This window comes from Rana temporaria, chromosome 2, assembly GCF_905171775.1.
Source record: "Rana temporaria chromosome 2, aRanTem1.1, whole genome shotgun sequence".
NCBI classification, from domain to species: domain Eukaryota; kingdom Metazoa; phylum Chordata; class Amphibia; order Anura; family Ranidae; genus Rana; species Rana temporaria.
Window position 1 is genome coordinate 345,864,342 of NC_053490.1, and position 257,576 is coordinate 346,121,917.

Below are 257,576 nucleotides of genomic sequence, written 5' to 3' on the forward strand. Positions count from 1 at the left end.
CATAGGGCAGAACATAAATAGCCCACATCTTCAGTAAGACAGTATTTACTAGCATACCTTCTCTTTCTGTTCATCTTAATTTTTATGTGGCCAATAGTTGGGAGGAGAGACAGATATACCCCCATCTCTTGATACCAGGTGGTGTTGGTGAGTAAACCTTTAATTTACATATCCTCTAATACAGCCTGGAGCCTTTATATTAAATATAGGAGGCAATCGTTCTTTGGCTGAAAAAAATAGACAGGAAGCAAGCTTCCGCTGATGATATTGGAGCAACTTTCAATACATATTTGGACTATTTAATTGATGCACCTTTATATGTGTTCACATGTACTTTTGACCATATAGGAATTGTTTTGCATTTGATACATATGCTTAGCACGATTAATTCATAGTTTTTTTTTATGAACTTTTGTGGGTGGAACGCATACACATATTGTGTTTTTGAATTGCACTTAATAATTGGCACTAGTGCTGTTCTTTAGCACATTCAAATATATAACTATAGCAGGATCCCAGGCCATAAGTAGTTGCTTCTTGGGGGGTCAGAGAGTTGAGGGAAAAAACCCTCATTAGAGCAAATAGGATTGTTTTTTTGTCCTTTGGATCAACTGTAGGTATAGGGTTGTGCATATGGAGGATTTCTAAACGTTTATGTTTTTCTTTGGGTTAAACAAATGGACTTATGTCTTTTTCTACCTTACGCCAACTATGTAATACAATTTTATCTGTGTCACTTGCACATGAAAAATATGAAAGAAAAGAGTTGAAATTGAAAAAAAAATGAATTTATTTCTTTTGTTTTACAGTGATTAAAAAAGACAGAACGAGGAACGAACAACAGACAGATATAAACTGATTAGTGGTGCTCATGCAGTTCTCTGCTTGCTCCAAACAAACATAAAAAAGGATTCAATGATACTTTTTTTGTGAAAAAAACATTGATTATTCATTTTTCATTGAGCGGGACACTACTGTCTTGGAGGACTTTGCAGCATCTCTTGCAAGAGGATTATTTATTACAAATTTCAACTCTGGCAAGTAAACCCACTCAGCGGAAGAAAGTCGTTTTATTTGTTTAGTACCAAGAATCTATATGGGCAAACCAACATTCCATTGGTATAAAGGTGATTAATGTGTAATGATTAGATATAAATATATTAATGTTTCTCTGAGTGGTATTTAAACATGGTTTTAAGTTACTATTTACAAGTCTTACTCAAACATAAAAAATGAAGGAATATTTAGTGCAAAAGGAGAGACAAGGCCGAGTGTTATATAAGTATAGTTGGGATATCTTTGTACCACTACTACACAAGATGTGGGTGAAGGCACCCTTTTAATTTTGGGTGACTGTTAAGGCCCAATTTGGCAAAGCTTCAGAACACAGCTTAAGTTATACTAAGGCAGTGCCAGCTCCCCTTAATTTGAACACACTCTGATATGGTACAGTATAGGCAGTGGAAGTTCCAGCCTTCTCCTTACACTTGATATGCATTAGTAGGACAGTATGTCTGTCACCACTATTTTCCTAGCATACGCATCTGTAACAAAATGGAAACACATACAATATTGTAAGGGTGCCACACCCACAGAGAAAAATAAGCTCTTATATGTATGCATATGCATAAGCATTCCCATTAGTGTACACTTTGGATCTTTTGCAGTTCCGCTACCATAAAAAAAATTGCTTATAACTTTCATTCAGCATCTGATCTTTTATAATAACAAGCATTTACAAATATGGGCACTGCCAAGTCTTCTTCTTTACACACCATTGGTTGGTGCTGGTCCCATCTCCACAATTCTAGTGACAATTTTCTTCCAAATAAAGGTAGACGAAAAATTGGGTGATCCAAACAGAAGACAAGACAGGGACAGATATGTTCTGCATAGATTGTTAGTGCCACAGAGAGTAAAGGTTTATGTATGTAATGCAGTTATTTTACGTTCTTTGTACTGCTACTGTGTTGCTCCTTATATCCTTCTTGCAGAAAATAGGTTAATGGCAGGAGTTGGCTTTTACACACTGAGATAGTGGGATATGTAAAGATAGCAGCTACAATCAAAGGTCCATGTGACTGGGATTTGTTCAATGGCAGTACCTGGTTCCCCATAAGCAGTAAAAATAGTAAAAGACACTGTCTGTGGGGAATGATAATGACGCAACACAAACCCAGAGTGTCTTATTGCCCTATTTGTTATAAGTGTCATATTACATAATACTCTGGAGCAGAGCATATAACTCATGTTAAAATTGGAGGTAGGGAAAAAAGAATAGTTACCACATATTTGTTATATAGGGATTAGGTACATATCTGACTATCAATTATACTGCTGCAATGTCACACTATAACGTAAGAATAGTTCAACTCAGTCTGAGAAGAGTTTGACTTCAGGAACAAATACTGTGAGGAGAAGTTAGACAGCCCCTTTCTGAAGAATTTCCTACGTATTTTGAATATCAGACAGTCATCCACCTGAGGAACTCAATGGAACTACAATTAACAGATTGCAAGGCAAGGCTCAAGGATGTCCCAGCAGGTAATAATACTGTGTGGGGCTTATACAGGAACTGCAGCAGCTGTAGGAAGGGATTGCGCTCTACACTTCCATGGCTCCTAGTTGCATTTGGATGGTAGTTGTCCTTTGGATGTTAGCACAATCCACACTCAGGTGCAGGCTTAAAATCGGAACCTTGCACGTGAAGATGGAACCTGTGCTCCAAGGAGAGGCAAAGACATGGATGTGGTAGTAGAGTAATACGGAAGGAAGTAGCAGTGTCCTATGCCAAAGAATAGATGGCATTAACTGGTGAAGTGGCTTCTGAACTTTCATTTCCTTCTGTCTCATCTTTGTCCTTTTTAACTGTATACTGCCCTATAAATGAGCCATCTTCATTAAACTGTCCTTCTCCTCCTTCACCATAATCAACAAGGCTGTCGTCACTTTCCTGCTGCTTTATGGTTCCATCTATTGACGTCTGGCTGCCTTGCAGTGGCTTGTTGTCTTCGTCACTTATTAAAAAAAAAGAAAAATATTACTTAAACAGTTCTATTTATTAGAGAGGTGAAACAAAATGCAGAAAACCATATCATACCCAGATTTTACTTTTCAACTGTTTAGAATGTTTAGGGCAATTTAAACCATTGCAGCTTGATTGCTAGGAATTAGTGCATATATAGCAAATTAAATTAAAGTATATCTAAAAAATATTTTTTTGTTTTTTGGTAGAGTGGAGAAATATTAAAACCCTTGTAATGTTTTTTTTTCTGCAGTATGTGTTCCCACTGACAAGGGAACCCCTCTGTAGTTGTCTTGAGGGCCATTGTCACTGGGATAGAAACTAAAGCCGTGTACACACGGTCGTTTTTTGTGATGAAAAAAAAAAAACATTTTTAAAAACGTCATTTAAAATGACCGTGTGTGGGGAAAACTTTGTTTTATGTCTTCTGAAAAACGACAATTTTTTTTTCGAACATTCAATTTTTTATGTCGTTTTTCAAAACGTCATTTTTTGTGTCATTTAAAATGATAGTGTGTGGGTAAAACAACGTTTTTAAAATGAAGTTTGAAAAATGTTGTTTTGTTTCATGATAAAAAACTTTGTTTTATTTCATCACAAAAAACGACCGTGTGTACGCGGCATTATACGAAATCAAAAATGTTATAGTTTTTACTTGAATGAGAAGTTAGGGGATATCTCCCAAAGGTTACAAAACCTATAACAAATGTCTAAAAGAGGATTTCCCCTAACTTTCTACCCCTCACTCATTGTGCCTTTATAACCGGAGGTGAAGCGCAATTTCCTTAATAGGACACAAACAGCGAAAAAAAAAAACACAAGCGGGGGTTTTAACTTTATCACACTTTATCCAACACTTAAAAATGTGGTTTTAAATATACATTAAATTAACATGATTGTCTACTGCTGCAGAAAGAAAAAGCAGTTACTGTATATCAGCTTGATTAGTATTATCAGTTATTGTTAAACATTTCTTAAAGTGGTATTAAAAACAAAAGCACAATTTTTATATATCGCAGCTTACCAATCACTGTATGTGGTGGCTGCATTACTTTTCATTTTAAAGCTTTTTTTCCCATCTTTGTTCACCAAGTGATCTGACCAGTAACATACCTCCTGTATTACAGTGTATGAAGGAGCAACAGAGACATCTATGGACAGCAGCACCATCAGTCTGAAGGTAGAGGAGTGTCAGATGTACTAGCAGATTTAGATACACTAACAACTTAAAGGCAAACTCCAGCTCACACTTTATAAGACGTTACAGAAACTGTTTTCTTCCTTTTGGGATAAAGGTTTTACATAAACAAATAAAAGCTAATCAATGTAAGCACCCTTGTCAGTAGTAAATGGTTTGATCAACCCTCAAACTGCTACATCTGCAGGACATCTTGTTCTACTGAAAAACAGCAGATGCACTGGCTGGATCACCAGGTCAAAATAAAAGAAAGCCTAAAAAAGAAATGCAGCCATCACATCTAAGAAGCTGCAATAAAGTTTTGCTTTTAGGTTTAATACTACTTTAAGAAAGTGAGAAAGCATTAAAGGATGTTATATAGTAAAATGCATATAGTTAGTAAGATATATAGGACATTGACTGCAGAACTATGTGTGAGGTGTAACACATCTCTTTAATACTGCAATAGTTTCCTTTACCTGTAACATTGTAGATTGAGTATTTATCTGTTCTATTATCATAGGCGTGCGCACAGGGTGTGCCAGGTGTGCCTGGGCACACCCTAATCACCCTTCGCTGCACAGATTTGCCCTGCTGCTTGGCTGCAAGGAAAAGGGACCGGGCAATCTCTGTCCTCAAGTCCCTTTTTTTTTCTCCAAAGTGAGAAATGGGTCTGTTTAGACTCCTGATATTTCACCAAAGCCCCCCCAATGGGGCCCAGAAAAAAAAAAATATTGTAAAAAAATATTGTAAAAAAATACAAAAAATTAAATTGTAAAAAATAAATAAACAAAATAAACTACCGGCACCAACCTCTGCCTTGCTGACACTGTCCATTGCCCCTGCGGCCCTAATTATATTTACACACATGCATGTATGTTTGAGCTTTGGGGTGCACACCCTAATGCAATAGGCTGTGCACACCTATGTCTATTATTACATGAGGAATTACAAACTTTTATTACACTACTGCGTTAAAAGAATTCAGAAAGCCTATGTAAACATCCGATGCTTCTGATTATTTGCATCTGGTGAGTTAGCCTATATTATTTAAATCCAAATAATGAGCTGATTCCTGAAGTATTTTTGGCACTACGAAAAAATAAATGTTGGTTGTCATCCTTTATGTATCAGTATTGGGCAAGTATGTTTGCAAGCCATTTTCTCTAGTCTAGGGCCTAAGCACAAAATGTGTTTTAGACTCCCAGTGGGGTTGCACAATCAGTTTTTTACAGAATGCACATAATAACTATGAATAAACATGGCAGTAAGGGACCTATTTAAAAATGCTTCTGAGAAATATAAATGCTGACAGTTATATATTTCTGAAGAAGACCAAAGCTGACAATTTTGCTCATTTATAAAGATGCTCTCTGCATTTTCTCCATTCACTTTGTCATATATTGACAAATTTGAAAATAATCCATTCAAATCAATTGTCAGATTGGTATTGCCAGTTTATAATTATTTTTTGTGTTTTAAGAGGAAGGTGCATTGCTAGTTTCAGCGTTGCTCATTTCAACCCAATTTGTGTACTTTTTCTATTATTTTAGAAATGTTAACATACCATCTTCCAACTTAAAATAGAAACATTACACAATATGCAATAGAAACATTATATAGTAATAGAAATAATAAACAATAGTGCTACTCTTTAAAGCGGGGGTTCACCCCCAAAAAAATGTTAACATTAGATTCAGGCGAGTTGTTAGAAGAACAATCGGATGTTTTTTTTTTAATCGTTGCCGTACATACCGTTTTATAGATATATGTTCTCCGCGGCTTCCGGGTATAATCTGCCGGACTGGGCGTTCCTAATTGATTGACAGGCTTCCGACCTTCGCATGCAGCGCGTCACGAGTTGCCGAAAGAAGCCGGACTGCGAGTCGGCTCTATAAGGCGCCTGCGCACCGACATTTGGCTTCTTTCGGCAACTCGTGACGCGCTGTATGCGACGGTCGGAAGCCTGTCAATCAATTAGGAACGCCCAGTCCCGCAGATTACATACCCAGAAGCCGCGGAGAACATATATCTATAAAACGGTATGTACGGCAACGATTTAAAAAAAAACACCCGATTGTGCTTCTAACAACTCGCCTAAATCTAATGTTAAAAAATAATTTTTTGGGTGAACCCCCGCTTTAAGTGAATTTAATAAAAATTGTAGTAGAACATAGGGGCCATCATTTCTGTAATCCATTTTTATATGAGCAACATAAATGCTAATGTTGAATCCTTATCACAAATTTGAAAAAAAAAAAAATCGCTGAAAGTGCATTGTTGGGTGTGACTTATCTGTCTGACAACAGGTCATTTACTGCACTCAGAGGCTGCGAATAGAATGTCTGGGGTGTTCCAAAGCAGCTTCTATCTATACCATCATATCCTAACTTTAATAAATTGAATAGAAATCAATAGACGATTCCACAGTACAAATGGGGAGGGGAAATGTTGACTTCGGTTGTCACAAAATAAAGTCTACCTTTGCTTTATAGCATGAGTTAAATTACAGTGGTACATAATGTGGCTTACTTAATGTATGATCATGTATGATCATGAGCTTATTAACCACTTGCTGCCCTGCGTATAGTCATATGACGTCCACAGGAACCTTTCGTCCCTCCGGGCAGACGTCATATGACGTCCTGGGTTTCCCGGCTGTCTAGGGGCATTGCTCGGGACCTGGTGCTTGTGCTCAGCGCCCCCTAGTGTTAACCCCTTCCCTGCCCGTCACATTTACACAGTAATAAGTGCATTTTTATAGCACTAATCGCTGTATAAATGTGAATGGTCCCAAAAATGTGTCAAAAGTGTCCGATATGTCACAGTCACAATAAAAATCGCAGATCACCGCCATTACTAGTAAACAAAAATAAATAAAAATGCCATAAAACTATCCCCAATTTTGTAGCTATAATTTTTGTGCAAACCAATCAAATATGCTTATTGCAATTTTTTTTTTAACAAAAATATGTAGAAGAATACATATCGGCCTATGTTTTTTAAAAATTGTGATATTTATTAAATCAAAAAGTACGGAATTTCGGGACACCATGGAGCCCAGGGCCCCGGCACTGCAAGACTTCAGAGCTAATCCTGTGATCCCTCATTACCCTTCATCCAATGCTTGCTCCAGCCTCCTGCTGTCATGCACCAACGTAGCGAATTGGTGAAGTTGTGAAATTAAGCCATAGTACATAAGGCCTTGTCCTTGCATTGGGCAAAGCAGCCCTATGCTGATTGTGTGAATGAACCCTAACACCTGTGCGTTATTAATCACACAAGTGTGAATGAAGACAACAGCAAGTATAGCAATCCGTTATCAGCCAATTTTTCTGAATGGACTTCAGTACCCTAAAATCTGATTAGTTTGAGTTATAGCCAGGGATTGAGAGTTGCATTGGAGAAGCATCTTGCAGGTTTGGTCTGTATCCCGATACTATTCTGCCTGAAAGCTAAAGGCCGCGGCTGGGCTGCAGCTGAATGCGTGTCTTTGCTTGCCTCTGGTAAGCAGCCATGTTTCTTGCGGTGGTGGGCACTCCATATTGTTATTAAGCACAGTGGTGTCATCATAAGCTCATGGACTGTTATTAGCCTGTGGATTTTATCAACCTGTGGACTTTTTTTGACCTACTGGTCTGTTGATGTATGGTGTACACTAATTCATATGTAATTTTGGGGATAGGATATACTATTAATACAATCATTATATGTCATCTTGAGGATTGTGCATATTTTTTTAAAATCCATTTGTTGGCGCAGCTTTTTCCTCTTTTTATTCTGTTTAAATGTGTGTATCTCATTAGAGCTGTTGCCTTTGTTATTTCTCCATTGTCTAAGCGCAGTTTTTTTCTTATTCACACTGGATCTACACTGTTTTTGTTTTTTGTTTTGTTTTTTAAATAAAGGAATAGTCAAATACTGTCTCTGTGTTTTTATTTATTTTTGACACTTTTTTGGATGAAGACGTAGGGGTACAATGGGGGGGGGGGCAGGATCTGGGGGTTTCCAGATTCCAAAAACCCCCCTGCTCACAAACTTCCAAAACCATCAGCCAGGGTTGTGGGGAAGAGGTCCATGTTCCCTGGGCATGTGACCAGGAAGTGGGAACTCTCTCTCCCCCCCTTTCCTGGCCTGCCAGGATGCATGCTCGGATAAGGGTGTGGTATTGATTTTGGAGGAGACCCCCACCCCAATATTTTTCACATTTTGGTGTGGGGTTCCCCTCAAAATCCAGACCAGACCCATTGGTCACTGTTTTTTTTTCTTTATTTTTCATTGCCGGCAATACTTTGCTGACAGCTAATGATTCATTGGTTGTTAAGGACTCAGCGTCTGGCTTCCCAGCCTGCTCCTTAAGAACCAGCTATTGCTAAAGACACCGGTGGCCCCCAACTCTGAAAATTTCCATCTGGACCATATGTGGAAATTGCAGCTGAACAGCTGAACAGCTGCTTTTGGATATAGAGATGCAAAGGGAAAAAATAATAAATCTTAAAATGCAAGCTGTTTGTCAGGTATAAAGAGTATACCTAGTGAAGAATACGAGGGCTTCACACAATATATATATATTTTTTAATCAATGTTAGCTTCCTGAAGCACATACACTGATCAACCATAACATTATGACCACCCACCATAACCATTTGAGGCTTGGACTCCACTAAACCTCTGAAGATATGCTGTGGTATCTGTCACCAAGCCGTCAGTAGCAGATCTTTAAGTCTTGTAAGTTGTGCAGTGTGGGGGCCTTCATGGATTGCCAGCACACTCCACAAATGTTTAAATGGATTGAGATCTGGAACTTTTTTTATTGTGTTCCTCAAACCATTCTTAAATTTATCAGACCAGGCCGCAGCAGAACTACGAGGGTCGCAGAAGTCGCACTTGCAACTGGGCCCTGGAGTTGTACCACCATGGGGGGGGGCACAAGCAGCATTGCCAACCTCCTATCATCTCAGTGACATTATGAAAAAGCAGCCTAATTTCTTCCGTCATAGGAAAGGAGAATCAGCCTGTAAAACAAGTGCCTGCAGCTGAGATGAGTTTCTGTGACAGGCCAACAAACATACTCCCCCCTCTTCCCCACACGGGCATGCAGCTGTGCCTGAGAGAGGGAGGATATATGGGCGGGAAATATGAAAAACAGCAGTCTGCTACACACATTCCCAGCTGTGTCAATGATGCTTGAGCCACCAGTCTCGGCCCGTGGGTGAATGAGCACTGCAGTGCGCTGTGATCACTGAACTGTCCCTATATCCCTTATATTGAGTTTCCTAGTGTGCTGGAGACATATCTCTTGCTTCCTGCCACCGTGGGGGTGGGGGCCCCATAGCAGTAGGAAGGGGGCCCACAGCAGAATACATGAAAGAGTCCTGCTGCAGGACTGTAATAAAGGGCCCCGCAACAGGACTAAAGGGCCCCAGGATTAGTGGTGAGGTCTGTGGGACCGATTGGTGGAGGGGGAGTCATCAGGGGCCCTTCAAGATTTCTTGCACCTAGGCCCTGATGGTTCTAGTCACACCCCCGAGACTAGGCTACTTTTCTCCATTGCTCTATGGTCCAGTTCGCATGCTAACATGCCCATTGTGGGTGCTTTTGCCTGTGGACATGGATCCGCAGGCTAAAGCACCTGACTGGACACACTGACCGGTCTGCGGCTACACAGCCCCATAAACAACAAACTGCAATGCATTGTGTATTCTGACACTTTTCTATCAGAGCCAGCATTAACTCTTCAGCAATTTGAGCTACAGTAGCTCTTCTGTAGGACTGAACTACTCAGGCCAGCCTTCACTCTCCACTTGTATTGATGAGCCTTGGCTGCCCATGGGTCTGCCATGGTTTTCCATATTTGGACCATTTTTGGTAGGCTCTGCAAAGGCCAGGGCATCTCCCCAGAGCTGCAGTTTTTCAGCTCCTCTGACCTAGTCATCGAGCCATTACAATTTGACCCTTGTCAAAGATGCTCAAATCCTTATGCTTGCCCACTTCTCTGCTTTCAGCACATTAACTTCAGGGACAAAATGTTCACTTGCTGCCTAATATTTCCCACCCACTTTCAGGTGCCATTGTAACAAGATAATTAATGTGATTCACTTTACCTGTCAGTGGTAAAAATGTTTTGGCTGACCTGTCCAGTAGGATTCAAGTTAGTTTGAAAAAAGGTTAAAGCTGTTATTTCTCACCCTTTATGTCACAAGCTACTGGTGTGGCTAGGTTATTTTAGAAACATTAGTATCAAGGAAAGGTTTACTTTAACAGAAAAATAACTTTAGCCTACCTTCCAAAAAACCTTAATGGGAACAAATAGAAATATGATAATTATTTAGGAAAAGTGAATAAAGAGAATACAGAGAAATAAAAAAACAAAACAAAAACAATGAAAGGTAGAACACATATAAGAGATAGAGAAAGAGAAGCACACATACTGCTATAACATGGACACATCTATTAACACATCCGTTTCAATTAATCAAAGGAAACAATCCACTAGCTTATGAAAAAATTATATTTAATTATACTTGTATTACAGTTAAGAGATTGAACCTGGCTTGATAGTCAGATTTTGCTTAGTGCATTGTTTATCTTTACAATTCAAACAGATGCACACATGACTTTATAGATTTTGCTCAAAAATATAGCAAACTACTGGTTGTTTCATAGGCAGGTTGCTGGCACACATAACGCACAGAAGGTGACACGTAAGCAATGACGTGCCTCACCTGTGCTCTTTCCTGGTGAGCAGGAAGAAAACAAAGGCACACATGTTATAAGCACAGGCCGGTATGACACAGCAGCAGAGAACTGTCCTTTGTGTGACACTGTGACCCTTTGTGTTGGTCACTGACTGACTGATATATTTCTGAACCATTCTGTTTGCTGAAAACAAATATGTGACAATTATGAACTGTCTTGAGTAAGTGTAATTTATTACACATATCATGTATCTATAATATAAGTGTACTTACAAATATGGAAGCATAAAATGAATATATTACAAAGTGATTTATTAGTGGTATTTATCTGTAATGTATATACTGTACATGTCATGTTTTCTACAGGTAATAATACATCATTTTGCAACCTATCCTTACCTGTAATCAAATGATCCATCTTCATCCTTTTGATCTTCAGGACCCAAAGCAACTTCCTTTTTCTCTCGCACTAAAGAGTACAACAGAAAAAAGTAGACTTTATAAATATTTCAATGGGGCTCCATCACTGATTTTTTTCACTAGCAAAACGTGTGTATATTCTAAAATGGGCATAGTTGGGGATACCAAATACAAACAGTACGTGCAGAAGAGGAGTACTGGGCAGTATAGCAGCAGACAGTATGTGCAGAAGAGGAGTATTGGGCAGTATAGCAGCAGGCAGTATGTGCAGAAAAGGAGTATTGGGCAGTATAGCAGCAGACAGTATGTGCGGAAGAGGAGTATTGGGCAGTATAGCAGCAGACAGTATGTGCAGAAGAGGAGTATTGGGCAGTATAGCAGCAGACAGTATGTGCAGGAGGAGTGGCTAGGGTACAATGATGGGGAATATGTGCAGGGAAGGAAAACATACAGTATGACAGAAAGCAATATGCGCAAGGAGTGGAGTGCCAGAAAATCAAGCACGGAGCAGAGAATACAAAGGCCCAGATTCAGAAAGCAATTGCGCCCGTGTAACCATAGGTTACACGGCGCAATTGCTGACTTGCTCCGGTGTAACGAGTGCTCCTGATTCAGGAACCTCGTTACACCGGCTGCAGCCTAAAATCTGCGCGGCATAAGGCTCTTATGCCTCGCAGATTTTAGGCTGCATTCTTGTGGGGGCCGCTAGGGGGCGCTCCCATTGTGTATCAGCGTGTAGTATGCAAATTGCATACTACCACTGATTCACAAGCTTGCGCGGGCCCCGTGCAAGCCAGGTACGGAGTTTCCGTACGGCTACTTTAGCGCAAGGCTGCCCCTTCTAATAGTAGGGGCAGCCAATGCTAAAGTATAGCCGGACTTCCCGCGCCGTGAAATTTGAATTTCACTGCGTTTGCGTAAGTGAAACGTGAATGGCGCTGGACGCCATTCACGTTCATTTAGAAGCAAATGACGTCCTTGCGACGTCATTTGCCGCAATGCACGTCGGGAAAGTTTCCCGACGGAGCATGCGATGTACGCTCGGCGCGGGAGCGCGCCTAATTTAAATGATTCCCCCCCCCGGCGGGATCATTTAACTTGCGCGCGCTTACACCGGGCAAATTTGCTGGCGCGCCCTCGCAGTTCACGGAGCTACTGCTCCGTGAATCGAGGGCAGCGCAAAATATTTGCGTGGGCGCAGGGCAAAATCGTTGCCCTGTGCCTGCGCAAATAAAGCGCAAGCTACGCTGAATCTGGGCCAAAGTATATAAAGGCAGAAAGTATGTGCTGAAAAAGAGGGCGGATAGTAAGAAAGCAATACAATATTTGCACAAGAGGAGAGAAGAGGGTATGAGTGCAAGTAGTATGTGTAAAATTAGTGCTTGAGGGTATGATGATGGGCAGCATGTGCAGAAGAGGAGTGCTATATGGTATTATGGCAGCCAATATGTGCAGAAGACGACTCTGGAGGGATTTACAGTGGGTAGTATGTACAACAGAGATGTACTTAGGATATAAGGGTGTGCAGATTTTACAGAACAGAAGTGTGAATAGTATAAAGATGGGCATTATCTGTAGGAGAGGAGTGGAGAGCAGGATAGGAGTGTAGAGTGTATGAGGTGGCACAGTAAGTGCAGGTGGGGCATGCCAGAGGGTATATGTGCAGGCAGGGCCGCCATCAGGAATTATGGGGCCCCTTACACAGCTTAAGGCATGGTCCCCCTGGAGCAGAGAACCGGGGGGGGGGGGGGGGTTGCCGCCTGAATGAAATTGAGAAGCGGGGGGGGGGGTGTCTGCCACGAATTTAAAAAGAAGAAATATATATATATATATATATATATATATATTTTATTTACCCTAGTTCCTATTGCAGCTTGATTTGTGTCGGTTCGAAGGGTATTGCACCTCGCCCCTATTCCAACCACCCTTTCTCTTTCTGGTTTATTGGGAGGTGGGGTCCTTGCAAGACTAAGATCCTATTTGTGTCCTAGCCCATTGTTCATTTACGTGTTAAAACTTGACAAATTATTGTTCTTTTTGTTGAAATGGGTTTACACTAGATGATTATATCTTATACTGATGACCTCTCCCTTTGCTCCTCTTTTCAGGCCTTCACTGTCATAATGGTCTGTAATCTTTTTTATCCTCTTTACCTTCTATTCTCAACTCTGGTGCTCCGTCCGGGAATCCTGAATGTTCGTCCTCCAGTGGACCAGTCGATCGGTTTTGTACAGTCCGGTAAGGTAAAGGATACAAACGCCACCAAATGCTATGGCTGACCCACAATCACACAAGCCTATAACATTTTTAACACATAATGTGCAGGGTCTTAATTCTAACAATCAGCCAATTTGTGTTTCCCAGGTATACCTAGATTTCTCAGTAACACTCTATCACCAGGTTGTAAGTCCTGTACTCGCACCCTGAGGTCGAAATGTCTTTTGTTCCTCTGACCTTGGGCATCTGAAACAGCTTGGGCCTTATCATAGGCAGTCCTCAGGCTTCTCCACAGTCGGTCCACATACCCTCTGTGGGAAGTTGCTGAGGTGTGGACGTGCCGAAAGCTAGATCTACTGGCAGCCGAGCCTCCCGCCCAAACACCAAGCGATAGGGAGAGTATCCTGTGGCATCATTTGCAGTGCTGTTATAAGCATGCACAATAGCCACTATGTGCTTGCTCCAATGTTGCTTTTGCTCCGAAGTTAGGGTCCCGAGCATTTCCAGAAGAGTTCTGTTAAACCTATCTGGTTGAGGATCTCCTTGAGGATGGTACGGAGTGGTTCTAGATTTCTTGATGCCCAGCAAGTCTAAAAATCTCTTAATGAGATTGCTCTCAAAGTCTCTCCCTTGGTCTGAGTGGATGCGCTGAGGGAGGCCATAGTGTACAAAGAACTTCTCTACTAAGATTTTGGCTACTGTGGATGCCTGTTGGTCCTGTTGTGGGAAATTCCTGGGCATAACGAGTGAAGTGGTCAGTTATGACCAGGATATTTCCCTGCCCACTCAGATCAGGCTCCAAACACAGGAAGTCAATGCACACCAGCTCAAGTGGTCCCTGGCTCTGAAGGTGGCCCATTGGGGCGGCTCGGTCAGGCAAAGTCTTCCTTTGGAAACATCTAAGGCAAGAGTGGCAGTAGACCTCAACGTCAGCCCGCTTGTAAGGCCAATAGAATTGGTCCCTCACCAGTTGGAAAGTCCTCTTGGACCCTAGATGGCCATGATGGTCATGTAGAGCAGTTAACACCATCTCCTGATGCTTTTCTGGTAGGAATAACTGCCATTTCTCTTCGGGATCAGCAGAGGGGCCCCTTCGGTAGACCACGCCTTGTTGCAGCTGCAACCGATCCCACTCCTTGTGCAGTAAACTAGCTTCCTTTGGAGAATTAGTGAGGAGCAGGTCAGGGCGTTGGCTCTTAATTCCAGACTACAGAGGGGATATTCCAACTGGTCCATTAGCAGGTTCTTTTAAAAAAAAAATGACAGACCTTCATCCACAACTTGAGTGATGTCGCAATAGCATCTGGGTACCCCGGCGGCTGACACTCCGACTTCCTCAGCCCTGGCTCCACCTCTAGCTTGCTGTTCTGCTCCTTGTCAAAGGGCTCTCACCCCCTCTAATACTAATGTAGTGCTTTATGGATAACACTTTGGAAAGACTTAGAAATGCTGTCTGTGATCAGCAGAATGATTGCATATAGATTATATAGTTTATTAATATTGATGCCACAAGTTATAACAGTTTAGCCTGGCCTTGCTTTATATATATATATACATATATATATATATATATATATATATATATATATATATATATATATATATATATATATGTGTGTGTGTGTGTGTGATAATAAGGACACTTAAAGTAATAGATTAAAGTAATAAAGCAATAATTATATGGTGAATCTAATCCATTAAACAATGTTTGAGGTTATTACTAAAAAGAAAAACAATTTAGGGTTTGTTTACTTTTTTTATACCTAGATGAAGATCACACAAATGTTTCCACACATTTGTGATGTAGCCAAAAATGTTCTACTTACCTGGATATTTGCCTCCTCGACTCCTCTTAATGAAGCACACAATCAACAGGATAAGTACAAGCAGAGCAACAGCACACATGAGCCCAATGAACCAGCCTTGAGTGGCAATGTCTACTTGGTTTTTTGTGTAAGCTGCCAGAAGTAGAAAAAACATCAGTCATATATAAGAACTATACCTGGTGTAAACATGACAAACAGCAATGTTTATGTACAACAAATAATACATAACCTACACAAGGAGGAAGAAAACAGCTTAAACAGTTTTCAAAGAATAATGAAAGCTTGTATATCATCAGGACTGTAGAAGACAGAGCCCCAACCTTGTCCTTCAACTCAGACAGTAGTCTTTTTAGAGTCTCTTTACAGGATAGAAGGTGGGTATTTATGGGTCAATCACACAGTTTCTCTGGAGCTCATGTGAAGAGACCAAGTAACCAGATATTTTAGGGGGGCTGTTGAGGATCGAAGAAAGGAACCTCTGTAGTTAGACAATCAAAACAGCAAAGGAGAAAAAAAAAAACAGAACTTAGCCTAAAGTAATAGAACAAAAATGTGTGGAAAAAATGTACATACGTATGCGTATTTACAAAGCGACATCTTGCAAGAACCTTACGTATAAAACAACATTAGGTATAAAACATGTATTTACAGCATATGATTTAAAGAAAATCTAGCTTACCAATAAAAATCACAAATACTTCTACTCTTAATAAATGGGAGAGCATATTCACATACATATTTTGCAGTTTAGTAAGGAAGATTACTAATATTTTAACTGATCATTTAATATTAAGTCAGAGATTTTGCAATGAAAATGTGGCTTCCTGTTAACAAATGTTAAAGCTTAATCAAACAAGAAAGATGTGTGGAGCACCAATCAAGAAGGTATTAGCATACACTAAAAAATAGCAACTTACATTTAAAACAGCTTGATGTCACTCAGGAAGTCTAAAATGCACCGCACCGTTCTATGGTTCATCAATGAACGAGCTTGTTTAACAAAATATTAATCCAGAGCAACCGATTTAACTGTATTTTCTTTAGTGCAATTAAAGATAATTTCTAATTGCTTGCTATTATGTACTGAACTATGCTGTGCTTTTTGAACAGCCTTGTTAGCAAATGACCCCCCTAAAATTATTGACTGGGTAAAAGCTTTAGCTTCTACCTTCATTTAGATAAAAGTAAACTGGTTAATTTTTGCACACATTAAAAACTACTGCATTATATTGCGCAATATATATACAAAATATGACATTTGTCATAAAGTGACAGACAGATGGGTAGATAGATACAGAAGTACAGATAGATAGGTAGACAGATCGGAAAAACAGAGGTAGAGAAACCTTACAGATAGTATGCTAATGTATTATCCACAAAATGTAAAAACATCCCAAAGTATACTTTTCCCCTTTACAGCCTTATCTTATAAAAACTGTATTACTTTTCAATTTGAATTTTGTTTTACAAACTATTTTTGTCATTACAAAGATCAGAAAGATTGTACCTGTGTTCCCATTGAAGGAACACAAAGCCCTCACCTGAGCTGGTCTCGAACATCACGTATGGGCTTGTGACTGAGTGGTGCTCCCGGGAATAAACCCGTACTCGGTAGGTCATCCCGGGGACCAGGTCAGACAGCTGAATTGAGGGGGGATGACCCTTAACGGGAACAGTTCTGTTCATGTTATTACCTGATAGGAAAGAGCTAAGGATGAATGTCGGCTGAGTTGACAGCAGGAGATGGAGAGGAAAGCCAGAGCAAAGGTTTCATGCAATGTGCTGCAGACCCACATACGCACAGATAAAGGCTTTAGTAAAAGAAACTGTGCTATCAAACATTCTTGCTGTAAAAAACGCTTATCACAATGCCCAAAAATGTAAAGATATTACATGTAAACGTAAAGAAACAACCCTAATTTAGTTCCCAGTCCTTGCCTAGTTTCTACAGAAGTACAAACACAATGTTTTTTTTTGTATTTGGGGAAGAGTTTTTTGCTGTGTTGCAGTTTAAGATATTTCTCCTCGTCTTCTTTTTTTAAACAGTTGACCACTGTAAGATTTTACCCACTTCAAGACCAGGCCATTTTTTGCTATTCAGCACTGTGTTACTTTAACTGACCATTGCGTGGTCATGCAACACTGTACACAAATGAGATCAATAAAAAAAATCACACAAATAGAGCTTTCTTTTGGTGGTATTTGATCACATTTCTTTTCAATTTTTTTGCACTCTTAACCAAAAAATTTAGAAAATTTAGAAAAAGAAACAAAACAATATTTTTGACTTTTTGCTATAAAACATGTCCAATAAAAAATCAATACATTTCTTCACAAATTTAGGGCAAAATGTACTCTGCTACATGCCTTCGGTAAAAAAAAAAAAGAGCCCAATAAGTGTATATTAATTGGTTTGCGTGAAAGTTATAGTGTCTACAAGTGACAAAAAAAAAAATACATTTTTTTTTACAATCAATCTGTGACTTATAGTGGGACTGTGATAGTGTGGCGGGAAGTCTGACACTGACTAACTGACACTGACATCTCCAGTGACACTAATATCGTGATTACTGCTAAAAATATGCACTGCCACTGTACTAATGAAGCTGGGTAGGAATGGGGATAAAATCTGGGGCAATCAAAGGGTTAACTGTGTGCCTAGCAAGTCATATTGTGTTCATTTTGTGCTGTTTTAGCTAAGGGATATAACAGTTTTCATTCCTTGCTTTGCAGGCAGACAAAAAACTCCACATCACTCCTGTCAGTAGAGATCAACACAGATCTCTCTCTGGTCTTCCGCTCCGACGAATCATTGGCTAGGACCCATTGATCAGCATCTAAGGGAGCCAGTGAGAGCACAGCTAGCCCGCACTATAGCAGTTAGACTACAGTGCGTGGTCAGAAAGCAGTTTATTAACTGTTTTTTTTTTTCAGGTGTTTTTTTGGAAAAGAAAATGAAGATAAACCTCCCCAAGGGGCCACAGACAGCAATAAAGCTTGTCAAATGTTCTAATATTTCCCTACTCTATGATATAAATAAAAATGGATGAACTTCTACTTTAATATCTGTAGCATTATTTTCTACAGTCTTTCAATCAATTATTATGTCAGTGAGGGCTTCATTTTCTGTATTAAGAGTGACCTATGAAAATATTTCTTCTTTAAGCTAGCCTCATTTCTAATTTATATCATGGCATCCTAGAAGGGAGCAGGAAACTTCTATTTTTGTATGAATGGGACTTGCAATGCACTTTACATAAAGTAGGATTTCTAAAGTAGAAGAAATAAACCACAGTATTTCCTTTACTCATAGGCAAAAATAAAGTCTAAATTAAAGGCCTTTTAGGGAATGGGAGCCTGTATTTTAGGCTGCGTCACTGTATTATGGCTTGTACAAAACTATCTAGAGTATCTATTTTACATAATTTTGTCATAGGAACCTGATCCATATACTTATATATAGATATAGACGTGCACAATACACATATGCATAAACCTGGCATCTAGACATATTGACCACTTGTTTTATACAATTCTTTGTATAGTGTTCCAAAACCTTCTACTACAGGCAGTGATGCCATACAATCTGTCGAAGACAAGTGGAAAACCATTAAAAACATAATTGTAGCAGATGTCTGCATTGCAGTCTGTACACCACTTGGTAGAAACACATGTATAACTGTGCACAATGTTTATCATTTATTTAATCTATGCTCAAAACATTAGAAGACACTACTAGTGCATCCATGTGGCTCTGTCTGTCAGTAGTGAACAATATGGAAGCTGTTGGCATGAAGCATGACAAATGAACACACACGCAAAGCAAATTCAGCGCAATGCATAACAGCCAAAAACTCTTTGATATATGAGGTGACAAGACCTTTTTTAACTGTAAAGAAAACATAATGAAAGGGCAAAATGCCATGCCAAATACATTCATTTACCATAAGCAACTGGCCACCTTATATATACTGTATATATAATATATCATACTCACAGTCATATATAGGAACTTCCACCCTAGAGAAAGCTGAAAACATCCTACTGTTCTTTTAGATAAGCAATGTGTTGTTGGTCTAGAATATTGACATTTAAGACAGTTTTGCAAATTTGGAGCTGTGGTATTTTCAAATCATGGTAATACACCAAAACAAAATCATATATGCTCTTGTAGGTTTGTATCGTTTTTTTTACTCTCAAAAACATATGATGAAAGTTCCTATAGATTTCTGTGCGAAGACATAGCACTTAACCTGATATTATAAGCTGATTAAATGCAAAATAGACACTCCAGGAGCAGGAAACTTAAGGTCAGATTTATAAAGTAGTGAATCTGACATTCACCACACATTCATTGCAGGTAAATCTTCCTGATTTCAAACTTCAGTGATTGATTCACCACCAGTAAATGTTTGTGGAAAGTCACATTAACCGCCCTATAAATGTGCAAGCAAAGTTGGATTGGATTTTTGATACTGCAAAGCAATTGCTGACCTGTTCTTCTGGAAATGTTAGTTGCCTGGTGATGGCTCCTGAAGTGCCTTTTTGTGCTTTACTCAGTCATGGGTGCAGCAGTAGGTGATTGTATGTAGTAGCTAAAAAATCCATTATGGCTACACACAATACACATGCTGAAGTGATGCTTACTATCAATATACTCAACCATAAACTCAGAGCCAGGCCCTAAGTTATGCATCCAGGTGATGTTTGCCCAGTGGCTGTTGGGCAAAGCTGTGATGTTCCAAATAGGTTGTCCTGATGTCGCTAGGAAAGTGATTTAAAACAGGTTAGGACGAACAGCATTTTGATAAGGGCAACATCCTTGCAAACTGGGTGTCTAGTATTTTAACGTATACCAACTTTATAGTTTATATTTATGTTGTTATCAAAGGAAATAAATTCACCTAAAATAATATTCTTCTCTGCACGGGTCCTGTGATGATGGGCGTTTTACCTTGTGCTGAGATGCAGTTTTAACACACATTGCAGTGTTTTTTTTTATTTTATTTTTACTTCTATTATTAATACTTAGTGCAGCAGCACGTTGTGATACATTCAACATATCAGATCGAAAAGTGCAAAATTGTCTAAAAATTTTTTGTCAGTGCACAAAAACACAATACATTGGCATGAACTTAAACCATGCTGATACTTGGGACTGCATTGGGCAATGGAGCTCAACACAACCTAAAACTGCTTGTGTGAATGGGCCCTAATTGCTGTTAAGTTGCTATCCTACAGTATAATTAATATTGCAAATATCTTATAATATACATGTTTGTCTTTTAATTAATACTACTTTCTTTCAACAGATATGCCTTGTTTACCGTATTCTTCGTAATGTGATAAATACAATATAGTATAGTGTTTTATGTACAAAAATACTGTGTTCTTGTAATCAAAGTAAAATGTTAAAAAACATGTGTTAAATAATCAACTCATTTAACGTGGTAAGTATCCAGTAAAATAACGTAAATTAAATTCAAAGCCTATCCAATGTATGCATTATACCTAAGTAAATTATATAACCACAAATAAATGTCTCTAAAAATTCAATACTTGTTCAACCAAATCCTAATATGTGCTCAAGCAAACCATGGGTGGTGAACTACAAAACACTTTCTTCCCAGAACACAAAACCCGTGCTCTATTGGTGCTCACACTTAAACTGTGCACTCACCAGACCTCCATGACCCTCTTAACTTAAGAAGTGGGTCCACAGTAGCTTAGGCTGGCCATACAGGGTTCAATCGATCAACTTGGGTGCAACCATAATCACTGTATTCTCCCGGCGGGGACAGCTTCCCCCATCCGGCCCCGACCTCCTGCCATAAAAAGACAACTGCTCATTCAACCGTCAACACTGCCTGAAATTTGCACTGTGTATGGCCTGCCCTAGATTTATGCTGTCCTTCCAGGCAGCCTACCAGTCTTCCAAGTCACCTCCTTCCAGCGTTTGATCTTTACACCTTTTAATCCTCCATTTGCATTTTGGCCATCATGAATAAACAATAACATAAAAAAGTCATAATGCAGTCATTTTTATTGCAATTGTTAAAATAAAAACATTTCCAAATGTGCACTCACATTAAAAATACAAATGCCCTCTGGTTTCTGGGTAAAAAATTGAATGCATACTATTAATTTATTTCCAGACGACATACTGTATTTATCGGTGTATAACACGCACCCTAACTTTAAGAGGGAAGTTTCAGGAAAAAAACTTTCCACTGCCCCCTGCGTATAACACACAGGCACAGTTTACCCTTCATTTTCAGGGTAAAAAGGTGAGTGTTATACGCCAATAAATACAGTAATTCTAATGTTAAATGACGTGGAAAAACTCCTGGCTTTGGTACATAATGCATTAGCTCTCTTTAATCGAGTGTCTTACTGCAAAGTTAATGACTCTAAATCTTACATACTAGATCTGGGTATCCCCAAATGCACCAAAAATAAATGTATCTCCTCCTTTCTCCTCCTTTGTGTGGACACAAACAGGAATTAAATACTTGGGTATCACTCTCATAGTTACATAGTTGGTGAGGTTGAAAAAAGACATCAAGTCCAACCTATGTGTATGATTATATGTCAGTATTACATTGTATATATATGTTGCTGTCGTTCAGGTGCTTATCTAATCGTTTTTTGAAACTATCTTTCTCTCCTCCCCCGCTAAAACCACTGCCTGTGGAAGGGAATTCCACATCCTTGCCTCTCTTACTGTAAAGAACCCTCTACACAGTTAAAGGTTAAGCCTCTAATTTTAGTGAGTGGCCACATGTCTTATTAAACTCACTTCCGCAAAAAAGTTTTATCCCTATTGTGGGGACACCAGTATGATATTTGTAAATTGAAATCACATCCCCTCTCAAGCGCCTCTTCAGAGAGAATAAGTTCAGTGCTCACAACCTTTCCTCATAACTAATATCCTCCAGACCCTTTATTAAATGTGTTGCCCTTCTTTGTACTCCCTCCATTTCCAGTGCATACTTCCTGAGGACTGGTGCCCAGAACTGGACAGCATGCTCCAGGTGAGGCCAGACCAGAGACTTGTAAAGTGGGATAATTATCGCTTTATCCCTGGAGTTAACCCCTTTTTAATGCATGCCAATATTCTGTTTGCTTTGTTAGCAGCAGCTTGGCATTGCATGCCATTGCTGAGCATATCATCTACTAGGACCCCAGGTCCTTTTCAATTCTAGATTCCCCCTGAGGTTCACCCCCTAGTGAGTAGATTGCATTCATATTTTTGCCACCCAAGTGCATTATTTTACATTTTCTACATTTTTTTCTAAACCTCTTTATTTTATACTAAGTTCAGTCAAAAAGACACCTTCAATAAAACCACTCCCTTTTTGAGACAATTTACCAAACCTCTTCTTGGCAAAAAGCTCTATCACTTATGCAGCAACCAGAAGCACTAACTTATGGGAACTAGCAGAAAACAGAAACTAGGCTTGAGGTGGTATTTACCACCTCAATGCATAGCAAAAGCTGCACCTCACTCATTCTCTGAATGCTGGAGGAGGTGTGGAGGGAAAGGTTCACTATTCCTTATATGCCCCTCCCTATCCTCATTTTGGTCAGATATCTCAGCACTTATTCTCCAAGTGATGAAGACAGATATCCCTTTGTCCCCAGGATTGGCGCTTTGCTCTCTGAGGATAGAATTTATTCCTCATCAGCTGAGGACTATATTGATCCATATATTATTGGCAACTCGATTGACACTAGCTAGACACTAGAGAGATCACAATCCCCCAACAGTGGGCAAAGTCATTCAAACCACCCAAACTCAAGCTACATATGAAATAATGTTTGCCTCAGCCAATGGCAACTTTCAGAAATCATCTAAAATATGGGAACCATGGTAATACTGGTAAAGCAAATCTAATCCCACATAACCATTAATACATACCTGATACTACTCAGTTATGTGATATATAGCTACCACTTTCAGATTGTGACCCATCTGTTCATTCACAATTAACTTTTTCTCTTTTTTTTTTTTAAGTTTGTTTTCTTTTTACATGTTCCATTTTTTGAAATTGCTACCCTGATCCTAATGTGCACTTTACGGTGATACATCATACTGTACCATGACACAGATTGCTCCCAAAAGGGGCGTCTGGCGCAGCCAACACCCTTACCGTAAGTACTGCATTAACTGTTGAAGTTCAAATATGACTCATGTTTTGTCAATATATTCATATAAACAATTATATAGTTGGTAAGGTTGAAAAAGGACACAAGTCCATCAAGTCCAACCTGTGTGTGTGCACTTTTATAGCAATATTACATTGTATATTCCTGTATGGCGGTCTGTAATTCACTGTTGTATGCTTAAATGCTTATCAAGGTTTTCCTTATTCTTTCATTCTGTACTTTTATATGAAAATGTAATAAAAAACAATTGAAATTAAAATACAGCCAACGCTCAATATGGTTACTATACCACATGATTTCAAGATGACTGCTTCTGACTCGACTTACTGTTTGTTTCCTATGTGTGTTGCACATAGGTGTAAAGATCAAAAGCTGGAAGGAGGTGACTTAGAAAGCTGGAAGGCTGCCTTGGAAAGAATTTAAGCTACTGTGGACCCACTCATTAAGTTAAGAGAGTCATGAAGATCTGGTGAGTGCACAATTTGAGTTTGAGCACCAAGAGAGCACAGGTTTTGTTTTCAGAGAATGAGTTGTTTTGTAGTTCACCATGCACAGTTTGCTGGAGCACATATTGAGATTTGGATGAAGAAGCACTGGACTTTTTAGAGACATTTATTTGTGGTTATATAATTTAAGTATAAAGGACACGCTGGATGGACATTGAATTCTATATATATGTATAGTTTTTCACTGGATTCTTGCCACGTTAAATAAGTTGAATATTTATCACACGTTTTTTTCACATTTTACATTTCGCATTTTACATTACAAGAGCACAGTATATGTGTACATAAGGGGTGCACAGCATTTTATTATATTTATCACAAAATAATTGTTATCCACTTAGATGGGGGGTGGGGGGTATATTGTTCATAGTGCTAACAGCACCCAAGGAGTAGGAGTAATAGCATAAGCGCAGCATCTTGGTAATTTTCCACCATGCTTAGTAATGAGGTATTTTCAGTAAGTAATTATTCCAACAGTTTAAAAGGGCAGATGATCTCTGCTAATACTGTATTACTTATAGAGAACCTTAACAATAACCTGAAAGGTTTTTCTGCAAGGGGATGTGTAGACAAAGAAGCATGGAGAAGTAACGGTGCCTGACTTTTACATTATAGTTTATATAGAGAATTTATTGTAAGCTTCTGATTGTGAATGTACAATGTATATGCAAAAGTGCTGTGTAAATTGACGGCGCTATAAAAGTACCTAAAAAAAATAAATATTTTTTTTTACCCCCTGATCATTTTGTGTATGGTTCTCATACAGGACAGAAATGAGTAAAAGCCAGTAAAAAATCTGTTTCTGTTATGGATCTTCTAAAGCACCAGTTAACCCCTGGAATTATATTGATTATATTGGAGTAATTTACTAAAGAAATAGCATGTGTTCACTTTGCAAAATGTATTTGGATTAATGAATAAGGTGAAGTTGTGTTAACTCAATCTAGCCGAGTGTGGGCAAAAATCCTGTATTCTCTTTTACATGATTTGGATATGGTTTACAAACTGAATCTTCACTTCAGATTCACCTTATTACTTATACTTAGCTGAGTGAAACTCAACTTTACCAAGTGAACACGCATTACTCTTTTAGTAAACCAACTCTATTATCTGTTAAACACAAGTTTAAATTGTGTAACTGCCTAACATACAAACCCCTTTATAACAATATAACCAGACAAATCTAATTCTTGGTTAAATTTAGGATTTTATCACCTAAATTATTTGTAATAAAGAAACATTGCACAGCTATGTGTGGCATGTTTGTTATAAAAGCAATTCTTGCAGGTGGTTAGTACCTATTTCGTGGATGCTAGCCACTGTTGTTTGCCTGATTTCAGTAGCAGTAATGAAGGTAGTTGTAGAGAGTGTGGTTGTGCTAGTCGTAGTAGTAACAGTGGTGGTAGTACCAGGAGTGGTCAGGGGAACAGTTGGAATTTCTGTAGGTGCCTCTGTGGGAGATACTGGAGACGTAGGGGCAACTAAGAATGAGACAAGAAAGTAGAAGAGAAAGATGCAAGCCTTATACAAAAGGTATAAAGCATACATTGTGACATTAGGTCCAAAGATCAATTCATGAATGTAAATCCTACACACATGCACTGTGTCTTTTAAGCAGGTTTCAAATATATCTGTTGCAATTTGTTTAGCTGAAAAGAAGCTAATACATGTATTACATGCATTGGGCCATGACATCATGTCCATTATATCAGAACAAGGCATCACTCTTTATATTGTAAATTAATCACTGTAATAGAATGGCAGAATGGTTTCCTTGCAATACATGGGTGAAGTTAAAACTTTATAAAGACGATACCTCTCCAAAAGAATTTTCAAAATATTTAAGAAGCTGGTGATTCAATCCACCATTATCCATTTAATAGAATGTCAACTGCATAACAATACAAGGGGTAGATAGAGGAAGATGTGGAGAGGGAGTGTTAAGCTGGATCTTATTACATCATCTTCTTCTTTGTGTTTATTATGCAGGAGACCTTGAAGATGCCACCACTGTGCCAGTGTTATACTAGCTGGGCAGCTCAAAGAAATGTTTCTATCTTGAACAGGTACACTTTTTTTTATACCTTGGCTGCCTATGGCAGAAATGCATTTTTTTTTTTTTTTTTAATGCAGTCATTCTTCAAATTCTGGCATAAACCAGCCAACAAAGCCTCATGCGTGGATACAACTAAGAAATACAAGAATCATTAAAGACCTAGGTAAAAAAATACAGTTAGGTAAAATGTAGAGCAAAAGAGATTATTTATCAAACTATAGAGAGCAAGCATACAGAAACTGTATGGCATGCAAAAAATAAATAAATCCGGAATAAAAAAAAAAAAATGGCATGACCAATCATTCTCATTTAATTACTTTTACACCAACGTACCCAAAGATTATATATTATATGTCTCTGCACATTTTTATTTTGTGAACAATACAATCTGGCGATATCTCCAGTCTGTTCAACTCATATGTTATGCATTAATCTTTAAACCAAATTTAAACTGTGTTATGTAAGATTATGTATAGATTTTTTACTGAAATGCAAAAGATAGTTCTAGTTTTCCCCCGAGATACAAACATCCGACTTAAATACGACTCATATTTACAAGCGGAGGGAGACAACAGGAAGTGAGAGGAAATCTACCACTAGGAAGGGCAATTCACTCCTGTCAAGCCTTGTACACACGCACAGTTTTCTCGGCAAGAAAACTGTTGGCAGAGCTTTTTGCACAGAAAAACGTCTGTGTGTATGGTTTTTCGTCGAGAAAGCTGCCGGGAATCTCGACGAGAAAAATAGAGAACCTGCTCTCTATTTTCTCGTCGGGAGTCTCAATTTTCTCGTCGTGATTCTCGTCGGACTGGTTTACGACAATAAAACAGGTCGTGCGTATGCTTAAAAAAACGCACATGCTCAAAATCAAGTATGAGACGGGAGTGCTCCTTCTGATAAAACTAGGGTTCGTAATGGAGATAGCACATTCGTCGCGCTGTAACGGACTGAAAAGCACGAGGCTGAAAAGCGCGAATCGTCTCTCACCAAACATTATCTAACACGCAGTAACAAGAGTTTAGCAAACGCAGCCCATAGGGTGGTGCCAGTGGAATCGAACTTCCCCTTTATACTGCCATCGTACGTGTTGTACGTCACCACGTTTTAAAACAACGAGATTTTGGCTTGACAGTGTGTATGCAAGGAAAGCTAGACAAGAATCCCGTCAAGCTTGACAAGAATCACATCGGGAAAAACAAAGATTTTTTTTACGACGGGATTCTCGCCCGTGTGTACAGGGCTTAAGAGTTATCATGGGAAAAGGGTGTCTGCACTGAAGCATTATCAGCAATCCTTATTTTCCACAACAACCCAGCATTTTGTCACAGGGACAGAAAGTGAGGTAAAATCTTATGAACAGGGGCACAGACAGCAAAACAAATGTTACAGGTGTGTTAACCCTTTCCTATGCTATGCTATGGTTGGCGTTATACTTTAAAAATGTACCTGTTCCAACTTACAAATTCAACTTAGGAACAGTTTTAGAAAGTATGAGATACAGTAGATCCTTACACTGTATGTAATCCTCCTTCCACCCCTTTGCCTGCACAGAGTTCATTCTTACATAAAATGATTTCACAATAGTGGTTAAATCCCATCCATCAGATTCCAATATAAAGGGAGCATAATGCATACATGCAGGTACAGAGCACAACAATATGTCAGTTCAGAGGACATATTAGCTATGCAGCATAAATAACGAAAAAGAGGCACAGAGCCTGCAGAGCATATTAAATCAGTCCTATTCTTTTCAACCCTCCTATCCTTTTCAGCCAGGGAGGCTGCCATCTTAGCCTCTTTTTGATCTGCAACTGCCATGTTAAATTGATGTGTTAGTTCTGATTTAATACTGTCATGTATTTATTGCAATTATAAAACACTGGGAGAGAGAGAGTCGGAACAACAAATTTGCACAGTACATCAACAGTTTGAACATGTTTACTGTACAGGAGCAGCAGAATGGCTGTGGTGTTTGAAGCACAACACTGGCTAAACACAATTATAGTTCTTTGGCAAATAAAATAGTTTAAGCTAAAATGTGCGCGCACAGTGCACATTATGTAGGGGCAGTGAGGAACGATGCATTGTTACAATGCATTGTTATGTTTACTTTTTCCCTCTCTTTTTCTAACACAAAATTACATTTCAACATGACATGGATGGGGTGCGGTATCTAAAAATGGGCCAAGATTGTGGAGAAGAAACCCTTACACTCATCAACATGGCATGGAATCCCCCATATGTCTTTAATTATATCATAGATGCTCCAACATTTTATTGATGATGTACAGCAAGGGCCTCAAACTGGCGGCCTCCAGCTGTTGCAAAACTACAAGTCCCATGAGGCATTGCAAGGAATAATATAAGTAAATACTGATGTTGTTCATGGTAAATTAAATCAATATCAATTTGCATTAGATATACAAGTAATAAATGGGGGAAAAGAACAATAAAGGAACAATTATTGGACATTAACTTATTTTTTTCCCCATTCAATACTTTTTTATCTAAAGCAAATTGACATTGATTTATTTAAACAATAAACATAATGTCATGTCATGCTATTGTTTCTTCCCATCAAATAAAGAATAAAACAAATACCTCATGTATCATTCCAGAACTGTTCCCAGCTGCCTATCTTCTTTCTTTTCTCCCCACTCTCACAAGATTGGTTGAGAGCACAGCAAGCCATTGGCTCCTGCTGCTGTCAATCCTGTGAACAGAGAGCGGGGTGGACGCACATAACCCAGCTCGAGATAGAGCCTGCACAACTGCCTCTACAATAAGCGCTTGCAATGGGGGCAGACACAGAAGAGGAGGAGCCAAGATCGCCAGCAGGGAATCCCAGAGGAGGTTCGGGGCTGCTCTGTGCGATACCATTGCACAGACAGGTGAGTACAACATGTTTATTATTTAAGTTCTAAAAAATTGCCTTTACAAATGCTTTAACACAGGGGTGCTCAAACCTTTGAAGAGCGAGGGCCACTTAAATGATCTAGTAACCAGTTGCGGGCCACAATAAACTATGGTGTTTTACCTCCCCCAAACAGCAAATGTAAATGAGCCCTAAATGTTCCCTATAAGGCTGCTTTCACATTGATGTGCTGTGGTTTACCCGCACCGTAGGTGCAGCACAGTGCACCTAATAATAATAATAATAATGCTTACACTTATATAGCGCCAATTACAGCGGTGCCGCTGTGTCTAAGCGCTGATAATGGTTGTCATTATTACCCAACTCAATGGTACTCATTTTACCGACCTCGGAAGGATGAAGGGCTGAGTGGACCCCGCCGGGATCAAACCTGCAACCCTTGGGACACAGGCAATCACAGACTGCTGCAAAGGAGCATTAGCCCCCTGCGCTATCTATATCCTTTCCTGCTGGTTAGCTGCAGTGAGCTATAGACTTATGTTACATCTTGTGCCCATTCATTCAGAAAGCACACCAAACCTGCATGATATAATAGAAGTCTATGGCTCAGTGCAGTTAACCCACAGGAAAGCCACAGATGCACTGTGCTACACCTGCGGATCAGTCTGAAAACAGCCTAGAAAACCTTTTTTTATAGGTGCTAATATATGCCCATTGCAAAAGTGCCATGTATGTGATGTTTAATACACAGACCTTTTCCTCCTTCAGCTTCTACTGGCATCACACTCTAGGCTGCTAGAAAGGCTGAGCTTGCCATCTTAATAAATTACAACCGTCCAGGCCGGATTGCCTAAAGAATGATCAGCACTTTACTGTACATTTCCAGGATCTACAGAGGTATCTGTTACATCTCAGTTACTTCCGCAGCACTTACTCTTGTAATGTTTCAAACAGCCAAATTCTAATGGAGGAACCCATGTCCACACGTTATTTCTTTGAGCCCATACTGTTCTCAGCTAAGGGGTTACAATTCAGCTTTCCCCTTACTCCCTCCATAGAGGAGTAGTGCAATGATACTCCTGAATTGGAGCGCACACCCCAGCATGTATGCACTGACATGGTCCTGACTTCTGTCTCACCAAAGGAAGAATTGTCATTCTATCTCTGTTGCCCATGAACCACTACTGGGCTTCACCCACCTTTACTTAAGGCAGTATTAAACCCAACAATAAAGACGCGGAAGGTGGTGAGGGAGACGTGCCCTCCAGCTGCTTGTAATAGCAATCGCGCAAACTAGGTAGCTGCTCTGATTGCTGTTACAAGAAAGCCAACCATCAGCTGCAAATAACGGTACCGGGATGATGCCTGCAGCTGCAGACATCATCCGGGGACAACCACTTCTAGACCAGTGACATACCAGGTAGGTGACTGGTTGGCAAGTGGTGAAATACCGCCATTTTGACATGCCAAATCGCATGTCAAAACACACCAGTGTGAACCAGGCCTTATAGTTAGATTTGTATATCTATCTTACCCATTTATGCACCTTTGGGGTTAGCGCGGATTAACTAAGGGACATCTTGTGGCATCCAAGAAAATAATATACACATAGGCCTGGATTCATCTTTATGCGGGCGTAGCGCATCTCATATGCGCTACGCCGATGTAAAGTAGAGAGGCAAGAACAGTATTCACAAAGCATGGGATTAAAGAAAAATCCTGGATCGCCGCACTCCTCAAAAAACGATGTCTTTATTTAAAACATAAAAAAAAAAAAAAAAAAAGCAAATGGAAAAAACAGCCAAAATTCATGCAGTCAAACAAGGAGTGGACTAGGAAAAAAGAGCTGACATGTTTCGCATCCGTGTGATGCTTACTCGTAGCGAGTGTAAAAGTGACCAAAATGTGCTTAAATGCAGGAGGGAAGGAGGTGAATGGGGCGTTTCACCAGACACTCCCAGGTGATCATTAGTCAAAGGAACACTATTATCCTTGATGTATCACACATGAGGTGCTCCTGTGTATGAGATTAAAAAGATTTGTGAATAAAAAATGAAAATAAAAAATATCATATTTTTCAATCTCTTGATGATGAGACCAAACACGAGAAAGGAAAAAAGGAGAGACCCCATGTGTGAGACACATGTGTGTCATAACCAGTGTAAAAGATGAATGAAAAACAACAAATGAAACAAATAATAATAAATGTATGTGACGTTATAAAAAGATTGTGAAATAGACATCTGTGGCTATAGGGTAAAATGGGCAATAGATAAAGAATGTGAAAATTCTGAAGACTGCAGCCTTTTGTATGTCTATTCACAAAGCACTCGCTCCCAACGTTGCGCCGGCGTAGCGTAAATTCCTAGGCGTAAGCCCGCCTAATTCAAAGTAGGTGGATGGTGGGCGTGATCCATTTAAATGAACCGTGACCCCATGCAAATGATGGGCCGAACGAACGGCGCATGCGCCGTCCCGTGGACGCATCCCAGTGCGCATTCTCAGAATCACGTCGGATCGAACGCCTAAGATACGTCGAATCACTGAACGTAACCTACGCCCAGCCCTATTCATGTAGTACTACGTAAACAACGTAAAATACGACGGCTGTTCCGTCGTTCATACCTTTGCATGGGTTGCGCCTCCCTATATGTGGAATAACTTTACGCCGGACGTACGCCTTACGTAAATGGCATAAATTACTGCGACGGGCGCAAGTATGTTTGTGAATCGGCGTATCTCAGCCATTTGCATATTCGACGCGTAAATCAATGGGAGCGCCCCTTGTGGCCAGTGTAAATATGCACCCAAGATACGACGGCGTAGGAAACTTACGTCGGTCGGATGAAGCCTAATTTCAGGCGTATCTAGTTCTATGGGTACGGCGCATAGATACGACGGCGCACATTTACACTTAAGTGGCGTATCTCGAGATACGCCACGTTGGTGCTACGTGAATCCAGGCCTAAAGCTTTAGGGCCCTTTCACATGTCCGCATTTTTATCCGTCTGTTGCGGATGAAAACGGGACATACATGGGTCCCTATGTGATTACGGGTGTCAGCGGATGACCATCCGCTGATCCCCGTAATTTGTCCGCCTCCGCAAAGATCCGCAAAATCGGACGGAAGAAAATCCTATTTTTCTTCTGTCTGCCAGATCGAATCGGATGAACACGGACATACGGTCCGTGTTCGTCCGATCCCCCATAGGGGAGAGCGGAGGAAAGACAGGGCGGTCCCTGCACAGTGTGCGGGGACCGCCCTGTCAGCTGCCAGCTCAGCGGGGATTTTACGGAGGATCCCTGCTGAGCTGTACGGACACACGGAGGCGGATCTTTACTGATCTGCCCCGTGTGAAAGGGCCCTTATACTGCAGGTTTAGGAGTGAGAATTTTGTTATATTATTCCATGTCTAAGGAAATTAAAAAGGGGCATCCCCCTGTCCTGCACACCCATAAACGTAGAAAATCAAATGTAGGCATCGATGGTAAACATAGGAAACAATGACCGTTCTGAAAATTGTTTTCAGGTTGTTTTCAGGTTTCCAGGTTATGAAGCTGTAATGTTTTGAGAGGATTATGGTTTCGCACTTCCTGTATTAGCTTTTAACCGGATATTAACTGCTAATAGATCCATATATGTCCACTGTTTAAATATAACGCAAGACTGCTGAGGTTTTCACAAGCTGTTATAACATAGGAGCATGGAAGCCACCCTGTGGTAAAAGAGTTACATAGCTTGGATGATGTTTTGGTACATAGTGGTTTACGGCTTAAGGTTTTTTTTACCTTAATGCACTCTCTGCTCCTCCCCAGCCCCTCATTAAATACTTACCTCAGCCTGATCTCGATTCAGCGCTGTGCTCGAGAGCAGCAGCGCTACTCTCTCTCTCCTCACCAGGACTCAGGCAGCAGCGGGAGCCATCCTGTGAAGAAGGAGAAGGGGGCAAGGCCAAGCCACGCTGTGTGTCAATAGATGCACACAGCCAGGCTCAGAATTGAGCCCGCACGTGTGCCACCATAGGAAGTGGGGGAGAAGAGGGGGAGCTGGGAAAGCCAGCAGTGGACCCCAGAAGAGGAGATTTGGGCCGCTATGTGCAAAACCACAGAGCATTTAGGTATAGCATGTTTTTTTTTTTTTAAAGTGCACCTTTATAGGAATCAAGTATCATCGGGTTAAAATAAAATATTCCCATTTTTTGCTTTGTTGAGCTTTGTTGATCCTTTGTTGCTTGATGTTAAAAAGAGTATGTGTACATAAAAAAAAAAATCTTAGTACACATTTGTTTTAACACATTTATGCAAGGTACGGTCACTGTGCGGCATGTTCAAATGCCAACCACATCAGAAATAATTTCCTGTATGAAAGAGAGACAGTCATGCAAAAGTGTAAACTGTAAGCATGCATGAATCCCCCATGCATGTTACCTTGCTGTTACTACTTTACCTGACGTGGGGGGAACTGCAGACCTCACAGAAAGCCAAGAGTAAGGAAGAGCAAGGAAGAATAGAGAGAAGAAAGAAATAGAGTGGAACACATAAACACACATACTAGAGAGTGTAAGTATCAAAGACAATGAGAAATCAGTCCAGCAAGGTATTTCTGCATTGAAATGGACCTACATGTATGGCTGCACTGCAACATCTAAGAAATGAAATTATATAACAACAGACATTTCCAAATGACACCAGTCACAATAACAAATGGCAAAAAGTAAAATATCCGTCTACACCTTGATGCAATGTATGGTAAAACTTTTGCAATACCATGATATTCTACATTAAAAATAGTGGGCACATCTACCAGGCTCTGTCTTTTACCTTCATCTGGTTTGAGAGGTGTATCAACAGTGACAACTTCTCCAGCTCCAACCTGAGTCCTGGCACTCAGCGTGATTCGATAGCGTGAGATAGGATCTGTTCTTGTCAAGGTGTATTTTGTCTGATTTGGAGACAGCGTCTCTACCACTGGTCTTGCAAATCTGGTTCCATTAACTGATTGTAAAATGTAGTAAAAAATAACAGATTATTGAATGAAATAGTGCTTGACTATACTCAATTGCATACTATTTTTCCTAAATATTTGAATTATACATTCTCAAACATTAAACCTGAGATTCCCTTTTATTGTGACTTTCAAGTGTTAACCACTTGGGTGCTCAGGCCTTTTTCTCCCCAAATCTATTCCTGTGCCCCAGAGCATCTTTTTTTTTTTTTGGTGATATCTCGGTTCTGCACATTTTAACTTTTGGGGTCCATAATTCAAACACCCTGTGAATTCCAGCAGCAAGAATCAGTCATGAATAACTGCGGCCTGTCAGCCTGCCATTGCATTGCGCTGGGCTGTGCAGCTCTTCACATGCTGCGGCAAGAATGCGCAATTTCTTGCCACTGGAATTAACAAGGTGTGCTTTTTTGGGGGACAGTTGGTAGCAGATTTGGATACAACATTTTTAGTTCATTGGTTTTTATTGGTAATAAATAGCGAACATTTTAAAAGAAAATGCCCCTTGCTGTAATTTTTCCTAAAGAAAAGTTTACATAACTTGTGCACCTTATTCCCTTTTCAATGTTACAAAAAAACCTTTAAGGGGTTGCAAAGGTTTGTTTTTGTTTTTTTAAATAACAAACATGTTATATTTACCTCCTCTGTGCAAGGGTTTTGTACAGAGAGGCCTTCTAGGGTCCCTCAGCTGTGCTCCTGGCTCCTCCTCTTCTTGAGTTCCCCCACAAAACGCCCCATTCCATCAGGCGAGCGCTCTCATGAGTCCTGCTGCTGCATTCATTGACACTGACAGAAGGTCTCGGCCCCAACCCCGTCTCCCATGTCACTGGATTTGATTAACAGCAGTGGGAGCCAATGGCTCTGGCTGCTATCAATCTAACCAATGAGGACCCGAGACAGCGGCTGGAGCTGCTGTGCTCGCCCCCGTCACTGGAACGATAGAGTTCAGGTAAATAAAATGAAGGCTGCTGCTCTACAGAAGGTTTTTCACCTTAATGCATAGAATGCATTAAGGTGAAAAATCTTGAGGGTTTACAACCCCTTTAACTTTGAAAAAAATACCCTATCACGTGCAAAGAATAAAAAACTGTGTTTTTGCATGCACATGATTGGACAATAGAGTTCAGCACAGTTTTGAATAAGGGAAAATCCCCCTGCAAAGTGAAAATTTCACTTTGCAAAGTGAACACACTCTATTTCTTTAGTAAATTAGCCACTTTGCCTCTAAAAAAACTGCCTTTAGCCTTCTTTAATAATACTCACATGCTTGGTAGCGTATATTATATCCAGTTAGATTTCCATTTGGGTGCTCTGGAGAGCTCCATTCCAAAATAATGAATTCCCGATTTGGCTCACTGAATCTAAAGTTCTTAGGTTGACTAGGTGCTGTAAAAAAGCAAAGTTTTGTTAGATTGATTGCATGTAGAAAGTTGCAAGAGTCGTGTCCACTATATATATATATATATATATATATATATATATATATATATATATATATATATATATATATATATATATATATATCGCTTAAGTTTTGGAATGCAATATTCTTTAAAATAAAACCATAATTAACCTTTTGCACATATCTGTAAAAAGAAAAGAAGCTCTTACATTTATCAGCATTAGATAACAAATCTGAAATCTAAAACAAAAGGTTCCCATGTGTATTCTTAACAAAAATATAATACTGCATATTATATGGAAAAACTTACCGCCCTCGGGTGTAGTAAACTCTTTAATATCACTCTTCGGGCCATCCCCTCGCCCATTCACTGCTACCATGTATAATTTGTAGTTGCTGTAAGGTATCAGGAATGACACAATCCCCCGCACGCGATCTCCGATAAAACTCTGCTGTAACTTCTTTCGAGAGACCCAGTGTCCCCTCAGCAAACTACTCTCCCTCCAGTAATAGGCCTTCAAGATACACAACTCAATAATTTTAAGAGCTAACATTTTAATATTAGTGGGAAGTTTATTGGGTTCTCAAGGAGTTAGGACAGTCAAGGGTTCACTGGTTAGCACCATTCTGGATTTTGAATAAACAACAGTCTTGGTACTGCACAGTGGTTAGACATGGCTCACATGGTATAAGAGCAAATGCAGTATTGTCTTATAGATTATTTATCAATTCAACATTGGTTAGCTGGTAATTGGATCACACTGTTTAAAATTAATAAGGTTGTTTTGTTCCATATTCGTGTTATTTAGATATCAGTGGAGTGTTAAAGGTAGTACATGGAGGTTCTGCTCACTCTGTATTCCACAAGGCTTCCTTGGATAGAAGCAGGGGTCACACGACTCCACTGAAGGGAGATGGCAGTGCTGTTCGTGACCCTTAATTTAATGTCAGAGGGTGCAGCCTTAGGATCTGAGGGCAAAGAAAAGCTTTAAACAAAGCTAACTATAAAATAGCTCCAGTCCCATAGAGAATTTTCCAAAAAATGTTGCTGTACGAACACCCTATTTACTTCTCAATTAGACTGGTATTAAACAAAAATGTTTAGTTTTTATTGAAATATGTTTTTCAAATGCAGCTACCTTTTTACTAAAACGTACGATGCTATATCAAGATATGGATTATTATCTATAAACAGATAATAATAATTTAATGCTTACAGACAAAACCTGATGTAACAGGATCACTTAGAGCAGGGGTGTCAAACTCAATTTCATCGTGGGCCGCATCAGCATTATGATTGCCCTCAAAAGGGCCAGTTGTTTTTATAAGATTAGATGTCCAGCACATCCCCTCCCCTTTACATTAGATGTCAAGAGCCACCCCACCATCAGAAGTTGAGTCCCCCCACTCTCCCTCACATCACAGTGCACCCCCTTTCCTTATGCTGCTGCTGGGAAGAAGCTGGATGCATTGCTTGAAAGCAGAAAGTAAGGGTCTGGAGTAGGACCAGAGGAGGGCTGGAGCTCTCCTGCAGCAGCAGGAGAGGTGCGAGGGCCACGTGAAATGGCCTGGAGGGCCGGATTCAGCCCACGGGCCTTGTGGTGGACACCTGTGACCTAGAGTTTCTCTCAAACTTTCTTCTCTCCAGCTTGATTCACTGTAAATTGAAATGGGGTGTTGGCTATTTATGTTCTGTCTATTTTTAAGGCACCCTCAGCACTCTTCATTACTTATTAATAGCTTTTTTTATAAGGATTGGTATTAAAAAAAATACATTTAAAGTGGTTGTTATGTCACCTATGAAAAATCATGTAATTCCCTTTCTTACATGGAGATCCAATATGAAGTAATAATTAAAAATGATTCCACAAAATACCTTATTTACCACGCCACGGGGAGCTCACGTGACCTCACGCCGCTCTCCCTCCTTGATCTGAGCACTACAGTGGGAGGGGTTGGGTTTCCCCATGTCAGCTGGCAGAGAGGAGGAGAATGGTAGGAGGTCACGTGAGTGCCCCGCGGCGCTGTAAATAAGTTATTTCGCAGAATAATTTTTTTAAAACACAGATACTGCACATTAGAACTCCATGTAAGAAAGAGAATGACATGAGTTTTCACTAGTAATTAAGTGTAATTAAGTGTAAACTTTAGCACAAATACCCTTTGCCACAAATCATTTACACGTATTGCCTATCACACCCAAAAAGGGTAATTAACACATACTGATTCCTAACCTCATTATATCCCTTAAACATATACCTTATGTTTAAATTCAACCTAAACAAAATACCCAAATGTGTTTATATCATTTCAAAAGTTGTTTTATAATGTTTTATGTCTTCCGGTTTTATTAAACTATTACCTGATGATCCTGACTTGAAGGTGCTGTTTTAGGCACTTACTGTTACAAGGGGCTTGATTTACTAAAACTGGAAAGTGCAAAATCTAGTGCATGGTAGCCAATCAGCTTCTAACTTCAGCTTGCTCAATTAAAGCGGGAGTTCACCCATAAATGTATTTTTACCCTTAGATGGATGCTCATTTAGTCTAGGGGAATCGGCTAGTTGTTTTAAAATCCGAGCAGTACTTACCGTTGTAGAGGGCGATCTTCTCCGCCGCTTCCGGGTATGGGCTGCGGGACTGGGCGTTCCTTCTTGATTGACAGTCTTCCCACAGGCTTCCGAAAGGTTTCCGACGGTCGCATCCATCGCGTCACGAGTAGCCGAAAGAAGCCGAACGTCGGTGCGGCTCTATACTGCGCCTGCGCACCGACGTTCGGCTACTTTCGGAAAATCGTGACGTGATGGATGTGACCGTCGGAAGCCTTTCGGAAGCCTGTCGGAAGACTGTCAATCAAGAAGGAACGCCCAGTCCCGCAGCCCATACCCGGAAGCGGCGGAGAAGATCGCTCTCTAAAAAGGTAAGTACAGCTTCGATTTAAAAAAAAAATAGCCGATTCCCCTAGACAAAATGAGCAGGAATCTAAGGGTAAAAAGTTGTATGTCCGGATGAACCCCCGCTTTAAGGTTTGACAGAAAAAAAAATGGAAGCTGATTGGTTTTTATGCAGAGCTGCACCAAATTTTGAACTCTCCAGCTTTAGGAAAAACTAACCCTAAGTTGACAGCAGTCTCACAAATGTGCCCCTGCGCACACGTCCCTTGTTGGAGACTACAAGTGAGCATGCCAAAAACCATTGTGTAGGCATTTTCCGCTACTGTTACTATTGGAACTCCCTAATACTAGCTGTAAACCCCCCCTTTTTTTTAAAAAAGATGCTTACTGAGGAAGTAAACTCTGATGGGCTTTACTTCATCTTTTTTCCCCTGCAAAGTAAAAGCAGAATGGGCTAGTATGCATCACATACTAGCCCATTATGTGCCACTTACCTGCAAACGAAACACATCATGTCCCTGCTGGTGGCCATCTTCATCCGTCTTCCTTCCAGGGCCGTGGATTCAGGCTCTGTGACTGGACAGACTCCCGTGACATCACTCATGCGCATGTACGTGGCAGCCGCAAGTCACAGCACAAGCACCTTAGAAATGGTACGATCGGGGCCTTTCTTCAGTGCGCATGCGCCGATGACGTTGGCACAAGTGTATATGGTAAATATCTCCTAAACCGGTTTAGGAGATATTTCCAGTACCTAGAGGTAAGCCTTATTATAGGCTTACCTGTAGGTAAAAGTAGTGTAACTAGGTTTACAACCACTTTAAATTTTAACTAAAGGAAGAACTTTTTTTTTCATTTTGGACAGAGTAAGGGAGGGTTATAACCCCTGTCAGTTTTTGGTTGGCATCTGTGCCCCATAGGGGAGATTTCCCTCCACGTCCTGTCCCATAGCCAAAACAGGAAGGGAGAAGAAATCCCTCCAAAGTGAAGGAATCCTAGGGTGTCACCGGAAGATTTTGCCTCTATTACTGTTCTGGTGTCCAAAATGTTTTATTTTATTTTATTTTTACTTCCGATAAAAAGAGTAAACAGGACAAAATGGGCGCACATACAGTTGACAGTTGTTGTAATCCCTCTCCAATCTATCCAAAACAAAAAAACAAAAATGTTTTGTCTTTAGTTACACTTTAGACGAGCACCGCCATCTTGGGTAAGGGAAGCTGGCAGTGAAGCCTTTCGGCTTCAAAGCCGGCTTCCTACCACGCATACGCAAATTGCACTGCGATTTCCCAATTGGCCAGCTACGGTGAGGGCTGAACTTCGGGGTGAGTTTGCCGTGGCAAACTCTGCAGGAAGTGAGAGCGGGTTTCTGTCAAAACCAGGTACCCACTCCCCCCCCCCACAAGGTACCAAATATGGCACCGTGGGGGGGGGGGGGGGCTTGGCAGACAAGCAGAACTTGCTTTTGGAGGAAACTCACAAATAAAACAATTATAAAGACAACAACCGAATGTACTAAAAAATAATCCAGAGCAGTGTTGAGGATAACCAAAAGAAGCTGGAACTGCTATTTTATACACTTCATGATCGGATTTTTTTTTTTTTTGCAGAGGAAACCGGTCGTGTGTATATTTTTCGACAAGGAAACTGTCGAGGAACTCGATGAGCCAAAAAGAGAGCATGTTCTCTTTTTCCTCAACGGCAATGGAGAAAATCGGCTTGTCGAGTTCCTCGACAGCCTAACAAGGAACTCGACGAGCAAAATGATGTGTTTTTCGCCCAACGAGTTCCTCGGTCGTGTGTACGAGGCCTCACACGTAACAGATTTGCTTTAACAGCTAACCAGCCTAATAGAAATGATGGTGGAAAAGGGTTTGACAATCAGCTGAACTACAGGCAAGCTTTTTAAACACAAAACTGAATACAGATTCTGTGCCATCCGTCCTATGATACTTCCCTCACCGGAAGCACAGCAAGATCCTAAATAAACACTGCAGCAGTAACAGCACAGTTTGGTCAAGAACACTTGGCCAAAACATACCCTCATCTTTCTGAATTGTCACTGAAACATCAGCAGTCTTCTGATGACGTAATTACAGGAGGTTAATTTATAAAACAAAGCACTAGTTCATTTAAAATATATTTAATTACCTGTTAATGACTGTATTAATTGGGGTTCTTTATATCTGACTAAGGGTTCAGCTTTAACATAAATATTCATACTTATATCTCCAAGCTGTACCATTAATTAAAAACCTTATAAGACGTAAGGTATATATGGACTTTTTTGATGTCTGAGCTGATCTCCTTCCCCACAGAATTCAATATGAATATAAAAGTAACACAAAACAGCTTAATGCAATGCAGAAGCAGCTCAATGCAGGTTAAAGAGCAGCTTCAATAAACTCTCTCAGAAACTGCAAGTCAAATGAATGCAACTCATTTGCCTTGCACAGCAAAGCAGAAGTACCCGAAAGCATACTAAATTTGACTTGTTGATATTTACATAAACCCTCCTGCTTTGCAGGCAAATATACAGCAACATAAGGGGTATACTATATCAGAGTAACTAAAACTGTCTTTTTTATGTTACTGTATCTTCTAGTACTTACAGTCTTCTCCTGAGTATCCAATGACAGTGTTCGGATCTGGAGCTCTGCCATACTCATTTTCTGCCTGTACTCTTATCTCATAAGGTGTGTACACTGGGGTGTTCCAGACAACATGCCTGTTATTCCAAACAGTGACATTATTCCAGGCTTCTCCTGATTGACGCTGTCGCCATTTCACATTGTATCGCAAGTTTGGCCCATATGCCTGTGTTGAGTTCAGTGGCTGTTGGTTGTAAAGAAAAATAATACACAAATATTAATGTAGTGTCCATGTAAAAACAATTGAGCTTGTCTTACTAGCTATGTTAAGGCCCCTTTCACAGGGACGGATAGAATGGTGCTTTTAGCTGTGCATTCCCAAGTTATCTACCGCAGCTAAATGCACACAATGCTTTCCTATGGCCCCATTCACACACTGCTTTTAGCTACGGTTTCGTTACATGCGGATAGGTGCAGATAAAAAAAGTAGATTTGACTGTGTCCAGGAACGATTTTGCACAGCTATCTGCACATAACTGCAGGTAATCGCAGTGCACTGTGTCAGCTGCGGATAGCAGCGTGAACAAAAGAAAAAAACAACAGGAAGCACATGAAAATAAAAACGGTTGCTATGGGGATAACAATAATGGCCAACCGCCGCTAAATGCAGCTAATCAAAGTGTATAAATGCAGCCGATCGCTGTGCCTGGAGTCTTGAATTTCAAAAGAAAGAAACATGCTTTTAACTGCGGCAGAACAGCCGTCCGTGTGAAAGGGGCCTAAACTGGACTCTTAGGCCTCGTACACACGACTGAGAATCTCGTCGTAAAAGAAACATAGTTTTCCTTAGATGAGGTTCTTGTCAGGCTTGTCGAGAATCTTGTCAAGCTTTCTTTGCATACACACTGTCAAGACAAAATCTCGTCGTTCTCAAACGCAGTGACGTACAACGCGCACGACGGCACTATAAAGAGGAAATTCGATTCCACTGGCGCCACCCTTGGGGCTGCTTTTACTAATCTCATGTTACTGCGTGTTAAGTAAACGTTTGGTGAGAGACGATTCGCGCTTTTTAGTCTGTTACAGCGTGACGAATTTGCTATCTTCATTAGGAACGCTACTTTTACCGAAGGTGCGCTCTCGTCTCATACTTTATTCTGAGCATGCGCGGGTTTCTAAGCATACACACGAACGTGTTTCTCGTCGTAAACCAGCCCGACGAGAAACACGACGAGGAAATTGAGACTCCCGAAGAAAAGGAGAACTCGTTCTCTTTATTTTCGCGTCGAGTTCCACGACAGTTTTCTCGACGAAAAACTAACACACAACCGTTTTCCTCGGCAAAAAAAGTTTCTTGATGGATTCTTTTGAGGAAAACGATCGTGTGTACGAGGCCTGACTCTCCTATCATTAAAGGGTAGCAATACCATAATGTTGCTCATAGGCAAAATGTTTCTTATAGGCAAATGCTGTAGAATATTCCTGAATATTTCACAAACACAGAATAGCAAGAAGAGGACAAGAAATACACTATCGTTCCTTCTTAGGGATTTAGAGTATCTGCAACAATGATCCAAACAGAAATAAATATCTAACAGGGGTTATACTAGGGGGTCCCTAATGTACTAAATAATGTTCTTCTTTGGTCTGTGTTGCTGTCTGATAACATATCAGCAGGACAGAAAGTGAGGACAACAAGGCTCTTGACAGAGTTTTAATCTTAGAGGGGTTCTAACTCTTTCTAGCTTTATCAATAACTAAGAAAAGTTTTTTTTGAGGATTTACACTTTTATCTACCTGTCAAGTGGTAGTTATAATATAAAGCCTAATACATTTTTAAGAGAGGTGACCTTTGGTGGTTGAATATAAGAAAAAGTTGTATTTTGAGTTTAAGGTGAAAATGAAGCACAGCAGCAATTTGCTCGTTCTACTTTTTATCGTTGCATTAAATATTGAAAAAATAAGAATTACAACTGAGGTAAGCAGAGGGAAATGATAAAACCCTTGATAAATCTATGTATTTGTGGTATATAAAATCCAGTTATAAAGAGTGTTGTCAGATGTTAGTGAAATGCAATTACAAACAGGGCTGCCCCAGGCTGGCGAGATAACTGAATCAACATCTAACAAGTTACTTCAATTTTAGAAAGAAGACATGATTGGTAATAACATTTATGAGACTCTACCTGTATCAGAAAATTACATTGGTAAGTGCTGTTTATTGCAAATTGTATGTGCTTGTTAAAGACTTGCAAAATATTAACAGCAATAACTTATGGATATAAAAAAAAAAAAAAAATCCAAACTGTTGCTTCACCTTTTTAGGTATAAAAATAAATTATACACTTGCATTAACTGTAGATAAAATAATAGTAACGATAGAGTGGTACCAACTGTCTCCCATTATATTATACGGAGAATGCAGTCTGTGAGACCTAGCTGAAGTTTTCAGCATGGTCAGAAAAACCCTGAAAGTGTCACAAAAGTGTCCATAGTAAGGTAATGTAGAGATGTGGTGGATCGTGTAGGAACAAAAGTCCCAACCAATCTTGTGGTGAGGAAGAAATATTTATTTGTTGATAGGTAACCTCAATTATACGCTTTGTGACAACTTGTCATTTCCTCAGAGGGCAGAGTCTAAACAAGTGAAATACATATATTAAAAAATAATATTGGAGGATGATTAATTGTCTATAGTGCCTAAAGCAAGCTCAGATGATGGAAAAAGATTAAACACGATTCTAAACTTCAAAATAAATGTAATAAATCACAATGGAGTTGATTTACTAAAACTGGAGGGTGAATAATCTGGTGCAGCTGTGCATGGTAGCCAATCAGCTTCTAACTTCAGCTTGTTCAATTAGGCATTGACAATAAGCCCTGGTTCACATTGGTCAAATCGCATGTCAAATCGGCAGCAATTGCATGCAATGGCACCGTCCTAATAGGTGCGATGCTGCACTTGCAGCGCCACACCGATTTTAAAAAGTAGTCTCTGTACTCTTTTTGTGATTTCGGGTGCAATTTCTATTAACATCTGCACAGAAGTCTGTGAAATCACACCCGAAATAGGGACATGTGTGATTAAAATCAGCTGACCTCGCACAGCTTCATTCCCGCAGCTCAGTGTGAAACTGGGCTAAAACCTGGAAGCTGGTTTCTATGCAGAGCTCAACCAGATTGTGCACTCTCCAATTTTAGTAAATCAACCCCACTGCAACAATGAGTCAATAATAAGTTACAACATCATAAACATCGGACTATGTAAAGGTAATGTATAAAAATATGAATGTAAAAGGAATTAAAAAAATATAATGAAATTGTAGTAAAAGATAAAAGCAAAACACAAAGGGTCCTTTCACACAGGTCTGATTAGGTCCGCCTGTCTGTTTTCTTAGGCGGACCTGATCGAACCCTCCATTCACTCCTATGGTGTGGCGGATGTCAACAGTGACATGTCCGCTAACACCCACCACTATCTGTTCCGATTCAGTCCACCAAATCCAGACAGATGGTGACCCTATTTTCCATCCATCAGGAGGATTGGATAGTATCAGGTGAAAACAGACAGGCGGTTCATTGTCACCCAATTTCCCCATAGGGGAGAGCAGTCCGTCTCTGCCCTGCACAGTGCCTGAGCAAAGCAGAGTCCGCCGAGCAGACCGCCTGTGTGAGAGGACCCTAATAATGGTTAAAAAAAATAATAATCATGAGCAAGACCCTGCCCCCTTGTGACACCATCGACTTAGCATGCCCCTGGCCGGTGATGTCACTGGGTGACTGGGTGGCCCCAAAAAACTATCAGATGGCGGAGCTGGCAGACTGCGGGAGCCTTCAGCGCAAGCAGACTTTTTTTTTACATTGGCGTCATGATTGACGATTAATCCACATACACGGGGGACTTTGTTTTATTTGTATTTTTTAAATAAAAGACTTGTCAAAAACTGTCCCCCCCATGTTGAGGGCATGTGACCTGCTATGGTTAAGGAGGGGAGGGGGCACTCGTTTGTCTTCTCCCTTTCCTGACCTGCCAGGCTGCATGCTCAGATAAGGGTCTGGTATAGATTTTGGGGGGAGGGGCCCACGCCATTTTTATTTTATTTCGGTGTGGGTGTTCCCTTAAAAATCCATACCAGACCCGAAGGGCCCGGTATGTGATTTGGCTGGACCCCACACCATTTATTTTTTACTTTCAGCTGTCAGCCTGGAGCACCCTGTTATCATTGTAACTCAACGCCTCAAAATGTTTTACAGTGAAGAAGGATGGCAAGTGTGTCGGACCTTTCCAGAGGGGAAGTCCATGTAGGATCAGTCAGTTAGAGAGCAGGAGTCTGAACATCCATCTTCTGCTTCTCTCCATGTAAACGTTTACTAATTTCAGTTGCAGCAGCAGCCCTCAGGTGACCAAACTTTGGGGAAAAGGTTGCTTGGACAAGGTAACATCCAAAAAATGTGCCTCCCGTTTTCAGCTCATATATTAATATAGCTAAATCTAGCTATCTTGCAGATATGTACACTTTACGTTAATCTTTGCTAAACACACAAAGGCTTAATGACATTTGATTACTTTTGGTCTCGAAAGCTACGTATATGGTTTAAAAACTTTCACTAAGTATACTCACTGTCCATGTTATCTCCATGTTGTCTTTCCGAGTGCCTGCTCCACGGACATCACTTGGGTTAACTTCTGGGGCTGAAATGGCAAATCGGGGTCACTCGTAATGAAGATCAAATGAGAAAATATATGGAGTGGTTAAGTAATATTGACAACACTGATAAAGTAATCCTGACTATCTTAGCTTCATTACCTTCCCACAAAGGCTAGGACTTGTCCTAAATAAATTCTAGCATTTTAGCCGGACAATGAGGCACACAACATTTTCATAACATGGAATGAAGTGTTGTGCTACACCCACACAAATTTCATTAACTATATATTTTTCTATATAGTTAATGATTATATAGGCATGGAAATGTTTTGGCTAATACATGTATTTAATTATAAACTTAATGCAAAAGCTATAAAGTTAAATCATTGTTAAACCCAAAAGTCAACATTTATTATATTTGCAATTTACCTATTATTAGATGTAATTGCTGTGTTAGTTTCCTTTTTTAGGGCCAGTTCACACCAGAGAAATGCAGCCTGGATGCACTCTGGATGGTTTTTGAGACCGTTTTAAGGTGTTTCTAGTGCGTTTTTTGATGCTTTCCAGTGCATGTTTTCCCCTCTTTTTTTCTTCACCTTAAGGGGCCAGTTCACACCACATGCAGTACAGTGCAGTTTTTTTCTGCATCAAAATTGCATGGATAGTAGGTTAATGTAAATGGTTTTCAATAGCATAGTTCACACCAGTGCGGGCAGTTCCAGTGTGTTCCAGTTCCAGAAAAAAGAGTAGAACATGCTGCATTTTTTGTGCACTGAACTGGTACTGGAACACGGTAAAACACATCAAAAACGCACCTAAATGCCCTAAAAACGCACTGGAACACACATGCCCTTATTTAAGGTGAAGAAATAAAAAGGGGAAAAAATGCAAGAGAAAGAATCAAGAATGGAACATATACGGACTGCATTTCGATGGTGTGAACAGGCCCTAAATGGGGACATGTGCGTTTCGGTGCATTTTTTGGTGGGTTGAGGTGCATTCCAGTGCGTGCTTTATGTGTTTTACCGTGTTACAGTACAGTTCAGTGCAGAAAAAATGCAGCATGTTCTACTTTTTTTCTGGAACTGGGTGGCACTGTAACTGACTTCAATGGTGTGAACTATTTCATTGGAAAACATATAACCTACTATCCACGTGTTTCTGATGCAAAATGCATCAAAATGCACTGGACTGCATGTGGTTTTTCTATTTTCATCTGGTGATCCAGCCAGAAAGTCTGTTGATTTTCACAAGCTCCAGCTCTCCAGTAGAATGTACCAGTTTACATGGATGAGACAAACCATTTAACACTGGCAGGGGTGCTTACAATGATCGGATTTTATTTATTTATGCAAAACTTTCATTCCAAAAGTAAAAAGACTGTTTGCTGTAACAGATAATAAAGCGTGAGCTGGAGTTTGACTTACATTTTTTAGTATATCTAAATCTGATGATACATTTAACCCCCCCCCCCCCTTAGACTGACAATGCTGCTGTCTGCTGTTTTGCCTGTTCTCATTCCTCCAGAGTTGTCTCTCACTAACACGGGAGCTGTGGTACTGGCCAAATCACCAGGTGAAAACAGAGGGTAAAAATTCAAAGAAAAGAAACCTGATTCAGCCATGACGTATAACCAGAGTCCCGAAATCCCGCGCATGCGTCGAATTGATTCGACGCATGCGTGGAAGCATTGCACTTCTGTATTTGAGAACGTCGGTGTCTTCTACGTCACCGCGTTCTCTGTCCGCTGGGATTTTGGTCTGATGGTGTGTACACACATCAGGCCAAAAGCTCCCAGCAGACATGTCCGATGAAAACGTTTTCATCGGACATGTCTCCTCGTGTGTACGGGGCCTAAGATGTGTTGGACTCAATATTCCACAATTTGGTATGCTTCTCTTTGCAGTTACTATGTTTTTACTGCTGTTTTTTACTAAGACTTTTTTTTGCAGTTTTAACCATATTTTTGCATTTTCAAACTATTTAAAAAATTCAGGAAACACTGCATACAATTCATTTGTTTATGAAAAGTTTACGTTACTCACGTGCCCCATTGGTCTGATATCTTTCAGAAGTTGGGCTGGGCATGCTGCTTCCAAGATCATTTATTGCCAGTACCCGAAATTGGTAGTTGACATACGGTGAGAGACGAAGCAAAGCAGAGTTTACATTACCAGGAACAGAGGCAAGGTTATGCCATTTGCCTGCCTGATAGCGATCCTCTTCAAACTGTACAATGAAACCTGAAAGATTTTGGCAGAAGAAAATAAAAAAAAATCTTTAGTAAAAATGGCACAAGCAACATAACTAAATCTGAAGTATGCACCTTTTTGCATCAAGTGGTTAAAAGCCAACTTTAAATTGTTTGAACAAGAACAATAACAAGTGTATTCAGCAATTGAAAGAGTAACTTTTTAGTGTTATCAATCACTCAAAATGTATCTTTAATTTTAAAAGTGAAATAACACTAAGCATTAAGGCTATATTCACACTGCTTCATTGCATAACGCAGCAAAAATGAATATGCATTTTTGCCAAGTTTTTGCCGCATTTCCGGTGTGCTTTGGACCTGTAAAAAAAAGACACATAACTCAAAAAACGCACCAAAACACAACTGCAGGTGTATTTTTGAGTTTTTCATGCGGTTTTTGGGAAGGTGCATTTTTGGTGTGTTTTTTTTTTGTTTTTTTTAACCACACCAACATGCACCAAAAATGTGGCAAGCAAGATTTTTTCGAATGCAGCGGACCCGCGACTGATCAGTGTGAAGAGTTCCACAGGATTTCGTGGTCATATGTTTTTCTCCTGAATATGTAAAAGCAGCCTAAGAACATTAATATTTGCCCACACTGAAGCACCGCTAAAACTAAAGTGCTGGTCATTTTTGCGGTGCTTTAGTGGAATTTTAGCTGCGCTTTTCTGACGCTAGGGGGCATTACTGTAGCTGCTGACTTTTAATAAAAGGAGACCTACTTGTCCAAGGAGCTAGAGCTTTCCTCAGCCGGGCCAGTTTTTTGCCTGCATTTAGGTCCCCCGGAGCTGGTATGTTTACTGTGGGAAGCCAGATTTTACTCTTAGCGGCTTCACAACTGGCTTTCCACTGTGCATGTGTAAGGCACGCTGCACATTGTGAATGGTCCTACAGCATTCTGGGACCTGTGATGTGTCCCAGAAGGCTGCAGGCAAAGAGAGTGTGGATATCCTAGTGGGAGAGGGTACTGCAGACATTTCCGGTTTCTGCAGTGTTAGATAATCCAAGACATATCCTACTTACCCCTGCTTCTAATGATTACTATTCTTAATACACATGGAGTTTCTTGAGTGACTGTGATGGTCTTAGTAACCCTAGTTCTTCTGAGGGCTTTCTAGAGAATAATCTGTGCTTGAGAGCCTGCAGTGAAAGAATGCTCTTGCTCCTACTTCATACTAAGGATCTGATCCTGCATCTCTCCTGCTGCCCACCAATGATGCTGCTGCTGTCTGTGAATCTGTGGCTCCTCCACCTCTCCTGCTGCCTCTTGACCATTGTCTACACCAGCCACCAATAAGCAGCAGTTTATTAGTTTATCACCAGTCATCAGAGTAAGCAGGTTTGAGGCTGAGGGATTTTAAATAATTTCTGGGTTAAAGTGGATGTAAACCCACTCTCATCTTTTCTAAACTACTGCCATAGTGCTGATCTATAAGGAAATACATGCCTCCTGCATGTATCCTTACCTGTCAAATGTCTCCCCTCTGTCTGTTATAAGAACTGAAAAACTGCAGATTCTGTGGGTGGATCTATTGTCTGGAGCTCTGTGGGTGGAGTCGTGATGTCAGTAGACTCCCCGCCCACCTCTACACTCCCCTTGTCAGCGTGCATTTTGTCCTGTGTATTTCTTAACTTCACTAAATTCTGCTATGATCACTAACATCCAGTCAAAATACAGAAAAGTAACCACATGACTTCAGAAAAGAAGTGGGGGTGGGAATTAAAAAATAATGCCTGTCTCCAGGCTAGTGCATGAGATATGTAAATAACTTGTCACTCACAGCAAGGGGCCGGAACGGACTAAGGTTTTTCTCTGTAAGTCCGCTTTATTTCACTGAACAATAAAAGAGAATTGCTCAGAGCTAGATTAACTCTGTGTGGCAAGACTGGGCACAGATGATAGGAAATCTTATACTGTACATTGTGACATCAAAAAAAGAAGAATTCGGGGTTTACATCCACTTTAAAGATCAGCTTCAGGGAATCTACAGGCTATACTAGTGACCAGTCTGCGGCCCTTTGTTGGATGCTTCTTGGTCACAGCTTCTCCACAGTATAGGTCCTTGTTAAAAATCTGACTCCATTAACTTGGAATCTAAATGGTTGCTTTAGGTTACTGTTCTTTGTAAATCATCATTATTCTTTGCACTGTCTTACTGAATAAGCCCGTACATTAAAATCTGAAAAGTCGCTTAGCATGTAACACCAAGGGAGTATTCACCTGTTATAGGACTGTTGTTATCATCACCTGGGGTCCACGTAAGACGAACACTTCTTTCGGCAAGATCTGTCAGCTCCAAATCCATGGGTGAGTCTGGTTTGTCTATATTTCAAAAGTGAGTAATTACTATATATATTAAAAATTCGATCCTGAAACATGGCGTGTGTGTGTGCGTATTTAAGAACTTAGCTTTACAATAAAATTCTGCCCAGGTTACAGTAGGATGGGAAAGCAGATGCCTTCTTCTGGGTTCAAGCATGCCTGGCAACCCTGGGGTTGCAACAAGATGTGGGAGTATGTGACAAGGAGGCCAGGAAAAACTGATGGCTGTGTTCAGACAAGGAGATATATTTGTCCCAGGTTCAGGCAGCATGGCGACTGTTTTTCTTTTTCTGCTGTGTAGTGAGCTTGCTCTGCTGGTTGAGGAATTACCAAGCCCAGCTAAAGTAAGTCTAGCTAATCTGGCCCTATAAAACTCTCAAGCCTCGTACACACGATCAGTTTTCCAGACGGGAAAACTGTGAGGAGAGCTTTTGGCCGGGAATCCCTGGCGAGTGTATGCTCCTCGCAGTTTTTCTGATGGGAAAATTGGCCAAAATCCGCCAGACAAAAAAAGAGAACTGCCTCGTACACACGTACGGGATTTCCAACGGGAAAAGATTCCCGGCCAAAGCTCCACCGCAGTTTTTCTGTCGGGAAAACTGCCCCTGTGTAGGGGATAGACTGAACCGAGCAGGTTCTCGGCTTTCCCCTCGGAATTTCCGATGGGAAATTCCGTACGTGTGTACGAGGCATCGGTCTGTATAGGGAAACTACTCTACTCTGGATTCCATGTCAGATTGTGTGTGTAAGGCTGGGGAGCAGACAACTCACCTGTGTGGTAACAGCCACATCCTGTGCAGATAGGACTGGTTTTTCTATGTGACAGTTATGTAGCAGTAGGCTGCTCCAGGATAGTAAATCAGAGCCCAGTATGTTAGCAAGTCAGCCAAAGTGGTAAGGGTTTTGGTTTTGTTTTGATGCCCATGCATCTTGGAAATAATCACAGTAAAAAACGTCATGTGTGTTTTCACCAAGACCTGCTGTAGACTTATTCGAGGGTTATGCACACCTCACTGTTGAGCTAGTCCCTCAGTAATTATATATATATTTTCTTCTGCTCGATAATAAATTCAGCTTAGAAAAATGGAATTGTATACATTGCCAAATTACACATCCTGTATATGCCATGTTAGTAAAAAATTAGTTATTACAAGTTTCCAGAAGGTTGACAGTGTTAGTAAGGAATGGTTACCTCTTAGTATTGTAGTCAGGTGACTAGTAGGTGAGGAAGATGTTTCTGTGAAGCAACAGGGATATGTTAAAAACATAAAGTGTTAATGTTAAGGCAAATGCCAGAATCTACATTTTACCTGGAAAGAAGGAAAAAAATATTCTACCCATTAATAATAGAATGTGCATCTAAGGAAGATTTAAAGAGCTGCACGATCGTTAAAGAATCAAGATCACAATTCAACACCCCTCACAATCTAAAAACAACATTTCTTTGATTTAGTGCAGAGCCATTCTCTGCTCACAGCTGACAGCTGTCAAAAAAAAAAAACAGGCAGCCTGCCAAGTTTATATCAAGATCGCTTAGGCTGCTTTCACATTGGGGATAGAGCCGCGGTGACGGTATAGCCGCGCTATTTGTAGCGCGGCTATACCGTCGTATTTAACGTTGTATGTCACACTGTATTTGCGCGGCACACTTTCAAAAAATACACTTTAATGAATTAAACAAAAAAACTAAACAGTAAAGTTATCCCAATTTTGAAATGTGAAAGATTATGTTATGACACAAGAATCGTGAGAGAATCATGATCTTTATTCTGAGCAAAAATATTTGGATTCACATTTTAGATTTGTGCAGCTCTAGAATGTAGTAGCAAAAAAACACACGTATCATACCTTAGATAAAGCTCCTCATGATGGTTGGTTGTAATGTAATGTTAATTATTTATGGTTAAGAACTGTTAACCTCCCTGGCGGTATGATTCTGTCTGGAATTACGTACCAAAAGCGGTACAATTATTTTGCAAGGAAATTTGGCGTTTTATACTGTAGGCCTGTAATTTTTAGGAATAACTCACTTAAATCTGACCAAACAAGAGTCTTGTAGGCATCCGGGTATGATTTTTTTTTTTTAAAACAAAAATTATAAATTATAATATAATAAATAATTATAAATAATTATAACAAATAATAATATAAATTATAATAAAAATTATTCAATAATGTAATCAACTCAAAATCACTGAAATTTGCTCAGTTGCAGAATTGTCGCTGTCATTACTTTTATTTTTTTATGACGTATTTCCCCACAAATCGCTATCGCACAATTCTGCAAGTGATTATAATTTATTATCGCTGTTTTCTAGCTGATCTAAAACCATTTTTGACATAAAGGGACACTTTTGGGCAATCTACAGTTTGCAGGGAGAAAGAACAGTTTTTATTATATAAAAGTACATGTAGGGCACTGGACAGACCACTAGGGACAAGGGGGGTGTTTTTTTTTTACATACAGTACTGTAATCTATAAGATTACAGTATACTGTATGTAATGTGTTTGTTTACTTTTTTGAATTTGGCGCCGTTCTCCGCCCCCGTGCGTCGTAACGTCGCAGGGAACGGAGATCGGCGGCACACAGGGACACTGTGAATCGAGCGAGGAGGACCCGCTCGCTCACACAGCGGGGATGCATCGCTGGATCCAGGGACAAGGTAAGTAACTTGCCTGTGGATTCAGCGAGCAGGTAAGCCGCGCCGCTGCACACTCTGCACGTCCACCCCGAGCGTGACTTGGGGATACCGATCCAAACATTGGAAACCCACCCCGAGTCACGCTCGGGTTTACCGCTAAGGGGGTTAAGCAGCTATTAACATAAGAAAGACCAGCAGTGGACAGTGCACTGAACTTTGCCACTATAACACATCTCTATTTATGATATAGAGGGTGTGTAAACTGACTCACTTTTGTCACTGAAGCTAGTCTCTTGGCTACTACATGCTATAAGATGTAGGGCAGAGAGGGCAGGGGAGTGGGCTCACTGACATCATGCTGTTTAAAGCAGTAAAATACGGTAACTATTTTCTGGCATTTACTAGCTTTCCGTTTTATTTTTACACACTTTAGTATTTGTACTAAAGTGTGTAAAAATCCTTGCATTTGTATATATCAGACCACAAGAGGATTGTTTATTTTTTCCCAACAAAACTGGTCTTACACTTTAAAGTGGTTGTAAAGACAAAAATATTTTCCTCTTAAATTAAAGTCTGAAGTAGCTGATAAAGTAAAAAGTAATGTTTTGCATTATAACTAGTTTGATACCTGTTGAAATCAAGCTCCGTTATTCCTGAATCATTCTCACTGACTTCCTGGTTTGCGGTGCGCTTTCATTCTTGCTACATCACGGCCTAATGGGAACTACAGTTCCCATTAGGCTTAGCCTCCATGCCTATGAGGGATAAGAGCATCTTCACGCAGGGCTGTAGTCATAGGGAGGGGGTGAGCACATTCTGCTTTCCACCATGCAAAACGGCTCAGATGCTGGTGGAAAGCAAGAAGAGGAGAGACATTGGCATTTTCAAACCTGGATTACTGTATTTTGGAGGTCAAAAGGAAAAACGAGGTAAGTGATATTTAAATGCTCTAGCTTACAGCAATCAATTGATCTAATAAAAAACAAACCTTTAGTGTTCTTTTAACTTAATAGAACGGAAAGCTAGTAAATGCCAGAAAATAGTTACCGTATTTTACTGCAAGCAACTGTGGCATTTTGGCAGCTGCAAAAACTGGTAGCGGCCAAGCAGACTTCTATCTGAAAACCGCGCAGCAGCTAAACACCATGATGTCAGTGAGCCCACTCCTCTGCCCTCTCTGCCCTACATCTTTTAGCATGTAGTAGCCAAGAGACTAGCTTCAGTGACAAAACTGCTTCTATTTCTGTGGAGAATGTAAGGCTGGCCATATATTATACAATTTCCGTCTATAAATTTCCTTTAGATTTACCAAAATCATATAATATGAGGTCAAATCTAAACACTTTCAATTTGTATGCAATCAGGTAGTCCCTAGTACTACACAAATGAAGGTAATTCTAAAGGAAATTGAATAAGAAAATTGTATGGTGTTTGGCCAGCTTAAAGTGGTTGTATTGTAACTTTTACCTACAGGTAAGCCTATAATAAGGCTTACCTGTAGGTATAAAGAATATCTCCTAAACCTGTACGGTTTAGGAGATATTCCCCCCGCAATGCGCCGCTGATTGCAGCGGCGCATGCGCAGCGGGGATCCTCGACTAAAGGGCCGGCAGCCGTCGGACCTTGCCGGTTTGAAATCTCCCGCGCGGGTATACAACTGCTTTAAGAAGAATTCTAGTCACTCCCTACTAAAGCTGGCCATACCCCATACAAGTTTCTTATTCAATTTCCTTTACCTACAACTGTGTAGTACAAGGACCTGCCTGATTGCATGCAAATTGAAAGGGTTTAGGTATGACCTCATATTATATGGTTTTGGTAAATCTAAAGGAAAGTTGAATGAGAAAATTGTATAGTGTATGGCCAGCCTTAGTGTAGGCACTTGCTACCTCTTGAGTGCTGAGCAGGAGGTTTTGTCTGATATTGTAACATGATTGCAAGTTGTAATAAGAGAAAATCAAATGCAAAAATAAGTCAACCAATTACACAGGTGGAAAATTACATTTCTGTGGGACTTCTGTACAAAATAATGCACACACTGCTTCCACTGTTGTAATGTTTGTCATAGCCATATGTGATTACATTTTTGACAGTTTTCAAAAATTTTAATTAGGTGAAGACTGAAATGGAAAGGTAAGTAACAGTAACAAATACTTCAAAAACCGTGCTAGTGGTACCTTTAAATATATGTGAGTAACAGCAGTGACTAAACCATGTGATATAACCACAGTCCAAAATCCATTATAGCAAAAAAAGCTGCGCGCGTTAAAAATAAAGTGAACATACCTCAATAATCATTGATCAAATAACAATACAAATATTGTCATAAGATATGAATAAAATAAAACTTAAAAATTCCATGTGAAAAAGTAGTAGTGTAGAAATTCCTCAAAGTATTATTCATTAAGAATTCCAACACCAAAATCTGTAGAAGCTCCTTCAGTGACAACCACCACCTCAGGGGCGCTTACCAGATCCTGCCGACCTTTTATCGCGAGAGAGGTCAAATGAGCTTTAATAGTAACCCTCAGTGAGATAATGTAGATGAATATGTCCTCCTAGTAGACATGTGCACTGCTGAAAAAAATTTTTTTTTGTTTCATTCGTTTTAGTTTTTTTTTGTTTTTCGGGTCATTCGTTATGATTGAAATTTGTAAACTGGAAAATTCGGAAATCCGAAAATAAGAAAGAAAACCCAAAAATTAGAAACAACTAACTAATAATAACCAACTATTAAATTGGAATTTCCTTTCAAATTTGGCTGTTAGTCAACTTAAAGAATACAAATTTATCCGAAGTTAGGAATTATCCAAAATAACGAATACCGCATCTAAACAAATGGAACGGAATAAATTAATAATAAAAAGTTTTTATTATTATTGTTTTTTATTATTATTAATTTGTTATGTTCCATTCTGTACTCTAACAGCCACATTTTAAAGGAAATTCCAATAACTATAATTTAATAGTTAATATTTAAGTTATTACTAGTTAGTTATTATTTCAGATTTTGGGGTTTTTCGAATTTTCAGATTTTCATTCTTATTTTCAGATTTTCGTTCTTTTGGATTTACTTCAATTTTCAGTTTTTGAATTTTCTAATATTCAAATTTACGAATTCTCTAATTCACAAATATTCAAATTTATGGGTTTTCGTTCATTCTGATATTTCCGAATTAACATATTTGTTGACATTTGTTAAAAAAAAAACGAATTCAGAACAAAACTATTTGCACGTCTACCTCCTAGGGTCCTAGGCCCCTGCCAATTGTCTCCAGACCAGCCGTAACAATTGCCACAGAACAGGGTATATAGGTAGAGAAACTTCTGTTCTGTGGCAATTTATACGGCTGGCCTGAAGTGGCGGAGTCTGGGACCCTAGGAGGGCATATTCATCTACATTATCCCACTGAGGGTTACTATTAAAGCTTGTTTCACCTGTCTAGCGATAGAGGGTAAACAGGATCTGGTAAGCGAGCCTGTAAATTGAGGCGGTGGGTGTCACTGAAAGAGCTTTTTCAAATTTTGCTGTTTGAGTCCTTAATGAATAATACTTTGAAGAATTTCTACAGTACTACTTTTTCACGTGGACTTTTTATGTTTTATATTAATCGTATCTTATCACGATATTTGCATGGTTGTTTGATCAATGTTTTTTGAGGTTTGTTCCCCTTATTTTTAACGAGCGTAGGTTTTTGCTATAAAGTAACAGTTAATTGCAAAATGGCTTATAGTGATTATAGTGATTATATAGTGATTATATATCAACATTTTTAAACACAAATAAAATATTTACTCAGGGTGTTCTCCTTGAACTGCCTTTATATGTTGATGCAGTTATATATTGTAAACTTGTAATGTAAATGTTTTGGTCTTAGGTGAGGTAGATGCGGATGACGTCTAAATATATTTTTTATATATTTTTTATATATTTTTAAATAATTGGTTGGTTTTAACCTGATTGCCTGACTGAATATTGTCCCTTAAGATTTAAGTATCTTCAGTCTTGTGTTTGTACACAAGATGGCGCTATTCTCAGGCTATTTTTAAATATACTATTTAGATTTTAATTTACTTTTGCCTGGCGTGTTGCTTTGCAAACACCAGATGGCGCTAGTCAATTGGCTCCTTTTGTGCTGCTATGGCAACCGTATTGTATATATAGTGTTGTGGGACGTCTGCGTTGATCCCCGCCCCATGCTGATGAAGTCCCGCCTACATTGGGATGTAACGCGTACGAGGGGGAGGAGCTACGACGACGTCATCCACGTTTGCCTCACAGAGACCTACACACGCTGTACACATTGATCCGGGCCTCTGAGCTGCGGTACAAGCTGCTATCTTTGCACTCGGACCAGAGTGCTTTACAATGTGAGTGGTTTTTAAACTTTTGTTGTGATTATTAAACCTTTTAAGCAGTGAACACTTAGAGTGTGTTTGTTTTACTCTTTCTCGGTCCATTGAATGATCTATGGGAGATTATTTGTTTATTGCTTGCTGGTTCCATCTGGTGGACGTTTTTGGAGTTGAACCCTGAAAGCTGCTTGCCATTTACTGTGTGGAGGATATGATATTTGCTTTTTGACCTAGCCACAGGTCGAATCGCTGAGGTGAGAGGCCATCCATTAGCCTTGGTGGAGGATTATCCTGTCCTATGGGTCACAGATCTGATGAAGATTTCTGCACTATATATCACCACTGTATATTTTTTGGAGCACCTTTATCACTTTGCACTCTATGGACTTTATGTATTTATTTTTTATTATGTATCTATTTTTGATTATTTGAATTTTTAGGCATATTCACTTGCGCTGCACTATTTATTTATTTGTTCTCCTACAAGACATCCAAATTTTATCTTTTAAAGCGGGCTAACAAATTCAATAAAAGCAATTACCTAGTATAGTGAGATATGCTTTTGCAAAGTCCTGATCCAGTTCTGTTTTAGCCACACAGGTGTATGCTCCCTGATCCTTCTCTGCTACTCCAAATATAGTCAGGCCATCATCTTCCTTCTTCATTCTACAGAAAAAGAGAAACATACAAAAATATGTAACATAACTATATTTAGAGGTCTATATGTAAAGGCAAGTCATTTGAAATGCCTTTAACCAAATAAAGTGCCTTTAAATATATTTTTTCCCCACAAAACAGATAATATACACTATATTGTCAAAAGTATTGGGATGCCTGCCTTTACATGCACATGAACTTTAATGGCATCCCAGTCCTAGTCCATAGGGTTCAATATTGAGTTGGCCCACCCATTGCAGCTAGAACAGCTTCAACTCTTCTGGGAAGGCTGTTTTTAACTGTTGTGGGTACTAAATGTCTGGCAGCCATCTCTTTCCACAGCTTTCTGGATTCCCTGCATACTTTGCAGCTTCTCCTCTGCTGTTTGCTTTTGATTTCTAAAGAGACTACAAATCCCATGGGAACCTTGCTGCTTGTAAGTTGTGAATTACTGTCTCCGCCTCCTGAAACTCCTTCACTTCTCTGTATTTCAGAAGGCAGGCTCTTTGAACTCTGTGACACTGTAGTGCCTACTCACAGTGTATGGTGAATAGTCAGTCACAATTCAACAACAAAAAAAGTGTAGGAATCTTCACAAAATAGGTTTACAAACGACAAGATCATACATATTAATAATAGTATGCTAAAAATAATTGAAATGTTATGTGGAAATTAATAAATGGTTTTAAATTTTAAACATAGCTACACTTTAATGAGAATTTGATAGAAACGGGTCAGCAGCATTAGAGTTTGCACCAGAGTGAAGAGGGACAGATCCAGGGAACCAAGTTCTGTCCACCAGATAAAACCGTCTAATACTACTTGCTAAAAAAGCATGCACCATATATAAAAGCACCTGAAAAAGGGACATTGCGTCATCAGCCCACCTCTTCGCCTCAGCCAATGAGATGAAGCTTTTTATTCATTTATAGAATTACAAAACCTCCTCTGAATGTCTAAGCCACAACTCAATATTGCTCCAGTAGTGGGACAGGAAGTACTCACCCATGTGGCAAAACACAGCGATGCATACCATATGTAGCTGAGGCTACATACAGTTTATACAGCACACACAGCTGCTGCAAAGTTAAAAAGTTTGTTTGGACTTTTGGTAAAGTCAAATGAAATGAAACATGGATATCAATTTTAGAGTGACTAAGCTTCTTGTGCGGCTATAATGCTGGAGTATGTTCCTGATGCGCAAAACTGAAGATGAGGCCTGGACAAGCAGCAAACATTCAATAATTTTTTCATAAAAACAAGATCCTTCCATTCACAAAACAAATAAAAAACTTACAAACATTACAGCTACACACAGGCAGATAAATATACACAGCACACATATCTGTAGGGGCTTATAGGGGATAAAACAATTTCCCCCCCTGCCAACTGTTCACCCCCCCCATTGCCCCCCACCTTACTGATCCTCAGCTGCTGGACTGCATTCCCTCCTTCCCCTCCTGCCGCTTGCAGCAACCTTAAAGTGGTGGAGATCTACCTGATCTACAGGGGAGAGGTAAAAGATAACCGGGCACAGTATCATCTCCTCACACCTGATTTAATCCTCTAATCTGCGTACTACCATGTCCCAAACACGCAAACGCTTTTCAGAGGAGCAGCATTGCCTACTGCGCACTGTAAATGAGCCCTAAGTTGCATTCGACAGCTGCACCCTTGGGACTCAGTCACACGTAAAGTTGGGGGGTGGTAAAAGCATGTGGCTGAGTCACAGGTTTACCACCCCCAATCCCTACCCCCTTTAGTTGCTGAGGCAGCAGCCAAAGGCGTACACATGCCGCAGCAGGAATTAAGCCCCCTGTTGCTATTGGTGGGTGCTACCGCCTGCAAATCATGACCAATTCAAGTAAATGGTGCCACTTTGCAAGTACCCCACAACTGCATGCTCCTGCTGGGTCCAAAGGGGTTAAAACAGGTGGTGAAAAAGCAACACAGCGCTGCCTGCTTTAACCCCTTGTTTGCTGCACTGCACAAAGTTGCAAGGCAAATTTATTCACTTGAATGGGTCATGCTTGGCAGGTGCTACACCCACCAACCATGACAGGGCGTATAACTCCTGTGACATGTGTACACCCCTGGCCACTGCAGCTAAAAGAGGGGAGGTGTTGGGGCAGGGGTGACGAACACATCTTAACTATGGGGTTTAACTACCCTCCAAACTGCAAATGTAAAGTAACCCTAAGGCCCCGTACACACGACCAGTTTCCTCGGCAGAATTCAGCTTCCGACCGAGTTTCTGGCTGAATTCTGCCGAGGAAACTGGTCGTGTGTACACTTTCGGCCGAGGAAGCCGACGAGGAGCTCGGCGAGGAAATAGAGAACATGTTCTCTATTTCCTCGTTGTTCTATGGGAGCTCTCGCCCCGCCGAGCTCCTCGGCGGCTTCAGTGCTGAACTGGCCGAGGAACTCGATGTGTTTGGCACGTCGAGTTCCTCGGCCGTGTGTACGAGGCCTTACTGTTACTATAAGGCTGCTTTCACACTGATGTGCTGCGGTTTATCTGTACTGCGATTGCAGTGCAGCTGTGACTTTCCTGGGTTAGCTGCACTGCCATAGACTTCCATTATATCTTGCAGGTGTGGTGCACTTTCTCAAAGCGTGCCAAAACTCCTGCATTAAGAAAGTGCACCAAACTTGCAGGATATAATAGAAGTTTATGGCTAAGCACAACAAACCCAAATGAAAGCTGCAGGTACACTGCACTGCACCCACGGTGTGGGTAAACAGCAGCGCTTCAGTGTGAAAGCAGCCCAATACTATTATGCCCAGTGTATTGCTTCAAACTGAACTGAAGATCTCCTCTTTGCTGCTGTTGGCACCACTCTGGAGACCACTAGCCGGGATAAGAGGCGGAGTGCAGTTGGTATCACTCCACATGGGACAGGAGTCAGCACTACAGAGGAGACATTGGCTTATGTGGCTCTTACTTCTTACTATAGCCCCAACTTTACAAGTAGTCCCTCTGTGTTTGATGCTCTGGAATGGCGGGTTATCAATCAGTTTCGATCTACCTGTCACCTGTCCATGTTCTACCGCTAGATCTACAGGTTGCTGACCCCCGCTCTATAGTTTGGGTTTCTGTGTGTGGAGCTCAAAGGGCCCATTCGTACCAGAAACTGCACGTTTTTGACTGCATGTTTACATGCATTTAAAGCGTGCTTGATGTGTGCTCGCCGCATGCTTGCATGTGTTTAGCACTGCGTGTGCAGTGCATTTTTCTATACGTTTTTAGGCTTGGCTTTTTTGGGCTTAAAGGGACGCGGTGAAGTGCGCTTTTAGCATTTGCACTTGCATTTGCGGTGCAGAAAAATGCAGCATGTTCTACTTTTTTTTTAACTGCGCTGAACTGCACTGCAATGATGTGAACTATGCTAATAGGATTACCTTCATTTTGTGCTGTCTATGCACTCCAACTGCATAGACAGCCCAAAATCAGGGTAATCCTATGGGCATAGTTCACATCATTTCAGTGCAGTTCAGCGCCGTTAAAAAAAAAGAAGAGCATGCTGCATTTTTTGCATACAAATGCAGGGACTGCGCTACAAAAGCACTTCAAAAACACTGCTACATGGCCTTTTAAGCCAAGAAAGCCCAAAAATATATAGAAAATGCACTGCAAACGTAGTGCAAACCGTATGCAAGGGTGTGGGAATAGCACATCAAGCGAGCTTCAAGTCTCTTCTAACAAGTTTTCCTGACACTAATGCCGCGTACACACCATCACTTTATGTGATGAAAAAAAACGACACTTTCTGTGAAGTAAAAAATTACGTTTTTGAAACTTCAATTTTCAAAGACGAAGTTGCCTACACACCATCGTTTTCTCACAATGTTCTTGCAAAGTGAGGTTACGTTCCACCACGTTTTACCATTGAAGCTTGCTTCATAAGTAGCTTCTGGGCATGCGTGGATGAAAAAACGTCTTAGAAAACTACGTTTTTTGCTACACACGGTCAATTTCTGTGAAGTAAAAAGTGCACTTTTGAAAAACGACACATAAAATTGAAGCATGCTTCAATTTTTTTTGGTCGTTTTTTACAAGACATAAAACAACGTTTTCCCCCATACACAGTCAATTAAAGTGACGTTTTTAAAAACGTCATTTTTTTTCATCACATAAAGTGATGGTGTGTACGTGGCATAAGAGCTGACTGACAACCTCAGCTCTGTTCATGTGTGCTGTGTCAAGGGGTGTGTCTATCCCTCCAATCAGCTCTTAGAGCTCTCCTTACTGAGCTCTGCAGAGTGTCATTTCAGCTCTCCACCCCCTTTTTTCTGAACTCTCAGACAAGATTTGTAAATTTGGCACTTTGAACAGATGTAGAGAATCAAAGGGTGATGATAAACAGGTACAAGGAGAATTTGTTTCATCTCTGTGTATCATCTGAGGCCAGTCACTTCACTGAGTATTCTGTATATAAGAGTTTACAACCACTTTAATCAAACATTTACTTCTAAATATAATTTCTAACCACATAATGTAGTCTGTTTACACAAACCTGCTGCCTATGTACAGCTGAGTATCATCCTTCATCCACATGACTGTTAGTCTCAGTGTATTATCCCACCTAACACGACAGTCCAATCGAACAGTGGAGCCACGTCTAGCAATCTGATCTTCTGGACCCTTCACAATACGGGTTGGCTCTGGAGAAAAATATTAGGTAAATGGCCTTGCATAATAAACTCTCATCATTTACAAGGTGAAGTTATTAAAATGTATGTAAGAATATGATGTGGGAACTGTGGGAATCGGTCTATATATTAGCCTGCTGTGATACCTTAATCAGGATTGGGAAAGTGAGAGCAGTGCTTCAAGGCTTGAAGCTCGAGTAAAAGGTGGAAACAGCAGAATGATGGCTTCATCATTGTGCTTAAGCACCTTCATTGTACAATTAGAACCCTGGGTTACAGTGGAGAAAAGTGAGGCCTGCAATCTGTGCCGTCTGGCAGGAGTGGCTGGATCCAAAATGTTCACAAGTAAACATGTACAGTGTATGTCAACTGTGCAAGTATACGCATCTGACGTTTAGGTTTGAAATGACAACTGTTAATTATAATAACTATACAAGGGACTTCGTACCTTATTGTAGAGAGTGAGCACATCAGAAAAAAATATTTTCAAAAGCTGCTCCCCCCCTCCCCCCCCTTAAATCATAAGTTCACCTTTTGGAAAATGTTAAATGTTTCATCCACTGATCACGGGTGCAATGCTTTCAAGGCTCCTTGGGAAAATATAATAAATGCACATTTTTTTCCTGCAAAAATATGTGCATTTAGTAATTTTTTCCCAAAAGTTGAACAGAATAAATCTCGATCCAGTGCTGTGCCCATTTGCAGCAGCAATTCTCCCCCCTCGTTCTTCTCACAGGAGACTTGGCAGCAGCGATAGCCATTGGCTCTTGCTGCTGTCAGACAAATCTTGTGAGGAGGGAGGTGGGACTGAGCCATGCTGTATGTGTCTATAAGCACACACAGCCTGGCTCGGTATTGAGCCTGCATGATGGCCCCCATAGCAAGGGGCTTGCTGTGGGGAGACTCAGAGAAGAGGAGTAACCATGATTGGCGATGGGGGACCTCGGAAGAGGAGGTTAAGGGTTGTTCTGTGCAAAACCGTTGCATAGAGCAGGTAAGTATAACATGTTTACTATTTAAAAAAAAAAAACTTTACATTTTAAAATACAACTACAGGCAATCTGCCCATACACAAAAAGCCACTAATCATAAACGTGACCCATTACTTAATGTTGTATATCCAACAATGGAGTTTCACCCCACCTAAGATCATTATCGTTATATCAAATGCTTCAGCTGAATTATAAATCAAAGCTTCTAATTCCATATCAGTTAAAAATCCCTCCATATAATCTGTGAGATTACTGTGATTGAAAACTACAATTATACACTTGAAAACATGATCAAAAACAATACTTGAATATTTTGATTACTACAGACAAAGTAGAGACAGTTGTAAAAAAAAGAACTCTCAATCCATGTTCCTACCTTTGACTTCCAGCCTTACGGTGTTTTCAGCATTGCCAAGGATGTTTGTAGCAACACAAGTGTATTTGCCTTGATCCTCCTTTCGCACGGTACTAATCTCCAGTGTACCATTTTCATGCACTCTGTAATTTCCTCCATCCAGGTTACTGCCCTGTCCGTTCTTAAACCTACCATGTCCGTTGAAACAGAGTAAAATAAAATGTATGACGTGGATCCAATTGTACAGCTGTCAAAAGTTAAATCCTGTTCTGCTTTTACTTGATATTCTCTTTAAAAGAATATTCAAAAACCACAATAGAGAAAGACATGTTGGCTACTTGCAGTACAAGCCTTACCAGCGAAGAGTAGGTATGGGAGATCCAAAAAAGGGGCAGTCTAACTGAGTCCTATTATATTCAATTACTTTAATGAACTGGTTCCGAGGGCCCAGCATTCGCGATGGGACATCTACAATAGGGAACACAGAAGCACTGTAAATGTTTGTATTTGTTCACAATAGTAGGCCATCAGATGTAAAAGTACATTCTAAAGCAGGAATTACAGACAACATGGTAGGATGATAGATTAAAAAAAAAAAAAAAAACGTAGAGAGCCAAGAGATGCATGTAATGCTAAAAGTCTAAACAGTTACATATTTCTTTCATAGGTAGGATACAAATATTCTATCCCCTACTGTACTGACCTCCTGTCCTCTGCCCTGCTAACGCCTAACCTGCTTAATCCTGCCCCTCTGCCCTACTGATCCCTATACACTGCTCGTCCTATTATTGACCTCTGTCAATGTCGTAACAAGGGGGCGGGTTCACCCGGTGACATCACCGGGTGGCCCACCCGCCCCTTAGTTATTAAAGAACAGGATCTGGGGGCCGCCTGGGGGCACATAGGCTAACATAGAGTTCCGTTAAAAAAAAAAAAAAGCCAAAACGCCAATAAACTGCAGTTTATCAGCTTATGTGTGCATGGAACCTTAAAGTGACCTTTAAGTAAAATCGTTTAAGTTATGGATAGAATGGGACGTATTAAACCATGTGGTAATTTTTTATTGCTGCCTGTGTCCCCACTGGGAAAATCCACCCCTCTATTTATACTAATGACCATTGTCACCTGGAAAGAAAGTGATGGAAAATCCAAAACCTATCCCCAGAACAAGAGCCTAACCCCTTTCACACTGAAGCGTTTTTACAGCGTTTAGCGTTAAAAATAGCGCTATTAAAACGCTCATAAAACGCTCTCCAAGCATCTCAATGGACCCTTTAACACTGAGTCCTGCAAGCAGCATCTTTGGAGCAGCCATTGGGCGCTGAAAAAAATGCTCCAAAAACGCCCCTCTCCATTGAAATTAATTGAAAAGCGCTGTAAAAACGCCTTACCCTTTCACACTGAGGCACTGCAAAAACGCCCTAAAACGTTTCGGTCGCTTGCAGTGTGAAAGGGCTCTGAAAGCACTCTGGCTTTCACATTGGGATTGCAGATGAGGCTTCGCACGAATAACGCTCCAATAAGGCTCCAATAACGCTCGAAAAACGCCCCAGTGTGAAAGGGGCCTTAGGGTAAATCTTCCAATGGTGGCACCTGTTCTTTTAATATCAGAATTCCCCACACTAGGAGGTTTCTTCTTTGGTTGCGTCTCTAGGAAAAGTAAGCGAAGGAATGTTTTCCCAGTGGTACACAGACAAAATAAACTGGCAGGGGTTTTAACCTTTCCCTACCCCATCCAAAACTAAAAACAACCTTTTGTGCAACCCGATGGGAGGCCTGACCCTTCATACTTTAACCCCCCTGGCGCTATTCCCGAGTCTGGCTCGGGGTAAGATTTCTGTACCAAAAGCGGTATCCCCGAGCCAGACTCGGGATCGCCTCGCAGCAGCCATAGGCAAAGTTACTTACCTTGTCCCTGGATCCTGTGATGCCACCCCGCTGTGTGAGCGAGTGGTGACCTCGCTCAATTCACACAGTGTCCCTGTGTGCCGCCGATCTCCGTTCCCCGCGACGTTACGACGCACGGGAGCGGAGAACGGCGCCAAATTAAAAAAAGTAAATACACACATTACATACAGTATACTGTAATCTTATAGATTACAGTACTGTATGTAAAAAATCCCCCCCCCCCCCCCTTGTCCCTAGTGGTCTGCCCAGTGCCCTACATGTTCTTTTATATAATAAAAACTGTTCTTTGTGCCTGCAAACTGTAGATTGTCCATAGCAACCAAAAGTGTCCCTTTATGTCAAAAATGGTTTTAGAGCAGCTAGAAAACAGCGATAATAAATTATAATCACTTGCAGAATTGAGCGATAGCGATTTGTGGGGAAATTCGTCATAAAAAAATAAAAGTAATGACAGCGACAATTCTGCAACTGAGCAAATTTCTGTGATTTTGAGTTGATTACATTATTGAATAATTTTTATTATAATTATATTATTATTTGTTATAATTATTTATTATATTATAATTTATGATTTTGTTTTTCAAACTTTTTCATACCCGGGATGCCTACTAGACTCTTGTTTGGACAGATTTAAGTGAGTTATTCCTAAGGATTACAGGCCTACAATGTAAAACACCAAATTTCCTTGCAAAATAATGGTACCGCTTTCAGCACCTAAAATCTGAAATAATCATACCGCCAGGGAGGTTAAGTGATATGTTGCTGGTTTGTTATGATTCCCTGTACCATCATTTATGTGAAAACTAAATAAAATACTTGGAAAAGAAAAAAAAAGTTTTGGCTATACATACACATTAATTACCGTATTTATCGGCGTATGACATGCACTTTTTCCCCCTGGAAACCAGTGTGTGACTGATTGCCGGGTACACAGAAGATTGTGGCGCTGTGTAATCCGTCACTGGTGAGGCTGCAGATGAGCAGGGATGTGCAGGCTGCCATTCATTTCTAATGAGGCTGCATTAATGGCCTGAATTAATGGGCACTGTCAGGTTGCATTAATTGCAATGGTGAGGCTGCATTAATGGGCAATGGATAGGCGGCTGATGGGCACTGTGCAGGTTGCGGTGATGGGCACTGGTGAGGCTGCAGATGGGCACTGATCAGGCTGGATTGATGGACTGTGACCCTTATTTTTCTTCAAAGTTCTTTATTTAAAAAAAAAATCCTGAAACTTCCCTCTTAAAATGAAGGTGCATGTTATACGCCTGTGCGTGTTATACGCTGATAAATACGGTATATCTCTTTAGGCCGTTTCAACTGTTCAGTTTGATGTGGCCATGCACAACACTATGTGCTGCAGCTTCTCAGTAATGCAGTTTGCCCCAGGGGGCTATAGTCTGTTTCATTATGACCAGGGGTCAAGTCCTGGGGAAAAAAGTGTGGGAACTCCCACCCAAGATCCACTCCCCCACCCAAAAAAAAAATTTACGCTCATATGCATAATTACTAAACCGCATGTTTTTTTTCCCCGATCCACTGTACCCTAGTAATCCTTTATGTTACTGGCCACTTCCTGTATATGGATTCATCGGGTAGTGTGCGGGTATTCCGTCACTTCCTCGATGCCGCAATGTCTCCTGGGAGCTTTTGTCATTGTTCCCAGGAGACATTGCGGAGGTCTGCCACGAGTTATCGAGGGATTTAGAAAGAAGCAAGTTCTTTCTAAATCCCGTGATAACTCGCGGCAGACCTCCGCAATGTTGGGGAAAGCACAAAAAATAGCGACCAAACTGATAAGAGACATGGAGGAGCTCAGCTATGAGGAAAGACTAGCTGAACTGAATTTATTCACTCTGAAAAAGAGGAGACGATCAACATGTATAAATACATAAGTGGTTCTTATAGTGATAATGGTGGGGAGTTATTTACTTTAAGGTCATCATAGAGGACAAGGGGGCACTCTTTACATCTAGAGGAAAAGAGATTTCATCTCCAAATACTGGCCAGCTCATTAGATTGTTTTAAGAAAGGCCTGGATTCGTTCCTAAATTTACATAACATAACTTTACTAACATTTATAGGTAAAGTTGATCCAGGGAATATCCGATTGCCTCTTGGGGGATGATGAAGGTTTTTTTTTGCTTTCCTCTGGATCAACTGGGGATATAGGATTCTATATATAGGACTATACATATACATGTGTGTATGAACACCCCTCACATTTTAAATATTTTATTATATCTTTTCATGTGACAACACTGAAGAAATTAAACTTTGCTACAATGTAAAGTAGTGATTGTACAGCTTGTATAACAGTGTAAATTTGCTGTCCCCTCAAAATAACACAGCTGTCTAAACCGCTGGCAACAAAAGTGAGTAAAAATGTCCAAATTGGGCCTAATCAGACATTTTCCCTCCCCGGTGTCATGTGACTCATTACAATGTCTCAGGTGTAAATGGGGAGCAGGTGTGTTACATTTGATGTTATGGCTCTCACTCTCTCATACTGGTCACTGAAAGTTCAACATGGCACCTCATGGCAAAGAATCAGAAAAAAATAATTGTTGTTCTACATAAAGATGGCCTAGGCTACAAGAAGATTGCCAAGACCCTGAAACTGAGCTGCAGCACGATGGCCAAGACCATACAGCCGTTAAACAGGGCAGGTTCCACTCAGAATAGGCTTTGCCATGGTCAACCAAAGAAGTTGAGTGCACATGCTCAGCGTCATATTAAGAGGTTGTCTTTGGGAAATAGACGTATGAGTGCTGCCAGCATTGCTGCAGAGGTTGAAGAGGTGGGAGGTCAGCCTGTCAGTGTTCAAACCATACGCATACACCACTGCATCAAATTACTCTGCATGGCTGTCGTCCCAGAAGGAAGCCTCTTCTAAAGATGATGCCCAAGAAAACAGCTTGCTGAAGACAAGCAGACTAAGGACATGGATTACTGGAACCATGTCCTGTGGTCTGATGAGACTTATTTGATTCAGATACAAAGACAAGTGTGTCTTGTGTGTCATTTCTACCTCTGTGATGTCATTATGGAGGAGTGGAAGAGGACTCCAGTGGCAACCTGTGAACTCCATGCCCAAGAGGGTTAAGGCAGTGCTGTAAAATAACGGTGGCTACACAAAATACTGACACATATTATACAAGCTGATATTGACACATATTATACAAGCTGTACACTCACTACTTTACATTGTAGCAAAGTGCAATTTCTTCAGTGTTGTCACATTAAAGGATATTATGAAATATATAAAGAATACAATTTAAATACAATTTAGATGGGCATGTGTCTTCTTTCCGCCAAACTAACTATGTAAAAAAAATGAATAAACACTACATAAAAAAATAATTACTTTACTTTTCTTACCAAGTATGGAGACAAAAGCATTAGCCAACAGATATCCATGGGCATTAGAAGCATTACACTGAAAAACTGCACTGTTACCGGTCTGCACTTCTCGGAAAATGACAGTGTCACCAGCAACTTCAAAATTTGGGTTTGGAGCTGTTACAATAGAATAGCATGATAACATTAGATAGTAACATATACTTGATAACGGCAAATTCCTTTTTAGTCAAAATTTCTCAAAACTCTTACAGCATTCATCAGGTATACCATACTATTAGTGGCCAAGGACAAAATGGTATTGCAAAAGGAAATGTTACTGATTCAAACATCCACCACTTTTTGGAAGTATTGCATATTGAAAACAAAAAATGCAGCGCTGAAAAAATAAAAAATAAACAATGATGTCTATATAAAACACTTATATGTGTGAACGTAAAGTGTATAAGTCCATAAATTAGTGGAAATAATCTTAAATTGAAAAATGTCGATCAGTATGTATAAAACAATGTAGACGTATATTTCAATTCCATAAATAAAAAAGTCCACAAAAATAAACGTGAAAGTAAAGGTGAGATGATCAATCAAATGACAGTGATACGACACCCACGGTGATCCAGAATAAACTGAAATAAAAGTGATAACGCCCGCCACCAATGGAGGCTTACCGGATGCGATGGACCCAAATGAGCTTATGCCCAAAGGATCAATAAAGCTTATAAATCGGTTGAGTATGGAAATAAACCGAACCACACCAAACGTTCAATCAGCAGACAACGATGAAGTTTTCACTTAATAACAGGTGGACAGGGTGGCTCCAGTTGGAAGATGACTCATAGAAGTGGAAGAGCTTGCACAGAGTATGTGGAGGAAAATAAAAGGCACATAGCGTAACTCCGCAAAAAAGGGGAAGTTTAATAATGGTTAAAAACACTTACAATTATGTAGGCATTAAAGGACATCAATGTAGAATAGTGCATGGCAGCAGTAGAGTCCCTCTACTGCTGCCATGCACTATTCTACATTGAAGGGGAAGTAGTCCCTCTACTGCTGCCATGCACTATTCTACATTGATGTCCTTTAATGCCTACATAATTGTAAGTGTTTTTAACCATTATTAAACTTCCCCTTTTTTGCGGAGTTACGCTATGTGCCTTTTATTTTCCTCCACATACTCTGTGCAAGCTCTTCCACTTCTATGAGTCATCTTCCAACTGGAGCCACCCTGTCCACCTGTTATTAAGTGAAAACTTCATCGTTGTCTGCTGATCGAACGTTTGGTGTGGTTCGGTTTATTTCCATACTCAACCGATTTATAAGCTTTATTGATCCTTTGGGCATAAGCTCATTTGGGTCCATCGCATCCGGTAAGCCTCCATTGGTGGCGGGCGTTATCACTTTTATTTCAGTTTATTCTGGATCACCGTGGGTGTCGTGTCACTGTCATTTGATTGATCATCTCACCTTTACTTTCACGTTTATTTTTGTGGACTTTTTTACTTATGGAATTGAAATATACGTCTACAGTGTTTTATACATACTGATCGACATTTTTCAATTTAAGATTATTTCCACTAATTTATGGACTTATACACTTTACGTTCACACATATAAGTGTTTTATATAGACATCATTGTTTATTTTTTATTTTTTCAGCGCTGCATTTTTTGTTTTCTGTTTGTATTGCTTTCCTTTTTTTCACTGGACTGTATGTAGCTGCTCAACAATTTTGATAGCGCAGATTTATTTTTTATTTTTTTAAGTATTGCATATTGACATGGAGGTCAGCAGGAGGAATCATTGAGAGCAACAGCAGAAGACAAGGAAGATTTTCCCATGGACTTTAGCAGAAGAGTTCTTATGACTGGAGTGCTGTTCGATGGCATGGGCAGCAGGAAAGCCAAGTATTTACATGGCTCTTTTACCGGAATGCCTTCATTTCAAAATGTTATGATAGTGACAGGGTTTTTAGTAGTAAACACACTTTTTCATCTTTTACCTACAGGTAAACTATAATAAGGCTTACCTATAGGTACTGTGAATATCTCCTAAACTTGCACTTTTTAGGATATATTTAGAGTGCATGCAGCCGGTGACGTCACCGGTGCAAGCACTCTGAAGGTCCAGCATACCGCGCCGGACCTTCAGAGCCCATGCCGTAAACGGCAGCTCCCACACACATGCGCAGGAGTGGCGTCATCATGCCCCTGGCTATTTGTGTAGAAAGACAGGGTAAAGATGGAAGACATCACAACGCTGGAAGGGGATTTATTTGTATTTAACTGCAGTTTACTATTGCTTAAAAATGGTTGTAAAACGCTGGACTTTTTTTTTTTACCCTGCAAGGTAATGCCATAATCTGCTAGTATGCATTGCATACTAGCACATTATGTTAAAGTTACCTTAAAACAAAGAATTCCAGCGCCAACATGTCACAGCTGCAGCCACTCCCATCTTCACCTGTCTTGTTTCCAGGTTTGCTGACTCCGACCTTCTAAGGCCCATACACACGAGAGGATTTATCTGCAGATACGGTCCAGCGGACCGTATCCGCGGATAAATCCTCTCAAGGATTTCAGAAGATTTCTATGCGATGGCGTGTACACACCATCGCATTGAAATCCGCGCTGAAATCCTCTGGCGATGACGTGTCGCGCCGTCGCCGCTATTATGACGCGGCGACGGGCGCGACGCTGTCATATAAGGAATTCCACGCATGCGTCAAATCATTACGACGCGTGCGGGGAATCCCTTTGGACGGATGGATCCGGTGAGTCTGTACAGACGAGCGGATCCATCCTTTGGGATAGACTTCAGCAGATGGATTTGTTGAGCATGTCAGCAAATATTCATCTGCTGAAAATCCATCCCAGGGGAGATTTATCCGAGGATAAATATCCGCAGCAGTGTACACACCATAGAATCTATCCGCTGAAACCCATTTGATGGGATTTATCTGCGGATAGATTCTATGGTGTGTACGGGGCCTTAGTGCTGAAATACTGAAATTCCACATATGTATTACTACTCAGATTTTGCTGGGTCTTGCTATTTAGCTGTCACTAGGAAGCAAGTTGGTTTGGGAAAGTCTACCCTCTAATTGTTGAGAAACTACAAGTCATAATATGCTCTATTTAGAGTGTTTTGGAATGTATAATTTTACAACAGCTAGAAAGCCAAAGTTGTGATAATAGGGCTGGTTTAATATTTAATTATCACAATAACAAGTCTTCAGGTAGTTTGGAGGCACACATTGCCACATACAGAGGAGAACTGCCCATGTATCACCATGTTTTTTTATTTTTCCACATATGCATGAGACCCCAGTCTTTCTGATATCATACTGTATTAACAAGTTAAAGGTAACAGAGATATATAATGAATGCAGCACCATACATTAAATGAACTTAGACAACAACTAAAATAAAATAGTCCATAAATGTTCTATACCAATACATACTGTGTTAGAATTAATGAACAAATGCTGGTAATTAAACAGTTTGTAAAAATGTGCTCAAAATTGTATAATATTTGAATGAGATAAAATTCAATCAATTCATCAAACTGATGTGCAAGATAAGTAAATAACTGTAACGTTCATAAATAAATATGTGCAAACAATTCTGACTTCCACCAATTTATGCGTATTTACTCACTGTGAGTAGATGCTTCAGATTATCACCAAACCACCAACTCTCTGCACTCACTATAAAAAATTGCTGCACAATGATTGGCAGCTTAAGCGTTTTATAAACCTGCGTAAACAGGTTCTCATTCTCACAGCAGCTCTGGTCCCTTAAAGGCTTAGTTCACTTTATTTTTCTAAATGCCAGCTTCCCTATGTACCAAAACATTAATGCTCCTCTTTTGCAGAAAAGAAAAGGCTTTCTATATATTGTAGACCAGGCTTTCCATCAGTGTAAAGTTTGTTGTAAAAAAAAAAACGCCATTACTTTCCAGACAGCCCTAAGGTTGGGAAAACCTTAAAGGATAAGGTAAAAAATGTGCATTTATTTTTTTTTGTTGCGGGAGCCTGTAAAGCATTGCACCAGCAGACCTGTCAGTGTATAGGCTTTCTTGTACCTTGTACGAGGAAGCGGATACATGCTGACAGGAAGAATCAATGACCTATCACAGCGCTCACAACACCGTGGTAATTCATTGAAAACTACTTCCTGACAGCAGCAAAGGCTGCTGGACCTTGTAGTTATCCATTCACAGAGTACTGTGAATGAGTGATGCGTGGAGCCCTTTGTTGCAGATTCCTACCTTTTGTTATTCTGAAAAAAATCCCTCTGTGTTTGTCTGTGCCTCAGCACCGAGTGGGTCTAATGGGAGTGGTTTCATAATTAACTGACAGGTGTGCAGCTGCAGGGCACTAATGAGTAAATCTGTTGGGCCGGCATCCCTTTAGACATGCTCTTATTGAAAGTATCTCTCCAAAAATGACATTTTTGCTGCAGGGGATGCCTGAAATCTGACTTGTATCTTAGGCAGACTTCTGGGAAAATTGTTGAGCCAATCACACAAGCAGGAAATTATGTTTCTGGGGGGTGGTCAGTACACAACTCTAGGCAGCCATATTGCAATGCATTCTCAGAAAATTACATTGGCTGCAGATTGAAAAGGAAAGGTAATTTTTAATAACATTAAATTATAATATGTTTAGTGTCACAATTATAGGTGCTATATTATTTTTTCTTTATTTACTATTTTTTCCCCCACAAAAGTAGAGGTACCCTTTAAAGACACAGGAAGTAGTTCACCAGCTGACCTCATTAAAACATACACGGACCTGCCTACCCTGCCCACCTCTATGATAGGTGTAAATGGGGATTGAAAGTGAAAATGAGGCTCCATTCACAGCTGCGTGTTTCTGAACATACAAAAATGCAAGCATTGTCGAGTGTTTTACAATCGCATATCACACTTACATATTGCACTATAATTGGCACCCCAAGTGCGGGTAGCAGGCATGTGTCTGCCATGCAACAAATGTGCTGCAAATGCACCAAAAAGCATTGTAAAAAAACACACCACGCTCTGCTTCAAAAAAAAGTCCTGGCGCGATTGTCAAGTGAATGGGCTGCCCTATGGATGGCGAGCAAAAAACGTCCCAAAAATGTGTGCAGAAAAGCGGGTTCCCGTTATGCGAAGATGTGAACTGATAGGCCACACTGATGGGCACTGATGAAGCTGCCCTGGTGGGCACTGATGAGGCTGCACTGATGGGCACTGATGAGGCATCACTGATAGGCTGCACTAATACGGTAGCACTGCAGGGCACTGATAGACAACACCAATATGCTTGCACTGATGGGCACTGATACGCTGCACGGATGGGCACTGATATGCTGCACTGATGGGCACTGATTGATCTGCACAGATAATCAGGGCACTGATGATCAGTACCCTGATTATCAGTGTAATTGTCCCCTGTAACTGGAATGCCTATTGTCAGACACTGACAGAGATGAGGAAAGAAAATGGCGACAACTGGCATTTGATTGGGCACAGCTGATCACATGGCAAAGAACCTATGTCATTGGCTCTTTACCTTGATCAGTCATGTGCTGTGTCCGAAAGGGGGCGATGTGAAGGACGTCACATGACATCAATTCAGAACGGTAAAGCTCCTGTCCGGCCATCAATCTGCTATAGGCCGGGCCGGAAGGTGTTAAAAATTGTAATGGATAGATTATAGCTGTTATAGATGAGGTAAGTAAGTGCTTAGCACATCGGGATGGCCTGGCCAGAAATTACATTATAAAATGCTTCTAATGTTACAAAAAGTGGAATTCTGCCTGAAATGGTAAACTTAGCCTTTAGGCAGCAGCCAGCTTTATTGGGCTTCACCACAACAGGCAGTAATGGACACTGTGACTATATGAAAAAAAATATCAAAAAGCTTATTTATTTATTTATCAATTTTGAGCAAATTTTTACGTATATTTACTTATTCACTGATTCTAACACAGTATGTACTGGCACAGGTGAACATTTATGGATTTGTTTATTTTATATTTGATTAGATGTAACAGAGGTTTTGGAGTACTTGTATATCATCCATGCTGTAATCTCAGCTCTTTTATTACATATAAACCTGACACAAGCATCTAAACAGCATATCCATAAAATGTACATCTATGCAGTTAAATATTAAAGTAGAAAAAGATGTTGCACACAGTCCTTTCCATAGCTGTCCATAAAACCCTTACTTGAGATTGCTTCTCCATTCATCAACCACTGAATGATGGGTTTGGGGTTGCCGCTGGCTCGACAGACCAAGCGGCCATTTTCTCCTGGGGCTAAGATCAAGTTTTTTGGTTCATCCAGCCAATAAGGAGCCGCTGGGGTAACAAAAACAAATTTCAGAATTTTAATGATTAATATTTTTTTGGGCATTTGGATAAACTGCATGATAAAATGGAAATAAGACCGATTAATTTCATTTTTACAATGTCGTTCACTGCATGACTTAGGATGCTCACATGATTATACTAAACAAAAAGCAAAATTATTCAGTTCTCTTTAAGAGAAAGCATACTGTTAGATTTAGTGTGACAAAAATGCTTTAAATTAAGAATGTTTTTAGAAATAAAAGTGTTATTAATTGACATTTATCAATTAACAATATGGAAACGAAATGAACAGAAGAAAAATCCAAACCAAACTTTGATGTGACCACCCTTTGCCTTCAAAACAGCATCAGTTCTTCAATACTTCTAGGTACACTTGCACACAGTTATTGAAGGAAATCGGCAGGTAGGTTGTTCCAAACGTCTTGGAGAACTAACCGCAGATCTTCTGTGGACACAGGCTGTCTCAAATCTTGCTATCTCTTTATGTAATCCCAGATGGTTAAGTTGATTAGCCTTGTTTCCATGTCCTATGCATGAAAACATAGGAACTGGCATGCAGAAAACTGGTAGAAATATTTGACTAAAGTAAAAGGCAGTGTGTTCATGAAGGGCTGGAAAACGGTACAATAATGAGTGTCTGCAGGCAACAGTGAAGAATGGGGCTGCATTTCTGCAAATGGAGTTGGAGATTTGGCCAGGATCAGTGGTGTCCTCAATCCTAAGATGTACGGGCAGATACTTATCCATCATGCTATACAATCAGGGAGGCATGTGACTGGCCCCAAATTTATTCTGCAGCAGGACAACAACCCCAAACATGCAGCCAATGTCATTAAGAACTATCTTCAGTGTAAAGAAGAACAATGAGTCCTGGAAGTGATGGTTTGGCTCCCACAGAGCCCTGATCTCAACATTATCGAGTCTATTTGGGATTACATGAAGAGACAGAAGGATTTTAGGCAGCCTATATCTACAGAAGATCTGTGGTTAGTTCGCCAAGATGTTTGGAACAACCTACCTGCCAAGTTCCTTCAAAAACTGTATGCAAGTGTACCTAGAAGAATTGATTCTGTTTTGAAGGCAAGGGTGATCACACAAAATATCGATATCGAGTCACACCTTTGAAAGTTTACCCACCCATGGCCCTCCCTGACCTGGTCATGGTCCCGATGACAGCTTCTCCTTCTGCAGGTACACCAGGCCCTAGACCTATCGTCCTCCCCGTTCATCTTGTCCCGACCAGCGTCGGGAAGGATATATTGGAAGGCAAAGATGTCAATTGGCATCCCTGCTCATCTCAGCCCATGACTTAGCTGACAACAAATCATACACCTGGGGGGATGTCTCAGTGGTTGTGAAGTTGAGAGACCCCAGCCTCAGTCGTAAGTTGTCAGCCACTGAGTTCGCCCTGTCCTTCGGGATGTTCAGAGACTTACTTTGTTCAGCCACCCTCAGCAGGAGCGAGGAGCTGGACTTGTACCTTCATGAAGTGACAGATCTTGCTTACAAATATGGAGGCTTTGCTTTCTATGACTACCATCGGTCGTTTTCAGCCAAAGTAGCAGCGAGACTTTCCCAGTTCCAGATCAGCTCTGACTGGAGACTCACAGACACGGAACTCTTTTATCGCCACTTCGCTTTTCTCTAGAACGCTGGCAACATCTGAGCTCAGACATCATTTTGGATCAGAATCTCCTTTCTGGATTGAGATGATCATGGTGGCCCAGAGATAACACAGCCATACATATTTATGTGCCTACGTAGTTGTTTGCTGTGTACGCACAACTAAAGTCTCCACAATTAGTGCCTATTGCTGCTTCCTTTCAACGTGTGGCTTGCTACACGTTACAGTCACAGTAATTCCGTGGGGGAAATGATGTTGAGAATATCTTTTCTCCTCCAGGCAGCAGAATGATGACATCAGCTTGAGACCATTGCTGCATATTGTAACATGTCAGCAATTTGTTGATGCATTAATGCTAATTACTAATAGTTTAATTTACTAAATAATACTAATACTACATTCTCAGCAAAAGGTGTGAATTTTTGTTAATATCATTGTATCTTACAGATTGTATACAGATAATTAAGACACCAAAAGGGAACTTCTTGTGGTTTGCAGTAATTGAGACTTTTAGCACACTGATGGGCAAAGTGCAAAAATCAAAGGTAAACAATCACAAATCATATATTTCATATTTTTCAATTAGATCAGTGAAAGATGAATTCTGATTCGCTTTGGGCTACTGAACTTCACATTTAATATAAACTCACACATTTTTTTTTAAACTTGGCATAATTCAATTTCTAATGCTGTCTGATTTTTTGTGCTTACCCTTAACACGAACAGAAATGGTGTGTCTGATACTTCCCATCCTGTTTGATGCCTGGCAGAAATACTCTCCACTGTCTTCCTCAGAGACAGGGGAAATACGCAGGGTCTTGTTGTAATTCTCAAACTTCAGTTTCTGACTGGGCAGCTCTCCTCCTTTCTTATACCACATTATTTCTGGGGTGGGTCTGTTAAAAACACAAAATCACTATAAATTCAAAAAGATGTATAGGTTACCTAATTTGATGTGTGCAAGTAAAATATGTTTATTTGCAGAGTTAAGATGAGTTCATGACAATCTAAAAACATGAACAGTATATTATTATGATGAGTTTAGTTGTTTCTGTTTATAATACAACTATTCCAGGGGTTATAAACCCTCCTGTTTTTTCACCTTAATGCATCCTATGCATAAAGGTGAAAAAACATCTGACTATTACCAGCAGGGCAGGACTTAGGGTGGTGGGGGCCCCTGGGCTTGTCACTTTTGGGCCCTTCCTTCTATACATTAATTTAAATAGAACAAAATGATACATACACAAGCTATGTATTAGAGCTACACAATTCTTGATAAACTGAGAATAAAAATAGAGATCACGATTCTGAAGTAAACCACGGCCGATTATTGCAGTTTTTCAATTATTAAGTTATGACAGCTCATCACAATGCAATACTTATATATATATATATATATATATATATATATATATATATATATATATATATATATATATATATATATATCCCCCAAAAATTAGGTTTGCAAATACCTTTTTTAGGATGGTTTTGTTCTCTGTATTTCCGAGTATCTCAAGTGCCATTCGTACTGCTGTTATGTGATTCAAATTATGACAAATGCAAATTACAAATTAAAATCGCTTCCGCCCTTACTGTGTCCCTGTCGGTAATCTCGTGCATGCGCCGTAACCATTCGTTGCTGTGTCTGCGCCTGCTGTTTTCTTTCATTCCCCTTTTGTGACATCTTCTTTAGTCACACAGGGGAGTATCAGGAAGAGTGGAAAGAGCTAAACACCGCAAGACTTCTCCTCTGTGCCGGAGAGAGGGGAAGTTCTCACAGACTGCATTCCGGCAAGCTTTAAATGCCGGTTTAGAGGGGCAAACGCGATGAAGTCATGCAAATGATCAGCTGTCTGTGTTATGGACTATTTTTTAAGACAACGTTGTGTCCGAGGGTTTACATTACAACCACTTTAAATGACTGGCATATTATTGAAAAAAAATAAACGTAAGGGGCGGGGCCCATGGGCTTGAGCCCAGTCAAGCCCAATGGTAAGTCCGGCCCTGATTACCAGCCCCCCAGCCCCCGTTTTACTTACCTGAGCCCTAGAAAGTCCTGCATCGAGAACACGCTGGATCTTTGCCTGGGGCTCTAGGCTCTTCATTGGATAGATTGATAGCAGGGCAGCCATTGGCTCCCGCTGCTGTCAATCAAATTCAATGACACAGGCGCCGGGGAGCGGGGCCGGGTCCTGCATTCGGCAGCAGGACTCGGGTCAGCCTGTCAGTGCTCAGACTATAAGGGCGCACACTGCATCAAATTGGTCTGCATGGCTGGCATCCCAGAAGGAAGCCTCTTCTAAAGATGATGCACAAAAAGCATGCAAACAGTTTGCTGAAGACAAGCAGACTAAGGACATGGATTACTGGAACCATGTCCTGTGACCTAGTGAGACCAAGATAAACGTATTTGGCTTTAGATTGTGTCAAGCGTGTATGGCGGCAACCAGGTGAGGAGTACAAAGACAAGTGTGTCTTGCCTACAGTCAAGCACGGTGGGCTGCATGAGTGCTGCCAGCACTGGAGAGCTACAGTTTATTGAGGGAACCATGAATGCCAACATGTACTGTGACATATTGAAGCAGAGCATTATCCCCTCCCTTTAGAGACTGGGGCAGGGCAGTATTCCAAAATTATAACGACCCCAAACACACCTCCAAGACGACCACTTCCTTGCTAAAGAAGCTGAGGGTAAAGGTGATAGACTGTTCAAGCATGTCTCCAGACCTAAACCCTATTGAGCATTTGTGGGGCATCCTCAAACGGAAGGTGGAGGAGCACAAGGTCTCTAACATCCACCACCTCCGTGATGTCATCATGGAGGAGTGGAAGAGGACCCCAGTGGAAACCTGTGAAGCTCTGGTGACTCCATGCCCAAGAGGGTTAAGGCAGTGCTGAAAAATAATGGTGGCCATACAAAATATTGACACTTGGGTCCCAATTTGGACATTTTCACTTAGGGGTGTACTCACTTTTGTTTCCAGCGGTTTAGACTTTGTCACATGAAAAGGTATAATAAAAAACGTACAAAAATGTAAAGGGTGTACTTACTTTTGTGAGATACTAAACATGCACTGGTTTCTAGGATATTATTTTTCACTAGACTATGCCAACTTTAAATATCCAATGAAGTTCAACTAAAACTAAAATCTGAAATTCCTGAGAACCTGATTATATAGTTTAAGTGGGGTGAGCTAGGATAAATATTGCTTATTTGGTAAATAAGCCACGCAGTCTGAATGTGTGGTAAATTTTTCATTTTCAGTTTAACATTGACTATTTCATACTCTTTCAATGTCGGTCTGCAGTTAGACTTCTTCTAAGCACTATTGTAATTACTATTAGCTGGATTCAGAAAGACTTACGCCGGCGTATCTAATGATACGCCGCGTAAGTCCATGGATGCGCCGTCATATCTATGCGCCGTATTCTTGTACTAAGATACGCCTGAATTTTGGCTTCCTACGACCGACGTAAGTCTCCTACGCCGTCGTATCTTGGGTGCATATTTACGCTGGCCGCTAGGGGCGCTTCCATTGATTTACGCGTTGAATATGTAAAATGAGAGAGATACGCCGATTCACAAACGTACTTGAGGCCATCGCAGTAAGCTACGTCGTTTACGTAAGGCGTACATCCGGCGTAAAGATAAACCACCAAAAAGCTGGTCTAAGTAATGTTAGGCCCCGTACACACCATAGAATCCATCCGCAGATAAATCCCAGCAAATGGGTTTCAGCGGATAGATCCTATGGTGTGTACATGCCAGCGGATCTGTTTCCGCGGATATATCTCCCCTGGGATGGATTCCAGCAGATCGAATATTTGCTGACATGCAGAACATATCCATCTGCTGGAGTCCATCCCAACGGATGGATCCGCTGGTCTGTATAGACTCACCGGATCCATCCGTCCGAAGGGATCCCCCGCATGCGTCGTAATGATTTGACGCATGCGTGGAATTCCTTATATGACAGCGTCGCGCACGTCGCCGCGTCATAATCGTGGCGACGGCGCGACACGTCATTGCCAGAGGATTTCGCCGCGGATTTCAATGCGATGGTGTGTACACGCCATCGCATAGAAATCCGCGGAAATCCTCGAGAGGATTTATCCGTGGAAACGGTCCGCTGGACCGTATCCGCAGATAAATCCTCCCGTGTGTATGGGGCCTTAGGGTATGGATGTCGGAGCTGCCGACGGATTTTACGTTGTTTACGTAAGTCGTACGTGAATTGGGCTGGGCGTAGGTTACGTTCACGTCATTGCCATTGAGCCGTCGTATCTTGGGGCGTAAATTCGACGTGATTCTGAGCATGCGCGCGCATGCGCCGTTCGTTTGGCGCTTAATTTACATGGGGTCACAATTAATTTCAATACAACACGCCCACTACCTGCTTACTTTGAATTAGGCGGGCTTACGCCGGCCCATTTACGCTACGCCGCCGTAACTTAGGGAGCAAGTGCTTTGTGAATACTGGCCTTGCCTCTCTATTTTACGTCGGCGTAGCGCATATGAGCTGCGCTACGCCCGCTCATATATACGCCGCTCTACCTGAATCCGGCTATATGTTATTAATAACTTTATAACTTTCATTTATCTTAGCACATCTGTATTTCAAACCTCCAATAATATTCCGGTGAATCTTGTATCAAATCATCTCATGCACAATTAAATGGGCTAAGTGAAAAAAATCTTGTAGTAAACTACCTCCAAGTACTGTAATTTATTAGAGTCAAACTAGCAGGGGTATGCATACTGCATTCCTGAGAAACCTTTTTATACATGGCCAAACTTCAAGTCAAACGCATATGGACCTTCTTGTAATCATAAATTCACGTCATTTGAAAAAACTCCTCAGGCTCAGCTGAATCATAGCAAATTTCTTAGCATATGACCACTTCTAGGTAAATAAATGTGTGGGTACTGTAAACCATTCACAAGAATGACTATGGATTTGCTGTATATGTTACACAATAACATGTGGCCTCTTTAACAGCTCTTTCATACCAACTGTCTTTCTCTAGATTGCACATATTGGTTTGTCCTTTGTGCTTTATGTCCATCTGTTTCATCTCTTCAATGCACATGTCTAATTATCGATCATTTCATTGAAATGCGTAAAAGAAGTTGTTTAACTAAAGCCAGCCATACATGGATCAAAATTTTGTAAGTTCAGCAGGGGCAACCTAAATTGCGATCCAAGTATGGGCATTGCGGTTGTACAGAAGTCGGTTTTCCAACCTGTTTTCCCTGCTTGATTAGTGCTGCAGGCTAAAGCCTGCAGTAAAGTTGGGTGAACTATTCGTCCCGTCGCATCAGTTTGGGCTGAACATTGGCTGTTCACCCTGTTCGGAGAAAAACTCAAATTTGCAGGGTGTTTGGGGAGTGTTTGCCCTGCAATGCACTGCAAAGTTTTGCCCAATCAGGGCGCAGTATAAGCTGGTTCTTAAGGAGTGGGGCTCAACAACCGATGAGTCATAAGCTGTCAATGGGGTTCCCCCCTGACAGCTGAGTGAAAAAAACAAAAATTTGCCAGTAAAAAAACCCCCAAAAACGCTGTCCCCCCCAGACCATACTAGGTCCTTCGGGATGCATGCTGGGTCAGTGACGTCAAGATCGGATGGTGCCACACCAGGTGACATAACCAGGGGGCCCGCGCTCTTTACCTATATAAGAACTATCAAACAACATAGCCTGCAGTAGGTGGCCAGCCTTCATGTCGGCGGGAGCATGTTTTTATTTTTATTTGTGTGCAGCGGGTGGCGTGGTTGATGAAGGATTTATATGGGGGGACACTGTTTTTTTATTTTTTAATAAAAGATTTGTTAAAAACCTTGTATGTGTTTTTATAACTTTTTGACACTTTTATGGTAAATGGGTAGGTGTACTATGTATCCCATACTTTTTCACATAGGTGGGTTGGGATCTCGGGGCCCCCTTGTTAAAAAGGGGTTCCAGATTCCGATAGGCACCCTCCCACAGACCCCCACAACCACTGGCCATGGGGATTATAGGAAGACTAGCTGTGCACAAATAGTCCCACAACATGGACACTGACCTACCAGAAGTATTAAGTGAAAAACCGGATACATAAGTAAGTGCCGGCCATTACAGGCCCCAAAAATTTGCCGACAGGCGTTCACCTGACAGCAAACAACTTTGTATTCTGTGGCTGGAGGTACATTAAGTTATTCACCGGATACAGAAGTACTGTAAGTGTCGGCCATTACAGGCCCTAAAAATTTGCCCACGGCCACAGGCATTCACCTGACAGCAAACAACCTTGTATTCTGTGGCTGGTGGTACATTAGGCATTCACCGGATACAGAAGTAAGTGTCGGCCATTACAGGCCCCAAAAATTAGCCCACGGCCACAGGTGTTCACCTGACAGCAAACAACCTTGTATTCTGTGGCTGGTGGTACAATAGGCATTCACCGGATACAGAAGTAAGTGTCGGCCAGTACAGGCCTAAAAAATTAGCCCACAGGCGTTCACCTGAATTTGAATGAAACATGGTCTATTGGTCACATGTGTTGAATTCCTCCGAGATCCATGCGTCATTCATTTTTATAAATGTGAGGTAGTCAACACTGTTGTGAGCTAGTTGAGTGCGCTTATCGGTCACGACCCCCCCTGCTGTGCTGAACATCCTTTCGGACAGGACACTGGACAAGGGGCAAGCCAACAGTTCCATTGCAAATTGTGCAAGCTCTGGCAAGAGGTCAAGCCTGTCGCCCCAGCGCAATTCTTGCTACACCACACGACCTTACCAAAATCCTGTTACCGTAAATCGCTCACACTTCACCTCGTCAACGCAGCCACCCAGTGTATTCCCTTGAGGTGGAAATCTATTACACCCCCCACCGTGTCAGATTGGCACCTTAGGGTGAGGAAACTCGAGGAAATGGAACGACTCATACACTGTGCCAATGATACGCATGCTAAGTTTATGGACACTTGGACCTGCTGGATTCACTACAGAGAATCACTGTACCCTACAGATCCCGCTGCTCCAACTGACGTACACCACTGATTTCCTAGTTGGTCTCTGACAAGGTTGTCTATCTTACGATCACATCTCTAGTCCTCCGCAGGCCCCTCTTCTCTCCACCCCCTCCCCCCCCCCCTTTTTTTTTTTTTTCCTCTTCTGCTCTCCCCCACCCACAGTAGGCTCCCATCTGGGGTGGGCGGAATACGGAAAGATCCGTGGCAGGATCACAACAAGTTCAGCCGTTTTTGCTCCCGCGGCACTGTTGACTGCAACTCGTAGCCTCCTTCTATTGTCATGGTACTGCCTTTTCCCTTTCAATGTCTTTATACACGGATACATTCTGTTTGGATAAATGTATTACTTTAGAGTACTGCTTCCCGTTTGCAACGGTGTAAGTTTGTTTGTACCTGCTACTGCACCCTTCCACTTATGTTACTGGTTGCATCCAGTCCTGATATATTTTGTTATTGTAGGTTTGTTGAAAATCTAATAAAAATTGTTTAAAAAAAAAAAAAAAAAGAGGTCAAGCCTGCCCACCAAGTAGTCCATCACTTCTCAGTGCATCCACATCGGCCGTTAACCCGATGTAGTCGGACACCTGTCAGTCTAGGCATTCCCTGATGCTGGATCCAGAGGACAGCTGTCGATGGGTCGGCTGAAAGAATGATCTCATATCATTAGTGACCAATACATCTTCAAACCGCCCTCTTCTTCCAGGCGCTGTGGGATTGGTACCCGAAACTGTTTCTCTGTGAGTGGAAATTCCTCTGCCAGCGGACGCAAAAGCAGAATGCAGCATTTCTCGAAGCAAGGCCTGGAAGTGCTGCATTCTGATAGCCCTCTGTGATGGTGGTAACATTTCTGCTATGTTTTGTTTGTACCGGGGGTCTTAGTACATTGCCACCCAGTACTGGTCCTTGCCCTTTATGCTTTTTATACGGGGGTCCCTCTTACACTGGAGCATGAAGGCCCCCATTTGCACTAAACTGGAAGCGCTGTACTGGCCTGGCTCCTTCTCATCATCCAGGATAATGTCGTCATCGTTCTCCTCCCCCCATCCACGGACAACACCAGGGATCCCAGAAAGGTTTAAAGCATGCTCTTCTTGCTCCTCACCATCCTCCTCTGACTCCTCTTCAGACTCCCGTTGTTGACTTGTCTCAGGTGGAGTAGCCCCCCCTGGGAATTCATCCAGCATTGCGACTTCCTCATCTTCCTGCTCCTCGACGGCTTGATCAATGACACGACACAATGCACACTCCAGAAAGAAGGCGTAAGGTATGATGTCACTGATGGCGCCCTGGCTGCGACTGACCAGTTTGGTGATCTCATCAAATTGCCGCAGAAGTCTGCATGAGTCGCGCATGAGCAGCCACTGGCGCAGTGAAAAAAAAACAAGCTCCCCAGAACCTGTCCTGCCGCAGAGTTCGTACAGGTAGTCGTTAACTGCACGTTTCTGCTGGAGCAGCCTACCAAGCATATATAATGTTGAGTTCCATCGTGTTGGGCAGTCACAAATAAGACGTCTGACGGGCAGATTGTGTTGCCGCTGAATGTCAGCAAGACGAGCCATGGCCGTGTAAGATCTTCTGAAATGGGCCGAGATTTTCCTGGCCTGCTGCAAGACGTCCTGGACCCCAGGGTATTTGGCAACGAATCGCTGCACGACCAAGTTCAGGATGTGTGCCATGCATGGCACATGTGTACTTTTGCCCTGTTTTAGCACGCTCAGCAGATTGACACCATTGTCGCACGCCACTTTACCAACTGTCAAATTAAGCAGTGTAAGCCACTGATCTGCCTGTGAACGCAAAGCTGAAAGGAGTGCAGGACCAGTGTGGCTTTTGTCTTCCAGGCACAACAGATGCAGCACAGCATGACAACGTCTCACCTGGCATGTCGAATTGGTTCTGGGGATCTTGGGCGGCGCAGCGGAAGAGACGGTATCATCGGAAAATTAGGAATCAGCCGAGGAGGAGAGGGAGGATGGAGTAGGAGGAGGAGGAGAAGAAGAGGCAGGCCTGCATGCAATCCGTGGCGGTAAAACCAAATCTACATGGGTGCCACGGGTTACATGCTTGACGACCATCAGAAGGTTCACCCAGTGGGCAGTAAAAGCTATATACCTTCCCTGCCCGTGTTTGCTAGACCACGTGTCTGTGGTCAGATGTATCTTGGCACCGACACTGTGTGCCAGAGATACATTCACTTGCCGCTAAACATGGCCATATAGCTCTGGGATGCCCTTCTGTGAAAAAAAAATCCTTCCTGGGACCTTCCATTGTGGTGTTTAAATGGCCACAAATTTTCGAAAGGCCTCTTAGTCCACCAGTTTATATGGCAGTAGTTGGCGGGCTATCAGTTCTGACAAGCCAGCGGTCAACTGTTGGGCAAGAGGGTTATCCGGCGTCATCGTTTTTTTACGATCAAACATTTGGGCCACGGAAGCCTGCCTTTTTGCAGAAAAACATGAGGACGGCATGGTGGAAGGTGGAGTGGAGGACAATTGTGAGCATAGAGGGGAAGGAGAAGGAGAAGAGGCTGGACGGTGAGAGCCTGGTGTGGCTTTGTGGGTTCTGATGGCGTTGCTCCCACTGGGCTCGGTGATGGGAGGCCAGGTGCCTTCTTAAGGCGGTCGTCCCTAGGTGAGTATTGGGCTTACCGCGACTTATGCGTTGACTGCAAAGGCTGCAGATTGCAACACTATTGTCTGCAGCAGACGCGTTAAAAAAAGCCCACACTGCAGAGCCATGAGCCGGCGTCTTGGGAGTGCCAGATGTGACCGTACATGGTTGATGGCTCGCTCCTGAGTCTGGTTTGTCCCTCCTGTGCAATGTAAGTTTGGCCTGCTTCTCCTCCCTATCTGCTGGTCCATCTCTCCCTCTGAACTCCCCTCCTCTTCCTCTCTTGTGGGCATCCACGTGACGTCTGTAGACACGTCATCATCGACGTCACCTTCCCCATCACTAACAATAGAGAACTCGGAGTAGGCAGCAACAGCGGGCACCAACCTCCTTGGGCTGATCTGAGTACTGTCGTCAGACTGCTGAGTGCCGGCTGTTGCTACCTCCTCTTCCTGATCCAATGCCAAGAATGGCTGCTCCGAAATGTCTTCTGATGGATCAAGTGGAGGGTGAGCCACTCAACCAAGTCTGGTGCATCCTTTGAGGTAATTGAACGAACATTGTGCCACTTCCCACTTTGGCTCCAGCCTGGTGCTCCTGCCCTACCCCTACCACCCCTGCGGAAGGGCCTGCCTCTTCCTCTGCCTGTCATTTTTTAAATGACCCTGTGACAAAAGTCTCTAGAGAAGCGCAGTTTATGTGGAAGAAGGTATATAACAAAATCTGTAGTTTTGGGGGGCCACTGGTTTATCGCACCAGTTATGAAACTTTTTTTTCACAAATTTTGTCACTGTGTGTAGCAGAAGTAAAGCAGCAAAAGCGACACAAATTCTGCAGTACCCAAATACATTATTATGAAAGTATATTTTTAGATAACAGTCCGCTTCAATCTGTCTTTTTGGGGGGCCACTGGTTTATCGCACCAGTTATGAAATGTTTTTTTCATTAAATGTTGTCATTGTGTGTAGAAGAGGTAACGCAGCGAAAGAGGCAAAAATTCTGCAGTAACCAAATACAACAGCAGTCACAATGCTGCACAATACAAATCCACTATAATATGCTTTCTATATTCGAAAGTATATTATAAGTGTATATTACACCTATATACAGCACAGCAAGTAGTACACATATACCAGTGCTTGAAAGGACTTTTGTGGACCTGTTAGGTAACGATTTGTGTCACTACAGTCTGTCCCTGCTCGAAACAGCAACCTGTCCCTACACTGACAAAAAGTATATGATTGTATTCCACACCTATATACTGCACAGCAAGTAGCACACCTATACCAGTCCTTAAAAGGACTTTTGTGGACCTTTTAGATAGCTATTTGATTGAATACAGCCTGTCCCTGCTCCAAACACCAACCTCTCCCTACACTGACAAAAAGCAGAATGTAAGATGGCCGCCAGATCAGGTCTATTTATAAGGTAGGGGGTAGGGGGTAGGGGGTATGTTCATGTGCTGAAATGTCTTAATTGGCTGTCCTGCACCACCTGATGGATGTGTCAAAGTTCTTCTCAATGTAAAATAGCGGACGATATGTTTCCTTTTGCTCCATGGAAAACCTACATTGCAATGAACATATGATGCAGCCCTGTTTCTGTTTATAGAAAAAGTACATTTCCATTTTAAGCAGATGGGAGTCCAGCAAAGGCCATACTTGGTATGAGTTAAGCTCCTTTATGATACCCAGAATGTTATCTTAGTACAAATATATTCTCAGTGTCTCAACTGCCTATATAGTAGGTATGAATGTAAAAAGTGGTATTATATCATAGAACACCACAGTCTACTCCACCTTTAGTTTTGTATCATCCACTATGTGGCAACATTTTTGGATATCTGAAAGTAGATCACAGCTGAGGGCACGAGGATGGTTCCCAAATATGTTGCTGTTGCTACCAGATGTTAGTGTACTCATTGAGAGCATTGAGATGGTTCAAAGATCTTATTAGTTTCGAATTTTGAATTACGGTATCCCCTGTGTTTGGTTAGGTAACCATTAAGATATTCATAACATGGACATTTTATTTATTTTCTTTTTGTTTCCTGAAAATGTTCAAGCTTGTAATTTTACTAGAAAATCCCCATATACTTTTTTTTTGTGACAGTTTGATAAAACATTCCAATTCCTTACTAAATAGTTTACAATACTTACACTCCAGATGCAATGCACTCCAGAAGTAGATCTTCATCACGCAGAACCAGTTTGGTGCTTGATGTCCCCATAGGCAGTAAGAATGTTGGTATCCGCTCTGGAACCCCTCGAGCTGGAAAATTAACATACTAAGGATGTAATCTTTACTAAAAACTTTAAGGGTCCCTGCACACAATCATATTTGATGTGTCTGTAAAGGTGTGCCATCCCTTACGTAAATTAACTGATAATAAAATTGTATGATCTCTCTAAAGCAGCAATTTATACCCTCCACAATGCTATAAAAGTACATTCGAATTTCTACCCTCCACAATGAGATGTGTGAACACCATTACTGATTCTCTCATTATCTTCAGCCCTAATGGTGGCAAGGTGTTCGTTCTTCTTTTGCTACATTAATCAAACAGTTCAAATAATAAACCATTAGAACTTTAAATTATGAGCAAGGTAGCAATATTAGAATGTTAATCAATAGTATAAAATAAATGTATCCAGTAATATATTTATATTAGAATAAATTGCTGCTTTAGTGCTTGCCACACTGGAATTCAGTTGAGTCTTGGGTGAGATTTAAATTGTTTTAAGGATCACTATACATGTTTATTAAGATGGACAGACAGACACACAGACAGAGGTCTGTATGCTTTTCCTAATACAGTTTAGTTGATGTTGTGTAAAGGCACATGTGTGATTTATACCTCTGTTTCCTATTAGCACATGTCAGGCCTCGTACACACGACCGAGTTTCTCGGCAAAAACCAGCAAGAAACTTGCTGGGATTTTTTTATTTGCCGAGGAAACCGGTCGTGTGTACATTTTTCGACGAGGAAACTGTCGAGAATCCCGTCAAGCCAAAAAGAGAGCATGTCTTCTTTTTCCTCGACGGGAATGGAGAAACTTGCCTTGTCGAGTTCCTCGACAGCCTAACAAGGAACTCGACGAGGAAAACGATGTGTTTCGCCCGTCGAGTTCCTCGGTCGTGTGTACGAGGCTTCACAGTATTAAACCCAAAAGCAAACATTTATCATATTGCAGCTTACCAATTCTTAGATGTGTACAGATGGCTGTATTAATTTTATTTTTAGGCTTTCTTTCTTTTATTTTCATCTGGTAATCCAGCCAGTAAGTCTGTTGTTTTTGAAAAGAACAAGCTCTCTTGCAGTTACAGGGATGAGACAAGTAATTTGATAGTGGTGCTTACCGTGAACGGTTTTTATTCATGTTAAAAAAAAACGTTATGCCAAAATGGAAATAAAAATGCTTATAAAGTGTTATCTGGAGTCTGGCTTTAATTTGTTATGCCCTGTACACACGATCGGAAATTTCCGATGGGATAAAATCAGATGTAATTTTCCGTTGGAATTCCGTTCAAGCTGTCTTGCATACACACTGTCAGACCAAATTCCGACCGTCCAAAACGCAGTGACGTAAAACACGCTTCCGAGCATGCGTTGACTTGATTCTGAGCATGCAGGTTTTTTTCTTCGTCGGAGATCCACACAGACGATCGGAATTTTCGATTATTTCCATTGGAAAAAATAAATAAAACATATTCTATTTCTAAACTCTGATGGAAAAAAAATGATGGGGACCACACATGGTTGGAATATATGAAAAAATTCCGTTTGACATTTTTCATCGGAAATTCCGATCGTGTGTACAAGGCATCAGTGTATCTAAATATGGTAGTATTAAACATTTAACACTCCCCTCCCTCCAGGCTGACAATGCTAAATCTGCCTCCTGGAGGAGGGTGGCACTCTAATAAACCACGGCTATGGAACGCTCTACCCGTGGACATCCGCTTGGAAGAAAACCATCTGGCCTTCAGGAAGAAGCTTAAGACCCATCTCTTCTGAAGACACAGGCGGACACTGGCTGCAAAAGCCCTTAGTTTGCGTTTGTCGCGCTATACAAGTTACTCATTCAAGAGTGTTACTGGCCAGATCATCAGGTGAAAACAGAGGGGAAAACACGTAAAAAACAAAACGAATGCAGCCACCACATCTAATGATCTGTAAGCTATAATATATTCTAATTTTGGTTCTAGATTTAATACCGCTTTAACTAGTGCCTCTGACAGCAAGAAATGTATCTTACAGGGAATTTTAGCACCTAAGTAAAAGCTGAGGTTTCTTTTGTATGACCATATTTGCCTTTTATTAAGATTGGAATTTCACTATACATTATTTTGAGTTTTAAACTGCAATATTTTATAACTACCACTGAGAGCAGATGTAAAATGCAAACAATCTGAGCAATGCTACTGTTGCTTTATATGTTTTAAATGTGGGCAATATAATGGTACATTTTTACAATTATGGAATAAACTGGTTTATTTTATACAGCTGCATAATTTGGGTATACATTCTAGGTGAACATCTAAAATGCAGGTTTTAATTTGTAATTTAAAACACATGCACCAGGAAGATGCTTGTAAAATGGAACATTGACATAAGTATACCTTGTTTTATAAATATACCCCTAAGAGCCGGTTCACACAGGGGCAACACGACTCCGGCCACGACTTTGCAAGGTGACCTGGACATGACCTGAGCACACACCGCAGCGCGACTTGGGGCGACTTACAAGGTGACTTCAAGTCGCCTCCAGGACAGGGGACTTTCCAGTGGTCAATCAAACAACAATCAGCTCTGTGGGAGGGAGGGGGATGAGGGAGGGGTTTGCCTGAAAAAACGATTTCTCTTCCTGTATTGTTGCTTCAGTTAAGACACGATCCGACTTTGGAGGCGACTTCCATTGAAATCAATGGGTACAAGTCGCCTAGAAGTCGGATTGAAGTAGTACAGGAACCTTTTCTAAAGTCGGAGCGACTACAGTAGTGTACATTAACCTGCCTGGCGGTCTTCCCGAGTCTGACTCGGGGTTAGATTTTCCTGCTGCGAGCGGAAACCCCGAGTCAGACTCGGGCTTGCCTCGCTAGATCCACAGGCACAAGTTACTTACCTTGTCCCTGGATCCAGCGATGCCACCGCGCTGTGTGAGCGAGTGGGACCTCGCTCGATTCACACAGTGCCTCCGTGTGACGCCGATCTCCGTTCCCTGCGACGTTACGACGCACGGGGACGGAGAACGGCGCCAAATTCAAAAAAGTAAACAAACACCTTACATACAGTATACTGTAATCTTATAGATTACAGTACTGTATGTAAAAAAAACACACCCCCCTTGTCCCTAGTGGTCTGTCCTGTGTCCTGCATATCATTTTATATAATAAAAACCTTTTTTTCTCCCTGCAAACTGTAGATTGTCCATAGCAACCAAAAGTGTCCCTTTATGTCAAAAATAGTTTTAGATCAGCTAAAAAACAGCGATAATAAATTATAATCACTTGCAGAATTGTGCGATAGCGATTTGTGGGGAAATTCGTCATAAAAAAAAAAAAATAATGACAGCAACAATTCTGCAACTGAGCAAATTTCAGTGATTTTGATTTGATTACATTATTGAATAATTTTTAGTAATAATTATATTATTATTTGTTATAATTATTTATAATTATTTATTATATTATAATTTATAATTTTGTTTTTAAAAAAATGTCATACCTGGGATGCCTATTAGAATCTTGTTTGGTCAGATTTAAGTGAGTTATTTCTAAAAATTACAGACCTACAATATAAAACGCCAAATTTCCTTGCAAATAATGGTACCGCTTTTAGCATGTTTTTTCTGACAGAATCATACCGCCAGGGAGGTTAAGACGGGTCTCATTGACTAACATGGAATTTGATATGTTGCACGACTTGGGGCGACTTGGGGCGGCTTCAAGTCGGATCCCAAGTCGCCCCTGTGTGAACTGGCTCTTACTGGGAAGGTGGCAATGAATGTTTTTTTTAAAGGAGGAAAGTTGGATGCTCTTTCAGAAACAAAACAAAGGGTATTAAAGGTTCTTATGATAATTTTGTAACGTAGGCATTAACTAATCACTTTAGCTCTGAGACCTGTATACGCCTTATGGGTCAGTGTACCTTTTGCATTTCTGCTATGGGACTATTGCGTCATCGATAACTGTGCTGTTACATAAGATAACAAAGCAATACATATATTGTTTTATACAAATACCACTACGTCTTTCTCTTGTCAATATTGTCTTTCAAAAATACAGTAATGTTATTTTCTATACAATATAGAGACAAAATATAAGGATTTTTTTTTTTCTGGATTGACCAGTGTTAGTTTTAAAATAACTTACTTATAGTTACTGTAGCGCAAAAGTAAACATTTTACGCTATAATTTGTTTTGTTAACAGGGACATTATATTTATGTTCCTAATACAAAGTGTTACATTCAAATGAAACAAAGTAAAACTAAAAACACTAACATTAATGGTAAAAATATATATATAAAAATAGCAAAATGATAACTAAGGAAACTAAGGTTACATTTGGGATACAGTTAAATCCTTTGTTACATTTTAAGTTTTGTGTCCCTGCTGGGAAGCTTCACTCTCTATTTGTCTTGGTGACCATTATCACAGGGATAGAAAGTAAGAGAAAATATTTTAGAGTAGGAGATGAGGAAACAAAATCCTCCAGCGGAGACACCTGTTCCAGGGCCAACTTTCTAAGATTGGAATCCCAACCATATTGGAGAGATTTCCTTTCATGTCCTTTTGCGTGTTCTTTTGCGTGTCCTTCTGTACAAAGGTACATTTCCCAAATGGGGACACAGTCAGCAAAAAATAACGTAAGGTTTTAACCCTTTCCTACTTTATCTAAAAGTAAAAAAACATAAATAAATACCTGACATAAGGGTTACTAAAGGAATTTTTATTTTTATTTTTAATAACAAACATGTCATACTTACCGCCACTGGGCAGTTCGTTTTGCACAGAGTGGCCCCGATCCATGTCTTCTGGGGTCCCTCGATGGCTGTCTCTGGTCCTCCCCACAATTAGTCACCACAGTCATGCGAGAGCTCGCATGGTGGTCATAGCCATAGCCATAGCCTCTCACTGTATCACTCGGCCCCGCCCCTCGGCGTGCCGCGTCACTGGATGTGATTGACAGCAGCGCCAGCCAATGGCTGCGCTGCTCTCAATCCATCCCCTCTAGCCAATCAGCGGCCAGGGTGTGCGGCGAAGAGGATCGTGGGACCGCGCGCGGGACTTTCGACAGCATAGATTGCATTAAGGTGAAAAAAAAATTTCCTTTACAACTCCATTAAGGAGGTATATAGGGACACCATTTATTAAACTATTGCTTTAACTGAGAACATATTTAGATCAACATTCATTCCTTTGATCTGTTGTGAATGAGCCAAAATAATTACAATGTAGCAACAGTAATGTAGCCAAATCATAAGTATTATGACACATCAGACACTGTGGTGTGAATGTCTCTTTATACTGGAACAAATAAAGCTATCAAAGAGCCAGCCAGGCCACCAGGAAGTTTGCTTTCTGTATTAATGTGCAGGTTTGTATTGTCATACTACTTGTATATTGTCCGTGAACAATGTGGAAGGCACTTGAAAATCCTCATTTATAAACAATAAAAATTAACTTTGGTAGTAAAAAAAATGAGCTCCAAGGATGTGAGTATCATGCTGTCTTAAAAGCAATGACAAGAACTTGCTTGAAAACATGGAAGCCACAAATCACAAGTGCAAAGCCAGCTTTTGTTACAGACACACAAATAGCAACAGCCAGGCCATTAAACTAAAAATAGAAGCAAAGCAAATACATATTTTATGAAAACATACCTAGAATGTTTACTTAACAGCATTAAAAGAGTTGGGGGATATCTAGAGATAACGTAATAACATGTTCATGTAACAATTATGTACATGTAGTTTCCAAGATCAGCTTGTCTGCGAAAATAGACAATGATTTAATCAAGATGAACATGCATATTTTTGTATAACCACATTATATAGTCATATGTTCTCTCAAAAAACATGTTGCTGATTAAAGCTTACTTTTTAATTTAAGAAATTATGATCATGTCACAGCTGCTTTAAAGGGGTTGTATGGGTTCAGTAAAAAAACAAAAAAACAATTGTATACTTACCTCCACTGTGCAGATGGTCCTCTTCTGGGGTCCCACGGCGGCTCTGGAGGCTCCTTCCCGCAAGAGCTAACCCCCTCTGGGAAGTTTTCTCCCGAGTGGGTTACCTTGCGGGCGCCCGCTCCCATGTGATACACTCAGCCCCGCCCCCCGGCTCGCTGCGTCATTGATTTGGTGACAGCAGCGGGAGCCAATGGCTGCGCTGCTATCAATCTAACCAATGAAGAGCCGACAAGCCTTTTGGAAAGTGACGCGGGAACGAGCCCACAGAAGTTCGGGGCTCAGGTAAGTAAAACGGGGGCACGGGGGGCTGGAGAGTTCAAGGTGTTTTTTCACCTTAATGCATAGGATGCATTAAGGTGAAAAAACACAAAGGTTTACAACCACTTTAAGTCTCTTTGTACTCTTTTAATACAAGCATGTCATATCCCTATACATTCCTGCCTTTGAGATAGAAATAGGGTGATTTGCTTTAAGGAAATGTATTATGGTTAGAAGGACTAAAATTAATGTAAAAGTCTGCTTATTTCCTTCTAGCCAGGTAAATATTTATAGGTAAGGTTGATCCATTGAATATCCGATTGCCTCTTGGGGAATCGGGAAAACATTTTTTTCCCCCGGCGCAGCAAATTGGATCAAATTGTTTATTTTTTGCCTTCCTCGGGATCAACTGTGGGTATAGGATTGTGTATATGGAGGTGTGTTTTTTTACTCTGTGGGTTGAACTGGATGGCCAAGTGTCTTTTTTTTCAACCAGTCTAACTGTGTAGCTATGTAACTATAGTATATACAGTATTACATATGAATGTTCTGTACTTATTTACCCAGCCATAAGTTGGTTATCTTGCTACCAGTTTTCCAGTTTCACCCTAACTTGGTGTTATAAAAGGACCAATTTGCAAACTGTAGTAAATGAGTCAGAGGTCCTTTCTCATGTGTCACATTTTTATTTTTAAAACAAAACACAATAAAGCAGATATAGACAATTAAAGTTTCTCTTAGTATAGAAAAAATCAATACGGGCAGAAATACCTGTATGGTTTTTTATTTACCTGTATTTTAATGACCACCATGGTGATGAAAACCAGGATTAGTAATTTTTTGTCTTTATATTTGTTTTTCCTCTTGAGTGTTTAGGAGAAACATAGTTTCCTAAGACCTCTGTAACACATACTCCCTAAATCGAAAATATAATCATTTTAAACTAGAGATTGTGGATTTGTGGATTTTTTACCTTGACACATTTTACAACCCCTAGATTCTGCCCTTTTCCATTATATTATTACTAAGACTGGTGTATAAGCATCAGTCACTTTTGCTCAATCAAATCCCTTTTATTTACCTAAGAAAACATATTTCTACATTTGGAATTGTTTAATAGGATCAGATTATCATGTAGGCTAGCAGTCATTGTATAAAAAATTCTAGTAAATGTAGCACAATGATACTACATTTCATATTTTTGAATAGTGACCTGACTGGAGTTTTCACCTATATGAAATGTTATGAGTATAATGAATACTGTTAGCTACAAGGTGAGTTAGATTGGAAGTCATAAGACCCCAAGGACTCACCATGATACATAATAGTATGGTTCACGGAATGTACTGCAGAGTCATTACGGGAATTCTCTGTAATAAACAAAACATGGTGAGAGCCCTGGAGGAACATATACTAAAGTGATAGATCTGAAGAAGAAAATATATAGGGAATAAAAAGATGTAAGAACACAAAAAGCAAAAAAAAGAAAAATAAAGATTTACCAACGTGAAAGATTGGGGCCTCTTTACAAAGGTTCTAATTGCCATTTTACATTATTTTTTATACACAACAATATAGTAAATTAAATGGAAGGAAACTGGATAAGAAGTTTCCTAAAGTTGGCATACATTTTTGAAAATTTGGTCACTTTGTAAGAGTTTTGTATCAATATTTTTTTTTTTTTAACCAATGTACTGTTTACCATTTTTGCTCTGACATCAACTCTACCCACTTTGAAATTTATAAATTGGAGATAAAGGGAAATGTGCAACGAAACAAATGGCAATCAGTCTTTATAAATAGGCCCCTTGGTAAGTAATACAACAATAATAGGCGTGAGTGTGCTCGCAAAAGCATGTAGCAAACATTCATTACAAACCTCAAAAGTAGACACAATTGATAAAGTAATGTCTTTAGTTAAAACAGATCACAAAAGCAAGTGATAAAAGACAGAGACGTGGTAGGAGAATGAAACATTCTGCTATGCAAACATAGCTGAAATTAAAAAACAGCAAGGCATTCCAAGCAGCAACAAGCAAAATGCAATTATTACACAAAGTGGTATTTTCACCAAAGAGCATGAAACCTCTAGTAAAATAAAAGCAAAATGATAAATAACTTAAAACAAATAACAGCAATTTCTTGTGGCATATGGCAAAAACTGTGTTTACCAATATGATCTAAAGGAGGACCTTGTCACACTGTTCAGGAAAAAGACCTGAAAGATAACACAGAAAATACAGAAAAATACAAAGTGACACGTTGTAAAGGTTCATTTTTTATTTTCGAAATAGGTTCCTTTAAGCTAGTGCATTGTTGGTTCACTTACCTTTTCCTTCCATTTCCCTTCTAAACTTTTTTTTTTCTTTGTCTGAATTTCTCACTTCCTGTTTCTCCTCAGTAAGCTTTCCACCATCATCCGAGCGGTGGTTAGTCAGCCAGAACAGCTTACTGAGGAGGAACAGGAAGTGAGAAATTCAGACAAAGAAAACAAAGGAAAAAAAATTAGAAGGGAAATTTAAGTAAAAGGTATGTGAACCAACAATGCACTAGCTTAAAGAAACCTATTTAGAAAATAAAAAACAAACCTTTACAACCCCTTTGATACCAAGTGGCAGTGTAGACTTTCTTAGCATATACAGTACATAGGGATGGCAGTCACTCGAATACTCTGCATCTCAGTGGTGTCACTAGCTTCCAGCATGGTCTTATAATTATAGATCACGGTTACTGCCTATTAAATGGACACTGATTTTTGTTGACCTTAGGCAGCCCATACATATTTTAATTTTTTTTTTCCCTTCAACCATCCTTCAACAAATGTATGGTGGATAGGGGAATCCTCCCCGCTTAGTTATTTTATTCTGACAGCGGGAAGACTTTCCTGCATTTAGAATACACTGATAAGCTCTGCCAGATATATTCGGCAGCGCTGATTGAGAAGCAAAAACTTGACAGGACGGTTATACATAAGCCGATCAGTAGACCGACTTCTGTACAACCACTCTGCTCATACATGGATCGAAATTTGGCCAGTCCCTACTAAACCAGATGAATTTGTATGGCCGGTTTTAGGTATTATGGAGCTTTCTAAAAATTGTTTCTATAAAAAAAGATCTTGAAGCTGTTTTTTTTCAAAGAAGTGTGCCACTCAAATATAATATAGATTTGATTAATGCCTGTTTTAGTCTAGTCTGACAATATAATTATAAAGATGGCATAATGATGCATAATATAGCACTATAACAGTTGACAGCGACTTGGTGATAAATTAGGCTCTTCTTAAATGCAAGTCCATACCTTTGAGAAAGAAAATGTATTAAAACAAAGATTTGGGTCAATAAAATATAAAAGCTCACTTACTGGTCAGCACTTTTAAAGTGTATGCATTTTTCTGCTGTATGGTATGTGTGAAATGGGAGCGAGCATTGCAGCTATAATCTGTCACAGCATCCTCACGCAAGACGTTAGAGAAGTACAGGTCTCCGTTCAGACCCTGGGACACTCTTCTGTTCTGCACAATTGGTTCCATTGCTAGACAAGCAAGAAAGGTATCAGATTTAGCATATCAGGTAAGGATAACTGAGTATTGTAAACACATTCACACTAAATAATTAACAGAAGGTTTCCCATTTGTAATCTCAAAACTAGACAATTAATTAAAAAACATGCTTTATTTACTGAATTAGTTAAATATTTATACCTTGAGATATTTAGCCCTTAAATTGAATGTTACATTGTATGATGTATTATTGAAATTTGTTTTTTCACAGACTAAGGCCCCTTTCGCACTAGTGAACCAATCGGGTCCGTTTGCCAGTTTTTCAGGCGTTCCCGATCAGAACTTCCAGTTTCCTCTATGGAGCGGTAAACGTGTCCTAACACTGCATTGGATGGAGATCGTTCTGTGATTGATGGCTCACAGAAATATTGTAAAATTATGGAAACATTTTAGTGTGCTTTCATTATTGAGCTAAGAGCATAACATTACACCCTATACATTTTTTTTAAATGGAATAAATTATCCATCATCTTGGAGGCAATACACTATACAAGTTTTTATTTCTTTATTACTGCATTCCCAACTGGAGAAGCATTTGGCCCCTACAGAGATTAGGAGATCCTGTCTTTCCAACATACAGAGGAAAGTTACCAGAGGCTAAGGAGGTGATCAAACACTGGTCCAGTGACATCTTGGGATCATCACAAGACCCTGCAGAGGGTTGTATCTGCATGCGCTGTAGACCTTGCCACTAACGGAGGTCCACCTTATCTGGTAAGGTTACCCATTTCGTTTGACGTCCATCACAGGGAGCAACCTTACCTGCGGTACTGGTGGATTTACTTCTGTCCTCTTCATTATTGCCTTCTTTCAACACAGTTTTTTTTCTTTTCTTCCCTTCCTTAATTACTTTGGAATTGGAGCCTTTTCACAATAGGAATGGACTTCCTGCTTACTTTTTTCACATCTTATTTCCATTGAACTGTATTCAATTTTATAAATTTTTTTCAGGGAGCATTCATGTGTTTATGTGTGTGATCTTTACTCATTTTTGGTAATTCACACTTGCTGCACTGTTGTCATACTTACTTATGTATATCATTATTGTTTATATTGTTTCCCAATTTTGATCGTTTTTTGAACCTTCAGGATTCACATTATGTTCACTTAGGCCCCTTTCACACGGGGCGGATCAGTAATGGATCAGCGGGGATCGCTCCGTTGATCCCCGCTGAGCCGGCGGATGACAGGGCGGTCCCCGCACACTGTGCAGGGACCGCCCTGTCTTTTCTCCGCTCTCCCCTATGGGGGGATCGGATGAACACGGACCGTCTCTCCGTGTTCACCCGATTCGATCCGCCAGACGGATGGAAAGGTAGGTTTTTCCTCCGTCACACTTTGGCAGATCGGAGCGGGTCGGATGTCAGCGGGCATGTCACCGCTGACATCCGTGGCTCCATAGAGGATCACGGAGCGCCCGTTCAGGTCCGCCTAAAAAACTAGCAGGTGGACCTGAACGGGCCACCCGTGTGAAAGAGCCCTAGGTGTGGTTTATATGTTTCCTTTGATCTATTTAGATACCACGATTCATTTATACAAGTTTAATAATCACACCTGATTCACTAATCACTGGTACCAGCAAGGGTTTTTGTATCTTGAGATACACACCCCTGTGTTTTGTTTGCCATCACAGGGTTTTCATTCATTTTATTTAGCGTGACTTTCTATCATTTTATATTTTGTTTTTGCATGGTCTCACATGTTTTGTATGTGTCGCAGCTTGGCTTTTATTAGCTATTTTTCTATTTTTATTTTTTTATTTTCTCATTAGCGCAGTATTCCCCTTACCACTTGTATTTCTAGTGAATTTACCTCAATGATTTATCAATTTTTTTTGGATGTGTATACAGCAATCAGCTATAACATTATGATCACACACCATAACCCATTGGCGCATAGACTACTTTGGATTTCCGAGAGTATGTTATGATACTTTAGGTTTGCGAGATGGGGCTCCATGGATTATTTATTTTTCCAGGACATCCCACAGATGTTCGACTGGATTGAGATCTGCAGAATTTCGAGGCCAAGTTAACACCTCAAACTCGTTGTGTTCCTCCAACCATTCTTAAATTCACCAAACCAGGCCACCGTATTCCTTTTCTCTGTGATCCAGTTCTGACTGGTCTGCAGGCTATACAGCCCCATGCACAATAAACTAAAAGGCACTGGGGGTTATTTACAAAAGGCAAATCCACTTTGCACTACAAGTGCACTTGGAAGTGCAGTCGCTGTAGATCTGAGGGGGACATGCAAGAAAAATAAAAACCAGCATTTTTGCTTGCACATGATTGGATGATCAAATCAGCAGAGCTTCCCCTCATTTCAAAGCTTCCCCTCAGATCTACAGCGACTGCACTTACAAGTGCACTTTCAAGTGCACTAGCAGTGCACTTGTAGTGCAAAGTGGATTTTCCTTTAGTAAATAACCCCCACTGTGTGTCCTGACTAGAGATGTGTAATTTCCAGAAATTTTAAGCCATGGAAAAAAACTTTTTTTCCCCTGTTTTGTTTCAGGAAAAAAATAGAAACTTTAGAAAAAATGTAAAAGACATTCAGTGTAAAGTAGTTTTACATTTTTGTTACACTGGGAAGGTAAAATGTATATAAAAGTATTATGCTTGAAATAAAAGTACAGCACATTCAGTAAATAAACAAAATTTGCTTTTTAAAATCTTATATATATTTTTTTTTTTTTACAAATGGAATAACAAGAACTGTATATATTAAGAATTCCAACTATACAGGAGAACAGGTAACCCTCTTTTTCCCCTCATAATAATTGAAAAACTCCCTGCCAAATGCATTTTCATTTATTGACAATGCTAATCCAGAAGCATATATTGCTTTTTTAATAGCTTGATCAATGTTCTCCTGATTTTCAGGTGTTATTTTATTTATAAATGGAGGTATTCTGTATTATTATTTTTTTTGTGTTTACAACACCTCCTTACTTAAAGTGGAGGTGCACCCGAAAAGTTAATTTTTAAGATTAGATTGAGGCTCATTTTGTGAAGGGGAATCGGGTAGTTTTTTTTAAATCGAAGCAGTACTTACCGTTTTAGAGAGCGATCTTCTCCGCCGCTTCCGGGTATGGGCTGCAGGACTGGGCGTTCCTATTTGATTGACAGGCTTCCGACAGGCTTCCGACGGTCGCATACATCGCGTCACGATTTTCCGAAAGTAGCCGAACGTCGGTGCGCAGGCGCCATATAGAGCCGCACCAACGTTCGGCTTCTTTCGGCTACTCGTGACGCGATGTATGCGACCGTCGGAAGCCTGTCGGAAGCCTGTCAATCAAATAGGAACGCCCAGTCCCGAAGACCATACCCGGAAGCGGCGGAGAAGATCTCTAAAACGGTAAGTACTGCTTCAATTAAAAAAAAACTACCCGATTCCCCCTGACAAAATGAGCATCAATCTAATCTTAAAAAAAAAAAATTCGGGTGAACTCCCGCTTTAAAGATGATGCTAGTGAAGAAACGACTGCAAAATCTGGTGCAGCTGTGCATGGTAGCCAATCAGCTTTTAACTTCAGCTTGTTAAATTAAAGTTCAAAAGTGGAACGTCCGATTATTCGTCTCCTCCCCCCCTCCAGTGCCACATTTGGTACCTTTCAGGGGAGAGGGGGAACAGGTACCTGTTTTTGACAGGTACCCTTCCCCAATTCTGGGAGATCGGGCCACGGCCCCTGTCTCTCGGAGATTGGGCCCCCTCTTACTTCCTCCGCTGCTTGACCAATTAGAAAGCACAACACTCTTCGCGCATGCGCAGTAGGGAACTGGCCTAAAGGCTTCACTGCCGAATTCCCTTACAAGGAATGGCGGCGGCTGCACCCGACAGCCGATCTGAAGTTCGGCTGGGGTGCCGACATCGCAGGCTCCCTGGACAGGTAAGTGTCAATATATTAAAAGCCAGCAGCTGCAGTATTTGTAGCTGCTGACCTTAAATTTTTCGTGGGGGGGGGGGGATGGTTGGACCTCCTTTTTAAGCTTTAACAAAAAGCAACTGGAAGCTGATGCAGAGCAGAGCTGATGTAGAGCTGCACCAGATTTTTCACTCTTGCATTTTAGTAAATCAACCCCTTTGTGATAATCCAGAAGAGAACTCTGGAAGGAAATGTTTCCAAACTCTAAAGCCTCGTACACACGACCGGTTTTCTCGGCAAAAACCAGCAAGAAAACCGCTGTTCTTTTGAAAGGTCAGTGTGTACACTTGGGCGGCAAGAGATTCTTGCCAAGAATCTCGTCAGGGAAAACTACGGGTTTTTCCTGACGAGATTCTTGCCCGTGTGTACAGGGCCTAAGTGTTGGTCCTACCAGTCTGACCAGACTATAGGTAAACATTATGCCGTGATGGTGGAGAACATTAATAGGAATCATTTAAAGCTTATAAAGATAAACAAATTTGTCTGACAAATTTACCCTCTTACCTGTCAATTTAGGCCTGAGAAGACAGAAACTATCGTCTACTGCAGGGATAAGCAATTAGCGGACCTCCAGCTGTTGCCAAACTACAAGTCCCATCATGCCTCTGCCTCTGGGAGTCAAGCTTGATGCTGTCAGAGTCTCGCTATGCCTCATGGGACTTGTAGTTTGGCAACATCTGGAGGTCCGCTAATTGCTTATCCCTGGTCTACTGTATCCCAACAATCCCCCAACTGTAAGAGGTATAAGACGGGGCCCACAAGCAAATTAAACTAGTGCTTTTCCCCCTGCAGTGACCCCTAGTGGCAGAAATGCATATTTATCATTTAAGAGCTGCATTGAATTGTATTTCAGGATTTGCATGTCTCCAGCTGAGAGTGTAGAAATCTTTCATTAACCTCCCTGGCGGTATGATTCTTTCAGAAAAAAGGTGCTGAAAGCGGTACCATTATTTGCAAGGAAATTTGGCGTTTTATACTGTAGGCCTGTAATTCTTAGGAATAACTCACTTAAATCTGACCAAACAAGAGTATTGTAGGGATCCCGGGTATGCAATTTTTTTAAAAACAAAATGATAAATTATAATATAATAAATAATTATAAATAATTATAACAAATAATAATATAATTATAATAAAAATTATTCAATAATGTAATCAACTTAAAATCACTGAAATTTGCTCAGTTGCAGAATTGTTGCTGTCATTATTATTTTTTTTTATGACGAATTTCCCCACAAATCGCTATCGCACAATTCTGCAAGTGATTATAATTTATTATCTCTGTTTTCTAGCTGCTCTAAAACCATTTTTGACATAAAAAGACACTTTTGGTTGCTATGGACAATCTACAGTTTGCAGGGAAAAATAACAGTTTTTATTATATAAAAGTACATGCAGGACACTGGGCAGACCACTAGGGACAAGGGGGTGTGTATTTTTTTACATACAGTACTGTAATCTATAAGATTACAGTATACTGTATGTATAGTGTTTGTTTACTTTTTTGAATTTGGCGCCGTTCTCCGCTCCCGTGCGTCGTTACGTCGCAGGCAACGGAGATCGGCGGCACAGGAGGACGCTGTGTGAATCGAGCGAGGACCCGCTCGCTCACACAGCGCGGTGGCATCGCAGGATCCAGGGACAAGGTAAGTAAACCATGCCTGTGGATCTAGCGAGGCGAGCCTGAGTCTGACTCGGGATTACCGATTGCAGCATGAAAATCTAACCCAGAGTCAGACTCGGGAACACCGCCAGGGGGGTTAAGTCTCAGAAATCTGTCATTAAGGTCTTCATGTTATATAGTATGAATACCATGTCATAGATATAATATTTATCATTGTAAAATAATTCCACACTTTTTCCAGAAATAAACAACAAACGCCAACAAATTTGTAATTTTTTTTCCCCAGGCCTTTTCAGTAATTTGAGTAAAAGTAGCTCAAATCAGACCAGATCCGACTACACAGGCCAGCCTTTGCTCCCCATGTACATCAAAGAGATTTAGCCGCCCATGATTCTATTGCCAGTTTTCATTACATGGACCCATTTTGGTAGGTCCTAACCACTGCAGATCAAGAACCTCCCATAAGAGCTCAAGCTTTGAACTTTCTTTGACCCCGTTGTCTAGCCATTACAGTTTGGCCCTTGTCAAAGTCCTCAAATCCTTACGCTTGTCCATTTTTTCTATTTTCAACACATCAGCTTAAGGGACAACATGTTCACTTGCTGCTCAATGTATCCCAACCACTTTCAATTGCCATTGTAATGGGATAACCAATGTTATTCACCTTACCCGTCTGTGGTCATAATGTTATGGCAGATTGGTGTATGTAGATGCTCAACTCTGGGTCCCCTTTCCTAAGGGGTAATCACAATGTGGACAGTTGCCATGCCCTGTGATAATCTGACTGACTTTTCATAAATTTTATCCAGGGTCATATTTTTACTCATGAATAATGGGGGGAACTAATGTGCAAAACCACACTAACTAGAGTAATATAACTAAAATTAATATTAACTAAGAAAACTAAGCAGCAGCCACAACAAAATAGTGCTCCCACACCAGTAAAATATTGATAAAGGGGAGATCCTATGATTAAGCCACGTAACGCGTGAGTAAGAGAGTCGGTGGTGACGTCATCTCCGCTCGCGGCCGAGAGCGGGGATAACCTTGTATACATACTACACGCTGTCTGTCTACAATTTTACTGTAAGTAAATTCATTTTCATTAAAATTTATATTAGTTTTTACACTGTGGAGCTTTTATTGTCCTTCTATTGAGAGCCATCCACCCTGAGAGCTTTACCGCTGGGAGCTGGGAAACTTATACCTGGGAGATTAAAGTGACATGGATCAACAGGCTGACCTGGAGAAATTGATCAGCTGTGTCAGCAAGCCAGCAGGAGTGGAGATCTTTATAGGCTTATTTTAGCCTCTTTTGAGGTGAGAGGCTTGGGGAAACGGAGCTTTTGTCTGCACGTTTGCACTGTGGGATCCTGTGTGGACTTAAGGATTCTTTGTTTTATTCTGCTTGGAGCACCTTTGCACCTTGGGATTTATAGGTAGATTCACGTAGAAAGGCTTATCTTTAGGACGGCCTAGCCTAGCCTGTTTAGGCTACACCGCCGTAAATTAGTTAGGCTAGTAGTGATTTTCAAACCACTTACCTGCTAATCTACGGTGGCGTAGCCTCAAACGAGTGGGCGTAAGGGCGCCTAATTCAAATGTCTTGGAGGGGAGCGTGTTGTATGAAAATGAGGCTTGACCTCACGTTTTTTGAAGTTTTTTGACACTGCGCATGCGCCGGGAGACTACATTTCCCAGTGCGCATTGCGGCTAAGTACGCCGTACGGGCCTATTGATTTCGACGTGTACGTAAACGACGTAACTCTCGATTCGCAGACGACTTGCGCAAAAAACGTAAACAATTCGAACCTCGCGGCGGGAACGGCGGCCATACTTTAACATTGTTATTCCACCTCATAGGTGGAATAACTTTAGGCCGCCTAAGGCCTTACGGAAACAACGTACTTTGACTGCAGCAGGCTCGCGTACGTTCGGAAATCGGCGTACACGCTCATTTACATAAACTACGCCGGCCGCAATGGAAGCGCCATCTAGCGGGCAGTAGAAAAATTGCAAGCTAAGATAGAACGGCGCAAGCCGTCCTATCTTAGCTTTGTTTAAGCGTATCTCTGTTTGAGCATACGCTTAAACAAACGCTGGCGTAGATTCAGAGTTAGGCCGGCTTATCTACTGATAAGCCGGCCTAACTCTTTGTGAATCTACCTATTAGTGCTGATTGAAATACCTTAACAAGATTTATTTTGAACACTTGATCTAAAAACCTTTACACTTAGCTATGGAGTGATAAGTGTGCACAGAGACTCACATTATTTTTTTATTTATCTTCATCTATTTATATGCATGGTTTTGACACTTGCATCTATTTATTCACTTTTTATTATTTATTTTGTTGATATTTGCGTTTCACATCATATTTATATTAAGTGGTATTGTTTTCTTTCTATTAATACTCTCATGTGATATATGTATTTTATGAGTATTTTATAATATTAGATTGGTGGTATCATTTACTACTATCATTCACGGATTAATTAAAAATCACTCAGCTCACCCCCCCACCTCCCTCATCCGTCCGTTGAGGGTTGGTAGGGCAATTGTTTCATTAGGAGTGATACATCTTTTCTGGCCCATAGGGATTATCGGATTTAGTTTGAATTTTGATTTATACGTTTTACTATTTTTATTAACACAATACAATACCTATAAATATCCTCACATTCTAATAGTTGAAACACACATACTAGCCTCTCCCACTTACAGCTGCTCATCCAGAATATGACTGGAGGAGGGAGACCAGGAGGAGGGTTGCATTGCAGAATGAGAGATGTCCCTTCATTGACAACAACCGGATCTAAGTTTTCTTTTGGCCATAGTGGAGATCCTGTGAAATTAAGGCATGTGGCAAGGTTATGAGATATTTGAGATACACTTTCATACATTAATGAATTAATATGAAATCACTGAGTATGTTAGAATAACCTATATTTATAAGAATATAAGAATAACAAATCCAAACAATCAAGCAACAATTGTAAAGTTCTATATAAGAATTTGAATGTCCAGTATTTAATAAATAAAATAGATTGATATATATAAATATAGTGGGCCAAATCCTCAAAAAGCTGTGCAAATTTAGTTTTACCTAACTTATGTCATTTAAGTTACGGCGCCCTAAGTTGGTGTCGTAAGTGCCGTATCCACAGCGCATTTGCGCACAAAATTGCGCTTACGTAACTTAAATTCCGAGGCGTAAGGCAGGGTTTTTGCAAGTGGGAAGGAAGTGGGCGTGCTTCATTGTAATGAGCCGTGACCCCATGCAAATGAAGGGCCGGCTGTACTGCGCATGCGCGCACGAATCTGCTTCTCACTGGGCATGTGCAGAACTGACCTCAGCGCAATCAGTGAGATAGGTAAAAGGCCAAGCGTACTTAGTTTGAGGATCGCCCTGTGTGTAAATAGCCCCAGTCAAACACACTTCCCTTGCAAAAGTATTTCCCTGTGTTCCCTTCCTTGAGCAAGTTGCTTCTGTTCAGAACGTTTGTCAGTGTTTGTTGGTGAGTTGTGTTTGTGAGAAAAGTTGTTGCGGAGTTGTAGAGTATATTTGGTGTTTGTTTTTGATAAGTGTTTTTGTTTTTTGTCTTTGTTTTTTTTTTGTTTCCCTTTTTTGCCTGTTTGTTTTTTAATTTATAGTAGCTGTCTGCTTGTGTTTTTTTATTTTTTTGTGCAGTGAGTTTGTTTGTTTGTTTGTTTGTTTGATTGTTTGTTTGTTATGTGTATTGTTGCTTTTTTTTTGGGGTGAGTTTCTTGTTGCTGGGTGGTGTCTGTGATGGCCCCCAAGCGCAGGAAGCTGAATTTTACCCTGGGAGAGAAGCGAATTCTTGCTCAGGGCATCATCAAATATGGGCATTTTCTCCATGGCCCTGAGAGCCAGAACACCACCCCGGCCAGGAGGAAGGAGATCCTTAAAAAGATCACCGATCGGATCAATGCGGCGGGGGGGGGGGGGAGACCAGGACCATCGCTGGCATACAAAAAAAATTAATGATTTGAAGAGCGTGGCCCGGAACAAGCTGGCAATGCTGCATGCTCATAGGAGGGGCACTGGAGGAGGGGGGACCCTGCCCAGTCAGGCTGACTGAGGAGGAATGGGCAGTGGCCCAGTGTTTCCACCCACAGCAGGTGGTGGGCCTGCCTGTCTTTGACTCTGATGCTCCTGTGAGGACAGGTAGGCTGGCACCAGTCAGGCCACCATCAGGGGTGGCCCCTCCCACTCCTCCCCCAACATGCAGCAAACCTCATGGGTCACTCTCTCCCCTCCTCCCAGGCCACAAGCCTCAGGGGCAAGCAGGAGGCCGACCCAGGAGACCAGGGGGGGGGGTTTGAGCGTCTGCCGGTCAGTCTGCTGAGGGACAATGCCCGGCAGACCCGCAGTCTGGGTGAGATGAAAAAAACGTTGAACAAGATAGAGCACAGCCTGGATGTAATGAGGGAGTCACTGGGTGATGTGGCCACCAACTCAGTGGGGGTCATCACATGTTTGTGGGACCTGAAGAACGCCACAACAGGCGTGGGCCAGGAGGTGACTGCCCTCACCCGGGCTGTGCAGCACAATACCCGGGCTGTGGAGGACAATACCCGGGCTGGCCAGGCTAATACGGCTGCCATCACTGGCTGTCTGACAAGGATAGCCGTGGCCTTGGAGGGCAGGCCAGCAGGAGGACAGACACCAGGGGAGGCTCCTTCTTCCCCTGCTCACCCACCCCCCCATGAAGATCCTCCTTCCCCTGCTCACACCTCCCCCCATGAAGATCCTCCTTGCCCTGCTCACACCTCCCCCCATGAAGATACTCCTTCCCCTGCTAAGACCCCCCTGTGAAGATCCTCCAGTTGGCCGTGGCCGTGCCCGTGCCGGTGGGCAGCCCAGAAGGAGCACTCGGCAACGTCATTAAGTTGCAGGGGTACTTTATTTTTTATTTTTTATGATTTTGTTTATTATACTGTACTTATGATTTGGTTTATGTGTGTGAATGATGTGTGAATGTGGGGGGGTGGCATTCCTGATGAAATAAGGGTGTCACCCTCAGTTTTGGTGGAGTAGGGATCCCCAGGACCAGGGAGAAGTCATCCCAGGTTCCTGAATGGTGTATGAATGCACAGTGACATCATTGGAGCCGTGGCGTGGCGTTACTGCTCCCAAGTACCAAAGGGGGGGGGGGGGGGTACTTGGATCTAATCCAATTCGATGTGCATGTGATGTGTCTGTGCTAGGGACCACAGTGGTGTGCATTCATGCATTCTCATTGTGAGATAATTAATGTGCGTTTTCTGTGAAAAAATACATTCTCATTGTGATATAATTAATGTGCATTTACTGATCAAAGATACATTCTCTTTGTGACATTATTCATGTGCATTTACTGTGCAAACATACATTTTCATTGTGACATGATTTCTGTGCGTTTTTGGTGAATCCAAAAAAATTCATTGTGACATGATTTATGTGCATTTACTGTGAAAAGATGCCTTCTGCAAGGCGTCTCCTGGCTGCTGTGCCCTCAGCAGACCGGGTAGAGTGGGTTAGGGGGGGATTGCCTGGGTGGGGGGTCAGGTCAGCACATAAGTCAATATGCAGTCCCCTTCTCATGGCAACGTTGTGGAGTATACAACATGCCCCAATTATTTGGCACACAAAGTCTGGGGAATACAACAATGTACCCCCAGTCTTGTCCAGGCATCTGAAGCGGGACTTAAGAAGCCCAAATGTGCGTTCCACAACTGCCCGGGTGCGAATGTGCGCCTGGTTGTAGCGTTGCTCTCCTGGGGTTTGGGGGTTCCTGAAGGGGGTCATCAGGTGGGGTCCCAGGGCATATCCAGAGTCACCTGTAAGGGAAAAGACAGGAGGATGTTAGTCATGCATGTGCCCCTTGTGATGTCTGCATCATGGGGGGGGGGACATACCTGACACCAATGTCACTCACCAATCAGCCAGCTGTCTCCATACACGTTCATCTCCAAATCTCGGGAGATGTTGGTCTGCCGGAAAATAAAACTGTCATGGCACGAACCAGGAAATTTAGCACAAACGTGCCAGATGAGGCCATGGGCATCTACAATCACCTGCACATTTATAGAATGCCAGCCTTTTCGATTCCGGAACAGGTGCTCAGTGTCATGGGGGGGCTGTAGTGCCACATGTGTACAGTCTATCGCCCCGATGGTCCGTGGGAACCCATCAATTTCATAAAAGTCCATCATGGTTTGCAGACGCTGGTCCTCCTGGGTGGGCTTTTGGAACTGATTGGCCATGCGCCGCAGTATTGCAGGGACCACTTGATGGACACACCTGCTCATAGAGGACTGGACCATCCCAGACAGACCTCCAGATGCGCGCTGGAAAGACCCAGTGGCCAGAAAATGTAATGTTGCCATTACTTTTTGGAGAGGTGGCAGGGCATGGGATCGTTGGGTTGGGGTGGTGAGATCATCCTTCAGGATTTCTGTGAGCTCCAGGATGGCTTCCCTGTTAAATCTGTAGTTGCCATACACCTCTGAAGCAGGCATGGCAAACAGATCTCGCCGTGGGCTGTAAACCCTCTCCTGTGCCCTCCTCCTCTGTGCCCTCCTCCTTCTTTGTGCCTGTAAAGTGGCGAGTGCCGTTACAACCATTGATGGCCCGGGCATTTTGGCAGTCAGATTGTTGTCCTGCAGAGATGTGTTGTCAGCTCTACCTCTATTCAGTTGCTTGAGCAGACCCTTACACGGCATGTGTAAAATTAGGTCTGCTTTTATAAAGTGTAAATTTGCGCAGGGAAACTAACAGGTGCGCACAGGGCGTAATCTACGGCGCACACTTAATTTTGTGGATTGCCCTATCTCCCTCATTTGCATCTTTGCCTATCAAAAACAGCGGCGTGACTAGCGTAATTTGCGTCCGGGGATGCGCAGGTGTAATTATTTTAGGTAGGACGGAAAACCCGGATTTTAAGGCGTAACTCGTTATGAGGATCGGGCGCAAAGATACGCACCGTGTAAATTTAGAAAACTCTGGTTAAGTCGGCGCATCTGCTTTGAGGATTTGGCCCAGTATATCCATTAATGTCTTCATAATTCACTGGAGAAGCACCAGTGGATGAGAATCTGTTGCTGGATCAGATCTAGTCACTTAATGCCATATATTGTAAAGCACTGCTCAAACTGTTGGTGCTATATAAATTGTGAATAATAATAATAATATTATACAGAGGAGGAATGGTGACATGCATTAACATAAATACAATATGCCTGTATATATAAATCTGTCTTTTAGAGGAAATACATCCTACATCTATACTCTTACAGAATGAAGCAAGAAAACAAATTTCTTAGTTTGATATGAATTACTGAGTTTTTCCCTGATTCTGTATCTCAGAACTCGGAACTTACTAGAAACCTGAAGTAAGATTTTATTTGAAAGAGCTGTCCCATGCTGGTTGCGAGCAAAGCACTGATATTCCCCTTCATAATCTTCTGGTCTACCACCCCCATAAATGTCTATGACAAGGGTTCCTGCACGTCTCCGAAATGAAACTTTTGGATCCTTAGCAACATTGTAAAATTTTCCATTCCTGGTCCATGTAAAACTGGAAAAAAAAATCAGTAGAATATAGGTAGATAGACAGTCAGACAAAATACATACTATAGGTAGATATGTACATAATATTTTGAATTATTATTATTATTATTTATTTGTACTTAACACAGACACAGAAAATTCCTCAATATACTTATGTTTCCCCAGGTGTCACTTTCTGCGACAGTTGCACCAGCTAAATAACCTACATAAAGGAGAAGGATGGGTGTGTGCTGTTGCTGCTGAGATGGGGGAGGAGCAGGACCGTGGTGTCAGACTGAGCGGATGAGGGAGGCTCAGGGCGGATGAGCTGCAGCCAGCGGCATGAGAGGCCGGGAATGTGACAGATGTGAAAGCCCACTGCACACCCCCCAGAACATCACCAGGACAGCGGGTGCTCAAATTGGCAGCCGGCTTGATGTTGTCGACACACCTGGAGGACCCCCTCCTACACCCCCCCTCCTCTTGAGACTTGGAAGGAACATGCAAGAAATCTGTCTGTGTCATGGCAAGACTGTGAAACTCTGTTGAAGGTGAAACCTCTGTACTTGCACTTTGTAAACCTGGTTAAATGTGAAAATCCAGTATATATATCCTTCTGCCTGCCCCAGTGTGACCCCCTAATGGAAGTACCTATAGGGGAACAGGAAAATGGACTGTGAATAGCAAGAACTATTTTTATATAAGTAATGCTCGCAATTTGCTGATGAGTTGGTAATTGATCCTGTTGAATGTGAAAATCTGGCACCCTGAACTTGCTTTCGCAAACCCTGCTAACGGTAAAAAACTTGCATGTACACCCTGTTATTGTAACAGGCGCTCGCGGCGCCGTATTGCATTCCACGCTGGAACGTGGAAGTGCGCCACGGATCACTGCTGCACCTCAATCACCTGTTGCCTGCCTATAAATGTTTCCAGCCTCATTCAAACAGGGTTCTATTATTGTCGGCCGTAGCCGGCTTGGCTACTATTGAACTACTGGCACCATCAATCCCCATGCTACAAAACTTGCTATACTGGACGATATGGCCATCTAGCTAATGCCTTCACTGCATTAATGCTGCCATTTCTGGGGACACCTTAAAGAGATCTTCTTTCCTGGCACCCTGCACTACGGAATCCCACGGCTGCTAACATACAGCAAGACTCAAGCTCTGCAAACGGATAAGTAGCAATTGTTTTACTTGTAGTGCCTAGTATTACCTGCTACATATATTACTTCTAATCAATTGCTGTAATTGACTCTGGCTTACTAAGAACTAACATACTATTTGGGATTGTCTGTTGTGTCCTCAGTTGCTTGCTGTGAAGTAACTTAAAGGAAAATATACTTCCTATTTAGCTGAGCTATATTTGCCTCTTTTACGCAACTATTAGTTGCCCACACTATTCCTATTTACTACGTGCTTGACATAAATGGCTCTACTGGTCTATGCCTTACTTATAACTTTCCTAACCTCCTTTCCTCATACAACAATATAGCACTTGGTCTGTCTGCCTTCCCCCACCTATCCGATTGATTCTGAGCTCAATATCCTATTATAATCTGTTTATAGCCTATGTCCTTTCGTCTACTTTTATATTGATGTACACAGGTAATTGCCTCCCCTCCCTGTATGCTCCTTATACCATTACTCCTCGATCATTGACTCCCCCATGTTATATTCCATATTCTTGTTTTCTAACTCAATGCACTGTAATGTACTGTTTTATTACCTGTCTTCCAAATAAAACTTTTTTGAAAACAAAAGTTATCACTTGTTTATGGGTCCATGCCCTAAGTTACTGAACATGTTCACCTTAAATTTCCTATGCTAAGGGTTGAAGGTATTTCATATTTTCACCCTTAGTAGCCTAATGCATTCCTTTATCTTAAAGTGATATGATGTAGAGAACCCCCAAACTCCTGTTCTCTGATTGGAGTGACACCTGGGGTCCCGTACTGATAATCACTTGCATACAGAAGTGCATTGGAATCTTTATGTGCATTATAATCCTTTTAACGCTAAGGATTGGATGCATGTTGTAATATGTCCTCCCTTAGTAGATCAACGCATTCCTTTGTGTGAGAGAGATGATGTAGAGAACCCCCAAAATCTTGTGCTCTGATTGGAGTGACGCCTGGGGTCCAATACTGAAATCTCACATTACATAGAGAGGTGCATTGAAATCTTTTCCTAACCGCAGTTGTGATTCACTCCCGTTCACCATAGTTTGTGACAGTTATCTGTTACATTGCGACCCCCAGATAGGAAATACTTATAAGGGAGAGGTGAGCAAATGGACTGTAAGCATCCCTAAACATTACTTTGCACGTAATCTGCCTATGCACGGGTGATTGAATGTGAAACCTTGTTAAATGGGAAAACCCTACACCTGCCTATGGGCCGGTAATTGATGGTGAAACCTTGTTAAATGTGAAAACCTTGCATTTGCCTGAGCAAACTTTACTGACTGTGAAAATGTTGCATGTGCATCAGCGTGTCTGTCCCAGTGTACCCCCTATTAGGAATACCTATAAGGGAGAGGCGAATAAACAGATAAATAGACTGCGAGTAATAAGTATTATCTTTATATACGCACTACACATCTGTTGATGCACGGGAAATTGACTGTGAAACTTTGTTGAATGGGAAAACCTTACAGGTGCATTGGCAAACCACATTGACTGCATCTGTCTTTTTCTTATCTTAATTAAAAATGTAGTTTGGGTACAGTGTTCCATGACCGCGCAATTGTCATTCAAAATGTGACAGTGCTGAAAGCTGAAAATTGTCCTGCGCAGGAAGGGGCGTAAGTGCCTGGTATTGAAGTGGTTAAGAAGGAAAGAGCTGGGTGATGCTGAATGACCTCTACCCAGGAAAGTAAGGAGGTTCTACCTGGCTTGCTGTAGCTTCTAATGCACACTGTGAGAAACTCAGTGTGCAGTAAAATCAGAGTAATCAAAAAGGCTAAATGTCAGCTTTAAAATGCACTCCATATCAATTAGCTCACTCCTTCATCATTAAAAAAATAAATTTACAATGTTTTCACAAACACATTCTATAAAGGCCTAAATTCACACCTGTTAGCTATATTAAGTAGTATATGGCCATTAAAGGTCAATAAGTGTATTGTTGTATTGTATTGTGGAAAGCAAAGCACTGATATTTTTAATAGATTTTTTCAAATAAACATGGACAAAAAGAATCATGCAGGCCAGTTTATGAATTAGGGGAAGAAAAAAGATTCAAGGTTTTGGGATGCTCTAATTACAGGAAGCTTTTTAAATTAAAGTGGCCCTGCGTTTAGACTACACATTAAAGCATTTACATATTCTGAACAAGCAGTAAAAACACTTTAAAATAATCCCTTATTTACATCTGTAGCTAAATGCACTATGGAGTTCATCTTCAAAGTTTATAACAGAGAAACTGAAATCATAGCTCTTTTTCTCCCCTCCCAGCCCTCTACCTAACCACTGGTAAGAATGAAAAAAAATAAAACACCCATTTTACTTAACTGAAGTCAGTCTTTACTACCAAGGGTGCTTCTTCGGGTGTTCACATTACTGCCTGCGTGATGTGGACACTTCTTATTGGTGTCCTATTGGACCCCTCTTTTTGGTATTAACTATTCCGGCTAAATTGAAATTAGTAAAGGAACTCACAGGAGTTACATAGTACATAGTTAGTCAGGTCAGGGCCGGCCTTAGGTGTTCAGGCGCCCTGTGCGAGCTAATCCCGTGGCGCCCCCCCCCCCATCTTCACCCCCTCGTCACCTAAACATACACAAAGAGGACAAAAATATTTGTAACAAATAATTTGTTTTAATAAACAGACAATTTTAGTGCATGTGCAAACAATCCATGCATCTCTATGGACCCTTTCACACTGAGTCCTGCAAGCAGCATCTTTGGAGCAGCTTTTGGCCGCTAAAAAAACGCTACAAAAACGCCCCTCTCTGTAAAAATGCCTTAGGCCCCTTTCACACTGAGGCACTGAAAAAACACATAAAGCACTTGTTAGGCAACACAGTTAAGCCTTTAATTGCCCTAGATCAGGGGTCTCAAAACTGCGGCGTGGGGGCCAGATGTGGCCCTTTACTTGCTTTTATCTGGCCCTTGGGGCAATATTTCATCTTCTGACATACAAAATGGGGCACAATTCCTCCTAATGACACCAACAATGGGGCACAATTCCTCCTAATGACACCAACAATGGGGCACAATTCCTCCTAATGACACCAACAATGGGGCACAATTCCTCCTAATGACATCAACAATGGGGCACAATTCCTCCTAATGACATTAACAGTGGGGCACAATTCCTCCTAATGACACCAACAATGGGGCACAATTCCTCCTAATGACACCAACAATGGGGCACAATTCCTCCTAATGACACCAACTATGGGGCACAATTCCTCCTAATGACACCAACTATGGGGCACAATTCCTCCTAATGACATCAACAATGGGGCACAATTCCTCCTAATGACACCAACAATGGGGCACAATTCCTCATAATGACACCAACAATGGGGCACAATTCCTCCTAATGACACCAACTATGGGGCACAGTTCATCCCAATTACACCAACGATGGGTTATTACTCCTCTCACTGACACCAAAAAATGTGGCATTGTTTAATGCGTCACTGGTTCCCACAAAGTGTCAGATTGTCCGTCGCAATATCGCAGCCCCGCTATAAGTCACTGATCTCCTCCATTACTAGAAAAAAAAAGAAATTCCATAAATATATCCAATAGTTTGTAGACACTTATTAGGATATTTTGTACCAAAAACATTGGCCTAAATCAGTGGTCTCCAAAATGCAGCCAGGGGGCCAGATGTGGCCTTTGCTTGCTTTTATTTCAGCCCTTGGGTACAATTCCTCCTACTGCCACCAATGATGGGACACAATTCATCCAATGACACCGATAATGGGGCACAATTTCTCCCAATGACTCCAATGATGTGACACCAATGACGGGACACAATTTCTCCTGACAACACCGATTATAGGGCAACCATTACTCCTATTGACATCAATGATGGGACACAATATCTCTTAATGACACCAATTATGGGGCACAATTTCTCCCATTGACACCAAAGATGGAGCATTGTTTTTTCCCCACTGACATCAGGAACTTTTTTACTCCAAATGGCCCTCCTGAAGCACAAAAAAATAATTGGATAAGGCCCCTTTCACACGTGCGGACCGTATGTCCGCATTTTCATCTGTTCGTTGCGGATGAAAACGGGACATACATGGGTCCCTATGTGATTACGGGTGTCAGCGACACCCGTAATTTGTCCGCCTCCGCAAAGATCCGCAAAATTGGACGGAAGAAATCCTATTTTTCTTCCGTCTGCCGGATCGGATGAACACGGACATACGGTCCGTGTTCATCTGATCCCCCATAGGGGAGAGCGGAGGAAACACAGGGCGGTCCCTGCACAGTGTGCCGTGACCGCCCTGTCAGTTGCCAGCTCAGCGGGATTTTACGGAGGATCCCCGCTGAGCTGTACGGACACACGGAGGCGGATCATTATTGATCCGCCCCATGTGAAAGGGCCCCAAGTTATATAGCAGAAAGTAACATTTTCTTTTTTTTTTTTTTCAAATTTGGTCTTAAAAAAAAAGATATAAAATAAAAAAACAAGGAAAAAATAAAATAACGCAGAGGTGATCAAATACCACAAGAAAAAAAATACAAATGTTATTTGTGTACAGCGTCGCATGACCGTGCGGTTGTCAGCTTAAGTTACGCAGTGCCCATTGCAAAAAATGGCCTGTCATGAAGGGGGGGGGGGTAAATCTTCCAGAGGTCGCATAGTTAATCAGTGATTTCCCCCCCCCCCCCCCCCTTCATGACAGGCCATTTTGTATATGTGCACTGCATTACTTAAGCTGACAACTGCGGGTGGTTTTTGATCACCTCTGTGTTTTATTTTGACAAAAAAATATCATTTTTGCTATATAACATCCATTTTTTTTTTTACGTTTTTTTTTAAAAACTGGCTCACATCTGGTGCCTGGGAAACAGGTGAGGTGGGAGGAGGGATGACACCTATCAGCCTTCTAGATAAGGTGGAGGGGACGGGCGGCCTTACCGTTACTTTTCTTCAGTCCCGTCCTGTTCTGGTCCCGCCGTTAGACTTTGAACTGCATGCATTACGCATGCACGCAACGGCGCCGCGCTACCCAGGACAGTACCACCTGACCTGAGACAAGACGCGGAGGAGAGGAGGAGGAGGAGGGAGGAACGGAGGGCGTGCCAGCCAGCAGGGGGGACCAGTGTGAGTGTCTTGTCAGACACTTCGGGCTCGTCGGCGCCTCCCCCCTTCTTGAGCGCCGGGTGCCGTGCTGGCTGCCTGCTGAGCAGGGACCCGGACGGCGGCCTCCCGGCACACATCATTTATTTATTTAAAATGATTGCGAGCTGTGACGGCCGCACAGCGCCCCTGTTGTCATGGCGCTCTGTGCGGTCGCACAACCCGCACACCGCAAAGGCCGGCCCTGAGTCAGGTTGAAAAAAGACACAAGTCCATTAAGTTCAACCATAAGAAATAAAATAATAATAATATCATACAATCACATACACCCAATTCTATACCCACAGTTGATCCAGAGGAAGGAAAAAAAAAACAGCAAAGCATGATCCAATTTGCTACAGCAGGGGAAAAAATTCCTTCCTGATCCCCCATGAGTCAATCGGATGTTCCCCAGATCAACTTTACCTATAAATGTTAGTACCCAGTTATATTATTAGGTGTATGTCTCCAAATATTCTGTCCATGTTTTGATGAATTGCATTTCACGTTTGGCAAGGATGAACGGTGCTCCATGGAAGGTAAACTCCATTCCATCACAACGTTGGACAAAAAAAACTATTTTTTGGACAGGGTCAAAGGTGTAGTGGTTGATTGTGCCCCGAAGTATCCTAAACCTAAAGAGCTGGCCAGGGGTATAGCTCAGGGTGTCCCCTGAAAAGGAAAAGAGAGGGAGGTAGGAGAGCCCAGTAAGTGTTATGCCGTGTACACACGATCGGTCCATCCGATGAGAACGGACCACACCATCGGTTAAAAAAACGATCGTGTCAGACCACGGTGACATAAAACACAACGACGTGCTGAAAAAAAACGAAGTTCAATTCTTCCAAGCATGCGTCGACTTGATTCTGAGCATGCATGGATTTTTAACCGATAGTTGTGCTTACTAACGCTCGTTTTTTTCCCATCGGTTAGGAATCCATCGGTTAAATTTAAAGCAAGTTGGCTTTTTTTTAACCGATGGTTAAATAACCTATGGGGCCCACACACGATCGGTTTTGACCGATGAAAACGGTCCATCAGACCGTTGTCCTCTGTTTAACCTATCTTGTGTACGAGGCCTAATAGGTTAATTCGAAAACAGGATGATTTGCTTTTCAAAGGGCTAAAGACCATGGAGAAGAAAAAGTTAAAAGTAGACTTGCATCTGTTGAGGTTGCGGTCGCCCAAAAGTGTGGGGAACAAACAACATTTCAAGTGCGCAGGTGGAGAAAATCTGTCTCTATGCATGGTCAAATTGGTCATTCTCTATGCCTTGGGGGTTCCTATCCTGGGTACTGAGACGGGTATAGGAATCAATAAGAGTAATCAGCTCAAAAAGGCCCATCAGTAGTCCAATCCACAAAGGCCCCTAAAGTAGTGTTTCTAAGAATTGGCAAGACTAGATCAGATTTTTTTTTCATTTCACCAGATGAAACTTAAATTGCCACTTCCTCAGGTCAGGGTAAAAAAGTTCACCTCTCCCCCCTCTCTCCCCCCTCTCTCCCTGCAATCTTCTGGTACACATCACAGGTCCCAGAAGATTGCTCGGTCATTTACAGCACAGCTCACGTATGCGCAGTGCGTGCGTTCGGCTGTGAAGCCACTGCCGGGCACCCACACTTGCAATGCCGGTGCCGCAGAGAGGAGGGGGAGAGAAGCCAGGCTGCGGGCGGCCGCATTGCTGGACTGTGGGACAGGTAAGTGTCTGTTTATTAAAAACTTAAATGGGTGTAACTCCACTTTAACTAGTCTCATCTCATATTATTTCTTTATTTACTTACGTCGGATGTGGATTTCCCTGAGCTTCACATTCAATGATGATGTTATCGCGTGGATCAACAATATAATTTTTCACAGATTGCTTAGTAATGGTTGGCGGCTGAATAACTGTAGAATAAAAAAGGAAAAGTTAGAAAGTTAGACTAAGCTTTAATCCATGAAATTTTGACATTTCAAATCAACTTCATATGTTCAATTTGTAAACAAAACATAACCAAACATGAGCAACTTGGCAGACAACATTTAAATAAACAACAGTATATCTACAAATCTTTATTTGTCTTCTTTAAAAAAAAACGACCCTTGGTATCCACATAAATATTTGTTCTGAATTCTCGTACCAATATGCTCAGTGTCGGTTCACACTACAGCAACATTAAAGTCGGCACGACTTTGCAGGCAACTTCAAGTTGCCTCCAGGACAGTTAATTTTGCCAGTGGGCAATCAAACAATGATCAGCTCTGTGGGAGGGAGGGGTTTACCTGAGAAAACTATTTTCTCTTCTTGTAAAGTTGCTTCAGTTAAAGCGGAGGTTCCGCGGTTTCTCGTTTTTTTAGTTTAATGTGCAATGCATAGTAACACACATGTCATTGAAACACTCACTTTCTAGCCACTTATACTCGTTTTCCTTTGTTTGCCAAAAGAAAGAAGAAGTTTTAAAATTTCATCCTGGCTTTTTCCATCTTGCTTGTGGGCATTGTGAAGCCCACAAGAAAAGACTTCCTGGTAGCGGATAGCACAGTACAGATTGTCTCCTGGGAATCTAGACACATCACTCCCAGGCGACATTGCGCACAGCACCCACAACACACTGGGCCGTCAGGGAAAACGAACGACACGCCCACTCCCGCGGGGAACGATACCCGCAAGCTACAATAAATGCTTCTGAATCAGGGTAAAGATTGACGTACGAAAAAAACAAACATGGATTAAATATGTATTAGGGCTGCTGATCTTACTCATATGAAGTTCACATTTAGGGTGAACCTCCGCTTTAAGACAGTGATCCGACTTTGGAGGCGACTTCCATTGAAATCAATGGGTACAAGTCGCCTAGAAGTCGCCTTGAAGTAATACAGGAACCTTTTCTGACGTAGTGTACATTCAGACGGCTCTCATTCACTTTAATGTAATTTCTCATGTCGCACGACTTGGGGCGACGCAAGTTGGATCCCAAGTCGCGGTAGTGTGAACGGGCACTCAGTGTTATATATTTTATTCAGGTTATTATTAGGCACCTTTTTGCATGCATCATACTCATTTAAAAGAAAAAAACAAAGCGTGCTCAGTCATCCGAATTTTCATTTAGTTCTTACTGGCCTATAACAAGCAAACACATGATAACAGTATGACAATTTTTAAACAATCATGCAGCTAGACAAGTAGCTCTGTGTATTTTCACTTTGCTGCAAGATAGAAACAAATTTGGCTCCTAAATGAAACTTACGCTCTCGTTGAATGATTGCTGTTAATTTCCATGACAGCAGATAGAAAGTTAAAGAAGAGATAAAGTTAGTAAAACAAAAATACATAAATTAATGTACAAGTACTGCTGCAAGCTATCACAAAAAAAAAATCTAATGTGGCAACTTTTTAAAATAGAAATCTTGACTTTCATACTAAAGGGCCAGGGGCGGACTGACCATTGAGGCACTCAGGCACTGCCCGAGGGCCCCATGCCACTAGGGGGCCCCATCAGGGTTGCCAGGCTTATTAAAACCAGGGACAGTATGTAAAAATCTGTGTTTTTTTTACATCTGTCCCTGATATGTCCAAAACCGACATGCTTTTGATGTGAAAATCCTGAGATTTTAGCTTCCCCGCCTCTGTAATGCCTCCTGGCTTCGTGGCCATCTGTAAGCCCAGGGGCCCCATAATCTTCTATTGCCCAGGGGCCCCATGAGTTGTCAGTCTGCCCCTGTAAGGGGCCAATGCTTGTTTATTTACCTTACCTATGCTTGTTTACTTACCTTGTCCAATGTTTTATTGTGATTACATCCAACCCCAACCCCCCTCCCCACACACACCATGGGGGTTATTTACGAAAGGCAAATCCACTTTGCACTACAATTGTAAACTACAGGTGCAAAGTGTACTTGAAATTGCACTGAAAGTACACTTGGAAGTGCAGTTGCTGTAGATCTGAGGGGTAGATCTGAAATGAGGGGAAGCTCTGCTGATTTTATTATTCAATCATGTGCAAACTAAAATGCTTTTTTATTTTCCTTGCATGTCCCCCTCAAATCTACAGTGACTGCAATTCCAAGTGCACTTTCAGTGCAATTTCAAGTGCACTTTGCATTTGTAGTTTGCACTTGTAGTGCAAAGTGGAATTGCCTTTGGTAAATAACCCCCATGTTTGTTATGTCTTTATTTGCAGAACATATTTAAACTGCCTTAGTTCTACCTTAGATGGGACACTGGAAAACTAGGTCAAAGCCCCTCCATCCAGGACAGCGCACTGTCAGTTCACTAAAAGAAAAGGCACTTTCTAACATAAACTAATATTTATCATTGAGAGAGGTAATGGGCCTGTAATAGGCGTATGTTACCCCAACACTTCCTTTTCCTGACATGTGGTTGCTGTACCTTGTACTTGTATGAGAAAGTATCCCGTTCTCTTTGTATGCTTCCTTTATGTAAAATCTCTGACGTTTCTGCCAGTCCCTCTGCTTCCCTATTTCAACTGACCACACTAAGCAGGAGTGCACACTGTGGTAAGTTCAGTGCCGCCTATCAGTGATCATTTAGTATCACTTATCAGTGCAGCCTCATCAACCTGTTTCCAAAATTGTATAATTTATAATTTTTTAATTTTAGGGCGTTTTTTATTTGTTGACCAAAAAATGAAAACCCCAGTGGTGATTAAATACCTCCAGAAGAAAGTTCTGTTTGTTTGAAAAAAATGATAAAAATTTCATATGGGTACAGTGTAGCATGACCGCACAATTGTCATTCAAAGTGCAACAGCCCTGGACGCTGAAAATTGGCCTGGGCAGGAAGGGGGTGAAAGTGCCCAGTACGCAAGTGGTTAAAGCTTTTGTTTTCCAAACACATCCTATTCCTGATATGTGGTTGCTGTACCATGTACTTCTATGATAAAATACTCTGTTCTCTTTTATTGCTTCCTTTATGTGAAATTCCTGGTGTTCCCGCCAGTCCCAATAAAACTGACCTCACTAAGCAGGAGAGCACACTGTGGTCAATTCTCTAGCTATGTTGGGAACTCTCTCCTCTAATGATCAGACTTGTCTTGACACGCCCCATTGGGAAGCTCAGTGTGCTACTGCTTCTCCTCCTCCCAGCTGTTACGCAAAGATGTTTGTATTACAAATTATGTGAGCAGACTGCAATTCCTCGTTAAGACAGAAGGTAAATTGAAATAATGTATGCACCAGCATACCTTATTTATTTTTGCTTTTTTGGCAAACAGGAGGAGGCAATGTCTTTTTCTTGTAAAATAGATGCTAAATGATTTGTTTATTTAATCAGAGGTATCTGCAGCAAGTTTTTTGTAGTCTCTGTGATCTAGGCCTGATTCATTTCAATAAAATTAAGCCTGTCAATGCCTGGGGACTGCTCAACTCACTGTCTACCTCCATTTGCAAATGCCAGTCTTCCTCAGGGGATATAAGGGCTGCACATCAATGTAATCTTCCTTCTGTAGCAAATTAGAAATGGAATGATCAAATAGATCTACCATCTCCCGATTTTGCACGGGTTTAGTGGGATTAGCTCGGGAAGAGAGTTCATCAAAAATTCTGGCAGAAAACTGCTCTGTGTCTAGGAGAAGATATATAATGCAGACTGTAAGGCCTCGTACACACGACCGAGAATCTCGTCGTAAATGAAACGTAATTTTCCTCGACGAGGTTCTTGTCAGGCTTGTCGAGAATCTTGTCAAGCTTTGCGTACACACTGTCAAGACAAAATCTCATCATTCTCAAACGCGGTGACGTACAACACGTACGACGGCACTATAAAGGGGAAGTTTGATTCCACTGGCGCCACCCTTGGGGCTGCTTTTACTAATCTCATGTTACTGCGTGTTAAGTAAATGTTTGGTGAGAGACGATTCGCCCTTTTCAGCCTGTTACAGTGTGACGAATGTGCTATCTCTATTACCAACACTACTTTTACCGAAGGTGCGCTCCTGTCTCATACTTTATTCTGAGCATGCGCGGGTTTCTAAGCATACATACATGAATGTGTTTCTCGTCGTAAACCAACCCGACGAGAAACACAACAAGGAAATTGAGACTCCCGACGAGAAAAAAGAGAACATGTTCTCTTTTTTTCTCGTCGAGATCCACGACAGTTTTCTCGACGAAAAACATACACAAAGCTCTGCTAGCATTTTTCTTGATGGATTTTGTCGAGGAAAACGGTCGTGTGTACGAGGCCTCAGAACCAGTCTTCCGTGCTGTGCCTGGATGAGTGGACGACTTTGTCCAAAAACAGTGCCTGCTCTCTGCTGTGTGTGGCCCTACAACTACTTTATCCTACAGCATATGTTTTCCCCTTACTACATTCATATGCAACACCACTGCCTCTACTTTTAGGTTTGCAGACAGAATTCTCACCGCTCCAGGTGAGCCTCGTGATGATCAGGGGTTGTTGAACCACCAGGGTGCTGGCGATGCGGTAATAGCAAAAAACAAAAGAACAAAAGCTGGACAGCCGCACTCCAAAATTTTCTTTAAAAGAGATGTCTTTATTTTCAACTTATTTTCATCAGTATGGCCAACGTTTCGCACTGGCGTCAGTGCTTAGCCATGACTAAGCACTGACGCCAGTGCGAAACGTTGGCCATACTGATTTTTGTGGGCTTGTAGTGACTGTATGCACAGTTGAAAATAAAGACATCTCTTTTAAAGAAAATTTTGGAGTGCGGCTGTCCAGCTTTTGTTCTTTTGTTTTTTGCTACTTTTAGGTTTGCCTGCCATTTTTAGTATGTGGTGAGGTGCATGCCTTCCTTTCTTTTTTAACTAGTGATGGAGGTAAGGTAAATTTGAGTTACGTGAGGTCCTTTTGGTGCATACTTTTTTGCACAATACAGTGGCATGCTGCAAAGAAAAGCCAGCTCCAAGAGCAGTTATGCATCAAGTAATTCAACACCTATTGACCAAATATATAAAACAATATACCCTCATATTAAATAAAAACCTTGCAGCAAAAAATGCAGCTACAGGTATGATAAAAAAAAAAGAAAAAAACATGTATGTTTGATTGGCTCCTGCTTAAATTGATCTATGTGTTTCGAAACTTTCTGTATTACTGTTGTAGGAGAACAAGCTACTCTGGGGACAGGTGCTGGTGATGTTAGGATTTTAATGTAATGTGTTGCAGTATGTAGAATCAAGCAGCCTCTAGATATTGCATGCCACCTAGTTCTTTCACTGTACAGTTAGTGCATTACATTTACAGCTGCTCTTATCAGGACCAGGAGATTGCTACATAAAGTGTCTGGCCAGTTGCTGGACTAATAAGCCTGTAGGAAGACACTGGAATGCATAAGGTGATTAAAAAAATATGCACTGCAGCAAAAGCTGAGTAATGCTAAACTCTTTAAAAGGTATGGCTTAAAGTGGATGTAAACCCACTCTCATCCTTTCTAAACTACTGCCATAGTGCTGATCTATAAGGATATAGATGCCTCCTGCATGTATCCTTACCTGTCAAATGTCTCCCTTCTTTCTGTTATAAGAACTGAAAAACTGCAGATTCGGTGGGTGGGTCTGTTGTCTGGTGTTCGGTGGGTGGAGTCGTGATGTCAGTAGACTCCCCGCCCTCCTCTTCACTTCCCTTCTCAACATGCATTTTTTCCTGTGTATTCCTTACTCTGAATTCTGCTATGATCACTAACATTCAGTCAAAGTCCAGAAAAGTAACCACATGACTTCAGAAAAGGAGTGGGGGTGGGAATTAAAAAATAATGCCTGTCTCCTGGCTAGTGCATGAGATATGTAAATAACCTGCCATTCACAGCAAGGGGGCGGAACGGACTAAGGTTTTTCTCTGTAAGTCCGTTTTACTCCACTGAACAATAAAAGAGGATTGCTCAGAGCTGGATTAACTCTGTGTGGCAAGACTGGGCACAGATGATAGGAAATCTTATACTGTACATTGTGACAGCAAAAATAAAATAAAAACAATTCAGGTTTACATCCACTTTAATACTGGTACTGTGTCATATTATACAGGCAGAATAGAACAGAATATGAAAAAAAGAAACGCAAACTGTATCCTGTGTGTATAATTAAAGTACTTTGCAAGTAATGTTAGCATCATTTTGGAAACTTTAACCAAAGCATCAAAATGACAATTAAGCCCTGTACACACGATCGGATATCTTAGAAAGAGAAAATAACCGCTCAGCAGTCTTCAGAGAACCTCAAATGACTAACTAGCTATGACTAAGCACTGAAGCTACAGTGCGAAACGTTAGCTTTTGTTCCAATCTTTTTTGCTGTGGCATGTTCATTTTGTGATCGATTTTAATTAAAAGAACATTTTTGGAGTGCGGCTGTCCAAGTTACGATCGGATATCTGATGTAATCTAATCCGATGGAATTCCTATAAATTGCAGGGATTTCCTCTCACTTCCTGTTTGGCTATGGGACAAGAAGTGAAGGTAAATCTCCGCAATGGAACACAGATGGCGAAAACAAATCTGACAGGGGTTATAACCCTCCCTTGCTCTATCAACGTAAAATGAAAAAAGACTTTAAAGTAGAATTTGGGACAACACTTTTTGTTTTCATTTTGTATAAAGTAAGTGAGGGTTATAACTAAATGTCAGTTTTTTTGCCATCTGCGTCCCATTGGGGTGATTTCCCTTCACTTCGTGTCCTATAGCAAAATCAGGAAGTTAGTGCCAATTATTTCAAAATGAGGAAATCTCTGGTTGCAACTGGAACTATTAAATCTATTAAAATATTTCCCCTCCTGTTGATGGCAACTCAAAATTTGGGATTTTCTTTCACTTTCACTCTTGGTGATATCAGTAAACGGGGCAAATACAGAGGGTGAACCTCCCAAACAGGTCACAGACAGCAAAAAAAGAAAAAAAAAAATATATATATATATATATATATATATATATATATATATATATATATATATATATATATATATATATGTGTGTTTTAATCCCTCTCTACTCTATCCAAAAAAGAAAAAAAATTCTTTAGTTATAACTATCCAACATTGGCATCCCGACACAGCTATAATATTCTTTATAACTTACGGTCCAAAGGAACTTCAATAGCATAAGCAAGATGCAAAAGTAAAACAATATAGGGTGTCCATGAGGCAGGTTCAGACTTCATTTTGCTTCTTAGGATGAAACGCAAGCTTCCTTTAAAGCTTTCTATAATCAGATCTGAAAAGACACAAAAACACTAGTTAATAAAGCATATATTCTGAAAACACCCTATTAATTTCCCAACCTGAGTAAGATCAGAAGTTCTGTGGCAGTACATGTAGGCAGGTTTTGCTCCGCCGTCAATACATTTCTCAGTTGCACTTGATATTGGGGAAAGTGAGTGTGTGCTTTCTCACAAGACCTCGCTTTCAAGCACTATGGTCCAGCTCTAGATATGATCAAATCAAGAGAATCACTGGTTCATCATAACTATATGGTAAACATGGGGGGGGGGGGCGGGACTCCGAATTCCGATAAGCCCCAGCCCACAGACCCCAACATCCACAGCCCAGGGTTGTCTGGAAGAGACCCTTGCCGCCATCAACATGAGGACAAAGGTGCTTTGGCATGTGGCCTGGTATGGTTTGCTGACCTGCCAGGCTGCATGCTTGGATAAGGATCTGGTATGGATTTTGGGGGGCCCCACACAGGGTTTTATTTTATTTTAATGGCACTTGTTTTTTTTATTACTCTGCTGTCAGTGAGGAAGCCCATTAACAGTTGATGACTCATCAGTTGTTAAGGACGCTGCGGCCGGCCTCCCGGTCCTGCTCCTTAACAACCAGCTTACACCGCTCCCTGATTGGGCAACGCTTTGCCCAATCAGGGCACAGAACGCATTATGCAGCACATAGTTATTATTATAGTTATTATTCCTTTATTCTCACCTGGTGATCCAGCCAGTAGGTCTGTTATTTCAACTTACTTTAACAGATCAAGCTGCCCAAACAAAGTAACAGTTAGAGGATTATGACAAACCATTTAACACTGACAGGGACGCTTACCTTCATTTCACATTTATTCATGTATTGAAAACCTTTATCCAAGGAGGAAAAAACTGTTTGCTGTAACTGCTTAAAAAATGTTAGCTAGAGTTCAACCTAATCTAAATCTTAATCTAGTCCATCTAAATCTGCTAGTCTAACACTACCCTCTCACCAGACTGACAACGCTACTCTCCAAAAGGTGTCTGCTTTACTATTTCATCTGAAATTCCCTTTATGCAAGGGAATTTTCCCCAGAGCTAAGTGAATAAGGTGAGGCTCTGCTGACTTCCAGCATCCAATCATGCGCAAGCAAAAAGGCTTTTTTTATTTCCCTTGCATACGATTTTCTGTTCTTTGCTAAGTGGAATTTCACCATATTTCACCAACTTCCCTTGCAAAACGAACTGCCTATTTGTCTTTGGTAAAATCAAGCCAGTATGTGGTGGCGGAACAAGGCCTTCTAGCAACCAGGGCGGAAATGCCACATACAGCCACCCCAGGAGGATTCAGGAGCGGGGGTTAGAGAAGTGTATGCATCGTTAAAATGTATGTAGTGGTTGTGGCATGTCCTGCAATGGTTACAAGTTCTTATTGAGGAATAATAAACTTGGAAATGATGACATCTACAGTAAAGTTTTTGATTTAAGCTTAGTTTACACTTGTGGTTGGGGAGCAGAAATAAACTATGTTTTTAACATCCCTACCCACCCCCTAAGTGGCAAAAGCAGCTGTATGGAGGTATACGAATGCCCCTGCTGCGATGCTCTGCATCGGAGCTTAGAAAAAATAATCCCTGATATATTGGGTGGGCAGTACTACCTGCAGAATGTGACCTATTCAAGTGAATTGGTTCACCCCAAAAGCATGTGCAGTGTGTGTGGTTGTGGAACTTCCGCTGAATCAGAACAATGCAGTCCGCATTACAACCAAGCAACTATCATTTTCAGGGGAAAAAAAACTCACCAATGACAGCTTCCTTGTTTCATGTCAAGTGTGCTTTAGCTCAGCTACTGTTAAAAGTAATTAGTAATAAAAGGGCTTTTTTTTTTGAGATAAGGAAGCATTTCAGGAATAGCACCTATATTCCTTATCTCTGTGTAATGCATATCTCTACCAGACCCCCTCTTTGCATTATGTAGCGCTACTCCTGGAGGAACCGCTTGAGTATATTTGGTTCTGCGATCTGCCTCTCAACTCCAAAAACAGTCCCAGTCCCTCTGGCACATTTGGCAACAATGTCAGCGCAAACACCACCAATGAAACGTTATACGTTATAGTAAAACACAGAAATAACCTTACTGTGGGATTTCTTTGAAATGGTAGCAAATAGCAATATAATTGAACAGTAGACAAAAATATCAAAAATAGATCAACGGTATGTGAGGATCAAAAGCAATAGAACTCTATAGTACTATCTGTCTGCTTTCAGGGGACTCCTCAAGATGAGTAACTCCAAGAGCAGGGACAAACACTTGAACAATTGACACAACGATCACAACATAGCAGATACTGTAATGGATTGACCACCACTCTACTTAAATTGGGCTCTATGAGTCCAGGCAGAAGAAGAGCAGAGGAATGACTCCCTCTTATGTCAGACCTCTTCCTTCTGACTCCTGACCCCACAAGCGCACAAACTATAAAACACTGCACCTAACTCAGGGCTCAATAGAGTACCTCCCAAGTCAGACTACCCCACTCTTGCACTACATATACTGAGCCTTGGGTGTATGTGTTTGCCTGTACGGCACCAGAAACTTCAGTCCCTTGGAAGAAGAGACCTTGAATATTCGGCTAGCCACTTTAGTTGATGAACTTAGTCTTGTTTGGTAGAGTGAAAGTGCAGTATACTGGCAGTATCCGGGTAACAAGGCAGACACTGGGACTGTAAGCAGTCACAGCGTCCGCCTTGTTACCTGGATACTGTAAATAAATAAGGCCATGTTAACACTGTGGGTGGAAGCATAGAGATCACCCACTGAAAACACAGGGTGGAAGTGTGGCAGGTGTGGGCAAAATAGACAACGTTGTCTGCATTCAGTGTCTCTGTTTCCTTGCAAATGGGCAAGTGCCCGCTCACCAGTCCTGCGGTCCAGGTCCAAGCGAAATGTCCTGGAACAGGCAGGCTGGAACAGAAGAGGCTGACTGGCTACCTCACAACCCTGGATGCTTGGAAGGATGGTATGCTGACCCAGAAGGCAACACCTCTCCCCTGGATCTGGTCTTCTCCTTGCCTTGTGGCGTCTGCCTCAACTCCCCGTCAGCATCTCGGTCTCTTTTTCTCTTCCTCCCCTGCTGCCTGCTGAGGTGTGTAGTCCTGTCCCCATAGAAGGATATGTTGCCATTTTGTGATAGGGACTACATGTCCCAAGATGCATAGCTGCAGCACTCCTTAATTTTTATTGGTTCCATCCCTCTACCAATAGGAAAGCAGGGGAGGGAACAGAATAGGTAGCCGATCTCCCTGCAAACACTGCTCGCACACAGTGCAGAGCAAAAGGAGAGGGAGGAGGAGAGTTCCCCCAGAGGAGCTGACAGGCTGTGTCTCCCTGAGCCTGGGTCAGTCCCGGCGGTGGCAAGCGAGAAGTTCAGGACCGTAGAGAGTCCGCTACAATTACAAGTCCTCACCCTCTTCCCAAAATATATGCTATCAGTCTGTTTGATGTACGCTCTCCTCTGCTGCAATAAACTCACACACATAGTAATCAGCTGTAGGACAGGGAAGCTGTTTCCTCTCTCCTTCCACTGACTGCAAAAGTGAGCTTAGGCTCAGCTCAGTTCTGCTATTAACTTCCAGGATTTCCGTCACTCGGCTCTCTGCAGCGTTGTCCTTCCACAGGACTCATGTAGGCTGGCTGTACTGGAAGGAGCCTGTGATTGCACTCATATTTAGTGACTCCTTCTCTCTCTGGCTGACAGCTACAGCGGGGGGGGGGGGGTTGAGAACTCCCGCTGACATCAGCCAGGGAGGAGGGAGGAGAGAGAGCCGAGGAGTCACGTGAGCGGCGGGAGACTCGCTGATATAAAGTAGAAATCTGCATCTTTTTTATATAACACAGACATGGGGCACATAATGTTATTTTACAGAGGGGATTGCATGGTTATATTGTAATTATGATAGCAGCAGGAAGGGAGGGCTGGGGAGTGGACGGAGCTCACAGAAAGGGAGGGGAGGGGGGAGAGGACAGGGGAGAACAGATAGGAGAGCTGCGGATGATGGAGGCACGTAAACTACCCACGATGTCAGGGCTCAGCAGCCATAATAAACTGTGGTCAGTTTACAGGGGGAGGGCAGAACAAGACAGGCCTTTTAGGTTATACAGGGGGCTGTTATTCCTGCTTTAAGTGAACAGAATTTTTAGGGTAACAAACGCTTTAAGTCTATTGGCTGGTTTAATCACAACATGATTTGGCATGTGATTATTCTTTTCTTATGGAATTCAAATATTGCCTCACAAAAATGTGTTTTAAAGGATAAGTTCAACTTGAGGAACATGTTACATATTCCATGCATTTTTAGGTTTGACATGTACCTCATCCTGCAGCTGCTCCCCGCACTCCCTGCTCCGCCCACAAGATCGCATCATTGATTCACAAATCCCTGTGAATCAATGAACTACAAGTACCAACAGCTTTTAATGCTTTCGGCTTTTAGTTCTCAATGAACTACCAAGGTGCTGTGTTGAGCGATTGAGTAGTTTATTGAGTTTTCCTGTCTTTGTGAAACTGCCTGCCCATACAATATATATGCAGTTCACTCTAAATAAGAAGTTTTGTATTTTTAAATCGCTTTTTATTTAGCCCTAAAAACTTTTTATTGATGTCTGTGAGTCCATTGAATCCTAGGACTCCAAGACAAGATAGAAAAGGTTATTACTGGAACAGGACAACAGACAATAATAAAGCTTGACAGAGGTTCCAACTCTTTACCACTCTGCTAAAAAATGTCTCTGCCCCATTAGAGAGATTTTTCCACTTTCTCCCCTGTTGCCACAGAACAGAACACAAGGGGAAATAGAACCAGCAAGAACTCAAACAGCAATAGAAACTCTTCTCTATTGTACATCTGAAAACATTTTATCAGTACTTAACATTGCCTGGTTTATCAATATTTTAAAAGTGCCTATATTAATAGCATTGTTACTCTCCTCACACAGGTTCTGTCCTGCACCACCTTCTTTCTCATGTTACAGAGAACTTACTAGTGTTACGGAGAGCAAGGGAAAGTGTAATGACATACACACATACACTTAGATTGAGCACCGACCATATATGACATCTATTCCTGCTTATTTAGCACGCCCCCTGATGATTCGACACCAGATCTCACGCATCTACAGACAGATATCTGCTGCTGTGACTTTTTATATGTTACTGTTCTATAAATGCAGTTTCTTGGCAAAAACCAGCAAGAAACTTGCTGGGAGATATCTTTTTGCAGAGGAAACCGGTCGTGTGTACATTTTCGTCGAGGAAACTCGACGAGCCAAAAAGAAAGCAAGTTCTCTATTTCCTTGACGGCAATGGAGAAAATTGGCTTGTTGAGTTCCTCGACAGCCTAACAAGGAACTCGATGAGGAAAATGATGTGTTTCGCCCGTCGAGTTTCTCGGTCGTGTGTACGAGGCTTCAGGGCCGGGACAAGGAATGGGTGGAAGGGACACCTGTCCTGGGCAGAGTGGCTCTGTGTAGATGCAGGGACACACTTGGAGTTGGAGCAGCTCCCCCTCTCTTCTTCAACAGTAGCCACAAACAAATGCATACATCCCAACAGTCCCACATTTCAATCTTTGCCCATCAGGACCTTGTCCCTCATTACTCCATCCTCTGTGCTTAAATCGAAATGGGAGAGAGATGTCAGTGTAATGGTAGATGAGGAGTGGAGCGATGCTTTGGACACTTGTAAGATAGTGTCACCCAAACTATCAGATTGCCTCACTCAATTATACATACAATGGATATAAAAAGTCTACACACCCCTGTTAAAATTTCAGGTTCCTGTGATGTAAAAAAAAAGGGGCAAAGATAAATCATTTCAGAACTTTTCCCACCTTTAATGTGACATATAAACTGTACAACTCAATTGAAAAACAAAATGAAATCTTTAAAGGGGGGGTAAAAATAAAAAAACAAAATAATGTGGTTGCATAAGTGTGCACACCCTCATATAATATATAACTGGGGAATATATAACTGGTAGACATGTGCACTGCCAAAAAATTCGTTTTTTTCGTTTATGTTATTTTCGTTTTTTTTATTTTTTCAGAAATTCAGGAAAATCCCAAAAAAATGTTTTCGTTTTTGTTTCATTCGTTTTTTTTTATTTTCGAAATTCGAAAATTCGAAATTCGTAAATTCGAAAATTCGAAATTCGTAAATTCGAAAATTAAAAATTCGAAAAAATATTTTTTTAGAAAATTCGAAAATTGAAAATTTAGAAATTCGAAAGTAAAAAATTTGAAATTTCAAAATTTCGAAAATTGAAAAATTCGAAATTTGAAAAATCGAAAATAAAAAATTCGAAAATTAAAAAATAAATGAAAAATCCGAAATTTCTAAAATTGAAAAATTCGGAATTCCTGAAATTAAAAAAATACGAAATTGAAAAATTCGAAAATGAAAAATTCCAAAATTCGAAATTTCGAAAATGAAAAATTCCAAAATTCGAAATTTCGAAAATGAAAAATTTGAAATTTCGAAAATTCGAAAATTCGAAATTTCAAAAATTCGAAAATTCGAAATTCGAAAATTCGAAATTTCGAAAATTAGACATTTCGAAAATTAAAAATTCGTAAATTCGAAAATTAAAAATTCGTAAATTCGAAAAATAAAAAATTTAGAAAATTGTAAATGGAAAATTCGGAAATTAAAAATTCGTAAATACGAAAATTCGGAAATTAAAAATTCGGAAATTGAAAAATTCGGAAATACGAAAATTAAAAAATTCGGAAATTCGATTTTTCGGAAATCCGAAAATTCGGAAATAAAAAATTTGTGAAAACGAAAATTCGAAATGAACGAATTTCCGAATTTTCGTTAAAAAAAGAATTAGAAGCTAAACGAATTGCACATGTCTAATAACTGGGGATGTAGCTGTGTTCAGAATTAAGCAACTTCATTAAATAGGGGTCAGTACACACATGCCATCATTTAAAGTGCCTCTGATTTAAGCCTCGTTCACACGCTCGGTTTACTCGACAAGAACCAGCAAGAAAACTGCTGGCAGAGCTTTCTTGCCGAGTATACCGAGCGTGTGTATGAGGCTTTCAGGTTTCTCGACAAGAAACCGGCGGTGTAGCCATGGTGCTCCATTGATTTTAATAGGCAGAAGCGGTGGAGGAGCGGTATACACACCGCTCCTTCACCGCTCCAAAGATGCTGCTAGCAGGACTTTTTTACCGTCCTGCTAGCACACCGCTCCAGTGTGAAAGCCCTCGGGGCTAGTGCACTGCTCCAGTGTGAAAGCCCTCTGGGCTTTCACACTGGAGAGACAGCAGTGGCTGTTTCAGGTTGCTTTGCGGGCACTATTTTTACCGTTAAAGCGCCTGCAAAGCGACCTAGTGTGAAAGTAAAACCAATTTATTAACCTTCTATGAGGAGGTGAGATGCCATCTAGATAAAGGAAGGCCCGAAGACATGGTGTATCTGGATTTTGTAAAAGCATTTGACACAGTTCCCCATAAATGATTACTGTACAAAATAAGGTCCGTTGGCACGAACCATAGGGTGAGTACATGGATTGAAAACTGGCTACAAGGGCGAGTTCAGAAGGTAGTGATAAATGGGGAGTACTCTGAAGGTTAGGGGTGGGAAGTGGGGTCCCCCAGGGTTCTGTGCTGGGACCAATCCTGTTTAATTTGTTCATGAACGACCTGGAGGATGGGGTAAACACTTCAATCTCTGTATTTGCAGATGATACTAAGCTAAGCAGGGCAACAACTTCTTCACAGGATGTGAAAACCTTGCAAAAAGATCTGAACAAATTAATGGGGTGGGCAACTACATGGCAAATGAAGTTCAATGTAGAATAATGTAAAATAATGCATTTGAGTGGCAAAAATACGAATGCAATCTATACACCTGGGGGGAGAACCTCTGGGGGAATCTTAAAAAAAGAGTGACCATTTTGAAAAAAACTAAATTTTTTGTAATTTTTGCTATAATAAATTTCCCCAATTTTTTTATTAAAACGCAAATTTTTTCCTCAGTTTAGGCTGATATGTATTCTTCTACATATTCCGCTTAAAGAAGCCGATGTACAGCTACGAAGGCTCGCGGGATCGTGCCGACCTGCCGCCATATAATGACGGCGGCTGGTCGGCAAGTGGTTAAAGGTGGGAAAAGTTCTGAAATGATTTAGCTTTGTATCAGTTTTTTACATCACAGAAACCTGACATTTTAACAGGAGTGTGTAGACTTTTTATATCCACTGTACTTCATCGCTCCTACCTGACTCCTCTTAGATTAGCCAAATACAAAAGTAACCACAGTACCACATGTCCCATGTGCTCCCATTACCAGGGTCATTTTACCACCTATTATGGACATGCCCAGCAATACAAGGCTTCTGGACCCAAGTCGTCCAATTTCTGCATGACACTTTGGGCTCCCCTTTAACACTGCACTCTAAACTGTGTCTAATGGGAATATTCCCTGAACTGATGTAAACAAATTTACCAAGATCTTTCTGCATGAAACCCTATTTTCTGCAGAAAAAATCATTGCTAGACAATGGATGAGGAATACACCGCCTGAATTTAATACATGACTACTAGAAATATACAATAATTTACCATACAATAAATGTTTGTACATTCATAGCAGTTGCCCATCTAAATTTAACAAAATATGGGATAGATTGCTTCAAGCCCCTGAAACTTTGACGCCCGCCAGCCATCAAATGACAGCTGGACGGTGCAGCTGTTGTTCTGGGCGGGCGTCGTATGATGTCCTTGCCTTCCCGGGCCACTAGGGGCCCCCGTCACGACACTGGGAACCCGATGCGCGTGCCCGGCGGCTGCGTTGTCCACAGGGCACCCACGATTGCCCAGTAACGAAGCAGGACCGTGGATCTGTGTCTGAAAACACACAGACCCACATCCTGTCAGGTGAGAGGAGACCGATGGTGTGTTACTTGTATAGAGGAACACGATCGGTCTCCTCACCTTGTGAGTCCCGGCCCCCTACAGTTAGAATCACTCCCTAGGACACATATTTAACCCCTTGATTGCCCCCTAGTGTTAAAGGGGTTGTAAAGGTTCGTTTTTTTCAGCCTAATGCATACTATGCATTAAGGTAAAAAAAAACTGGCAGTGACGGCACCCCCCAGCAACCCCCCCCCCGTTTTACTTACCTGAGCCCGTTCACCTGCTGCGCTCGTCCCTGATGTCCTCTTTGCCACTCAGTCTGGGCGTTGATTGGCTAGATTGGATGGTTTGATAGCAGTGCAGCCAATGGCTCGCGCTGCTATCAATTACATCCAATGATGCGCCGCTTCGGGGAGCGTGCCCGCAAGGACTAACCCCCAAGGGAGAGAGCTCCCATGAAGGAGTTTAGTTCTTGTGGGGAGGAGCCAAGACAGCCGTCGAGGGACCCCAGAAGACCAGGATCTGGGCCACTGTGTGCAAAACGAGCTGCACAGTGGAGTATAACATGTTTTATTTTATTTATTTATTTTAAACGGGAACCTTTAGTGTTCCTTTAACCCCTTCCCTGTCAGTCACATTTATACAGTAATCAATGCATTTTTATAGCACGGATCGCTGTATAAATGTGAATGGTCCCAAAATAGTGTCAAGTGTCCGATATGTCCCCTGCAATATCGCAGTCACGATAAAAATCCCAAATCGCTGCCATTACTAGTGAAAAAAATTAAAATGCTATAAATCTATCCACTATTGTGTAGACGCTATAACTTGTGCGCAAACCAATCAATATACGCTTATATACTGATCGTCCTAAACTGAGGAAACATTTTTAAAAAATTGCATATTTATTAAAGGCAAAAAGTAAAAATGAATGTGTTTTTTTTCCAAACTTGTCACTCTTCTTTTGTTTATAGCGCAATAAATAAAAACCAGAAAGGTGATCAAATACCGCCAAACTTAAGCTCTATTTGTGGGGGGAAATTATAAAAATGTAATTTGGGTACAGCGTTGCATGACCGTGCAATTGTCATTTAAAATGCGACAGCGCTGAAAGCTAAAAAATGGCTTGGGCTGGAAGGGGGTGAAAGTGCCCTGTATTGAGGTGGTTGCACTGACGCACTTCAATATGCTGCAGTAAAACTGCCCTGATGCACTTCTATGCTGCAGTAAAACTGCCCTAACACACTAAACTGACACTACAGTAAAAATGAACAGTCACACTACACTCACGCAGCACTATCACTATATTTACACTCACAATAGAATCACAATAGCACAATAACTTGCTAATAGCGCTGAACAGAGCCCTGTTCTATTTATCTTCACTTCAATATCACACTGCATTCCGCTGCTCTGGGAAGGAACCTTTCATAGTGTGGGGTGGGTCTATGAGCAATGAGCCATGATTGGGCACAGTCATCATTACTTTCTCCAATCATGGCTCTGACAGTGTTCTGTGCCCTTATTGGGCAAATCCTTCATTGCTTCAGCCAATCAGGGCTTCCAATGAACTGTGCAGCACTCAGTGCATTGTGGGGTGTTCGACGAGCCAAACAAACGGTCGAACACAATTTGGGTGTTCACCGAACTGGCAAACAGCAAATGTTTGGCCGAACTCATGCTTGGGCCTAACCATTCACTCAACACTAGTTATAATCCACCTCCCTATTTTATCCCAAAAAGAAAAAAAGGGATTTAGATACACTTGAAGGTCAATTCAAATGGTAGGGGGGAGAGGGGGCAAAGCAGTGACATGTCATTGTTTTGGCAAGCAAGGGATCTTGAATGGTCATTTATGTTGTTCCCTACTAGGGAGGGAAATAATTTCCAATGGTTACATATTCCTTCCACAACAAATTTACGGTATATCAGTACGTAGATAAAGCACTGTTTAAATTTCATTGAAATACAAAAGAAAAAGTGTACCTCTCGATATTATTTTCATACTAGTTAATACTATAATACTATAAGTATAGTTCAGGTATGAGAAGTGGCTATAATTACTGTCATTAAAATGATTTAAAACTCAAGAATTCCAGTTGACTGTGTTAAAATCAGCAGTTTATTTTTACTTTGAGATGTTATTGGGACATCCTAATTTAAGTATAAGATCTCAAAAATGTGAGTTCTGTGATCGCAGGCCTGAATCTGGTCAGGAAGGAGACTTGGGTGCAGTAAGTATTAAAGTATTGAAAGCTGTCAAATATATTTGTGTATTTATGGACATAATAATTAGGAGAGGGCTTTGGACTGAGATGGAAGTACTACAGGTTGGAGCCTTGTGGGTTGATTTAGGCTGGCCATACACTAGAGAATTTTCTTGTTCAACTTTCCTTTTGATTTACCAAAACCATGTAACATGAGGTCAAACCTAAACCCTTTCAATTTGTATGCAATCAGACAGGCCCTTGCACTACATAGTTGAAGGTAAATCTAAAGGAAATTCAATAAGAAAATTGTATAGTGTATGGGCCAGCCTAACTGAAACTCAAAAGTGCAAAATCTTGGGCAGCTCTGCATAGAAACCAATCAGCTTCCATTTTTTTTGTTGTCAAAGATTAAGGCTGGGTTCACACCTATGCAAATTGGATGCGGCTTACACTGCATCCAATTCGCATATAATTTTAAAATATAGGTGCGAATTCAGGCCCATTGGGCCAGATCCACAAAAAGCGGAGCAAATTTAGTTCTTCAAAACTTATGTCATTTAAGTTACGGCGTCCTAATTTGGTATCGTAAGTGCCGTATCCACAGCGCATTTGCGCTTAAATTTGCGCCAGCGTAACTTAAATTCCGAGGCGTAAGGCGGGCTTATTGCAAGTGGGAAGGAAGTGGGCGTGCTTCATTGTAATGAGCCGTGACCCCATGCAAATGAGGCGCCGGCCGTACTGCGCATGCGCGCACGAATCTGGACCTCACTGGGCATGTGCAGAACTTGGCTCGGCGCAATCAGTGAGATAGGTAAAAGGCCAAGCGTACTTAGTTTGAGGATCGCCCTGTGTATAAAAAGCCCCAGTCAAACACACTTCCCTTGCAAAAGTATATCACAGTGTTTCCCTTCCTAGAGCAAGTTGCTTCTGCTCTGAATGTTTGTTGGTAAGTTGTGTTTGTGAGAAAAGTTGTTGAGGAGTTGGAGAGTATAGTTGGTGTTTGTTTTTGATAAGTGTTTTTTTTTTTTTTTGGTTTGTGATTGTATTTTCTGATTGTTTGTTTGTGATTGTATTATCTGATTGTTTGTGATTGTATTTTTTTTTGCGTGTTTGTTTTTGAATTTATAGTAGCTGTCTGTTTGTGTGTTTAGATTTTTGGTTGTTTTTTCAGTGAGTTTGTTTGTTTGTTGTGTGTGTGTATTGTTGATTGCTTTTTGGGTGAGTTTCTTGTTGCTGGGTGGTGTCTGTGATGGCCCCCAAGCGCAGGAAGCTGAATTTTACCCTGGGAGAGAAGCAAATTCTTGCTCGGGGCATCGTCCGATATGGGCGTTATCTGCATGGCCCTGAGAGCCGGAACACCCCCCCGGCCAGGAGGAAGGAGATACTTTAAAAAGATCACGGATCAGATCAATACGGCGGGGGGGGGAGACCAGGACCCCCGCTGGCATACAAAAAAAAATAAACGATCTTAGGAGCGTGGTCCGGAACAAGATGGCAAGGATCGATGCCCATACCAGGGGCACTGGAGGAGGGGGACCCTGCCCCGTCAGGCTCAGTGAGGAGGAATGGGCAGTGGCCCAGTGTTTCCACCCACAGCAGGTGATGGGCCTGCGTGGCTATCAGTCAGATGTTCCTGTGAGGACAGGTAAGTTTTTGGTTTTTCTCTCTGGTGATTAGCATGTGTGGGTGGGGGAAGGGAAGATGTGCCAAGTGTGTGGATCCTCAAACCTGTGATTGTTTTGTGTCCTCCACAGATGGCCAGGAGGTTGCAGGCCCATCAGGCCAGGAGGTTGCAGGCCCATCAGGCCAGGCTGCTGCACCACCCCCAAGACAGGCTGATGATGAGTCCCAAGAAGGGCAGGATTCCCCAGGGGAGGGGAGTGGCCAAACCTCCCCTCATGAGGAGGTTGAGGGCGAGGAGGTTGAGGGGGAGGAGGATGAGGGGGAGGAGGAAGAAAATCTACAGATTGGCCGGGAAGTCCTGTTGGCCTCTGATTGGATGACCTTTGAGTCTTCCCCTGAGGCTACCCCAGAGGCTGGCAGCAGTCAGGCCACCATCAGGGGTAGCCCCTCCCACTTCTCCCCCAACAGGCCCCAACTCACAAGGGTCACTCTCTCCCCTCCTCCAGGGCCACAAGACTCAGCGGCAGGCAGGATGCCGACCCAGGAGACCAGGGGGGTGGCCGAGCATTTTCCGGTCAGTGTGATGAGGGACAATGCCCGGCAGACCCGCACTCTGGTTAAAATGCATCAAAAACTGACCCAGATGGAGCACAGCCTGGGTGTAATGAAGGAGGCACTCGGTGATGTGGCCACCAACTCAGTGGCGGTCATTACATGCTTGAATGACCTGCAGTCCGGAGGGCAGGCCAGCAGGGGAGGCTCCTCCTTCCCCTGCTCACCCCCCCAGGAGGCTCCTCCTTCCCCTGCTCACCCCCCCAGGAGGATCCTCCTTCCCCTGCTCACACCCCCCCCAATGGAGATCCTCTGGTCAGCCGTGCCCGTGCCTGTGCCCATGGCCAGACAAGGCGTTGCAATCGCCGCCGCAGCTGAATTAGCAGGGATACTTTTTTTTTTTTTTTATTATTTAATTTGGTATTCTGTACTTATGATTTGATTTATGTGTGTGAATGATGTGTGAATGTGGGGGGGTGGCATTCCTGATAAAATAAGGGTGTCACCCTCAGTTTTGGTGGAGTAGGGATCCCCAGGACCAGGGAGAAGTGTAATCCCAGGTTCCTGAATGGTGTATGAATGCACAGTGACATAATTGGAGCCGTGGCGTGGCGTTACTGCTCCCAAGTACCAAAGGGGGGGGGGGGTACTTGGATCTAATCCAATTCAATGTGCATGTGATGTGTCTGTGCTAGGGACCACAGTGGCGTGCATTCATGCATTCTCATTGTGACATAATTAATGTGTGTTTACTGTGCAAATATGCATTCTGGGAGGCGTCTCCTGACTGCTGTTCCCTCAGAAGAGGGGGTACCCTGGGTTACTAAAGTCACTATTATAGATATGGGCATGGATGCCCCTGGCATGGTGGCATACAGATTGTAGTCCAGCAAGTGTGTGTGCTCAGCTATTCCTTCATGGTATTGCTTTAGCTGACATATTTACACGGCATGTGTAAAATTAGGGCTGCTTTTATAAAGTGTAAAATTGCTCCGGGAAACTAACAGAAGCGCACAGGTCGTAATCTACGCCGCACACACTTAATTTTGTGGATCGCCCTATCTCCCTCATTTGCATCTTTGCCTATCGAAAACAGCGGCGTGACTAGCGTAATTTGCGCACAAAGAAGCGCCGGTGTAATTATTTTAGGTAGCATGGAAATACCGGAATTTCAGGCGTATCTCGTTTTGAGGATCATGCGCAAAGATACGCGCAGTGTAAATTTAGAAATCTCGAGTTAAGTCGGCGTATCTCTTTTGTGGATCTGGCCCATGATCTTTTATGGGCACGCATCTGAATTGCAGATGTGTTCCGTTGTGAACAGGATAAAATACTGATGTAAATCTGACCTGATTACTGATCAAAAACTGACATGAAACTCTGAACAACTGATTTTTCTCTTCACAGCAAAAAACTGAGCTGGAATTCGCATCTGACTGGTATGAACCCAGCCTAAGGGCTCTTTCACACGGGAGGGATCCGTGATGATCTGCCCTGTGGATCTCCGTTTGCTCAGCGGGGATCGCTCCGCTGAGCCGGCGGATGACAGGGCGGTCCCCGCACACTGTGCAGGGACCACCTTTGTCAGATCGGATGAACACCGACCGTCTATCCGTGTTCACCCGATCCGCAGACGGATGGAAAAATAGGGTTTTCCTCCGTCTGCAGAATCGGAGGATTGCGGACCCATATGAGATCGGGTGTCAGCGGATGTTTATCCGCTGACACCCGCAATCTCATAGGGATCAATGTATGTCCCTTTTTCATCCGTAAACGGATGGATGAAAAAGCGTACATACGGTCCGCATGTGTGAAAGGGGCCTAAATGAACAAGATAAAGTTAGAAGCTGATTGGCTATCATGCACAGCTGCACCACATTTTGCATTCTCCAGTAAATCAATGCCAGTGACACAAATACAGCAGCTATTTTGAAAAATGATGCACTGTAGCAAAGCTATAAAAATATATTTTGTCTTTTCTAAGCATATTGTACATAATTCTTTCAATCATTTTGGTCTTTTCTACAAATGATTATATATATTAAACATTTATTGTGGGTATTTTTTTGTTTTTTTACAAAGCTTGTGAAAAGAAATCGAAATTGAAGAAAATATTTCAATAAAATCATTTTTTTAATTATTCATACAGTAAACTTACCCCAGGAAAGGATTGTCAGCTCCTTACGTTGTGTCAGTCTTGCGATCCGAATTTCAGTCTACAAGAAAGCACACACAATTTGTATTTTTGTTAAACATTCTGTAAAATTACAGATTTACAGTTTATCGTAACATTTCAAATAACAAAAACTATTTAGTTAAAACATCTTCCTTCTCCTTGGACACGGAATGCTCCTGAAGTTGAAACACACTTCTGTGCTCTATAGTTTTCTATCATTGAAGCAGTCTCTGATCTCCTAAGAAGGCTAGGTGACTGACAGCCTTCCCCTTGCAAAAAAAGAAATCTTTTACAAACAATTTACTGAAAAGTAGGTTTCTTAAAAAGGAGGACTCATGCATGTAGCTGACTCCCATACATGAAAAGTAACACAATGAATTTGGGAAGTCCCAATACTATTAGAAGCATTAAATTCTATGATGGATATTTAGCAAAACAGTCCTATTGTTTGTGATTACTAATCTGTTGCTTCTTTTATTGTTTTATTTTAATTTTCAATAATACATTTATTATCTTATTGTATTTAAATGTAATTGAAACATTCCTTAAAGTGGATGTAAACCCACTCTCATCCTTTCTAAACTACTGCCATAGTGCTGATCTGTAAGGATATAGATGCCTCCTGCATGTATCCTTAGGCTGCATTCACATCTAGACGGACGAAATCGCGGCGTTTTGTCGCTGCAAATCGCGGTAAAAATAGCGGCGTTTTGTACCGCGATTTGCGGCGACAAAACGCGGGTATTGTCCGCCTAGATGTGTCCCAAGATGACCCCCTCTATGGAGATGATTGCCATCTCCTAGCCGAACGCTCGAAGACGCCTGAAAAAAAGGTCCGGGACCTTTTTTCACGCCGCAGGCGACAGGCGTCCGGCGTTCGGCGTGGAGATGTGAACCATCTCCATAGAGGGACATGTATTTCCAGCCCTCTGGCGGCAGAGGCGTAGCGCTACAGGCGTAAAAACGCCTAGATGTGAATGGGGTCTTACCTGTCAAATGTTTTCCCTCTGTTATAAGAACTGAAAAACTGCAGATTCTGTGGGTGGATCTGTTGTCTGGAGCTCATTGGGTGGAGTCGTGATGTCAGTAGACTCAACGCCCTCCTCTACACTCCCCTTGTCAACAGGCATTTTCTATTGTGTATTCCTTACACTAAATGATGCTATGATCACTAACATCCAGTCAAAATCTAGAAAAGTAACCACATGACTTCAGAAAAGGAGTGGAAGTGGGAATTAAAAAATAATGCCTGTCTCCAGGATAGTGCATGAGATATGTAAATAACCTGTCATTCACAGCCGGGGGGCGGATGGGCTGAGGTTTTTCTCTGTAAGTCCGTTTATTTCACTGAACGATAAAAGAGGATTGCTCAGAGCTGGATTAACTCTGTGTGGCAAGACTGGGCACAGATGATTGGAAATCTTATACTCTTAGGCCGGGTACTAACGAGCAAACATGTACGATGAAACCGGTCCGTCGGACCGTTTTCACCGTACATGCCTGCCAGAGGGCTTCTGTACGATGGTTGTACTAACCATCGTACAGAAGTCCGCACGTAAACATTACGCGGGGCGTGTCCGCGTCGTCGCCGCGATGATGACGCGGCGATGACGCGGCGACGTGGGCGGGCCTGCCATTTAAAGGCTTCCACGCATGCGTCAAAGTCATTCGACGCATGCGAGGGACGGCGGGCGCTCGGACATGTACGGTAGGTCTGTACTGACGACCGTACATGTCCGAGCAGGCAGGATTCCAGCGGACGGTTTTAAAACACGTCCAGGAATATTTGTCTGCTGGGAAAAGGCCCGGCGGGCAAATGTTTGCTGGAATTCGGCCCGCTCGCGCCTACACACGACCGAACATGTATGCTGAAACTGGTCCGCGGACCAGTTTCAGCATACATGTTTGGTCGTGTGTACGGGGCCTTATACTTACATTGTGACAGTTACTTTGACCTCGTACACACGACCGAGTTTCTCGGCAAAAACCAGCAAGAAACTTGCAGGGAGATATTTTTTTGTCGAGGAAACCGGTCGTGTGTACATTTTCGTTGAGGAAACTGTCGAGAAACTCGACGAGCCAAAAAGAGAGCATGTTCTCTATTTCCTTAACGGGAATGGAGAAAATTGGCTTGTCGAGTTCCTCAACAGCCTAACAAGGAACTCGACGAGGAAAACGATGTGTTTTGCCCGTCGAGTTTCTCAGTCGTGTGTACGAGGCTTTTGAGTTAGGGAAAGATTTATTTTCTGCCCCCAATTTTCATAATTATTTATCCACTGAACATATCGGTGTTTAAAAAGTGCCCTTTACCACTTCTAAGTTCTGCAAGAATTCTGAGGCTACATTTCATCACTAAATAAGGGGTCGCAGTTGATACAATAGGATGACATTTTTTTTTTTTTTGGCCTCATGATCATGCAAAACTAAAGCCGATGTGTTTGTCTCAAAGCAGAAGAGCCAAAGATTAATGCTAATATTTATTTCTGCAAGCAAATTGTACGTGATGCACAACGGGCATTTCTGTTTTAACCAGAACTTTTATAAATGCACCGTTTGTTTGGACACCAGGTTTCCAGACAAAAACTTGATGTGCAGCATTCGAAAGCTTGGAGAGGATGGACCCAGAGAAAAGTAAAAAAAAACAATTTTTTTTCACTAAGCCTGCTCTATTTCTGACTGCCCCCGCCCCCCCCCCCCCTCGGGAGTTCTGCTGTGAACTGAACAGGGGAAAGTTCTAACCTGAGCTGCAAACCCCATTGAAGTCTATGGGAGCCGAACAGGAGAATTCAAAAGTCCCAATTTTGAAGGTTTATATGCAAGTAATTTGCCATAAAAGGGGTATGAAGGTTCAGGCAATGTCCTGTTGAACATGTAACAGTGCAAAAACATATTTTTTTTTATTATTTTTAAACATTTTTTTTTTTAATTATTGTTTTTTCAGGAGCAGTGATTTTAATAATGCATAAAGTGCAACAATTAAAAAGAAAAATTCCTTTAAATATAGTGCCTGGGGGGTCCCCTTAGTCTGCCTGTAAAGTGGAGCCTCTGTAGCACGCATAGAACATGCTGCAGCAAAAATTTAACTTAAATACCATTGAGTCTGGTATGGATTTTATGTGGAACCCCACCCTAACATTTTTTAACTACCTTGCCTCTCGTTTTGGGGTGCCGCCATATGACGCCACCTTAATCTTGTAACTCTCACTTGCCCACAGAGCGCATCGATCGCAGTCGCACTGTGTCCCTAGGAACAGCACGGCCAAGCTCTTTACCCATGTGGTTGGCTGTAATTAGTCACACTGTAAATAAGGAAGTACCATTTATTGGCTCTCCTCGCCTCACAGCCCTCCCCCTGTGCTCTTTTCAATTCCCCCTAATTCTCTACAGCCTCCCCCAGTGCTCTCTATCCCCCCCAGTGCTCTCCAGCCCCCCTCTTCTCTCCACCTCCCTCCTGTGCTCTCCACCTCCCCCCATGCTCTACGCTGCCCCCTAAGCCCTCCATCTCTCCCCCTGTGCTCTCCACCTCCCCCATGCTCTACGCTTTCCCCCTGTGACCTCTGCCTCACCCCCAGTGCTTTCTAGCCCCCCAATGCCCTCTAGCCTCCCCTGTGCTCTTTAGCCTCCCCTGTGCTCTCCGCCTCCCCCGTGCTCTCCGCCTCTCCCCTGTGCTCTCCAGCCCCCCAGTGCTCTTTAACACCATAGCCCAGTGCTTTCCACCCCCCTGCTCTACGCTGCCCCCCTGTGCCCTCCGTCTCTCCTCCTGTGCTCTCCACCTTTCCAATGCTCTACGCTGCCCCCTCTGTGCCCTCCGCCTCTCCCCCTGTGCTTTTCACTGCCCCCTGTGCTCTCCACCTCCCCCATGCTCTACGCTGCCCCCTGTGCTCTCCACCTCCCCCTGTGCTCTTTTCAATTCCCCCTAATTCTCTCCAGCCCCCCCAGTGCTCTCCACCTCCCCCCATGCTCTACGCTGCCCCCTATGCCCTCTGTCTCTCCCCCTGTGCTCCCCACCTCCCCTATGCTCTACGCTGCCCCATGTGCCCTCTGCCTCTCCCCCAGTGCTTTCTAGCCCCCCTGTGCTCTCCAGCCCCCCATGCTCTACGCTGCCCCCTGTACCCTCTGGCTCTCCCCCAGTGCTCTCTAGCCCCCCAGTGCTCTCCACCTCCTCCCATGCTCTACTTTGCCCCCTGTGCCCTACGCCTCTCCCCCAGTACTCTCCAGCCCCCCATTGATCTTCACCTACCCCCTGTGCTCTCCACCTCCTCCCATGCTCTCTGCTGCCCCCCCTGTGCCCTTCGCCTCCCCCCAGTGATCTTCGCCTCCCCCAGTGATCTTCGCCTCCCCCAATGATCTCCGCCTCCCCCATGTGCTCTTCGCCCCTGTGCTCTGCTGCCCTCCCTGTGCTCTCTGCCCCACCCTGTGTTTTTGCTTCCCCCTGTGCTCTCCAACCCCCCACTCCCTGTGCTCTCCAGGCCCCCATGCTCTCCGGCCCCCTTGTGCTCTCCTCTTCCTCTCCCCTGTGCTCTCTGACCCCCCATGCTCTCCGCCTCCCCCGTGCTCTCACCTCACCCCATGTTCTCAAGGTTCTTCTCGGTGCTCTCTGCCCCCCCTGCTCTTTCCCTGTCTCCTTGCCCCCTGCACCTTTGCAGGGTTTCCCCCTCCCCTCTCCCAGGGGATCCCTCAGGATGAAGAGTGGAGAAGGAGCCGGTAAAGATGTCATGGGCTGCTCATTCCAAAATGCCCGGGCCTATTTTTTGTGCCAGTCCGGGCCTGGGCATAAGGGTCTCTTCCCCACAACCCTGGGCTGTGGTTGTGGGGGTCTCCTGGGAGGGGGCTTATTGGAATCTAGATCTATATCCCGCCCCCCCATGTGAATGAGTATAGGCTATTATGTACCCCTACCCATTCACCAAAAAGTGTCAAAAAGTAATAAAAACAGACAATGTTTTTGACAATCCCTTTATAAAAAAAAAAAACAACAGTGTTCCTCGACATAAATCCATTATCAATCATGCTGTCCGAATGCACCCAAACAAACAAAAAACCCTCTGCATTCAGGGTCTGTTTAAACAACATGTGAAATTAACTAAAGTGGAAGGAGAGGACATTAGCTTTAAAGGAGTTGTAAAGGACAACATTTTTTTGCCTAAAATGAATGTCTGCAAGGTAGACAGACAGAATAGTGTAATGATTCTGTTAAAAAAACTAGTAAATACCCATTAAATTCCTCACCTCCGGCGTTTTAGTTTCTGTTCTCTCATTCACTTCCTGGTTTGCGGTGCTCGTTCATGTAAGAACTACATTTCCCAGTATGCATTGCGGCACGCCCAGTAATTCACACCTCCTTAAAGTCTCTAACACGTAGAGAGCGTCCTGCCGCACAGATGTAGTTCCCAGGAGGGGGCGAGCACGTCACTGACCACCACAGTAAAGCCTCCCTTCACGGTGGTGAGTAATAATCAGACAAGCAGGAAGTGAACAGAACAGAGAAGAAATAGAGCAACTTCTGAGCAAAAACAAACAATGAGGAAGTGAAAAGAGGAATGTCTGCAGGTAAAGGATGCTTATTATGAAAAAAAATGTTTCCTTTACAACCCCTTTAAGGTCTAGTTAACACTAGCGCAATTTCAGATGCAACTTAAGTCGCACAAAATCACATTAAAATATAAATCACATTGTTTTCAATGGTGCCCATTCACATCAATGCTTCAGAGAACGGTGCGATTTTGGAAAAGCGTCATGTGCAATTCTAGCTCAATTTTGGCCCCACAAAATATGCAAACCAATTCCAAAATGCAACCAAGTTGCACTACACTGAAAATCAAGTCAAATGCACCCTAGGGAACCAGGAATTAAATATTCATATCATTGTATGACCTTTTGCATAACACACACACAAAAAAAGAAGATAGAGCAATAACAAGAATTTGTGGCTTGTTGGCATGATCAATGTATGATTATTTTCAGCATACACACTATACAGAAAAAACATGAGACTCAAGCAGCTGAATTCAGAATACAGCAGGCAAAATAGTGATTAAAGGTTGGTAAGTGAATGTGACTAGTAAAATAAGCTTATAATGTATAATTTGAGCAACATTTTGTAAAACGTGTGTGGGCGGAATGTCGGAAGTCGCGGTCTGTGATGTGCTCATCCGGACCGGCAATTAGCAGGTTATGTAGGAAGGTCTGGGATGCGGGGGTGCCAGAGGTTTACCCTCTTTTAGTCATGGATCGCAGTGATTGCTGAGGTGTCCCCCCATGTTGCACAGTTCAGGCAAGCAATGTCTTCATACCAACATTGATAAGCCACACCCTTACCTCTCTATATTAATTAGATCTTTGTGTAAAGTTGCTATATCCTGTTGTGAAGTTATTGCCCTGCTTAGTTTTGTATTGTCACAAACACTGAAGTCTCGTACACACGACCGGTTTTTGCATTGGGAAAACTGCCAGTAGAGGTAGACCGATATATCGGTCGGCCGATATATCGGCCGATATTTGGCCGTTTTTAAGAAATCGGCCGATTATTGTAAAAAAATCAGGCTGCCACGCTAAACCCCGCTCCACCTCCAGCAGCACGAGAAATTAATCCTTCAGCCTGGTAGCCTGCGCAAAGACCCCCCCCCCCCTACCTCGGCAGGCTGTACTGTAGCATAAAGCAAACTTGTCACAAGCCCGAGCAACTGCAGTAGTTGTCTGCGCGAAGAGATAACACTTGTTATGCTTCCTGCATGCTGGGACGGTGGCGGGATTACTGAACATAGGCTCTAGGCTACGGCTCCAGCCGTAGCCTAGAGCCCATGTTCAGTAATCCCGCCACCGTCCCAGCATGCAGGAAGCTTTTGTGATCTCTTTGCGCAGACAACTTGTACTGCAGCTGCTCGGGCTTGTGACAAGTTTGCTTTCTGCTACAGTACAGCCCGCCGAGGTAGAGGGGGGGGGTCGGTGCGCAGGCTACCAGCAGCGTGGCTGAAGGATTCATTTCTCGTGCTGCTGGAGACTGGGGTAATGTACAGTATTCCTATCATCTCTGATAGGTGCCTCGGCTCTCTAGTGATTGTACATAGTACTCCAACTCACGTGGGAGCTCACAGGTGTCATCCAATGGACAGTGTGTACATGTCAGAGCACAACCCTCTCCTGTATACACACTCATTTTATATATATCCATCCCCACCCACGGCCAGCTCCATCCATCCACCCCCCTCTACAAAGCATCTCCCACCAACGGCCAGCTCCATCCATCTCCCCCTCCACAATGCATCCCCCACCCACGGCCAGCTCCATCCATCCATCCCCCTTCACAATACATCCCCACCCACGGCCAGCTCCATCCATCCATCCACCCCCCTCCCTCCATCCACAGCCAGCACCATCCATCTCTCCCCCTCCACAATGCATCCCCCACCCACGGCCAGCTCCATCCCTCCATCCCCCTCCACAATGCATCCCCCACCCACGGCCAGCTCCATCTATCCATCCACCCCCTTCCCTCCATCCACAGCCAGCACCATCCATCTCTTCCCCTCCACAACACATCCCCCCTCCACGGCCAGCAGCATCCAGCCATCCCCCTCCACAACGCATTCCCCACCCACGCCCAGCACCATTCATCCACCCCCCTCCACAATGCATCCCTCAGTCACAGCCAGCACCATCTTTCCCCCTCCACAACGCATTTCCCACCCACGCCCAGCACCATCCACCCTCCTCCACAATGCATCCCAATCCAAAAATCGGCCCAAAATATCGGCCGCAAAAATCGGCATCATATAATCGGCCATCGGCTGCCCCAATTTCTAAATATCGGCATCGGCCAGAGAAAAACCCATATCGGTCGACCTCTAACTGCCAGGAGAGCTTTTGGCCGGGAAAACCGGACGTGTGTATGCTTCCTCGCAGTTTTCCCATCAGGAAAACAGACGGGAATCCCGATGGGAAAATAGAGAATCTGCTCTCTATTTTCCCATCAGGATTCCCTGCGGCTTTTTTTCCGACAAATTTACTAATACTCTATGGGAAACACTGCAAGGCAGTGCCCATGGAGCATACACACTGCCGGGATTCCTGGTCAGAGCTCCATGGCAGTTTTCCTGTCGGGTTCTCTGCTTTCCCCTTGGTTTTCACAGCTATCTTTTTACCGCCGTGAAAACTGAGCGTGTGTACAGTGCTTGAGATTGAAGAATTTTTTCCAACCCCTATATCATTTACGAACAAGCTAAACAGCATTGGTCCCAGCCCTTGGGCACACCGCTCACAACTCCAGATCGTTCAGGAAATATGCCGTTATCACAACCCTCTGGACACGTTCCTTAACAGGATTTATATCCAGGTACATCCCATGTCATCAGTTTCAAAGACCTTGTTAAGGTGTGTTTTCCTTAATTTCTTTTTAATACAAAACCATTGATTGGGAAAAGGGGGAGGGCTGTATAGTAAATGTAAATGGTATTTTTCATCTGACCCTCATGGACCTCCTAAAACCTGTGGACCCCTAAGTGGTCCATGGACCCCAGGTTAAGAACCACTATTCAAGAGGGAACCCACAAGTAGGGTAAATGCATAATTACCTTGGTCCAAGCTGGGCCAAGGTAGCTATGTAAAAATGCCATACCTGGAATTCTTCTTTAAAGTGATTGTAAAGTTTTTTTTTTATAACAAGCATGTTATACATGGTTTTACACAGGGCAACCCCAATCCTCCTATTGTGGGGTCCCGGACAGCCATCTGGGCTCCTGTGGTGGCACATGTGTGGGTTCACTCACTGGATTTGATTGACAGCAGAGTCCAGCAATGAGGGAAAGCGAGAGAAGCATCGCTGCTCTTAGGCCTAGTACACACGAGAGGATTTATCCGCGGATACGGTCCAACGGACCGTTTCCGCGGATAAATCCTCTCAAGGATTTCCACGGATTTGGATCCGATGGAGTGTACTCACCAAAGGATCGAAATCCGCACCGAAATCCCATCGCGATGGCGTGTCGCGCCGTCGCCGCGATGATGACGCGGCGAAGTGCGCGACGCTGTCATATAATGAATTCCACGCATGCGTCGAATCATTACGACGCATGCGGGGGATCCATTCGGACGGATTGATCCGGTGAGTCTGTACAGACCAGGATGGATTCAAGCGGATAGATTTGAAAGCATGTCTTCAAATTTTTATCCGCTTGAAATCCATCCCAGGGGATAAAAATCAGCGGAAACAGATCCGCTGGATTGTACACACCAGGGGATCTATCCGCTGGAGCCGGTCCGCGGATCAATTCCAGCGGATGGATCCTCTCGTGTGTACGGGGCCTTAGGCCTCGTACACACGACCGAGGAACTTGTCGTAAATGAAACATCGTTTTCCTCGACGAGTTCCTTGTCAGGCTTGTGGAGAAACTTGACAAGCTTTCTTTGCGTACATACTGTCAAGACCAAATCTCCTCGTTCTCAAACGCGGTGACGTACAACACATACAACGGCAGGGGAAGTTCGAATTCCACTGGCACAACCCTTGGGGCTGCTTTTGCTAATCTCATGTTACTGCGTGTTAAGTAAAAGTTTGGTAAGAGACGATTTGCACTTTTCAGTCTGTTACAGCGTGACAAATGTGCTATCTCCATTACAAACTACTTTTACCGAAGGTGCGCTCCCGTCTCATACTTTATTCTGAGCATGCGCGGGTTTCTAAGCATACACACAAACGTTTTTCTCGTCGAAAACCAGCCCGACGAAGAACACGACGAGGAAATTGAGTTTCCCGTCGAGGAAAAAGAGAACTTGTTCTCTTTTTGTCTTGTCGATTCCTCAACAGTTTTCTCGATGAAAAACATACACACGACCGTTTTTCTCGGCAAAAAAGCTCTGCCACCAAGTTTCTTGATGGATTCTGTCGAGGAAAACGGTCGTGTGTACGAGGCCTCAGGCAGAGCACTGGATCCAGATTGGGCTCACGTAAGTATGTAGGGAGGGGGGGTGCCTATCAATAGAAGTTTTATTTAGCTTCATTCAGAGAACGTATTAGGTAAAAAAAAAAATTCAGCCTTTACAACCAATTTAACAAGTTAGAGCTCATATGAGATTTTAGTGATTGCGTTAACATGTACTTTAATATTGTACTCGTCGGCATGAAGGAGAGTGGGAGTGAACAGAACAAGACATTTTGTACTACTGCTATCATGGTGACGTTTTTGTTCATTCCTTGCTATATTGTAATTTATACTATACTATACTAAAGAAAATGTTTAGCAAAGAGTGACTGTAGCTGTAAAGTACACAGAAATCCCAGAAACTTCAGAAAAATGATCTCACTTACAGAGGCACAAATAGAATAAATAATAACACCACAAGACTTCTCCCTGCTATTGTTATGGTCTTCGTTTCCACTCTGTTATTTTTCATTAACAAAAAAAGGATTCAGTCTGTACAGAGCATTACATTCCTAAATCCCACACGCAGATTCCTAACCTCTTTCTTTCTCTGTATCTCAATGAAGCATGTACACAAGTTCATAATCTTGGTGGTACAATGATGTCCTCATTAAAATACTATTTGCATAACTACCGACCTGTCTCTAAATGCTTCGTTCATAGCTTTTCCTTTTTTTTCTAGCAGCGTAAAATTAGTTCATTTAGCCTCTAACCTTTCCAGACTTTGGTTCAGTTGCTAATACTGATTCTAGGGCTTTTTTTCTCCCCTAAAAAGCATAAACATGTGAATTCACCCTGGAGTGTTTTTGTGCAGATGGAACGAAGCCAGCCTGTCTGGTTATAGGAGATCAGCAGGCAGACCTGTTAATATGCAGATGAGTACAGAGGATTGTCCTCCCCCTTAGGGAACCAGCCTCATCCATATGTATTTGTGTGGGTGGAGGTGGCCTAGACAACTAAAGATTCATCAGTTTTTTCACGTTCTGTTGTAAAAATATGTGCGTATTTTTAACATTGTCTTGACATTTCCTATGATACACGTAAACAAATGATGGTTCCCCATGGGCAATGAATCGTCTACATTATTCTGGACGTTTGCACCTGCCACTGATGTATCAATAAACTGTATGCCCTTGTTGAACCTCCCGTGTTATCAAGAGACTGGCTAAAATGTTATCTTTGTGGCAACAAATACTAATCTCCCAGAAGACTCAGACTGAGGGTTGGGGGACAATAATAGATTATAAACCCATGAAACAAGTTTCTATACATATAAGAACACTTATGAAAAGGGGACTTTTCTAAAGCGAGTTTATGCCCGCTTCACAAAACAGATGCATAAACAAACAAGCATTACTGCTGGCCTAGCAGCCTTTACTGAGGGTCAATGGGATGAGGATTTTAAAATATTTATAGAGCAGAGCCATACTCCTTTGTTACAAAGGAGCTCTTATTTATTTGCCTCTCCTTCAATCCAAACGACAAAGCTTCCATTTGATATCTGTTTTTACAATAGGGCTTTTCTTCTTGACCATTCCTGTTAACACTTTCCCTGCTTTGAAAAGAAAAATTCCAAGTTACTGAAACAAAAAAGCAGTACTTTACAGTATGTATAAAATGCTATACCTAGGTTCATTTGAATTCCATTTAAACGTAGATGCTGATTTACTAACGCCGCTGGGAATGCTCACAGAATAAATTGTGTAAATATTCACTTCAATTATAAATCCATCTGCAGATGAAATCAGTAAACGGTAATCTGCTTTTCACATCATTGGATAATTGAAGTGGCTTTGAACAATTTACTGTGTGAACATTCTATATTCCTTTAGCAAATCATCTTTATTTTATAAATCATGTTTTTTTCATTGTGTCAGCATTTTTTTTTCTTTATTAGCAGAGAGAAACAGAGACTGACAGTTCTAGCAACTGACTGTGGAATAAAAGAGGGATAGGAGGGGCTTGGGCCAGTGATCCTATGGAAACAACTGTAATCCCAGGATTATGTGTACATTTGTTGGTCCTAAAATGTGCACATTAAAACATTATTAAAGCGGAGGTTCCACGGCCAATCGTTTTTTTTTTTTTTTTTGTCATTCATTTATTTTTTCTGTTTTAAAAGGATACACACTGTTCTGGTGTCTTTAAGCATTCGCTGTCCGATTTTATATAAGAATAACTTATATAAAACGAAGAAGGATGTTTCCATTTTGCTTGCGGGCACTGTGAAGCCCATAAGCACTAATTTCCTTGATGCAGTGAATGCTGGAAGCAGAATTCACCGATCGATCCCGCGCATGCTCGGTCTTTACTGCGAGCAGCGCCGTAAACATCAGGGTTGCCATCACAACGGTGGCGTTGTTGGAAGTTACCGCCCCGTTGTGATGTCAACCAAACCACAATCTCACGAGATTTCGCAGTGGCGTTCCGCAGTGACTCCTGGGAAGCCTGACACTTAGCTCCCAGGAGACAGTGCGGCGCTGGGCAAAGGCAATAGACACGCCTACTCCCGTGGGCATATATTGTAATATATGGGTGTAGCACCCTCTACCCAGTGTAGGTGCTAGAGTGGGATTTTTGAGAGTGCAGGTAAATTTAAGCAGGGCTAGGCCTGTTTGTTTTGATCTGTGGGTCTGGGAGTGGCCTAGAGTAGGCTGATGACTCACAGGCAGCATCACACTTGGTTACCTCCCTCTGGCCTCTATAGGATTCTAGAAGCAGAGGACGGGAAGAGAGGGGGGGCTGTCTGGGGTGACTCAGGGAGCTCTGACCAATCCCCAACTAGGATTGGCAGGGGGCAGGCCATCTTGAAATACACAAAGGGTCCGCCCAGCTGGGGAGGAGTTGTTCGGGTGGAAAAACTGGAGATGGAGTATTAGGCTGCCTGGCCTTTGAGGAAGCCCCCTACACTGGGGGGGGGGGTGATCTTGGGCCAGGGGCTCGGAATTGAACAGGAACACCGCAGAACCCAAAGGGTGTCCTGAACAGAAGCAGGAGAGAACAGCGGGGTATACTGCCAGGCAAGTCTCCATGAGGGATCCATCAGGTGTTGATGAGTGACACACAGCCAGAAATGCTGGAGTGGATTGGGAGGATGCAATCTAAGATGGATGTAGAGCCAGTGAGGACTGCGGTGTCATGGGCAGTGAAAACAGACAACTGCAGTCAGGAGGGCTGTCAGGGTCTGAAGAGGACTGACTTGGAGCAGTAGTCCACCAATGAGGGTAGCTAGCATTAGAACTTTCATTTGCTACACAATAGGGACCCACGGTCCCTGCGCCTATAATAAGGCACTTCTGCTAAGGCCCAGGGATGGACTGGCCATTGGGACTACAGGGAGTTTCCCGGTGGGCAGATGGCTCAGTGGGCCGGCTTCAGAGACAGCGGCCTGGGAGTTTCTCACTTCTGCCTAATCTTGTCCCATAAGGGGGGGGCACCAAACTAATTCTTTGCCCCGGGAGAAAATAATGTCTAGCTTCCCAACTGGTACTGCCTATAAGACAAGGGTCTTCAAACTACGGCCCTCCAGTTGTTCAGGAACTACAATTCCCATCATGCCTAGTCATGTCAGTGAATGTCAATGTGTTACAATGCCTCATGGGATGTGTAGTTCTACAACATCTGGAGGGCCGTAGTTTGAGGACCCCTGCTATAAGAGGACCAGTACCAGCCGTTCTACTCTAATAAAGTAAAACGGCTAGTGGCTAGTGAAGGGGAGAGGGGGCTTGGGTGGCCGGGGGGGGGGGTGCGGGAGTGGTCCGGCCGCTGTGGGAGAGACCTGTCAAAGTGGGCCTGTCTGGATGAAGTCCAGGGCCAAATTTCTGTCCCAGTCCAGCCCTGCTAAGGCCTGTCTGAAACGAGTGTCAGGCCTAACCATGTGCTAGCTGCACCTGAACAACTGTGCTGGAGGGAAAAGGAAAAATAGTCTGCAGCAAGTGTTGTGCAGGAGGAGAGTATCTAAATTGTCCCAAACCAGGCAAAAATCTTTTTCTGGGTATCCCATGAATTCCTTATCCCCATCCAAGTTCTAATCCCTTAATAAAATACAAAAAAACAAAGCTGATAGGACTTAGGCCTCGTACAAACGACCAAATATGTCTGCTGAAACTGGTCCGCTGACCAGTTTCAGCAGACATGTTCTGTCGTCTGTATGGCCGATCGGACAAATGTCCGGCGGTTCGGACAGGTTTCCAGCGGACAAATGTTTCTTAGCATGCTAAGAAACATGTCCGCTGGAACCATGTCCGTCGGACATGTTCGGTCGTCTGTACAGACTCACCGGACATGTCCGATCGGCCGCCATCCCTCGCATGCGTCGAAGCATTGACCTTCCAGCGTCGCCGCGTCATCGTCACGGCGATGGCGCGGACACATCACCGCGCTGTCTGTCCACGCGGATTTCGGTTTGATGGTGTGTACAACCATCAGACCGAAATCTCCCAGCCGGACCGTTTTCATTGGACTGTCCGCTGGTGTGTACGAGGCCTTATTCATTGTCTTGGAGTGTCTGGAAGTGAATGCTGGGCTGGGCAGGGTGACAGGTGGGCCGCATCACTCAGCAGCCCCTATGGGGGGTATCGCTACATTGGGGGCATTTCACATTGGGGGAATGTTATTTCAATATAGAGCTTTTTAATTGACTTTGTTATATAATGAAAATTAACCCATGACTCCTGCTGCTGTCTGTGTGTCCTATGAGAGGAGGAAGAGAGGAAAGCGAGGCTGCAGGTGAGCACAGCGCTGGATCAATAGGAGGCTCAGGTAGGTGGTTAGGGACAGGGAGGGAGGAAATTAGTATTGGAGTGTTGTTTACCTTAATGCATAGAATGCATTAAGTTAAAAATACTAAGACTTTAGAGACACTTTTGCTAAATATTTGTCTGTAAGCTTAACCCGCTTCAATACCGGGCACTTTCACCCTCTTCCTGCCCAGGCCAATTTTCAGCCTTCAGTGCTGTCTCACTTTGAATAACAATTGCGCGGTCATGCAATGCTATACCTAAAATACATTTTTATAATTTTTCTTCCCAAAAATAGAGCTTTCTTTTGGTGGTATTTAACCTCCACTGTTTGTTTGTTTTTTGCAAAAATAAATAAATACAAAAGACAGAAAGTTTTTTTGTCATTAAATTTTGTAATTAAGTAATTTTTCTCCTTCACTGATGTACACTGATGAGGTGGCACTGATGGTCAGTGATGAGGTGGCACTGTAGGGCACTGGTTATGTGACACTGAGGTACTAATATGCGGCACTGGTAAGCACTGACAGGCGGCACTTATGGGCACTGATAGGTGGCACTGGTGGGCACTGATAGGCAGAACTTTTGGGCAATGACAGGCAGCACGGATAGGCAGCACTGATGAGCATTGATAGGCAGCACTTATGGGCACTGAAAGGAAGCACTGACTGGCATTACTGATGGACACTGTTTGTTGTCACTGATGTGTCACTGATGTGCACTGATTGGTGTCACTGATGTGTCCCTTACTGAAAGTTGGTTTAAACCACAGGTCCATCTATGACTACACTGTCCACAGGGTGAGAATGTGAGAACTTATTGCCGAACAAAAAGCATTGTAACCCTAATAAAGGTTTACTCTGACTAAGTTCACCTAAAAAAATAAATACAAAATAAGCACAAGAGACATTACTAAGGCTACTTTCACAATGAAGCACTGGGTGCGTCGGCGCTAATGTGTCGCTATTTTTAGCGGGGCTTTACCATAGTTTTTGCCGTGATTTTCCGCCACTAGCATTGCGATTTCAACCCCCACTAGCGGCTGAAAAAGGGTTAAACCAGCCCGCAAAAACTGCGCTTTGCGGGCATTTTGGAGGCGCTGCCCCATTGATTTCAATGGGCAGGGGTGCTGTAGGAGCAGTATATTCACCGCTCCTACAGCGCCTTAAAGATGCGACTGGCAGGACTTTTTTTACCGTCCTGCCAGCGCACGCTCCAGTGTGAAAGCCCTCAAGCTTTCACACTGGATATAAAGGAGCGGCTCTTTCAGGGCGCTTTGCAGGCGCTATTTTTAGCGCAATAGCGTCTGCAAAGCGCCTCAGTGTGAAAGCAGCCTTACCTTCAGTTGGGATCTGTCCCCCTCCTCGGATGCTCCCCGCCCCTACCGCCATAATGTTCTGGTGTAGTGATGCACAATTCTGCCCGCGATTCCAAGTAACACAGGTGTGAATATGGCCTAATACTTACCTTATCCCTCGATTCTTGCAGGCAGCCCCCTAATTGCAAAACCGGTCCCCCAAAGCAGATTCCCTTTGCCACTCTGCCGGATGCAGAGGGCACAGATTGTGTCTTATAAAGGGGTTGTAAAGGTTTGTCTTTTATTTTCTAAATTAGTTCCTTTAAGCTAGTGCATTGTTGGTTCACTTACCTTTTCCTTCCATTTCCCTTCTTTTTTTAAATCAGAAAGGTTTTTATTGATACAAAAACAGATTTATACAGACAGTACAACTCTCCAGTGCACAAACAGATGCTGATTCCTTCAAAGCATACATCATACATGAATAGAAACATGTCCCCTACTCCACCCACCCAGATCATTCTTCCCTCTCTTACAAATATACATGCCCTCCCACCGCAGTACCAATAATACAACAGACAAGCCCTCATGATCCCCCAGTGGCACCTGCTACAGACACCTCAGAAGTCTGGTCATAACAAGCTCCCTGGGACTCAAACCTGGCATATCCAGCCACATCCCCCATATTCTCTAAAACCTGCCGGGACACCCTCTATGTTGATAAATGTATTTTTCCATCACTAAAGCCTTTCCCACGTGTGTAATCCATGAGGAATGAGTTGGCGGAGAGGCAGACTTCCACCCCATAAGTATTAATTTCCTAGCTTGAAACAGTGACCTAGATACAGCCACCCTGGTCATCTCCTCGGGGACCACATCCTCCAGCACCCCCAACAGGCAACACACAGGGTCTACCGGAACCTTAGTTTGAAAAGCAGAATTAATTGTCTCCACCACCCCACTCCAGTATCTGTGCAGTTTCGGGCAACGCCACAGGAGATGTATTAGGTCCCCCTCATGCTGCTTTCCATTTCTCTTCTAAAAAATGTTTTCTTTGTTTGAATTTCTCACTTCCTGTTTCTCCTCAGTAAGCTTTCCACCATCATCCGAGCCATGGAAAGTCATTTAGAACAGCTTACTGAGGAGGAACAGGAAGTGAGAAATTCAGACAAAGAAAACAAAGAAAAAAAACAGGTAAGTGAACCAACAGTGCACTAGCTTAAAGGGGAGTTCCAGCCATTTGTATGTTTATTAAAAGTCAGCAGCAACAAAAAGTGTAGCTGCTGGCTTTTAATAAACAGGCACTTACCTGCTCCAGCGCTCCAGCGACGCGCCGGCCGGGGCTCCGCTCCTCTCCCCCCTCCCCGGCCGGCGTCTTCATTCTCAGTGTGGGCACCCGGCCGTGACAGCTTTCGGCTTCACGGCCGGGCACCCACTGCGCATGCGCGAGCGGCACTGCGCATGCGCGAGCGGCGTGGCCCGGCGCCGCGCTGTGTAATTGGCCAGGAGATCGCCTAGGACCTGTGACGTGTCCTAGGCGATCGCCTACAGCAGCCACTTCCTGAAGGCGATTAAGCTTAGTCGCCTACAGGAAGGAGGAAGTGGGACAGGAAGTCCCACTCGTGCTGAAGCCCCCACTCAAATTACATGCCAAATGTGGCATGTAAGGGGGAGAGGAGTGGGTTAAGAGGAAGTTCCAAATTTGGGTGGAACTCCTCTTTAAAGGAACCTATTTAGAAAATAAAAAACGAACCTTTACAACCCCTTTAAGCTGGCCATACATTATACAATTTTCTTTTCCTTTAGATTTACCAAAACCATATAATATGAGGTCAAAACAAAACACTTTCAATTTGTATACAATCAGGCAGACCCTTGCACTACATAGTTAAAGACAGTGGTGGTGCGTCCATAGTGGGCGCAGGAGCGCCGCCCCCTATCTCCTGCACCGTCACTCAACTATACATAGATTCATGTTGAGCGCCGGCCATCTGAATTGGCTGTGTTTTGGAAGTGTCAATCAGAGCCAGCGGCTGTGGGCTCTAATCGGCTTCCAAATTGTTAACCAGAGGGCGCACAGGGTGTGCGTTCCCTGGTTAACACTGAAAGGCGCCTCTGCCAATCAGGTTCATCAGGTCTGGTTACCGGTCACCTGATTGGCTGAAGCCACATCGAGGGCGGGAGAAGACATCGAGGGATCGTGGAAGAGGTTGGCTGACCAGAGAAAGGTAAGTGCCGGGTGGGGAGGCAATCTGGCGTTATTTTTGGACAATCTGGCGGCATTTTATGGGGCAAACTGGCGGCATTTTACAGGGCAAACTGGCGGCAATTGATGGGCACAGTGGCGCCAATTGATGGGCACAGTGGCTGCGTGTGATGGCACAGTGGCTGCATTTGATGGCACAGTGGCGACAATTGATGGCACAGTGGCTGCGTTTGATGGCACAGTGGCTGTGTTTGATGGCACAGTGGCAACAATTGATGGGTACAGTGAGGCTGCAATTGGTTTTTTTTTTGCGCCCCCCCAAAAATTTTGAACAACCAGCCGCCACTGGTTGAAGATAAATCTAAAGGAAAATTGTAATGTATGGCCAGCTTAAGTTGTTGTTAATTAGGAAATGGCAAACACCCCCAACTGATCTTACAACTTTATGTGGCACATAATAAAACAATTAACTCAATCTGAATAAAGATTTTATAATCAATATATGAGAGATATAACAATATATGTGAATTCTTTTGGTATATACCGGCATAATGCATCTTATCAATTTATTTTAATATCTATCAATTTATTTGCTGTTTCTTTCTTTGAACATAAATGTCTGTATTAAAAATTAAATGTGTAAACAAATTACATAAAAAAAATGGTAATTACTTGAACTGAGTGAAACAAATTGCAATTATTGCTCACAGTAGTTTGAACAAAGCACTCTGAAATAAACAAGTACAAATGAATTTACACAACATCTTCTTTCTATCTTGCTAATGAAAATATAGCAGCTGATCACAAAAAAAAGGCAGCTTAGAAAACTGTTTGAATGTAACCTCTATACTGTACACACAAAGCTAATACAACTTTATAAATACATACAAAAAAGGCAAATATTTCCATTTTAAAACAAGTCTTACTGTTCTGTAACAGGAAATAGCTCATTATTTTCCAGAATGTGGGTATTCATTAGCCAGAATAATAAAAACAAAAACACCACAGATGTGGCTAATACACAAGGAGTAATATGCAAATGAAGTATATCTGTTTATTATCAGTAGCACATCTATTGTATAATCACTGGCTGAAACAAATCAACAAACTCAGATCTGTTTTTGAATAATGGTGTTCAGGGTCAGTTGAACCAGTAATTGAAAGCTTACACAAGTCTTCTGGGATGGCTAAAATGAAATGCCAGATATAACTGCCATATTATACTCTGTCACTGCCCACACAAGGGTCTACTCTACTACATTGCAAATGCTCCAATAATTATGTTCTTGGTCTGTTTCTAAAACTCAAAATGAAAATGTTCAGCATTTTTATTTGAATGGTTAATTATTGTGACATGACAGTTTGCCTTACAGACAAACAAAGCACACATAATGAATACCGCAGGATCGTGTTTTCCAATAATCCAGTGTTCTGTCTAAATAGACTCATTTTATTCCAAGTAAATGTTATGCTTACGCAATTTTAGTTGATCATATTCCATAAACCGTCATCAGACCAGTACAGCCATGCCCCTTTTCATTGGTTCTGCACTCCTGTGACCTGTTTTCAGCAGCCTGCTTGTCGGCTGATGTCACAGAGTCAGTCCAGGCTTGGACATGATCGCGACAATGGAATTTAGGATTCACTCACATGCCTGGACATGCCTCATAGCAAGCCACTGGGAGCCTGAGCTGGCCGCTCCTGCCCCCTCCGCATCCAAGCACTCCAGTGAGTGTGTGTGTGTGCATGTGGGGGGGGGGGGGTTGAGTAAAGAGCTGCTGACTGATAGTCACCATCTCTCTGGTAAGGGAACTATAAGAACCAAGCGATCAGTGGTGTTCGATCTCTCTGTTCTCAGTGTTAGAGGCGCTAAAGCTGCATCCACCTAGGTAAGTGTGATTGAAAAAAAGAAGACCCATACATCTCTTTTAAAGTGGTTCTAAAGGCTAAAGTTTTTTTGTATGTGCATTTTACATACATTTTTAGGCATGCTCCCATTCACTTCTATTAGACTGCATTTTCATAAAAGTGCATCAAAGTCCTGCATGCTGCATCTTTGATGCACTTTCAGAAAATGTGCATTCTAACAGAAGTCAATGGGAACATGCCTGAAACTACATGTAAAAGGCGCATACAATCTCACTGCTCCCACATTGCAGAGCACCAATACGAACACGGCCTAATGCCAGCTAACACTTTTTGAGATGGTATAGCGACAGTTATGTTTCTTTTGGCAAAAAATGTTAAATGTTTAAAAATAACAAACATGTTATACTTACCTGCTCTGTGCAGTGGTTTTGCACAGAGCAGCCCAGATCCTCCTCTTCTTGGATCCCTTGCCGGTGCTGCTGGCCTCTACCTTCTGTTGAGTGCCCCCACAGCAAGCAGCTTTCTATGGGGGCACCCTAGTCGAGCTGTAGCTCCCTGTGTACATTCAGACACTGAGCCATGACCTGCCCCCCCTTCTCTCCTCATTGGCTTACTGATTTTGATTGACAGCAGCAGGAGCCAATAACGTTGCGCTGCAGTCTCAGCCAAAAAGGAGGGGAGTCCCACTCAGGCCCTTTAAGGTATATGAATAAAAGATAGTCATCATAAGCACTCCTGGCAATGTAATACAGTTGGTCATAACCTCACTTTAACTGTTATGTAGAATTTTGCCCTTTTATACACACGGTCGGGCTTTCACCCGGCCAAATCACATCGGAATTCCATCGGAGAAAAACAGAACATGTTCTATATCTAAACTCTAAACTCTAAACTCCGATGGAATTTCCGATGAAAAAACTCAGATGGGACTACACACAATCGGAATATTTGATGGGAAAAGTCAGTCGGAAATTGCGATCGTGTATACGAGGCATTACACAATAACTTGTTTTTTATAATGTATACCAGAAAAACACTGTTAAAATATGTTCTGCATTTTAGAACATAAAACATGGATGAATTGTGAAAATTACAGGAGAAAGGCAGCTTGAAAAACGCACCCTAGCTGCGTTTTTGCAAATGTGGTTAAGTGCGACAAGAGCTTGGGTTTTTTATTTATTTCATTGGCCAGAAAAATAAATTATTCTGGCCACTGAAATAAAAAAACGCTCAAGTGCTAAACGTGCCCATGTTTAGATGTGTCAAGCATTTTTTATGCTGAAAAAAATTCTCTCCTGAATGCAAAAGTGATGTTTTTTTTTCTGCCTAAACGCTCCTGCCTCTAAACACATAGGCTAACATGGAGGCGTGTTTACAGGCAGTGAAAAAACCCTCATATGCCTGACGATCAGTCCATCTGATGAGAACGGTCTGAAGGACCGTTGTCATCGGTTAACTGATGAAGCTGACTGATGGTCTGATGCGCCTACACACCATCGGTTAATTAACCGATCGTGTCAGAACGCGGTGACGTAAAACACAACGACGTGCAGAAAAAAACGAAGTTCAATGCTTCCAAGCATGCGTCGACTTGATTCTGAGCATGCGCAGGTTTTTAACCGATGCTTTTGCATACTAACCATCGGTTTTGACCTATCGGTTATCAGTCCATCGGTTACATTTTAAAGCAAGTTCTAAATTTTTGGACCGAATGATAACTGACCGATGGGGCCCACACACGATCGGTTTGGACCGATGAAAAGGTCCTTCAGTCCGTTTTCATCGGTTTTGACCGATCGTGTGTACGCGGCATAAGCAGTGTTTTTGAGCTCAAGAGTGCATGAGGCTTAACACAGTTGATTAAACACTGCTGGCACTGCAGATGAACATTAACCCCCCTGGCGGTATGATTTTGTCTGGAATTACGTACCAAAAGCGGTACAATTATTTTTCAAGGAAATTTGGCGTTTTATACTGTAGGCCTGTAATTTTTAGAAATAACTCACTTAAATCTGACCAAGCAAGAGTCTTGTAGGCATCCCGGGTATGATTTTTTTTTTAAAACAAAATTATAAATTATAATATAATAAATAATTATAAATAATTATAACAAATAATAATATAATTATAATAAAAATTATTCAATAATGTAATCAACTCAAAATCACTGAAATTTGCTCAGTTGCAGAATTGTCGCTGTCATTATTTTTTTTTTTTATGACGAATTTCCCCACAAATCGCTATCGCACATTTCTGCAAGTGATTATAATTTATTATCGCTGTTTTCTAGCTGATCTAAAACCATTTTTGACATAAAGGGACACTTTTGGACAATCTACAGTTTTTAGGCAGAAAGAACATTTTTTATTATATAAAAGTACATGCAGGGCACTGGGCAGACCACTAGGGACAAGGGAGGTGTGTATTTTTTACATACAGTACTGTAATCTATAAGATTACAGTATACTGTATGTAAAGTGTTTGTTTACTTTTTTGAATTTGGCGCCACTCTCCGCTCCCGTGCGTCGTAACGTCGCAGGGAACGGAGATCAGCGGCACACGAGGACTGTGAATCGAGCGAGGAGGACCCGCTCGCTCACACAGCGGGGTGGCATCGCTGGATCCAGGGACAAGGTAAGTAACTTGCCTGTGGATCCAGCGAGAAGGTAAGCCGCGACGCTACACACTCTGCACGTCCACCCCGAGCGTGACTCGGGGATACCGATCCTAACATTGGAAACCTACCCCGAGTCACGCTCGGGCTTACCGCCAAGGGGGTTAAACCAAGGCCTCATGCACATTTGAGCTCAAAAACACTGCTTTTACAGGTGTTTGAGTATTTTTTTTTTCTCTGACTTTAAAGGAGAAGGGTGGCCGTTCTTTCAGAGCTCATGCACCAGTGAGATCACTGGCTGCATGTACAGTAAATATCTCCTAAATGGTGTACAAAATTTACACTACCTATACAGTAGGTACAGTAAGCGATGAAAGTTAACATCCACTTTAATGTTACTACAGAAAGCAAAGCTATAGGAATTTAGGCAGTGCCTATAGCTTCAATTGCCATTCATACCCTTTCTGATTTCCAGTATTTTTTTATTTGTTTGACCTACTAATGCAACATTTTTTGTGTCCACCACCACACCTCTGTGTTATGTTGTGGGCATTTTCATTTACAAATCTGGAAGCTTGAACATATAGCAAAAAGCAACAATATACTTTATTTCACAAGATTCACAAATCCTTACATCTTCACCAGTTATACACAGATGTAAACTGCAGCAGTGCCACACAGATTTAAAGTACACCTGTGTACAATAAATTACCAAACAACCTTAAAATAAACCATCCATTACATTTCTAGGTGCTTTTCATGTGCAGTAATTAATTCTCAAATAATGGGTTTCTAACAGCTTAGAAACACCTGATGGATGGAACTGTACATGGATGTGCATATTACAAAAGTAATCATTGGAGTTTGTTATAGACCTCCCAATGTTAATGAGGAGGTGGAGACTCAGCTCCTTGCACAGATGGAAAGGGCTGCAAGGGCTGGGACGGTGATAATAATGGGGGATTTTAACTACCCAGAAATTAACTGGAGTAATAGCACTGCTGGGACAGTTAAAGGGCAAACATTTATAAACCTATTACAAGACAAATTATTGGTCCAGTATATTGAGGCTCCGACTAGGAATGATTCTTTGATAGACCTAGAAATTTCAAACCATGCAGAGCGTATTACCAACATTTATATAAGAGGACATCTGCGTAGCAGTGACCATAGCATGCTTTAATTTAATGTTAGCTGTAAGCAATAAGCTCATACTGGAAATATAAAAAAACGTAACTTTAAGAGAGAAAATTTTCCAAGGATGACGGCTGCTCTCCAATACTAATGCCCTGTACACGCGATCGGTTCATCCGATGAAAACGGACTGATGGATTCTTTCATCAGATATCCGATGAAGCTGACTTCCATCATTCGTACCTACACACCATCAGTTAAAAAAACGATCCTGTCAGAACGCGGTGACGTAAAACACAACGACGTGCTGAGAAAATGAAGTTCAATGCTTCCAAGCATGCGTCGACTTGATTCTGAGAATGCATGGATTTTTAACCAATGGACGTGCCCACAGACGATCGTTTTTTTTATACCGGTTAGTTAACCATCAGATAATTTTAAAACAAGTACCTAGTTTTTTAACCGATGGATAAAAAACCGATGGGGCCCACACACGAACGGTTAGTCTGATGAAAACGGTCTATCAGACCATTTTCATCAGACAAACCGATCGTGTGTACGCGGCATTAGATTAGGAGAGAATATTGGCATTCATGAACACAGAACAGAAATGGAAATTCTTCAAAAAGCCTGTATGCAAACTCACTAAAAAGTATGGGCCAGATTCACATAGAATTACGTTGCTCCACGGCAGCGTAACGTATGTGATTTACGTTACACCGCCGCAGGTTTACAGCGTAAGTGCCTGATTCTCAGAACTCTTACCTGTAAACTTGCGGCGGTGTAACGTAAATGCACTCGGCGCAAGCCCGCCCAATTCAAATGGGGCAGGCACCATTTAAATTAGGCGCGTTCCCGCGCCAAACGTACTGCGCATGCTCCGTTGGGTAAATTACCCGACGTGCATTGCGCTAAATGACGTCGCACGGACGTCATTTGTTTAGACGTTAACGTAAATGGCGTCCAGCGCCATTCACGGACTACTTACGCAAACAACGTTGTTTTTTAAATTTCGACGCGGGAACGGCGGCCATACTTAACATGGCTTAGGACAACTAGGGCTCAGCCCTAATTTTACGCAGCGTAACTCGACGGAAACAACGTAAAGATAGATCGACGGGCAGCGCGGACATTCGGGAATCGCCATAACTATTCATTTGCATATTCTACGCCGACCGCAATGGCCTCGCCACCTAGCGGCCGGCCTAGAATTGCATCCTTAAGATCCGACAGTGTAATTCAATTACACCTGTCAGATCTTAGGGCTAGCTATGCGTAACCGATTCTATGAATCAGTCGCATAGTTAGGACGGCCCTAACACAGAGATACGACGGCATATCAGGAGATACGCCGTCGTATCTCTTTTGTGAATCTGGCCCTATATTCCCATGGGCAATACGTTTAAAAGGTTAAAAATAAAACCTATGTGGTTTATGGCCAAAGGTAAATATATAAATATATATATATATATATATATATATATATATATATATATAAATAATAAGAAAAGAGCTTTTAAAAAATATTAAAATTAAGGAACACTATCATCATTTTAATGTTACAAAGAATATAAAGTAATATGTTAAAAGGAAATCAAGGATGTAAAAATTCAAAATGAACGACAGATTGCAAAAGATAGTAGGACAAACCCCAAAAATACTTCAAATATATTAATAGTAAAAAGGTGAAGTCTGAGCATGTAGGCCATTTACAAAATAATCTAGAGTGAGTGACTGAGGACAAAGAGAAGGCTAATTTATTAAATACTTTCTTCAACTCTGTGTATATAAATGATGTCCATAATGCGGAAGATAGGGATGAGCCAAACATACCCGCGTTCGGTTCGCTCCAGAACTTTCGAACGGACCGAACGTTCGCGCGAACATTTAGAACCCCATTGAAGTCTATGGGACTCGAACGTTCGAATTCAAAAGTGCTCATTTTAAAGCCCAATATGCAAGTTATTGTTGGAAAATGTCTTTGAGAACCCGGGTCTTGCCCCAGGGAACATGTATCAATGGAAAAAAAAGTTTTAAACACTGTAGTTTTTTCTGGAGCAACGATTTTAATGATGTTTAAAGTGAAAAAAAAAATCCTTTAAATATCGTACCTGCTGGGTGTCTACAGTAGTGGCACGTGTTTAGAAATGTCCCTGCACAACATGAGATTACTATAAGAAAAAATAAATGTAATACTGCTTTAATGTAATGTTTGGTCCCTGCAATATGGATAAAAATCATTGAAAAAAATAGCATGAGTTTCCCCGCCACCACTCCCCCCAGGTCATTATAAGACCCAGTGCCGATCCTGACCTCCCTGGGGCCCTAAGCAAAATGACCTGGCACATTGAAAATGTGAAGCGGAGGGTGCTGACGACAGTGACATGTCACATTAAAGCAGTGTTTCTCAATTCCAGTCCTCAGGCCCCCCCAACAGGTCAGGTTTTCAGGATTTCCCTCAGATGAAAAGGCTGTGGTGATTACTAAGGCAGTGAAACAGATCAAATCACCTGTGCAAAATAATGGAAATCCTGAAAACCTGACCTGTTAGGGGGGCCTGAGGACTGGAATTGAGAAACACTGCATTAAAGAAAGTTGAGAAGCGGGGGGGGGGGCGAAAAAGATTTCTCACCAGGCTGGGCCTCTAGTAATTTGGGGGGCCCTTTGCAGCTTTGCGGGGCCCTAAGCGGCTTGCATAGTGAGCCTATAGGGAGGATCGGCCTTGACAAGACCCTTTGGCCCTATATGCTTTGAACAGCAGTATACAGGCGGTGCAAACAAGATAAGGACTGTAGGTTTGTTAAGTAGAATCTGAACCATGTCAGACTTTGCTGCTGCATATTGCACAATTTCCTAAAGAGACCCTCAACAAACTACATGATGCCTGATGAGGCCACTGATGTTCCAGTGGTGGTGGTGGCCTGGTATGCTCCTGGGGGGGAACCCATGCCGGTTTTTTATTTAAAATTTGGCGTGGAGTTCAATCTCAGGATTCATACCAAACGCAGCAGCTAGAATTGGCGGGAATCCAAGTCAGATCCCTGTCGCTTCTATGACGCGCTCGCTGGAACGTGCTTTGTCTATTCCAGCGAGTGCGAGATGTCGGCGCCGAGAATCAGCACGATGCTGTCATGCTGGAAACACATTCTTGGCAACAGGTACTGTAGACCTGTTAGTTTAACTTCTATAGTTGGAAACATACAGTACTGAAGAGTTTAATAAAAGACCACATGGATGAGTTTTTGCTGGAAAATAATGTTTTAAGCAACAGACAGCATGGATTCATGAAAGACAGAAGATGTCAGACAAACCTGATTTCTTTTTATGAAGAGGTAAGTAAAACGTTGGACAGAGGCGTGGCTTTGTATGTAGTATACTTGGATTTTGCAAAAGCGTTCGATACAGTTCCCCACACACGGCTAATGTGTAAGGTAAAGTCTACAGGCTTGACCTATGAAAGTAGGCAGTGTCCGGAAAAGTATGATAAAATATGGTCTGCTTGGTCTGACACCTGTGCGGTTTTTGACCCTCTATCCACCTGATTGTACGTTAGAGGCGATTATTGTGGTGACCGCCTTCCCTCTTCTGACCCCCCTGTGACTCCCCCCTCCCTCTTTATCCTCTCCCCTTATCCCCTTGCTCCTTCCTTTTTCTGGTACCCTCCCTGCCCCCAGCCTCTCACTGTGCATGCTATTTTATGTGCTGTGGGAACTGTTGGGGGTGGTAATGTGATTGGGTTACTATGCTATACTGGATGTTAGTTGGAGCTATACTCCTTGATGGTGTATGGGCGGGATCTCCCGCGCACTTACGGACGTTCTGGATATGTACGTCTGTATCATTGTGTTCTGTAAACTGATTGAGATGTAATGCTGAATTGTCTAATAAAGAGCTTTTTCTGTTAAAAAAAAAAAAATTCTACAGGCTTGTAAAGATCAGTTTGTAAATGGATAGAAAACTGTCTAAAAGACAAAATTCAGAGAGACCATTCAAACTCTGAATGGTCTAAGGTTATCAGTGGTGTACCCCAAGGTTCAGTGTTGGGACCCTTACTTTTAAATATCTTTATAAATGATATTGGGTCTGGAAAAAAAAGTAACATTTCTGTCTTTGCAGATGACACCAAGCTATGAAGTGGAATAACGTCTTTACAGGATGTCGCCAATTTACAAGCTGACCTCAATGCTCTGTCTAATTGGGAGACTAAGTGGCAGATGAGGTTTAATGTTGATAAATGTAAAGTTATGCACTTGGGGGCTAAGAATATGCATGCATCATACATACTAGGGGGAGTACAACTGGGGGGATCTGTAGTGGAGAAGGATCTGGGGGTTTTAGTTGATCAAAAGCTCAATAATGGCATGCAATGCCAAGCTGTGGTTTCCAAAGCGAGCAAATGATTTTGCCCCTGTAGAAATCATTAGCAAGACCTCATCTAGAATACGCAGTTCAGTTTTGGGCTCCAGTTTACAAAAAGGAATAGTGGGGAACTGGAGAAAAGAGCAACCAAGCTGATAAGAGGCATGGAGAAGCTCAGCTATGAGAAAAGATTAGAGGAACTGAATTTATTCTCTCTTGAGAAGAGAGATTAAGGGGGGATATTATCCACATGTACAAATATATAAGGGGGCCATATAGTGAACTTGGTGTTGCGTTATTCACTTAAGGGGGCACGCTGTATGTCTGGAGGAATAGAGATTTAATCACCAAACATGGAAAGGTTTCTTCACAGTAAGAGCTGTCAAAATGTGGAATAGACTCCCTCAAGAGCTGGTTCTGGCCAGCTCAGTAGATTGCTTAAAAAAAATATTCTTTCCTAAATGGACATAATATAACTGGGTACTGGCATTTATAGGTAAAGTTGATCCAGGGTACATCTGATTGCCTCTCGGGGGATGGCTGAGGTTTATCGCCTTCCTCTGGATCAACATAGGGTATAGGAATTGTATGATTTTTATTTAATTTATCGGCTGAACTGGATGAACTTTTGTCTTTTTAACCGGACTAACTATGTAATAAGTAAAAAAAAAGTATTTGAGGAAGATTACTTTTTTTTTTTTTTAAGTGTATTTTGTGCGTGTACTCGAGAGAGGAGCCGGACTGCAGGAGTTGTAAGTAGGCAGGCCTCCCCCCTACTTTCAATAGCTTGTAAGATGAAAAAATTATTCATTGGGACATACAATTTAAGGTACTGTTAAATTTTTTTACGCTGCTAACATATCCAAACACCAGGGTTATTTATTTAACCACTTCGTCTTTGAATTTCAGTTGGGATATCTGAATGATGCCTGTGACTTGTCGGTATAGTTCCCCTATCGAGATGGTTCCCGTAAGGACTGCGCAGGCGCAATCCTTGCCGACGGAAATCTCCGAACCTCGGCCGGCATCCAAGCTCATTCCTTAACCACTTAAGCCCCGAGCCTGTTTTTCAGATTCGGGATTTACAAGACTAAAACAGTTTTTTTGCTAGAAAATTATTTAAAACCCCCAAAAATTATATATTTTTTTTTCTAACACCCTAGAGAATAAAATGGCGGTCATCGCAATACTTTTTGTCACACCGTATTTTCGCAGCGGTCTTACAAGCGCACTTTTTTTGGAAAAAATTAACTTTTTTGAATTAAAAAATAAGACAACAATAAATTTGGCCCAATTTTTTTATATATTGTGAAAGATAATGTTACGCCGAGTAAAATGATACCCAACATGTCACGCTTTAAAATTGCGCCCGCTCGTGGCATGGCGTCAAACTTTTACCCTTAAAAATCTTGATAGGCGATGTTTAAAAAATTCTATAGGTTGCATTTTTTGAGCTACAGAGTAGCTCTAGGGCTATAATTATTGCTCTCGCTCTAACGATCGCGGCGATACCTCACTTGTGTGGTTTGAATACTGTTTTCATATGGCGGCGCTACTCGCGTATGCGTTCGCTTCTGCGCGCGAGCTCGTCGGGACGGGGCTCTTTAAAAAAAAAAAATTTTATTTTCTTATTTATTTTTATTAATTTTATTATTTTTTACACTGAAATAAATAAAAAAAAATTATCACTTTTATTCCTATTACAAGGAATGTAAACATCCCTTGTAATAGAAAAAAGCATGACAGGTCCTCTTAAATATGAGATCTGGGGTCAAAAAGACCTCAGATCTCATATTTAGGCTTCAATGCAAGAAAAAAAAAAAAAAAGGAAAATTTGTCATTTAAAAAAATGACAACAAAAAAATTGTCTCTTTAAGAGGCTGGGCGGGACTGACGTTTTGACGTCACTTCCGCCCAGCAGAGCTATGAGGACGGGTGGGGGCCATCTTGCCCTCACTACAGTCCTCACTCTCCAGGCGGCAACATCCGATCTCCTCCGCCACTACCGACGGCTCCGGTAAGCGGCGGAGGGCGCGGAAAAGCGGCGGAGGGGGGGGGCCCTCTCCCGCCACCGATAACGGCGATCTCGCGGCGAATCCGCCGCGGAGACCGCCGTTATCGTTTACACGGCAGCCCACTGTAAAGGTGGATATCCCGGTTCTGGCAGCAGCTGCTGCCGTTACCGAGATATTCAGCTTTAAAAATAGGACGTATATATACAGTGGGCTGTCGTTAAAGCGGTGTTTCACCCTGCTGAACAACATTTCAGCATAAAATCCGGCATAGTAGCGCGAGCTACACTATGCCGGTCTTAATTTTTTTATCCCCGTACTCACGGTTATATCGTACATAGACGATTCCGTCTGCCGCGGGGAATGGGCGTTCCTAGCAAGAGGGAGGGTGATTGACGGCCGGCTCTGGCACGTCACGCTCCCCGAAGACAGCCGGAGTAGGTCTCGGCTCTTCACGGCGCCTGCGCACAGGCTATGCGCAGGCTCCGTGAAGAGCCAAGCCTATTTCGGCTATTTTCGGAGAAGCGTGACGTGCCACGGCCGGCCGTCAATCACCTTCCCTGTCCATAGGAACGCCCATTCCCCGGAATCTTGTAAGTACGATATAACAGTGAGTACGGGGGAAAAAAATACAGACAGGCATACTGTAGCATACTGTAGCGTGCCGGATTTAATGCTAGAGGGAAATGTTTTTATTTTTTTTTCTAATATAGGGTGAACCCCCGCTTTAAGTGGTTAACATCCCCGTGGATTGGAGGATGATAAAAAAAGAGCCAGGAGGCCGAGCGAGCGTAGCGAGCCATCTGAGCGAATCGAGGACGTGAGGCCGACTGGCCACTTACCTCAAATTCCACGTCGCCCTGGAGGTTCGGTGATTTCCTTCGGCAAGGATTGCGCCTGCGCAGTCCTTACAGGAACCATCTCGATAGCCGGAACCATATCGTCAGATCACCTGCAGCTACAGGCATCATTCAGGTATCATCTTTTAGAGCTGGCGATTCTGTGCACCGTAAGAATGATAATAGTGGCAGTTCCACCCCTTGATCATTCTTACAGGCAACGGGATGGTACATACCCCCTCCTGTGCCACTGGGGACCTGGAGAAAGAATGATGAGATTTCCAGTCATCTCTATAATTAACCTCCATAGACCTCCTCTGTAACTCTAAACTAATAACCTGTAAAAAATGTAAAGCATCGCCTATGGAGATTTTTAAGTACCGAAGTTTGGCGCCATTCCATGAGTGTTTGTAATTTTAAAGCATGACATGTTCAGTATCTATAAACTCGGCGTAACATCATCTTTTACATTATACAAAACGATTTTGTTAACTTTACTGTTTTGTTATATTTTAATTCATGAAACATTTTTTTTCCCCAAAAAACGCGTTTGAACAATTGTTGTGCAAATACCGTGCGACATTAAAAGTTGCAAAGAAAGCCATTTTATTCCCTAGGGTGTCTGCTAAAAAAACATATATAGTATTTGGGGGTTCTGAGTAATTTACTAGCAAAAAATTTACTGGACTTTTCACCATTTTTGTAAATCTGTCAGATTATGTATTTTCCTTAAATAATATTGATAATCATGTGAACAACTTTTTTCAAAGTTACTTTTAAAGCGGAGTTCCACCCAAAAGTGAAACTTGCGCTTTAAGGCCTCCTCCCCGACTGAAATTGAGGGGGGGAGCAGGTACCTGATTTTGACAGGTATCTGCTCCCACTTCCATTCCGGTCGTCTTAGGCGATCGGAAGCGGAAGTTCTCCCTGTCACTGTCACAGTGCCACTTGCGCAAGCGCAGTGGGCACCTGACTGTGAAGTAGAGATGCTGCCCCCAGAGAACACGGCGTGGGTAAGTGCACCGCTGGATTATGGGACAGGTGAGTGGCTGTTTAATTAAAAGTGAGCAGCTACAGTTTTTGTTGCTGCTGACTTTTAATGAACAAAACTATGACTGGAACTCCACTTTAAGTAGGGCTTGGTATCTTTTTGTTTCCTGTAGGGTTGTCCCGATACCACTTTTTTAGGACCGAGTACAAGTACCGATACTTTTTTTCAAGTACTCGCCGATACCGAATACCGATACTTTTTTTTAAATGTGTCCCCAAATGCAGCCATGTCCCCCCACAAATGCAGCCATGTCCCCCCACATATGCAGCAGTGTCCCCCCACATATGCAGCAATGTCTCCCATATATGCAGCCATGTCCCCCCACATATGCAGCCATGTCCCCCCACATATGCAGCCATGTCCCCCACATATGCAGCCATGTCCCCCCCACATATGCATCCATGTCCCCCCACATATGCAGCCATGTCCCCCCACATATGCATCCATGTCCCCCCACATATGCAGCCATGTCCCCCCACATATGCAGCAGTGTCCCCCCACATATGCAGCAATGTCCCCCATATATGCAGCCATGTCCCCCCACATATGCAGCCATGTCCCCCCACATATGCAGCCATGTCCCCCTATATGCAGCCATGTCCCCCCTATATCCAGCCATGTCCACCCTATATGCAGCCATGTCCCCCCTATATGTAGCCATGTCCCCCATATATCCAGCCATGTCCCCCCTATATCCAGCCATGTCCCCCCTATATGCAGCCACGTCCCCCCTATATGCAGCCATGTCCCCCCTATATGCAGCCATGTCCCCCATAAATCCAGCCATGTCCCCCCTATATGCAGCCATGTCCCCCCTATATCCAGCCATGTCCCCCCATACCTAGATGCCGCCGCCGCATGGGTTAAACAGCGTGCGGGGAACATCACAGCTTTCATTTGAATAGCTGTAGTATTCCCCACTGCGCCGCGTATAGACACTCCCCCTTGCTCGGGATTGGACAGATCCCGAGCAAGGGGGAGTGTCTATACTCGGCGCGGCGGGAAATACTACAGCTATTCAAATGAAAGCTGTGATATTCCCCGCACGCTGTTTAACCCATGCGGCGGCGGCGTTGCGGTATGCGACGGGGTCGGCGGCGGCATTCGTTGCGGCGGCGGGTGGGGCAAGTATTCTATTTAGGTATCGGGGGTATTTGCGGGAGTACAAGTACTCCCGCAAATACTCGGTATCGGTCCCGATAACGATACTGGTATCGGTATCGGGACAACCCTAGTTTCCTGTGGTTAATGGATAATTGGATTTTATAATAATGTTAATCATGTATATATTTAATCATGTTAAAACGATATTGTTTATTTAAAGTGATTGTAAACTATCACATTATAAAACAACCCATTCAGTTTAAAATAGAAATGAAAGGTAAAACACATATAAAAAAACATTCTAAATACCCTTTTCCCTTTTTTATAAGTGATCACATTCTCAGCTGCATAAGAGCTGAGGGGAGGAGGAGCAACAGCACACTGAGCTTGCCAGCTTACTGTTTTGTTATATTTTAATTCATGAAACATTTTTTTTCCCCAAAAAACGCGTTTGAACAATTGTTGTGCAAATACCGTGCGACATTAAAAGTTGCAAAGAAAGCCATTTTATTCCCTAGGGTGTCTGCTAAAAAAACATATATAGTATTTGGGGGTTCTGAGTAATTTACTAGCAAAAAATTTACTGGACTTTTCACCATTTTTGTAAATCTGTCAGATTATGTATTTTCCTTAAATAATATTGATAATCATGTGAACAACTTTTTTCAAAGTTACTTTTAAAGCGGAGTTCCACCCAAAAGTGAAACTTGCGCTTTAAGGCCTCCTCCCCGACTGAAATTGAGGGGGGGAGCAGGTACCTGATTTTGACAGGTATCTGCTCCCACTTCCATTCCGGTCGTCTTAGGCGATCGGAAGCGGAAGTTCTCCCTGTCACTGTCACAGTGCCACTTGCGCAAGCGCAGTGGGCACCTGACTGTGAAGTAGAGATGCTGCCCCCAGAGAACACGGCGTGGGTAAGTGCACCGCTGGATTATGGGACAGGTGAGTGGCTGTTTAATTAAAAGTGAGCAGCTACAGTTTTTGTTGCTGCTGACTTTTAATGAACAAAACTATGACTGGAACTCCACTTTAAGTAGGGCTTGGTATCTTTTTGTTTCCTGTAGGGTTGTCCCGATACCACTTTTTTAGGACCGAGTACAAGTACCGATACTTTTTTTCAAGTACTCGCCGATACCGAATACCGATACTTTTTTTTAAATGTGTCCCCAAATGCAGCCATGTCCCCCCACAAATGCAGCCATGTCCCCCCACATATGCAGCAGTGTCCCCCCACATATGCAGCAATGTCTCCCATATATGCAGCCATGTCCCCCCACATATGCAGCCATGTCCCCCCACATATGCAGCCATGTCCCCCACATATGCAGCCATGTCCCCCCCACATATGCATCCATGTCCCCCCACATATGCAGCCATGTCCCCCCACATATGCATCCATGTCCCCCCACATATGCAGCCATGTCCCCCCACATATGCAGCAGTGTCCCCCCACATATGCAGCAATGTCCCCCATATATGCAGCCATGTCCCCCCACATATGCAGCCATGTCCCCCCACATATGCAGCCATGTCCCCCTATATGCAGCCATGTCCCCCCTATATCCAGCCATGTCCACCCTATATGCAGCCATGTCCCCCCTATATGTAGCCATGTCCCCCATATATCCAGCCATGTCCCCCCTATATCCAGCCATGTCCCCCCTATATGCAGCCACGTCCCCCCTATATGCAGCCATGTCCCCCCTATATGCAGCCATGTCCCCCATAAATCCAGCCATGTCCCCCCTATATGCAGCCATGTCCCCCCTATATCCAGCCATGTCCCCCCATACCTAGATGCCGCCGCCGCATGGGTTAAACAGCGTGCGGGGAACATCACAGCTTTCATTTGAATAGCTGTAGTATTCCCCACTGCGCCGCGTATAGACACTCCCCCTTGCTCGGGATTGGACAGATCCCGAGCAAGGGGGAGTGTCTATACTCGGCGCGGCGGGAAATACTACAGCTATTCAAATGAAAGCTGTGATATTCCCCGCACGCTGTTTAACCCATGCGGCGGCGGCGTTGCGGTATGCGACGGGGTCGGCGGCGGCATTCGTTGCGGCGGCGGGTGGGGCAAGTATTCTATTTAGGTATCGGGGGTATTTGCGGGAGTACAAGTACTCCCGCAAATACTCGGTATCGGTCCCGATAACGATACTGGTATCGGTATCGGGACAACCCTAGTTTCCTGTGGTTAATGGATAATTGGATTTTATAATAATGTTAATCATGTATATATTTAATCATGTTAAAACGATATTGTTTATTTAAAGTGATTGTAAACTATCACATTATAAAACAACCCATTCAGTTTAAAATAGAAATGAAAGGTAAAACACATATAAAAAAACATTCTAAATACCCTTTTCCCTTTTTTATAAGTGATCACATTCTCAGCTGCATAAGAGCTGAGGGGAGGAGGAGCAACAGCACACTGAGCTTGCCAGTTAATGGATGTACAGCGGGTGCGTGTCAAGACAAGTCTGATCATTGGAGGAGAGTACACTGAGTTCCCAGCATAGTTAGAGAGCTGACCACGGTGTGCTCTATTGCTTAGTGTGGTCAGTTTTTAATAGGAAAACAAGGGGACCAGCAGGAACACCAGGGATTTCACATAAAGAAAGCAATACAAAGAGAACGGGATACTTTCTCATACAGGTACAGCAGGCACATGTCAGGAATGGAAAGTGTTGGGGTAACAAACACTTTAAGGTACAAACAGAGTAGAATAGTCGATTACAGTCGTTGTGATTCAGTGATGCCAGAAAAAGCATAAATAGTTTTCAAGTAAACATATAAGGAATTTAGGGCATAGTTTGTCCTCAGGAGATTTGACAGCAATGTACACACAATAAACATGTTGGTGACTGTTGTTCCATCTCACATTTGCAATTTTCTGGGTAACAGAAGCAGAGTAGGACATTTTTATAGGGACACAAGGAGGGAGGGCATCTTAAAAATACCAGGAAGGAAAACGTGAGGGGGGGGGGGGGGGTGGGTGACCGGAACAGGGGTAAATGCTATAGATATATTTATTAATTTATTTATTTATTACAGGTACTTATATAGTGCCGCCAATTTATGCAGTGCTTTACATATACATTGTACATTCACATCAGTCCCTGCCCTCAAGTAGCTTACAGTCTAATACTGTATATAAAAATATTTATATTTATTGCTTTTATATTTTAAGTAAGACCTAACCTAACCCTAACCTAGCCCTAAGTATAGCAGGCATGTCCAAATTCCGGCCTGCGGACCAATCGTGGCCCGCGTTCTGGCTTCAGACGGCCTGCCTGGTAATTTTGGCATGTATATGTTTTGTGGCCCCCAACGAATTGCCGGGGGTCAGAAAAGATTAATATGCTGGCTACCTTGGAGGGGGTAGGACGAGTGCTGTACATACAGGAGAGGAGTATTTCCTGTTTACACAGAGTCCTGTGTAAAAGGAAGTCCTGTCTCCTGCGTTGCCATTGGACGACTGTTCTGTCCATCATAGGAGGTGGGACTATCTATTAAAGAGGCTGCCGAGAAAACAGGAGTTTCTCCTGTATGTCTGTTGGTGCTCATCCCACCCCCTTTCTGTCTTCTCCGAGGCTGCAGATGGGCATGAATCAGACTGCACCGATGGCAATGGTGAGTCTGCATTCATGTCAATGTGGGTGCTGCATTAATGGCAATGGGGTGCTACATTCATGGCAATAGGGTGCTGCATTAATGGAAATGGGGTGCTGCATTCATGGCAATGGGGTACTGCATTCATGGCAATGGAGTATTGCTTTAATGGCAATGGAGTGCTGCATTAATGACAACGAGGTTTGCTGCATTCATGACAATGTGGGTGCTGCATTCATGGCAATGTGGGTACTGCATTCATGACAATGTGGGTGCTGCATTCAGACTTTGGTGCTGCACTCATGGCAATGGATTGCTGCATTCATGGCAATGGTAGGTGCTGCATTCATGGCAACAGTGGGTGCTGCATTCATGGCAACGGTGGGGGCTGTATTCATGGCAATGGTGGGGATGCATTCATGGCACTTGTGAGGCTGCAGATGGGCACTGATGAGGCTGCATTCATGGGCACTGACCCTTATTTTGCTTCACAGTTCTTTATTTAAAATTTAAGATTTTCTCCTGAAACTTCCTTTTTAAAGTTAAGGTGAATGTTATAAGCCGATAAATACGGTATATCCAAATAACACGCTCATCTCTTTACCACACACAGCCACAAAGGCAAGAGAATTCTTGTTGGGCAATGTATTAGTGCTCAAACGAACACACTTAGACCAAAGTTTAATGGTTTAAAGAATGTCAGTAAAAATGGTCGGCCCTCAAGCATATTCACTTCATCAAATCTGGCCCTCTTTGAAATAAGTTTGGACACCCCTGTGTATAGAAATATAGTTAAATATTTTGTGAAAATTAGGTTAATGACAGCTTGCATAGAACCATATCTACCTTTAGGCCCCTTTCATATGATAAGCCCGGTCAAGTACGCATGTCTGTTTTTCAGGCGGATGCGCGCGTGACAGCCATTGATTACAATGGGCTGTCAGTGAAGATGTGTCCGCTGACACCCGTCTGCCATCTGATCTGCTCAAAACAGACATATGGCAATACGTTCGCCATCCATCTGGCGGATCGGATGGGATCTGATGAAAACAGACATGCTGTCCATTTTTGTCCAAATCAGCAGGGCTCTGACAGGTCCCACCTGTCATCCACTGGCTCAGTGGAGATCAACGGAGCGATGTCCCGCTGAGCTAGCGGTGTGAAAGGGGCCTTAAAGTATAACTAAAGGCAAAAGTTGTTTTCAGTTTTGAATAGAGTGGAGATGGATTAGAACATCAATTAGTTTTTTTTGCTGTCCATGCCCCATTCACTTCTCAATTTGTCCTGTTTACAAAGTAAAAAACAAAAATACCAATTTTTGGTTTGTCCCCAGAAAAGCCATAGAGAAGTCTGAGGACATCCGTTCTGGTGACCTGGGGGTCCCTAATGGATCCCCTTTAATTTGCAGGTTTTTTCTCCCAGTTCCTGTTGTGGCTAAGGGACAGGAAGTGAAGATAAGTCTCAACAATAAAAAACAGATGGACAGATGGCATAAAAAAAACTGACAGTGGTTATAACTAGGGCTGCCCCGATACCGAGCATTTGCATGAGTACTTGTACTCGCGCAAATACTGCCGATGCCCTGTCTGATACTTGTCTATTGACAAGAGAGCGGCGGGCGGAGAGTGGGGCGGAGAGGGGGCGGAGAGCGGGGCGGAGAGCGGGACGGAGAGCGAGGCGGAGAGCAGGGCGGAGAGCAGAGCCGGTAATAAGCGGCTGTAATAAGTTCTTACTGTCTTCTCTCATGTCGCGCTGTTCCCGGTGGCCCCTCCCCTCCTCTCCTCTCGTTGTATGCTTGTGACATCATCTGAGATGGATGAGAGGAGGGGACGCCGGGGAATAGCGCAACAAGATAGAGGATAGTAAGGACTTATTAGGCTTAATTTCCACTGGCGTTTTTACAGGCACTTTTCTGAGCGTTTTTTACAGCTTAAAAACGCCTGTTCATGTTTATTTTGTTTATTTTGTTTTTTTGAGCGTTTTTTAATGTCTGGCGTTTTTACAGCTCTATTGCTGGAGCCGCAGAACGCCCTGGTCCCGCGTTTTTTTTACAGCTCAAAAACGCCTATGCCATTTGCAGCTCAAAAACGCCTATGTGGGCATGATGCCATAGAATAACATGGACAGGCGTCTTTAAGCTATTTGCAGCTCAAAAACACCTATGTGTGGAAGATTGCCATAGAATAACATGGACAGGCGTTTTTAAGCTGTAAAAAACGCCAGTGGAAATGAAGCCTTACAGATGTGAGCCGCTTCTTGCGCTACTCTGCATTAAAGGAAACTGAAAGGAAAGTGTGCCCTGCTGTGCCCAGTACCCTGTACCCTGCCATGCCTAGTACCCTGATGTGCCCAGTGCACTGCCGTTCCCAGTACCCTGTGCCCTGATGTGCCCAGTACCCTGATGTGCCCAGTACCCTGTGCCCTGCCATGCCTAGTATCCTGATGTGCCCAGTACCCTGTGCCCTGCCATGCCTAGTACCCTGATGTGCCCAGTACCCTGTGCCCTGCCGTGCCCAGTACCCTGTGCCCTGCCATGCCTAGTACCCTGCTGTGCCCAGTACCCTGTGCCCTGCCATGCCCAGTACCCCGATGTGCCCTGATGTGCATAATACCCTGTGCCCACTGACCACCAATATAAGAGACATTCTTACATTTGAAAACTGTCACATGACATAAAAAAAAAGTATTGTAATCAGTATCGGCGAGTACATGAAAAAAAGTATCGGTACTTGTACTCGGTCCTAAAAAAGTGGTATCGGGACAACCCTAGTTATAACCCTCCCCTACTCTATCCAAAATGAAAAAAAAAAAAAGGTTTTGACTATCTACTTTAAGATTAAAGCAAAAAACAAAAAAAATGTGCAATGAAGGTGAATATAACATTTACCAGTAAAAGCAAAGTAGCAGGTAGCAACTCTTCTGTTACTTTATTCATAGGTGTCACATATAACTTTACAAACAGCAGATGTTGCCCAGTGGCCAAGAGATCTTTTGTCATTAATTGGACAAAGGCTTTTTGTTTTTGCCAGGCATCTGTTCTTTAGCCACACACCATTAGTCATTAATGACTGTCAATAACATGTAAGTGACATTCCTTTTTGTGCTGTCTCAATGTACAACACTGATAAGAAGTAGGTTTTAGACTTACATATTTTGAAAGTTTTTTTTTTTTACAAATTGGCCTACTTAATTAGACATTAATGGGTGGGCAGTTTAGGTATGTCCTTGCACCTAATAAAGCGCAATCATGTGCTGCCATTTTAAAGTATATATACACAATATATATATATATATATATATATATATATATATATTGTTTATATATACTTTAAAATGGCAGCACATGATTGCGCCATTTTAATATATATAAAAACTGATACTAATGATGTACAATATATAATTAAACCTTTTAAGAAGGTGGTAGAGACACCATACGGGTTAATTTACTAAAACTGGAGAGTGCAAAATCAACTTTCAGTTTTTTTTTTTGTCACAGCTTTATTTAACAAACTGAAGCCCCCATGCTTCTGTACTTAAAACAAACATTAAACCTCCGTCCACAACCGGCTGATTTGACATGTCAAATCGCTTGCCAAATTGGAGCCTATTGCCGGAAACGGCACTGTGCGAATCATTGTAACGCCGCCTTTACAGCGCCGCACCGATTCTCAAAAGTAATTCCTGCCCTACTTTTGGCGACTTCATGAGCGATTTCAATAGACATCATTGCATGAACCTGCCCAGATGCCTTTCAAATTGCCCCCCGAACACACGATGAGATGCAGGTTTGAAATCGTGTTAAGCTGATTTCAAACCCGCCCCCAGTGTGAACAAGGTCTAAGAGCAAAAATATACTGGGTTATGTAGCAGCATGGTGCCTGATAATTTGCCCTCTATGCCCTCACATGGGGCATAGAGAAAGTCCACACAGGCCTTTTGCTTTAACCTCCCTGGCGGTATGATTATGTGAGGTTTTTATCACTTCTCTGCCTGTTGGCTAAGATAAAGTGTAGTATCTGTTCTTATCAGTTGCCAGTAGGTGGTGCTATGCTGACCGTCCCCACTACACGGCGAGGTGGAAAGGGATGGCGGTCGGCGGACGCTAAACCTGCTGGTGTGGAGGTGGAAGCCTTCTGATTTGGAGGCATGAGGTCGAAGCTGAGGGGCCGGGCCCCTGGTCCTTGGCCTGGATTTGGTGGTGCCTGCCCCGGTCAGTTGTTCGGGAGAGAACACTTGCTCCTCCTTCCCCTTGGGCGGAGCGGTTAGTATTTCCCGAATGTGATTAGGTGGGAGTGATGGGAGTGAAGGGAGTAGCCTGCTGAGGTGGGCTCTACCTAATCTCTCAGAAGTCCTACCTTCCTGACTGGGAAGGGTGCTGCTGGTCCAGGCCGGGGGCCAGGGTGCGTTAAAAAGCCTGTGGAGATAGTGCCCCTGGAGTGGCAGTCCAGGGGTGCCATACCTTGCACAAGTGTTTTGAGAGGGACACTTACAAGTGTGGCACATCTCCACATACACTTTTATACCACCTGCCTCTAGGGCCGAGCCTTTTGGCTAGGACCAGGGGAATTTTTGTTTCCTGGCCGGAGGGCTGGTCATCGTATTGCACAATGGTCACTTTCTACTCACATCTCCCACCTTCCTTCTCCACCACTTTCTTTTTTATTTTACCCTGTGTTGTCACGTTACGTCTTCTTTTTGTTGGTGCACTTTGTGTACACTTTATGTGTCCTCGGGCAATCCCTGAACGTCTTGGGAGTAGGTGGACATGGCCTTCTGGCTTAGTTCGCCTGCTCTCATGGGGTCTCCCTTCGGGGGAGCCCCACCGAGGAGGGTTCTGTTTCGGCAGACCCTCCAAGGATGTTGGGTCCGTGTCGGCTTCAGCTGCACAGACCACTGATTACCTCAGTCCCTGCCAGGAGCCTAACGCCCCGGGTGATCAGGGTTGGGCCCTTTTCGGAGGGCCATTTGACGTTTGCACCGTCACAGTTTTTTGTGTATCACTCTTTATGTGTGTGCGCATTTTTCCTGCACCGGGTGGAGTTTTAGGGTTGTGTTTTGCACGCCACAGGCTTTTCAATAAAATAAAAAAAAAACATTGTTGTCACAGGCCCCCCAGCCCCATGTTTTACTTACCTGATCCCGTTCACCTGCTGTGCGCATCCCCTGGCGTCCTCTTCTCCATGGAGTCTGGCCATTGATTGCATAGATTGATAGCAGCGCAGCCATTGGCTCCCGCTGCTGTCGATCACATCCAATGATGTGGCCGCCGGGGGGCGGGACCGAGTCATACACTTGGCGTCTATGATTGCCAACTGTATGACACGGGAGCGTGCCTGCAAGCTAACCCCCTCAGGAAAGAGCTTTCCTCTGGGCTTTCGCATTGGAGAGACAGCAACGGCTGTTTCAGGTCGCTTTGCAGGTGCTATTTTTAGCGCTATAACACCTGCAAAGCGACCCAGTGTGAAAGGGGTCTTAAGTTTGGGTTCTTTTTTGCACAAAAACAAATCAATGGCTTCTTATATGGCCATTCCACCATATAGAAAAAAAACAGACACAGGGTAGATGCGTGTGATGCTGTGCAGGCAGCTGACAGTAAGACAGAAGGAGAAACAGCAGGGGATATTTTAAAGAAAAAGAACAAAGAACTGTGAAGAAGCTAGCATGGCAAAGGAACAAAGCATATAGCAGGATAAAGAAAAGGACAGAGCAGATGTAGAGGAGGATCTGGGGGAACAGATGAGCATATATATTGATTATATTGGAGAGTAGAGCATGTGGTGAATGAAAATAATAGGGCTTATTTCTTTACTCTCTCCAATTACATATGAAGCATGTCAGTGAATGATCTCACAGACAAAAAAGCCCAGGGCCTGGCACCACCACCATTCATAGGAAATACACTGAAACCTTTATATATGGGAGTAAAGGTTTTCAGCTGTCCATGTTGCACAATAGGGGACCAATATAAATTATTTTACTGAGGCCACAACTTCAATATCATGGCACTGTAAAGTTACTAATTTAATAAGGGCAAGGGATTTGATATTTAAATAGCAACTTTATACAGACACACACATTTAATATTGGGGTTCATATGTACGAACTTGAGAAATGTTAGTTTTAGGTTGACCTTTAATTTTCAAATCTGCTTCTCAGTTGCAGCAAATATCTGCTTTAGTTTTAACCACTTAAGACCCCGAAGGAATTACCCCCTTCCCTTTTTTGCGATAAGGCACTATGTCGCTTTAACTGACAATTGCGCGATCGTTGGATGTGGCACCCAAACAAAATTGACGTCCTTTTTTAATAAAAAGTAAAAAATATTGCTTTTTTTTTCAATTTTTTTTTTGTTTATAGTGCAAAAAACAAAACAACGCAGAGGTGATCAAATACCATCAAAAGAAAGCGCTATTTGATGGTATTTGATCACCTCTGCGGTTTTTATTTTTTGCACTACTGTATAAACAAAAAAATGTAGAAAAAAAAAGCAATATTTTTTACTTTTTATTATAATAAATATCCCCAAAAAATATATAAAAAACTAATTTCTTTCTCAGTTTACGCCGATGTGTATTCTTCTACATATTTTTGGTAAACAAAATGCAAAAAGGGTATATTGATTGGTTTGCGCAAAAGTTATAGCGTCTACAAAATAGGGGATAGATTTATGGCATTTGTATTATATATTTTAATTTTTTTTGTAGTAATGGCGGCGATCTGCGATTTTTATCGTGACTGCGACATTATGGCGGACACATCAGACACTTTTGACACTATTCTGGGACCAGTGACTTTTATACAGCGATTAGTGCTAGAAAAATGTACTGATTACTGGGTAAATTACACTGGCCGGGAAGGGGGTTAAACACCGGGGGGGCAATCAAGGGGTTAAGTGTGTCCTACGGATGTGTTCTAACTTTAGGGGTGATGGGCTCACTAAAACAGGACAGAGATCACTGCTCCCGATGACATGTTGATGCCCCGTTCTGCCACTCAGTGTCACAATCACGGGCCCCCCGGCGGACACCGAGTCCACGGGACCCGCGGGCACGCTCCCGTAGTACACGGCAGGTGCTTGTGCCCACTAAGCCGCAATTTAAAGGGGATGTACAGGTATGCTCATTTGTCCAGCCGTGCCATTGTGTCGACGTATATCGTCGGCAAGGTGTTAAAATACACAGTATTGAGATGCCTGCCTTACACGCACATGAACTTTAATGGCATCCCAGTCTTAGTCCGTAGGGTTCAATACTGAGTTGGCCCACTCTTTGCAGCTATAACAGCTTCAACTCTTCTGAGAAGGCTGTCCACAAGGTTTAGGAGCGTGTCTATGGGAATTTCTGACCATTCTTCCAGAAGTGCATTTGTGAGGTCAGGCGCTGACGTTGGACGTGAAGGTCTGACTCACAATTCCTCCACCCCAAACTCGCTCATCAATGTTTTTACGGACCTTGCTTTGTGCACCGGTCCAAATCATTTGGTGGAGAGAGGATTATGGTGTGGGGTTTGTATGAGGCGAGCAGTTGGCGCATAAGGTTGCCCTTAGTGAAACGTGACACGGATAAAACTACCTTAAGAAAGCATTTTTAATGCAATTAAATCAGATTAGGTTGCTACTGAATGCAAGCTACTTGCATGAGAAAAAAATGATATGGCCAAATATGTGCTGCCAGATAACGCTGTCTCTGAGGCCGTTTGTGAAATTTATATTGTCCCCTAACAATCTCTGCATCCCAAAAACCTGTCATTTAAGTGATTTGTGTATTTTTAATGTTGTAATCCAAGCTGCATAAAAAACAACTCTCCCTGCTGAACTTTTTTTGTTTTCATTTTGGCTTTGGTACATATCTCCTAAGGCATTGAACAAGTTTAAAAAAAAATATCTTTTTGAAAAAAATGTTTTTGCTTTTCCCTGAGAGCGTTACATGAAACCTCAACAGCTAACATTTTCAGTTAAACAACTGATAAAATGATATGCAATTTTCGAGGACAGAACTTCATGTGAAGAAAACATTGGCAGCATTACTCTAGATATGCATGCTTCCTGCCCTCAACTTCCTGCAGGGATGAACAGTGGGCAAGCACAGCCACTACATTGTGATGCCCTCCCTCACGCAACAATGTAACTAAAGTATATCTGCTTTTTTTCAACCTCAAGTGTCAGCCACTGTCATTTGGGTAGGAGATTGAATTATACAAATTATACTTTTAGGACTGTACACTGCGAGGAATAGTTCAGCAATGTATTAAGAGTAACAGCATTCTTTGAAAATTTATTTATACATGAAAATACTGTAAAAATAGAAAACATTGCAACAATGTCAGTTGTATTAATGAGGATCTTTTCACTTTTTATATCTCAACAAAATACACTGCTTTTCTAAAATGCATGCTTAGCGCCACCCCCACAGGAGCTGCTTGGTATTGATGGATCCTCTGTTCTGCCACTACTTCTTAAAGCCAAACTTCAGTCATTTTTTCAACTTTCCATCTATCAAACTGGATGTAAACCCTCCAAAGACCCAGTGAAGTGAACAGCCTCAGATGATACACAAATCTCCCTTCATAGGTTTTATATGTATATCTGCTGTCTTCACATTTATATACTGTTTATAAAGTTCAGATTTTGTTAGGAGATTTTCTCTTCCTGAGATTTTCTCTTCCTGTGATGTCTGGGCATACAGCCAAGATAGCCAACATTGCTGATTGGAGGAAAGGCACACACCCCCTCTCATCATAGGCAGAGACTCTCAGAGCTGTTTTGTAAAAGGAGCTGCTCTCTGCTACTCTATTTTAGCAACCTCCTTTGACAAAAGATTCTAGCCACTAACACACAGCTCCTTTCTCTATCTGCAACGTAGAGAGCGTCCTGACTCTCCTGTAGTCCAAGGGAGGGGGCAAGCACGACACTCCACACCAGGAAGAAAGTCTTGCATTACTGTGTGGAGTTACAGACAGAAGAACAGGAAGTGAGGATTTCACAGAAGAAATAAGGACATTTAAAAGCAAAATGGAAGGATGAGGTAAGTGAAGGAGGACTGCACTAAGGTAAAGGAAGCTATTTAGGAAAAAAATGTTTTTACCTTTACAACCCCTTTAATTGGTTGATTTGAACTCTGAACTTTGAATATTGATAAATGAAATGTATAGTCTGCTATTTTTTTTATTTGTCTTGTTTGTTACATTCATTATTATACCTGAGAAGGCTTTAAAAACAATGGGCTCAACTCAAGGCTTTATGTACACTGCTGCTGGTAAACATTTAGGAGCAGTTGGGTGTTTTTATTTCAGCTGCCCCTGAACTCTCCTCTATGTCATCTTATCAGTACATGCACACAGGCAGTGCCGATCCTGATCTCCCTGGGGCCCTAAGCAAAATGACATGTCAAATTAAAGTTGAGAAGCAGGGGTGGGGGGCTGACGAAAATGAGATGTCACATTAAAGATTAAAGTTGAGAAGTGGGGGGAGGGGGTGTTCTGCTGTTGAAAATGACATCTTACATTAAGGTGAGAAGCGGGGGGTGCTGACTTCTTACCTCTTCTCCCATGCAGCCAGTGAGTTGAGAAGCAGGGTGAGGGGCAGAAAATGGCTTCTCACCAGGCGGGGCCTCTAGTAATTTGGGGGGCCCTCCGCAGCTTAATCGGCTTGCATAGTGAGCCTATAGGGCGGATCGGCCCTGTACACAGGGTCATTTATAGTAGTTTCTAGGCAGTTGAGTTTAGAAGCATTGCTTGGAAAGCAAAAAAATGCATTCAGGACAGATGTTCAGAGGCATTTGAAACGCCAAACGCCTGTAACAGCTTGTAAATGTGTGTAAATGTGGTAACTCACGTATAGCCACATTTCATTTACAGGCGTTTAAAATTTTCGACTATTTCGCTTTTAAATGCAAATGCAGCTAAACGCGGCATGTAAACGAGGCAAAATGGACGTTTTTAAACTTCGGTTACTATCTGTCAAGTTAACCCCCCTGGCGCTATTCCCGAGTCTGGCTCGGGGTAAGATTTCATTACCAAAAGCGGTATCCCCGAGCCAGACTCGGGATCGCCTCGCAGCAGCCACAGGCAAAGTTACTTACCTTGTCCCTGGATCCTGCGATGCCACCCCGCTGTGTGAGTGAGCGGGACCTCGCTCGATTCACACAGTGTCCCTGTGTGCCGCCGATCTCCGTTCCCTGCGACGTTACGTTGCACGAGTGCGGAGAACGGCGCCAAATTAAAAACAGTAAATACACACAATACATACAGTATACTGTAATCTTACAGATTACAGTACTGTATGTAAAAAATACACACACCCCTTGTCCCTAGTGGTCTGTCCAGTGTCCTGCATGTTCTTTTATATAATAAAAACGTTTCTTTCTGCCTGCAAACTGTAGATTGTCCATAGCAACCAAAAGTGTCTTTTTATGTCAAGAGTGCTTTTAGCTAGAAAACAGCGATAAAAAATTATAATCACTTGCAGAATTGTGCGATAGCGATTTGTGGGGAAATTCATAATAAAAGAATAAAAGTAATGACAGCGACAATTCTGCAACTGAGCAAATTTCAGTGTTTTTGATTTGATTACATTATTGAATAATTTTTATTATAATTATATTATTATTTGTTATAATTATTTATAAGTATTTATTATATTATAATTTATGATTTGTTTTTCAAACTTTTTCATAGACGGGATGCCTACTAGACTCTTGTTTGGACAGATTTAAGTGAGTTATTCCTAAGAATTACAAGCCTACAATGTAAAACGCCAAATTTCCTTGCAAAATAATGGTACCGCTTTCAGCACCTAAAATCTGAAATAATCATACCGCCAGGGAGGTTAAATCATCCAGGAGAGATTGTAAAACGTCCCATGTACATTAAGCCTAAAGCCTCGTACACACGATCGGATTTTCCGCGGACAAAGTGTCAGACTTTTGTCCGAAGGGCATTGGCCAGGAACTTGTCTTACATACAAACGGCACACAATTGTAAACACAACGTAGTGACGTACTACATGTTTTTTCAGCTCTTTAGCACCACCCTTTGGGCACCTTTTGCTAATGTTGTGTTTGGTGAGCATTGCTTTCGAGCATGCGTGTTTGTACTTTGGGTTTTTGTCTGACGGACTTGTGTACACACAATCGGAAAATCTGACAACAGACTGTTGTCCACGGAAAATGTTAAAGCCTGCCATCTAACATTTGTCCGCGGAAAATCCGACAACAATTGTCTGATGGAGCGTACAAGCGGTCAGATTTTAGGCCAACAGTCTGTCAACACACAATTCCTGTTGGAAAATCTGATCGTGTTTATGAGGCTTAATAGATAAATAGTCACATACATTTTTGTGTTAAAACAACTTATGCAGCAGTATGTATCTCAAAAGTAGTCAAATCGCAAAAAAAAATATATATTTTAAGAATGCATTAAAAAAAAATTACTCTGTACTACCACTTGTACCTACAGGTAAGCCTATAATAAAGCTTACCTGTAGGTACTGTGAATTTCTCCTAAACTTTCACAGTTTAGGAGATATTCAGAGTGCATGCAGTCGATGACATCATTGGCGTATGCGCTCTGAAGGTGCCAAGTCTTCAGAGCCCGTGCAGGAAATGGCAACTCCCGCGTGCATGCGCAGTAGTGATGCCATCATGCCCCTGGCCGCACATGTAGCCGGAGGCTGTGAGCTGGGAAGAAAGACCGGGGGAAGATGTCAGCCGTATCAGCAGTGACATTGTGGTGTGGGAGGGCTTTGATCTAAGGTAAGTTTATCATAATGTGCTAGCAGTGTGGTGTGATTGACGAATGGATCTATATCAGGGGACATGTTTTTTTATTTTTTAATAAAGGACTTGTCAAAAACTCTTGTGTCTTTAATCACTTTTTACATTTTTTGGGGGGAGAATGGGTAGGGCTAATATGTACCCCATACTCATTCACATAGCGGGCAGACCCCCACAACCACAGCCTAGGGTTGTGGGGAAGAGGAACGTGTCTCCATCAACATGGGGACAAGGTGCTTTGAGGTGGGGTTCAGAAAAAAATATCCACTGCTTCATTTATTAATTCATAAAAATCCAGGGTGTGTCTTTAATGATTTATCATTTTTTGTGGTATTTACCTCACATTTTAAACAAATGTGTGGTATTTACCTCACATTATATATTTATACTTTGATGAATTGACTCTTTAATTATCTCATAAAAAAATAATAAAAAAAATAAACAAAAAGCACAAATACCCATTAGTGAATTGAGCCCATTGAGTCTGAGATTGGGGGCAGGGTAAAAGCAAGTAGTGACTCGCAAAATGCCAACATGTGAGTTTCAGTCATGCTGCATCCAAAACAGAGGCGGTCATTGAGGCGTGCTTAGTGTGTCACAGCAAACTGAACTGGTGGCCATTTGCTGCCCGTAGGATGTTCATTGATGTCCTCGGCTTGTAGTGGTTATACCGGCTTGATGCCTGCACCTACAGGCAACATCCTGGTATAAAAATGTTAAGCTGGTGATTCCCTTTGTAGCAGAAAAGATTTGGGTGACTAAATAGGCACCGATCACTCGATCCGATAGCGGAGCCAGAGTGATGCGACAAGTGGCATCGGCTACACAGAACGGAGAGAGAGGAAATGAAGTTGTTCCTCTCTCTCTGTGACCCCAGAAACCAGGAGCAATAAGTATGTTGTCACTTCTGGTTTAGCCCCTTTTTTTACCTGGCCATAAGGGCCAGGAAAGCAGCTGATCAGACCGCTCCATGAATGATTGGCTGCATTGGAGGCTAAAGGAGAGATCTGTGGTTGAATAGATCCCACATCTCTCCATAAAGACGGCCTGTCACAAGGCATGTTGTACATCCCTTGTGATAGCAATAAAGTTCATCTAAAAAAAAAAAAGTGTAAAAAAAAAAAAAGTTTTGTACACAATAAATAATAATAAAAAAAATGTAAAACACCCCAGTGCTTATGCGCAAATGCAAAATACCATCGTGTCATTAAATATTGCAACATCCATCATTTTATTCTATAGAACCTCTGCTAAAATATATATATATATATATTTGGACATTCTAAATAATTTTCTAGCAAAAAAAAAGATTTTTACATGTAGGAGCGAAGTGTCAAAATTGGCCTGGATACGAAGTAGTTAAAGGGATTGTAAAGGTTTGTTTTTTATTTTCTAAACAGGTTCCTTTAAGCTAGTTCATTGTTAGTTCACTTACCTTTTCCTTCGAAATGTTTTTTTTTCTTTGTTTTCTTTGTCTGAATTTCTCACTTCCTGTTCCTCCTCAGTAAGCTGTTCTGGCTGACTAACCCCCAGCCAGATGATGATGGCAAGCTTACTGAGGAGAAACAGGAAGTGAGAAATTCAGACAAACATTTAGAAGGGAAATTGAAGGAAAAGGTTAGCTTAAAAACCAACAATGCACTAGCTTAAATAACTTATTTAGAAAATAAAAAACCAACCTTTACAACCCTTTTAAGATTGCTGTCAAGGAAGTAAGTGTCTTGTGACATTACTTCACAGATCTGTTTGTCTGCGCTCACCTCCAAGATTTTGATTGCACACGTTTGGTCAAAATATGCAGTAGACTGGGCTCAGGGTTAGTGGACTCTGTGGAATGTCAATCCCCTCACTTTGGTTGTCCTTGGTGAGTATATGCAAAGAAAGGCTCAATAGTGTGATAACGTTTTAAACTCCAATTTATTAAAACAATATATATATCGTACTCACATCTTAGAGGTGCTACCAGCACACTACTCTATACATAACATGGACAAACCAAACAATCCCAATCCGATAGGTATGTTTATTATGCCTCTAGCTGCCTCGCTGGGAACTCAGGGTCTCAGCTGGCTTCTCCTCCGTCCTAGCCCCTCCCCAATGCGTATTCGACACAGGGCTTGTCATGTGTCTTCATCAAGGGGATTCTATTGGACAGCTGAAGTTGCTAGAATATACATATAGGGCTAGATTCATAAAGACTTACGACGGCGTATCAGTAGATACGCCGTCGTAAGTCCGAATCCGCGCCGTCGTATCTTTAAGCGGCATGCTCAGATTGAGATACGCTTCTCTGTTGCTAAGATACGACCGGCTAGATTCAGGTACAGCCGCCTATCTTTATGACGTAACATAGTGAGGCAAGTACTGTATTCACAAAGCACTTGCCTCCTAAGTTACGTCGGCGTAGCGCAAATGGCCCGGCGTAACCCCGCCTAATTCAAAATAGGCAGGTAGGGGGTGAGTTGTATGGTAATGAATTCACGATTCATTACCATACATGTAAATGAAGCGCCGATCGTACGGCGCATGCGCGCGCATGCTCAGTATCAGGTCGCAAATACTCAATGCTTTCGACGTGAACGTAACTTACGCCCAGCCGCATTCACGGACGACTTACGCAAATGACGTAAAACGTGGAATATTCGACGCTGATCCGACGTCAATACTTAACATTTGCTGCGCCATCTTTTTGGTGGTTTATCTTTACGCCTGAAAACGCCTTACGTAAACGGCGTATCTTACATGCGACGGCCGTGCGTACGTTCGTGAATAGGCGTATCTTAATCATTTGCATATTCTCGTCGTAAATCGATGTACACGCCCCTAGCGGCCAGCGTAAATATGCAACTAAGATACGACGGCGTAGGAGACTTACGCCGGCCGTATCTTAGCAACAGAGAAGCGTATCTCAATTTGAGCATACCTCTCAGGCCCCGTACACACGAGAGGATATCCGCTGGAAACGGTCCGCCGGACCGCTTCCAGCGGATAAATCCTCTGGCGGATTTGGATCTGATGGCTGTACACACCATCAGATCGAAATCCGCGCCGAATACATCCGCGGTGATGTGTCGCGCCGTCGCTGCGACGATGACGCGGCGACGTGCGCGACGCTGGAAGGTAAATACTTCCACGCATGCGTCGAATCATTACGACGCATGCGAGGGAGGGGAGCGGACGGACTGATCCGGTGAGTCTGTACAGACGACCGGATCAGTCCGCTGGACTGGATTCCAGCGGATAGATTTCTTAGCATGCTAAGAAATTTTTATCTGCTGGGAATCCGTCGGCTGGATTTTTATCCGCCGGGAAATGTCCGCTCGGACGTACACACGACCGGATCTGTCTGCTGGAACTGATCCGCGGATCAATCCCAGCGGATAGATCCGGTCGTCTGTACGAGGCCTCAAAGATACGACGGCGCGGATTCGGACTTACGACGACGTATCTACTGATACTCCGTCGTAATACTTTATGAATCTAGCCCTATATTTTTATCATTAGCATTAGTAGTATATATATTGTCACTTTACTTTTCATTAGCATTTGCACTTTATGTATTGGCACATCTGTGAATAGTATTTACACAGCGCGGCACACGTTTATTTTATTTTTATTACGTTTAACACAGTTTATGGGAGTGTGTCTGGTGCTAGTAGCTAAAAACAATTAAGACATCTCTTTAGGCCTCTTTCACATGGGACGGATCCGTGATGATCCGCCCCGTGAACCTCCGCTGAGCCGCCGGATGACAGGGACCGCCCTGTCAGATCACACTGTGCAGGGACCGCCCTGTCAGATCTCTGCTCTCCCCTATGGGGGGATCGGATGAACACGAACCATCTGTCCATGTTCACCCGATCCGATCTGCAGACGGATGGAAAAATAGGATTTTCCTCCGTCTGCAGAATCGGAGGATTGCAGACCGGGTGAGTTTGGGTGTCAACGGATGTTCATCTGCTGACACCCGCAATCTCATAGGAATCAATGTATGTCCCTTTTTCATCTGTACATAAAACTGATAAGAGGCATGGAGGAGCTCAGCTATGAGGAAAGATTAGAAGAACTGAATTTATTCACTCTTGAGAAGAGGAGAATTAGGGGGGATATGATCTCCATGTACAAATATATAAGGGGTCCATATAGTGAACTTGGTGTTGAGTTATTCACTTTACGGTCAACACTGAGGACAAGGGGGCACTCTTTACGTCTAGAGGAAAAGAGATTTCACCTCCAAATACGGAAAGGTTTCTTCACAGTAAGAGCTGTGAAAATGTGGAATAGACTCCCCCCAGAGGTGGTTCTGGCCAGCTCAGTAAAGTGCTTTAAGAAAGGCCTGGATTCTTTCCTAAATGTACAGAATATAACTGGGTACTAACATTTATAGGTAAAGTTGATCCAGGGAATATCCGATTGCCTCATGGAGGATCAGGAAGGATTCTTTTCCCCTGCTGTAGCAAATTGGATCATGCTTTGCTGTTTTTTTTGCCTTCCTCTGGATCATATGTGGGTATAGAATTGGGTATATGTGATTGTACGATATTATTATTGTTTTATTTCTTGTGGTTGAACTTGATGGACTTGTGTCTTTTTTCAACCTGACTAACTATGTAACTATGTAACATACGGTCCGCACGTGTGAAAGAGCCCTTACATATGAGGGTTGTCTGTTTGGATTCTTAGGCAGCCTATACATGGGTCGAATTTCAAAATAATTTTCTTTTGAAAATCTTATGTAAGAATTTTCGTTCGTATTTCACACCATTAGTGGAATGCAGCAACAGCCGATTTTCGTGCGGCCATCAAATTTGAGTAATTGGACATGTTGAAATTTTTTTGAAAAACGAACGATTTTCTAATCAATGATGGAAGAATTGTGCGAGAAATGTAATCAAAAAAGAAATGCGCATGTGCAAGAAAAGAAAATTCCCAGAAAGAAAAGAAGATTTCCAGCCACGAAAATTCTTTCAATAGCAACATGAGGCGAAATTGAAGGCTTGGTTGGTCGAATTTCGAAATCAATGGTGGCATCATCGGAGCACAAACTCTGTCTGACTCTGCCCTCTCCTATGGAGGCCTCCACCGGACTTACACATCCAGACACAGTAGAAGGAAGTGGAGCTGGTTTGCTTCTATCCCCACTGTACACCTTTCACGTCCTTTCTATACCTTCCTTTCTATCCCTCTCTTCTTTTTGGACTCACTGAATTTGTCTGTGTTCTCTGTTTTCTCCGATCATTTTTCGGCATGTAAAAAACTACGTTTTTAAAAAATGTCATTTAAAATGATCGTGTGTGGGCTTCACATAATTTTTCGGGTTCTGAAAAAACAACCAAAAAAAATTCGAACATGCTGCGTTTTTTAACGACGTTTAAAACGATGTTGTTTTTCGGGTTGTAAAAAATGATCGTGTGTGGGCTAAAACGACGTTAAAAACCTGCGCATGCTCAGAAGCAAGTTATGAGACAGGAGCGCTCGTTCTGGTAAAACTACTTTTCGTAATGGAGTAAGCACATTCATCATGCTGTAACAGACAGAAAAGCGCAAATCGTCTTTTACTAACACAAAATAAGCTAAAGCAGCCCAAAGAGTGGTGTCATCCAAATGGAACTTCCCCTTTATAGTACCGTCGTACGTGTTGTACGTCACCGCGCTTTGCTAGAGCATTTTTTTTTTACGATTGTGTGTGGGTCGTTTTAATGATGAAGTTGGAAAAAACTTCGCTTTTTCTAGAGGCTGAAAAACATTGTTTTTTATATGCCGAAAAATTATCGTGTGTACGCGGCATAAGGATTCCACCAGCCTCCTGGATGACTTCTCAGCCTGGCTACCCTAATTTCCCTCCTCTGAAATACCCACTATCATTCTTGGAGACTTTACCATTACCATCAATATTAACTGTCTGGCTTCATCTAAACCTAAACCTCATATTTTGACCTAACACAACCTAACACAATGGACACAGTCTTCCACTCATATTGATGATAACACCCTTGACCTTGTATTCTCCTATCTCTGCACTCTCTGCAACCCCACTAACATACCCTTTCCTCTCTCTGATCACAACCTCATCACTTTCACAGTGTCCGTGTCCTCAACCATTTATCCCTCCAAACAACTAACATTTACCTGCCGAAACATTCTCCACTTTAACTCATCTATTTTCTATTCTGCTACTGACCTCCTGTATCTCAGTCATGCCTTGGCCTGATCTGGCCACTTCTGCCTACAAAAGTGCACTGGGAAGCCTGGAAGTGGATCAATTGGCATATAACACTAAGGGGAAATACTGGTACCTGGTGTGTTACAGGTACCTTACTGGGCCCTCCAACAACCCCCCCCCCCCCCTCAAAAAATATCAAAAATATCAAAACAATGTTTTACCTAAAAATATACTAAAATCGTTATTGGGGGGGACACACACATGAGCCATGGGGATCATTCTCAAGGATTCTGTGCTCAGGGTGAATCAGTGTTTTTTTAAAGAGTTGGAGCTGCAGGCAGCCTATGGTATGGAGATGGAGTGGCGGTATTAACATAGTTGTAGATCCTATAAGGCACCAGGTACCAGTATTTCCCCTTAGTGTTATATGCCAATTGATCCACTTCCAGGCTTCCCAGTGCACTTTTGTTGGCAGAAGTGGCCAGGTCAGGCCAAGGCAGGGCTGAGATACAGGAGGTCAGTAGCAGAATAGAAAAGAGATGAGTTAAAGTGGAGAATGTTTCGGCAGGTAAATGTTAGTTGTTTGGAGGGATAAAAGGGGAATCTGGACAGGAAGGGGTGATCAATGCAGCATTTGTTGGAACTGATCTACTGTAGTTCCCTCCTCCAGATAAAAGCCAGCAGGAGGGAAAGGAGGAGAAGCTGGCTGCAGGGGAAACTACAGGGGATCAGTTCCATTAAATGCTGCCCCTGTTGCACAAATTGCCCCATCTTTCTGCTTGTCAGCAAGCCAGTCCGATAAACTGATGGGGTCCGGGCCTCATACAGGAGGACCGGTGTTACCCCCTTATCGGTGGCCCTGATTTCCACTGAAACATATACAAAATCGATCCTCTGTCATCTTCTAAATGCCACCAAATCTTGTATTCCCCTGACATGGAAACCCACCAACTCACCCACAGTAAGGCCCCATACACACGAGAGAATTTATCCGCGAATACGGTCCAGCGGACCGTTTCCGCGGACCAAGGATTTCTGCGGATTTTCATGCGATGGAGTGTACTCACCATCGCATTGAAATCCGCGCCGAAATTCTCTGGCGATGACGTGTCGCGCCGTCGCCGCGATTATGACGCGGCGACGTGCGCGACGCTGTCATATAAGGAATTCCACGCATGCGTCGAATCATTACGACGCATGCGGGGGATCCCTTTGGACGGATGGATCCGGTGAGTCTATACAGACCAGCGGATCCATCCGTTGGGATGGATTCCAGCAGATAGATTTGTTTAGCATGTCAGCAAATATTCGATCTGCTGGAATCCATCCCAGGGGAGAAATATCCGCGGAAACAGATCCGCTGGAGTGTACACACCATAGGATCTATCCGCTGAAACCCATTCGCTGGATGGATTCTATTGTGTGTATGGGGCCTAACACTTTGGCTACATTGATGAAAGCTGTTGCATGGAAGACCTAGTCCTCTATTCTCAAAACAAACAAAAATCCTTTAAAACAAGAAAATGTGTGCAGGCTGTGCACCATAACCCTTCATGTACAGTGGAGGCAGAACCACGTGTGAAATTAGGTCATTAAAACGTTCAGTTTAATTTTGGAAACATCAGATAAAAGACTGACTTTAGGCCCCTTTCACATTGAGGAGTATTTCAGGCATTTTAGAGCTAAAAATAGCGCATAAATAACGCCTGAAATACTCCTGCCCCAGCATTCTCAATGTGAAAGCCAGAGGGCTTTCACACTGAGGCGATGCGCTGGCGGGAGAAAAAAAATCTCCTGCAAGCAGCATCTTTGAAAACAATGGGACACCGCGGTAATACCGCCGGCAATGCGCCTCTGCAGAGGCGCATTGCGGACGGTATTAACCTTTTTTCGGGCGCTATTCCGCGGAAATTCTGACGGTATAGCGCTGCTAAAAACAGTGGCGCTATACCGCCACCGCACATACTGCCCCAGTGTGAAAGGGGCCTAATGCCGCGTACACACGATCGTTTTTCGGCATGAAAAAAACGACAAAAAAATTATTCAAACATGCTGCATTTTTTCACGTCGTTTTTTAAAATGTCGTTTTTCGTGTTGTTAAAAATGATCTTGTGTGGGCAAAAATGACGTTTTAAACCCGCGCATGCCCAGAAGCAAGTTATGAGACGGGAGCGCTCGTTCAGGTAAAACTACCATTCATAATGGAGTAAGCGCATTCATCAGGCTGTAACAGACAAAAAAGCGCAAATCGTCTTTTACTAACAAGGAATCAGCTAAAAGCAGCCCAAAGGCGAATAGAACTTCCCCTTTAGAGTGCCGTCGTATGTGGTGTACGTCACCGCGCTTTGTTCATCATTTTTCAAAAACGATGGTGTGTGGGCAACATCGTTTTTAATGATGAAGTTGGAAAAACTTTGTTTTTTGGACATGCTGAAAAACTTCGTTTTTTTTCATGCCGAAAAACGATCGTGTGTACGTGGCATGAGTCCCACTAAAATGACATTATATCAAAACATCATACATGTATAAACATCATGGTTGGATAATGCTCAAATACCCCTTAGCACCATCAGGTACATCCAAAAGGCACTGTGGACCAGAGTAAGCCCTTGTGAATTGACTTGATGAAGCCCGCCATGTTTTTTTAATGTCGCACAATATCTGCGCAAACGGTTTCCCAAACACATATTTTCAGAATAGAATACCCTACAATGAATTTTAGTGCAAAAAACAATTCCCAGTTTTTGGTAAAATATAAAATATGGAGTTAAAGCAAATCGTTACATACCAAACATGTCAAGTCTTATGCCGCGTACACACGATCATTTTTCGGCATGAAAAAAACGTTGTTTTAAAAAAATGGCATTTAAAATGATCGTGTGTGGGCCAGGGCTGTGGAGTCGGTAGATAAATGTTCCGACTCCGACTCCTCAGTTTTATGTACTTCCGACTCCGACTCCTCTGTATTAATATGCAAATGTATTTTATACATTCCTTGAGGGAAAGAAACGCAACCTACCACAGGACTACTGGCTGGGAAGCCAACAGTCTACTGTATTGCACAGTTTAAGCAAAAGACAAACACAATGAAAACAAAGTTTTATGTAGTTGGGCTGTTGCTTTCTCCTTTGTGTGCTTATCTGCTGCTGAAGATAGGGCAGTGGGAGGATCCAGGAAGGGGCATTTATTCTAAAACATGATTTTCCTAGGAGAATCCCATAGTCATGTTTAAAGTTTAAGCTAACAATCGGAGTTTACAAGTTTTTATAGCCTTAGCTAAATGACAGCAGTTTTTCCAATGGTTTACAGCAGGGATATGCAATTAACGGACCTCCAGCTGTTGCAGAACTACAAGTCCCATGAGGCATAGCAAGACTCTGACAGCCACAAGCATGACACCCAAAGGCAGAGGCATGATGGGACTTGTAGTTTTGCAACAGCTGGAGGTCCGCTAACTGCATATCCCTGGTTTACAGCTTCAGTCTTGAACTATTGGCCCTCCATTCCCTTCACTTATACAAGTGTCTCACTCTCTAGTCCTGCAAAAAACATATTTATTTAATCCCTTATCAGTGAGAGGCTAGGTTACACATGGACGCTGCGTTCCCTGTAAAAGCAGAACACAACACTATGGAAAGTATAAGTATTGCAGCTCCTAATTGTGCGTTGCATGCCATATAGTGAAGCACATGAAAAGCATGCTTCTTCACGGTCACTTAACGTGTTCGTTTTGCGGTTACGTGAGGCACTGCATGCATTGGTCTTTATTCTTACAGTAGAGAAGTCATTAATTATAACTTTTTGTGAATTGGGACATTTAAACTTGCTTTTTTTTTTTTATTCCAATCTAAATTTAGTCGGTGCATTGTTTGCCGACTCCAACTCCAGGTACCCAAAATTTCCTCCGACTCCGACTCCTCGACTCCGACTCCGACTCCACAGCCCTGGTGTGGGCGTCACATCATTTTTCGGCTTCTGAAAAACGATTAAAAAAAATTCGAACATGCTGCATTTTTTAACGACGTTTTAAACTATGTTGTTTTTCGCGTTGTAAAAAATGTTAGCGTGTGGGCTAAAACGACGTAAAAAACCTGCGCATGCTCAGAAGCAAGTTATGAGACGGGAGCGCTTGTTCTGGTAAAACTACCGTTCATAATGGAGTAAGCACATTCATCACGCTGTAACAGACAGAAAAGCGCGAATCGTCTTTTACTAACACCAAGGGTGGCGTCATCCGCATGGAACTTCCCCTTTATAGTGCCGTCGTACGTGTTGTACGTCACCGCGCTTTGCTAGAGCACGATCGTGTGTAGGCAACGTCTAATAAAGGCATAGGATAGTTCTGTAATGCCCCGTACACACGATCGGAAATTCCGACAACAAAAGTCCAATGTGAGCTTTTAAACAGAAATTCCAACCTTGTGTATGCTCCATCGGACTTTTGCTGTCGGAAATTCCGCCAACAAAAGAGAGCTGGTTCTCAAATTCCACCGAACATGGCTAAACTCTAAAGCCCTGTACACACGATCGGTCCATCCGATGAAAACGGTCTGATGGACCGTTTTCATCGGTTAACCGATGAAGCTGACTGATGGTCAGTCGTGCCTACACACCATCGGTTAAAAAACCGATTGTGTCAGAACGCGGTGACGTAAAACACGACGACGTGCTGAAAAAAACGAAGTTCAATGCTTCCAAGCCTTCCAAGCATGCGTCGACATGACTCTGAGCATGCGTGAATTTTTAACCGATGGACGTGCCTACAAACGATCGGTTTTGTTCTATCGGTTAAATTTAAAACAAAATTGCTTTTTTTTAACCTATGGCTAAATAACCGATGGGGCCCACACACGATCGGTTTGGACCGATGAAAACGGTCCATCAGACCTATGACTGGGAGAAACAATGATTTCAGCATTTACCACTGGTCATAATACCCATCATATGTAGTGACAATTGCTTGACAAATTATTCGTTTTCAATTCCTGTCATATGTTTCTCTCCTTTATTGTATACATCTTTGTGGTTTTCACTGAGCACAATAATGTATAAATAAGATAAGGCCATTTTATATATATATATATATATTGAATAAATATATATATTAGTATTTAATTATGTTAGAAATACCAGGGAAATTCTAATTTGTTTGCATTAATTTGTGGCATCAGAATCAGAGATAGTGTTATTGGATAAAGACTGTAGTTGTATTAATGGGTTAGTGAGAGTGAACCCCCAGACCAGAAATCCTTCAGAGCCCCAGAGTCCTGTCCAGATACCAGGTAATGTTTTTTTTTTGCTAAAAGTGTAATCCAATGGTATATTCTCAGTCAATGCAGAAATGCACAGTCACTCTGATAAAATTGCTTAGACGATGTCACAGGCCTATAGGTAAACATTTTTACAACCCAGGGGCCAGATCCACATACAATTGGATAGGTGCAGCGTATCAGAGATACGCTACGCCGCCGTATCTTACCTGGCTTTAAGTCGAATCCAGGAAGATTTCGCGCCGTAAGTTACGGCGGCGTAGTGTATTTCTGGCGGCGGAATTCAAATCGGCGATTAGGGGGCGCGATTCATTTAAATGAAGCGCGTCACCGCGCCGATTGAACTGCGCATGCTCCGTTTCTAAATTTCCCGCCGTGCTTTGCGCGAAATGACGTCGCAACGACGTAATTTTTTGAACTTAGACGTGAGTTACGTCCATCCCTATTCACGGACGACTTACGCAAAAAAAAAAAAAAAATCATATTTCGACGCGGGAACGACGGCCATACTTAACATGGCAAGTCTATCTATACGCCGCAAAATAGCAGCTTTAACTATACGCCGGAAAAAGCCGACTAGAGACGATGTAAGAGAATGCGACGGCCGCTCATTTGCATACCCGACGCGGAAAACGACGCAAACTCCACCCAGCGGACGCCGAAGTATTGCATCTACGATCCGAAGGCATACGAAGCCGTACGCCTGTCGGATCGAACCCAGATGCCGTCGTATCTTGGTTTGAGGATTCAAACTAAAGATACGACGCGGGTAATTTGAAAGTACGCCGGCGTATCAGTAGATACGCCGGCGTACTCGCTATGAGGATCTGGCCCCAGGTTTTTACTCTTGCAGAATCGACGCTTGAACATTAAGCATTAACATTGAAACCTTCTTTCCTATAGCAGCTTATACTGACATATTTACTTTTACTGCTATACAACAGGTCAATCAGCTGTTACTACCAGCTGCACCAAAAGTCATCAGCCTTCCATCATCCATAATTGTTCATTGTTTTCTATAGGATGATTATGGAACAGTGAACTTCCTGCAGATGGTTCCATAAATGTGCAGTACAACTAGTAACAAGAATTGTGCGTTAAGATCACCAGAACTCATATTAAAAACCTATCATAGCTGATAAAAAGTGGAAGACTTGCTTTAATACAATGATAATTACAGTATATAAATATAACTGCTTGCTTATGAATGCACAGTATGTAAAGTACTGCCTAATTTGTGAGCACTAAATATTGAGCCCTAAAATAGCCTATTCAGAAATAATTACCCATCAATATTTAATATGTAACTAAACCAAAGACCAGAAATTGCAGCTTACCAGTCCTCATGCCGCGTACACGCGATCAGTTCGTCTGATGGAAACGGTCTGATGGACACGAACCGATCGTGTGTGGGCCCCATCGTTTTTTTTATCCATCGGTGAAAAATATAGGAACTTGTTTTAAAATTTTCTGATGGTTAAAAAAACGATAGAAAAAAACGATCGTCTGTGGGCACGTCCATCGGTTAAAAATCCACACATGCTCAGAATCAAGTCGACGCATGCTCGGAAGCATTGAACTTCATTTTTCTCAGCACGTCGTTGTGTTTTACGTCATCGCCTTCTGACACGATCGTTTTTTTAACTGATGGTGTGTAGGCAAGACTGATGAAAGTCAGCTTCATCGGATATCTGATGAAAAAATCCATCAGACCGTTTTCAGCGGATGAACCGATCGTGTGTACAGGGCATAAGATGAGGTGGCTGCATTTTCTTTCCATTTTTAAATAGTTTTTCCTTTATTTTAACCTGGTAATCCTGACAAAAACGTACTTCCTGTGCAGGGTGACAACCATACTGGGCATCGTTGTCACTCTAAGGCCGCGTACACACGGTCGATCAATCCGATGAGAATGGTCCGACGGCCCGTTTTCATCGGTTCACCGCTGAAGCAGACTGATGGTCTGATGTGCGTACACACCATCAGTTAAAGAACCGATCGAGTCCAACGCGGTGACGTAAAACACAACGACGTGCAGAGAAAAATGAAGTTCAATGCTTCCAAGCATGCGTCGACTTGATTCTGAGCATGCGCGGGTTTTGAACCGATGCTTTTGTGTACTAACCATCAGTTTGTACCTATCGGTCAGCCGTCCATCGGTTCGATTTTAAAGCAAGTTCTCTCATTTTTGTCCGAAGGATAACAGACCGATGGGCCGTACACACGGTCGGTTTGGACCGATGAAACTGAACTTCAGTCCGTTTTCATCGGTTTGGATCGGTCGTGTGTACGCGGCCTAAGACAGGGAGTGTGTTAAAACTTCATGACTCCCTCTGATCTACCGAACAGGGGGGGGGGGGGTGTGTTTTGTAGTCCACCAAGACAGCTGGGAACAATGCTAACTGGTGACAGCCCAGAGGCTGTAATCAGTAATCACCTCACAAGATTTCTGGCTGGATGAACACCTATTTTTCTTTGCACTTGTTGAACAGATATAATAAAGAGCTTTCAATCGAAAATGTAACAGACCAGCAGGGATTTGATAGCTAAGGAATAACTATGTACTGTTTTATATCTGGTTCTTTGATGTTATTTATCAGTTCACTGTCTCCTGGCATCTATTTAAAGTGATGAAAGTTGTGGTGTAGCGCTAAAATAATAATAATAAAAAAAATATAATAATAACAAAAAATTTATTATTATTTTTTTATTATTATTTTTGCGCTACACCACAATTTTCATTATTTTATATCCAACAATATTGTGTCAGCTGCTGTAGTTTATATATCTTTTTATTTTTATTTTTTTTTTAGATTTAGCGCAACAAGCACTCTATTACAATATATATTTAAAGTGATACTAAAGGTTTGTTTTAAAGAAAAAAATAAAATAACAAACATGTCATACTTACCTCCACTGTGCAGCTCATTTTCCACAGAGTGGCCACAAACATCCTCTTTTGGGGTCCCTCGGTGGCTCTTGCGGCTCCTCCCCGCCTTAGATAACCCCTAGTAGAATCGCTTTCCCGGGGGGGGGGGGGGGGGGGGGTTACCTTGCGGGCGCGCTCCTTAGTCATTCATTCAGCATCCATAGACACTGAGTGTATGACTCAGCCCCGCCCCCGGCGCCCGTATCATTGGATTTGAATAACAGCAGCGGGAGCCAATGGCTGTGCTGCTATCAATCTATCCAATCGAAGCCGGGACAGCATGGAGAGAAGGATGGCGGGGATGCGCCGAGGAGATGAAGGGGCTCAGGTAAGTAAAACGGGGGGCTGGGGGGGCCAGTGACTGCCAGGTGTTTTTTCACCTTAATGCATAGGATGCATTAAAGCGGAGTTCCACCCAAAAGTAGAACATTCACTTTAAGCACTCCTCGCCCCCTTACATGCCACATTTGGGGTTTAATTTTTATTGGGGAGGGGGGGAGTGGGGGTTTCATTAGGAGTGGGACTTCCTTTCCCACTTCCTCCTTCCACCTACGGGCCACCTAGGCGACTCCTCCTCTCCACTTAGGTGGCCCCTCCCTCTAGGCGATCTCCTGGGACACGTGACAGGTCCCAGAAGATCGCCTGTCCACTCCGATGGCGCAGCACGACTCGCTCATGCGCAGTACGTGCCCAGCCGTGAAGCTGAAAACTGTCAAGGCCGGGTGCCCAGAGTGGCAATGGAGGCGCCGGCGGAGAGGAGCGACGCTCTGGGCGGCCGCATCGCTCAACCATGGAACAGGTAAGTGTCTGTTTATTAAAAGTCAGCAGCTACACTTTTTGCAGCTGCTGACTTTTAATAAACATAAAAAGCCTGGAACTCCAAGCAGGCTACATGCACACTGAAGCTGATAAACTGCAGTTTATTGGCATTTTTTTTAAAGCCCATAAACTGAACTCTATGTTATACAAAGAAACACCCGCATGAAGCGCTACACCATAAGGACGGTAAACCACAGTGTGGTCAGTGGTTAAAGAAGTTTCACTAAAACACAATCCGTGCAGCTGTCAACCACTAAGGAGACATGGGCAAAAAGCAAAAGAACAAAAACATACAGCGCACAAGGGTTAAGTGAATGTCACTTTATAGTCTGTAATGTGTGGAAAAACATATATGCATGAAAAATTGAAAAGTTGAAAAAAAATTTGAAAATTTTTTAAAAAAATGGAAGTAGCCACTAATAGCACACAGGAAAAAAGCACATTAAATTTTTTTAAAAATACTAATAACAATAGTCCGCATAACATAAGCAGCAGTTCACGTGGAGATGGTAGAGTGAAAACACATACACTTCGGGGGAGATGTTTAGGAGTGAATCCAAGTAGTGTGCATACACTTGTATGCAGAGGTAATGCAATACCTCAACAAAAGCAGCCGCTTCTACGTCTCAATGCAGGGAGATGGAATCCGTTGGTGGGATGATGACAGCCACACTGGGAGCAGATGTAGAAGTTATATCCATGCAGAGATGGATACTGCCGTTTAAAGACCACTAGCTCAGGGGCTGATGGAAAGGAAACCTTCCTCGCAAACAGAGATCTCCAGCGGCAGGGGAAGTCCTGGAGGGGAGCCACCAAGCCGGTTCAGTGACGCAGCCGCGTCACACGGGAGCGAGGAAAGGGGGATGGTAGCCTGATGGAGTCACACAGAAAGCAGGAGGTGTCCGGACACCTTCGATCCAGCGTCAGGTGACTCAAAGCACCAATCAGTGTGGGCAGAAAACGAGCAGTAGAGATGCTGGCGCTAGTGTCACTGAGAGGATTTCCCGAGTGTCGGCACTACACATCAGCTGCAGTGTGCTTGCTGCAAACATATAGGGGCATCAAAGATTGTACTGGTGAGCCGTGACTGACATGTTTCGCGTGCCAAGACGCTTTATCGACTTTGATAAAGCGTCTTGGCACGCGAAACATGTCAGTCACGGCTCACCAGTACAATCTTTGATGCCCCTATATGTTTGCAGCAAGCACACTGCAGCTGATGTGTAGTGCCGACACTCGGGAAATCCTCTCAGTGACACTAGCGCCAGCATCTCTACTGCTCGTTTTCTGCCCACACTGATTGGTGCTTTGAGTCACCTGACGCTGGATCGAAGGTGTCCGGACACCTCCTGCTTTCTGTGTGACTCCATCAGGCTACCATCCCCCTTTCCTCGCTCCCGTGTGACGCGGCTGCGTCACTGAACCGGCTTGGTGGCTCCCCTCCAGGACTTCCCCTGCCGCTGGAGATCTCTGTTTGCGAGGAAGGTTTCCTTTCCATCAGCCCCTGAGCTAGTGGTCTTTAAACGGCAGTATCCATCTCTGCATGGATATAACTTCTACATCTGCTCCCAGTGTGGCTGTCATCATCCCACCAACGGATTCCATCTCCCTGCATTGAGACGTAGAAGCGGCTGCTTTTGTTGAGGTATTGCATTACCTCTGCATACAAGTGTATGCACACTACTTGGATTCACTCCTAAACATCTCCCCCGAAGTGTATGTGTTTTCACTCTACCATCTCCACGTGAACTGCTGCTTATGTTATGCGGACTATTGTTATTAGTATTTTTAAAAAAATTTAATGTGCTTTTTTCCTGTGTGCTATTAGTGGCTACTTCCATTTTTTTAAAAAATTTTTTAAAAAATTTTTTTAAAAAATTTTCAAATTTTTTTTCAACTTTTCAATTTTTCATGCATATATGTTTTTCCACACATTACAGACTATAAAGTGACATTCACTTAACCCTTGTGCGCTGTATGTTTTTGTTCTTGAACTCTATGTTAGCCTATGTGCCCCTGCACACTCAGCTTTGGAGTTTATTGGCTTTTTTCTGAACACCCGAAATTTGCGTTCAAAGTGACGTTTTTCGGCGGGAAAAAACGCTAAAAAAACGCTGAAAAACGCTCAAAAAATCTCAAAAGCGCAGGTGCCAATGTTTTTTAGCGGTTTTTTATCCATTGAAAAAAAAAGTAAAAAATAAAAAAAAGCTACACTGAAAAACGCTGATTAAAGCTATTGCAAAAACGCAAAAAAACTTTGAAAGGCTCCCTGCAAAGCTACTGGCGTTATTTTATAGCTTTTTTTAGCTTTAGTGTGCATGGAGCCTTAAAGCGGGGGTTCACCCTATCGACGGGAAAAAAAAAAAAAAATATTCTTTTACCATAAAATCAGGCATTGTAGCGCGAGCTACAGTATGCCTGTCCCGAATTTTTTACCCCCGTACTCACCTTGTAGTCGTCCATCGAAGATACCGGGGAATGGGCGTGCCTGAGACGGAGGATGATTGACGGCCGGCTCTGGCGCGTCACGCTTCTCCGGAAATAGCCGAAATAGGCTTGGTCTTCACGACGCGTGCGCATAGCCTGTGCGCAGGCGCCGTGAAGAGCCGAGACCTACTCCGGCTGTCTTCGGGGAGAGTGACGTGCCAGGGCCGGCCGTCAATCATCCTCCCTCTCCATAGGCACGCCCATTCCCCGCGGGAGCCGAAATCTACGATGGACGACTACAAGGTGAGTACGGGGTTAAAAAAATCGGGACAGGCATACTGTAGCTCGCGCTACAATGCCTGTCTCGATGGTAACATGTGTCGGGGGGGGGGTGAACTACCGCTTTAAGGTGAAAAAACATCGGCCTTTACAACCCCTTTAAATCAGACAATATTTGAGAAAGTGGTGTTAAATAAAAATATCCAAAGCTCTCCAAATGAACTGAATCTGATACAGTGTATTATTACTCACATGTAGAGTTGGAGAATTATTTGAAAGCAAAGCACGGCGGCGGCTTCCCCCCTCAGTCTCTTCCTTGTCCCGACTCGGTCAGTCGGGCTAACCATGTGTCTCCTTGGCCGTACGTCTCCTCCTCCTCCTCCTTTCTGCTCATAGGCCAATAGGATGACTCCTCCTCCTTTTGGACGATCGGGAAACGGGTCTCATGACACGCTTCCTTATGGACCGGAAGGAGAATCAGTGTGATAATAGCAAATATTCATTCGCTATTGTCACACAACTGGGTGCCCACCCTTTTTTGAAGCCTATAAGAGCCTCAGGCTCTAATCACGTGCGTAAAAAAAAAAATACCCCCCTCTAATGGGCCGCCACTGAATAAAGTGTATGTAAATATGAACAATATTTGTCTCTTATTTGCTCCCTTTTGATCAGTAAAATATGCCATTGAAATTATTTTTGACAGAAAAAAAAAGAAGAAAGCTATTCATCCAACCAGAAATCTTGTGAGCTGATAACTTCCTGTACTCTCTGCCTCTGGACTGCTATCAGTTAGCATTGTTCCCTGCGAGCTTGGTGGACTACAAAACACATCCCCCTGTTATGGGCATGGGAAATGTTATGTAGTCCTAACACACTCCCAGGGTGACAACACTGCTCAGTACTGTTGTCACCCTGGGACAGGAAATGTGTTAATGGCAGAATTACAAGGTTAAAGTGAAAGGGGGAAAAAAGCATGAAAAAAGGAATTCAGCCATCACATCTAGTGACCAGTAAGCTGCAATACTATCAATTGTTGTTCTTGGGTTTAGATATGCGGTAATGCAGTCCATAAATAAGGTATAACCTGGTGCGTCCATACAGGGTCGGACATCTTAAGCGACAGATAAGCTTTTGCCGGGCACAAGTGACACATAATAAGAGCTGGAACTGTACACTAGCAGTGCAGGGGAGCAGAAGGAGGCTGTGTAGTGTGAAGTCTATTCAGCTGGCAGCACACAAAGACACAGAGAAAGATGAGAGCAAGGGCTAGCATGCACACAAAGAAACATTAGTAGCTATAGGAACATTGATTCTGAATTGCTAGCACACACAAATCTACATTTTGCAGTATGAATGTCAAGGCTCAGTGACAACCCTAGCCTATAATAAAGAGCCCCCTCCCACCTAAAGCCGCAGTGCTGACCTGTCATCTCCCCAACCGGCTTTCCTTGGATGGGGTTTTGATGTGTAAGCCCTGGGATGAGGCTGCCTCCAGTCCTGGATGCCAGATGTCCTCCTCCTTCTTCTGGATCCACCACTATGGGTGATGGTGATGATGTGCAGGCCCTGGGATGAGGCTGCCTCCGGATGTCCTCCTCCTTCTGGATCCACCACTATGGATGGTGGTGATGATTTGCAGGCCCTGGGATGAGGCTGCCTCCAGATGTCCTCCTCCTTCTGGATCCACCACTATGGATGGTGGGGATGATGTGCAGGACCTGGGATAAGGCTGCCTCCAGATGATGTGCAGGACCTGGGATGAGGCTGCCTCCAGATGTCCTTCACCTTCTGGATCCACCACTAAGGATGGATGGTGGGGATGATGTGCAGGACCTGGGATGAGGCTGCCTCCAGATGTCCTTCACCTTCTGGATCCACCACTAAGGATGGATGGTGGGGATGATGTGCAGGACCTGGGATGAGGCTGCCTCCAGATGTCCTTCACCTTCTGGATCCACCACTATGATGGATGGTGGTGATGATGTGCAGGACCTGGGATGAGGCTGCCTCCAGATGTCCTCCTCCTTCTGGATCCACCACTATGATGGATGGTGGTGATGATGTGCAGGACCTGGGATGAGGCTGCCTCCAGATGTCCTCCTCCTTCTGGATCCACCACTAAGGATAGATGGTGGTGATGATGTGCAGGACCTAGGATGAGGCTGCCTCCAGATGTCCTCCTCCTTCTGGATCCACCACTATGATGGATGGTGGTGATGATGTGCAGGACCTAGGATGAGGTTGCCTCCAGATGTCCTCCTCCTTCTAGATCCACCACTATGGATGGTGGGGATGATGCTGTGATGATGAAGTGGTTGTAGCTTGCAGAATGGGTGTTGCAAAGACCAGATCCAGTTGCCTAATACATTTTTAGGGCAATGGTGATGCTTTCTTTAGAAATAGGAGTGCATGATGATAGGCAGAGAAATCCGGACACAGCTGTCACTGGTGCTGAGAAGAATGCAGTAGTAAGCAGCTGCTGGCTGGCTCGGGCTATGATAATCTGGGTGGGTGTCGCTCTCTCACGCCCTCTGCTAGGCTGGATGCTCTAGATGAAGACTTAATTTCCCTTTCAGTATCTTGAATAGGATGTCTTGTGGCTGAGCCGTGTAGTGCGTATGTGACAGGCAGGCAGAGCTCCGCATTAGGGCAAAAGCCAGAGAGAGTGATCAGCGCATTCCCGCAGTGCCATGCACGCCCCCGATCCGTCTCCGTTATGGATTGCTGCTGTGCGCGTGCCCTGAGCTCAGCACATCATCAGGGACTGTTCCTTCCTTGTACAATGAGCAACCACAGGCCCAGTGGTCTACCTCTTATCTACCTATACTACCAATACTTCAGAATCATTTTTACTAATAATCATGAAATCAATTGAATCAGTATTCAAGGCCAATATGGGGATGTTTTTATTTATCCTGAGCTTTAGACATCTATAATTATGCCAAAAAAGGAAAACATATATATATATATATATATATATATATATATATATATATATATATATATATATATATATATATATATATATATATATATATATATATATATATATATCATAACGTTGATGGAACGATGATGGCAAAACACAGGGCCGGATGTAGCCTGTCTGATGTGGGGGTGCAGTAGAAAATGTGTGGGGGGGGGGGGCAGAGAATGGAAGGTGAGCAGTATACAGGGGGTCACAGGGCAGAGAATAGGGTCAGCAATTCGTAGGGCAGTGTACAGGGGGTAAGCCAGTGGTCGGTCACCAGCCCCACACTTACCCCATCTAGGGCATTGCTTTCTCCGGGCCGGGGATTCACCCTGCGTCTCCTCCTCCTGGGCTTCACAGTGGCTTCCCTGAGTCTCCTCCCTCCTCCTTGGCGGCCAACAGGATTGCATCTTCTATTGGCCGGGTGACAGATGTCAGGACCCACTTCCTGATTGGCCGTGAGGAGAATCGGGAAGAATATAAATTATAAATTCGCTATTATCACACAACAACTGGGTTCTGTGCCCTGAGCCCACCCTTGTTTTAAAGCCAATTAGAGCCTCAGGCTCTAATCACATGCTTCTAAAAAAAAAAAACCCCATTGGAATCCATGCGTCCAGCGCCCTGCATGTAGTTTAGCAGGTCAGGTGCCAAAATGGTAGATAGCAGTATATCCTGGCTGGATAATTGGTGAGTCTGAACACCCCACCTCCAGTTTGATCATTGCAGATGTCCCTCCCTCTGCTGCTCTGAGGCCGCATACACACGGTCAATCCATCCGATGAAAATGGTCCGACGGACTGTTTTCATCGGTTCACCGCTGAAGTGGCCTGATGATCTGATGTGCGTACACACCATCAGTTCAAAAACCGATCGGGTCAGAACGCGGTGACGTAAAACACACGACGTGCTGAAAAAAACGAAGTTCAATGCTTCCAAGCATGCGTCGACTTGATTCTGAGCATGCGCGGGTTTTGAACTGATGCTTTTGTGTACTAACCATCGGTTTTGACCGATGGTCAGCCGTCCATCGGTTCGATTTAAGAGCAAGTTCTATAATTTTTGTCCGAAGGACAACAGACCGATGGGCCGTACACACGGTCGGTTTGGACCGATGAATCTGGACTTCAGGCCTTTTTCATCAGTTTGGATCGACCGTGTGTACGCGGCCTGAGTCTCTGATTGTAAAAGACTGCCACCTCTCTGAAAAGCAATCCTTGGGCGGATTTATTTTCATAGGCCTTTGACAGGTAGTGAGGAGGCAATATGTCGCCTCCTCACCACCTCTTTTAACCCCCTAAATAATGCATCACCCCACAGCAACCACGTACATTGGCACATGGTTGCGGAGAGGTTGCAGTGCAGGCCTTTTCATTTGAATGGGTTGGGTTCAGTGAGCGGTAGTGCCTGCCAAATCAACTGGGGGTATAGTTCTTGTCACAGTAATGAAGTAAAGCATTGTGGCTGCAGCATCTGTAAACCCCCAGCTGCTTCCTTGTCAGCTAAGGATTCATTTAATTGATCAGACAGAGTGCCGTCCAGCATCTCAGGTGGTGCAGCCAGCAAGAAGGGACATCTCCAGACACAGCAGAAGTCACTGGTTCAGACATGTGCTCTAAAACCCAACCCCCCACACAGACACACACACATACACTGCAGCACTGCTGGCTTTCCCCTGCTGCTGCGGGCACAGGGGATCTTCACATGGAGAGTGGGAGGTTTTATATAGAGTTGCCACCTTTTCCTTAAGCCAAATCCGAACACTTTAGTGACGCACGGCAAAAATTATTTTAAGCGGGAACTCTGTGAACTCATATGTGATGGAGAATGCCGACGGAAGGTGGTTTCTGCCAGAGGCGTTGCTAGGGGGGTGCGGGCCGCACCGGGTGACACCCACTAGAGGGGTGACACCATCCGATTAAAAAAAAAATATATATATATATATATATATTTTTTTTTTTTTTAGCTGACATGTGGGGGGGGGCGGCCCCCCCCCCCCCGCGACTGCAGCGATGAGAGCCGCGGAATCGGAGCACCGAGCGCCGCGGTACAAGAGGAGGGGGGGTTGCGGGGTGACACCGCAGCACCATCCATCCCCTCCTCTCACAGCCACGGGCTGTTAGCGGTGCTCGGCAGTCGGCACACAGGCACAGCCCCCTCCTCTCTGTTTGTGTGTACAGAGGGGGAGGGGCCAAGGGGACCTTCTGTCCATGTGCCGTGGCGCTGCCTGCGATGATCTGAGGTACTGAATGGGAAGGGGGGGTGTTTGCACCTGGGGGGATTTCACTGAAGGGGGGGGTGTTTGCACTGAGGGGGGGGGGGTTGTACCAAGGGGGTGTTTGCACTGAGGGGGTTTTCACTAAGGGGGGTTTGCACTGGGGGGTTGTACTAAGGGGGGGGTTTGCACTGGGGGTGTTTGCACTGGGGGGGTTGCACTGAGGGGGGGATTTGCACTGAGGGAGGGTTGCACAAAGGGGGTGTCTGCACTGAAGGGGGTCTGTGTAACATGCAGGGGTCCAGAGGTGCAGGTGGCTGTGTAATGTAAAAGGGGTGCAGTGATGCAGGGTGCTGTGTAATGTAAAAGGGTCCAGAGGTGCAGGGGGCTATGAGATGTAAAGGGGGCCAGTGATGCAGGGTGCTGTGTAATGTAAAGGGGTCCAGTGATGCAGGGTGCTGTGTAATGTAAAAGGGGTGCAGTGATGCAGGGTGCTGTGTAATGTAAAGGGGTCCAGAGATGCAGGGTGCTATGAGATGTAAAGGGGTCCAGTGATGCAGGGTGCTGTGTAATGTAAAGGGGTCCAGTGATGCAGGGTGCTGTGTAATGTAAAGGGGTCCAGAGGTGCAGGGGGCTGTGTAATGTAAAGGGGTCCAGTAATGCAGGGTGCTGTGTAATGTAAAGGGGTCCAGTGATGCAGGGTGCTGTGTAATGTAAAGGGGTCCAGAGGTGCAGGGGGCTATGTGATGTAAAGGGGTCCAGTGATGCAGGGTGCTGTGTAATGTAAAGGGGTCCAGAGGTGCAGGGGGCTATGTGATGTAAAGGGGTCCAGTGGTGCAGGGGGCTGTGTAATGTAAAAGGGTCCAGAGGTGCAGGGGGCTATGAGATGTAAAGGGGTCCAGTGATGCAGGGTGCTGTGTAATGTAAAGGGGTCCAGTGATGCAGAGGGCTGTGTAATGTAAAGAGGTCCAGAGGTGCAGGGTGCTGTGTAATGTAAAAGGGTCCAGAGGTGAAGGGGTCTGTGAGATGTAAAGGGGTCCAGTGATACAGGGTGCTCTGTAATTTTAAAGGGGTCCAGTGATGCAGGGTACTGTGTAATTTTAAAGGGGTCCAGTGATGCAGGGGGCTGTGTAATGTAAAGGGGTCCAGTGATGCAGGGTGCTGAGCAATGTAAAGGGGTCCAGAGGTGCAGTTGTGGAGAGGGGTACACAGTAGTAACAAAAAGATATTGAAGGATGCAGAGGTATGCAGGGGGCACAGTGGGGTGTTTTTACATTTTAACGTGGGGGGGGTGCCAGATATTGGATCCGCCCCGGGTGCCAAATGCTCTAGGTACGCCCCTGGCCTATAGGCTCCTGAGATGTGAATTCCGGTTCTGGAGAAAGAGAGGTGGGGGAGGGGACAAAGAAAAATGGAGAGAAAGAAGAAGGAATAGAACGAACAATAAAAGAAGGATAGGGAGAGAGAGAAAAGGGGAAGAAAGGAGAACAGAGAGCAAACAGTAGCGTAAAAAATATTTGAAAAATGTTATGGGGGGGGGGGGGTGACACCATATTTTACCGCACCAGGTGACACCAACCCTAGTGACGCCACTGGTTTCTGCTCACCAAACTTTCGACTTATGAAAGAAGAAATATATTTTGGGTCTTTAAAAGGGGCAGTGGCTAAAATTAGAACACTGTCCCAATCCCTAGTAGTTGTATACAATTGGGAGGGGGAAGGGAAACAGGGAAATGGGGGAGGGACAGGATATAGAAATGTTGCACCGTAAAGAACAGCATAACATTGGGTCTGTAGATCTGTAATCTCTATGGATTGCTATCGCACACTGCTCACAACTACGTTTACTGACTGGAGATACCATTCTTACCTACTGTCCATGTTTTGGTGGTTTTTGCCGGGCTGCTGCCGCTTCGCCACCACCTCAGTTCCCCCTGGGGATCCTATTTTCCACAACGTCCCTAGATGTCAATATCGTCAGTTACCACTTACTATTTTTAACGGTCAATTTACTCAAAGGTAAGAGTGTTGGGATTATACTTCATGCCCCTTCCTCTGTCATAACCACTAAACTACCATTTAGTGAATTTTTTTACTATATTTTACAGATTTATCCAGGTCTTACTTGCTCCTGATGAGTGGAAGTTTATCCACGAAACGCGTCAAGCTTTCTACTGATGATATGTCCCAGCAATTTTACTATATCATGCGATTTCTATCTTTGAGAATTATGAATCAATTAATTTTTATACTTTGTTAATCATGCCCGTGTTTATCACATGCTTTGGTAACTAGGACTATCTATCCTCTATTTTATAGTTCTTACATATTCATTTGGATACAGTGATGCATACTATGTTACACCATAGGTATTATTATGTTTTATTATGTAATTCTTGATTTACCAATCATGCCTATTATTTTGTATATTTATTGTGATGTATGTTCACTTTCTGGTATGCTCAATTGTATCCAATAAATGTTATTGCACCCTATTAATTGATTCATTATATTCCGGTGCTGTGTTTCATGTTAAAGTCCCACAATTCCTGTTCCCTTTCTTTCCCATTCACCCTCCCCTCCCCCTCTTTCCGTTCCCCTTATGTATGCCTTTTTCTATAAGCATTAGGGATTGAGACCATGACACATAATACTAGCCGTGGTCCCATATACAGACCCAAAGTTATGCTGCTCTTTACGGTGCTACATTTCTACATCCTGTCCCTCCCCCATTTCCCTGTTTCCCTCCCCCTCCCAATTGTATAAAACTTTCGACTTACATCAGAGTTCCCAGCATTTCACTCAATTAGCATTCCCAAACCCCCTCTTACATCAGAGTCCACAGGGCACCCCTTACATCTAAGTCCCACTTGCCTTAGTATACCCACTTACTCGGAGGCAGAAGAGAGAAATAAGGGAGACTTTATTCACAAACATTGGATGGTGAGCTCAGTCACCTGAGGATGGAGGCTCAGGTATCGACACCTTTCATCCATGATGTATCTGCCAGTTCCTGAGCTTCAACTTTCTAGCCCACACATCCCTTTTCTGAGGCACAGAACGCCAGGGATTGAAGTGTGGGTGGGCAGACAGAGGGGTAGTGGTGGGAGGAGGAGCAGGTCAAGCCCTTTCTCCTCTCCTGTCCGTGTATGGGGATGGGGCCCGTGCGCACCCCTATGCGGTTGTGGTACTTGGTTACTTGGGGAGCCACAGTCCATTATGAATATTGTGTTCGGGTTTCAGGCAGTCTGAAACCTGGACACACAATTCGAAACCCGGACTGTCCAGGTGAATCCTGGACAGGTGGCAACCCTAGCTTTATATATATATATATAGTAACTTGCCAGCCCCTTCCTTAATGAGCACAAGTCATCAGTACTGATCACTCATTGTGTTCATTCAGAACTGAAGCAAAGTAAACTGTGCTTATTACGCTTTCATTTGTGAATGAACAGGAAGCCTCAGGGTGCAGAGAAAAGGATTGGGGAATTTATGTCCATCCCCAGTCCCTTTCTTTGTCCCAAAAGTGAGACATCAGGAGTCTGTTTAACCACTTGACCACTGGGCACCTAAACCCCCTTCCTAACCAGATTAATTTTCAGCTTTCGGTGCTCTCACAATTTGAATGACAATTACTCGTTTCTGTTAACACTGTACCCATATGACATTTTTGTCCTTTTTTTCACACAAATAGAGCTTTCTTTTGGTGGTATTTAATCACCGTTGTTTTTTTTTTTTTGAGCTATAAAAGAAAAAAAATTCTGTAAAAAAAATGTTTTTCTCGTTTCTGTTATAACATTTTGAAAATTAGTAATTATTCTTCATGAATTTTGGCCAAAATTTATACTGCTACATATCTTTGGTAAAAATAAGTACAAATCGGTGTATATTATTTGGTCTTTGTGAAAGTTATAGGGCCGGATTCACGTAGCACTTAGGCCGACGTATCTCGAGATACGTTGCGTAAGTGTCAATGTGCGCCGCCGTATCTATGCGTCGTACCCATAGAACTAGATACGCCTGAAATTAGGTTTCATCCAACCGACATAAGTTTCCTACGCCGTCGTATCTTCGGCGCATATTTACGCTGGCCGCTAGGGGCGCTTCCATTGATTTACGATTCGAATATGCAAATGAGGGAGATACGCCAATTCACGAACGTACTTGCGCCCGGTGCATTCATATACGCGGTTTACGTAAGTCTTACGTCCGACGTAAAGTTAAGCCTCATAAAGCAGGGGTAAATCATGTTAAGGTATGGACCAGGGAACACCTGTCGTATTTTACGTCGTTTACGTAGTAGTACGTGAATAGGGCTGGGCGTAGGTTACGTCACGTCGTAGGCAGTGATTCGACGTATCTTATGGAGTATTTTCAACGTGATTCTGAGCATGCGCACTGGGAAGCGTCCACGGGGCGGCGCAGTCGCCGTTCGTTCGGCCCTTCATTTGCATGGGGTCACGGTTAATTTAAATGTATCACGCCCACTACCTTCCTACTTTGAATTAGGCGGGCTTACGCCGGCCAATTTACGTTACGCTGGCGCAGCGTAGGGAGCGAGTGCTTTGTGAATACTGCTCTTGCCTCTCAGAGTTACGTCGGCGTAGCGCATCTCATGCGCCGATCTACCTGAATCTGGCCCATAGAGTCCACAAGCTATGGTGTGAATATCTGAAAATTGATCACACCTGAAGTACTGAAGGTCTATCTCATTTCTTGAGACCCTAACATGCCAGAAAAGTACCAAAACCCTCCAAATTACCCCTTTTTGGAAAGAAGACATTCCAAGGTATTTAGAAAAAGGCATGGTGATTTTTTTGAAGTTGTCATTTTTTTCCCACAATTCTTTGCAATATCAAGATTTTTTTTTCTTTTTTTTTTTACTAAATTGTCATTTTAACTGGTTATTTCTCACACATAGCATATGCATACCACAAATTACACCCAGAAACAGGGCCGATCCTAGGCGGGGTGCACACAGGGCCGGATTTGCTCTCCCTGCCGCCTCAAGGCCAGGTTCCGCAATGCACCCCCTCCCCGCCAACCGAACCCCCCCCAAATCAACAGGGAATGGCAACCGGATGGCAGGTTAGTTCAAATATGTGGTTAGTTCAAATATTTATTTTATTTTATTTTTCATTTTTTTATCACTTTTTTTTATTTTGTAGCTTGTCGCTTACTTTTTTTTCTTTTTGTATAATTTTCTTATTATTTACTTTTTAATTACTTTTTTATTTTATTAATTAAATTATTATTTCTTATTATTTATTCATTTTTTTAGCAATTATTTTTACTTTAGCAATTGGAGGTGACATGTTCTCTTTATTGACCCTGTCACCTCCAAAACAGGAGTCCTAGCACTGTGCTAGAACTCCTGTCACAGCAGAGATGGGAAGTGTTATACCTGAAGGGTTCCACATGTACTGGCTCTCCCCTCTCACTGTGTACATCGGCAGCAGGAACAGGAGACAGATTCGGTGGCCGGGGGGAGGACGGAGTCCCGAAGACAGAGCCAGGGGAGAGGGGAGGACGGACGGGAGCACACATTTTACAAGTGATTTCCGCGACATCGCCGCAATCACTTGTTAACGAGCTAGCGGATTCCCCCATAACTTACCGCCCTTAACTGTATGTTCCGGTTGTCGGGGGAATCTATGCCACTGCTGCCCCTTGGCTCCCTGCCGCCCCAAGGCCTGGCCTCAGTGGCCTTGTGGGAAATCCGGGCCTGGGTGCACAGGGTGCATTGCACCCAGGCGCCTGCAGAGGTGGGGGCGCCGAACATCTAACAGACTCTCTAACAGAAGCCCTCTCTGTGTCCATCACAGAGGCCCTTCTCCAGGTCCCAATAATGTACTCTGCTTCTCTTCCTGTATTTTGTTAATTGTTAAGATATCATGTAAGGATCCCAGGTTAATGAAGACTTTGTGGGGGAGCATATCTGTGGTTGAGTCATTGCCATAGAAACATTTGTAAAGGGGAGGAGTTAGTAAAATGACGACGCCCATGTGGGGGCGCCAGAAATATTTCTGCACCCAGGCGCCTGTGACCCTAGGATCGACCCTGCCCAGAAACACATTCTGCTATTACTCCCGAGTATGGCGATACCACATGTGTGAGACTTTTACACAGCGTGGCCACATACAGAGGCCCAACATGCAGGGAGCACCTTCAGGCGTTCTGGAGCACCCAGGCCAATTCTGACATTTCTCTCCTACATGTAAAAATCATAATTTATTTGCTAGAAAATTACATAGAACCCAAAACATTATATATGCTTTTTTAGCAAAGACCCTAGAGAATACAATGCCGGTCATTACAACTTTTTATCTCGCACAGTATTTGCGCAGCAATTTTTCAAACGTGTTTTAATAAAAAACAGTTTTGTGCTTAAATAAAAAACAAAACAGTAAAGGTAGCCCAATGTTTTTGCATAATATGAAAGATGAAGTTACGCCGAGTAAATAGATACCCAACATGTCACCCTTCAAAATTGCACATGCTCGTGGAATGGCGCCAAACTTCGCTACTTAAAAATACCCATAGGCAACGCTCAATTTTTTTTATTGGTTACATGTTTTGAGTTACGGAGGAGGTCTAGGGCCAAAATTATTGCTCTCGCTCTAACGTTCACGGCGATACCTCACATGTGTGGTTTGAACAACGTTTTCATATGTCGGCGGGAATTACGTATGCTTTGGCTTCTGCATGCGTGCACACTAGGCTGGGAAGCCTGAAATAAAAAAAAATGATCCTGGCTTTGATCGTAGCGGTGAGTCGGTAGAAGCACCGGAGGGTGGCAGGGGGGGGGACGTCCCCTCTCACCTCCCGTAAGAATGATCAAGCGGCGGAACAGCCGCTATGATCATTCTTATGGTGTAGGGAATCGCCGTCTGAAAAAGCTAATATCTGAATGATGCCTGTAGCTGCACCCATCATTCAGATATCCCCGCACAAAGTCAAGGACGTCATATGACGACCGGCGGGTGGGAAGTGGTTAAAACGCATTTTTATTAAACACAAAGTTGTCCAGTTATACAATATTTCTAAGGCCCCGTACTCACGACCAAACATGTCTGCTGAAACTGGTCCGCAGACCAGTTTCAGCAGACATGTTCCGTCGTGTGTACAGCCGCGCGGACAGGATTCCAGCAAACAATTGTCTGACAGACCGTTTCTGAGCAGACAACTGTTTCCCGGACTTGCTTTAAAACAGTCCGCTGGAAACCTGTCCGCCCGGACATGTACGGTCGTCTGTACAGACCTACCGTACATGTCCTGCCGCCCGCCATCCCTCGCATGCGTCGAATGACTTCGACGCATGCGTGGAAGCATTTTAAAGGCAGGCCGCCCACGCCACCGCGTCATCGACGCGTCGACACCGCGTCGACACCGCGGACACGCCCCGCGTATTGTTTACGCGCGGACTTCTGTTCGATGGTGTGTATAGCCATCGAACAGAAGTCCCCGGGCAGTCCCCGGCCAGACATGTCCGATGGAAACGGTCTGCAGACCGTTTTCATCGGACATGTCCTGCCGTGAGTACAGGGTATTGGCAGGGTATTGCAAAGTATTGCAGGGTATTGCAGAGTATTTGCAGTATTGTATTGTGTATTGCACAGTATGGGCAGGGATGGCTGAGCGTGGATGGATGGTTGGCTGGATCTGTGACTGCAATTGTCACAGATCCAGCCCACAGTGCTGCTGCCTCCGCTCTCTCCCCTCTCACACTGTACCAACCGGTACAGAGAGGGGACGGAGGAACCCGGCGCCATCACATGACGCCGGTTTGTTTACAAGTGATCGCTCCGTCATTTGACGGAGCGATCACGTGGTAAACGGCCGCGATCAGCGGCAATTTACCGCAATCCGTGACCCGGCGGTCACAGATATTTCCGGGAGCGCGCCCCAGGGGGCGTGCGGGAGCACGATTCTGGAAGGACGTCCCAGGGACGTCCTCTCAGAATAACTCGACCTCACTGTATTATGACTATAGCGTGGTCGGCGTGTGGTTAAACTCCCGACATTTCACCAAAGACCGCCCCCCCCCCCCTTACCCCAACAGCATTGTGAATTTTTTTTTCTTTTGTAAATGAATACAAGGGAAAAGAGGGGCAGTGTACAAAGGGGACAGCGTGTATAGAGGACGGGACAGTGTTTACAGGTGGTGAATTTATTTTGAGATAATTCTCTGATTGTGTTTGTAGTTTCTAATCAGACAAAAAAGCCACACCTAATATGTATCATACATTAGTGTTGGAGGGCAACATGATCTAATGTCATATTTCTGAAGTTTCTACACATCTGTTTTTACAACAAGCCGACACTTGCAGTCCCATGGTTTTAAAAGGTACAGAGGAATTTGGCCCCAGGCAGAATCTGCATAGCAGGGGGGCCTGGCTCATGTGTGTGTAAGACAATACTCTGCAAGCAAGCTTACAATGCTGCCCCTAGTGGCCAATATAAGGGCTATCACTTGGCAATACCTCATTGGACAAGATATAAGGGGGAGTGGTTATGAGTGGGAGTGTGTTCAAGTAAAAAGCTAAGAATTAATTCAGCCTTACTTACAAGATTGTAAAAACATTCGAGCATAAAAACAAGTGCCGGCCGGCAACGAGAGCCCTTCCTCGTTCACATATAGCGCGGTAGCGTCACTGAGTGCAAGTCCCAGACGCGTTTCGTCATAGGCTGACAACGTCTGGGACGTGCAATCAGTGACGCTACCGCGCTATATGTGAACGAGGAAGGGCTCTCGTTGCCGGCCGGCACTTGTTTTTATGCTCGAATGTTTTTACAATCTTGTAAGTACAATCTTTTTTATTTAATAAACACCCTCAAACGGTATCACACTATTAGTTTATTTCTATTCTGGGGACAACGTGACCACGTGATCTCTAAGTGGACGGGCTGCCACTCTATCTTTGTGTGGAGGATTGGACTCGCTGGTTAGCAGGCTCTTCCTGGAGACTTCTCCCTTGGATAAATGTGATCAGGATCCCCTGGAGTGCGGTGTATTTTGTTTAAGGCTATTCCCTCTTAGCCATCTGGTAAGAGGCTTTCTATGTGGTGGTGGCTTCACTGATCAGTATTACCTCTCACTGTGGTGACATCAGAATTGATTTGTACAGTTTTCCTGCTACATATTTTATGCCCTCTTTTTATCTGGACATTTCCTTTGGACTAATTCACCCATTGGTCATTTTTTTTAATATTCACTTTAACCACATTGAATATTGCTCCAGCCTCATAGCTGGTCACTAGAGTTGGCACAGTTTTTTTCTTTTTCTAGGGTATCTATGTGTATATGCACCGTTTATTGCTCCCTTCGGTATTAACATACCTACTTATTCAAACTTTTTTCTTATATAATTTGTTTGGTTAGCGCAAATTTTCTTGTAGTAGTACGTACCAGAGAGAAGTGTGGAGGGTATGATGGGGCAGTATGTACAGGAGAGGAGTGTGGAGGGTATGACAGTGGGCAGTATGTACAGGAGAGGAATGTGGACGGTATGATAGTGGGCACTATGTATAGGAGAGGAGTGTGGAGAGTATGACAGTGGGCACTATGTACAGAAGAGGAGTGTGGAGAGTATGACAGTGAGCACTATGTACAGGAGTGGAAGGATATTTAAGGACTGCGTAGTGGTTAAGCAGGTCATGCATGGATTGAAATTACGCCAATTAAGCAGAGACCAGCCATAGTCGATCTATGTATGGGCTAGCTGGTTTTACACAAGTCAATCTATTAATCGACTTGAGTACAACCAGCCAGTTAGGGTTTTGCCAAAACAATTAGTGCTGCCAGCTATAGTTAGCAACACTGATCATTGTACTCACTGGCAGAACACAATAACACTGCAGGAGTGATTCCCCCATCCACAGGTCAGCAGGTGAGAGGGTGTGTGGGGACAAGCTGGGGAGAGATACTAGTCAGTGGCTGGGTAGGCACTGGTAGTATCAGAGCCAATAATTCTAGTACTAGACCTCCTCTGTAACTCTAAACATGTAACCTAAAAAAAATGTAAAGCATTGCTTAGGATACCAAAAAAAAATCGTGCTAACTTAACTAGTGTTTTTTTTTAATGAATGAAACAGTTTTTTTTCCAAAAAAAAAACATGTTTGAAAAATTGCTGCGCAAATACCGTGCTAGGGCTGCACAATTAATCGTTAAAAAAATCATGATCTCGATTCAACCCCCCTGACGATCTCCAATGCAGAGTTTGCCGATTCTTTCATATAACAAGTGGAAAAACTTTCAGCTATCAAAAGAAAATATCCGGGCAGTCTGCCAAGTTTTTAACAGGAAACATTGGCCCAGATTCAAGAAGCACTTGCGCCCGCGCAACCATAGGTTACGCAGCGCAAGTGCTTACTTGCTCCGGTGTAACGAGTGCTCCTGATTCAGAAACCTTGTTACACCGACTGCAGGCTAAAATCTGCGCGGCATAAGGCCCTTATGCCTCGCAGATTTTAGGCTGCATTCTTGCGGGGGCCGCTAGGGGGCGCTCCCATTGTGTATCAGCGTGTAGTATGCAAATTGCATACTACCACTGATTCACAAGCTTGCGCGGGCCCCGCGCAAGCCAGGTACGGAGTTTCCGTACGGCTACTTTTAGCGCATGGCTGCCCCTTCTAATAGTAGGGGCAGCCAATGCTAAAGTATAGCCGGCCTTCCCGCGCCGTGAAATTTGAATTTCACAGCGTTTGCGTAAGTGAAACGTGAATGGCGCTGGACGCCATTCCGGAGAGGACTAGGCAGACATGTTAAATGGTTAAAAAACATGTAATACAGCAAAGCCGAAACAGCACTGCCCAGGGGGCGGGCCCTCTGGTCATAACCCCTCACTCTGCAGTCAGCAGCTCAGTTTTTTCTGCCTAGCATAGGAAAAGGACCTGGCTCCCTAGGGGCCCATTGGTCCTAGGAGATCCAGGCTGGATAATATAGATCCTTGCAGTTTCCCCAGTCCAGCCATCGAGCGTGAGCAGACCTTTAGCTGCGTGCGGGGTCGGCCACGACATACCCCATGGCTTCAGGGGTGGCCGGTGAGCTACATGCTCCGGGCTCACTTATGACCGGGCTACTGCAGTCCGTGTCATGGTGGGCCGTGGCCGACAGCCACCCCATACTGGTACAGCGGTGGGTCGGTCAGGAACACTTCCAGGGGTCCCCGTGGGATGGGTAAGTAGGCATTCCTGGAGTGGTCTCTCGCCCTCCCTTTCCTCTCCCCCTCCTTCTCTCCTTCCCATGCGTTGCTGGGCCTGCTGTTTTCCGGGGTCCCTGGGGGGGCTCCGGGTCCTGTACTGGGGGATGTGTGCTATGTGGGGGTCCGCTGCCTGTGTGGGGTGGTCTGCCATTAGGGGGGCCTCCGCTCAGAGGCTCGGCATTTGCGGCCTTCTTTTACCTCAGGATTCACGTGTGCGCCATTTTCTTGTGGCTGTACTGTATTTATTTCAATGCAGCTGGTGGCCATTTTCTTGTAGCCGCGCTGTTTCTAATGTGTTTGCAGTTGGCAGCCATTTTCTTGTAGCTCACGCTCTCTTTTTCATGAGGCGAGTGGCGGCCATTTTGTTGTGGTTTTAACATAGGTTTTGACCTCTAGCACTCAGATGGCTATTTCTGTATGGCGTGAATGGCAGATCACCTCAGAGACTCCTCAAGCACACACTGTGCTGAGTGGCGGACCGCAGCGCTAACAGTACCCAGGTCGGGCGGTGAGTTTCTTTGGGGTTAACCCCTCGGTCTCTGGCAGCAAGGAGGGTGGGTTGTTTATTTCAGATACCTTGACTTGATCCCTGTGTGGCGGTATGACGTCAGCGGCTGGCGCTTCTTCCCTAGAAATACCAGTGATAAAAGCGCCCCCTCCCTCCACCATCATCTGGGGATAGCTCTGATTCAGACTCGGGCCTGGCCTTTCGGACAGTGAGGAGGACTCTGTGTCTGGGGCAGCGCAGGAGAAGGCGCTTGTGGGGGCACTTATCACGTGCGGGAAACCATCAAATTGGAGGATGCGACTGGGGCATCTGCTGAGGTACCAGTCCGTTTTGGGTCCTGCAAGTCGACCCACACTGCTAAGGTTTTTCCTTATCCGTCTTACTTTGATAATTTTATAGACAAAGAATGGGAACGGCTGCAGAGGACGTTTGCGGTCCCAAATCGCATGGCGCTCCATTACCCTTTTGAGGAAAGCCTTTTGAATAAATGGGCATCCCCCCTGGTTGTGGACCCCCCCGGTGTCTAGGTTGAACAAGTTCACCACAATTATGGTGGAAGGAACCCCTGCATTTAAGGACCCTACTAACAGGAGGTCCGAAGCTGTGGCCCAGTCCATGTTCACCATGCTGGGGTCAGCATTGCAATCAGTATTGGCCTCGGCCCTGGTGTCACAGACTCTTACCGAGTTTGTGACACCAAAATTGTTGCACCGCAAGCTATAAAAGCAAAAGGCATCCCCGGTCTGTGTGGAGTTGACTGACCAATTGGTGCATGGCCTTAGGTATGTCTGCAATGCAGCTTTGGATACAGATCCCTTGCTCTCCAGAGCCTCAGTATCTGCGGTGGTACTACGTTGCCTAAATTGGCTAAAATGCTGGTCCGCGGACCAGATTTCCAAGAAAGCTCTGGCAGATTTACCCTTCCAGGGTGAGAGGCTATTTGGAGATTTGCTGGACGACATTATTAAGAATGCCACTGGGGGTAAGAGTTCTTTACTCCCACAATCCACGTCGTAGGCCAGGGCCCTCCTTCTCTGTTCAGAAGCGGTATGTTCGTCAGTCTGGGCCCGCAGTTAAGCGTTCCCAGGCTGACAAGGGGCCAGCTGAGGGACAAAAGCGTCCCTGGATTCGCAAGCAGAAGAAGCCTGCAAACAGATCTGCGACAGCATGAAAGTTTGCCCCCGCCCGACTCTCGGGTGGGGGGTCACCCTCGCGAGTTTGCAGCTCAATGAACCTCCCTGCTTTCGGACCAGAGGGTTTGTGAAGTGGTTTCATCAGGGTACAAGATAGAGTTTCTTTCTTGCCCACCAAACAGATTTTTTCCCTCAAACCTTCATCTTCTTCCGGCTCGTCGGAACGCCCTATTGGGGGTAGTGCAGGACCTGCTAAGGCGCAGGGTAATAGTACCTGTACCGCTGCCAGAAAGGTTTCCGGGGTTTTACCCCAATCTGTTTGTAGTCCCGAAAAAGGACAGGGTCCGTCCAATCCTGGATTTCAAGGCCCTCAACGCCTTTGTGAGGGTACGAAAATTCAGTTGTGGCTGCACTTCATCCGGGGGATTTTCTGGCATCCTTGGACATCAAGGACGCATACTTGCATGTTCCCATATATTCCAAACACCAGAAATGTCTGCAATTTGCAGTAGGGGACAGCCACTATCCATCCAAGAGAGGTTGCTCTAAATTCCTTGGATGTTGTCCGAGCTCTGCGAGTATATCTCTCTGCTACGGCTCTGTTCCGGAGGTCAGACTCACGGTTTGTGTCGGTGACTGGTCCAAAGAAGGGTCTGGTGGTCTCGTTGGCCACCATTTCTCGGTGGATCAGACAGATCGTGATTCAGGCCTATGCCCTACAGGGGCAGGCGCCTCCCTTTCCTGTCACAACACATTTAACCAGAGCGATAGGTGCTTGCTGGGCCGTCCGACATCAAGCTTCTGTCTCACAGGTGTGTAAAGCGGTGACCTGGTCGTCCGTTCACACCTTCACTAAATTTTACAAGGTTGATGTACATGCATCTGCAGATGATTGCTTTGGCCGCAAAGTTTTGCAGGCGGCTGTTTAAGGTTGCAACTCCTCTGTTGAGGAGCACTGTTTTGTTTTTGGGTGGAAGTTGTTTTCCTTGCTGTGCCCACCCCTCGTTTTTTGACACTGCTTGGGGACGTCCCTACTGTCAAGATTATTTGGAGCTATGTCCGTCCATGAATGAAAGAGAAAAAAGGATTTTTCTACTCACCGTAAAATCCTTTCCTCTGAAGTTCATGGACGGACACAGCACCCACCCCTCCTTTTTAAGTTTGTACTGCTTTTAGACTAACTGAGCTGCTGACTGCAGAGTGAGGGGTTATGACCAGAGGGCTCGTCCCCTGGACATTGCTGTTCGGTTTTGCTGCATTACATTTTTAACCATGTTTTTTAACCATTTAACATGTCTGCCTAGTCCTCTCCTGATAGACGGAACATAACCCTACTGTCAAGATTATTTGGAGCTGTGTCCATCCATGAACTTTAGAGAAAAGGATTTTACGGTGAGTGCAAAAATCATAGTTTTCTCTCTGGAGCTGCTGGTGAGAGCAGCATGGAAGCCTGTGCATGAGCCTGATGGCTTGGGCCTAAACTATGAGACCTAGACTCTCTTGGATCTAAACCATGCAGCCCAGACCTTTGTGTTAACATCTGAGTTCAGCCAGTGAGGGTTTACTCAGAGGAGACGATAAGTATCTTTGATGTTCTTTGTTATATATGTTGTAGATATTTGCTGTTAGAATGATATTCCTATTTTAAAGGAAATAAATGTAACTTGGTTTACTGAGCAAATGTGTCTGTCTTCATAGCTAACATTATATCATTAGGCCTTGCATACTCTGGTAGATTAGCCTAGCAATAAAGAGACATACAAATTAATACATATATGCAATAGCTATATACTGTAAGTTCAGCAGAGTGTATAGTATTGCAAGATTTTACCTCAGTTAGCCACACCCAATTTTTGTAGCAGCTCACATAGCATGCAGCAGGTCACCATCTCCCTGGTAGGGGCCCAGTGCATTACTTTGCCCAGGGGCCCATGATGCTATTAAGATGGCACTGCTGGTCAAAACAGCAGTGTAACTGCAGTAGCCAGCTACACAAGTGCAGTTTGAGTGTAAGGCCCTGTTCACACCTATGCAAATTGGTTGCGGCTTAAACCGCATCCAATTCGCATAACATTATAAAATACATTGATTTTAATGAGGCTGGTTCATATATGTGCAATGCATTCGCACTGCGCATTGCCCAAAAAACGTGTGCGTTTTCTAGGCATTACAGAGCGGCTCAGGTGCGAATTCAGGCCCATTATCTTCTATGGGCACGCATCTGATTCGCACAAGTGTTCTGTTCTGAACAGGGATCATGAGGTGGAACTCCACGCCAAATTTTAAATAAAAAAACGGCATGGGTTCCCCTCCAGGAGCATACCAGGCCCTTAGGTCTGGTATGGTTTTTAAGCGGAACCCCTATGCAGAAAAAATGGATCCCCCCAAAATCCATACCAGGCACTTATCCGAGCACACAGCCTGGCCGGTCAGGAAAGAGGGTGGGGACGAGCGAACGCCCCCCCCCCTCCTGAACTGTACCAGGCCGCATGCCCTCAACATGGAGGGTGGGTGCTTTGGGGCAGGGGTGCCCTGCGGCCCCCTTTCCCAAAGCACCCTGCCCCCATGTTGATGAGGACAAGGGCCCTTTCCCGACAACCCTGGCCGTTGGTTGTTGGGCTCTGCGGGCGGGGGGGCTTATTGGAATTCGGGAGGGCCCCCAGATCCCGGCCCCCCACCCTATGTGAATGAGTATGGGGTACATTGTACCCCTACCCATTCACCTGGTTGGAAAAAAAATTCAATAAAAAAAACACACTACACAGGGTTTTTAAAGTAATTTATAAGGCAGCTCCGGGGGTCTTCTTCCGACTCCGGGGTTCTTCTTCTGACTTCGGGGGTCTCTTCCGACTCTCTGGCCTCTTCTCCCGTCTGTATGACATCACAGTCCCATAATTTCCCGGGACTGTGACGTCATACTGAGGCGTGGTCACCTGTTGGCATCACCCGGTGACCACCCCCCATGCCTATTTAAATCATTGCGCTCCGTGCAACCGGTATTACAGCGGGAGGAAGCGTTGTGTCAACATCTCAAGAAGAGAAGGGGGAAGAAGGTGACGAAGACCGGGCCACCGCTAGTAAAAGAGCTGGCAGAAGATTTCGGAGGTGCCCGGCAGAAGGCAGAAAGCACCGGACAACGAGAGAAGAACCGGAGAGCGCGGAGAAAGAACCGGAGAGCAGGAGAAGAGGACGGAGAGTCGGAAGAGGCCCCCGAAGTCGGAAGAAGACCCCCGGAGCTGCCTAATAAATTACTTTAAAAACCTGTGTAGTGTGATTTTTTATTGAAATTATTTTTAAACCAGGTGAATGGGTAGGAGTACTTTGTACCCCACAGTAAAGGGGGCTCCTGGATTCCGATAAGCCCCCCGCCCGCAGACTCCGACAACCAACGGCCAGGGTTGTCAGGAAGAGGCCCTTGTCCTCATCAACATGGGGGCAAGGTTCTTTGGGGTGGGGGGGGCCGCAGGGTCTGGAGGGTCTGGAGGTGGAACTCCATGCCAAATTTTAAATAAAAAACCGGCATGGGTTCCCCTCCAGGAGCATACCAGGTCCCTAGGTCTGGTATGGTTTTTAAGCTGAAACCCCTATGCAGAAAAAACGGCGTGGGGGTTCCCACCAAAATCCATACCAGACACTAATCCGAGCACACAGCCTGGCCGGTCAGGAAAGGGGGTGGGGACGAGCGAGCGCCCCCCCTCCTGAACCGTACCAGGCCGCATGCCCTCAACATGGAGGGTGGGTGCTTTGGGACAGGGGCGCCCTGCGGCCCCCTTTCCCAAAGCACCCTGCCCCCATGTTGATGAGGACAAGGGCCCCTTCCCGACAACCCTGGCCGTTGGTTGTCGGGGTCTGCATTTATTAATGATGCCATATTTGGGGAGTAAAGTGTCAAGATATGACCAGCTTACGCTGTCAAAAGCTTTGTGTATATCAAGACTAAGTAGTAGCGTGGATTTGGAGTGTATGTTGGAGTCTTGAATGATATTTGCGGTCAGTCGTATATTGTCTGTTATTTGTCTGTTTGGAATGAAGCCTTTTATCAGGATCCACTAATGAGGGGATAACAGCCGATAATCTGTCTGTCAAGATCCAGCCAAACATTTTTAAGTCATTGTCAATAACTAATATTGGGCGGTAGTTTTGGGGGGTGGAGTGGTCTTTATTTGGTTTGGGAAGCAGGGACATGTTAGCCAAAAGCATCTCAGATGGGAATTGGCTGCCTTGTAAGATATTATTATATAATTTAGTTGAATTTATTTAAGGTGTGGGGTAATGGTAGAGGCAAATTTTTTATAATAAAATGTGGAATAGCCATCAGGGCCTGGGGCTGTGGATGTCTTTAATGTTCCAATGATTCTGTTAACTTCCATATCTGTACACGTGGCATTGAGGGATTCAATTTGTTCTTTAGTAAGAGTGGGCAATGTAATGCCGTTAAGCCAGTCTAGGGAGGACTGTTTAGGCGAAGATTGTGGTGAGGAAAGAAGATTTTTATAGAAGTCTGAGAACAGTTTCATGACTTCTTTGGGATGGGACACTATGGGCCAGATTCACAAAGCTCTTACGTCGACTTATCTCGAGATGCACGGCGTAATTGAAAAATGCGCCGTGCGTATCTTTGCGCCGTATCCTCAAAACGAGATACGCATGAAATCCATTTTTTTCCGTCCTACCTAAAAGAATTACACCGGCGCTTCTTCGAGCACAAAATACGCTAGACACACCACTGTTTTGATAGGCAAAGATGCAAATGAGGGAGATAAGGCGATCCACAAAATTAAGTGTGTGCGGCGTAGGCTACGCCCTGTGCGCATCTGCTAGTTTCATGGTGTAAAAATTACACCTTATAAAAGGTGCCCTAACTTTGCACCAGCCGTGTAAATGTCAGGTAAAGCAACACCATTATGGAAGAGCTGAGCACACACACTTGCAGGACAACAATCTGTATGCCAACATGCCAGGGGCATCCATGCTCATAACTATACTAGTGACTTTAGTAACCAAGGGTACCCCCTCTTCTGAGGGAACAGCAGCCAGGAGACGCCTCGCAGAATGCATCTTTGCACAGTAAGCACACTCATTAATCATGGCACAATGAGAATGCATGCATGCACACCCACCGTGGTCCCTAGCACAGACACATCACATGCACATCTAATTGGATTAGATCCAAGTACCCCCAATGGTACTTGGGAGCAGTAACGCCACGGCTCCAATTATGTCACTGTGCATTCATACACCATTCACATGGACCTGGGATCACTTCTCCCTGGTCCTGGGGATCCCTAATCCACCAAAACTGAGGGTGACACCCTTATTTAATCAGGAATGCTACCCCCACATTCATACATCATTCACACACATAAAACAAATCATAAGCACAGTATAATAAAAATAAAAATAAAAATCAAAAATCAAAAGTACCCCCAAACTTAACGGCGGCGGCGTGAGCTACGCCTGGGCCGGCCACGGCCAACCAGGGGAGACTCCTGGGGGGGGAGCAGGGGAAGGAGGAGCCTCCCCTGGTTACTGTCCTCCTGCTGGCCTGCCCTCCAAGGCCACTGCTATCCTGTTCAGACTCAGTGTGAGGGCTGCCGTATTGGCCTGGACAGTCCGGGTGTTGTCGTGGACAGCCTGGGTCAGGGCACTCACCTCCTGGGCCATGCCTGTTGTTGCGGTCTGCAGGTCACAAAAGCATGTGATGACCGCCAAGGAGTTTGTGGCAACATCAGTGAGTGATTCCTTAATTGAGCCCAGGCTGTCCTCCATCTGGGTCAAAGTCCGGTTGATCTGACCCAGATGGCGGGTCTGAAGGGCATGGTCCCTCCGCAGACTGGCCGGCAGAACCTCGGCCACCCCCCTGGTCTTATGGGTAGCCTTCCTGCCTGCAGCCGAGTCTTGTGGCCTGGGAGGAGGGGAGAGAGAGACCCTTGTGGGGGAGGCCTGTTGGGGGAGGAGTGGGAGGGGCTACCCCTGATGGTGGCCTGACTGCTGCCAGCCTCAGGGGTAGCCTCAGGGGGAACCACATCCGAAGCCAAAAGGATTTCCCTGGCAATGTCCATATCTTCATCCTCATCCTCCCCCCCCTCATCCTCCTCCCCCTCAACCTCCTCATGATGTGAGGTGTGGCCACTCCCCTCCCCTGGGGACTCCTGCCCTTCTTGGGGCTCTTCTGCAGCCTGTTGTCCTGGGGGTGGTGCAGCCTGGCCTGATGGCCCAGCAACCTCCTGGCCTGATGGCCCATTAATCTCCTGGCCATCTGTGGAGGACACGAAACATTCACAGGTTGGAGGATCCACACACTTGGCACATATTCCCTTCCCCCACCCACACATGCTACTCACCAGATAGAAAAACCCAAAAATGACCTGTCCTCACAGGATCATCAGATTCAAAGCCAGGCAGGCCCACCACCTGCTGTCTGTGGAAGCACCGGGCCACTGCCCATTCCTCCTCAGTCAGCCTGACGGAGCAGGGTGGTCCTCCTCCAGTGCCCCTGGCATGGGCACTTATCTTGGCCATCTTATCCCGGACCAGGCTCCTAAGATCGTTGATCTTCTTCTGAATCCCACTGGGGGTCCTCGTCTCCCACCCCCCGCATTGATCTCATCAGTAATTTGCTGAACGATCTCCTTCCTCCTGGCCGGGGTGGTGTCCCGGCTCTCAGGGCCATGCAAATAACGACCGAAACGGGTGATGGCCCTAGCAAGTATCTGCTTTTCTCTCACAGAAAAATTTAACTTCCTGCGCTTCGGTGCCATAACACCCAACACTCAGCACCAAACACAAAAAACAAACACAACAAACAAACACAAATACTCACAGAACAAACACACACAAAAAGACACAGAACAAACACACACAAAAATCAATCCAAACAAGCAGACAGCTAATACAAATTCAAAAACAAACACCGAAAAAACAAACAGAAAAAACAATCAGAAAAAACACTCAGAAAAAAAACACAGCTACTACAATCTACTACTCCTCCAAATCTTTTATCTAACACTACACTCACCAACACACACCAACAGACGACAGAGCAAAAGCAACTTGCTTTAGGAAGGGGAAAACAGGGGTGTACTTTTGCAAGGGAAGTGTGTTTGTCTGGGGCTATTTATACACAGGGCGATTCTCAAACTAAGTACGCTTGGCCTTTTACCTATCTCACTGATTGCGCCGAGCCGAGTTCTGCACATGCCCAGTGAGGTGCAGATTCGTGCGCGCATGCGCAGTACGGCCGGCCCTTAATTTGCATGGGGTCACGGCTCATTTCAATGGAGCACGCCCACTTCCTTCCCACTTGCAATTACCCCGCCTTACGCCTCGGGATTTAAGTTACGCTGGCGCAAATTTGGGCGCAAATGCGCTGTGGATACGGCACTTACGACACAAAATTAAGGCGCCGTAACTTAAATGACATACGTTTGGAGTAACTTAATTTGCGCCGCTCTACGTGAATCTGGCCCTATATTCCCAGATGAGTTCTTTAATTTGTAGGTGTGGGGTGGTTTCGTAGATTGATTTAATTTTCTGGTGAACATGGTGGAATAAGAGTTGCTGTTGAGTAAGAATCTGGCTTTAGACCATCTGAGGGCTTTTTCGGTGTCCGATGTTAATAAAGTGTCTAAGGTAGTGCGTTTCTCTTGAATCTGGTTTAAGGAGGTCATTAGATGGGTTTTGGCTTTTTCTGTGATATAAGTGGTCCAGTTCTTTCGTGAGGGACCTAATATCTGCAAGCTTGGATTTGTTTTTAATAGAGGCGATATTTATCAGATGACCTCTCATTACCGCTTTATGTGCCATCCATATAGTTGCAGGAGACATGTCTGGTCTTACGTTATGTGTAAAGTATTGCTCAAGGTGAGATAGAATTTGTTGATTGCTTGATGGGTCTGTGAGCAAGGAATCGTTCATTCGCCATGAGTGTGTTGTATTGGCTAGACCTATGTGAGAGGTGTGAAAGGAGACTATGTGGTGCTCAGACCACAGATATGTATGAATATCTGCATTAGAGGAATTGGCAAGTAGGATTGGGGTGCAGAGGATGTAAACAAGATGAAAAAGCTGTTATGCGGGTGAGAGTAGAATGTGTAAGATTTGATACCAATGTTGTGGGCTCTCCAGGTGTCTACTAATTGGTGGTTATATAGTGTTCTGTTCAAAAATGTGGGGAAAGCTTTGGAGGATGGGAAAACTTTGCTCTGTCTAAAGCTGAATGAGCAGCTAAATTAAAGTCACCATCCACTATTAGATGAGTAGAGTGATAATTGTCTAAGGTATCGAAAAATTTGTTGAAAAAGCTAGACTGGGCATCATTGGGAGCGTATAAGGAGGCAATAGTGACAGATCGTCCTTTAATTGAGCCTTTCAGAATCAAATAACGACTGGGTCCTTAAAGACATTCTGAACCTCAAAAATCACAGAGTTCCTAACAAATATAGCAGCACCTCTAGATTTTGTGTTGTAAGTAGTGCAATAAAATTGGCTGTAACTTTTGTCAAAAAAATTAGGGTGTTTGTCTGTTGCAAAATGAGTTTCTTGCATCAAAATTATATCAGCACCCAACCTTTTGTAGTGGTGGAAAGCTTTCTTTCTCTTGTGAGGTGAGTCAAAGCCCTGGACATTGTGAGATATCACCTTAAGACCCATTGTATTGGTATTAAAGAACGATGACGGTTATGAGGTAGTGGCACCAGGTCACAAGGTCCAGGGATAAACATATAGCAAAAGTGGTGTGGTAATAGTAATATGATAAACACCATGGACATAAAAAATGCGGAATTACCTGAGTTAGGGGAAAATCTAGTGACAACCATGCCACTTTCTATATCTCCACATATACAACGTATCGAGATATACATCAATATCCAGAATAGTAAATTTCTTGTTGATCTTTCTATATCAACTAACATATTGTACTCATACATGTGAACCATGGAGAATGGGGTACTTGAACTATAGAACCGAAGCAGTGATAAACTCATAGAAAAGAATAGAGTTGTATTGCACAACACTGCTCCAACATAATGCATTAAGTATAATGGAAACTTTTTGTTCGACCTTTTCAATATTTTGTAAAAATAGAATATTTTACTATAACTATGAAAAATATTATATAAAACTTGGGGGTCAGGGTGAGAAGCACTACCTGATCGAAGAAAATATTGATGTGGACAATATTGTCCAATACTCACAAATGGAACCTCCACCGTTAAAATAATGGAAAGCAGGATCAGTCGCAGGGGGGTTTCCACTAGATGAACCATGCTTTTGGAGTCCTTTGTGAGTAGGTGTACAAACTAGCAGAGGCGGAGCAGAACAGCCTCAGCGAAGATTCTATAAACAAAAGTGCATGCTGTAACAAATCAAACATATTATCAAAGTGTAGATCAGCTGTTAGCTTTGCGCAGTCAAACAAACTATCATATTTTCAGAACTGTAATAACTTTTCATTGAACCTTGCAAAAAGATAAACATAAAAAATGAAAAAAGAGAAAAAAAAATAGGGAAAAGTTTTTGAGTTAAAAAACAGGGAACATTTTTATCTGCAGAAATGAGACCGCTTCATGCTCATACTCAAGCTTCAAGATTTCAGAATGATTGTCGCCATCTTCTTTGATCCCGACGTGTAGCTGGGGTGGCTCAGACAGGTGAAGTATGAGGAGTAGTAAGGGTCTTTCATCTGCCCCTGGATCTAAAAGGCCCAATTTCATAAGGAGATCTTTGCCTTCCGAGACGTTATAGACGTTGTAGGTGGTGCCGTTAATTTAAAAGGAAACCCCCAACGGTACCTTATATGGGCTGATTGGAGAACCGATGTTATCTCCTTAATTTTACGTCTCCTTTGCAGGGTAACTTGAGAAATGTCTGGAAATATTTGAACTTTTGTGCCCTTCAATTCAATGTTATGCATATTTCTAGATGCTCTTAAAATGTTTTCTTTTGTGATGAAATCTTTCATGCGCTTTCGAGGTTGTGGTCAGCGAGGAGATAAACTGCACACATGGTTGTCCTGCCCCCGCTTAGTTAGATTCTGGTCAAGGGTTTTGGCCTATTATCCTCCTTAATTCATGTCCCCTTCCGTAAGGACGCCAAATATGCATTACTCCATTGCCCAATCCCGGGCCTCTTCTCTCATCAACAGAAATTAGCCACATACCTATTTATCGCTGCCAGGCGGACAATAGCGAGGGCCTGGAAAAAGCCTTCTGTTTCATTCCCAGACGTTAATAATACCCTGACGACTCTTATGATTCATGAAAAGATGTCTAGCGTCCTCCATGACTCTCATGCTAAATTTCTTAAGGTATGGGCCCCGTGGTGGTCCTATACACTCCCTAGTTTGCACCCGTCTAGTCTGGGGCTCTAAATTTAATTTGTCCTTACTTCCAGCCTGAGGGTTCTTCCTTTCTCTTTCTTTGTTTCTGAGCTTTTGCTCGCTGTTCTGCTGTATTCTTCCCTTCTTTCTTCCTTTTGTTGTGCAGGTTTTTTTTGTTTTGTTTTTTTATTATTTTTTTCTCCCCTGTTTTGCGGATAACTCCGCCCCTCCCCCTTTTACCTGCCTTGGCCCCTGGGCCTTCTGGCTCAGGCATAACGCACTGCCCCCCGGCCCTGGCTGGGGAGACGGTGGTAATTTGTACTTAGTTCCTTTAATAGTATATTTTCTACTATGTGCTTTTATGTATACTTATGTTTTATGTCCATATCCCCTGCATGGGAATTTGTTGTTTGTTTTTCCTCTTTTTTTATATATATTTTAATAAAAAATATTGTACCAGAAATCTTTCATGCATAGAATGAGATCACGTGGAGGTTTGTCTGGGGGTGGTTTAGGAGGCAGGGCCCTGTGAATTCTATCACACGCAAATGAGGATGAAGGTACATCAGGAAGGAGATTGTGGAACAGTTTAGAAACTGCTGGCATCAGTTCGGTGACTGACTCTGGAATTCCATGATTACTTAGGTTGTTCCTTCGGTTTTGATTGTCCAAATCCTCCACTTGTGATTGTAAGTATGTTTAGTTTTCAGCTAAAAGTTCAAAGTCCTTCCTAAGGTCATTATGTGTGAGTGATAGCTCATCGTGTTTGGTTTCCAGAACATCTGTGCGACCTCCCAGGGTTGCTATTTCCTACGTGAGTGTGTTTGTTGTTTTTTGGAGTTCACACTGTATTTTGTCTACAAGTTTTTCGTAAATCTTGGTTAAACTGGAGTCCAAATCTGCTTTTGTGATCTGAGAGTAGAGCTCACTTTTATTTTTCGTGGAAGCAGAATTCTGCAGGGGGTCACTGGCAGCTGTAGAAGACTGTACAGGCGATGAGCCAGAGCCTTTATGAGCCATTTTCTTCAGTTCCTTATTGCGCAATGAGTACGTGATAAAAGAGTGCTGATGCGCACAGCGATTGTACGCCTTCTTGCCCAACGGCATGCACAGGTGTGAATTATAGGGATGTATGTAAAAGATACAACTAATTAAGGTGATTTTTTCTTAGAGTGAGTTAAATTCTTGCTGAATCGATGGGGTGCTTAATAACCAATGGTGAACTGCATCACGCCTCGCATGCGCCCCCACTTCGTGATGATTGTGTCCTTTAGGTCATCATGTCACCTATATCCCAGGTTAAAGACATGATCTCAAACCTTTGTGGGGCTGTTAGACACCCAAAGAGGAGGCCACGGGACCCTGTCAGGGTAAAGATCAATTGCATAGGGTTTTATGGATAACCAGTACGTGAGGTGTAGCAAGATGGCTGCTCTTGACTGTGTTGCAGTTAGTGGTGCTACCCAAAGCAGTGAGGGGGATCTTAGGTGAGGGTTGAGAGAAGCAGTCTTAAAGTTGGGCAGCTCTTGTGTCACTGCAAACAGCAAACTTGGCTTGTAAGGAACTGAGCAGCCCCAGCCCAGGAATAGTAAGGTAGCCGCTACGCTAAGATATGGGAACAGGGCCGTTTCTCGGCAAGAGAGTCACTTCAATATGCAGCCCGGGTCACCTCCTTTGCGAGCAGGGTGTATTTACTGTGTTGTGGGGCTCGGTTCAGGCTCGGGGGGAGGAAACGAGGTGTAGCAAGATGGCCGCCGCTCACCTCCCCACACGAAGTGCCGTCCTCTGCAGGGTGCCTCAGCCGGTCCTCCGATCTCCTCTGCTCTGTCCTCCTGGCAAGTGGCCTCGGATGGACCCGGGGGGGGTTGTCGCTTGTCCTCCTAGGCCTCAAGACAGCGGTGGGACACACATGAATGGAGCCGGCCGCAGGGCGGAATGCAGAGCGAGCAGCCTGCCGGGGATCACAATGCAGATAGTGACCTGCTCAGAGGAAGCCCAGAAGTCTAGATGGCGGAAATTTAAAACACTGGCCCAGGATGGCTATGGATATAATCAGGGTCAGCAAAGCTCCTCTGAAACACGTCCGTCTCCGCTCGTATCCCGCCGCAAGCAGTTTTAAATGACCGTTTTCCTATAGAAATGTCATTTTGTGCAGGGACAGTTCTAAACACGGGAAACACGTGCCACTTCACAGGCATACTATAGACACTCAGCAGGTACAATATTTAAAGGAATATTTCACATTTTTTTCACTTTAAGCATCATTAAAATCACTGCTCCCTTCGACCAGAAAAAAAAAAAATCACTGCTCCCGAATAAACGTCCGTTTTTAAACCTTATTTTGCATTGATACATGTTCCCTGTGGGAAGACCCGGGTCCCCAAACCCGTTTTAGGACAATAACTTGCATATTAGCTTTTAAAATTAGCACTTTTGATTTTGAACGTTCAGGTCCCATAGACTTCAATGGGGTTCTAAAGTTTGCGCGAACGTTCGGTCCGTTCGAAGGTTCTGATGCGAACCGAACCGGGGGGTGTTCGGCTCATCCCTAATGCTTAGCAGCTGGTTACACATCTGGAATCAGGAGCACTAGTGTGGGCCACCAGAATATCCTTTTTAGGGTGTCCCACACAGGTGATCCAGTGGATACTTGGGGTGTTTCAATGTGTGAAACTTGACCAAGATAGATAAATGTTCCAGCTTTGAAAAGGGATACAATCATGTGTTCAGCTTGGAACTCTGCCCAAACAGTCAATTGTCCCACACTTCCAAAGAATGATTCCTATTCCTCTTTCTGGCCTCAAATATAATTTTGCTAAAGTATACATTTTGTTTCATTCTCATAGGGCTTCAAAGAGCTTCTACACTGGAGCCCAGGAACCCCACACCTCAAAGAGACACCCAACCACAGGATGTGGAGGAAGGAGAGGTGGAGGAAGTGGTGGAAACTGGCACCACAACAGGTCAGTGTCATACACCACCGATTTTGCCTACATATTAATAATACATGGTGTGTTTTTTTAATTTTAGGTGATGTTCTGCTTGTGGACCAAGACCAAGATCCTACCCCTTTTACAAGTCATAGTGCACAGATTCAAGACATAATAGCCTGCTGTCGTGACTTGAACATAATCAAGGAAAAAAGAAAGCAGTTCGAGACTAAAGAACATGATCAATGTTCTTGAGGGGGATAGAATAATTTGTTAATTTTGGACCAAATCCATGTTTTTATTTTTTTAATTTCTAATAATTGTTTTGAAAATTTTGTAAATTAAAAGGCCACATTTTGAAGAGGCACACAGTGTGTCAACATGTGCCATCAGGGGATATCAATGTACGTGTTTTGTGGGTGCAACCCTTCCTCGCAACTGAAGGTGAGAAGAAGTGGTTGCACCCCCAAAACACATCCATTGATCCCCTATGATGGCAGATAGCCCATGTTGACATGAGACATCACAGGATGGAAAGCCCCTTTTTCATACACCATGTTTTATGCATCTTCAAAATATGGCTTTTTTAGGGGTGACATCACCCTATCTTTTATGAAGGCAAGGTACAAACATTTTAAACGCAATAGAATGTCTGATCTTGCCTAAAAATTAAACATGTTGAACTTTATAAGTTCCAGAGTTTAAAATGTTTTTGGTTTTAAAACATGCCTGTTTCTGCGTTTTCGCCAAAAATTTGCAATGACAAATTTGTAATACATGTTGTATTTTCTATTTACAAAAAAATACGCACAATTTAAAAGTGCAAGGAGTAAAATCTTTTGGACTCAACAATGTGTGGCTTCTTACATCAATTTCTAAAATAATTATAGAAGGTTATTTTGTGGGTTTATACACTGGCAATGGTGGTCAATTACTAAAGAAAAATACACATGGCACTACAAGTGCACTAGGAAAACCTTGGAGACAGATAAAAGAAACACAAGCAAAAAATAACATTCAAGAATTTTTCATGAAAAAAAATATTTATTTTGAAGAAATCAAGATTCGTCTGGCATAGCAATGGCCCCCTGTCATGGAAGCATGAATCAAACGTACAAAACAGATACATGAATAATAGGATCTTTATTGGAAACCAAACAGCAAGGTCAAAGTCCACGCTGACGATCGTAATCGCCAGAAGAGTCGTCCAACAGTGCCAGGGTCGATAGCCAGGGAAGAACGTCAGCCAAGCCGGAGTCTGTAGCCAGAGACGGGGTGAAACGAAGCCGGGGATCAGGAACCAGAAGGAACGTCCGTAGCCGGGTCGGTAACCAGGAACAAGCAGCACGATCACAGGAGGGGTAACAGACGAGAGGCCCAAGCAAGGAAATGCTGCAGCTGCCGTCATATATATATATGCAGAGCAGCCAGCTCCTCCCAGTGGGAAGGAGGAGCCGCAGAGTGAGGCAGGTTACAAGAACCCCATGAAGCAAGATGGCCGCCAGCACATGTCAGTGATGAGAAGCCTGCAAAGAGGTAAGACCATGACACCCCCCTACCCATAAAATAGTCCACATATTGTTGCCGCACAGCACGGGCGCTTTGGGGGGCAAGCCAGTACAGCTAGCTTCCAGGGCCGGCAATGTATTTTGGTCCTGTAGTGCGGCCTCATTTACCCGTAAATAGTTGTGCAGCACACAGCATGCCATTACGACATGGTTGAGTTTATACTCCGCAAGGTGAAAGGAGGTCTGAAACAGGCGGAACCGGCTGGCCATGATGCCAAGCACATTTTCAACCACTCTTTCGGCTCTGGCCAGCCGGTAATTGAAGACCCTCCTCTCAGGGGTGAGGGTCCTTTGGGGAAATTGCCTCATAAGATTGGGTCCTAGCGCAAAAGCCTCATCTGCGACAAAGACAAATGGTAGTCCCTCCACGTTGTCTGACGCAGGTGGCAATGCCAGCTCACCACTCTGTAGACGGAGGGAGAACTCCATCTTGGAAAAGACTCCCCCTTCGGACATCCGGACATTTTTCCCCACGTCCACATACAAAAATTCATAGTTCGCCGACACCACTGCCATCATCACAATACTGTGGAACCCTTTATAATTATAATAATAAGATCCCGTATGGGGTGGTGGGACAATGCGGACATGCTTCCCATCTATTGCCCATCCACAGTTTGGAAAAAACCCACTGCAGGGCAAACTGAGATGCCACATTCTGCCATTCCTGTGGCGTAGAAGGGAACTGTGGAGTCAAACAAGAAAAAAATAAATTAATAATTTTACACATAACCTTTGCAAGCAGATTAGACAACAACATTCTTGGACAACATCAGTATAACATTTTTTTTTGATGAAGTATTTTAAGACAAAAAAAAATATGTTCAGTTAGCAGATTCCTCACCCCCTATGATGGCCCATTTAAATATTTTTAGGGGGTTCTAGATGAGTTGGGGAACCTCAAAAATCAAGCCTATTGCACTCTGTCTGAATTTATTGAAAAAAATATATAACATTAAATATAACATATAAATAAAAATATAACATTTTAGGGGGGGGGGGGTAAAACACTACAATGGAGCAGACAAAATACATTGGGAAGTGTCTATGCTAGGTGTTTGGGCACATGATAGAATGCTGAGAGGTTCGTGAAGGGAAATATGCATGTAGGCCACAAAAGGAGTATTAAAAGCTTACAGCATGCATGGGGACAAAGGGGAGATTCACAGAATATTACAAACATGCAAATTGGGGAATGAAGAAAGAAATACAATACATTAGCAAACATTAAATACATATAATGTGATGTTAAAGGAGAAAACTTACCTTAATATAGTCCTCCTGCAGAACTTAAAGTATGGCAGAACAGGTGTCTGGGATAATGAACCCCAGAGCCTGGGGGGGGAGATGCCTGTTGAGAACTTGAGGTCCTGCAGGCTTCTCCCTGTTGCCAGGTAGCGCAACGTGGCGACTAGCCTCTGCTCAGCAGTGATGGCTTCCCGCATAACGGTGTCCTGCCTGGTGATATAGGGGGACACCAAAGCCAACAGATGCTGAAAAACGCGGTCCGTCACCAGGAGACAATTCCTGTAGTCATCAAGGTTATTCTCCTGGATCTCCCGCAACAAAGGCATGTGACAGAATTGGTCACGCTCAAGCAACCAATTCTTGCTCTAGGAACTCCTCCTCACCCTGTTCATGGACTGGACTTGGGTTAAAGCATAAACCCCAACACCAAGCACAGCACGAACTTGGCGATGAGAATGTACACGCAACATGGCTAGAACACGGTCGGCCAGTCAGAACAAACTAAAAGAACGCACTGAAGAACAGCAAGACCTATGAAGAACGACCTGAAAATCAGTAACGAGTGGACAAGAATGCACTGAAAAAACAGATACGAACTCACTACACACACTGAAGAACAAACCCACAAGCACAATGTCAGGGTCAGCGTCTAAGACCACCAGACACGTAGCTACATAGAGGAACTGATACCAAACAAAGGAGATATATATATATATATATATATATATAAGTGATATTTATTTACAGTGAACATACACCAATAAACATACACAGCAACCAGTGAAAACATAAACCACTCCAGCAAACAAGAACAAGAATAACTAATAAACCTAACAGCTATCTATATACAATATCTACAACATAAGGGAAAAGGCAACAGGGATGCAAGGAAAGGGACATGGCTGGGGACAAGAGCATAGAACAAGGCAAGAAGGGTGCAGGATGGACCAGGACAAGGGCAGGTTATCAGGCACAAGCTGATAGGCAGACAGGAAAGGACCAGAATCGTGACACCCTGGGGGAAGGGAGGAGCAGCCTTAAATATCCACCGGGCAGCTGGAGCCAGGTGTGGCTGATCAGAACCTGCTGGCTTCTGGGAGACACCTGCTGGTGGACACTGGAACTGCAGCAAACAGCCCAGAGAAGGATAGTGCCACCAGCAGGTGAACTTAATCCTAACACACAAACAGAACACCAGAAAATGATCTTTAACCCCCCTGGCGGTATTCCCGAGTCTGGCTCGGGGTGGAATTTTAGCACCAAAAGCGGTACCCCCGAGCCAGACTCGGGATCGCCTCGCAGCAGCCACAGGCATGGTTTACTTACCTTGTCAATGGATCCTGCGATGCCTCTCCGCTGTGTGATCGAGCGGTGTCTCCTCGCTCGATTCACAGTGTCCCTGTGTGCCGCCGAGCTCCGTTCCCTGCGCCGTTATGGCGCACGGGGACGGAGAACGGCGCCAAATTCAAAAAAGTAAATAAACACAATACATACAGTATACTGTAATCTTACAGTTTACAGTACTGTATATAAAAATACACACACCCTTTGTCCCTAGTGGTCTGCTCAGTGTCCTACATGCACTTTTATATAATAAAAACTGTTCTTTCTGCCTGCAAACTGTAGATTGTCCATAGCAACCAAAAAGTGTACCTTTATGTCAAAAGTGATTTTAGACCAGCTAGAAAACAGCGACAATAAATTATAATCACTTGCAGAACTTAGCGATAGCGATTTGTGGGGAAATTAGTCATAAACATATACAAGTAATGACATGATATTTATTATATTATAATTTATGATTTTGTTTTTCAAACTTTTTCATACCCGAGATGTCTACTAGACTCTTGTTTGGACAAGACTGAAAAGCGTGAATCGTCTCTCACCAAACTTTTATTAACACAAGGATCAGCAAAAGCAGCCCAAAGGGTGGCGCCATTTGAAAGGAACTTCCCCTTTATAGTCCCGTCGTACGTGTTGTAGGTCACCGCACTTGGGTCGGACGGTCTTTTGCATGAACGTGTGTATGCAAGTCAGGCTGGAGAGGAATCACGTCAGGAAAAACGACAGCTTTTTGAAAGTCAGGAAAAACAATGGTGTGTACGCGGCATTAGGCCCAAGTGAATAACTTCACATTTATCAACATTAAGCCTCATTTGCGACTTAGTTGCCCAATTAGACAGTGCATTGAGTTCGGCTTAAAAATTGGAGACATCCTGTGTCCTGTGATGTATTCCCAAGAAAAGAATTTTAAAGGTAAGCTGTATTAAAAAAATCCTATTTTCTTGCTCATACATCACGGGACACAGAGCCTTAATTGATTAATGGGATGTCCAATAACAATGCTTAAATTTAGGGGAAGGAGACACAGATCAGAAATAAAGATCGCCATTGGATGCCAGAGGATCTATACTGCTACCTGCAGTACACTACGCCCAAAGGCGACATCCTCATACCCTCTCACATCTACATATCTGTGTATACAATGGAGCATGGGGGAGCTCATGTCCATAATGGGGGTGGTAGTGACACATCCCCAAATCCACAATGGCTCCAAAGTGATATGGTCCAGAAATATTTAGACATAATAAAGGTGGATAAATCACCTGGACCAGATGGCATACACCCACGGATCCTAAAAGAATTGAGCTCTGTAATTTCAAAGCCATTATATCTAATTTTTAGGGACTCATTAATGATGGGAATAGTACCACTGGATTGGCGCAGGGCCAATGTGGTGCCTATATTTAAAAAGGGAACAAAGTCTTAAACAAGTAACTAAAGACCTGTTAGTTTAACTTCTATAGTTGAGAAGATACTGGAGTGTTTAATAAAAGACTAGGGATGAGCCGAACATACCCGCGGTAGGTTCGCACCAGAACTTTCGAACAGACCGATCGTTCGCGCGAACATTTAGAACCCCATTGAAGTCTATGGGACTCGAACGTTCGAATTCAAAAGTGCTCATTTTAAAGCCCAATATGCAAGTTATTGTTGGAAAACGTCTTTGAGAACCCGGGTCTTGCCCCAGGGAACATGTATCAATGGAAAAAAAAGTTTTAAAAACTGTAGTTTTTTCTTGAGCAGCGATTTTAATGATGCTCAAAGTGAAAAAAAAAAATTCCTTTAAATATCGTACCTGCTGGGTGTCTATAGTAGTGGCACGTGTTTAGAAATGTCCCTGCACAACATGAGATTACTCTCAGAAAAAAGTAATTTAATACTGCCTGCGGCTTTAATGTAATGTTTGGTCCCCGCCACCACTCCCCCCAGGTCATTACAAGACCCAGTGCCGATCCTGACCTCCATGGGGCCCTAAGCAAAATGACATGGCACATTAAAAATGAGAAGAGGGGGGGGGGGGGGCACTGACGACAGTGACATGTCACATTAAAGAAAGTTGAGAAGCGGGGGGGAGGGGGTGTTCTGCTGTCAGAAATGACTCAGCCAGCGAGTTTAGAAGTGGGGTGAGGGGGCGAAAATGACTTCTCTCCAGGCTGGGGCCTATAGTAATTTGGGGGGCCCTTTGCAGCATTGCGGGGCCCTAAGCGGCTTGCATAGTGAGCCTATAGCGAGGATCGGCCCTGACAAGACCTTTTGGCCCTATATACTTTTTTTTTCCATTTAAGTTTTTATTGGAATTTTTATACATACAAAGGAATGTCATACATCAGCAAGACAAGTAAACATACAAGAGTGTAGGACAACATCGCATGATAGCGTTAATTTTTACAGCTTGAAGATAACTTGGATGCATGGTAGATACAGCAGATTAGTCGGCATCCTCAAACAGGTCTTAAAATGTAACTTTATAGGTCCCAACATGGGCAATTAGTGTTCGCGAATGATGCATAACAGAGGTACAATTGCAACAAGCAAAGGTGAGGCATCAAGCAGTAACAGGAGTACAGGGAAGGAAGTAAATAATAATAACAATAGTCATAAAAGAAAGGGAAGTAAGGGAGGGCCAAGGCCCAGGGGGGGGGATGGGAAGGGAATGGGAAGGGGAAGAGGAAGGGGGAGGGAGTGGGAAAGAGGATGGGAGGGAGATGGGCCTAGTAGTTAAAACCAGTACAAAGTGTATTAATACCAGGGTATGGAGAGAGCCTCCGCTGAAACGTAAGTAATCATTAATAGCTCATAAGTAGACGGTTAACTAAGGTAAACCAAGATAGGGTCACTGCTTATACCACTCATTCCATATTCGCCACCTCCCATCGAAGCTCCTCCTCTGGCCAGCTCTGGAGGCGATAAGAGATTCGTAAATGCAGTTGTCGCGAGTGAGGGAGAGTACGTGTGATACATTTGCCTATATGTCTCAGTTTACTGCTCCCTGCTAGCCAGGTTATTGATGTGCTAATGTCCCCTCACTATTTCTAAAGGTTAATTGATCTATTGTGTTGTGTGAAGGAGAGCTGGGTTTAAGTGGCTTGTGTTAATTATTCTGATTGCTTCATTGTGGTAATTATGTCTCTATATGCGGGGTCGAGCGGTCTGGTTGATGTATTCAGTACAGCTAGTGCTCAGCGTCATTGATGTCATTGTCTAAAGAAAATGTGTTTCAGCATCGGCCCCGTCGTGTCTACCTAGTCATCTGTATGGAAGCCCCAGTGTGAGGGGGGCGGAGATTTGTCATTGTAACAGTTTTGGAAATGACATATAAGCTCTGTGTTATAACATTAAAGTCTGTGTTGTTCAAGCAGTAAGCTGGTCTCATGTGTGGCTTTCTGGGCGATTCCAGGGATATCCCTCCTCGTGGAATATTGGGGTGATTTTCGTTATGGGAAGAAGGGAACGTTGACGGGGATATCATACCGATACCGTCACAATTGGTTGGTAGCAGTGGGATTTTTCCCTTCTATTCCCCTTCACACCCGGATTCCAAGCAGACACTGGAAGAACTACTGGAAGTTCGTGGAAGGATTGCTAGCAACAAAACCAAGCGGGTCATCATAGCAGAATCAATGGAGCTAGACCAGGAGGACGGGATTGCAGCAACGCCAGCAGTACAAGAGATGGAGACACCAGTGATTCAGGAGGAGGAATCGCCAGCCAACAAGCTAATGAGAGAGAAGCTAGCGTGGTTCGGCCCGAACCCAACGCCAGATGTGGTACTGAAAGTGATGGACATGTTAGTAAACGCAGAGCTACAGAAGGCTAAACAAATAAGAGACGCAGAGCTACAGGAGGATAAACAAATAAGGGACGCAGAACTACAGGAGGATAAACAAATAAGGGACGCAGAACTACAGAAGGATAAACAAATAAGAGACGCAGAACTACAGAAGGATAAAGAAATAAGGGACGCAGAGCTACAGAAGGATAAAGAAATAAGGGACGCAGAGCTACAGTTAAAACTGGCAGCAGTCCAACAAGCAGCCGCACATTCTCCGAACAGTGAGTACAGCACAGCAGACGCAAGGAAGATTCCGTTTAGCGCTTTTAAAGCTTTTGATGAAAAGGACTGTGAGATTGATAACTTCCTGGCGGATTTTGAGCGACAATGTAACCTGCACCGAATAGCTAGAGGAGACTGGGTTTCAATATTGTCAGGCAAACTGTCAGGCAAAGCTTCTGATGCTTTCCGGACCGTGCCAGATCAGGATATCCATAGCTACGCCCGGGTTAAAGAAGTGCTCCTGGCTCGTTATGCAGTAACCCCAGAGTCCCACCGACAGAAGTTCAGGGACTCACGCAAAACCACGAAAGACTCTTATGCGGAATGGGCATGCCAATTGTCCCGGTCGGCCTCTAACTGGGCTAACAGCAGCCAGGCCACCACCGCAGAGGACATTTTGCAACTAATGCTCCTGGAGCAATTTTACAATCACATCCAGACGGACGTCAAGGATTGGGTGAGAGATCGCAGGCCCATGACTCTACCAGAGGCCGCGAAGTTGGCGGATGAATATGCAGATACTCGCAAGACGAACCAGGTCACACCACAGGAACAACCTCCACCACAAACGGTGCCCTCACACCCACCAACCGCTAGATACCAACCTCCTAACAGACCGGTGACATCTAGCCCTCGCTATCATCGCCAGGAGGGCAACGAACAACGCTGCTTCCGGTGCAAACAGCTGGGTCACTTCAAGCAGAATTGCCCCATGAATGACAACACCAGGTCAAATTGGTCTCAACCTGGGTACCGCCCACCAGCAGCAGCCCATTGTGTAGACTCGGCTTGGGATCCAAAGGAGCTGGGTCAGGAAGAACCATTGGGCACCCCTTACGAAGCCCTCATGGTACAATCTGTTATTACGGACAACAGGGAACACCATTGTCAGCTGGTCATGGGCGACAGCCCTGAGCCGGAGGGGCCCTGGAGGGAGCTGGGCAGAAAGAGGCACCGCCGGCCACCCTTCAAGAAGAAGAGGTCCTGGAAGCCGTATAACAAGCTGACCTGGGAGGAGAAGAAGCGACTGGAGGAGAGGGAGTCGCAGCGGGCGTCCCAGATGCGTGCCGAGATGTTCGCCAAGGGCCCACCGGTGGCCCCTTACACCACCACCCAGTTCCTGATGATGAAGGACCACGTGGAGAGCCTGCAGGACATGAGCAAGCAGGAGCTGATCCGTGAGTACATAGAGCTGGAGGAGTGCATAAGCCGCAGGGAGGAGGAGAACAACCACCTGAGGTCACAGCAGCATGAACTGGAGATGGAGCTGGAGAAGCTCCAAGAGGAGAACCGGCGGCTGCGGAGGGAGCAGGGGGTGGCTGACCTTATGGGGCTCTGATTCCCCTCCCCCCCCCCCCCCCCCGGACTCTGAGCACCAGTGCTACAGCATTTCAACAAATATAACTTTTTCTTTTTATGAATCTCCTGGGATTGTCACTTCAGAGCCATAACCTGCCCCCTCCCATAGCGGGACACCTAGACGGCGGCGCACAGACCCATTCGCTGTCTTCACACTGACTTCTGGTGACTTTGCAGATCGCACAAAGACTTGGGGACTGACCGGCGTGTGATCTGACGACCCGGTGACATACCTGAGTCTGAAGCAGTTGCCAAGGGAGGTCAGTCATGCCAAACGGAGTTAACCTCTGACTAATAGCTCTGAACCCGTCAACCCTACTGGACCAGGGAAGGTCCAACCGGGTTTGCCGGAGCAGGGAGCAAAAGGGGGGCCATTGTGATACATTTGCCTATATGTCTTAGTTTACTGCTCCCTGCTAGCCAGGTTATTGATGTGCTAATGTCCCCTCACTATTTCTAAAGGTTAATTGATCTATTGTGTTGTGTGAAGGAGAGCTGGGTTTAAGTGGCTTGTGTTAATTATTCTGATTGCTTCATTGTGGTAATTATGTCTCTATATGCGGGGTCGAGCGGTCTGGTTGATGTATTCAGTACAGCTAGTGCTCAGCGTCATTGATGTCATTGTCTAAAGAAAATGTGTTTCAGCATCGGCCCCGTCGTGTCTACCTACTCATCTGTATGGAAGCCCCAGTGTGAGGGGGGCGGAGATTTGTCATTGTAACAGTTTTGGAAATGACATATAAGCTCTGTGTTATAACATTAAAGTCTGTGTTGTTCAAGCAGTAAGCTGGTCTCATGTGTGGCTTTCTGGGCGATTCCAGGGATATCCCTCCTCGTGGAATATTGGGGTGATTTTCGTTATGGGAAGAAGGGAACGTTGACGGGGATATCATACCGATACCGTCACAGTACGCTTGAGAGATTGGGAACTACATTAGATTTCCAGTTCCGAGTAATGAGGGATCTGGAGGTTAGCAGGAGGTGTGTAACCACAGTTCTAAACTGAGGGGGGAATTTGTCAATATTTAGGCTTAGCAGAGCCAGGTCAGGTCCCGGCCGCGTAATAATACCTGTAATAGAGGATATGCATCTGAACACACTATTCCAAAAGCTAGTCAAGTGTTTGCATTTCCAAAAAACGTGCATAATGTTACCCACCTCTCCACATCCCCTCCAGCACAGAGGCGAATTAGCCAATGAGAATTTGGACATCCTGTATGGCGTGAGGTACCACCTCAAGGAAATCTTCTGGGCCAGTTCCCAGTGGTTTGAGCATTTGTGCATCTTGTGGAGTGTGTCTTGGATAGAGAAACCTAAGATTTGGGAATGGGTTCTGATTTTTTCGGCCAATGGTTCGATCAGGAGGTTAAAGATCGAGGGGGATAGGGGGCACCCCTGACGTGTCCCATTAGATATTTGGAAAGGTCGGGAGAGGCAATTAGAGGAGTAAACCTGGGCCAGGGGATGAGAATAAAGGGCTAGGATAGCTGATACAATAGGGCCCCGAAACCCAAACTTAGCTAGAGTCTGGGACATATAACCCCAGTGGACCCTGTCGAACGCCTTCTCCGCATCCAAAGAAAGGAGCAGAGAAGGCGTTCGAGAGGCCCAAGCGTGCTGCACCACCCCAATGATTCTGCGAGTGGCGTCAGAAGCCTGTCTGCCTACCGTAAAACCGGACTGGTCTGGGTTGATTAATGATGGTAAAACAGTTAAAAGTCTGTGGGCGAGGATTTTGGCATAGAGCTTAACGTCAGTATTTAATAGTGAGATGGGGCGAAAGTTAGAAGGGACATCAGGGGGTTTGCCGGGTTTGGGTATAGTCACAACATAGGCGTTTAACATCTCAGGGGGGAGGCTGGCAGATGACATGGCCTGTGAGAACACCGAGCGTAAGGTAGGAGCAAGGAGAGTACCAAAGGTTCTGTAGTAGTCGTTTGGTAGCCCATCAGGACCAGGAGATTTACCTAGGGGCATCTTGGCTATCGTTTTCAGAATTTCCTCAACTGTAATGGGGGCATTTAAGTCCTCAAGTTGAGAAGGGGACAGGGTGGGTAGAGATAGATCGGCCAGAAATTTTTGTATGTCCTGGTCTGTGGGCTGTGGGGTGTTAGCGTCATCTTTTAAGTTATATAAGGATGAGTAGTAGTCAGCAAATGAGTTGGCTATGTCGTTCGGGTCGTACAGCTTGCTATCATTAGTCGGGTTGCGAATAAAGGGGATTTTCGTACAAGTCCTCTGGTCCTTAAGATGACGAGCTAAAAATTTGCCAGCTTTATTTCCAGAGGAGTAGTATGTCATCTTCAGGGCCTTAACAAATTTGTTGTGGGATTCTAGAAGTAGGCGTCTAAGGTCACATCTAAGCTTAACCAGTTTGGCTGACAGATCTGGGTTAGGTGAGGTCCTATTTTGTGTCTCTATGGATCTGATCTCCCGCAGGAGAAGGTCTACCTTCAGGGTCTTTTGGCGTTTCAATCTCGAGCTAGTTTGGAGTAGAACACCCCTAATGAAGGCTTTGTGGGCGCGCCATAGGACGGTCGGATCTGCAACCGAACCCTCGTTGATCTCAAAAAATTCAGTCAGCTGTTTGGTGATGTTATTTACCTGGTCTGGCATTTGAAACACTCCCGCATTGGCCCTCCACACACGAGTAGGGTTGGGGGTCAACTCCTCCGCCAGCACAATAGAGACAGGTGCGTGGTCTGACCACGAGATGTCGTGAATGGAGGAGGAGGAGACTACCCCAAGCAGGGACCTATCTACCAAGATCAGATCGATACGAGAGTAAGTATTATGCCTTGCTGAATGGAAAGTGAAGTCTCGTTCATTGGAGTGTTGACACCTCCAGACATCATAATAGTCCTCTCTCAGAAGGGCAGGGAAAAGCGTTGGAAGGGGACGTTTAGACTTTGAGGTTGTGTCAACACCGCAATCAACCGACATATTAAAGTCACCACATATGATAACCTCTCCTTTTTTAACAGAAGAAAGAACCTTGAACACCCTATTAACAAACCTGGCCTGGTGGACATTAGGGGCATAAAGATTAACGATTGTATAAGAACGATTATTAAATTCACCTATAACAATCAGATATCTGCCAGCAGGATCAGAGATCACCTCCCCGAGTTTGAATATCACAGAGTCTCTGATAATGGTAATGACCCCTCTATGTTTCCTATTGGGGGCAGAGGCGAAGAAAATGTGGGGGTAGTTCTTGTTTGTAAGGGAGGGGGCCTTAGAGGAGAGAAAATGGGATTCCTGTATACATAGAATGTCCGCCCGCAGTTTTTGTGCCTCATTCCATAGTGCTGATCTTTTAACTGGGTGGTTCAGTCCGTGAACATTAAAAGAAACTATGTTGATCGCCATGGTGTGTGGGGGGGATACAGAAACAGTACCTTAGATTGGAGAAGCACTTTAAGCTCAGTTGAAATCCAAGGTGTTGCTGGTCGAGGCAGAGGGCTTGACACATCCTGGTATGTGGGAGGTGGTCCATCTCTTGGCAGGGGGAGAAGGTTGGCAAAAAAAGAAAACAAAGAAAAAAAGAGGAAAAAAACGACAAGGTCACAAGAAAATAGAACAGTCATATAACACGTCGGCTCGAATAGAGCAGACCTGAGAAGTAAAAAGGGAGATTCATTTTCGAATCTGAGGGCAGCCATGCTGCTCATTTAACACGGAGGGGAAAGTGTCTTAGACAGTAGGTTCATGGTAGTTTGGTGATGTTTACGAAGCCGGAGCACCTAGGAGGACCGCTTCTTGCCCTTCTTTTTGTGGGTCACCATCTGCCAGGAATCCTGGGTGGCAATTTTAGAGGCCGTGGGCGGGTCCCCGTCCACCTTTTCAGGGACAATATTCCAAGATCGCAAGAGATCGATGCCTTCCGAGAGGGTGTTAATCACGGAGGTGTGGTTGTCTTTTGTGATTGTGAGTTTGGCAGGGTAGCCCCATCTATACACAATTTCATGGTTGCGTAGCGCTTTGGTAACTGGGAGAAGGGACCTGCGCCTCTGCATGGTAAATTGGGAAAGATCCGCGAACAACTGGATGGATGAGTATTGAGCTGGCGGGTCTTTGTTTTTTCTAAAGGACATCATAAAACGCTCCTTAATTTGAAAAAAATGCACCCTCATCAGAACATCCCTGGGTATGGTGTCAGGCAGGTATGACGGCTTAGGCAGGCGGTGTATTCTATCAATTGCTAAGTCCGCATCAGATAGATCAGGGACAATCAGCTTCATAAGGTCCTGAGCATACTGCAGCAGTTGTTGGGGGAGGACAGATTCAGGGACACCACGGATTTTGACGTTATTTCTCCTGGATCTGTCCTCCAGGTCTGAGACCTTTGCTTTGAGCCATGATATTTCATCAGCCTGCTCGTTATGGGCATCTACTAAGGAGTTGTGGGAAGAAGCAAACTCCCCCATTTTCTGTTCCACATGTTCCACTCTTCCCCCCAGCTCCTGTACATCCGCCTTGAACCCCCTCATGCAGTCCATCATGTCGGCGTGGAGGGAGCTGCGGAGGGACACTAACATATCCCTCAGCATGGTGTCAGACAGGGGTTTGTCAGCGGTGGGAAATAAGTTGATCGCCTCCGCCAGCTCCCTGGTGTCATTAAGGGAGTCTTGTGCACTGACCTGTGTGTTGCTCGAGCACTCGGGGGACAGCCGCGGCTTTGACTTGGCTGGGCTGCGTGACAGCGGGGTGGAGGCCTCCGGGGATCCGTGCGCCGCTCCCTGTTGAGGATTCGGACTGCTGGGGGATGAGCTGGAGCCGCTGGAGGAGGACGGCGAGGCGCCGCCGGCGCCATCTTGGATTAGGCCGCGAGGAGTCGGCGGGAAGAAGTGGGAAAGCTTCTGGATCTGGGGAGCTGTCTTCCGTTTGCGGGCCATCCCGGGGGTCTAGACGGTCCGGAGGATCGATCCAGGTGGTTGTGAGTGGCGGAAGGTGCTTCGGCCCGTTGTTTCACCTACTGCTGGCACGGAGCTCTCTGCTCAGGCGTCCATGCAGGAGCTCGGTAGCCACGCCCCCCGGCCCTATATACTTTGAACAGCAGTATACAGGCGTTGCAAATAAGATAAGGACTGTAGGTTTTTTAAGTAGAATCAGAACCATGTCATACTTTGCTCCTGCATATTGCACAATTTCCTAAAGAGACCCTCAACAAACTACATGACACTTGTGCCTGATGAGGCCACTGATGTTCTAGTGGTGGTGGCCCGTGAGACTGTCCATACAGGCTTGGCCCCCCAAATTGCACGTGCTGTGTGGCAACAATATGTCGATTATTTTAGGGGTGGGGGGGCATTACAATGCCAGATCTTGGCTCAATAAATTATTTTTTGGGGAAAGAAAAATTCTAGAGAAAAGGGGGGTTGCCATCCGGGGCCTCCTTTGAACAAATTCTGTGAAGAACTCCTGTTCTCTGAAGGCCTCCATTATTTCTGCAAGTCAAAATTTAGCAAAAAAAAATTATGTCAGTCAAGCCTTAGCTTTCTCCCCATATCTAACCCACAAACTCATCCACTGATCATAAAGTCCAAAAATCAAGTTTCGTATCGTCGTATTGCACGATCGTTTTTCCAACGTTTTCTACCGACTGCGAATGACGTTCTCATTCACGCAATATCCCTTTATACACTGCGCATGTGAGAAGCTCCGCACGTTTCCACGCCCATGACGATCGTTCTAGTGATTGACACGCCCCTTTTCAGTCGGTCAATGCAAGAGTCTGAAGAAATGATGGAGGAGAGAGCTTCGACGAGATGGTAGAGATGGTGGCTGTTCTTAAAAAGGAGGACTACGACGGCAAAAAAGGGCCTTACAAGACCCCCAATAAACTCAAGGCCCAGATCATGGAGAAGGTAATCTCCATGCAAAATTCGGGGTGCAGAGGTCCAGGGAGCAGTTGCGCAAGAGATGGTCTGATTTGAAACTACGAGAGCCGGAGCAGCTGGAGAGAATTCGAAGAGTCCTCAGAAGACGTAAGTAATTTTCATGTGTACTCTGAATATTTGTTTTTATTATTTTGCGTCATGTGCTTTTTCTTTCAGGTTGTGTATATATACAGTCCAAGAATAGATGTTTCAAGGTTCATGTTTGTGGGCATAATAATTGGTTGTTCATTCTATTTAAGATCTTTTTATGTGAGACCAATTTTTTATTTAATGTAGATGTGTTATTAACTAGATTTAAATAATCCAACTTAAGTCAATATACAGTAAAAAGAGAGTATGCTCAGCACAGCAGTTGATTACACATATGGACTCAGTAGCACAATGGTTGGCATGGCCGATCGGCCCTATAGGTTCGCTATGCAAGCCGCTTAGGGCACCGCAAAGCTGCGAAGGGCCCCCCAAATAACTAGAGGCCCGCCTAGTAAGAAGTCATTTTCGCCCCCTCACCCTGCTTCTCAACTCGCTGACTGCATGGGAGAAGAGGCAAGAAGTCAGCACCCCTTGCTTCTCAATTTAATGTAAGATGTCATTTCCGACAGCAGAACACCCCCTCCCCCCACTTCTCAACATTCTTTAACGTGACATGTCACTGTCGTCAGCGCCCCCCGCTTCTCATTTTTAATGTGCCATGTCATTTTGCTTCGGGCCCCAGGGAGGTCAGGATCGGCACTGAGTGTTGGCCACAAGAACAACCTAGTTAGGGTGTCACACAGAGGTGATCCAGTGGATACTTGTTGTTTTTCCATGTAGGAAACTTGGCCAAAGATAGAGAAATGCAGCAGCTTTGGTAATGGATAAAATCCTGTGTTAAGCTTAGAAGGATTGTAAAAACAGACAATTGTACCACACTTTATAAAAAGAATGATTGATATTCCTCTTTCAGGCCTCTAATCTTTTTGATTCATCTATCCCTTTTTTTACAATCTCATAGGCCGCAATCAAGCTGCAGAAGTGGAGCCGACCAATCCCACACAGTGCCAAGCCCCACCCTCGCCGGATGTGCAGGAAGTGCAAAATGGCACCACATCAGGTCAGTATCATACAGCACATCTTCAGGTAATACATGTAGGCCTGCATAATTTTAATACATAAAGTTTTTTCCAATGGGAAAGGGAAGGGGATAATTTGCGGTGCGTACTTTAGCAAATTGATAGTGATGAGAAAGCACAATTCTTGTTAGAAAATTACAAAAATGCTTTATTTATGAATACAAAACATACAATACAATAGTTTAAAAGAAAAGTGGACAACCAGTTTGTTGATTTGATTCAGTGGATAACACAGCATCAGTCAGTTGTAAATATGGATGCAACTGGAAAAGGAAATCGCATAGACCCTACATGTTTCGCGGACTTCCGCTTCTTCAGGGGAGGGAGCGATATCCAGTCAAAATATGCAACTGAAAGGTATATATACAAGCATTAACCAGTAAAATATGATACACATTCCAATTGCTTAAATCAGGTACAACATATAATGGTAAAAAATGGTTCCAAAGTTTAAAGACCACACTATCTTACCCACGAGTTGCCCACAACTAGCGACAAACACAGAAAACCGCCGAGGTGAAAATGGTCATGTGCATGATCCTGCAAATGAGCAGGAAGAGTTTGAAAATGGTCACAAAAGGACAGTCATATAAGGGTTAATATGTAAG

At 43.3% G+C, this 257,576-nt stretch overlaps 1 protein-coding gene and 1 non-coding gene across 25 annotated transcripts; one reads left to right on the top strand and one right to left on the bottom strand.

The window, feature by feature from the left end:
* Window positions 1-766: 766 nt before the first annotated feature.
* On the bottom strand, window positions 767-211,793 carry NFASC (neurofascin). Of its 24 annotated transcripts, none has more exons than XM_040337564.1 (36): window positions 210,934-211,789; window positions 210,524-210,853; window positions 142,666-142,723; window positions 127,093-127,227; window positions 121,291-121,308; window positions 119,845-119,950; window positions 111,575-111,771; window positions 106,911-107,033; window positions 98,438-98,608; window positions 96,388-96,444; window positions 88,781-88,892; window positions 77,706-77,890; window positions 75,227-75,358; window positions 69,030-69,167; window positions 64,097-64,208; window positions 63,762-63,928; window positions 62,258-62,405; window positions 57,625-57,749; window positions 51,277-51,321; window positions 49,983-50,084; window positions 47,556-47,753; window positions 45,484-45,554; window positions 40,883-41,105; window positions 36,230-36,345; window positions 35,687-35,891; window positions 35,238-35,360; window positions 33,791-33,964; window positions 33,417-33,431; window positions 25,337-25,519; window positions 20,011-20,127; window positions 16,905-17,057; window positions 15,364-15,495; window positions 11,300-11,369; window positions 10,928-10,939; window positions 10,486-10,497; window positions 767-3,017 (listed from the first exon to the last, which is right to left on the bottom strand). In XM_040337564.1, the coding sequence occupies exons 4-36, from the start codon at window positions 127,172-127,174 to the stop codon at window positions 2,786-2,788; spliced, it is 4,056 nt and encodes a 1,351-aa protein (XP_040193498.1). In that variant the 5' UTR covers window positions 127,175-127,227; window positions 142,666-142,723; window positions 210,524-210,853; window positions 210,934-211,789; the 3' UTR covers window positions 767-2,785. The 24 variants fall into 24 exon arrangements, with proteins under 24 accessions (XP_040193498.1, XP_040193497.1, XP_040193501.1 ...); XM_040337563.1 differs by having other exon boundaries at window positions 210,524-210,818; window positions 210,854-211,789; XM_040337567.1 differs by lacking the exon at window positions 121,291-121,308 and having other exon boundaries at window positions 210,524-211,789.
* On the top strand, window positions 183,420-183,604 carry LOC120930024. The gene has a single exon (XR_005747566.1). It is a non-coding gene; the product is annotated as a U2 spliceosomal RNA (small nuclear RNA).
* Window positions 211,794-257,576: the final 45,783 nt, after the last annotated feature.

What these genes read in the sequence shown, in the direction of transcription:
- NFASC (XM_040337564.1), bottom strand. Translation starts at nt 127,174, where the DNA reads ATGAAGTCTGAACCTGCCTCATGGACACCCTATATTGTTTTACTTTTG. An exon ending in GAGTGCATTGCATCTGGAGT is followed by an intron (nt 77,891 to 88,780) that starts GTAAGTATTGTA and finishes TGTTTTTAACAG; the next exon opens with ACCCACCCCAGAAATAATGT. An exon ending in CAGCTGTACATAGGCAGCAG is followed by an intron (nt 57,750 to 62,257) that starts GTTTGTGTAAAC and finishes CTTTTTCTGTAG; the next exon opens with AATGAAGAAGGAAGATGATG.